Here is a 288358-nt window from a genome sequence, read left to right as displayed (position 1 = left end):
ATTCCCCATCCACATTTTGCCGCCTTTTTAAGAATTTAACAAACTGCGCCTGGGGCAAAAGACCCGCTTGTCCCCCTGTAGATCCGTCCCTGGAAGTGAGAGGTGCAGGGAATGGGGAACTCTGGAATTCAGCTATTAGTGCAGAGCAGGGCGCTGGATGGCTGCGCTGCGGGAACAGAGGAGATGATTTACTTTGGCATATGACCTATTCTCTCTCCAAGTCATGCCGCCCTTCTGATCTTATCTGATTTTATCGCCCTAGGCCTTGGCCTTTGTGGTCTTTGCAGAAATCCGGGCCTGCACACACACACACACACACACACACTATACACACACTACACACAATCTATATACACACACACTATACACACACACTACACACATACACAATCTATATACACACACACACACACACACACACACAGTCTATATATACACACACACACACACACACACACTTATCCTATCATCCTCTCTGGCCAAAGACAGAAGAATTAATACATTTTAGCAGCGGCAGACAGGACATTTGAAAGAGACACAGAAGTTCCTAGCAGCCCTCATGGGGATTACCTTGCCACCTCGGACTACTGTATACATCCTGCAAGCTTGATGGGGCGGGGAGGGGGGCTGATAAGGAAGCATCGGAGAGCCGAGGTTAAAGAGAGGTATGTCTCCAGCCAGGTCCTAGTGCCCGCCGCTGCACCAGAGAACAGCCTGCTCGCAAACAGTTTGTTCCCTACTCTTCCGCTTGCTTGTTAATGCATGCGGGCGGCCAGGGCGACAGGAGCGCCCCCCTGGATGCCGGCGCCCTGAGCGATCGCTCCGGTCTCTCAGGTCAAAGGCTGGCCCTGGTTATGATTCCTGCAAACAGTATAAGCTTGGTGAACTGCAAATACTATGCAACCTCTTAACATCTGATTGTCTATCTTCATACATATATTTCATAGAAATCTTGGATTTCTTTAAGTTTGACTATCCTCTGTTCAAAAACATTTAATTAAAAATAACCTAACTCCTGTCCTAGGAAGAAGAAGGGAATCAATATCATCAACAATCCCTGCTCAGGTATGGCACTATACTGTATTTCTTTATCCAAGGATTTATGCAGTGATGTAGCCACAGACCTCTTGGCCAGGATGCTAAAGAATAATAGGTTTGCTATTATGACATGTCCGACTTCTGTCCGGTGTCTGTTAAATTGTGAATGCCAGGACTTAGCGCTCCATCACTGCAGATAAACAGAAACATGTCTGAATAGATCGACATGTCAGATCCTTCTTTGTGGTCTGTTCCATGAAAAGGTTTAGGCTGTAATGTGGACCCAGTCTAAATTATTTTGTACACTTGCAATCATATGACCACAGTGCGGCCCACTTATCGCAACGGATCTTCCGGATTCGTTGCACAACTGATAGTTTAGCGATGAGCGGAGAATAGACAAAAAATGTCCGTTCTCAACTCAAGTAGAAACACAGCCTCACACAAATTGAAACTGATGGAGTACATACACATAAACAAAACCCTATATATAGAGTTGTAGTATATTCAGTCATGTCCAACTCTTTGTGACCAAGACCACAGCACGCCAGGCCCCCTATGCTCCACTGCCTCTCAAATCTTGCTCAAGCTCATGTTTTTTGATTCCATGATAGTATTTATCTAGTCCTCTCATTCTCTGTCCTCCCCCACTCCTCCTTTTGCACTCAATCATTCCCAGCATCAGGGTCTTCTCCAAAGAATCCAGCCTTCTCATTGTGGCCCTTATTCAATTCACTTTTTCTCATACGTTTTCTCCTAAGACATAATTTGTTTAAAATAACTATTCAACACTCTGCAATTAAAAATGTATCTAAAAATAGGTGAAAAAAGTACTGTCAAAATGATTTTCTATTGTGCTTCCTAGTGGCTTAAAAGGCAATTAATTGATAAGGTGTGAAAATATCACCTAGAAGAAAACTTAGGAGAAAAAGTGAATCAAATAAGGGCCTTTTCAGCACTTTGCAATTGAAAAAGTACAAACAATTAGGTGAAAAAGTACTATCAAAGCTATTTTCAGTCTTTTCTTGCTTGCTGGTGATTTAAAAGGTATTTTATTTACAAGTTTGAAAATATCACTTAGGAGAAAACTCCAGAGAAAAAGTGAATTGCATGCGGGCCCATTAGGGCCCATTAGTCAAAACTATTTCAGTTACAGCATTGCTCCTTCCAATGAACAAGGAATCTGAAGTGAAAATAAACTCATATAATGATTTGTAGGTGTAGTACAGCTAGGAAAAAGAACATTAGTAGCACAGATATGAGTCTCATATTGTTTTCAGTACAGAAAGAGTTAAGAAACTTCAGTTGTTATCTATGCAAAAGAGCTTTGCTGAGCTCTCTGATGAAATGGTGCTGTTTTCTGAAGCACTTATCTCAACCCGTCTTTCACTGTTTCTTGTTTGTTTAAGGTTCCACTTCCTGTTCTCTCTTGTGACCTGCATGCTAGAGGCTGCAGTTCAGAGACAAAGCATGGGTTAATGCCACTATAATAATCATGCGTGATACATGACTTGAGTCCCTAAAGTGCTATAGTCAGGGCCGGATTTGTACTCTTTACAACCCAAGGACGCTGTCACCAGCCGCCCCCCTCCAGTATAGGTAGCCAGATGACCCCTTCCCCTTTAGTACAAGTAGCCCGATGATCCCCCCAGTATAGGTAGCCAGATGACCCCTCCCCCCTTTCCTTCCGGTATAGGTATCCAGAAGACTCCCTTAATCCCTCCTTTTCCCACTTCCCCTCTTTCAGTATAGGTAGCCAGCTCACCTTCACACCGCAGCAGCCATCAGTGTCACTCATTTCTCCACTCGTTTCCAGTGCTGAAGCGTCCTCTTCCCCTCTGTCTCCAATGCTGCCCATAGCATTCCGTCCGCTGTCCGTAGCCGCCTGCCACAATGCAAATGTGCACAGAGAGCAAGGTGGCCGCTGCACAGGCCGCTGACAGCAGAGTACCGGTGTTCAGGCGCTCTCCTCATCTCCCTGCATTGCAGCATTTGCAAGCTTTCTGCATAAGTTGAGCCTGCTGCTTTGGTGCCCTTGCTCCTGTGGTGGCCTTGGCCTAAATCGGCTACAGTAGCATTGCTATGTGCTCCCATGTTAAATGTCACAGGATATTAAAACTTTTCAACTTTGTAATAGAGCCAGCGAAAAACCTACACTCACTTAGTCACTATGCTTCTCTTGATGTAACCCCCTACTACAAAACAATGGGTTTGAAAAAAAAAAAGTTGTACATATACAATGTATACCTATAAATGTAAGAATGTTTGTTTAGTTGTGATCGTTTATCCAAATAAATTAAGATAGTTGTGTCCAGAAGAAAAATATCCTCATGTCCATAGTTTCTCTGACTGCATCACACATGTATTCTATGATGAGATTTCATCCTTATTGGTCACCTTAAAGGACACCTGAAGTGAGAGGGATATAGAGGCTGCCATATTTATTTTCTTTGAAACAATACTAGTTGCCTGGCATCCTGTTTATATTTCATGCATTAATAGTGTCTGACTCACACACCTGAAGCAAGCATGCTGCGCATCCAGTCAAACTTCAGTCAAAATCTGATCTGTATGTTTGTGCAGCGTATATAGCTAAAAGTATTAGAGGAAGCAGATCAGCAGGACAGCCAGGCAATTTGCATTACTTAAAAAAAAAACAAAAAAAAAAACATGGCAGCCTCCATATCCCTGTCACTTTATGTGTCCTTTAACCTCCTGAGCGGTATGGACGAGCTCAGCTCGTCCATTACCGCCGGAGGGTGTCGCTCAGGCCCTGCTGGGCCGATTTTTATCAAATAAAAAGCAGCACACGCAGTGTGCTGCCTCATCGCTGCCTGATCGCTCTGCGGCGATCCGCCGCGAGCAGCGGCGAAAGAGGGTCCCCCCAGCCGCCCGAGCCCTGCGCAGCCGGACCAATCAGTTCCGGCCAGCGCTAAGGGCTGGATCGGAGGCGGCTGACGTCAGGACGTCGGCTGACGTCCATGACGTCACTCCGCTCGTCGCCATGGCGACGAGGAAAGCCAAACAAGGAAGACTGCTCATTGCAGCCTTCCTTGTTACTTCTGATTGCCGGAGGCGATCAGAAGAACGCATTCGGAGCGCCCTCTAGTGGGCTTTCATGCAGCCAACTTTCAGTTGGCTGCATGAAATAGTTTTTTTTTTATTTAAAAAAAAACCTCCCGCAGCCGCCCTGGCGATCTCAATAGAACGCCGGGGAGGTTAAGAGCCTTTGGGAAGTGCTCTGGAGCCAACCATGTTATTTAGAACTGGTCCTTGCAGCTCACAGCTAGAATTTGGATTATGTTAGGGACAGGGTTAACAATTAAATATACATAACAGCTTACTGCATAAACAATTGTATGTTTATGTATTAACCTTTTATAAGTCTTTTAAGGGTGATGGAAATTAGGGTGCCCGCTAGTGGTGGAAAATAAAGTGTAGAGAAACCTAGAGCCCAATATAGTGTAGTATGTTAAGAATAAATGAGGTAAAGGTTATCGTGAGAAAATTATACTCACAAACGTGGGTTACCACAAAGGCAACAACTGTATAGGCAGGTGAGGAGATTAGACCTGTCCTCACTCAGGGATAAGAAGTCGCTCTCTGTAGATGCGACAGGGGGTAGATCACCCCTCCACTAGGGGTGGACACGGTATAGCAGTAGGAGAACAGAGGCGCCAGCAGGATAAAAGTAGATAGAAACTTTAAAATTTGCTGGGAGGAAGTGGTGGACTTACCTCCATAAAGCAGACTTGAAAGACTGTCTGAATAGTGGCAATCATATTTATTAAATAGTACCCCAAAAAGTGCAAAGCATTTTGCAGGCCCAGCCTGCTTCATCAGGCAATAAACGTGGGAACAAAACAGAATTTCGGCAATAGCAGGTGTAGCGCCTCAGTGACTGACTGACTGAGGCGCTACACCTGCTATTGCCGAAATTCTGTTTTATTCCCACGTTTACTGCCTGATGAAGCGGGCTGGGCCTCCGAAACGCGTTGCACTTTTTTGGGGTACTATTTAATAAATGTGATTGCTACTATTCAGACAGTCTTTCGTGTCTGCTTTATGGAGGTAAGTCCACCACTTCCTCCCAGCAAATTTTAAAGTTTTTATCCGCTTTTATCCTGCTGGCGCCTCTGTTCTCCTACCGCTAGTGGTGGAAGTTTGGGCACTGCCATAGGCACCCGTAGAAAATATTGGCAATAGGGGAAAATTTGGGTACCCTCTTGTGGTCCCGGCACCCGGTATTTATCGGGTTCCACAGACGCCCAAATTTCCCTCCAATGCTGGCATTTTTTATGGGCGCCTATGGCAGTCCCTGAACATTTCTTGGGTTGTTGATGGGGACGCTTAAGATTAGGTGTAGGTGGAAGAAATCCCTGCTGTTTACATCATACGGTGCTGCTGTAAAGGAGATCGGCGATCCCTGGCCTCTGATTGGCCAGGGATCGCCGGCATCTGATAGGCTGAAGCCTGTCAGAGGAGGCGCAGGACGGATCTCCGTCCTGTGCCCCCCAGAAAGAGGAGGGGAGGGAGGGAATGGGAGCGAGGCTGGGAATCACTGCGGAGTGGGGCTTTGAGGAGTCTCCCCCCCCCCCCCCCCCCCCGCTACCCACATAGTGCCGGCGGCGATCAAACCCCCCCAGCAGGACGTCCCCCTAGTGGGGAAAAAAGGGGTTGAAGACTGGTTGCCCTGGATGGTGTGGCTAAGGTTTACTGTGGTGGGGGGGGGGGTGATTAAGGTTAGGCATTGGTGTTATGAAGACTAGCCATTGGGAAGTGGTTAAAGGGACACTTAAGTCAAACAAAAAAATGAGTTTTACTCACCTAGGGCTTCCAATAGCCCCCTGCAGCTGTCCGGTACCCTCGCTGTCTCCCTCCGATCCTCCTGGCCCCGCCGGCAGCCACTTCCTGTTTCGGTGACAGGAGCTGACAGGCTGGGGACGCGAGTGATTCTTCGCGTTCTCAGACACATTAGCACCCTCTATGCTGCTATATGGTATATGATATATGCTATAGCAGCATAGATGGCGCTATTGTGGCCAGGAACGCGAAGTATCACTGGCGTCCCAAGCCTGTCAGCTCCTGTCACCGAAACAGGAAGTGGCTGCCGGCGGGGCCCGGAGGATCGGAGGGAGACAGCGAGGGCACCGGACAGCTGCAGGGGGCTATTGGAAGCCCCAGGTGAGTAAAACTCATTTTTTTTGTTTGACTTAAGTGTCCCTTTAAGGTTAGCTGTGGGGGGTGATTAAGGTTAGCCTTGGTGGGGAGGTTAGAGGCCCATACACACGTCGGATTTTAGCGAACGACCCGTCGTTTGAACGTTCCGTCGTTCGGACGTTTCCGCGTCAAATCCGACGTGTGTACAGACTATCGTTCGGGTGATAAGACTGGTTACCAGCGATCCGCCCGGCGGATCGTTGGTGACCAGTCTTATCACCCGAACGATAGTCTGTACACACGTCGGATTTGACGTGGAAACGTCCGAACGACGGAACGTTCAAACGACGGGTCGTTCGCTAAAATCCGACGTGTGTATGGGCCTTAAGGTTAGCCATTGGGGATGTAAGGATTGCATTTATGCATTGCACATGAAACAACATGGGCAATACACAAGATGCAATAATGCAGGAAATGTTACTAATGAGGAAAAACTGAGAGATCAAGCCAGGTATAAATAAATAAGGTAATTCATTAACAAATGCAAGGGACATAAATTAGTTGCATGCATAAACCTCATACACTTCAACATACAAACATGCAAGAATATACAAGAAATAATATGAGACAATCTCCCTGTAAGCAAGTGCATTAAATGCATACACATGCAATCTGAGATATGCAATACAATCTCCCTGCAGACAAATGTACTGTATTCCAAGCATACGCTTGCAACCTGGAGTACATACGATTAGCTTACTCTGCATAAGGTAACAATGCAGAGTAACCCAGTGTATATACAAATGTGTGCACACATGCCCCAAACCCAGAATGATATATACAAGCAATATACAGATTATATACAATACACAGATAATTCGCAGTACTAAAGGCAACAAGCAAACGGATGGTCATACAAGCAGAATATAAACCAGGAGATCATACATAACAAGATAATCGCTAGGCAGAGAATCGTCACAAGGCAGGCACAGGTCAAAAGACGGGTAAGCAATAGGAACAGGATTCTGGACACAAGAACAAAGGCCGCTAAACTCAGGCTCAGAGTGCTAGAACACAGGTACGCAGATACAATGAACTAGCACTGAAGCATAGTTCATGCTGGCCTTAAATGCTGCTGCTGGAAGGTCAGGTGACCGATCTCCTCCCAGCAATAGTCTGTAGCATACACAGTTCTTGAAGAAGAGGGCCCTCTGCTGGTGGGCAGGTAGAAGCTCTTGATGTGAAATCTTCTGAGGAGAATACTGACATCTGCTGGTGGGAAGGAGGAAGTTCATGCAAGTAATTCACAAAATCACCAGCAGATGTAGATCGTGACAGGGGATAATTAAAGTTAGCCATGTATGGGGGAGGGGGTGATTATGGTTAGGCGTGGAGTGTTAAGATTAGCCGTGGGTGTGTGGTTAAGGTTAGCCATGGGGGGTGATTCACATTAGCAGTGGTGAGGTGGTTAAGGTTAGCCGTAGGGGGGGGGGTGATTAAGGCATGAGAGGTTATTGAAGAGAAACCGTGACCAAAAGTTGAACTTCATCCAAATCAGTAGATAATACCCCCTTTTACATGAGAAATATATTTATTTTCACAAATGGATCATCAGGGGGATCTGTATGGCTGATATTGTGGTGAAACACCTCCCACAGGAAATTGTGAGGACCATGGTCCTGGCAGTTTACTGTCTGTGAACCTCATTGCATTGTGGTAAAAAGGTGTTTACAGCTGTTTCCAACTGCCAAAAAACAAGCAGCAGCTACTTCCAGTGACATCACCTGCCAGCAGTAAAAATGTCACCATGTGATAAATGTCAGAATGTAAATCAGGGAGAGGAAAGCTTTTACAATGGGCAAACACTGACTAAATCATTTTTTACTGTAAAAATGAAGCACTTTTTTAATTACATTATTTTCACTGGAGTTCCTCTTTAGGTTAAATGTGGGGGTGTGGTTAAGGTTAGTTATGGGAGGTGGTTAACGTTAGCAGTGTAGAGTGCTTAAGGTTAGGCATCCAGGGGAAGTTGGTTGAGGTTGAGCATCGGTAGTGCGAGGGTTCAATGTGAGAATAGGGTTGTATATAGCTTTAGTAAAATATCTGTATATCTTACCAATATTTTACTATTGTCATTTGCACTGAATAGTAATATATCAGTAAATTTACCAATATTCTATTATTGGCTTTTCAGGGACCCAAATTTCATTGGCGCCCTTTTTGCATGTACGCCTTTTAAATTAGTATTGTTAAAGCTGTGAGCAACATTTTAATAAATCTATCACGATGTGATAACCTTTTTCATCTGTCAGATCATTCTATTTACCAACATATCCTACATTACACTATCTGACTTAAAGGGACCCTGAGCTCTCTGTAAAATCGCAATATGGACTTCCTCCAGCCCACCGTAGCCCATGAGGTCCCCCGGCGTCCTCCTGGCTCCATCCCAGTCCCACTGCCGGCTCCGTTATTCAGTGAGTCCGACTGAACAGCGCATGCGCAGAACTCTCACGCCGGCCGGCATGATAATGTGTAGCATGCGTAGCTGGGACGCACACAGGCGACTTTAGGCCAAAGTCTCAAAATAATGGAGCCGCCAGCGAGACCAGGAGAGCAGAGCCAGGGGGACGCTGGGGGACCTCATGGGCTACGGTGAGCTGGGATTGATTTTATGGGGTGGGCTAGGATTGATTTTATGTGGAGCTCAGGGTCACTTTAATAGCTTTCAAATTCTTAAGCCTACTGTATGTAATATTCTTGGGCGTGAAACATACTCAATGGTTCCCTGTTTTTACATAAGACTAGTAAAATGTAAGCTGAGTTTCAAATTATGCTGTGTATTTTTTAATGTATTTTCTGAAACATTCTTTGAAAAAAAGGATCTGCAAGTTGGGAGCCAAACAGTAGAAAATAGTTATACACAGAGAAGAGGACAAGAAGAACCTTTGACCACTGTGTATGCTGCAGTCGAGAACAACCAGGTACAAGCAGAAGCTGAAAAAAAAAAACACCTCAGGATAGTTTCACAGTGGTCAGTTTTATAATGCACCAGTTATAATCACTGTGAACTGCAATGAAGACTGAACTTAGACTTCAGTACAAAGCCCCATAGAATTGTATGGGCACTGATTTGACATGCAGAATTGTTCTTCAATGCAACTGACCCCTGTGAACTAACCCTCCAGCTTTGTATTGTGATGTATTCTATTGTATTGTGATGTTGCACAATCCACAAATTAAAGACTACTGGGCAAAAGGAATAATTAAGATGTAATGGGGCACTAGGCAAGGTAGTAGATTTGGGGCCCCCTTGTGGTCCTTTTGATGAGCTGAAGTGGAGAGGGCTCAAAGTGGCAGGTGGGCCCCTTGACACCCACTAGACTAGACCCTAAGCACCTGCCTAGCTTGCCTGGTGGATAATCCTGCTCTGCTACTGGGTATTCACATATAATCTATGAGCCATTAATGCTTCAATTTTCTTCGTACACAGTCAAATTGCTTTCCATTTGAGTTGGTTTGTTTCTCCGAAATAAGACAAAAAGCAATAGTCTGGTTCCTGTTATAGTCTGAACAACTAGAAAATTTATATAATGTAAGAGTGAACAGAGGCAGCAGCAGTATAAAAGGTTCTAAAAGGCTTAAAATCCCTCAGGAGGTGGTGGTGGACTCGCCTCCCTGAAGCAGATAAGATAACGTCAGTTTTATGACAACAGGTTTATTAATATACTCCAAAGCAAACAGTGCAATGTGTTTCACGGGTATGTTCTCGCGTCCTCAGGCAATAAACAGATAGGAGGAGTACACAGTATAGTCTCAAGGTCACGAATAAACTGCTGGATTGTGAGTCTGATTTTTGTCCTAGCCTCCAGTTCTGAATGCCTGTATTGTTAGGAACAGAAAAACATTTTGCCATGTGCACTGAGTATCCTGAAGTAAGGCATTATGGGACTATCTATGCTGACCATATAAACACAGGACATCATTGTATTGCTTGCTTTATGTAAAGCAGAATTTGATTAAATAAAGCTGCAAAAAGCAATCTATTAAATCTATTTTGGGCTATTTTATAGCTCAATTCAACTCTAGCCAGACCTGTATTTGCATGCTCACTCTTTGTTCCGAAGTGAAGCTGGAAGGACCGGCAGATCTCTTGTCTTCAGTCCCTATGTCCCAATTTTGATACCATGCTCTTTTCCTAAAGCCAAGAATTCATGTGAATGACAGCCAGGTTGCGCCTACCCGACTATGGTTACCCCCAGGACTTCAGCATGCAAGGTATAGAGGAAGTCACGAGCACCACCAGAACTCACTGGGCTCACAGCCCAGGCAATAAGGTAGACAAAAATAGTCCAAAGTCAAACACAGATATCAGATGGCAGTTAGACAGAGGGATGAGCAATCTTGTAGTCAGCAAGCTAAGGTCCTACACATAAGACAATATCAGGTACAAAGAATTGTTTCAATAATTTTTTCAATAACTAGCAAGGATTCGGTCCAGGCAGCAGTCAGGAGAATAATCAGGTCACAAGCAAGGTATCACGCACGGTAACAGGCAGGAGATACAGAGGTATGCCCAGTAGCTAGCTCTAGTGACAACGCTATAACAGGCTTGCTCTAGCCTCTAGTGACAATGCTATAACAGGCTTGCTCTAGTGACAATGTTATCACTAGAGCTAGCTGCTGGGCATACCTCTGTATCGCCCACCATCCAAGTTTAAGTACTCACAGCAACCAATCAGGAAGAGCCAATCAGTCAGCCATGATGATACCAGAGAGCATACACCGAGTGTCTAACAAGCTCATGTTGCCTAGCAACAATGGAGGAAGCCCAAAACTTTTGGAGACACCATCTGCATGCTAAGAGTTGAGCATCTGCCTGCGCAGGCTCCCGGAAGTCACTGACATGCAACTGAAACCAGCTTAGGTGAGATTGTGACAAAAGCATTATGATTGCAATTTGTGTCTTGCTCATTTCAACCCGAACACTTGCAAATACATTTAAAGTGTACCTTATATGATATAAAAGAAAAAAATTCATACATACCTGGGGCTTCCTCCAGCCCCTTTGGCCTGATCACTCCCACGCCTCCGTCCTTTGCCTGCTGGATCCTCTGCAATCCTCCCGGTAACTTGAGCTGGTCAGCCCAGGTGCCGAACACTTCAGGCAATGGGAGCGCGATGGGGCACGCGGCTGGGCCGCACATGCGCAGTAAGCCCTGACTCCCAAACTTAGTGGGAGCCCTACTGTAGCATCCATCCCACCTACTCCTAACACTAACCTATCCTTATTTACACCTCACACTAACCAAACTCCATGTGCTGCTAATTAAACCTTTTTGCCAAACTCCTGGTGCTGTTGAGACCTGTGCCCCTATTTAGAGTTTGACTACATACTCTGTCAACCAACACCACCATCTACGCTGCTAATTTGAGTTCTGGTGCATTATATCTGAACTCTATGTGCCGACACATCACTCCCTCTCATGTTAACTGGAGATCAGCTATATAATAGCCAAACTCTGGTGCCTTCCGCACCAAAATTGTTGAGTTGGCACCACCATAGCCACAATTTACATTGCGTTCTATGGTAGCACCCAAGTTTCCATGTACGCTACATGTCCAGATTTATGCTTGTGATAGACTTTTAAATAGAGTTGGGCCGAACGGTTCGCCTGCGAACGGTTCTATGCGAACTTCAGTGGTTCGCGTTCGGGTCCCGCAGGCGAACTTTTGCGGAAGTTCGGTTCGCCCCATAATGCACCATGAGGGTCAACTTTGACCCTCTACATCACAGTCAGCAGGCCCAGTGTAGCCAATTAGGCTACACTAGCCCCTGGAGCCACTCCCCCCTAATAAAAGGCAGGCAGCGGCGGCCATTACGCTCACTCGTGTGCCTGCGTTAGTGAGAGTAGGGCGAGCTTCTGCAGACTGTCTCTCATAGGGAAAGATTAGTTAGGCTTAGCTTGTTCCTGGCTGCATACCTGTTCTGTTCAGTTAGCCCACCATACCTGTTCTGTTCAGTGAGCCCACTGGATACCTGCATACCTGTTCAGTGAACCTGCCACTGCATACCTGTTCTGTGAACCCACCACTGCATACTTGTACTGTGAACCCACCACTGCATACCTGTTCTGTGAACCCACCACTGCATACCTGTTCAGTGAACCCACCACTGCATACCTGTTCAGTGAACCTGCCACTGCATACCTGTTCTGTGAACCCACCACTGCATACCTGTACTGTGAACCCACCACTGCATACCTGTTCTCACCATGGTGCGCACCAGTCCAGCACGGCCGTCACTACACAAACAGCTGTTTGCAGTGCGTTACACGGTGAGTTTGGTGTGTCAGTGTGAAGCAGTACCTTAATTACACTACCTGATTGATGTATACACATGCAAGATGTTTTAAAGCACTTTAGGCCTGTCATTTAGCATTCAATGTGATTTCTGCCCTTAAAACGCTGCTTTGCGTCAAATCCAGATTTTTCCCGGGGACTTTTGGCATGTATCCCACTCCTCCACCTGGGGGTCAAGGTGTTAGAACCTTACGCGGAAGTTCACGAACCCGGTTCGCGAACCTAAAATCGGAGGTTCGGACCCACTCTACTTTTAAATAAGATAATGGAAACATTGACAGAACATGCCAAAAACCTTGTGAATAGCTGATATAGCTAGTGGCAAAAATATGACTTATGCCTGAGATCAAGGTAAAAAAGTTTATATATATATATATATATATATATATATATATATATATATATATATATATATATATTATATATATATATATATATATATATATACAGGTCCTTCTCAAAAAATTAAGCATATTGTGATAAAGTTCATTATTTTCTGTAATGTACTGATAAACATTAGACTTTCATATATTTTAGATTAATTAAACACAACTGAAGTAGTTTAAGCCTTTTATTGTTTTAATATAGATGATTTAGGCATACAGCTCATGAAAACCCAAAATTCCTATCTCAAAAAATTAGCATATTTAATCCGACCAATAAAAGAAAAGTGTTTTTAAAACAAATAAAGTCAACCTTCAAATAATTATGTTCAGTTATGCACTCAATACTTGGTCGGGAATCCTTTTGCAGAAATGACTGCTTCAATGTGGCGTGGCATGGAGGCAATCAGCCTGTGGCACTGCTCAGGTGTTATGGGGCCCAGGATGCTTCGATAGCGGCCTTAAGCTTATCCAGAGTGTTGGATCTTGCGTCTCTCAACTTTCTCTTCACAATAGCCCACAGATTCTCTATGGGGTTCAGGTCAGGAGAGTTGGCAGGCCAATTGAGCACAGTAATACCATGGTCAGTAAACCATTTGCCAGTGGTTTTGGCATTGTAAGCAGGTGCCAGGTCGTGCTGAAAAATGAAATCTTCATCTGCATAAAGCTTTTCAGCAGATGGAAGCATGAAGTGCTCCAAAATCTCCTGTTAGCTAGCTGCATTGACCCTGTCCTTGATAAAACACAGTGGATTAACACCAGCAGCTGACATGGCATCCCAGACCATCACTGACTGTGGATACTTGACACAGGACTTTATGCATTTTGGCATTTCCCTCTCCCCAGTCTTCCTCTATACTCTGGCACCTTGATTTCCGAATGACGTGCAAAAGTTGCTTTCATCCGAAAAAAGTACTTTGGACCACTGAGCAACAGTCCAGTGCTGCTTCTCTGTAGCCCAGGTCAGGCGCTTCAGCCGCTGTTTCTGGTTCAAAGGTGGGTTCATGCTTCCATCTGCTGAAAAGCTGGAGATTAGGCAAGTTAGGTTCACTCAGATGCATAGCATGGGTTCACAGTGATGGAGGTGCATGATCAGGTAGGATACAAAAGGAGGAGGACCCTGCCCAAAGGCTTACAATCTAGAGGGAGAGGTAAGGACACGAAAGGTAGGGGACCAGAGTTCAGCTGCGGGTTTATCTGTGTGTGTGTTCGGTCTCTAGTAGTATCGTTGCAGACGGCTGCTAGTGAGTCTTGCAGAGTATCGTTGAGGCCTACAGCCTTGTCTTACCTTAAATTAGGCTGCTCCTCCTCTCGACTTTGGTCAGACCCCGTCAGGACCAGTCTCTGCAGGCATGCCGTGAGGCCAGTTCCTGACAGTTATGGGTGGCTATAAGCCAGGGTTCTTTGGGAACCTTTTTCCCCTGTCCCTCTTTCTTCTTTCTTCCCCTTTGTCCCTCTTTCAGGACTAATGTGCAGATCTATGTAAATATACATATTTTTCTACTGAAAAATGTGTTTACTTGACTGTGAACTTTATTCCCATCCTTTAAGTTGATATATTTCTTTTTTTCAAATGTTAATTTGAAGGAAATGACCCAGGATAGAAAGGACCAGAGTGGTTTGAATTATAAAATAACATATTTTTCTTTGAAATCTGTATGGTATGAGTGACTAGGGATATGGTGGGGTGTGACTAGGGGTGTGGCAGGGGTGTAGCTTACCGGTAAGAGCCCCCTTTTCTTATCTCGAAAGTTGGGAGGGATGCATATACATATTGCACTAGCAATTATTTCATTTCACTTTGGAAAACCTTTTCATCATGTGTACTCAAGGAGTCCAGATGTTTAATCCTCAGTATATCTGCAGAGAGAAAATAATAATAATAATTATTATTATTTATTGTATTTATAAAGCGCCAAAATATTACGCAGCGCTGCACAATAGATAAATGGGTTAGCATACAAGGTAGAACATACGGAAACTGACAACAAAACAAGATCATGCAAATCATTTGATAACAATACAGTGCCATAGGTCAAAATAGAGACTGTTCTATTCCACAAGAGGGGTGATTGTCAGTAAGATTGCATAATCATGCTGAAAACACTAGGGAGGAGGGCCCTGCCAGAGGCTTACAATCCATAGACCCACTAACTGTGTAGTGTGTGTTACATACCCTGGACTAATTGAAAAATATATAATAAACATGGTTTGAAGGACTTTACAGCTACAAAGCATGAGTTTTCTAGTTTTTCCTCTGTGGTTTTTGCTGATTTATTAAAAGTATCAGTCTGACGTCTGTAAGGCAACATACAGTAGCTTCTTACTGTGTGAAGAGACAGGGTTTTTGTTTCACAGAACAGGCTTGGTCACCTCACCCAGCCCACCTCCTCCCACTGCATTCTGTGGCCGCTACAGTTGCAACAGATGGTTAATAAATCATTTAACTCTTCTCACTCCCTTCTTAGTAGCTTTGTAAAAGTAATGTGTACCTCTGACAACCCACTCTGCCAGCAATAAGAAACAATCTCTCTGTGCGTTTTTTTTATTTAAAGGGAATCTGGAGTGAAAATAAAATTATGAGATAATGATTTGTATGTGTAGTACAGCTAGGAAATAGAATATTAGCACATATATGAGTCTAATATTGTTTCCAGTACAGGAAGAGTTAAGAAACTTCAGTTGTTATCTATGCAAAAGAGCCTCTCTGAGCTCTCTGACCCAACTTGGGTCACTTTTTTCTGGAGCATTTAAACATCAAAGAAACAGAAACAGATTCAGGACTTGATTCATCAAAAATCCTATCCAGGTGCTTGATTTATCAAGCTGCGCTGCTAAAGCAGAGGCACACTCCTCACATGGCAGCGAGTGCTGCTTAGTAAGATGTGCATAGCAAGCACTCCTGCACATTAAGCTGCTCTGCTTTAGCATCGCAGCTTGATAAATCAAGCACCTAGATACGATTTTTACTGCACTGAAGTTCAAATGGTCATTAGTTCTGCTTGTTTTATAGTTTAAAATACAGAATTATGTAATGTTATAGACAAAAAAGCTATATATCTGAAAATAAAAATATGAGACTCTTTTCTTTGCAACTAATGTTCTATTAATTATCAGTACTCCACATACAAATCATAACATCATAAGTTTTTTTTTTCCCTTCAGTGTCACTTTAACAATACAGACTAGGTTGTCTGGCTGCTTGACAATCACTGGAGCTACTAGCAAATTAATCCCACTACCTCTAAACATAGCTCCCAACTGTCCCTTTTTCGGAGGGTCAGTCCCTTTTTGGGAGCCCTGTACCTCTGTCCCTCTTTCACCCTCATTTGTCCCTCTTTCAGGACTTTGTCCCTCTTTCTATGTAAATATATATATTTCTATATTAAATGTGTTTGATTGACTCTAAACTTTATTCCCATCCTTTAAATCAGTGGTTCCCAACCTTTTCCGGCCCGGGGAACACTTTCTGACCATATTTTTCTCCGGGGAACGGCGGGGGGCGCGCGGGTGTTTGCGCGACCTAGTGGACAGTGCCGTGTGTAGCAGGCTATGGGGGGGGCTGGGGTGCGGCTGCATAGCTAGCATAGTTGCCCCAGTATAGGGAGTTTAGTTGCCCCAGTATGGTTAGTATAGTTACCCCAGTATAGCTAGTATAGTCCCAGTATGGATAGGTAGTGCCCCAGTATAGGTAGGTAGTGCCCGGTATAGCTACTATAGTGCCCAGATAGCTAGTATAGTGCCCAGATAGCTAGTATGGTGCCCAGCATAGCTAGCATAGTGCCCAGTATAGGTAGGTAGTGCCCCAGTATAGCTAGTATAGTTGCCCCCAGTGTAGCTAGTTTAGTTGCCCCCAGTGTAGCTAGTTTAGTTGCCCCCAGTGTAGCTAGTTTAGTTGCCCCCAGTATAGCTAGTTTAATTGCCCCCAGTATAGCTAGTTTAATTGCCCCCAGTATAGCTAGTTTAGTTGCCCCCAGTGTAGCTAGTTTAGTTGCCCCCAGTGTAGCTAGTTTAGTTGCCCCCAGTGTAGCTAGTTTAGTTGCCCCCAGTGTAGCTAGTTTAGTTGCCCCCAGTATAGCTAGTTTAATTGCCCCCAGTATAGCTAGTTTAATTGCCCCAGTATAGCTAGTTTAGTTGCCCCCAGTATAACTAGTTTAGTTGCCCCCAGTATAGCTAGTACAGTTGCCCCCAGTATAGATGCCCAGGAGGGGGGAAGTAGCGCTAGAAGGAGGGGCAGTGGAGGCAGCGGTGGGGAGGGGGGAAATATCCCCCCCCTCCCTTACCTGGGACCCCTCCTTCTGCCTCTCTCCCCCTCCATTTATCGGTGGCAAGTGCGGGGCGGCTCGGCGGCGGGGAGACATGCGCAGACTTACCACTTCTGCGTTCCAAGCGCCGGCAGCGTCATGTCGTCAGATCTCCGCCTTCAATGCCGCCCACTGTGCTTCCTGATTAGCGGAAGCACAGTGGGCGGCATTGAAGGCGGAGATCTGACGACATGACGCTGCCGGCGCTTGGAACGCGGAAGTGGTGAGTAATTCTCCGCGTGCCTCCCCGCCGCCGACCCCGCACTTGCCACCCATAAATGGAGGGGGAGAGAGGCAGAAGGAGGGGTCCCAGGTGAGGGAGGGGGGGGATATTTCCCCCCTCCCCACCGCTGCCTCCACTGCCCCTCCTTCTAGCGCTGCTTTCCCCCTCCTGCGTTCTACATACAGTAGGAACGCACGGCACACCAGGCAACATGCCGCGGCACACTAGTGTGCCGCGGCACAGCGGTTGGGAAACGCTGCTTTAAATTGATATAATACTAATTTTAAAATGTTACTATGAAGAAAAATGAACCAGGATAGAAAGGACCAATGTGGTTTGAATTATAAAACAACATATCTTTCTTATGAAATCTTTATGGTATGCGTGACTAGAGGCGTGGTGAGGGCGTGACCAGGGGTGTGGCAGGGGCGTGGCTTTAGTGTCCCTTTTTCTCATCTCAAAAATTTGGGAGGTATGCTCTAACAGTCACATGTATTACCAGCAGCTACTAATCCAGAACAAGTATCACAAGTATCACAATCAGGTGATCTGTCACATATGAATGCATTCTTATTGCAGGTGTGTCACTCACAGCTAAGGCTGATGCCAGAAGGCCAACTACCACACTCCTACTATTTCAGGTTTCCTTTAGATTAATAAAGCCCAGAGAACAAGCTATTTCTAGAGGAAAAAATGTCAGTTTCACACATATTTCACTTCAGAACATAACACATATTTAAAGACCTCGGTCTGGAGGCTTTGCTGATAGTTACAGTTGTGTGTTGACTCATTTCCTCCCTTCTTTCTTCCTGTGAGTTATTCGTGCTACTGCAATCATGTGGCTTAGCTTTTATGTAGTAATGTTTTTTTCAAACTTATTTTTAAACATCCTATTTTTTTTTTTATTTTTTTTTTTACTTAAAATGGTTCTTTCGCGAAAAAAGTAGGCAGTTAAAAAATGTGACAGATGACAGGTTTTGGGCCAGTCCATCTTTTTAAGGGGGATTCTCAGGGCTCAGGTTCTTTGTTTTCAACAGCATTTCCTGAACAAACAGTTTAACTGCCAAAATAGCAAGATACCAGCCGGCCTCACTAATCACTTGCACACTATTATGTCAGTTCGATTTTGCAACTGTTGTTCAGGAAATGCTGTTGAAAACAAAGAAAGCCCTGAGAATTCCCCTTCACAAGATGGACTGGCCCAAAACCTGTCATCTGTCACATTTTTTAACTGCCTACTTTTTTCACGAAAGAACTCCTTTAAAATGGTTATAAAATTATATAAATAGTCCAGTGTCCATCTTGGCAAAAGGCAAATTATTTCCTAGGCAATAATCAAAAAAGTCATGAAAAATGTAAACATTTAAAATACTTGTAAACACATACATAAAAGACCTGCATTTTTCCCGAAGTAAAATGCACTAATTTTTTTTCCTATGTTGCTGTGTGACAGATCTGACAGGTATTGAATAGTGTTCAAATTCAGTGAGCTTCATGTGACTCTGATACTTTCGCCTCAAAAAAACAAAAACAAAACTCCCCTCAACCCTGTTCGCTTGTTTGGTACTGAAAGGGTGCTGAACAGAAGTAATTGGGAGTAATCAGGTGTTTTGAATCTGTTATGCCAAATTCAAACACTACTGTCATTTTGAACTAGTCCTCATGGGGATTCTGAGTATTTATTTCTTAGTCCCCTGCAAAAAGGAAAACTAAATTCATCAAAAGGTATGTCACTAAAGCCTTCTACACAGGTAATGGTTCATGGCCATGGCAGCCACTTCGGGATGCTTTCTTACTATAATGGGCATCTACAGTTAGGCTCGGTTCCCATTTGTAAAGAAATGGGACTTGCTCAGTTTGTTTTCTGCAGTGCAGTGATGGAAGTGCAAATGGTCCTAATGTTAAAAAAGATTGTGCTTTCACTTGCTAATTTCAACAGATTGCTGCGTTTTCAATCCTATAGTTTAAGGTACAGTGAGGCTCAAGAGTAGTGTTGCCTCCAGATTTTCGCCAAAGACATTTCCGCATCGAAAATGCTAGTGTGGATTTCGAAAATATATTCCCAAAAATACATTATATTTTCGCAATTTGAATTTTCGCCAAAACTCCAAATTGTCATTCATGAGTGAAAAGCAAATTACAATTAAAGTGAAAAATCGCAAGCCCCCCCCCACCTTAACCACTTAAGTACCAGCGGTCTCTGCCCCCTTAAGGACCAGAGGCCGCTGGTATAATAACAACGAAATCCCAACAAACTGCCGTGCATACCGCCGTCTCCGTTGCACGCCGGGATCCTCCTGACATCCACTCTGCCGTCTCTATGACGGCAGAGTCATATGAGACGGTCAGGAGCCGCTTTGATTGGCTCCTGACCGTGTCTATCAATGTAAGCCTATGGGAGAGGCTTACATTGATAGACATGGCCAGGAGCCAATAAAATCGGCTCCTGACCGACTCACATGTCTCTGCCGTCATAGAGACAGACGGAGCCTGTGAGCTGCGGCAAGAGACGTCGGGTTTCAGCGGCAAGATCATCGGGGAACGACGGAAACGGCGGATGCATGCTGTGGCGGTGATTGAAATCTACGCCCTGCCAGCCAGGAGCTCACCAAAACAGGGTGTAGATTTCAATCACCATGGTCCTTAACCCTCTGGGCGATAATCCCGAGCTGAGCTCGGGGTAGTCCGCCGCAGAGGATTTTTCAGACCCTGGTGGGCCGATTTGCATAATTTTTTTTTTGTTGCACGCAGCTAGCACTTTGCTAGCTGCGTGTGTATACCGATCGCCGCTCGCTCCATGCTGATTCCGTGCCGCGCCGCCCCTCCCACCCAAACCCTGTGCGTAGCCTGGCCAATCAGTGCCAGGCAGCGCTGAGGGGTGGAACGGGACTCCCTCTGACGTCACGACGTCGTGGACGTCGATGACGTCATCCCGATCGTCGCCATGGCGACAGGGGAAGCCAAACAGGAAATCCCGTTCTGAACGGGATTTCCTGTTTGCTCTGATCGCCGGAGGGGATCGGAGGGGGTGGGGGGATGCCGCTGCACAGCGGCTATCATGTAGCTAGGCTAGCTACATGATTTAAAAAAAAAAAAAGTGCTGCGCCGCCCCCTGGCGATATTATTGTATCGCCCGGGGGGTTAAGTAGTTGAAATTCAAACCCTTTAAAGTGAAAGATGGCAAAAACTGGAATAATCATACCCTTTAAAGTGAAAAATCATTACAAAATGATTTTGAAAGGCATTTTCGCTCAAAAGTTGATTTTAGATCATTTTTGTGAAAATGATTGCAAAAATAATATCAGCATTTTTGCTCATCACTGCTGATGGAAGTATTGGTTTTTTAACCTAGATAACCTATTTTTTGGAATATTGAGTGCATCTTATATTCCAAATGTATGGTAAAAAGTAATGCGGAGTGCGCAGGGAAGCACTTACGCATCTAGCCACTGCTGGTTCACCATCTGCCCTGGGCGCCCCCTCCTGCACAAAGTCCGGCTCCCTCCAGCCGCCACTCATTCACCATCTACCTCGGGCGCCCCCCTCCTGCATAAAGTTTGGCTCCCTTCAGCCACCGCTCCTTCAGCATCAGCCTTGGGCGCCCCCCTCCTGCATAAAGTATGGCTCCCTCTTGCTGTGCTCCCTGATGGTATACTTCAGAGTGACCCACAGTGACAGGAAGCATTGTCCAATTACAGCGGCTGCCGTATACAGGAAGTGACATCACTGGTTACTTCCAGCATACTGCATAGCCGCACCTAGGTTTATAGGGCAAATATCATGGAAAAAACAAAAAAATAACACCTGGTACATCTATGGTGCAGGGGCGTCTTATGGACCTTTTCCCCCAAACTGTCTCAAAGCTACAGTACACTAATCCCTGCTGCCCACAGTTACACTACACTACACTCAGGTAGCATTAGCCCTAGTATAGGTAGCCTTTGCCTACCCCCTCTGTATAGGTAGCCTTTGCCGTCCCCCATTGTATAGGTAACTCCCATCTACCATATAGGTAGCCTTTGCCCCTAGTATAGGTAGCCTTTGCCGCCCCATAGGTAGTCTTTGCCTTCAGCAGATTGAAAAAACTGCTAGCAGGTCATATTTATGGGTGATTTCAATTATCCAGATATTAACTGGGAAATTAAGGCCATCCGCTCTAGTAAAAGTGGCAGATTTATATCAACACTGCAAGACAATTACTTAACTCAGACAATAACCGAACCAATCAGGCGAGATGCTTTGCTGGATTTGGTAATTTCAAATAGACCAGATGTTATATCTAATGTGCAAGTTTAAGAACATTTAGGAAACAGTGACCATAATATGGTAACATTTGACCTACTACTCAACAAGGGGACATCTAAAACTGAAATTTAAAAAGGCTAACTTTAACAAGCTCAGGGACTCATTAAGACTGGTAGACTGGGATAGTTGATTACAGGGCAAGGACACTGAAAGTAAATGGCACACTTTCAAACAGATTCTTAATGACTGTTGCAGAATGTACATATCATAAAAATTCTAGATCTAAAAAAAGGCCAGTATGGATAAATACTACTGTTTTAGATGTGATGAAGTGTAAAAGGAATGCCCTTAGTGCCCTAAAGAATGAAGGGACTACATCTGCACTAAAGAATTATGGGGAATGAAACAAAAACTGCAAAAAAGTAATCAACAAAAACAACACATTTGTAAAGTGCTTTTGTCCCATAGTACCCAAAGCGTATACATTTGTCTCAGATCAGTACATGTGCACAGGGGGAAAGTTATGTGATCATAAATGCCAGACTAAACAGGTGACTTTTCAGTTTTGATTTAAACGTGTCCAAGGTTGGAGCTGTCATTATTTTGTTTAGCAAGGCATTCCACAGGGTAGGGGCAGCATAACAGAAAGCTCTGTCTCCAAAGGTTTTGAATGCTGGGGGTGGTCAAGTTATTGGATCCTTTTGATCTGAGGTTGTGGGAGGTGTGATGCAGTTTCAACAAATCCTTCAGATATCCGGGGCCTAGGTTATGAAGGGATTTGAATGTTGGCATTCCAGTTTTGAAAAGGATTCTCCATTTTATGTGTAGCCGGTGTAGTGAGCAAAGGATTAGTGTTGTGGCAATGCCGAGGTTGGCTTGTTAACAGTCTTGCGGCAGTATTCTGTACTAGCTGCGGGCAGTGTAGGTATTTACTTGGGAGGCCTGCACAGAGGGCATTGCAATAATCCAGTCGTGATGTGATGAAGGCATGAACAAGAGTTGGAAGATCCACTGAAGGAATGAGGTGCTTAATTATTGCAATATTCCTTAGGCAGAGGCGTAGCTATGGGTGGGCAAGGGGGGACATATGTCCCCAGGCGCAGCACTGTGAGGGCGTTCAGCACACTACACCCCCAAGTCTGTGGGAGGCAGCTCGCTGGCTGACTGTAGTGCCTCTGCTCCTCTCTCCCTCTACAAAGAAGTGCAGAAGCATTAACAGCTGCAGAAAAAGTGGGGCACATCTGATTATCTAAAGGGGAAACATCTGACAGGAGAAAGTGGGGAACATCTGGCTATGTATTGGAAGCACATCTGGCTATCTAAAGGAGGGCACATTTGGCTATTTAAAGGGGGGAATTTCAGCCTATCGGAATGGGGGAAGGGGGCACATTTATTTATATAAACAGGTGGAAGGGGGGCACATATGGCTATACATATACAGCATTTGTAAATTTGACTCCACCCATGACCACGACCACATTCTGATGCATGGCCATGCCCATTTTGTCGGGGGGGGGGGGCGAACACTGTCTATGTCCCCGGGTGCTGAAAGCCCTAGCTATGCCTCTGTCCTTAGGTAAAAGAAGGAATGTTTTAACACAGCTGAGAACTGATTCCTGAAGTTTAATTCCCCATCAATCAGTAAACCCAAGCTGCGCACAGTGTTGGAGCTAGTAAGGTCTGAGTTCTCTAACCTCAGTGGTGTTGACTGTGTCTGGAGCTGCTTTGCTGTTAGGTTGTAATGAATAATGAGGAGGCAGCCGCGGCGAACCACGCTGCCACCACGGATGCCGCTATCTCATGGGCTAATGGTGCTCCCGGGTCCTAACGGGTCTATCATCTGCACATAGGGTCGCATTGACGCGTGCGTGCGCGCACCATCGCGACCTTTATGCGGCAAGGAGGCGCATCAGCTGACCTACGGGTCGGCTGACGTCACGCCAGACGTCCGTCGCTGCTGATTGGCTGGGCGTAGGGGGGCGTGCCTCAGGGTCTCCTCGGGCTCTTAAGCCCGGAGGAGTCAGTCGCAACTTGTCTGCTGTTGCGATCACTTCGTGTTAGCGCTCAGACCTTAGTTAGATCTGGTGTGCTTTGATCCGGGAGGAAATCGGGGATTTCACACAGTGATAGGATTTGTGCATTATATTGTTATTATCTCTTTATGACTCTGGCTCGTTTCTAACTATTCTTACTCTCTAGTGATTCTGTACCTTTGCCCATCTGACCTTGTTGCTGACTCTGCCTGTATATCGTTAACTCTTTCTGCTCAGTGATTTTGTACTTTAGCCTATCTGATATTGCTGCCGACTCTGCCTGTTAACCGTTTCTTCTCTGCCTCCTGATTCTGTACTGTATCTGCCTGTCTGTTACCAAACCCGATCAGTCTGACCTTTCTACTCACCAGTGAGCCCTTGTCACTGGTGAGGTGTTCGCTGTGCTGACAGTACCCACCAGCTCCTCTGGTGAGGTATAGTCAAATCTGTCAGTACTTACTGTTCACACCAATCACTACACTCATTACAATAAAGTGTGACTAAGGTCTCGATATTCTCAGTGTCACTATACTTGCTATTGCTGTCACATCAGCTGTCTGATATACCTGTATTATAAGGTGATTCTGCAGATCACCATATAATCAGGTATATATCTGCATTATAGGTAGTGTTGCTCGGATACCCCTCAATCACGGATCCGCATGCGGCCGTTATTATTGGAGCCGCATCCGGATCAACCCGTGATCGCATCCCGTATTTTTTGCCGCAACCGGATCAACCCGTCTTTCGCCGTGTTACGTATGGCATAAAATCCGCAATGTCGTGTCGTGTTGAGTTGTGACCCATACTGTTTCATGCGTATCGCCATGCCGCCATGCGTAGAAATGTACGTGTCAATCGTATCTGTGGGCCATACGTACAGAAAATCCGCATGTATGTACGGAACGTACACTGCATCCATACTCGCTAACTGCGCATGCGCATGCGTATGTTCGGCTCGTACACGTAAAAACGTACGTGTTACTGTACGTGATACGCAGTGGGCAGGCGTAGAAGTGTCTGGAACTTTGACCAAGGCAGCAAGGTGGTGATCCAGGACTTCCAGAGACCCCCAGACAGACAGGATGGCTCCCAAGATCCCCCCAGAGATCAAGAGACTCATGATTATTGTAAGTAATCAAGATTTACACAATGCATATTGCAGAGTGTTATTGAAAGTGATATATGGTGTACTTATATTGTAATGGTACTGATAACTTTGGGAGTGGCAGGGGCGTAGCAATAGGTGCTTATTGCTGAATGATAGTGATATATGATGCACTTTTATTGTAATGGTACTGTTAATGTTACCTGTGGGGTACAGACTAACCAGCAAGCTCATTGGTGACCCAGAACTCATTGGAGTGTTAACTGTGGGAGTGGCAGGGCCGTAACAATAGGTGATTATTGCAGAGTGGTAGTGATGATGTTATATATGATGCAGTTACAGTGGTGTGAAAAACTATTTGCCCCCTTCCTGATTTCTTATTCTTTTGCATGTTTGTCACACTTAAATGTTTCTTTTAATCAAAAACTGTTAACTATTAGTCAAAGATAACATAATTGAACACAAAATGCAGTTTTAAATGATGGTTTTTATTATTTAGTGAGGAAAAAAACTCAAAACCTACATGGAGCTGTGTGAAAAAGAAATTGCCCCCTGAACCTAATAACTGGTTGGGCCACCCTTAGCAGCAATAACTGCAATCAAGCGTTTGTGATAACTTGCAACGAGTCTTTTACAGCGCTCTGGAGGAATTTTGGCCCACTCATCTTTGCAGAATTGTTGTAATTCAGCTTTATCTGAGGGTTTTCTAGCATGAACCGCCTTTTTAAGGACATGCCACAACATCTCAATAGGATTCAGGTCAGGACTTTGACTAGGCCACTCCAAAGTCTTCATTTTGTTTTTCTTCAGCCATTCAGAGGTGGATTTGCTGGTGTGTTTTGGGTCATTGTCCTGCTGCAGCACCCAAGATCGCTTCAGCTTGAGTTGACAAACAGATGGCCGGACATTCTCCTTCAGGATTTTTTGGTAGACAGTAGAATTCATGGCTCCATCTATCACAGCAAGCCTATCAGGTCCTGAAGCAGCAAAACAACCCCAGACCATCACACTACCACCACCATATTTTACTGTTGGTATGATGTTCTTTTGCTGAAATGCTGTGTTACTTCTACGCCAGATGTAACGGGACACGCACCTTCCAAAAAGTTCAACTTTTGTCTCATCGGTCCATAAGGTATTTTCCCAAAAGTCTTGGCAATCATTGAGATGTTTTTTAGCAAAATTGAGACGAGCCTTAATGTTCTTTTTGCTTAAAAGTGGTTTGCGCCTTGGATATCTGCCATGCAGGCTGTTTTTGCCCAGTCTCTTTCTTATGGTAGAGTCGTGAACACTGACCTTAATTGAGGCAAGTGAGGCCTGCAGTTCTTTAGATGTTGTCCTGGGGTCTTTTGTGGCCTCTTGGATGAGTTTTCTCTGCGCTCTTGGAGTAATATTGGTCGGCCGGCCACTCCTGGGAAGGTTCATCACTGTTCCATGTTTTTGCCATTTGTGGATAATGGCTCTTCACTGTGGTTCGCTGGAGTCCCAAAGCTTTAGAAATGGCTTTCTAACCTTTACCAGACTGATAGATCTCAATTACAGTACTTTTGTTCTCATTTGTTCCTGAATTTCTTTGGATCTTGGCATGATGTCTAGCTTTTGAGGTGCTTTTGGTCTACTTCTCTGTGTCAGATAGCTCCTATTTAAGTGATTTCTTGAGTGAAACACGTGTGGCAGTAATCAGGCCTGGGGCTGACTACAGAAATTGAACTCAGGTGTGATAAACCACAGTTAAGTTATTTTTTAACAAGGGGGGCAATCACTTTTTCACACAGGGCCATGTAGATTTGGAGTTTTTTTTTTCACTAAATAATAAAAACCATCATTTAAAACTGCATTTTGTGTTCAATTATGTTATCTTTGACTAATAGTTAACGGTTTTTGATGAGCAGAAACATTTAAGTGTGACAAACATGCAAAAGAATAAGAAATCAGGAAGGGGGCAAATAGTTTTTCACACCACTGTATATTGTAATGGTACCAGCGTCGGACAGGCCCAGCGGACCACCGTCATTAAAGGGCACTAGGGCAAAAAATTGTGAAATTTAAAATATGTGCAAACATATACAAATAGGAAGTACATTTTTTCCACAGTAAAATGAGCCATAAATTACTTTTCTCCTATGTCGCTGTCACTTGCGGTAGCCGGTAAGTAGTAGAAATCTGACAGAAGCGACAGGTTTTGGGCTAGTCCATCTCTTCTTCATAGGGGATTCTCAGCAAGGATTTAAACAATGATGATGGCCAGCTTCCCTGTTCGCTACACAGTTTTTTTGGCAGTTGGACAGAGCAACTGACATTCACTAAGTGTTTTAGAAAATAAATAAATCCCCGAGAATCCCCCATGAAGAGATGGACTAGTCCAAAACCTGTCGCTTCTGTCAGATTTCTACGACCTACTGTAAGTGACAGCGACATAGGAGAAAAGTAATTTATGTCTCATTTTACTCTGGAAAAACTGTACTTCTTATTTGTATATGTTTGGACATATTTGACATTTCACAATTTTTCGCCATGGTGCCCCTTTAAGTCCGGTCACTCTCGCAGCTCGCCTCTCCTCTCACTCTGGCCGCTGCGACTGGGATGATGACAGTGTGTGGAAATGACATTTGGCCAAAGGATGGGGGACCAGAGAAAGTCGGGTGATATCAGTACCAACCAATGCATATTCACTCAAGTTTCAGCCGGGAGTTCACTGGTAATGATCGATAACTGTCATTTTGAACTTGGTGTAATGTATCATGTGTGTCATACCTGGGGCTTTGTACAGCCCACTGTAGGCCTGGAGGTCCCCCGACGTCCTCCTGGCTCCTCTTCGTGTCCCGCAGGCGGCTGCGGTAACCGGCGACACTCGGGCCTAGTGTTGGGATGGCTACTTCCTGTTCTGAGGACGCTGGCCACTAGTACACGACACGTCATAGTGGTTGGCGGCCTGACACTCTGCACGGTTTACAGTTATAAAAACCGCGCACGCCTCAGATTAGGGATGCTCGGAAAATTCCGCGGAATTATAAATTCCGTGATTCCGGCCGGAATTAGGTAAATTCCGATTCCGGTAGTCAATCGGAATTCCTATACCTCTCAAACGGAATTCCGCGGAAATTTTATAATTCCGACGGAATTTTCCGGAATAGTACAAAAAAATCTCTCTCTCTCTCTCCTCCTCCTCCTCCTCCTCCTCCTCCTCCTCCTCCTCCTCCTCCTCCTCCTCCTCCCATCCATCCTCCCATCCATCCATCCATCCATCCATCTCATGCAGTAGGGAATTGCAGATTTTCAAAACAGCTTATATACCATAGCTGGGATTTGAACCCAGAACCTAGTGTGTAGTAGGTATGTGTCTTAACCTCTAGACCATGACCCACACTACATGCTAAAGCTGGCGGTAGCATAAACCATACTTCCATTATGATCAATTCGATAGAAAAAGTAGCATGATTAAGGATTTGTACTTTTTGAAAAGCATGCCTATATACCATAGCTGGGATTTGAACCAAGGACCTTGTGTATAGTAGGTATCTGTCTTAACCTCTAGACCATGACCCACACTACATGCTAAAGCTGGCGGTAGCATAAACCATACTTCCATTATGATCAATTCGATAGAAAAAGTAGCATGATTAAGGATTTGTACTTTTTGAAAAGCATGCCTATATACCATAGCTGGGATTTGAACCAAGGACCTTGTGTATAGTAGGTATCTGTCTTAACCTCTAGACCATGACCCACACTACATGCTAAAGCTGGCGGTAGCATAAACCATACTTCCATTATGATCAATTCGATAGAAAAAGTAGCATGATTAAGGATTTGTACTTTCTGGCTTCCATGTGGATGGGGGGTGCTGCACTGCTATTCCATATGTGGACCACCAATATTTAAAGATGTAGCTGACTGCATTTATAAGCAATACATTTTCTGTGTGGGGGGCCGGTAAGAAAGCCTTAGGGGGCCACATTCGGCCTGCGGGCCTTAGTTTGAGGACCACTGCTCTAGACCATCAACCACACTCAGGGCCAGGCTTTAGCATGTAGTGTGGTCAGAGGTGGGACAAGGTCCTTCAGCACCCAAGGCTGAGACAGCAAAGTGCGCCCCCCCATCCCTCCCACCCCAGCTGTCACACACTGATTGCTATTACACTAAGAGGTGCCCCAGGGCCCCCCCCCCACCCCCAACACCTTAATCTCTACTTATCTGGCTTGCAGTCGCTGCCATGTATCACCTTTTCTTATTTCTTTCTGCTTCAAACACAATTGGGAATGACAGCTGAATGAATTGTGCACCCCCTCCTACACTGCGCCCTGAGGCTGCAGCCTCTCCCTTACTAGTGGGTAAGACAGGTACCTACTACTATGCAGTGTGGGTCATGGTCTAGAGGTTAAGACAGATACCTACTATACACTAGGTCCTTGGTTCAAATCCCAGCTATGGTATATAGGCATGCTTTTCAAAAAGTACAAATCCTTAATCATGCTACTTTTTCTATCGAATTGATCATAATGGAAGTATGGTTTATGCTACCGCCAGCTTTAGCATGTAGTGTGGGTCATGGTCTAGAGGTTAAGACAGATACCTACTATACACAAGGTCCTTGGTTCAAATCCCAGCTATGGCATATAGGCATGCTTTTCAAAAAGTACAAATCCTTAATCATGCTACTTTTTCTATCGAATTGATCATAATGGAAGTATGGTTTATGCTACCGCCAGCTTTAACATGTAGTGTGGGTCATGGTCTAGAGGTTAAGACACATACCTACTACACACTAGGTTCTGGGTTCAAATCCCAGCTATGGTATATAAGCTGTTTTGAAAATCTGCAATTCCCTACTGCGATGGATGGATGGATGGATGGATGGATGGATGGATGGATGGATGGAGGAGGAGGAGGAGGAGGAGGAGGAGGAGGAGGAGGAGGAGGAGGAGGAGGAGGAGGAGGAGGAGGAGGAGGAGGAGGAGGAGGAGGAGGAGGAGGAGGAGGAGGAGGAGGAGGAGGAGGAGGAGGAGGAGGAGGAGGAGGAGGAGGAGGAGGAGGAGGAGGAGGAGGAGGAGGAGAGAGAGAGAGAGAGAGAATTTTAAAAATTTTCCGGCGGAATTCCGACTTAAACGGAATTCCGCGGAATTACCCCGGTATACCGTCGGAATGGAACGGTAACGGAATTTCTATATGACGGAATGCGGAATTGTGACGGAAACGGAAATGGGCTATTCCGACCATGCCTGCCTCAGACCAGGAATGAACCGTCCCGACGACAGTAGTCCCGAGTGTCGTCGGTTTCCAGAGTCGACATCAGGACCCAAAGAGAAGCCATGAGGACGCCGGAGGACCTCGTGGCCTACGGTGGGCTGTAAGAAGCCCCAGGTAAGTGAAATTTTTTATTTTAAGTTGAATTCGGAATCCCTTTAATACTTTAATATTTCTTTTCCAGAACTTTGGGATTGGAAATTATGACCTCAGCACTGGGCCTGCCAAGCGGGACATAGTCCGCAGGGTCCGGGAGATCCTGCGAACCGAACACCGCAGGGTCATGTCCACCCGGCAGGTCCAGATGCTGTGGTCGGATATGAAAAGGAGGGACCAGGACCTCATCCGCCGGGTCACGGAAGAAATAAGATGTAAGTCAGCAGACTATTAGTTGATGTACGTGTATCTTGGGCTTAATATGCTGCATCTATTTATCCTATAAAAATGTCATGGGCTGTGTGAATAGTAGAGTTGTGTAGTATATACAGTAAAAGGATCAGTAAGGTATTCATTATCAAAGCGCATCACTTTTCCCACATTTTTTTATTGTTATGGACTTATCCCAAAATGGGTTACCTAAATTATTTTTTGTGCTCCTGTGTGGGCATGGGCATAGTGATGATATTTGTGCAGTATTTGCTAATTGTTAGTTTTTGATAACCACTGATGATCGATCACCAGGCTTTTTTTTAGAAATATTTGATAGGTGCTATCATCCATCAGGACCCTAGATCTTCTCCAGGCCCTATGCAACTGCCTAGGTTTGCCTTGTGGATGATTTGCTTCTGGTGCACAGCCATTTTAAGATCTCGCCAGTTATTCAGTTTTATTGATGCTTATGCTCTTGCTGGGCCACTCAAGGGCATACACAGAGTTGTCTCAAAGCCACTCATTTGATATCTTTGCTGTGTGGATTGATTTGAGACACACCTGTGGCTTCCTACAGCCCCATGGGCACGGATTGCTCTCACGCCACCATCCTCAGTCTTCTCCATCTTCTGTACCGGGTCCCGTTACTTCGGACAGTCGTAGTAAGTCTGTGCAAGTCAAATTTGCCCACTACGTATCTCCCAAAGAGATACGCCAAGAGTGCACTTGTCCTACGTCAGACTTTCCGTGACGTGCCCAAGTAACTGGACCAGGTGCAGGAGACTGAGGATGGCGTGTCGTGGAAGCGATGAAGGAAGCCCCATGTGTGTGTAAATCTTTTAGTTTATTTAATCTCTGGTTTCCCTTTAAAGTGAATTTTTACTGTGACGCCATTACAAAAATATTCATTTTTTTTTTTTGGGCCACATTTAAGGTTCACTTTAAGTAGGGTTTTTTGGAACCTTATTTTCAAAAAAAAAATCAAAATAATAGTAGTTTGAGTACAATTATTTTATGACACACCCATTTTATGACATATTTACTTCCGATTACATTATTTATTCTTTTTATATTACAGCTGGAAATGCTCCTCCACCAGCACAGGGCCCACAGCCACGCCGCGCTGCCAGACCCAGCTCCCGCTCCTCCTCTCCAGGGCCGTCTCACCACAGTGAGCGGAGGCGCGCCGCAAGCCTGCAATATGGTAAAAATCTTGCACTGTATAATTAATATATCTCATATATATTAGGTTAACTGAAGTCCAGTTCCATTTCCATTACATGCGGTACGATGTGGCACACCGCCGGTGTCGGAATCCATTGCACTTCAATGGAATAGTTTCAATTGCATGCAGGTTATGCGGAGCGGTGTAGACTGATCAAATAATCGTCTATATCGCATCACTTCTATAGTGGAACAAGGCCCAAAATGTTATTGTATAAGCTTTACACATGACAGGTTTTTTTTTTGTTTTTGTTTTTTTTTACATGTAAAATGTATAATCATTGTATCAATCAGGTTAACCTATTTTCCCCATTCTTTCCACAGTTTCTCTATCGTCTCACCTCCAATTGAGACGCGAAGTCCGGAGGCTGAGGCGAAGGCAGAGGAGGCATGAACGGGCGGTGCCAGCGAGGGACTTCACGATCCTCCAGCAGCAGGTGATGGAGCTGCGGGAGCTGACTGCGAGCCAGCGGGAGGAGATTGCCCAGCTAAGGGGCACCGGCGGCAGGCGTGACTAATTTTTTTTTTGTTATTTTTTATGTAAATAGTTATATTTTATTTCTGTTTTTGTGGCATCATAAATGCTTTGCAGTATACTTCTGTTGTACCGAGTGGTTATTTCTGTCAATGTTTCTCCTTTTTCTGCAGATTTACTGGCTAATTGATTTACCAATCATTTTTTCAATCATTTTTCCAATCAATTTCGAGTAACTTCTATCAGGAAATTGATCAGAAAAATGATCAAAATCAGATTGGATCTGTCAAAATTTAGGTATCGATTCGATAGATAAATTTTGGCAGATTCGATCTGATTTCGATCATTTTTCTGATCAATTAAAATGATTGAAAAAATGATTGGAAAATCAGTCGACCAGTAAATCTGCACAAAAAATTATCAATATATTCCCAGCAAAAGGGGACATTTGTGGGGGGATTTAGGCTGGTTTGTAGGCATAAAAATACTTACCCAGCCAGTAGCCAATGCCACTAGGCAGAATTGAGTAAGTGAAAATGCGGCAGAAGGGAGAACTGTGGCACCTTTGAAGGGACCACAGCATGGTTGTAATTCTGCCCAAAAAAATTGAGGAGGAATCTGTGTGTGGGGTGGACCCTGGCGGTGTCCAGCACTAACACAGAATTGAGTAGGAGAAAATGCGGCAGAAGGGAGAACTGTGGCACCTTTGACGGTACCACAGCATGGTTGTAATTCTGCCCAAAAAAATTGAGGAGGAATCTGTGTGTGGGGTGGACCCTGGCGGTGTCCAGCACTAACACAGAATTGAGTAGGAGAAAATGCGGCAGAAGGGAGAACTGTGGCACCTTTGACGGGACCACAGCATGGTTGTAATTCTGCCCAAAAAAATTGAGGAGGAATCTGTGTGTGGGGTGGACCCTGGCGGTGTCCAGCACTAACATAGAATTGAGTAGGAGAAAATGCGGCAGAAGGGAGAACTGTGGCACCTTTGACGGTACCACAGCATGGTTGTAATTCTGCCCAAAAAAATTGAGGAGGAATCTGTGTGTGGGGTGGACCCTGGCGGTGTCCAGCACTAACACAGAATTGAGTAGGAGAAAATGCGGCAGAAGGGAGAACTGTGGCACCTTTGACGGTACCACAGCATGGTTGTAATTCTGCCCAAAAAAATTGAGTAATAGAAAATGTTCAGCATTCATTAGCAGCATATGTGAGGCCATTGGACCTGACAGGAGGAACCACGGGCAAAAAAATCTGAATATATTCCGTATACAGGGAAACAAAAAAGTAATAATATCCTTTCAGGTGTGCCACAACACCTGCATAGACTTTATACTGATAACAATAGGATATATGTAGCAAACAACTGAAGAAACTTGAGGAGTTTATATAGAAAAATACAAAATATTTTTATTGAAGACAACAGTTGTGCAAAAATATTTCTAAAAAGTATCTGTCAGGAAACCTTTTCCATAGCAGAGAATGTCAAAAAAGCATCAGTTGTTGTTAACATCAAGATTAGTGCAGTTGTGCAAAATGAGGCGACAACGTCAACTTGTTTCGGGATAGACCCTTCATCAGGCCTCCACAAATAGAGACAAATCTGTATAGTTAACACATGTTCTTAATAAACATCTGGACGAAATGAAGCCAGGTATAACCACTCATCCAATTTTCAAACCCGGGAACCGCACAAGGCAGGAGCTGGAGAGGAATTCCTCTCCAGCTCCTGCCTTGTGCGGTTCCCGGGTTTGAAAATTGGATGAGTGGTTGAGTGGTTATACCTGGCTTCATTTCGTCCAGATGTTTATTAAGAACATGTGTTAACTATACAGATTTGTCTCTATTTGTGGAAGCCTGATGAAGGGTCTATCCCGAAGCAAGTTGACGTTGTCGCCTCATTTTGCACAACTGCACTAATCTTGATGTTAACAACAACTGATGCTTTTTTGGCATTCTCTGGCTCTGCTATGGAAAAGGTTTCCTGACAGATACTTTTTAGAAATATTTTTGCACAACTGTTGTCTTCAATAAAAATATTTTGTATTTTTCCATATAAACTCCTCAAGTTTCTTCAGTTGTTTGCTACATATATCCCATTATTAGTATAAAAAAATTTCAAAAGAACCAAGACAATATTAAGAGTTGGTAATGGTAACTATAAGTCTGACACAATTTAAATTCCCAGGCAGGCAGCCACTTCATTTCCCCCTGTCGCCTACAGGAGGGGCCAGGAACTCACCTTCCACCCAAGCCTGGTTCATTTTGAGGAAGGTAAGTTTGTCCACAGAGTCGGTGGACAGCCGAGAGCGCTTCTCCGTGACCACGCCACCAGCCGCGCTAAAGCATCTCTCGGAGAGGACACTCGAAGGGGGGCAGGCCAGGACTTCGAGGGCATACTGGGCAAGCTCTCGCAAGAGCGTCAGTCTCCTGACCCAGTAGTCCATGGGCTCCACAGGGCTGTCAGTGTCAAGCCCGCTAAATGACCCCATGTATTCAGAGACCATGCGGGAAAGTCGCTGCTGCTGGTTGGAGGAGGATTCTGTGTCTGGCACCTCTTCTCTGGGCAGCTCCACTGCATATAAGTTTTTTGTAAGGCTTAGCAGGTCTCCAAGGCGGTGGATGCTGCTGCTGGTGGTGGTGGATGCAGGCGCCTGTTGCTGGGATGGCGGAACAGCAACAGTGGGGGTGGTGAAAGGCAGCGGGAACGCTTCTTGCAGTCTTCGCACAAGTGCTTCCTGCAACTCCTTTGTGCGTCTTGCGGTGGCGGATGGCTCCATAAACTGTCCTAGCTTCCCCTTCAGACGTGGGTCCAGGATCAAGGAAATCCAAATGTCCTCCCTTTCCCGCATCTGTCTCACCCGGGGGTCCCTGCGAAGACACCGCAACATGTGGGCAGCCATGGGGGAGAGGCGGGCTGTGTCTGCAAAATGTGGCTCGTCGCCCTCCAAGATAATATTGGAAGTCACCTCTTCTTCCTGCGCAGTGTCCTCCTGAAGACGCCAACCCCGCACAACGGAAGCGGCACTCTGCAGCTCCCCCTCATTCTCTATGTTTGGGACCTCCAACTCCTCCCCCACTGCCTGAAGGTCACGGTCCTCCTCCTCCTCCTGCTGTAGCTGCTCCACTTCCAGCTGGCTCACGGCTTCCTCTCCTGCTTCCATCAGATTACACAACGCCCTGTCCAGCATGCAGACCAGGGGCACCCATTCGCAAAGCGATGCCCGATCTCGGCTCACCATCTTAGTTCCCTGCAGGAAGGGACCCAAGACCAGGCACACTTGCTGAATTTGTGACCACTGATCAGCAGAAATCACAGGCAACCTGTTGGAGGCGGAGGTCTGCGTCCGGGGGATCCTTTTATAATTTACATCATAGATGTACTTGTCGACTGCCTCCCTATGCTGAAACAGCCGCTGCAGCATCGCCAGGGTTGAGTTCCATCTAGTGGGTACATCAATGATGAGGCGGTGTGATGGCAGGCCCTTGTCGTGCTACAGGTCGGCCAGGGTTGCAGCGGCAGTTGCAGATTTTCGGACATGCCTCACCACCTTGCGTGCCGTTTCCAGCAGCTGTTCCATCCCCGGGTAGGTGCGCAGGAAACGCTGCACCACCAAATTGAGGACGTGGGCCAAGCAGGGGATGTGCTCCAGGTCTCCAAGGCGGACAGCTGCCAGTAGGTTGGAGCCGTTGTCCGACGCCACGTTCCCCACTTTCAGTCCTCTGGGGGTCAGCCAACTCTCCTCCTGCTCCTTGAGGACTTCCAGAATATATTTCCCTGTCAGCTTCTCCTTCCCCAGGCTGACCAATTTTAGGAGTGCTTGGCACTGCTGAGGCTTCATGCTGCTGCTGAGGCAGGCTTGCTTGCAGGGTGTAGAAGGAATGGGATCCAAGAAGCCTGCTGCATCCCCCTTCAACGCACGTGGTGGCACCACTAACTGGCCTGCTGCTGCAGAGTTCTCACCCACTTCCATCAAAATCTGCTGCTCCAGGAATCCATAGTAATGTGAACCCGCTCACCCACTGCGTGTTCGAGTCAACGGGCCACATTTTTTACCACAAAAGCATGCAGTGCCGGGATTGCTGTTCGGGCAAAATAATGCCGGCTGGGGATTTCCCATTCTGGGATTCCAAACTGGAGCAAGGCCCGCATAGCACTCCCTTTATTGACCAGGGAATATGGCAGGAGTTGGGAGCACATGGCTTGGGCCAGCAGGCCATTCAGCTTCCGGATGCGCAAGTTTCTAGGAGGCAGAGGCTTGATGTTACGCCCAAAATTGTCACTTACTAAGGTCTGGCGAAGCCTTGCCGAGGAGTGAGCAGAGGAAGGAGGAGAGGAGAACAATGAGGGCTGGCTGGCCTCACCAGCCTCAATGTCTGTGGCATGAGCTGCCGAGGCCGCACTGGAGAGAGAGGATGTTCTTTGTATGAATTGCCCTTGCCGATGACCATGAGGGAGGGATGATGCTGCTGCTCCTCCTAAATGCTGCACGATGGTTCTTGTGCTCTCACCACCCGCTTTCTGTTCCTGCAGCCTCTTAAAAATGGCATAATCATTTCTGTGCTTCGTCTTCAGGTGGGTCTGCAGGGATGAGGTGGTACTCTTTTTCCCACGGCTCAGTACTTTATTGCAGGTGTTGCACACTGCAAACGTCTTGTCTTTTGGAGACACCTCAAAAAAATTCCAGATGGGGGATGTAAGATTCCCCTTCTGGCTTGAAGCGGGTGCGGCAGCTCTGCCTGAGAGTTGCGTGGTGGTGCTGCTGCTTGTGATGGTGGTGCTGGCTGAAGCTGAAGGCTGTGGCTCCTGCCTTCCACGCCCACTTCTGGACCTGCCCGTGCCTGACATGTGGCGATGCCCACGCTGCTGTGACTCGTCCTCCTCTGAGCTGCCTTCAGAGAACTCGTCATCAGGCAAATAAGGTGAATGTTCCTCCTCATCAATAGACAAATCCTCTCCTCCTGACCCAAACACCTCTTCCTCCACACACATAATCACATTCCCCTCCGCCTCCTCATAAGAATGTTCTGCTTGTAGTGCATCATCGTGCACAACAGGAACCATCATGGCATCATCGACTAACACACCCATCAAGACATTTTCACTCGCCGGACTCAACGGCGGAATGGTGTCGTCCTCAGAGGGATTTTCAATGACTGCTGGGGTGGACACAACAGAAAGCGGGGGGCATTGGCTGCTGCTGCTGCTGGCGGTCACAGACGTCTGTGAACTAATGGGCTCTTCATGCACATCAACCTCCGTCATCATCTCCACCACTGCCTCTGAGTGCCTCTCCACATTGGCACCACGGTTGCTGAAAATGGATGCCATTCTCATTGGCAATGGCATATGCTGTGATGATGCTGTTTGACGCCTGGATCCATCCCCTTGTGCTCCTACAGCTGAGCGCACTCTTCCTGCCCGTGGAACAGTCCCAGAAGCGGCGGAACTGCCACTCCCTCTCTTCTTGGATCGTCCTTGTGCCCTTCCAGACATTCTTTGATATAACTGACAGTCAGTAAGTAATCACTGGCCAGTGGCTCCCGGCTAGTTAATACAGTACAGTCAGTGGTGTAGTTGAGGAGCTGTGGGCCCCGATGCAAGTTTTACATAGGGCCCCCTAAGCACTCTATACATAACATTTGATACGGCGCACCAAAACCTGCCAAGGACAACCACAGTGTCAGAGGTGCAAGAAGAGGATGGGGAGCAGCTTGTTAATGATTACCACTATTCAAAGTATCTATAGAAGTGATTATTGCCAACACAGGACCAATAGAGAGCTAATACTGTGTTTGAGGGAGGGCACCTCAGGGCCCCTCTGGCCCAAGGGCCCCGATGCGGTCGCAACCTCTGCACCCCCTATTGCTACGCCCCTGAGTACAGTAGTATATTACAGCAGCACAGAAACCTGCGTGCAGTGCCTGCCTGCACAGTAGCACAACAGCAGACACTAGCAGCACAGACAGTACACTCTGAACTACACTGACTAACTGACAGTCAGTATTCACTGGCTAGCTAATACAGTACAGTAGCATATATAATATATACAGCAGCACAGAAACCTGCGTGCAGTGCCTGCCTGACGCCTGCACAGTAGCACAACAGCAGACAGTGACACTAGCAGCAGCACAGTACACTCTAAACTACACTCACTAACTGACACAGTATAATCACTGGCTAGCTAATGCAGTACAGTACAGAAACCTGTGTGCAGTGCCTGCCTGCACAGTAGCACAACAGCAGACACTAGCAGCACAGTACACTCTGAACTACACTCACTAACTGACAGTGTAATCCCTAGCTAACTAAATACAAGTAATATCAGCAATATGAGTTCACTGTAATGAGCAAAAACGCTGGGTTTTTACACCAAAATGCCCTTGCTTTGTGACAGAATGGCCTGGAGATACTCTCAGATCACAGTCTCTATGCAAGGACTGAGTTTCTGAAAATGGCCGCTGGTTATATACAGGAGGGGAGGGCATAGCCTCCCCTCCTGTGATTGGTTGCTCTAGCCTGTGTCAGGGGCCTCTGATTGGCCCAGTGACATGTTTTGGGAAAAATCCGCATCACGGCTGTGATTACGGGTCGTGACCCATATTTTTGTACGCATGCCATGATCCGGATTTGACGCGATGCCGTGATCCATGCGGATCACGGCATGCGGATCACGGCCTTCGTGATGCGTAAAACCGGCCGTGAATCACGCGTACCCGTGATCACGACCATTCGTGACAGCACCACTGATTATAGGTGATACTGCAGATCACCTAATAATCAGAACTCCGTTTCTTGCTGACACAAATCGTTACATAGGCGCTGGCCTACGATGACAAGAACCTCAGTTTTGTCAGCATTTAGTTTAAGCCAGTTTTCGTTCATCCGCTCCTGAAGCTCAGCTAAGCATGTATTTACTTTTGGGATGGAGTCTGTCATGGCAGGTTTGAATGACACATATAGCTGGGTGTCATCAGCATTGCAGTGGTATGTCAAACCATGTTTTTGAATGATTTTCCCAAGTGTCAGCATGTATATGGTAAACAACAAATGGGATAGTATTGAACCCTGGGGCACACCATAATTTAGTAGTACAGGATTGGACTGGAAAAGCCCCAAAGGCTACCCTTTGTGTTCTGCAAGCCAGGAAGGAAGAGAACCATTGGAGGACTAAACGATCAATGCCAAATTACTCTTGTAGCCTGTTAAGCAAGATTTCATGGTCAACTGTATGAAAAGCTGCTGAGAGATCAAGCAGTATCAGGATCGAACACTCACCTCTGTCTCTGGCCATGAGCATGTCAGTGCAAATCTGGACAAGGGCTGTTTCACAGCTGTGGTTCTTCTTGAAGATAGATTGTAGGGGGTCAAAGATGTTGTTTGTTGAAAGCCTGGCTTCAAGTTGGAGTTATGTAGCCTTCTCAATAACTTTTCCAAGAAAGGGGAGGTTGGAGACAAGTCTGTAGTTTCAGACAGGTAGGAAACTTCTCTGCTTGCATGGAATAGTTGACTATCTTGTGAAATGCTGGCCTGAACAGATCGGGGCATTTTAACATAAACTGTGTTGGGCCAGGGTTCAGGTTGCAGGTAGTCTTGCGAAGGTTTAGAAGGATGTTTGAGATGTCTTCCTGAGTAACTTGCTTAAAATCAGGCCACTGTGGTAGGTTGTAATGGCATCCATTATGAGGCTCTGCATAGGTTTTTTGGTCTTGTGGATTTGATAGCAGACCTAATGGATGAGACTTTGTCTGTGAAGAAGAGGGGAGATTTCTCACATAGATCCTTAGAGGATGTGATGTTGGGTTTCCGACAGGATGGGTTGCATAGATTGTCAACTGTGTGGAATAGCTGGGCAGGTTTGTTGGATGCTTTTGCAATTTCATGTGATAGAAAAGCTTACTTTTTCTTGTTGATCATTGCCTGGTAATTTTTTGGGTGACGAATTAGAGAGTGTTTATCCTTTGAGAATTGGTGTTTGAGCCACTGTTGTTCTAGTCTGCATCCCTCTTTCTATAGTTCCTTTAAGGGTTAGTCAAACCATCGAGCATGATGTGATGGTGGGAGCAATAGAGTCAAATGCAGATGATATGCAGAAGTTATATTTATGGACCAGGGAGTCAAGGTCTAGGCTGTGTTCTGTTAGTCCATCCAGGTTAAAGTTGTTCTGGAGCTGCTGGGGTGACAGACCTTTCAGAGAACGGTATTTTGTGAGATCTTTTATTTGGCATTTTAAAGCTGGTTCTGCAAGGGAAAAGTGGATATTGTGATAGTTTGACCAAACTACAGAATTTATTTCCACCTTGGATATTGTTAGTCCTGAGTGAAATATGAGGTCCAAGGTGTAGCCTACCTTGTGTGTAGGGAGGTGAACGGTTTGAGAGAAGCCCAGACTTGCAAAACTGGAAGTGAAAAAAGTGGCTAGTGATATAAAGTCAAATCCGAAAAGTTTTACAAATACAGTATATAAACTCTAAAAGAAAGAAGGTAGGGAATATAGGACTCTTACAAGATGAGGCAGGAAACTTTATTGTGGAGGACCGAGCTAAAGTGGCAATTTTAAAAGTTTGCTTTGCTTCTTTCTTTACCAAAGTGATGCCTTTAGCTCATAATATGGCCCTGGGTTGTTACCAATCTACCTCATTCAGCATGAATTGCCTAACACAGGAAGGTGTGCAGGCACGATTAAATAAGATTAAGATAGACAAGGCCCCTGACCCAGATGGCATCCATCCCTGGATAGTAAAGGAGTTGAGTTCAGTTATTGATAAGCCACTTTATCTTATTTTCTGTGATTGTCTTTCAAGTGGGTCAGTTTCTTATGCCTGGCGTACAGTTGATGTTTCCCCTTATTCAAGAAGAGAAAAAAATCAGAGCCAGGACACTATAGACCTGTAAGCTTAACATCAGTTGTGTGTAAATTGTTTGAAGGTATCCTAAGAAATGCTCTACAAAATTACCGTATTTTTCGGAATATAAGACGCACTTTTTCTCCCCCAAAAGTGGGGAGAAAAAGTCAGTGCGTCTTATATTCCAAATGTTAACAATTTAGTACTGTTATATTGGCCTCAGCCAGGCAGTATGTGCGGCCATTTGTCCCCTTCTTATGCGCAGCCCTGGAGTTATATGAGCCACCAGTCAGATGCGGGTCAGTGCAGAGCGGCAGGTATGGCAGCATACTGTGGCCGCGATGGGTACGGATGTCGGTGAGGCGGCCGAAGATCAGCCTGCTTGGCTGTAAGTAAGAGGCATATTATTCATGCAGAGCGCAGCGGAAGGCATTATTACCGATCCGGGATCCAGCCAACGAGTCCTCCATCTGCTTCTCTATCTTCAATACCGGCTCACGCTGATCCCCGTCCTGTTACTTTCTGGTCTGCCGCTCTCACTGCATGACCTCGGCAGCTCACGTGCGTCAGGGTCACGCAGTGAGAGAGCAGCAGACCAGGAAGTAACAGGACGGGTATCAGTGCGAGCCGGTATTGAAGATAGAGAAGCAGATGGAGGACTCGTCGGCTGGTTTCCGGATCGGTAATAACGCCTTCCGCTGCGCTCTGCATGAATAGCATGCCTCTTACTTACAGCCAAGCAGGCTGATCTCCGTCCGCCTCCCCGACATCCATACCGATCGCGGCCACAGTATGCTGCCATACCTGCCGCTCTGCACTGACTCGCATCTGACTGGTGGCTCATATAACTCCAGGGCTACGCATAAGAGGGGGACAAATGGCTGCACATACTGCCTGGCTGAGACCCACTGGCTGCTTAGAGGGGGACAAATGGCTGCACATACTACCTGGCCACTGGCTGCCTAGAGGGGGACAAATGGCTGCACATACTGCCTGGCTGAGACCCACTGGCTGCCTAGAGGGGGACAAATGGCCGCACATGCTGCCTGGCTGAGACCCACTGGCTGCCTAGAGGGGGACAAATGGCTGCACATACTGCCTGGCTGAGACCCACTGGCTGCCTAGAGGGGGACAAATGGCCGAAAATGCTGCCTGGCTGAGACCCACTGGCTGCCTAGAGGGGGACAAATGGCAGCACATACTACCTTGCTGAGACCCACTGGCTGCCTAGAGGGGGACAAATGGCCGCACATACTGCCTGGCTGAGACCCACTGGCTGCTTAGAGGGGGACAAATGGCTGCACATACTACCTGGCTGAGACCCACTGGCTGCCTAGAGGGGGACAAATGGCTGCACATACTACCTTGCTGAGACCCACTGGCTGCCTAGAGGGGGACAAATGGCCGCACATACTGCCTGGCTGAGACCCACTGGCTGCCTAAAGGGGTGTCTTTGGCTACCAACAGGGAGTCATAAAAACCGGCAAAGCATGATTAATGTGGTTAATGGAGCTGCTGGGGGTGGCAGGGGGTTAGTGTAGCTTGTGAGGTAGCAGGAGTTAGTGTAGCTTAGATAGAGATCTTGGGAAGGGGGCAATGTCTACAAGACACTCCTGGAACTTGGACGCACCTAGGTAAAGTGTATTTTTTATTTTCGCCTGATTTTTATCCTCTAAACCTAGGTGCGTCTTATTTTCCAGAGCGTCTTATATTCCGAAAAATACGGTATATAGCACAGAATAATCTTATTTCAGTTCGACAGTTTTACTAAGAACAGGTCCTGTCTCACCAACATGCTCAGCTTTTAAGAAGCGGTCAATGAAAATTTAGATCTTGGGAAAGCTATAGATGTAGTGTACTTTGACTTTGCAAAGGCTTTTGACACTGTTCCTCACAATAGCCTGGTGCAGAAGCTAAGGATACAGAGACTAGGAGAAAATGTGTGTATGTGAATAGAGAACTGGTTAAGGGATAGAAGGCAAAGAGTGGTGGTAAATGGAACATACTCAAAATGGAAAACTGTTAGCAGTGGCATGATACCGCAGGGATCAGTACTTGGTCCAATTCTTTTCAATTTATTTATTAATGATCTAGTAGATGTAATACAGAGTAATGTAGCCATCTTTGCAGATGACACAAAATTTTGCACTTGACAATATGGCCATATGGGCAGGCACGTGGCAGATGAAAGGCATGCACCTTGGACATACCAATGGTAGATCATTGTAACGATCGGTGAAGCACAGAGAGGATCTGATTACCAGTGATCTGCAGAATCACTGGGAATACAGATGTATACCAGATTATACGTGATCTGCAGTATCACTGATAATCCGATATACTAGCTAACCTCTGTTCACCTGAGTAGAGTGTAGTGTTAGATGTAACAGTAACACTTAGAGGACTAGGCCTCAGTGCAGCAAGGGGTACTGCACAGATTCCTTCCGCAGACCTGAGCTCTCCAAGACGGGAGGAGTCAGACTGACAGTAGGAAGGACAGACTGGAAGTAACCTTCAGGAGGAAGGATTACTAACAGAGCGAGGAACCGCCTCTAACAGTAAGGTCGGTTCTCGAGGTCGGACAAGCCAGGTCGTACACACACGGACAGATAAAGTACAAGATCAGGAGGCAAAGGCGGAGTCAAAGTACAGGCAGGGTTCAGCAACGGGGTATCAGATATATCGGGGTACAAAATCAGGAGGCAGAAGCAGAGTCAAGGAACGAGCCGGGGTTCGGCAACAGAGTATCAGAAATATCGAGGTACAAGATCAGAGTTCAGAAGGGTAGTCAAGGCAGGCAAAAGTCATAACAGATAATCACAATCAAACTAGTACTTTTGCTATCAACAGAATCTAGCTAAGTGTAGGATTACAGCTCCAGCTGGTCCCGGCACACTTGCGGATCTGACTACGGATCTGGGTGCTCCCACATATGTGATCGCACGCCAGACAAAGAGCAAGTGAACAACCAGCAGTATATATACTCTAGGACCTTTCCAGGACCTCCCTAATTGCTGGTACAATGAGAGCAGTGGAAATTGTCAGCTGACCCAGCTGGTCAGCCGACTCCCTTCTAACAGTTATTTAAACTCTGCCTCTGTGCTCGCGCGCGTGTAAGTCTGAATCTTGGTGGACCATCAGTCCCAGCCACACCAGTACTGTCATGCAATGTATCTAGTGCGGGGGCCGCCTCTGATGTGGATTCCGCCGTTACCAATGCGGATTCCGCCGCACTGCCTATGCGGCATGCTGCGTTTTTTCCGCGTTGTGACGCCATGCTGGACGCGGAAACAGCCGCCTCACCTTGAGAGACGGCGGCCTTTCCGCGTTTCCTTACAGTACCCCCCCCCCCGAGGAGTGGACTCCGGACAACTCCCACCAGGTTTCTCGGGGTGTAAGGCATGAAACTCCCTCACCAACTCATCCGCATGCATACGGTTCCCAGGTACCCATTGCCTCTCCTCGATGCCATACCCTTTCCAATGTACGAGGTACTGTACCGAGTTTTGTACCTTGCGAGAATCTAATATTTTTTCCACTTCATATTCGGGTTGGGTATCTACCAACACGGGAGGAGGAGGAGTGGGACCCACCTGGACTGCTGGTTTAAGGAGGGACACATGAAAAGATCTTACGCCCCGCATGCTGGACGGAAGATCAACGGCATAAGTGACGTCGTTGATCTTTTTGGTCACAGAAAACTGACCCACAAACCTGGGGCCCAATTTTTCAGAAGGCTGCTTCAGGGCCAAGTGACGTGTAGACACCCAGACTAAATCCCCTGGCCGAAACTTCCATTCCATGGAACGTCTCTTGTCTGCTTGACCCTTTTGACTTTGGAACGCTTTCTCCAAATTATCTCTAACAATTCCCCAATTGTCCCTGAGTGACCTCTGTCAATCCTCCAGCGCTGGGAACGGAGAAGAGGCAACTGGCAAAGGGGAGAACTTGGGCGACCTCCCTGTCACAATCTGGAACGGGGAATAACCAGAAGAAGAACTCTTTAAATTATTTTGCGCGAATTCTGCAAAAGCCAGAAACTTCACCCAGTCATTCTGTGCCTCCGCAACGTAACATCTTAAGAACTGTTCTAAAGATTGGTTAATTCGTTCAGTCTGCCCATTGGTCTGTGGGTGGTAGCCTGACGAGAAAGACAGCTTCATGCCCATTTGGTGGCAAAATGCCCTGCAGAATTTAGAGATAAATTGGACTCCCCGATCGGACACAATGTTCTCCGGAATGCCGTGCAGCCGGAAAATGTGGATGATGAATAGGTCAGCCAATTCTTGGGCCGAGGGGAGTCCTTTCAAAGGCACGAAATGGGCCATTTTGCTGAAGCGGTCGACTACCACCCAAATGACCGACATGCCTTCAGACCTGGGGAGCTCACCCACAAAATCCATGGACAAGTGAGTCCATGGTTCACTCGGGGCGGGCAAAGGCTGTAAGGTACCGACAGGTGCCTGCCAGGAGGGTTTACTTTTGGCACATACCGCACATTCCCTGACATATTCCTTGCAGTCTGTTGCCATAGAAGGCCACCAAGCACACCTGGCAATCAGATCCTGCGTTCTGGCAGCACCAGGATGACCAGCACTCTTATGGGCGTGAAACATTTGTAAGACCTGTAGACGAAAAAACAGTGGGATAAACAAGACCCCCTCCAGTTTTCCCTCAGGGACATCCTGCTGAAAGGGACCCAAAACCTTTGTCCAATCCTCCCAGGTCTCTGTGGCTGCTAACACCAGCCTCTGCGGGATGATGGACTCAGGAGCTGGGGGCTGTGCTGTCTCTAATTCGAAACATCTGGACAGGGCATCTGCCTTGATGTTTTTGCTGCCTGGGGTGTATGTGATAATAAATCTGAACCTCGTAAAAAATAACGACCAACGGGCCTGTCGGGGACTTAGTCTCTTAGCCCCCTCGATGTATTCCAGATTCTTGTGATCAGTATACACCGTGATCGTGTGTTCTGCCCCTTCTAACCAGTGGCGCCATTCTTCAAATGCCAATTTAATGGCCAGAAGTTCCCGGTTGCCTATGTCATAGTTTTTCTCTGCCGGTGAAAACCTCCGAGAGAAATAGGCACACGGGTGCAACCTCCCTTGCAGCCCAGAGCGTTGAGACAGTACAGCCCCTACTCCAACTTCTGAGGCATCTACCTCAACAATGAATGGGTAAGAGGTGTCTACGTGTCTCAATATGGGTGCAGAGCAAAACAATTTTTTCAAGTAAGAAAAAGCTGCCACAGCCTCAGGAGACCAGTGGTTGGTATCTGCCCCCTTTTTTGTGAGACTGGTAAGAGGGGCAATCATCGTGGAGTATCCCTTTATGAACCTCCTATAGTAATTTGCAAAACCTAAAAATCTTTGCAGGGGTTTCAACCCCACTGGCTGTGGCCATTCCAGGACAGCTGTGACCTTGGCAGGATCCATTGACAGGCCTGAGGTGGAGATCACATACCCTAAAAATGTGACAGTGGTCACCTCGAAAATACATTTCTCCACCTTAGCATACAGCATATTTTGCCTCAATTTGTCCAACACGAATTTATCGTGGGCCCTGTGCTCGGGGAGGTTGTTGGAATAGATTAGTATATCGTCAAGGTATACTAGTACAAATCTACCCAACACCTCCCTGAATACCTCGTTGATTAATTCTTGAAAGACGGCTGGCGCATTGCACAACCCGAAGGGCATTACTAAGTACTCGTAATGCCCGTCGGGAGTGTTGAAGGCCGTCTTCCATTCATCACCCTTTCTAATGCGGACCAGGTTGTATGCACCCCTCAGATCTAATTTTGAAAAGATCTTAGCGTTCGTGACTTGCGTAAATAAATCGTCTATCAACGGTAACGGATAACGATTCTTCACCGTGATTTTATTCAGGCCACGGTAGTCGATGCATGGTCGCAGCCCTCCGTCTTTTTTCTTAACAAAAAAGAAACCGGCCCCTGCAGGCGACCGGGAGGGGCGAATGAACCCTTTGGCTAAATTGTCACGAATGTACTCCTGCATCGCTATTTTCTCTGGTCCAGACAGATTATACAGGTGACCCCTAGGGGGCATACAACCGGCACGGAGATCGATGGGGCAATCGAATGGGCGATGAGGAGGTAATTTGTCAGCAGCCTTGGGACAGAATACATCCGAGAACTCCGAGTATTGCTCGGGAACCCCCTCCACATGCAACTTGGTCTGACCTAAAGTCACCTTCCCTAGACACTGTTGGGAACAGAAGTCTGACCAACTAGTTAATTGTCCTGTAGCCCAATTAATCTGTGGCGAATGGAGCTGCAGCCAGGGCATTCCTAAAACAATTGTGGAGGTGGTCATGTGTAATACAAAGAAACTTAGACTTTCATTATGCAGAACCCCAATAGTGACTTCCACCTCTGGTGCCTGAGACAGCGGACGGTCCCTTTGCAGCGGGGAGTCGTCCACAGCAGTAACCTGTATAGGTGGGTTTACTGGGGTGAGCGGAATGCCCAACTTTTCTGCGAACTCTGAGCTCATAAAGTTAGCCGCGGAGCCTGAATCAACAAAGGCCTCTGTGGCTTCAGATTTGTCCCCCCATGTAATCATACATGGAAGGAGCAAACGTTTTTCGTTTAAGGGTATGAGCCGGGCACCTAGTTTGCTACCCCCTACCACTCCTAAACGGTAGCATCTTCCCGGCTTATTAGGGCAGTTCTGTACTATATGCCCCCCTTTAGCACAGTACAGACACAGATTTTCGGTCATTCTCAGTCTTCGCTCTACCTGGGTCAATTTTGACCGAGCAATCTGTATCGGCTCGGATGGAGGCAAGACGGGAGAAGGTGAGATAGTAGGAGGTGGAGTCACTGGGACCGTAGTGTAAGATACCCCTCTGACACGGGAACTACCCCTGGTCTGTTTTTGGTAGCGCAGCCTGCGGTCGATTCGGATGGCCGCTGAGATTGCCTCATCGACTGTTCTGGGCTCGGGCTGGGTTAACATCAAATCAGAGACCTCATCGGACAGCCCTGACAAGAAACGATCTAATAGGGCATAAGTGTCCCACCTGGCCGTAACTGACCACCTCCTAAACTCGGCCGCGTAATCTTCGACCGGACCTTCGCCTTGACGCAAAAGCTTGAGCTTCCGCTCAGAAGTCGAAGCAAGGTCCGAATCGTCGTAAATTACTGCCATAGCTTTAAAGAATTCCTCTACAGAGGTAAGAGCTTTGTCTCCGGCGGGCAGGCTATATGCCCAAGACTGGGAGTCGCCGGACAACAAAGTCTTTATAAACGTGACCCTCTGGGTCTCAGTACCCGAAGATTGGGGTCTCAACTCAAAATAGGACAATACTCTACTCCTAAAATTCCGGAAGTCAGATCTGTGACCGGAAAAGCTTTCAGGTACAGGCATACGTATGTCAGAGCTAGGAGAGGATCGCACATGATCCACTGATGTCTGGAGGGTTTGTACAGACCCTGATAGGGCATCAATAAGAGTCATGTGGGTGCCCAGTACTTGATTGATGTTGTCCACCGAAGTGGCAAGTACACCCAGACAATCAGTGTTTGCGTCCATTTTGTATTTGGGTCTGGCGTTCTGTTACGATCGGTGAAGCACAGAGAGGATCTGATTACCAGTAGGGTTGCCACCCGGCCGGTATCTGTCCGGTACTACCGTTAAAATAGTCTATGAAGCCGGAGCCGGAATTATATTTGTACCGGCACGTCATTTGCCGGTAATTCTGTCACTCAGCTCTCTCTCTCCTTGGATTGGCTGGCCACCGGGCACTGCCAGCCAATAATCAGTAAGTGCTGCAGGCTGTTTTTCTCCCCACACGCTGGCTGGTGAGGACTCGTGGAGACTGGAGAGGGAGGGGCCGACAGGAGAGTGAGAGTCTTGGTGGCTGCTGCTTCTGTGCTGAGCAGCGTGTGCTTAGGTAACTCACTCTGAAAAGAAATCTCCATATCATTTTACATGTTTCTACCAGCTGTCACACTAAGATGATTTTATGTACTACTGTATGTCTTGTTCGTTTGCTGCCTGTGCCTGATAAGTGTTAAATCATGGAGACTCATACTGCAGAAATGAAATGTAGTCTGCAGGTTATACACACACACCAATGGGATTCCCTGCATTTGTGGAGTTACTGCAGGCTGGGGAGAAAGAGGAGAGTGGGACATGGCTGTAGTATTGTGCACACAGCGGCAGAGCTGAGCCAGCCCATCCCCCAGTTAGCAGCCAGCACTGTCAGGAGGAGAGAGGGCCAGGCAAACCTTTACCAGCTGAAGTGCTGTGTGAAAACAAGCAGGTAGCAGAGTGGACTCACACCCACACACTCTCTCCTGTTTTCTTTTTCTCTTCCCGACCCTCTATCAGCTCCTATCCCCTCTTCCAGACTCATATGCTAGCTACTCACCATACAGTTTTCTAGCAGATTTACCTGCCAGATTGATTTTTTTTTCCAACATGTCCGATCTGAATCTTGATCAATTTTCCAATTGATTTCCATAGCAGTGAATGGAAATCGATCGGAAAATCGATTGAAATTCAGGTCAGACATGTTGGAAAAAATTGATCTGGCAGGTAAATCTGCCAGAAAATTGTATGGTGTGTACCTAGCATTTAAGTGCCCATTATTGATACAATTCCACGTGTGATCAATCGTTTCTGCGGTAATCAATCAGAAACGATTAAGGGACTTCCGAGGCAAGGGGCAACAATCTAGGTTTACTCACCTGGGGCTTCTTCCAGCCCCTAGCAGCTGTTTCAGTACCTTGCAACAGCCCCGGTCCTCCGCGTGTCCCGCTGGCCGTCTGTAATGACCATGACCCTGCTGGCAGGTTGTGTCGTCTGCTTGGGCACTTGCACCCATGCTTCCACGTCATTTGGCAGGTACTGCGCAGGCGCATTCTGTGCTAGATGATGTGGATGCATGGACACCAGAAGAGATGACCCGCCGGCAGGTCAATGATCATTACAGACGGCAAGCAGAATAACGCGGAGGACTGGGGCTGCAGCAAGGTACTGAAATGGCTGCTAAAGGTTAGAAGAAGCCCCAGGTGAGTACACATAGATTGTTTTCCCTCGCCTCGGTAGTCCGTTAATGGCTGAATTCCCGCTAGCCAATTCTATGAGATTGATCCGAAAAACAGGTTGATTCCATTAATCTGATTAACTTGGCTTTCAGTAATTCAGTCGTTAATGGGCACAACGGTCATTTCCGAACACTACAGGGTAATTGGAAATAATTGATCAGCTGTGGAAGTGTGTCATTAATGGGCACCTTCAGAGTTTACCTTTAGGGAAAAAAGTGCACCTGGGGTTACTCACCTCAGGAGGGGGATCCTAATGAGGCTTCCCCAATCCTCAGCAGAGGGGATCCAGCTCTAGTACCCCCAAAAGTCTGCTTGTTGGGGGTGTGCGCAGGTGCAATAGGGGCTTTTCCCTCAGACTCTGGCGTTAATAGCCGAGCCTGAACAGGTCCGCTTTACTTTTATAGTGGTCACGATCGTGCTCGGCTATTTCCGCTGGAGCCTGAGCAGTAAGCCGCTAGTGCACCAGCTACATGTCTTTTTCCGGGGCTGCCAGCACTGAGTAAAATGCTGAGTAAGATGGGGGCAGGGCCGGTTTAAGCAACAATGGGGCCCCAGGGCAAAATAAACCTGGGGGGCCCCCCAACATATACCCCGGAACAAAAATCGGCATTAAGAGACCTTTTTTGCAGCTGGTATAACAGGGTGTGAAGCCCCAATCGGTCGGAGCTCCACATTCTGGCTATTCCAGCCTGCATGGGGGACAAGGGGTTAAAAAGTTTCAGGAGGGGGGACCCCACAATTTTTTTTTTAAATTCCCACACTCTAAACATAAAAAAAAAAAAATTGGGAAAATAGGAAAACATGCCAGGGATCTTCATACAGCCATATTGCGGCTGTATAGCGATCCCTGGCCAAAGCGCTGCGGCTGCGTATGGACCCCCTGGAAACCCCGTCAGGAAATTGATTGCGCTTTCGTTTGATGCATGTAAAATTACACTACCGTTAGGTTTGCTATTAAAAGTGACATTTACCGCATTTAAAAGTATACTTTTTTTCCTTCGAAACTTTAAAATCGATTTTCTCAAAAACTATAAGGTCTTTTTGAAAAATTGTTTTTTCCTCTTATTCCTAATGATCTCCTTAACATACCCTGCAAATTTAGGGTTTCTAGCATTTAAGGTGGATTTGCTATTAAGCATTAAAGTCGGCAGGTTTTTAAATGTGTTTTTTTTTCCTTTGAAACTTTAAAATCGATTTTCTCAAAAACTATAAGGCCGATTTTGAAAATTATTTTTTCCTCTTGTAGCCACTGGGGGCCCCTACAAGCTCTGGGGCCCCAGGGCAGCTGCCTCCTTTGCCTTAATGGTAGCGCCGGCCCTGGATGGGGGAAGCCTCCTTAGGATCCAGAGGCTCTCCCTTACATGTGGTCTTTAAACTATTTCTGTATATATAGTATAATCTTGTTATAATCTCTGCTATAGTAAACATTTGGGTTTAGTAAACTACCTCTCCAGGTCCCGGCCAATCTCCATTGTAAGTCTATGGGAGCATTTTGTTTGTGTGCTGAGTTGTATGGCTGTGCAGCAAGCTGACAAAGCTGCACAGCCCTATGTTGCGAAAAATGGCCTGGTCACTAGAGGGGTGTAAGCCTGTGGTTAAGAAGCCCTGGATACTGTACCAGTGATTTTTTTTCCAGCTTGGCTATGCAGCCCTGAGGTATACTTAACCTTGTAGTCCACTAAATATGCAAGTGCATCCGAACACGCTGAAGCCAGCGCAGGAGATTTGGGCACAGCCGGCGCCGCCATAGGCCGTAATAGGAACTACGGCTATAGCAGCGCACAGGGAGTAACTTCAGCGCCGTCAGAAGACAGAGCTGAAGTTGCTTTTAAAACACAATAATTCGGCTTCCAGCGATTGCTGGAAGCCGAATTATATCATTCCCCCACTATCCATGTCGGCCTGGAGGGGGAATAGTAATTAACACGGCCGGGACTTGTGCAGCAGCAGGATCAGCCATATACCGGCTGTATCCTACGCCCAAGTCTACCGGCGCCGTTATCTCTCGTACGCAGTGCATCTACTTTACCTCCGATGGGAGGACAATGTTGGTCCTTTGCAACAGAGAATGTACCAGGGCATGCTGGGCTGTTTTTAGGACATTTGATGATATAGTAAACCAGTTTTCCTGGTGCCTTGGAGTTTACTATAACAAAATTATGCTGTATTCATGTTTCTTGTGCTATTTTTGAAAAATGGTCATAATAAACCCCTCCCACTTTTAGGCCACACCCCCAGGCTAAACCTCAAAGCCGGTATTTTTTCAGTCACAAGGTGGCAACCCTAATTACCAGTGATCTGCAGAATCACTGGGAATACAGATGTATACCAGATTATACGTGATCTGCAGTATCACTGATAATCCGATATACTAGCTAACCTCTGTTCACCTGAGTAGAGTGTAGTGTTAGATGTAACAGTAACACTTAGAGGACTAGGCCTCAGTGCAGCAAGGGGTACTGCACAGATTCCTTCCGCAGACCTGAGCTCTCCAAGACGGGAGGAGTCAGACTGACAGTAGGAAGGACAGACTGGAAGTAACCTTCAGGAGGAAGGATTACTAACAGAGCGAGGAACCGCCTCTAACAGTAAGGTCGGTTCTCGAGGTCGGACAAGCCAGGTCGTACACACACGGACAGATAAAGTACAAGATCAGGAGGCAAAGGCGGAGTCAAAGTACAGGCAGGGTTCAGCAACGGGGTATCAGATATATCGGGGTACAAAATCAGGAGGCAGAAGCAGAGTCAAGGAACGAGCCGGGGTTCGGCAACAGAGTATCAGAAATATCGGGGTACAAGATCAGAGTTCAGAAGGGTAGTCAAGGCAGGCAAAAGTCATAACCGATAATCACAATCAAACTAGTACTTTAGCTATCAACAGAATCTAGCTAAGTGTAGGATTACAGCTCCAGCTGGTCCCGGCACACTTGCGGATCTGACTACGGATCTGGGTGCTCCCACATATGTGATCGCACGCCAGACAAAGAGCAAGTGAACAACCAGCAGTATATATATTCTAGAACCTTTCCAGGACCTCCCTAATTGCTGGTCCAATGAGAGCAGTGGAAATTGTCAGCTGACCCAGCTGGTCAGCCGACTCCCTTCTAACAGTTATTTAAACTCTGCCTCTGTGCTCGCGCGCGTGTAAGTCTGAATCTTGGTGGACCATCAGTCCCAGCCACACCAGTACTGTCATGCAATGTATCTAGTGCGGGGGCCGCCTCTGATGCGGATTCCGCCGTTACCAATGCGGATTCCGCCGCACTGCCTATGCGGCATGCAGCGTTTTTTCCGCGTTGTGACGCCATGCTGGACGCGGAAACAGCCGCCTCACCTTGAGAGACGGCGGCCTTTCCGCGTTTCCTTACAATCATCATATAAAATAAATGCACCCAGGCACTGGAGTTTATTTTCCATACAGTGTTACTCTATTTAATTTTTTTTTTCCTTTAGGAACCTTGTATTCAAGTATTCAAGCACTTTATTGTCATTGTGTAACACAGCGAAATTACTTTTCATGACAACCCCACGGTGCATATAGGGAACATAGTGATAGTAACAAGGGTAGGAAGAGAAGAAATTATACAAGTATGCCAGGTATTACAGATATTTTAACAATTTGTACACAGTGTTAATTATTTCAGAAAGGATTCATAGTTAGGGTAGGTGAGTGGTCTTTTTGGTGGTCCTAAAGTTCAGAATAATTTCTTTGGTCTTCTTTGTATTTAATAACAGGTTGTTAATGTCGCACCATGCAGTCAGGTTCCTAACTTCTTCTCTGTATGCAGCTTCCTAATTGTCTGATATAAGCCCAATGGCAGTCGTATCATCTGCAAACTTAACAATTACGTTTGAGGTATGGATAGGCTGGCAGTCATGGCCTGGGTGAAAAGTGCATAGAGGAGAGGGCTTAATACACAGCCCTGTGGCACGCCAGTGCTCAGGGTAAGGGTGGAGGATGTCTGATTTCCTAGTCTGACAGTTTGAGGGCAATTAGTAAGGAAGTCCAATAACCAAGTACATATGGAGGGAGCAAGACCTAGTGCATGGAGTTTGTTGGTCAGCTGGCTAGGTACGATGGTGTTAAATGCTGAGCTGTAGTCAACAAAGAGCATGTGTGTGAAGAGCGCAGCAAGAACCTCTTTTTTTTTTTTACGATTTGGTCTGTACTCTGGACATTGGTGAACTGCGATCCTTAATTAACCATTGGGACTAATATTACCTTTACAGTATCAAGATTAGGAAAAAAAGGGAGGCACGGTTTTCCTTTATCACATACACTATATAAAATGAATGGCATACAGCTGGGAACATCAGACTTGGAGAAGGACTTAGGAATACTGGTTGATAACAAGTTAGGTAATCATATACAATGCAAAGCAGCAGTAGCTAAAGCAAATACAATTTTGGGGTGCAAAAAAAGGGAAATAATATCTCGAGATACTAGTATACTACTTCCTCTGCATAAATCACTTGTGAGGCCACAACTGTAGTATGGGCACTACACTATAGAAAGGACATTGACCTTCTGGAACGGGTACAAAGATGGGCAATTCAATTAATCAGAGGGTCGGAAGATCTCACTAAGAAAGGTTTGACAAACTGGGCTTATTTAGCTTGGAAAAAAGGCGACTGGCGACTGAGAGGTGACCTGATTAACATGTATAAATATTTCAGAAGGCAATACAAAAGCTTGGCAGATGAGCTTTTTGTCCCTAGGGTTGTACGATGGACAAGGGGACGTGATTTGCGTATGGAGGAAAAAAGTTTTTGCCATCTATTTAGGAAGGGACCCTTCACAGTGAGAGTGGTTAAAATCTGGAACATCTTACCTCAGGAAGTAGTCCGGAAGTAGTTATGGCAAACTCTATAACACCATTTAAAGAGGGCTTGGATGCTTTCCTTGCATTGAACGGTATCCATGGCTATAATTATTAGGTAATTCCTGAAGAGTTGATGCAGAGATTTATCTGGCTGCCATCTGGAGTTGGGAAGGAATTTTTCCCTTTTAGGGCCTTGTAAGGTTTTTCGCCTTCCCCTGGATCAACTGGGATATGTGGTTCAGGTTGGTGTTTTGTTTTGTTTTTTGTTTGTTTTTTTATTATTATTATTTTATTTATTTATTTTTCTGGTTGGCCTTGATGGACAGATATCTTTTTCTACCAAACTATGTAGCTATGACTGGTTACTTCCTGTATACAGTGGCCACTATAAATGGTCAACGCTCATTGGAGGAAAAGGTCCATAAGACCCCCGTACACCATAGATGTACCAGGTTTTAGTTTTTGGGGGGTTTTTTTGCTGATATTTACCCTCTAAACCTAAGTGTGTCTTATAGTTCGGCGCATCTCATGTGCCCAAAAATATGGTAACTATGTAACTGTCACTTTAATCTTCTGTTTGCTAGAGAGTTATGCTCTTTAGGGATGATGAGCAAAATTGTCCAAATCAGTTTCACAATATTTATTTGAAAATCACAACAATGTTTGCAAAATTCACACACTTTCATTTAAGTCTGTGGGCAAAATGTTGCGGGTTGACTGCAACCCATGATATCGACAATTTGACTTGTATGACAATGCTAACCCAGCGAACGTCACAGCAAAAATTTTCAAAAAATACCTTATAGTTTTTGAGAAAATGTATTTTACAATTTAGAGCAGAAAACCTCTTTAAACCAGTGCAGTGTCATAATTAGCTGTTTTTGGCTCATTGGAAAGCCACTGTAGACAAAGACAAATAACATTTATATCACGCTTTTCTCCTGGCAGACTCAAAGCGCCAGAGCTACAGCCACTAGGACGCACTCTATAGGTAGTAGCAGTGTCAGGGAGACTTGCCTAAGGTCTCCTACTGAATAGGTGCTTGCTTACTGAACAGGCAGGGCCGAGATTCGAACCCTGGTCTCCTATGTCAGAGGCAGAGCTCTTAACCAACAAAGGCAGAGCCCTTGTACATGATATAGTCGCCAGATTTGCTTGCTATGTATCTCAGGGTAAGTTATGGGAACATGAGAAGATACAATATTTGCTTAAAAAAAAAACCTTTATAGTTTTTGAAAAAAATGATTTTAAAATTGTTGGTGGAAAAATTGCTTTCTAAACCCAGTGCAATGTTGGATTCCTGCAGCTTTGGTCTCATTAAGATTGTCATGCTTTAGGCTACGTTCACTCTTAGCAGAAACGCTAGCGTTGCCGCAGGAAAAAACGCATATAAAAAACCCAAATGCGTTTTGTATGCATACGTTTTTTAAAAATGCTGGTTTTGTTGCATAATATGCAAAAACGAATTAAAAAAAGCACATAATGAAAGTCAATGGGAACGCATTGGTATTCGTTGTTCATGCTTTTTCCATGCGTTTTTATATGCGTTTTTTGTTTTTGATGTATTTCCGCTTCCTGTTGTCTTCCTAGTGATTGGCATAAAACGCAATTGAAAAACGCATTCAAAACAATTATGCATTTTGTACAGTGGCTTGCAAAAGTATTCGCCCCCCTTGAAGTTTTCCACATTTTGTCACTTTACTGCCACAAACCTGAATCAATTTTATTGGAATTCCATGTGAAAGACCAATACAAAGTGGTGTACATGTGAGAAGTGGAACGCAAAATCATACATGATTCAAAACATTTTTTACAAATCAATAACTGCAAAGTGGAATGTGCTTAATTATTCAGCCCCCTGGGTCAATACTTTGTAGAACCACCTTTTGCTGCAATTACAGCTGCCAGTCTTTTAGGGTATGTCTACCAGCTTTGTACATCTAGAGACTGAAATCCTTGCCCATTCTTCTTTGCAAAACAGCTCCAGCTCAGTCAGATTAGATGGACAGCGTTTGTGAACATCAGTTTTCAGATCTTGCCACAGATTCTCGATTGAATTTAGATCTGGACTTTCACTGGGCCATTCTAACACATGGATATGTTTTGTTTTGTTTTTTTTTAACCAGAAAAAAGTTTATTCAAACAAAACTAAAAGGACACATATCGTACAGTGAAACCAGAGGTTACATTTGAGAAGCAGTCTTTGTATGGGGGTACAAATGTGGTAAAGTTGGGTCTATGCAGTTACATGCATAACAGATTGTGTTATAAAGGGAGGCACACATTGCTCCAGAGGAGCACTTATTTAAAGAATAATCACATAGGTTAAATAATGTAAGAGATGGAACATTCAAAGGGGAACAAACCATTGCTCATATTGTACCACATCGCCACTGTCTAGGTGCGTGTATAAACCAACAATTAAGAATAAAAAGAGAGGGTACATACGAGCTTATATAGTGTAATTTTAGGCTTGTATAAAGGTTTCATATTTGGAGCTCATTTTCTATCTTTCCAGACATCCCAGATTAGGTGGAATTGCTTTATTCTGTTTCTGTGTGTATAAACCAATTTTTTGAAGGGAAGGCCTTTATCTAGACGTTGAATCCAGCAAGAGAGCAGGGGGGGGTTAGGTGACAGCCAGTGCAAAGCAATTTCTTGCCGAGCGGCAAATAGCGTCTCTCTCATTAACATTTTGGTACATGCTCTTATTTCTTCCTCATCGATTATACCCAAGATGCATAAAAGGGGGTTGAGGGTAGTTGGGCAGCCCATACGGTCATGTAGGAAATTTACAGTTTGGGTCCAAAAATCTGCCACCGGGGGGCATTCCCAAATAAGGTGGTAAAATGTAGGAGCACTATATCTGCACTTTGGGCAGACGTTTGTTGCTAAGGGGTTGTATTTTATCATTCTACTAGGGGTCAAGTAGGCCTGATGGAGTATATAGAGTTGAGTGGCCCGGTCTTTAACATTGAGAGATACTCTCTTAACTGCTTCCAGAGCGTCTACCCAGTCCTCCGTATCTAGAGTCATACCTGTGGCCTCCCATTTTTCTTTAGAGCCTAAGGTTCTGTCGTAGGCAGAGCGCTCTATCATTTCTTTATATAGAGTTCCTATTAAGTGTTTTTTAGGCCCATCTGCTATTGTGTTAAGTAGTAAGTCTGGCTCAATATGTACGGGGTCCTTCTTAAACTGACTGTAAAATGCGTGCTTCAATTGCAGAAAACGGAAATAGTAAGGTGAAAGTGCAGGGCATTGGTCCACCAGTTTAGCGAAGGGGATACGTTTCCCGTGTTCTACTATTTGGCCTAAGTAGATTATACCCATTTTAGCCCATAGGTGAGGGTCCGGTACAGAGGTAAATTCCTTCAGGTGTTGGTTATGCCAAAGGGGCGTGTGAGCATCGAAGCTAAAGGATTTATATAGGCCTCCGGAACGGCGCCAAATCATTAATGCCTGCGTAAGAATTGTATTAGGCATCTTACTAGCAGGTATCTCCTCTCTGAGGAGATCGTGGGCAACACAATCTTTAAACAGATCAGAGCTATATCCCAGTGCTTCAGGGTTATATAGGTTCCCAGTGGAGAACCAGGATGAGATGTGTTGCATTTGGGATGCTAAGTAATAATGCTGCAAAGAGGGCAGCGCCAGACCTCCCTGACCATTTGGGTTTATAAGTATAGTGTATTTAATTTTGGCCCGTTTGTAATTCCAAATAAAAGAAATTATTATAGTTCTAAGCCGTTTAAAAAAGGACATGGGAATGTATACCGGCGAATGATGTAGAACATATAACATCTTAGGTAAAAGTATCATTTTGACCAAGTTAACGCGGCCGACGACCGTTAAGTATAATTTGGACCAGGCCCTGCACTTTGCCTGTACAAAGGGTATAAGTGGATAGACCTCAGCTTGTAGATATAACCTAGGGTCTGAATGGATCTGAACACCAAGGTATTTGAAGGACTGAACGGCGAGCAGCGGGAGGTCCGACAACTGGGACGTAGCTGGAAGGGAATCTAAGTATAGGAGTACTGACTTGGCCTTATTCAGTAGAAGACCTGAATAATGCCCTGATTCTGTAATGGTGTCTAGAGCGTTGTGCAACGATTCAGCAGAGTCTGCTAAATAAAGAATGGTATCATCCGCATAGAGGCTAATTTTCTCTTCTGTGTGCGGTGTACAGAAGCCATGTATTGAAGGGTGTGCTCTTATGCGGCAGGCGAGGGGTTCCACTGCTAAAGCATATAGTAAGGGGGAGAGCGGGCAGCCCTGTCTAGTACCCCTGCCCAGAGAAAAAGACTCGGAGATCCATCCATTCGTACATACCCTTGCCTTGGGGTGATGGTAGAGAATTTGAACCCACTTGCAAAAAGTGTCTCCAAAGCCAAACCTGGCAAGGACCGCATTGAGATATGGCCACTCGACAGTGTCGAAGGCTTTTGCCATATCGAGTGAAGCTACCACTCTTTTCCCCATATTGATGTGTCTAGCTTGGATGTTTATCAATAAGCGGCGAATATTCATAGCAGTATTTTTCCCAGGCATGAAGCCCGTTTGATCGGGGTGTATCAGTGAAAGAATAACTGTGTTGAGTCTGTTGGCGAGTATTTTTGCTAATATTTTGATATCCGCAGTCAAAAGAGAGATCGGACGGTACGAGTCGCATAGCAGCGGGTCCTTGCCAGATTTAGGGAGTATAATAATTAACGCCTCCATCAGTGATGGTGGTAGTTCGCCCGTTTCAAATGCGGAGTTGTACATTTCTAAAAGGAGGGGTGTAATGTTATCCATATATTTTTTGTAGACTTCAATGGGGAGACCATCCAGACCAGATGCTTTTTTAGATGGGAAACCAGCAATGGCCATACAGATCTCATCTAGTGAAATTGGGGCGTCAAGGGCATTAGCTTGGTCAGGAGTAAGCCTAGGTAATGTAATTTCCGATAGAAAGATCTCCGAGTCTGTCTGGTTTGTAGTGGTATGGCTGGCATACAGGGCTGAATAGTATTCATAAAAGGTTTTGTTTATATCTTCACAACCTGTTACTTGAGTACCGTTCAGGTCTTTTATGTGAGTAATTACAGGTGGGGAGGTGTATGCTTTGCTTATTTTGGCAAGGAGCGTGCCCGCCTTCTCCCCCTGTTCGTAAAAGTTTTGCTTGTTAAAAAACAATTTGCTTTGAGTGATTTCCTCTATTAACTGTTTATGTTTTCTCTCAGCTACTCGCCATTCATCCAGAAATTCAGTCGAGGGGTTGGTGATATAGTGCTTTCTAGCTGTTTCAGCCAATGCTATAAGCTCTCTTTCTTTGTGTTTAGAGTCTGATTTACAGTTGGAGATTGCACTAATAAGTTCCCCTCTGAGGAAAGCCTTGAAATTTTAGAAGTTGATTGTCTTCATCCCTGTGGTCAAATTTAAAGTTTTCAATATGATTAGCGATGTGGTCTAGGTCAGTGACCAGATCTAGCCAAAAAGCATTAAGTTTCCAGAACTGAAATGGTGGTTTATTACCCCACGCAATCGCCATAGTAATGGGGGAATGGTCCGACACTAGGCGCGGCAGGGCCCCAATATCAGAGACATATTTAAGGAGATCAGGCGACGTAAAAAAAAGGTCTATGCGAGAGGCTGCTTTAAAAGAGGCAGAGTAGCATGTAAATAGTTGCTGCGAGGGATTAAAATGGCGCCAAACGTCCGTTAGGTGGACTTCAGCCATAAGGTTTGCAAAAGAGGTAGTGTTTCCTGACTTGGAGGGGTGTTTATCTAGTGAGGGGTTACATACAGCGTTGAAGTCGCCCATCCATACTGTATATTTACAGAAAAATTTAGATGCATACTGCAACCCCTCCTTAATTACAACAGCACTGTAGGGTGGGGGAATATAAATATTCATTATTAACAGAGGCTCACCATTTATCCTGCAGCAAACAAATACATACCTGCCATAATGGTCTGTTTTAGCATTAAGGAGTTGAAATTGTAAGGACTTTTTAAACAAAAGAGACACCCCTCTGGAGTACTGAGAGTATGTTGAATGATATGACCATCCAATCCAGCCTCTGCGCAGAGCCATCACTTTATCTCCTGAAAGATGAGTCTCCTGCAATGCTATCACATCTGGTTTGTGCCTGGCTATGTAGTTAAGAACTATGTGGCGCTTCCTGGAATCATTCAAGCCTCTAACATTCCAGCTCATAAACCTAAGCGATTGTAGCTGTGTTGTGCTACGTGACATCTAGACTGAACTCACTATGTGCCTGTACGTCTGCATTGAAATCCCCTTGTCTATGTAAGTTTATTGACTGTAAACCTCGGTTTTGAACGGTGAGAGTTATCATAAATAACCTATGAGTATGTACGTGTAACAGTAAAAAGTAACATACCCCAAGAACCCGAGACCCACCCTGACTTACCATTTAACTCGGCAAGTCCTTGTACCCGAACAACGAACACTCATACACAGCAGGACGACAAACTGCCGCTATCTGCTGAGGGTAACCCAGAAAAGCCCTTAGTGGGGCGAGAACAAGTAGTTACGATCTGGCGGATCGCTCAACCGGCGAGCAGCCTAGATCAATCTATACGCTTTGGCTTTGAGACGGCAGGGAGAAGGGAGATAGCAAAACCTCCAGCCAGCTACGATCTCCGTGCCATCCCGCTCCTAACGAGAGTTACGTATACACAGTTTTATATTGCATCCCAGTTCCGTTATATTTTAGTAAAATCAGGGAACATTTCTTATTTTACTTTGTAAAGTTGTATGTGAGACAGGTATATAACAGTAATGAGCGGATAAGGAGGCAGAGTGAGAGGGATGGAGGAGGAAAAGAGGGGGGCAAAGGACAAAAGTGTAAGTATAAAAGCTGTGTAGATCCTGAAATCTAACCCATAGTCTTTATGCGCCAGAGTCCTCACTTATAGCGCCACTGAATCTCTGCAAACATAGCGTTCTGCAGCCAGTGGTGCAGTTTATAATTCGCTTGGTTAGTATCAGTCAGGCACAACAGGCACAATTAAAGTGGATTGCAAGGTATACTGTTTGGCATGTGCTAGGGAAGAGAGGGTAAATCGAAGCTAATTCCTTGCCTGCTGCATTCCTGCTGTCCTCAGAAATCCAATAACGCTGGAGGCTCCGGTGGTTGCGTTTGCATGGATAATGTCCAGTTCTAAGCAGCAATAAACGCCTAGTGCTCACTCATCCTTGTCACTCTCTTGCCGAGATGGAGATTTACGGGCTTTTGAGCGCGCTTCCAGCCAGCTCATCACAGCTTCGGGTTTAGTGAAAAAATGTGTTTGGTCATCTGCAATTACCCGGAGTTTAGAGGGGTAGAGCATAGCATATGTAATATCAGCATCTTTAAGTTTCTTTTTAGCATTGAAGAAGGTTGCACGCTGTTTCTGCAGATCTATGGAAAAATCCGGATAAAATGACAATCTGGCATTTTCATATTTTACATCTCCCATTGCTCTAGCAGCCCTCAATACCGCGTCTCTGTCGCTGTAGTTCAGAAGCTTTAGTATAAATGTACGCGGAGCAGCTCCAGGGATTGAGATTTTGGGAGAGACCCTGTGCGCCCTTTCTACAATGAAGGCTGTGGAAAACGTGGCTCTGTCAAATAACTGTATTAATAGTTTCTTCGCAAAGTTCTCGGGTGAAGAACCCTCCGCTTTCTCTGGCAAGCCCACTATACGGATATTTGACCGGCGGTTACGATTTTCCAAGTTTTCGTGCCGATCTTTAAGTGATCTTACCTCATGCTGGGTCTGCACAGTATCTTTTTTCAAAGGCCCCATCTGATCCTCCAACCGGCTTATACGGCACTCTGTTTCTGTGACTCTGCCCCGGAGAGACTGCATGTCTGCCCGGAGGAGGGAGACATCCGATCTCACCTGCTCAAGTTTGGTCGTAATGCTGGTAAGGCTTTGCTGACAGGCAGATATCCCTTGCATAATCTGCTTGAGCGTAGGAGGTGCTGTCTCATCTTCTGAGGGGTCGTCGCCATCTTGTTCTTCCTCGTGGCGAAACTTGCGGAGCGTAGCCGCCGCTTCCGAGCCCCTTCTGGTCATGGTGAATGGATCTGAACTGATCCCAAGGGTTCACGGAGCTGAGCCGAACCGGTCCGGGTGTTAATTCTCACGGATTACTGCGGCAGGATAGAATAGTGCGGATGTAGGAGCGGGAGCTGATCTCTAGCACGTCCTCACCCCATGAGCCTCCGGCCACGCCCCCGGATATGTTTTGTTTTAAACCATTCCATTGTTGCCCTGGCTTTATGTTTAGGGTTGTTGTCCTGCTGGAAGGTGGACCTCAGCCCTAGTCTCCAGTCTTTTGCAGACTGGAAGTTTTCTTCCAAGATTGCCCTGTATTTGGCTCCATCCATCTTCCCATCAACTCTGACCAGCTTCCCTGCCCCTGCTGAAGAGATGCACCCCCGAGCATGATGCTGCCACCACCATATTTGACAGTGGGGATGGTGTGTTCAGAGTGATGTGCAGTGTTAGTTTTCTGCCACACATACGTTTTGCATTTTGGCCAAAAAGTTCCATTTTGGTCTCATCTGACCAGAGCACCTTCTTCCACATGTTTGCTGTGTCCCCCACATGGCTTGTGGCAAACTGCAAATGGGACTTCTTATGCTTTTCTGTTAACAATGACTTTCTTCTTGCCACTCTTCTATAAAGGCCAACTTTGTGCAGTGCACAACTAATAGTTGTCCTATGGACAGATTCCCCCCCCTGAGCTGTAGATCTCTGCAGCTCGTCCAGAGTCGCCATGGGCCTCTTGACTACATTTCTGATCAGTGCTTTCCTTGTTCGGCCTGTGAGTTTAGGTGGACGGCCTTGTCTTGGTAGGTTTACAGATGTGCCATACTCCTTCCATTTCTGAATGATCGCTTGAACAGTGCTCCGTGGGATGTTCAAGGCTTTGGAAATATTTTTGTAGCCTAAGCCTGCTTTAAATTTCTCAATAACTTTATCCCTGACCTGTCTGGTGCGTTCTTTGGACTTCATGGTGTTGTTGCTCCTAATATTTTCTTTGACAACCTCTGAGGCCGTCACAGAGCAGCTGTATTTGTAGTGACATTAGATTACACACATGTGCACTTTATTTAGTCATTAGCACTCATCAGGCAATGTCTATGGGCAACTGACTGCACTCAGACCAAAGGGGACTGAATAATTACGCACATTCCACTTTGCAGTTATTGATTTGTAAAAATGTTTGGAATCAAGTATGATTTTTTTTTTCCACTTCTCATGTGTACACCATTTTGTATTGGTCTTTCACGTGGAATTCCAATAAAATTGATTCATGTTTGTGGCAGTAATGTGAAAAACTGTGGAAAATTTCAAGGAGGCCAAATACTTTTGCAAGCCACTGTATATGCAAAACGCAAACGCATAAAAACACACGCAAAACACATTAAAAACGCATCTGCGGGAAATAAAACACTAACCCTAATACAGTAATATTGCAGCAAAAATACACACACACATAAAAAATTCACCTGACAGAAAACGCGACCTTTCACGCTCTGTTATGTGTACACCCAGCCTCAATCTATAAAAGATTTTTTGGCAATTGGTGAAAATATTGTAAGTGGCAGCACACAGTTTCTTTAACAATTGCTTGGGAGCAGCCTCGGACAGGCCCACCGAACCACCGATGGTCCCATCGGTGGGCCCCGGCCGTCCCGCCTCCTGGGGGCCCCAGTGCTAAAAAGGAGGGGGGCTAAGCGCAGGAAGGGGGGACATTGTGCACAGATCGGCGGGAAGGGGCGGAAGCCTCCCCCCCCTCCCTCACCTAGGGGCCCCCCTTCCGCGCTCCCCCCCCCCCCCCCAGAATTGCAGCCAGCGGCAGCAGCGGGGAAGAATCACTTAACGGCATGACGGAGATCCGTAGCTCTGCGTGCCGCTGGCTGGTCTGTCTCTGTCTCCTGAACTGACTGTCCAATCACGCTCTCGCAGGAAGTACTGCGAGAGCGTGATTGGACAGTCAGTTCAGGAAACAGAGACCAGCCAGCGGCTCGCAGAGCAGAGCTACGGATCTCCATCATGCTGGTAAGAGATTCATCCCCGCTGCTGCCGCTGGCTGCAATTCTGGAGGGGAGGCCCCTAGGTGAGGGAGGGGGGTGGCTTCCGCCCCACCCCGCCGATCTTTGCCCGCTGCCAACCTGATTGCGTTTTGGGGGGGGGGGGGGTATTGCTGCCCACATTACGATTTTCAGGTGTCTGCTGCACACATTGCGATTTTCTGGTGTCTGCTGCCCACATTACGATTTTCTGGTGTCTGCTGCCCACATTACGATTTTCTGGTGTCTGCTGCCCACATTACGATTTTCAGGTGTCTGCTGCCCACATTGCGATTTTCTGGTGTCTGCTGCCCACATTACGATTTTCTGGTGTCTGCTGCCCACATTACGATTTTCTGGTGACTGCTGCCCACATTGCGATTTTCTGGTGTCTGCTGCACACATTGCGATTTTCTGGTGCCTGCTGCCCACATTGCGATTTTCTGGTGACTGCTGCCCACATTGCGATTTTCTGGTGCCTGCTGCCCACATTGCGATTTTCTGGTGTCTGCTGCCCAGTGCCCACATTACGATTTTCTGGTCACTGCTGCCCACTTTTGGGGGGGTATCTGCCACCAACCTGATTGCATTTTGGGGGGTATCTGCCGCCAATCTGATTGCATTTTGTGGGGGTATCTGCCGCCAACCTGATTGCATTTTGTGGGGGTATCTGCCGCCAACCTGATTGCATGTTGTGGGGGTATCTGCCGCCAACCTGATTGCATTTTGTGGGGGTATCTGCCGCCAACCTGATTGCATGTTGTGGGGGTATCTGCCGCCAACCTGATTGCATTTTGTCGGAAAATCTGCTGCGATTTGACTACTTGATGAATTATCATGAGGCATGTAACTACTTGAATATTTTATCTAAAATGTATCTGGTCGGACCTAATCTCTGTGAATAACACCGCTACTTATGTTGTTGTTTTTTTTTTTTTTTAAGTCTGCCCATGACTCATCGTGACCACGCCGATGTTCCAGTGCGTGGTGACACCCATTTACTCTCGCTGTGGCGCGCTGCGCGCGCCGCATGTGGACATATCCCTATTGGAGACTGTCCTCAGAAGTGCTCACAATCTTTTCCCTACCTTAAACTTATGCAAAATTTCTAGAGTACATGTGTATGTGAGCCCAAAATGGGGGGGGGGGGAGGAGGGGATCGGGGGGGGGGGAGAGGAGGGGATCGGGGGGGGCCCCAGGCGGAAACTTCCTTGGTGGGCCCTTAGTGTCCCAGTCCGACCCTGCTTGGGAGTCCAAATTTTCTATTATTAAGCTGAGTTTGGGGGGGGGGGGGGGGGAGGGGCTGTCTTATGCTGCCCATTTTCTTAAGGGTAGGTGCACTCGTAACATAACATGAAAGACTGCGTTTTATGTCATGTGCATATTTTTTGTGTGTGCATTTTTGCTATGTTTTTACTGCATTTTTGGTGCGTTTGCGTTAGTGTTTAGTGTTTTTTCAAGCATTTTGCGTGCGTTTTAATGTGTTTGTGGTTCGCATATATAAAACGCATATGCGTTTTGCATGTGTTTTTCATGATTTTGATATTCTTTTTCTGAATGCAGAACATTAAAGTTTGCCAAGCAAGGCTTGTGTTAATTTTGCACTGCTGTATGCTAAACTACTATCCAATTTTACAGAAAATGATATGAGGAAAGTGTAGGAATTCAAGCTTGTGCGCTTATTATTGGTGAATTATAATGTTCTTTGTAGTTCCAGATGGAGACAACCCGACAGAAGTGCTACAACCGAGGGGGAGACAATGCTGGAACTGCAGAAGGCCCATACAGTGAAGTTCAGCTTCCTCAAGCAAGTCTTTATACATTTTTTAAAACAGACTTTTAGGGACAACACACACATTTATTTTAATCAAAGCTAAAAATAATTGGTTGCTCATGGGAATAAAGCAAATATTTTAATATCATATCAAAAAAACCACAAAAGTAAAAAACTCTAAAAACAAACCCCTTGTATCCCCTACATAATGGAGATTGCTGGCCCACTCCCTACAGCCACTGCAAGCAACCAACACTTTCATCAGCCACACCTACAAAGGGTAATTGGATGCTTAATATCAGTTTAGTCCATATAGAAACGCTGCAGGAAGATATTTCAAGATATTTTTTTTGTTGTTGTCGTAAGAGGTATACATTATTACTCTATTATCTACTATTATTAAAATAGTACATTTAAAGCCCTGTAACTATAAGGCTACATTTCCACTTTAGCGTGACATTTTGGCCTGCAAAAAATTGTGTAAGATTTTTCTGATTGGTGAAAATTCGCATGTACATTTTTACGTGTTTTATGCAAATTTTCGTGCGCGAAAATTTGCATTAGTTAAATATAATATAATCTGCCTAGTAACAGCTTAGTTATGACTGCTGACAACTTCCTGTAACCATGGATCTATTGCTAATATTCGGGTAAATAATGCGAAAATTCCCATTGCCTATACAAAGCATTGTATGCGAATCGTACGCGATGTCCGAAAAAATGATACAGGTCCTCAGATTTTTTCATGCGTACAAATGCGTACGAAAATTCACATTGGATGGAAACAGCCCCTTTCACTACCATTAGTTGCAAAATCAATGCAAATTTTCTGCGAGAAAAATCTGACACAAAACGCACAAGTGGAAACCAGGCCTAACAGTACTGGTACCAAATGCAAATAATTTCTAAGAGCTGTAGAAGAAAAGTGTGTTTATATACATGGATTCCATATTTAGAATTTTTAATTATTATTGATGTTAGTTCTAGCAACTTCCTATCCATGAAGATTTTTTTCTATGCATAAATCTTTTGAGACTTCACCTGCTGTAACAATGGGAAGGGCCCATATGCAATTCCCCTTTTCTCCTCTGTTTTCTCCTAGGTGATAGTTTTTCATCTTCTCTTTAACTACCTAAAGACCACTTCATGCCAATTGGCTTGAACGCGGCGGCTGCCCTGCACGCGCATCCCCACTTGAATGACTCTGCTCTGTCATCAGTCTCCCAGATCGCCATCTGCCGTCTATTTACATTGTACAGTGCTGCGATCTACAGCAGCGCTGTTCTGGGGACAGCCGTGACACTCGGCTGTCCCCTGGGGAGGCACAAGAGTGATTGGCTCTCACAGGCTGATGCCCATGACAGCCGATCGCTGTCATTAGCTGTCGGGGGAGGGAAAAAAAATAATAATCTGGAAATTTATAGAAACAATAAATAAATACAAAAATAAATAAACAAACATTGCAGGAGCGATCAGAGCCCACCAACAGAAAGATGGGGGGGAATCACTTGTGTGCTGAGTTGTACAGCCCTGCAGCGAGCCCTTAAGCCGCATCTACACGCGTAGATGCGGCCGCGATGCTCCTTATCAATCGAGCCGCTGATGCGGCTCGATTGATAAGATCCGACAGGACGGATCTTAGCACCGCCAATTCCCTGCTCGCTCCCCGCGAGGGGACAATTGCAGGGAATCGAGCGGCGCGGCGCGGCGACGAGCGGGAATCGAGCGGGTATTGATTCCCACGCGCGCCGAGCAGGGACGCGGCGGGCACGCGGAAGAGGCGATCCGGCGGCTAATCGAGCCGCCGGATCGCCACAATCTCTCCCCGTGTAGACAGGGCTTTAAAGCTGCAATGGCCTGCATTGTAAAAAACAGCCTGGTCACTGGGGGGGGGGGGGGGGGGGTGTAAACCTATGGTCCTGATGTGGCTAAAATAAATTTTCAGCATTTCACAATTAAAAATGTACCAAAAGTAGTGGACAAAGTACTATCAAAATAGTGTTATGTATTTTCTTGCTTGCTGTAGGATTAAAGGGAATTTTTTCACAAGGTGTGAAAATATCAACTTGGAGAAAACTAAGAAAAAAGGTGAATTGTATATGGGTCATGTTGTATAGTTACTACACTTGAGCTGCATCCTCACCTGAGGTATCTATAGTGGTACTTTAGATGAAGATTCTAGCTTGGTTTCATACCGGTAACTAAGGCCAGGAGTGTCTTGGACAAGATGGGGACACAAAGTATTATATTAAAGCGGACCCAAACCAAACATTTTTTTTAATTAAAAATATTTAGTTGCACCACTCTGACACATACAAAGATAAATAAACACTCCTTCAAGCCTATGGGCATTTCAGTGCATGCTTTTCACCCTTCTCTTTTCATAACTAGGGTAATACAGGTGGCAGCCATTAGCGATTCCTCCATTGCCAGACACCACCTACTCCACTAGTTTGCCGGATTTTGTCCCGGCAATTTGAAAGGAAGGGAGGGGTTCCTCCAATAAATGTAAAATATTTCATATTTGTCATCCTGCAGCTGAAAAAATGCTGCTATTTATTATTATAAGTTAAAAAATAGATTTTATTTCTGAAATCTTGTATTTTTAATTTGGGTCCACTTTAAGAGCTATGAATGTCCTCTTTTTCTATTTTTCATTGAAGATAAATATGTTGTTTCAGGGGGAGGTTTGTGAAGAGAAAGGAGAAAAGAAAATTCCAGAAACCACGTATGCTACAGTTCAGAATCCTAAGGTATGTCCTTATGAAATTGTAAAGCAAAGGTCCATCCATGAAGATCCATTCTATGCATAAGTGTAACAACTGAAGAGGCAGCCGCGGCGAACAGCACCGCCGCCGCAGCTGCCTCCATTCCCCCACCCATCCCTCCGGCGTCTAGGACGCCGAGGTCGGGTCGCTGGTTAGGCAATGGGGTCCCAGTCTCGCGCGGGCGCGCGCAAAGACGGGACCTTTATGCTGGAAGGAGGCTTGTCAGCTGACCGGCTGGTCAGCTGACCTCAGAGGAGACTCACGGTGCCCAGGATTGGCTGAGTGCAGGGGGGCATGCCAATGAGGTCTCCTCTGCTTCTTAAGCCTCCGGGCTTCAGTCTGGCGCTGTCTGCTGTCGTGAATGCATGCTGTGTTAGGGCTCAGACCTTAGACTAGATCCCAGGTGTTGAAACCAAGGACTTCACACCTAGACTAGGATTATTTGTATTGTGATTGATATTCAGCATGTAGCATTGTAGTGTGTTGTGTTGGAGGTATAATGGTTAGGATAGCAGCCTACAGAGTGGTGGGCCTGGGTTCAATTCCTGGGCCTGGCCAATGTATGTGATTTGGCCTTTAAAATCCTACAAATCCCTAAGCAAGCTCATTTTTCTCTTGGATATATCACAATGGACCATGCTAGGCTGGTTTCAGCATGTAGCATTGTAGTGTGTTGCGTTGGTGGTATAATGGTTAGGATAGCAGCCTACAGAGTGGTGGGCCTGGCCAATGTATGTGAGTTGGCTTTTAAAATCCTACAAATCCCTAAGCAAGCTAATTTTTCTCTTGGATATATCATAATGGTACATGCTAGGCTGGTTTCAGCATGTAGTGTTGGTGGTGGTATAGTGGTGAAGAGAGCTACTTACCGAACACTGGACCTGGGTTCAATTCCTGGCCAAGGTATGTAAGCTGGGTTTTGAGATCCTACAATTCCCTGGAAGATGAGACCCTCCTCCCTCCGCGAGGGAGGGAGTCTATTGAGTAGAAATACTTCTTATTAGGTAGAAATCAGTTAGGGGGGGGGGGGAATTTAAATTCCACGGAATTCCGTTTTGTTCCGCGGAAATTCCGAAATAGGGCTAGTCGCTTCGGAACCGGAATCACCAAATTCCGTCCGGAATCGCGGAATTTAGAATTCCGCGGAATGCAGCGACCATCCCTAGTATTCTGGCATACGTGTCTGGTCTGTCGTACACTGTTTTAATTATTATTGATGTTAGTTCTAGCAACTTCCTATCCATGAAGATTTTTCACTATGCATAAGTCTTTTGAGAATTAATCTGCTGTAACAATGGGAAGGGCCCATATGCAATTCCCCTTTTCTCCTCTGTTTTCTCCTAGGTGATAGTTTTTCATCTTCTCTTTAACTACCTAAAGATCACTTCATGCCAATTGGCATGAACGCGGCGGCTGCCCTGCACGCGCAACCCCACTTGAATGAATCTGCTCCGTCATCAGTCTCCCAGATCGCCGTCTATTAACATTGTACAGTGCTGCGATCTACAGCAGTGCTGTACTGGGGACAGCTGTGACACTCGGCTGTCCCCTGGGGAGGCACAAGAGTGATTGGCTCTCACTGATGCCCATGACAGCCAATCGCTGTCATTAACTGGCGGGGGAGGGAAAAAAAAGAATTAAAAAATCTGGAAATTTATAAAAACAATAAATAAATACAAAAATAAATAAACAAACATTGCAGGAGCGATCAGAGCCCACCAACAGAAAGATGGGGGGGAATCACTTATGTGCTCAGTTGTACGGCCCTGCAGCGAGCCCTTAAAGCTGCAATGGCCTGCATTGTAAAAAATAGCCTGGTCACTAGGGGGGTGTAAACCTATGGTCCTGAAGTGGCTAAAATAACTTTTCAGCATTTCACAATTAAAAATGTACCAAAAGTAGTGGAAAAAGTACTATCAAAATGGTGCTGTGTATTTTTTTGCTTGCTGTAGTTTTAAAGGGCATTTTTTCACAAGGTGTGAAAATACCAACTTGGAGAAAACTAAGAAAAAAGGTGAATTGTATATGGGTCATGTTGTATAGTTACTACACTTCAGCTGCATCCTCACCTGAGGTATCTATAGTGGTACTTTAGATGAAGATTCTAGCTTGGTTTTATACCGGTAACTAGGGCCAGGAGTGTCTTGGACAAGATGGGGACACAAAGTATTATATTAAGAGATATGCATGTCCTCTTTTTCTATTTTTCATTGAAGATAACAGAGTAACCAAGCAGCTTAGGGTGACCCAAACTACTAGGAATGTATAGGGGGATGAAAGGAACCAAAAAGCCCTCCTACTAAAAAAAGCAAAGCTTGGTGTAATTGCCTTCTTAAAACAGAAGGAAATTTGCAATAATTCAGTTATAAATGAACATTTGTGGTTACCCACAATGCACACCTACTAAATATGCAAATTATCCCTTTCCGCCCTTGTTAAGCCAAGCAAGCATCCAGAACCGCTGGTTTATAGCAAGCCTATAGCTTTAAGTTTTACACAGCCATATCAAACCCACATGTAGACAGTCTGTTTCGGACTTTTGGTCCTCATCAGTACATGGCAGGGATTGATAAGGCTGTATGAAATAGGGCTTGGTCGAGTACAACAGAGTAACCAAGCAGCTTAGGGTGACCCAAACTACTAGGAATGTATAGGGGGATGAAGATAAATATGTTGTTTCAGGGGGAGGTTTGTGAAGAGAATGGAGAAAAGAAAAATCCAGAAACCACGTATGCTACAGTTCAGAATCCTAAGGTATGTCCTTATGAAATTGTAAAGCAAAGGTCCATCCATGAAGATCCATTCTATGCATAAGTCGTTGAAGTGTAATGTCAAGTCTTTTTGGAATTCAACCATTATAACAATGACAATATTCAATAGTTACTAGGCATACATGCAAAAAGGGTGCCGGGGAAATTTGGGTGCCAAGTGCTTTCGGTACCCAAATTTTATTTTATAGCTGCAGTTAATATTGGTGCCTATGGGGCAACCAAAGTTTTGTGGTTGCTCCGGCACACAAATTTTCCATTTTCAATTACTAGACTTATATTGCATCCTCACCTGGGGTATGTGTAGTGGTACTTTATATGTAAATTCAAGCTCAGCTTGCTACAGGTAACCCAGGAAGTAAGGATGCGTGAATTTGCCCAAACCTGTTTGTTGAAATCTGTCGCAAAATAAACCTTTTCCACAAAATAATTGCCATTTTGCTCATTTGCATTGAAGTCTACGGGAATAAACCTCAAAGCTGATGGCAAAGCCCCCGTTCAAGATATTGACACCAAATTTGGTATGTGTATTTCAGCTAAAGGTGGTCGATTTGCCTTCAGATACGACCAAAAGATAGATCCCTCTCTGAATCTGATCAGAGAGGGATTGTATGGCCACCTTCTGCAAACAGATTGTGAATCGATTTCAGCCTGAAACCGATCACAATCTGTGGAGGAGCTGCCGCTGCTGACGCCGCCTCCCCACCACCACCCCCCCTGCATACATTACCTGTTCCGGCCGGCGCGAGTCCCCTGGTCCACCGCTGTCTTCTTCTCCGCCTGGTCCCGGCATCTTCTCCGCTTTGGCTCCCAGCTGGCATCTTCTCCCATCACACATCCGGCATCCGCGTATAACTTTCTGTCACTCCAGTGACAGCGGAAGTACAAATAGAGCGCCCTCTATTTGTACTTCCGCTGTCACTGCAGTGACACAAGAAGTTATGCCGGATGCCGTGATGCGGAAAAGATGCCAGCCGGGAGGTGACAGCGGGGACTCATGCCGGCGGAGCAGGTAATGTATCTCCGCTATATTGCGTCGGTCGTTAGGCATTCGAATTTTTAAACCAATGCAGTGTCATATTGAACTGGATTTTGATTCCATGTAATGCCCCCATACAAGCTATTGTCACCATATTTGCCATGTTTGTCAGTATCAGTAATGGAAACATGTAAAAAAAAATGATTTCACTCCCTGAGGTTCAGTTTCTGCTGGATTTCTGTGCAAAAAGGGATTCAACTAATTTTTATAACCCTTTTTCCTGTAACTTACCAAAATGTGTCAAGCAGGGGTCTAGTATACATTTTGAGTATAATAAAAGCTATAATGTCAAAACTAGTCCCCAAAATCTCAGATCATTTATACTTCCGAGCTGCAGCTGCTCAACATGCACAGATACAAATGTAAAGGTAGCCACACATCTAGCGATGATGGGCAGATTCCACCAAGAGTCAAGTCTCTCTGATCGAATCTAATTAGAAAAAGATCTCTCGGCTCCCCACACACCGCAGTCCGATTCCCGATCGATTTCAGCATAAAATCTCTCAGGAATCGGCCATGTTTGCCATCTCACAGCTGACCCCCGCGTGTATATATGTACACACTCCTTCCCCCAGCGTGTGTGCATTTAAACATTGCCTGTCCTGTGTCACCCACCGTGTGGTGCTCCTCTGTCTTTGCAATCCCCGTGCGTTATTGTATTGAATTCAATACAAAAAAATTAGTTTGCCGACATATGTTGATGATGCTACGTGACCCTGGCACGGATCAACAAGGATCTCCAGGAGACATGGCACAATCCGAGGTACACGACAAGGGATCAACACGCCAATGATTAGTATAAGCCGTGAGTATAAGACCCCACCCCATGTCTTCCCCATTTGCGTTATGCAGAGTGCGTATTGGAAGCTAAGCTTCAGCTTCCAATCAGAGCAGTTTCTAGGCTGAATTGCTCTTAGGGCTACGGTGTACAAATTGCACATATAGGTGCACCAGTACAGGTTAGCTAGATGTAGGTGTCCCAGTATACGTTAGCCAGGTATAGGTTCTCCCATACAGGTAAGCTAGCTATAGGTGCCCCAGTATAGGTTAGCCAGGTATAGGTGGTTCAGTACAGGTTAGGTAGCTATAAGCGCCCCAATATAGGTTAACCAGGTATAGGTGCCTCAGTATAGGTTAGCTAGCTATAGGTGCCCCAGTACCGGTTAGCAAGCTATAGGTGTTCCAGTATAGGTTAGCCAGGTATAAATTTCCTTATACAGGTTAGCTAGCTATAGGTGCCCAGTACAGGTTAGCTAGCAATAGATGCCCCAGTATAAGTAAGCCAGGTATAGGTGCCCCAGTACAGTTAGCTAGCTATAAGTGTCCTGGTATAGGTTAGCCAGGTATTGGTGCCCCAGTATAGGTTAGCTAGATTTACAGTAGGTATAGGATCCCCCACCTCCCCGCAGCGGTCCCCCTCCCTCTGCAGTGATAGTGGGCGGCCAGCGCTTTTGCTCACCATGCCTTTCTTCTGCGCAGATCGCACCACCAGCTCAGGTCTTCTCTATCCACAGTACCAGGGCACGGCTTGATGATGTAATCAAGCTGCATCCCAGTACTGTGGACAGAGAAGACCAGAGCTGGTTGTGCTATCGGTGCAGTTCAGAGAGAGGCATGGTGAGTAACAGCGCCAGTTGCCTAATACCTGCACATTATTGCTGGAGAAGGAGAGGGGGAGGGGTGGATTCACTGCAGGGGGAGGGTGATCGCTGAGGGGTGGACAGCTATACTGGGCCACATATAGCCAGATAACCTATACTGGGTCACTTACAGCTAGCTAACCTATTCTCGGGGTACATGGTGCTCTAGAAAACCTCTTGGGCAACATGCCCAACACTGTGTTTGACATAGCGCTTTCAGCTAATTTTTACTGCCCGACACAGTGTCAGTGTTAGCTGAGTTTGACCTAGTGTGTATACATAGCTTAAGTCAATTGTTCCAATCACCCAGATGTGCTGGACTGGATTCCTAATGATGCCTAATGATCAACCCTCCAACTATCAGGAAACAAGTTATTATATATTATTTGGTCGTACCAATGGTCTAGCACCATACAAAATAAATGGGATACAGTTGGGGACATAAAACTTGGAGAAGGACTTAGGAGTGCTCATCGACAAGTTAAATAATCATACTCAATGCCAAGCCGCTGCAGCTAAAGCTAACAAAATTTTGGGATGCATTAAAAGGGAAATAAAAACTCGAGATGCTAGCATAATATTGCCCCTGTTTAACTCTCTAGTAAGGCCACATCTGAAATATGGAATTCAGTTCTGGGCACCACATTACAAAAAAGATATTGCAGTTTTAGAGCAGGTGCAGAGACGAGCAACAAAATTGATACGTGGGATGGAAAGTCTCGCTTACCAAGAAAGGTTAGATAAACTGGGTTTATTTAGTCTAGAGAAAAGACGCCTTAGAGAAGATCTAATTAACATGTATAAATACATCAGAGGGCAATATAATAGCTTGGCGGATGAGCTTTTTATCCCTAGGCCTTCTCAAAGGACTAGAGGACATGATCTGCGCATGGAGGAAAAACGTTTTAGCCATTTATTTAGGAAAGGGTTCTTTACAGTAAGAGTGATTAAGATGTGGAATGCATTGCCACAGGAAGTCGTTATGGCAAACTCTATACCTGCATTTAAAGGGGGCTTAGATGCTTTCCTTGCGTTGAAAGACATCCATGGCTACAATTACTAGGTAATGCCTAATGATGTTGATCCAGGGATTTTATCTGATTGCCATCTGGAGTCGGGAAGGAATTTTTCCCTTTAGGGGCTAATTGGACCATGCCTTGTAAGGGTTTTTTCGCCTTCCTCTGGATCAACAGGGATATGTGAGGGAGCAGGCTGGTGTTGTACTTTGTACTGGTTGAACTCGATGGACGTATGTCTTTTTTCAACCAAAATAACTATGTAACTATGTAACTTAATACATTAGCTACCCAGGTGCTTTTGATGTAGTCACTTAGAATACTGTCCAAATGGCAGGTTTGCCACAGTTCAAATCAGTATAATAATTTCTGTGAATACTCTTTGATTCTTGCATTAGACCTTACCGATCAATTTGTCCTAGAAGAATATGATCTCAGTATAGCAATATACTGTATATGTACTGTTGATGTGCTCACAGCACCCCATACACTGCAATCAGGAAAACAAAGTGAGATGATAAGTGCAACTCCACTGTGGGAACACGCCTGTGCTGTACCCCAACTCCCACTGCAGACTGCTTACCAAGTCACCACCCACTCCTAAATAGAATGGGCTTTTTGGTAATTTGCCAACCTCAGCGCTTTAGCTCAGTAGGCCAGTTGCTTACACTGACCTGCAATAAATCAAAACCGCATATGATGTAGTATGTCTGTATCAACCGGATCTAGACAGCAAAACAAAAAAGACACACTTCAGTCCAGTCTACCAAGTATGGCTGTCTCTATGGTCTGCCACTCAAACAGCCTCACAGTTTACCACAACAATTGTCACTGCTCACTCAAATAGGGGATTATTTAATTAAATGTGTACCAGTGGGATCTCTGGCAAAGGTAGCAACTTTCAGAAAATCCAGTCAACAATGTGTTAAAAAAACTTTTTTATTTTTTATTTTAAAAGGTCCAATAAAAATCAATTGTACCATAACACAATTCCATTAAATACAGTACACTCTCTGCACAGCTGCAAATCCACAGCAAAGTATAAAGGAGAGGCACCTCCAAGCTCACTTGAGCAATCTCACCCTCCGACGCATCCCGCTTAGGCATTGTATGATTCCCATGGCTCTTCTCCTCGACAATCTCTGAAAACTGCTTTACATAGCTTAACAACTTTTTGACATGTACTTTGGGGTACTCTCAATACATGTACCAAACTACCAAATGAGGTGTCGATATCAGGTATGGACACTATAAAGTCAACCGCAAAATCAGCCCTATAGCCTTCAATACAAATGCAAAAAAATCCCTTCTCAGGAGCATCTTGGTCAAAATGAGGACACACACAGTCTTATTTGGAGGCATATGCATATTTGTATCGTTTTTATTGAAGATAAACATGTTGTTTTAGGTGGAGGTTTCGCAACAGAATGGAGCAATGAAAAATGCAGAAACTACATATGCTAAAGTTCAGTATCCTAAGGTATGTCCTTATGAAATGTTAAAGCAAAGATATACAGGGCCGGATTTCTGGGAAGGCCACAAAGGCCAAGGCCTAGGGCGATAAAATCTGATAAAATCAGAAGGGTGGCAGGACTTGAAGAGAGAAGTGGTCATATGTCAAAGTAAATCATCCCTTTTGGTCCCGCAGCGCAGCCAGCCAATGCCCTGCTCTGCACTAATAGCTGAATTCCAGAGTTCCCCAATCCCTGCATATCTTTCACAATTCCTGGTGTGATGTGAGAAATATCAGGGATTTACATATTTACATTACAAAGCAGATAGAACTAAGTTCTGCTAAGTTTTAATGCAGGCATTCACAAACATCAGTTTTTAGGTTTTTTTCTTCTTAGCCAGCAGTGGTCTCAGTTAACTCTTTCCTGACTCGTTTTCTGTCTTTCAATTGCTACCATCTATGAGAACTGCAGAAATAAAAATGCTGTTTGCTTTCCTTTCATTGCTTAACTGTCACTGTCACCCAAGCTGTTACTACCTCTATGCTAGTGTGTATGGTTTGGCATCCTTCTGCTTTCCTGTAGCAGTAGAGCATTGTACCATCTTAGCCATCAGCGAAAGCAGAGAGTTTTGAATCAGAATGATACCATTTATTGGCTTAAAAGAAAAAGAGTAAGCTTTCTGCTAATAAACCTTCTTCAGACTTTGTTCCTGTATACTGTCAATATGTTAGTGCACACCACCATATGTACATTCAACATTCAAAAGAGATGCATAGATTTTTCAGCAAATATAAATAAATGTCATTCAGATGCTTTAAGCTGAACTCTTGCACAGGACAGAAGGAAAACAGGAAAATGCACCTTGTATGTTTTTAGAGAGCCTGTCTAATTCCCCCTCATATGTGTCCAATCTGAAGTTGTAATTTGATCTCTCCCTTGTGTCACCTGACTGCCACAACATCTAAGCTCATTTGAAAGCACAGGATGTTAACAATATGTCTGCTTCCATGAAAGCAGGAAGTAGACACTGCCGATTTATTGCAGGATTTATATCAGCTGCAACAAAGAAATGTTTTTCTTTGAAGGTTGAAGGTTATTGTTTGTGTATCTTTTAGCGCAGAGAGGAAGTTCTGAGTTTAGGTCTTAGAAATAAGCCCATTCAAACCAATGATTGCTAGTCAAAGTGTTGGACAGAATGTTTTTTGGTGTGTGTGTGTGGGGGGGGGGGGGGGGGGAGGGGGTGCTAGGTAACAACAGGCCTAGGGCACTGGAAAGTACAAATCCTGCCCTGAAGATAACTATGATAAGTAGTAAGCTACTTTACCAAAATAAATACATACATTTTGGGGGGAGGAGGAAAGTACTAAATTCAATTTACAAGTCTGCTGCCATCCCTTATGATATATACCATGCACCATATAGTACATGCTATCCCTATGCCTCTCAATAAATAGATATTATTCCCCAACCCAAGTTCTAACATTGACACCCCCCACCGCTATCATTATCATTATTATTTAGTTCGGCACCCACACACACTCACTCACTCACTCATTCACACAAACAGTATGCACAGTCTTCATCTCAAAATAAACTTTCCCAAACATAGTGGGGTATAGAAATAAGCGACAGCCGGATATAGTGAGAAGGTACAATACTTTAGTGGTCCATAACTTATTCTGTAGCTAAGCACAGTATGCTGGTAGATTAGGTGAGACAGAATAGGAGAGGTAGCATGAAGATAGGATGGTGAGTAGAGGGTCATAATTGGTGATGGTGACATGGCATTGAAAGGTATTGATATGAGCAGAATGAAGGCATAATGGATAGCACTCTTGTACTGTAGAGCTTAGGAAAGTATTAGGTTTAAATCTAGAGATGGCCCGAACGGTTAGCCTGCGAACTTATTCGCGCAAACAACGCGGATTCGTGTTTGAGTCGAACCGCGAACACTTAGCGAGTTCGACCCGCCCCCTATACTACATGATTGGGCTAAACTTTGACCCTCTACATCACAGTCAGCAGACACATGGCAGCCAATCAGGCTGCACTCCCTCCTGGAGCCCCCCCTCCCCCTTATAAAAGGCTGCAGCATCTGCGATTTTCTCACTCTGTCTGCTGCTGCTATTAGTGAGAGAAGGGAGAGAGGTTGCTGGAGAGATAGGGGAAGCTTAATTAGGTCTTGTTAGCTTGCTCCTTGCTGATATTTGTTGCTGAAAAGTACCAGAAAACAGCACTTTTGAGAGCTAATGTTCTTGTGATGTTTTTTTGTGTGTGGCCCACTGACACTGCATATACAGCCCTGTCTGTCGCAGCTGGCCCTTGCTTATTGCTATACTGTGCCAGGCCCAGCACATTCAGTGCATACCTTTTCACTGCACCTGTGTGACTGCACATTGTATTATACCACCACCAGTCACTGCATACCTTTTCACTGCACCTGTGTGACTGCGCATTGTATTATACCACCAGCAGTCACTGTATACCTTTCACTGCACCTGTGTGACTGTACATTGTATTATACCACCACCAGTCACTGCATACCTTTCACTGCACCTATGTGACTGCACATTGTATTATACCACCAGCAGTCACTGCATACCTTTTCACTGTACCTGTGTGACTGCACATTATATTTTACCACCAGCAGTCACTGCATACCTTTCACTGCACCTCTGTGTGACTGCACATTGTATTATACCACCAGCAGTCACTGCACCTGTGTGACTGCACATTGTATTATACCACCAGCAGTCACTGCATACCTTTCACTGCACCAGTGTGACTGCACATTGTATTATACCACCACCAGTCACTGTATACCTTTCACTGCACTAGTGTGACTGCACATTGTATTATACCACCAGCAGTCAGGGCATACCTCTTCACTGCACCTGTGTGACTGCACATTGTATTATACCACCAGCAGTCACTGCATACCTTTCACTGCATATGTGTAATTGCATATTGTATTATACCAGCAGTCACTGCATACCTTTTCACTGCACCTGTGTTATACCACCAGCAGTCACTGCATACTTTTCATGGCACCTGTGTGACTGCACATTGTATTATACCACCAGCAGTCACTGCATACCTTTCACTGCACCTGTGTGACTGCACATTGTATTATACCACCACCAGTCACTGCATACCTTTCACTGCACCTGTGTGACTGCACATTGTATTATACCACCAGCAGTCACTGCATACCTTTCACTGCACCTGCATGACTGCACATTGTATTATATCACAGGCAGTCACTACATACCTTTTCACTGCACCTGTGTGACTGCACATTGTATTATACCACCAGCAGTCACTGCATACCTTTCACTGCACCTGTGTGACTGCACATTGCATTATACCACTAGCAGTCACTGCATACCTTTTCACTGCACCTGTGTGACTGCACACTGTTTTATATACCAGTCAGTGCATACCTTTTCACTGCACCTGTGTAACTGCACATTGTATTATACCACCAGTCACTGCATACCTTTCACTGCACCTGTGTGACTGCACATTGTATATAACAGTCAGTGTATACCTTTCACTTGAATGGATGGCAGACTTGCCCTCCATAACAGATTCTCGTTATATGAATTCAGGTTTATTTGTCTCATCATTATACAGCAGTCAGTGCATACCTTTCACTGTATCTGTGTGACTGCTAATTGTATTATACCAGCAGTCACTGTATACCTTTCACTGCATCTGTGTGACTGCACATTGTATTATACCAGCAGTCAGTGTATACCTTTCACTGCATCTGTGTGACTGCACATTGTATTATGCCAGCAGTCAGTGTATACCTTTTACTGCATCTGTGTGACTGCACACTGTATTATACCAGTCACTGCATACTTTTCACTGCATCGGTGTGACTGCACATTGTTTTATACCAGCAGTCAATTACTTTCACTGCATCTGTGTGACTGCACATTGTATTATACCAGCAGTCAGTGTATACCTTTCACTGCATCTGTGTGACTGCACACTGTAGTATACCAGTCACTGCATACCTTTCACTGCATCGGTGTGACTGCACATTGCATTATACCAGCAGTCAGTTCCTTTCAGTGCATCTGTGTGACTGCACATTGTATTATGCCAGCAGTCAGTGTATACCTTTTACTGCATCTGTGTAACTGCACACTGTATTATACCAGTCACTGCATACTTTTCACTGCATCGGTGTGACTGCACATTGTATTATACCAGCAGTCAGTTCCTTTCACTGCATCTGTGTGACTGCACATTGTATTATGCCAGCAGTCAGTGTATACCTTTTACTGCATCTGTGTGACTGCACACTGTATTATACCAGTCACTGCATACCTTTCACTGCATCGGTGTGACTGCACATTGTATTATACCAGCAGTCAGTTCCTTTCACTGCATCTGTGTGACTGCACATTGTATTATGCCAGCAGTCAGTGTATACCTTTTACTGCATCTGTGTGACTGCACACTGTATTAGTCCAGTCAGTGCATACCTTTCTCTGCATCTGTGACTGCACATTGTATTATACCTGGCAGTCAGTGCATACCTTTTACTTGAATGGATGGAAGACTTGCCCTCCATAACAGATTCTCATTAAAGGATTACAAGTGTGTTTGTCTCATCATTGTACAGCAGGGCCTCTAAAGAGTCCTCCTGTATTGTTTTTTTCGTCACTACCTCCCTGAGTCGGAACTTGCATGCCATGCCTGCTGCCTTCCTTGGATGTGTGGTGGTAGCCATTTCTCAGGCTCCCACTCCAGACCGGAATTGAACCCTGATTCCCGGCCCATTACCCGTGGTCACCATGGTACTGAGAAAGTCCCATGGAAAGTTTATCACACAGTTGAATGAATGGCAGACTTTCCCCCCATAACAGATTCTTGTTGAAGAAACTGCACAGATAGCAGAAAAAGTAAGTTAAAAAAATAGATGCAAGCTTTAACAATGGTAGAGAAAGAATCATCTACACTCTGAGCAGTGATGAACTCCTGGACTACTGGGTTCACAGGCTTGACCTGTGGCCAGAGCTGTCACAATTTGCCATCCAACTTTTGGCTTGCCCTGCCTCAAGCATCCTAGAAAGGAACTTCAGCGCAGCTGGAGGCATTGTCAGTGAGAAGTCGCCTAGGTAAAAAAAAGTGTTCAGTACCTCACCTTTATCAAAATGAATGAGGCATGGATCCCGGAGGGCTACTGCCTGCTCGAAGACTAAGTCAGTCCCCACACAGCATCTCTGCCTGCCTGCCGGCTGCTGCTGCTGCCTGCCCCAAGACTAAGTCAGTCCCCACACAGCATCTCTGCCTGCAGGCCGCTTAACCTCCCTGGCGGTAAGCCCGTGCTGAGCACGGGCTATGCCGCGCAGGGGGATTTCTCAGGCCCTGCTGGGCCGATTTTGATAATTTTTTTTTTGCAGCATGCAGCTAGCACTTTGCTAGCTGCGTGTGCCCTCTGATCGCCACCGCTCCGCACCGATTACGCGGCGCTCCCCGCGCCGTGAGGACCCTGCCCCCCAGACCCCGTGCGCTGCCTGGCCAATCAGTGCCAGGCAGCGCTGAGGGGTAGATCGGGTCTCCCAATGACGTCACGACGTCGATGACGTCATGCCGCCTGTCGCCATGGCGACGGGGGAAGCCCTCCAGGAGATCCTGTTCTTTGATCCTGTTCTCCGATTCATGTCTCGCTACATGAAAAAATAAAAAAAATAAATAAATAAAAGACTTTGCTGCCCCTTGACGGATTTTTTATAAACCGCCAGAAGGGTTAACTGCCTTCTCCGCCACCACCAACAGGGTCCAAGACTCCAGGTGGATTCCTGAATTTTTAAAGTGAACCTAAAGTCAAAGGAAAAAAACAAGATTCACCTGGGGCTTCCCTCAGCCCCCTGCAGCCGATCGGTGCCCTCACAGCCCCGCTCTGACGCTCCAGGACCCGCCGGCGGCCACTTCCGGTTTGGCCGTCACCGGCCGACAGGCATGGGAACGCGAGTGATTCTTCGCGTTCCCAGCCAGTATATCGCCCCCTATGCTGCTATTGCGACCCCTTGAAACATCTTTTCCATCACTTTTGTGTCCAGAAACAGTGTTTGTAGTTTTTTAAGTTCCCCTGTCCATTGAAGTCTATTGCGGTTCGCAATGTTCGCCGGACATCTTTCTTGATACGTTTAGGAGGCCTGAGGGACTGAAACTGACCAGTCTAACAGTGGTAATTTCTATCCGGTGAGTTTGTTCCCCAAAAGGTGCCCTGGTGGTGGGCCTGAAATTTCCTATAGCAATTGGATTTTCAAAATGGAACTCTAGCAGCCAAATTAAGATGTAGACTCATTGTATATAGATGGTTGTTCTCTGGAAGACATTTTAGAGTATAATTTGCGCTTGAACAGTTTTTTAGGCAGGCAGCCAAGTGAAGGTGCACTCCCCTGGAATATTAAGGACTCATCTGTATTTGTAGGCTAGCTGGAGTTCTTTTATTCTTCTATGTAAGATGAAAACTTTGATGCAGAGCAGGGAATTGTCCAAAAATGAGATAGGGACGCACTGTGCTGCAATAATTTTTTTCTTTAATTCTTTTATTTTTTTGTTGATAAACCTATTGTTTCATGTGATCTGTCCACAGAATAACCAGAAGGCAGAAAGGAAAAATCAAGAGAAAAGCATGTATGCTACAGTTCAGGATCCTAAGGTATGTCCTTCTGAAATGGTACAATATTAACTTCAGCCAACACAAATATGTGCATTCTGGGTGGAACAAGACACTGCTTAATTCCCCCTCAGGTCTGCTGTCAGCTATACTGATGAAGACCCTATCTTAATGGCCCATACTCACGGGCTACAATTGTCGCCGCGACACGCAGCGGGCGCGTGTTGCGGCGACAGGTCGCCCGTGAGTATGCAATGTTGCACGTGCGCGCACCCTGAACCGTCGCTCGTCGCTGATGTCGCCAGGCGATTGACGCGGTCAATTGCCTGGTGACAGTTGCCGCCGCAACTCCGCCGCAACTGTCGCTAGTCCGCGTGGGTATGCGGACTAGCGACAGCAACAAGCAGTAAATACCTTTAGGAGGAGCAACAGCGACAGCTTCCGCCACCAGTTGCCAGGTCCCTCCGCCGTGTGTATGCGGAGGGTCCTGGCGACGAGCTGTCGCTGGCCTGTCGCGCACACGCTCCCGTGTGCTAGCGACAGGCCACAAATGTGCCTCGTGAGTATGAGGCATTACACCTGATGTGTCAGTGAAAGGCTGATAATTTAATGTACGTTACAATAGAAAACACACTGGACACTTTATGATACATTATTTCTCTGCCCTGAACCATTAAGTAAATCCTAGCATACTGTGATTTCCCCTAAAAATCTGTCTTTCTGTCTGTGCCCTCTTAAAGAAAACCTGTAACTAAAAAAAGCTCCCCTGGGAAGTACTCACCTCGGGTGGGGGAAGCCTCCGGATTTTATCGAGGTTTCCCCGTCCTCCTGTGTCCCACGGTGGTCTCGCTATGCCCCTCCGAACAGCGGGCATGTAAATATTTACCTTCCCGGCTCCAGTGCAGGTGCAGTATTGGCTCTCCGCTCGGAGATAGGTGGAAATAGCCAATCGCTGTCGATCCGCTCTGTTGCGCAGGCGCAAATCTCCTGCACCTGCGTAGTAGAGCAGACCCGACAGAGATCGGCTATTTCCGCCTATCTCCATGCTGAGAGCCACAACAGCGCCCCCGCTGGAGCCAGGGAAGGTAAATATATCAAGCCTTGTCAGGCTTGTCAAGGTAGGATTGCGGAACGCTTCGGGGGAGCCAGCTCTGGATTGCCTGCAGCTACAGGGGAGGGGGAAGCCTCAATGGGACCCTGAGGCTTCCCCCTCTCGAGGTAAGTACCCCCTAGGGGACATTTTTTTTATTACAGAGCAGGGGCGTAACTAGAAATCACTGGGCCCCCCTGCGAATATTTGGATGGGCCCCCCCCCCCCATAGGTGCCAAATAATCGTAATGGGGCAGCATTTCACAGTAAATTAATTGTAAAGTATGCAGCATTTCACCAGACAATCGTAATGTGGGCCAGAAAATCGTAATGTGGGCAGAGTTCACCAGAAAATCGTAATGTGGGCAGCAGTTACCAGAAAATTGTAATGTGGGCAGCAGTTACCAGAAAATTGTAACGTGGGCAGCAGTCACCAGAAAATTGTAACGTGGGCAGCAGTCACCAGAAAATTGTAACATGGGCAGCAGTCACCAGAAAATTGTAACGTGGGCACCAGTCACCAGAAAATTGTAACGTGGACAGCATTCACCAGAAAATCGTAATGTGGGCAGCGTTCACCAGAATATCGTAATGTGGGCCAGAAAATCATAATGTGGGCAGAGTTCACCAGAAAATCGTAACGTGAGCAGCAGTCACCAGAAAATTGTAACGTGGACAGCATTCACCAGAAAATCGTAATGTGGGCCAGAAAATCATAATGTGGGCCAGAAAATCGGAATGTGGGCAGAGTTCACCAGAAAATCGTAACGTGAGCAGCAGTCACCAGAAAATTGTAACGTGGACAGCATTCACCAGAAAATCGTAATGTGGGCCAGAAAATCATAATGTGGGCCAGAAAATCGGAATGTGGGCAGAGTTCACCAGAAAATCGCAATGTGGGCAGCAGTCACCAGAAAATCGCAGTGTGGGCAGCAGTCACCAGAAAATCGTAATATGGGCAGCAGTCACCAGAAAATCGTAACGTGAGCAGCAGTCACCAGAAAATTGTAACGTGGACAGCATTCACCAGACAATCGTAATGTGGGCAGCGTTCACCAGAATATCGTAATGTGGGCCAGAAAATCGTAATGTGAACAGAGTTCACCAGAAAATCGTAATGTGGGCAGCGTTCACCAGAAAATCGTAACGTGGACAGCATTCACCAGACAATCGTAACGTGGGCAGTGTTCACCAGAAAATCGTAATGTGGGCCAGAAAATCGTAATGTGGGCAGAGTTCAACAGAAAATCATAATGTGGGCAGCAGTCACCAGAAAATCGTAATGTGGGCAGCAGACACCTGAAAATCATAATGTGGGCAGCAGTCACCAGAATATCGTAATGTGGGCAGCAGACTCCAGAAAAAAAAATGCCCCTGTAAAAAAAACAAAAAACATTCCTTACCTGTCAGGAGTCTCTCCAGGCCTCTCAGCTCCCCGACGATCCTCCTGTGCACTGCAGCACATCTCCCGTGCGGGCAGGCAGAGTGCAGGGCTACGGCAAGATGGCTGCCGAAGCCCTGTACTGGAGACACAAATAGTCTCCAGTACAGGGCTTTGGCGGCCATCTTGCCGTAGCCCTGCTCTGCCTGGCTGCCGGAGGAATGTGCAGGCTGCCGGAGCGGGGCTGCGGGGAATTATAACTGGCGCAGCGCACAGTGAGCGGGCCCCAGAGCGGCCCTGGGCCCCCCTGCGGCTGATGGGGTCGCATCCCCGGTAGGTACGCCGGTGTTACAGAGTCTCTTTAAGACCTGTGATTGCTGTGTTTGGCTCACAGCAATCACGGGGTCAGGAACCAATTAAATTGGTTCCTGCCCGATATACTTTAAGCTTTCCTGTCAGTGTGACAGCAGAGCAAGCAGGGTCAGCAAGCAATGCAACAGCAAGCAAGCAGTGACACAGACAGCGGCAAGAATAGTGAAAACAAGTGGTGCACTTGGCAGGGATGATTGAAATCTATGCCCTGGCAGGAATAACAGCTCCTAAAAAAGGCATACATTTCAATCAGCGTGGTCCAGAAAAGTCACTTTTGTTACTTATATAGTGTTTTGGGGGAAGAAGGAGGGGTGAGGGTTTGTGCACTGTACAAGGTGTAATTTCACCAGTAGCATGATATATATAGGTCATATCACAACTGTTATTGTTTAAAATCTTTATCTTTCCCTATTGTTATTCTTGGACTGCTAAATATTACTCTTGCCATACCTCCCATAAAGACAGTAGCATAGGAACAGCCTTAGACTACTTAGACTACTCTCAGAACAAAGAGAGAACATTAGCAAGAACCAGGCTTGAGTCTCTTATCCCTCCTTCCCGTGTTGTGCTGATCACTGGTTCTGCACAGTCAGAGTTCACCGGGAATGGCAGAGGGGGGGGGGGGGGGGGGTTGTTACTGACATTTGTTGACAATGGGGTTGGGAAAGGGTTATACTAAACCCATTTGCTACAGCAAGAGAGAGGAGTCTGAAATTATTATACTGGCCACACTGTGCTATAGGGGTTGGGTTGGGGTGAGGGAGGCGTACCATGATGGACACACTTCATATTGGGGGTGGGTGGTTGGATGAGACATCTGTGCTAAGGACTGAATAGTAGGATGTCAAAGTGATCATCACGTGACCCAGGTGGCCTCTGAACTCTTTTATCAGCGCAACACGGAGCAGCAAGAAGGGAGAAAAGCAGGAAGGAGAAGTACATCAGGCAATAGCCTGGTCTAAATTTACATAGCCTTACTTCACTCTCCCTTAGTTTGGAGCTTGATGTCACCCCCTCCGCTGGTGACACCTGGTGTGATCCACACCTACTGCACCCTCCAAGTGACACAACTGTTTAGACCTATCCGGGAGCTCACAGCATGCCCCACTTGAAAATATTGTCTGCCTGTAACTGCAATAATCTTTTAGGTCTCGTTCACATCTAGGGCGTTTTTGGCCTTTTTTCAAGCGCAGGTGATTTTCAAAATCGCCCACAAAATGCTTATGCAATGATTCTCTATGAGAAGGTTCATATTGGAGCGTTTCGTCCACTTTGCGCTCCGCAAAGCGGTGCCTGTACCATTTTTGGTGTGATTTTGCTCTAATGGAAGGTATAGGAAGAGCGCTAAATGCTCACAAAATCGTTTTTTGCGGCGTTTGCTTTCACATTTTTAGAAATAAATACATTGTATTTATTTTTTTCCGGGTCAAAGAGTTCACTCCTTGACTGATGTCAGGAAGTGAAAAAACTAAATCGTTCTGCAAAATCGCTTACAAAAGCGCTTTGTACAAAAGTGGAGCGCTGAGAGGGGGGAAAAAAACGCGCAAAATAATGAAAATGAAAAAATGAAAATCGCTGGCTTCAGCAATTTCAATTTTAGATTTGAATAAAGCCTGAAAGGTCCCTTTTGTTCATATTTGATGTACTGCACATACTTAATATGTCATATCTAAAACTCTTCCTTTCGTATATCCATAAATTCAGGGAAAATAAGGTTGCACCATAACGTAGAGCTAGAGAAGTGAGTAGAGTCGGAATTAGGGAAACAATCTGCTAGCAAATTTAAAAAGTAAAATTTTAAATTAACTTCTTTCCTTTACCAGAATGTTAGATCTATAGTTATCTTTACTCAAAGACTTGGTTTCCTTCTTGCCGACAGCAAGATTCAGACTAGGAAGTCACACCACTATTAAAATGACATGTGGTGACCCAGCAGGGAGACATACGTGAAGAGAATACAGTCCTCTTAGAGCAAAGAACAGTACCAAACATTCCTCCAACTAATTCTAAAGGGCATTTATCAATATAGGTTAGTCTTTCTCTCTAGCAGTGAAATTACTGTGAGGATTTCAACTGATTTTGCCAATACACCCAGACCACAAGTATTTGAAGGATTGTACTGCCTGACATTTTGTATATGGTGCATCTGGAGGATTCCAGCTGCCAGGTCCAGAGGTATCAGGGCCAATTTGGACACGTTCACCCTCAATCTGGTAAATCAGGCATATGCTTCATAAATTAATGAGATAGACTCTTTAGTTCTATTTATTTTTAAGTCCTGTATTCTAGCTGATGTCTATAATGTTTCTGCTAGGGGCTCCAGAGCTAGAGCAAACAGCAGCAGAGAGCGAAGGCACCATTGTTTAGTTCTAAACAGTAAAATAACTAGGTTATTAACACAGATTCTAAATCAGGGTATGTCAAGGACTGCAAGGGCCGATCCTTGATTGGGTCAATCAGAGTCAGAAACTCGGTGTTGCTTTCACTTTGCACATAGATGCCCATATGTGGATTCACAATCTATGAACAGACTAGCCGAGAGGAGCGTTCTGACTCCAAAGGATTCACCACACACATACAATTCAAATGCTTGCCAGAAGTGTGAGTCAGCGCACAACTGTAACTATCTTAACACACTGAGAACACCGTAACTTAACCCTTAGCAGTATGCAGGGATCGGCGCCAGATCTGTCTATCTGTGCCCGATTCAAGCATACGGATTGTAAATACAAGATACTATAGGACACAAGGTAACATTTTCGGAGGAGCAAGTAGAGAAAAATGTGTCTGTGTCCGCACTCCAATTATTGAATTTGTACATACACGGTGTGCTAGCCGCAGGATTTAAGGGCAGAATTTCATAGAGACAATAGTGGAAAGCAATCCTGCATAAATGCTGCACCACCAGTTATGAGTATAACAAAGCTTTATTGAACATTCTGTATAAACATCATAAAAACATCTAAAACAAATGCTAACCTTAGCAATTGACCACAATACAGTATTATGTGGAAAAGAAATCACAAATGCCTCACCTCCTTTGTAACAAATGAACCCCTATGGCTACCAAGGGATGATTGACTCAAAATGGGCTCATGGAATTGAGCCCACCATAGAGTATATGACCCGGGTCTGGGTAGGGACTCTGAATGTTACAAGTGACACAACCATAAGTAAAAACCCCTTTTAGTGCAAAGGTGAAAGGAGAATCAGGATAGTGCTGAAAATGACAATATGCTCATGGACCATGAGAGATTGCAAATATATGATGTCAAACAGTGCATATGTTACGGCCAGAACCCGAAGTTTGGCCACTTCTAGTTCTGGCCGGCCACTTCGGGTTCTGGACGGCCAATGCGCAAAGTGGCCGCTGCGCTGCGGCCAATGTTAGAAATGGAATGATTCCTCTGACATTAATGTATCTTCTGGCCGCAGCGCAGCGGCCAAACGTATAACAACTTAGTTCATTTAATGCAATTCAGCCGGCGGCAATGTAACAATTCAAGCCGCCGGCTTTTTCTCTGCGCGCCTCTCTCCTCCTCTTATGGGCAGCAGGCGGGGACACGCATCTCCCCGGGAGTCGTTCGTCGCACCAGGAAAGCAGAGCGGGGAGGCTGCAGACATCGCTTCTGCCAGCACCCGCTCTGCAAGAACGGCAGGATTCCCCTGCCGCGACGAACGACTCGTGTCCCCACCCGGCTGTCCATAGGAGAGCGACTGAGCGAGAGAGGCGGGGGGGGGGGGGGGGGGGGGAGAAGGAGAGAGAGAGGCAGAGGAGGAGAGAGAGGCGCAGAGAAAAAGCCGGCGGCTTGAATTGTTACATTGCCGCCAGCTGAATTGCATTAAATGAACTAAGTTGTTATACGTTTGGCCGCTGCGCTGCGGCCAGAAGATACATTAATGTCAGAGGAATCATTCCATTTCTAACATTGGCCGCAGCGCAGCGGCCACTTCGCGCATTGGCCGGCCAGAACCCGAAGTGGCCGGCCAGAACTAGAAGTGGCCAAACTTCGGGTTCTGGCCGTAACACATATAAGGATCAGGAGTTACCTGTCAGGGCCGGTTTAAGCAACAATGGGGCCCCAGGGCAAAATAAACCTGGGGGCCCCCCCAACATATACCCCGAAACAAAAATCGGCATTAGGGGACCTTTTTTGCAGCTGGTATAGTCAGGGTGTGAAGTCCCAATCGGTCGGAGCTCCACATTCTGGCTATCCCAACCTGCATGGGGGACAAGGGGTTAAAAGGTTTCAGGAGGAGGGACCCCACATAATTTTTTTTTTTTAATTCCCACACGCTAAACATAAAAAAAAAATTGGGAAAATAGGAAAAAATGCCAGAGATCTTCATGCAGCCATATTGCGGCTGTATAGCGATCCCTGGCCAAAGCGCTGCGGCTGCGTATGGACCCCTGGAAACCCCGTCAGGAAATGTATTGCTCTTTCTTTTGATATATGTAAAATTACACTACCGTTAGGTTTGCTACTAAAAGTGACATTTACCGCATTTAAAAGTATACTTTTTTCCTTCGAAACTTTAAAATCGATTTTCTCAAAAACTATAAGGTCTTTTTGAAAAATTGTTTTTTCCTCTTATTCCTAATGATCTCCTTAACATATCCTGCAAATTTAGGGTTTCTAGCATTTAAGGTGGATTTGCTATTAACCATTAAAGTCGGCAGGTTTTTAAATGTGTATTTTTTTCCTTTGAAACTTTAAAATTGATTTTCTCAAAAACTATAAGGCCGATTTGAAAATTTTTTTTTTCCTCTTGTAGCCACTGGGGGCCCCTACAAGCTTTGGGGCCCTGGGGCAGCTGCCTCCTTTGCCTCTATGGTAGCGCCGGCCCTGTTACCTGTATATAGTGGAGTATACATACATGACCCGGGGTGACGTTTAGAGGCAGCCATAAAGTAAGGGTGGAGGGAGGCACACAAAACGCTCCACGCGTGGCGTGGTTCAAAAAAGACCACTTCCTCTGGAGCAGTGCATTGTGGGTACCCAGTTGCTTAAGAGCTAAAAATCGCGGAGAAAGAAGCCCGCCGATTGGGCGGCTAAATTAGAGTGGGCAGGAAAGGGCGCGGCATGTGCGGAGGTAAGTCTGTTCTGTATGGTGTGCGTAGATGGGAGGTGGCATGACGTGTGCGAGCAACAAGCCGCATGCGCGTGCCATCCGTAATCGAGATGGAACGCACTAGGAGGCGGAGATGCCGCTATGTACGCACAACGTCTTGGGTAGCCAATAGTAGACACGGAAATACGTTGCACAAAATGTTTTCACGTTCACCAACGGACTATATTGATTTGGGTCTGGATATCAATGATCGGGAAATTTTTGAAATTTTGGTCGACCTCTTGCAGGAAAATGAGCCATCACATGCACCTCAGTTCAGGAGACCCTCCAGTTTTATTCCCCCCTTTGAAAATTGTCCGGCAGTAAAAATATTTTTTGACCTAATGTGTGAAGAAATCAGAACCTTGAAGATTACCCCTTTAAGGGATGGGAACATCACCAAAAGAGAACGTCATGCTCTAACAAACTTAGCAAAAAACAAAACCCTCATAATAAAAGAGGCAGATAAGGGGGGCAATATCGTGATCTGGCCAGAGGAGATGTACCGTTCAGAAGCACTACGACAACTTAATAATAGATTGTACTATTGCCGATTGCCCTCTGATCCAACTGAAGTATATAAGAGCAAGTTGGACAGGATTTTGCTAAATGGGGTTAGGAACAACATAATTTCTCCAAAGGAACTCATGTTTCTGACAGTCTTTTTTGGTCTTTTTTGAACCACGCCACGCGTGGAGCGTTTTGTGTGCCTCCCTCCACCCTTACTTTATGGCTGCCTCTAAACGTCACCCCGGGTCATGTATGTATACTCCACTATATACAGGTAACTCCTGATCCTTATATGCACTGTTTGACATCATATATTTGCAATCTCTCATGGTCCATGAGCATATTGTCATTTTCAGCACTATCCTGATTCTCCTTTCACCTTTGCACTAAAAGGGGTTTTTACTTATGGTTGTGTCACTTGTAACATTCAGAGTCCCTACCCAGACCCGGGTCATATACTGTATGGTGGGCTCAATTCCATGAGCCCATTTTGAGTCAATCATCCCTTGGTAGCCATAGGGGTTCATTTGTTACAAAGGAGGTGAGGCATTTGTGATTTCTTTTCCACATAATACTGTATTGTGGTCAATTGCTAAGGTTAGCATTTGTTTTAGATGTTTTTATGATGTTTATACAGAATGTTCAATAAAGCTTTGTTATACTCATAACTGGTGGTGCAGCATTTATGCAGGATTGCTTTCCACTATTGTCTCTATGAAATTCGGAGGAGCAAGTATGATTGTGTAAGTTCAGGAACCGGTCATAACCGTAAAATGTTTTTAAATGTTTTAATAACAAAAATGCATTACTTACATTTATATACACTAATTAGGATATAAACACAAAGCTTAAAATAAAAGGGAAACATTGTGAAAAGTTTACTTAACTTAGCAGCCCTTGTGAGATATTGAATGAAATAAAGACCAGTTCAAATGCAGGCATTGATATCAAAAAGTCCTTGAAACAAAGCATGCGTTCAGTCCTCCTTGCACGCATGCATGGAGACGGTTTTTGGTTAGTGGAATTTGGAGAGCTGGGAGGGGTTGTTACTGCCCAAACCTTTATAGGATCTGAGTTTTGGGGCTGGCTTATGTAAAAAATAGGTGTGTTTACCCCCTGGTCAGCACAGGGCAGTCCCTAGGTCACAAGCAGACAGCATTTTTTGATAGTCTTTGCGATTCCTCCCCGGATTGCCTTACCGAAGATCTGTGACTAGATTTGAAACCAGCCAGTGATGCTTTATTGAATGACACCAAATAACGGTCGATTAGCATGTGTGGTCTGCAAGTGATAAATAGCTCTGTTTCCCTAGCAGCTGGATGGCTATAGCTTGGATGAGCTATTAGGCTGATTTTTAGGAACCAGAAAATACATTTGTCTTTTGTCTGCGATAAACACATCTTGGATTATTAATACATGAAGTTTGTCTATTGTCTGATCCAGCATTTTGGAGGGAATATTTTAGAGGAAAGTTTGAACTGCGCTTGAGGACAATCTCTGGTCACTAAGGAATGGCTATTTGCTCTCACTTAAGTGTGAAAGAGCTACGTGTGAAGTGGGTGAGGGGTCTGCTCTCATTCAGTGTGGGTGATAGAGAAGCAAAAGAAGAGAAGAAAAAAAAAATGAACTTCTTGTACATTTAAAATGTGAATGACAGTAACGGTGCTGGACCATATGAAAATCGTTGACGATTATGCACGACTTTCCGTATCGTTCATGACAGGGCATTTTATGGAGGATCTGGTACAGTGGCAAAAAGGATGGGCAAAGCCAGAACTTGTAGCATACATTTTATCAATAGCTTTGTTGGTCTCTGGGGTTAAAATAACTGTGGAGCTAAAATGAAAATAAGACTGAACAAGGGTCTGTTATTTAATTAAGTGGATCTGCCTGGCATTAAAGAGACTCCGTAACAAAAATTGCATCCTGTTTTTTATCATCCTACAAGTTCCAAAAGCTATTCTAATGTGTTCTGGCTTACTGCAGCACTTTCTGCTATCACTATCTCTGTAATAAATCAATGTATCTTTCCCCTGTCAGACTTGTCGGCCTGTGTCTGGAAGGCTGCCAAGTTCTTCAGTGTTGTGGTTCTGTTATGAACTCCCCCTTCCAGGCCCCTCTATGCACACTGCCTGTGTATTATTTAGATTAGGGCAGCTTCTCTCTTCTCTCTTATCTTTTACAAGCTGGATAAATCGTCCTCTGAGCTGGCTGGGCTTTCACATACTGAGGAAATTCAGACAAGGGCAAAGCTGTTTGCAGGAAGAAAAGAGCAGCCTAAAACTTCAGTGCATGAGAGCTGCAGGGGGAAAGAAACACACAATGATCTCTTGAGATTCAAAAGGAAGGCTGTATACAGCCTGCTTGTGTATGGATGTATTTTCTATGTGTGGACATACTGTACATCAACCTACCTCCTGTTTTGGTGGCCATTTTGTTTGTTTATAAACAGACTTTTTAAAACTGTTTTTAACCACTTTTAATGCGGCGGGGAGCGGCGAAATTGTGACAGAGGGTAATAGGAGATGTCTCCTAACGCACTGGTATGTTTACTTTTGTGCGATTTTAACAATACAGATTCTCTTTAAGTACGGTGACCATACGTCCCGCTTTACCCGGGACGCGTCCCGCCTTACCCGGGACGCGTCCCGCCTTCGGGGGGCGCTGTCCCAGGCTGCATGAGGTCCCGGGAAACGTCCCGCTTTTAGCAGCGGGACGTCCCGGCCTCGGGACTCTGGCCACCGTACAATGAACTAGCCGCAGCGTCTACTAGACGCTGCGCTAGTTCATTCCCCGCAGCCCCGCTCCAGCCTGCAATGTTCTCCTCCAGCAGGCACAGGCAGAGCAGGGCTACGGGAAGATGGCGTCCGGAGGCGGAGCCCTGTATTGGAGACTATTTGTCTCCAGTACAGGGCTCCGCCTCCGGACGCCATCTTGCCGTAGCCCTGCTCTGCCTGTGAGAGGCTGAGCGGGAGATTGAACATCGTCCAGGCCAGGGGGAGCTGCACCTGAGGCACCAGAGGCCGGCTGCGTGAGGGGACGTCTTCTGCCAGGTGAGTAAATGCCTTTTCTTGCAGGTGAAGTGTTTGGCCACATTACGTGTATTTTGTACTGACATGTTTGCCCGCAGTGCGTTTATCTTGTACTGACATGTTTGCCCGCAGTGCGTTTATCTTGTACTGACATGTTTGCCCGCAGTGCGTTTATCTTGTACTGACATGTTTGCCCGCAGTGCGTTTATCTTGTACTGACATGTTTGCCCGCAGTGCGTTTATCTTGTACTGACATGTTTGCCCGCAGTGCGTTTATCTTGTACTGACATGTTTGCCCGCAGTGCGTTTATCTTGTACTGACATGTTTGCCCGCAGTGCGTTTATCTTGTACTGACATGTTTGCCCGCAGTGCGTTTATCTTGTACTGACATGTTTGCCCGCAGTGCGTTTATCTTGTACTGACATGTTTGCCCGCAGTGCGTTTATTTTGTACTGACATGTTTGCCCGCAGTGCGTTTATTTTGTACTGACATGTTTGCCCGCAGTGCGTTCATTTTGTACTGACATGTTTGCCCCCATTGCGTTTATTTTGTACTGACATGTTTGCCCCCATTGCGTTTATTTTATGCTGACATGTTGCCCGCAATGCGATTATTTTGTGCTGAAATGTTGCCCATTGCGTTTATTTTGTGGTGTCTGGGGTAACTGTTGCTGCATTTATTATTTAATGGTCATAGTTGGCTGTGTTTGCTGCTTTGGGGTTATGGCATACTATTAAATAGCATCACACAGTTTCTGCACACCTATGATGTGAATCCACGTTTGACCACATCACGGCGTAAACACTGCTTTCTTATGCCTCGCGGTTGCATCATTCTGTTAGCTCCGCCCATAGAATGTCATGACCACGCCCATTTTTCGCGCGCGCTGCAGACACCAAATTTTTCGCGCGCCGCACCCCCTGTTTTTCGCCGCAGCCCCCCCCCCCAATTCACCCCGTCCCAGGTTGAGCCTACAAAAATCTGGTCACTCTACTTTAAGGCAGCTTAATCCCGGTATACATTCACCTAAAGTATTATTAGGAACACCTGTTCAATTTCTCATTAATGCAGTTATCTAATCAACCAATCACATGGCAGTTGCTTCAATGCATTTAGTGGTGTGGTCCTGGTCAAGATAATCTCCTGAACTCCAAACTGAATGTCAGAATGGGAAAGAAAGGTGATTGAAGCAATTTTGAGGGTGGCATGGTTCTTGGTGCCAGATGGGCCGGTCTGAGTATTTCACAATCTGCTCGGTTACTGGGATTTTAACGCACAACCATTTCTAGGGTTTACAAAGAATGGTGTGAAATGAGAAAAAGATCCAGTATGTGGCAGTCCTGTGGGCGAAAATGCCTTGTTGATGCTAGAGGTCAGAGGAGAATAGGCCAACTGATTCAAGCTGATAGAAGAGCAACGTTGACTGAAATAACCAATTGTTACAACTGAGGTATGCAGCAAAGCATTTATGAAGCTACAGCACGTACAACCTTGAGGCAGATGGGCTACAACAGCAGAAGACCCCACCGGGTACCACTTATCTCCACTACAAATAGGAAAAAAGAGGCTACAATTTGCACACGCTCAGTTGAAGACTGGAAAAATGTTGCCTGGTGAGTCTCTGATGAGTCTCAATAGAGTCAGAATTTGGCGTAAACAGAATGAGAACATGGATCCATCATGCTTTGTTACCACTGTGCAGGCTGGTGGTGGTGGTGTAATGGTGTGGGGAATGTTTTCTTGGCACACTTTAGGCACCTTAGTGCAAATTGGGCATCGTTTAAATGCCACGGGCTACCTGAGCATTGTTTCTGAGCATGTCCATCCCTTCATGACCACCATGCACCCATCCTCTGATGGCTACTTCCAGCAGGATAATGTACCATGTCACAAAGCTCGAATCATTTCAAATTGGTTTCTTGAACATGACAATGAGTTCACTGTACTAAAATGGCCCCCCCAGTCACCAGATCTCAACCCAATAGAGCATCTTGGGGATGTGATGGAACGGGAGCTTCATGTCCTGGATGTGCATCCCACAAATCTCCATCAACTGCAAGATGCTATCCTATCAATATGGGCCCACATTTCTAAAGATTGCTTTCAGCTCCTTGTTGAATCAATGCCACATAGAATTAACCTCCCTGGCGGTCTATTAAAACCGCCAGGGGGCAGAACAGCACATTCATTTTTTTTAAAAAAAATCATGTAGCTAGCCTAGCGCTAGCTACCTGATAGCCACTGTGCAGCGGCATTCCCCCTCCCCTTCCGATCGCCTCCGGCGATCATAGCAAACAGGAAATCCCGTTCAGAACGGGATTTCCTGTTTGGCTTCCCCCGTCACCATGGCGATGATCGGGATGACGTCATCGATCCACCCCTCAGCTCTGCCTGGCACTGATTGGCCAAGCTGCGCATGGGGTCTGGGGGGGGGCACGGTGCGGCGCGGTGGGTAGCGGCAAATCGGCACGGAGCAGTGGCGATCGGTTTCTACATGCAGCTAGCAAAGTGCTAGCAAAGTGCACAAAAAAAATTATGCAAATCGGACCACCAGGGCCTGAGAAATCCTCTGCGGCGGCTTAGCCTGAACTCAGTTCGGGCTTACCGCCAGGGGGGTTAAGGAAGTTCTGAAGGCGAAAGGGGGTCAAACACTGTATTAGTATGGTGTTCCTAATAATCCTTTACGTGTGTGAAGTGTAACACTGCAGGGGAGGAAGGACATGTAAAGTGTATGAGCAGGGGATTTGAGTGCAGCCAGCATGTCTCACCCTGTCCCTGACTTCTCTGCCTGTCAGCTTCTGCCTTTTTAAGAGTAAAGAGGCGGGGCGGGAGAGAATTCAGTCAGTGTTTATGCCTGCAGCAGCCCGATCAGCATACTTGTCTCTCTGCATGGAGACACAGAGCAGAGCCCTGTTATCAGTGAGCGGGACTTTAAACTGGGATGTTGAGAGCAGTCCCTACGAATTCAGGACGATTGGGCCCTATAGCTCCACTCCTTCACTTCTGGACAGTAGTGTCCCGCTTTTTTCCCTCCAATGTAGTTTGCAGGCACTTACTTCCTTCCCGTTCTGCTGGCGGTGGCTGGAGTCTGCAATACATCTGCGGCATTCTCCTGTAAGGGTCCTCACTTGATAACCTCATCAAGTGAGGACCCTTGAAGACACATCCCAGAAAGACACTGCCGGTATAGTGCAAACTCCAGCTGCTGCCAGCGTGATGGAGAGGAAGTGCCGCGGCCTGCATACTACATTGGAGGGAGAGAGCCCGCCTCTTCTAAGTAAGGTACCTGTAGGCTCATGCCTACTGTGCCTTATGGGAAATCCGGCCCTGGCTACAGACACTGGAACAGACTTTTATATATATTCTTAGTATTAACGGGTTGTTTGTCTCAGACTGAATATTTCAGTGGGAGCACTGTGTTTACCTATGCCTACTTATAGTTGGAGAACACTGAAAAGTTACTTTAAAGTGTACCTTAAGTGTCCCCAAAAAATTGAGTTTTACTCACCTGGGGCTTACCTCAGCCTCCTGCAGCTGATCGGTGCCCATGACGAGTCGCTCTGATGCTCCGGGTCCCGCTGGCGGCCACTTCCGGTTTCGCCGCCAAGACCCGTCAGGCTGCGGAACGCGGCTGATACTACGCGTTCCCAGCCAAAATAGCACCCCTATGCGGCCATATGTCCGCATAGGCACCCGTATGCGGACATATGGCCGCATAGGGGTGCTATTTTGGCTGGGAACGCGTAGTATCAGCCGCGTTCCCCAGCTTGACGGGTCCTGACGGCGAAACCGGAAGTGGCCGCCAGCGGGACCCGGAGCATCAGAGCGACTCGTCGTGGGCAACGTTCAGCTGCAGGGGGCTGAGGTAAGCCCCAGGTGAGTAAAACTCAATTTTTTGGGGACACTTAAGGTACACTTTAAATAGAAGATGAAAGATTATCTCTTAAAACTTAAAGAGACTCCGTAACAAAAATTGCATCCTGTTTTTTATCATCCTACAAGTTCCAAAAGCTATTCTAATGTGTTGTGGCTTACTGCAGCACTTTCTGCTATCACTATCTCTGTAATAAATCAATGTATCTTTCCCGTCAGACTTGTCGGCCTGTGTCTGGAAGGCTGCCAAGTTCTTCAGTGTTGTGGTTCTGCTATGAACTCCCCCTTCCTGGCCCCTCTATGCACACTGCCTGTGTATTATTTAGATTAGGGCAGCTTCTCTCTTCTCTCTTATCTTTTACAAGCTGGATAAATCGTCCTCTGAGCTGGCTGGGCTTTTACATACTGAAGTATTACAGACAAGGGCAAAGCTGTTTGCAGGAGAAAAACAAGCAGCCTGAAACTTCAGTGCATGAGAACTGCAGGCGGAAAGAAACACACAATGATCTCTTGAGATTCAAAAGGAAGGCTGTATACAGCCTGCTTGTGTATGGATGTATTTTCTATGTGTGGACATACTGTACATCAACCTACTTCCTGTTTTGGTGGCCATTTTGTTTGTTTATAAACAAACTTTTTAAAACTGTTTTTAACCACTTTTAATGCGGCGAGGAGCGGCGAAATTGTGACAGAGGGTAATAGGAGATGTCCCCTAACGCACTGGTATGTTTACGTTTGTGCGATTTTAACAATACAGATTCTCTTTAAAGAGAACCCGAGGTGGGATTTTATTATGCTAGTGGGGCACAGAGGCTGGTTGTGCACACTATCACCAGCCTCTGTTGCCCCATGGTGTGCCTCAAAGACCCCCCCTGCGCGGCGCTATACCCCCGCAGTGCTGGCGACAATGTTTACCTAAGCGCTGTCTGTCAGCGCCGCTCCCCCGCCTCCTCCTTATCGGCGCTACCCGCCTGTGTCCCTTCCCTCCCGCTGATTGGAGGGAAGTGACGCGGCGGATAGCGCCGATACGGAGGAGGCGGGGGAGCGGCGCTGACAGACAGCGCTTAGATAAACATTGTGCTGGCGACACGCTGCGTGTCGCCAGCACTGCGGGGGTATAGCGGCGCGCAGGGGGGTCTTTGAGGCACACCATGGGGCAACAGAGGCTGGTGTTACTGTGCACAACCAGCCTCTGTGCCACACTAGCATAATAAAATCCCACCTCGGGTTCTCTTTAAAGGACTTACGAGGCCAGGAATTCAGAAAAAAAAAAAAAAGTTAGCTACCTGCTTCAGCTTGTCAGGCACGGAGGACGCCGTCCGCGCCCTCCGTGCCGTTCCGCCGGGTCCCCGCCGCTCACTAGCCCCCCTAACGGTCCCCGTGCCTGACAAGCTGAAGCAGGTAGCTAACTTTTTTTTTTTTTTTTTCTGATTTCCTGGCCTCGTAAGTCCTTTAAGAGAAAAAACTGAATTGAAAAAAGGTCACTGTAGCAATAGCTAGCAAGAGGACAAAAATTGCAGCTGTGTGAGTACACTGAACGCTTACAATGCTTAAATATTTAGTTTTGTGGGTTTTGACCAACTTGAGATACATTTTGAAGTACAACATGTAAATAGTCAGGGCTGGATTTACCATAAGGCACTGTAGGCATGTGCCTACAGGCGCCTGATGATGGAAAGGTGGCTCATTCCCCTCCCCTAGTACCTCCCTCCTTCCCTATGCAGAGTCCTAATGAGAGTGTAAATGAGAGGTTACTCACGTGGCTTACAGCAATTTCACTGACAAGATCTCCCTTCAGTCAGGGGCACTGCTAGCCTGAGCCTTTATACTGAGGGCACCTCTGGCTACCTAATGCTAAGGGACATCTGTAGCTTTGACGGGCAAGGGAAGTAAAGGAGAAGTGACAGCTGGGCCAGCCAGCACACTTGTGGTGCAGTTTGGGGTTTTGTAGGTTCGTGGAGGGCGAAGTCTAGGGGTGCCAGGACATCTGTGCCTATGGGCTCCTGTGATGTAAATCTGGGCCTGTAAATAGTATATGCTATTTATTACATTATACCACTTTTTTATATATCAATATTATTAAAATGAAGTTTAAATCTTTGTGTTGAAATAGTAAAGACAAGCATTTACTTACTTCTTAATAACTGTATGTGAATGTGCCTCATACTGTGAATTGTTTTCTAATTTCTACAGGCATCTGCAGGGGCAGCTACTAATTCCAAGGACATTCCACCATCCTTATATGAGACTGTGAAGTAAATTTTAACATAGATGAAATATGGTTGATTATTCTCAAGGTTTTTAGGCATGATTCATATCGCAAACCCTAGTTATTATTTTTATTTTGTTTATTTTGCATAAATAATGTTTTTTACTACTTCCCTATCTGACCTGAGAATGCAATGTGCTCCAGAAGGAACATGTTTATGAATTCTCAGAATAGGATGATATCCCACTTGTGTTTTTACAATTAAAATTATGTTGGGGAAAAAAGCCTTCTGGGGGTGCAAGGATAGGTTGTTATAGATGATAGTTATAGATTAGTGGGCAGTAGAGGTGTCATCTAAAAATCAACTTCATATATTTTTCCCTTTCCTCATGAACTGTTCACAGTGATAACTAGAATCATGAACTAATGATGTGTATACTGTATAACATTATGCGGAGAATATGTCAAGAAAGTCTTTGAATGTGTATCTGTGCTTGAATAGAGTTTTTTTCCCAAGGCATGGAAGGAAGTGATATATAAATCAGAAAGACAGCACTGGTGGCAGTGAGAATCTGTTTTTTTTAAATTGTAGGGCTGGGAGAGGAAAAGAGAAGAACTATAGGAGAAAGGGGGAAAGGATGCAGGAAGAAAATGAAACAGTTAATTTGGACACACAGACTCAATGTTAAATTTATCACCATCATAGACCACAATGTACTTTAGGTCTATGGGGGACCCATCTGAGTAAATTGGGCCTGAGGGATTGGCTATGATATAGCAGCAGGAGGCAGGGTAGAAAATCAACTCCTGGGGTTCATCTATTATATTGCCCAAAATCTGGATATCAGCAATCACTTGGTTAAAGGGAACCAGAGACGAATGATACCCAATAAAATACTGTATACATACCCGGTGCTTCCTCCAGCCCCCCCCTGGCCTGATTGGAGAAAGTCCCAGGTATGTATATTTTATAGGGAATCGTTCATCTCTTGTACACTTTAAAGAGTGCTGGAGTTTGGCTATCTTATAGCTGAATGCTGGATCAGCTGCAGTTCGAAGCTTGGCTATACAGGTACATTCATGTTAAAAGAGGCACCTGGAAAAAAGGACTCTAGGGATTGCCGCTAGTAGAACAATAGTAAAATTACTGATATTCTACTACTATTTCAAGAGTAAAATATGCCTAATCTTTACCGATATTTAAGTATGTCTTAACCTAACCCTACTCTCACAGAGAACCCTCCCTCTACTGCCCAACCCTAAGATCTCTCTCTACTGATGCCTAACCCTGAGACCTCTCTCCACCAATGCCTAACTCTTAACCCTTCCTCTGCCTATGCCCTAACACTTAACCACCCCCCTCCTAACCTTAACCTACCCTCCTGCTGCAAAGCCGCAATTTGCTGCTAGGAAGTAAAAATTGTAGGTGCCCAAGAAATCACAGGTGTTGAGGCTTCGCGATCTGCAGAATCTCTTCCTTTCTCGGCTTTTATAACGGGGGGGGGGGGGGGGGAAATGTGATATCGGTAAATGAAACCAATAGTAGAACATTGGTACTGATACTCAAATATTGGAAATACCCATTTTAATATGTGCTCTTATTACATGTATGCCTAAGAGTATTATACTCTGAATAATATACCTTAATGACATATGTACATATTAGAAAAGTTGAGTCGCTAAGGTAATCATGTATGTATTTTTTTTTAAATGCTCTCACTTTGTTTTTGTATTTTTTTTTTATAATTAACTATAGGGGAGGGGGTGCATTAGAAGGAGCTATATGGAAAACATTTTACTGTATTGTTATTTTAATTTAACTTTTTGGCCACAAGATGGTTCTACACATTATTACCAGGAAGTATTTGATCACTTTTCTGTTCTACTTCTTACTTACCTCATTTTTATGAAAGAGCATGGCTCGTGATTGAAGTCATGTTCATTCATACACAGGCACATAGATTAGCTCAGGGAACACATGTTCCCATTCACTAATCACAGTGGCGGGAGCGTGCGGGCGCGCACCCATAGCTGATTTACAGGACGTGCAGCCAGCGCTGATTTACAGGAAGTGCCTGTACGGCCTGTTTGAGGGAGTGGGGAACAACTGGATACATAAAAAAAATACATTAAAAAAATCCAGTTTGTGCCAAGTGGTTAAGTTAAAGTAATGTAAATATTGAGCTATGAAGAAGGAAAGATTTATATACTTTTGTGTAGCCATCGTTCATTGTTTGCTAATTTTGGAATATTTGAAGCTGTGAACATTTAGATTTTTATGATGATTTTATTTCTTGAAGAAAAAAACAGAACAATTTATATAATAATAAACCGACCATGCAAAAATAATTAGCAATCTTGCTAAACTGTCAATCAGTACATTTACAAAAAAATAAATATATAAAATGGGGTTGCAGATGCATGCATAAGACAATGAATACACATTGCTAAGGACTTGTTCACTCTAAGCAGAGCAGGTGGATGTGTGTTTTACAGCAAGCACAGAGCCTTGGGACAGCACTGTGGAATGGATTACAGACATAGCTGTCTAAGCTCTGTCTAATGTCCTTGTGCTGCACAGTGCTATAGGCCCAATTCTATTCACCTTTTCTCCTAAATGATACTTTTACATGTTATCAATACAATGCATTTTCTTTTAGCTAAACGAAACCAAGAAAAAGGAAAAACTCCTGAAAAGTTATTTTTCAAGAGGAACCTTTGTGAAAATCTTAAAATTTAAAACACATACAAATAAGAAGTACATTTCTACCAGAGTAAAATGAATTATAAATTACTTTTCTCCTATATTGCTATCACTTACAGTAAGTATTAGATATCTGACATTACCGACAGATTTTGGGCTAGTCCATCTCTCTCTAGGGGATTATCAGCATGGCCTTCATTCTTTATAAAGACATTCCCTGAAAATGATTAATACAAAGATGCTGGCCAGCCTCCCTGCTCGCTGCACACTATTTTGGCAGTTGGACTGAGCAACTGCCATTCACGAAAGTGCTTTTAAAAGTTAAGAAAACCCTGAGAATCCCCCTATGAGGAGATGGGCTAGTCCAAAATTTGTTGGTAATGTCAGATTTCTACTACTTACTGTAAGTGACAGCAACATAGGAGAAATGTAATTACTCTGGAAGAAACATACTTCTTATTCGTATGTGTTTTAAACTCTAAGTTTTTCACAACCGTTCCTCTTTAACTGCTGTTATTTTTAACAGAAGATTAAAAAAAAAGGATCTAGGAGAAAACTTAAGAGAAAAAGTGAATTGGATCAGGCCTAAAATGTATTGCTATAAAGCTGTAACGATCGGTGAAGCACAGAGAGGATTTGATTACCGGTGATCTGCAGAATCACTGGGAATACAGATGTATACCAGATTATAAGTGATCTGCAGTATCACCGATAATCCAATATACCAGCTAACCTCTGTTCACCTGAGTAGAGTGTAGTGTTTGGTGTAACAGTAACACTTAGAGGACTAGGCCTCAGTACAGTAAGGAGTACTGCACGGATTCCTTCCGAAGACCTGAACCCTCCAAGGTGGGAGGAGTCAGGCTGACAGTAGGAAGGATTGTCTAAAAGTGACACTCTGGAGGAAGTGTCACTAACAGGACGGGGAACCGCCTCCAATAGAAAGGTCGGTTCTCGAGGTCGGACAAGCCAAGTCGTTAACACACGGACAGATAAGGTACAAATACAGTAGGCGGAGGCGGAGTCTAAAGTACAGGCAGGGTTCGGTAACAGGGTATCAGAAATATCGAGGTACAAGATCAGGAGGCAGAAGCAGAGTCTAAGGACGAGCCGGGGTTCGGCAACAGAGTATCAGAAATATCAAGGTACAAGATCAGAGTTCAGGAGGATAGTCAGGCAGGCAAAGAGTCATAACAGATAATCACAATCAAACTAGTACTTTAGCTATTAACAGAATCTAGCTAAGTGTAGGATTACAGCTCCAGCTGGTCCCGGCACACTTAAGGATCTGACTACAGGTCTGAGTGCTCCCACGTATGTGTTCGCAACGCCAGACACCAGGGAAATGATCAGCTAGCAGTATATATACACAAACATCTTCCAGCACCTCCCTAAGTGCTGGACCAATGAGGAGTGGAGCCAGAGTCAGCTGACCAGCCTGGTCAGCTGACTCACTTCTGGCTGCTATATTTTCCCTGCCTGAGTGCGCGCGCGCGCACGTCACTCTAAACCTGGAGGGACTGTGTGTCCCAGCCACACCAGCACTGCTCTGCGGTGCCTCTGCACGGGGGACCTGCGCGCTAACCGCTCTGTCCAACGCTGCGGTTTTTCCGCACTCCGCCATGCCTTGCACGGGGACAGCCGCCTCAGACTGAGTGGAGGCGGCTGCCTCCCCGTGCCCTGCCGCGCTGTGCGCGGAAAGAGCCGCCTCCGTCTGACTTATGGCGGCGGCTCTTCCGCGCATCTTCACAGTAACCCCCCCCCCCCGAGGAGTGGACTCCGGACAGCTCCTTCCAGGCTTTTCTGGATGTAAGGCATGAAACTCCCTCTTTAACTCATCAGCATGCATGCGAGTCCCTGGTACCCATTGTCTCTCCTCAATGCCGTACCCTTTCCAATGCACTAAATATTGTACCGAGTTCTGTACAATGCATGAGTCTAATATTTTCTCCACCTCGTACTCAGGTTGGTCCTCCACCATCACCGGAGGAGGAGGAGTAGGACCCACATGAACCGCAGGTTTAAGTAGGGACACGTGAAATGACCTTACGCCCCGCATGCTGGCAGGAAGATCAATGGCGTAAGTGATGTTGTTGATCCTTTTAGTCACGGAAAATGGACCCACAAACCTGGGGCCCAGTTTGGCAGATGGCTGCTTCAAGGTCAAGTGACGTGTGGACACCTAGACTAAATCCCCTGGCTGGAACTTCCATTCCACGGACCGTCTCTTGTCCGCTTGACCCTTCTGAATCTGGAACGCCTTCTGCAAGTTTCCCTTAACAATTCCCCAATTTTCCCTGAGTGACCTCTGCCAATCCTCCAGTGCTGGAAATGGAGAAGAGACAACTGGAAAAGGGGAGAATTTGGGTGACCTTCCTGTCACAATCTGGAATGGAGAGAAACCCGAAGAAGAGCTCTTCAAATTATTTTGTGCGAATTCTGCGAAGGCCAGAAATTTTACCCAGTCACTCTGTGCCTCCGCAACGTAACATCTTAGGAATTGCTCCAACGACTGATTAATCCGTTCAGTCTGCCCATTTGTCTGTGGGTGGTAGCCTGACGAGAAAGACAGTTTCATGCCCATTTGGTGGCAAAATGCCCTCCAGAATCCGGACACGAATTGGACTCCCCTATCTGACACAATGTTTTCCGGAATGCCATGCAGCCGGAAAACGTGAATGATGAACAACTCGGCCAGTTCCTGAGCCGAGGGGAGTCCTTTCAGGGGCACAAAATGGGCCATTTTGCTAAAACGGTCGACTACCACCCAAATGACCGACATGCCTTCAGACCTGGGCAATTCCCCCACAAAATCCATGGACAGGTGGGTCCATGGCTCACTCGGGGTGGGCAAAGGCTGTAACCTTCCTACAGGTGCCAGCCGGGAGGGTTTACTCTTGGCACATACCGCACACTCCCTGACATACTCTTTGCAGTCTGTTGCCATAGAAGGCCACCAAGCACACCTGGCAACAAGATCCTGCGTTCTGGCAGCTCCAGGATGACCAGCATTCTTATGGGCGTGAAACAACTGTAGAACCTGTAAACGAAATGGCAGTGGGATAAACATGACCCCCTCAGGTTTTCCCTCAGGAACATCTTGCTGAAAGGGACCCAAAACCTCTGTCCAATCCTCCCAGGTCTCTGTGGCTGCTAACACTAGTCTCTGCGGGATGATGGACTCAGGAGCGGGAGACTGTGCTGTCTCTGGTTCGAAACATCTGGACAGGGCATCTGCCTTGATGTTTTTGCTGCCTGGAGTGTACGTGATTATAAATCTGAATCTCGTAAAAAATAAAGACCAACGGGCCTGACGGGGACTTAGTCTCTTAGCCCCTTCGATGTATTCCAAGTTCTTGTGGTCAGTGTAAACTGTGATCGTGTGTTCTGCCCCCTCTAACCAATGGCGCCATTCTTCAAACGCCAATTTAATGGCCAGAAGTTCCCGGTTGCCTATATCGTAATTTTTTTCCGCGGGTGAAAACCTACGGGAAAAGTAGGCGCACAGATGTAATCTGCCCTGCAACCCTGACCGTTGAGACAGCACCACCCCCACCCCAACCTCTGAGGCATCAACCTCCACAATAAAGGGAAAGGACGTGTCTACATGCCTCAAAATAGGCGCTGAGCAAAATAATTTCTTCAAGTTGGAAAAGGCTGCCACAGCCTCAGGGGACCAGTGGTTGGTATCTGCCCCTTTTTTCGTGAGACTGGTAAGGGGGGCAACTATTGTGGAGTACCCCTTAATGAACCTCCTATAGTAGTTTGCAAAACCCAAAAATCTCTGCAGGGCCTTCAACCCCACTGGCTGTGGCCATTCCAACACAGCTGTGACCTTGGCAGGATCCATTGACAGGCCTAAGGTGGAGATTACATACCCTAGGAACGTCACCTCGAAAATACATTTTTTTACTTTAGCATAAAGCATATTTTGTCTTAATTTGTTCAACACAAATTTAACATGGACCCTGTGCTCGGAGAGGTTATTGGAATAGATTAGTATATCATCAAGGTATACCAGCACGAATCTACCCAATACCTCCCTAAATACCTCGTTGATTAATTCCTGGAAGACAGCTGGTGCATTGCACAACCCGAAGGGCATCACTAAGTACTCGTAATGCCCGTCGGGTGTGTTGAAGGCCGTCTTCCATTCATCGCCCTTTCTAATGCGGATCAGGTTGTATGCACCCCTCAGATCCAATTTAGAGAAGATTTTTGCGTTTGTGACCTGCGTGAATAAGTCGTCTATCAATGGTAACGGATAGCGATTTTTCACCGTGATTTTATTCAGGCCCCGGTAATCGATGCAAGGTCAAAGACCTCCGTCTTTTTTCTTAACAAAAACGAAACCGGCCCCAGCAGGGGACCGGGAGGGCCGAATGAACCCCTTGGCCAGGTTGTCACGAATGTACTCCTGCATAGCCATCTTCTCTGGTCCAGATAAGTTATACAGGTGACCCCTAGGGGGCATCTATTAAGGCTTTGTGCTGGCCCAGTGCTTGATGGATGCTATCCACCGAAGTGGCAAGCACAGTCAGAGGGTCAGCGCGTGCATCCATCTGTTTTTAGGTCTGGCGTTCTGTAACGATCGGTGAAGCACAGAGAGGATCTGATTACCGGTGATCTGCAGAATCACTGGGAATACAGATGTATACCAGATTATAAGTAATCTGCAGTATCGCCGATAATCCAATATACCAGCTAACCTCTGTTCACCTGAGTAGAGTGTAGTGTTTGGTGTAACAGTAACACTTAGAGGACTAGGCCTCAGTGCAGTAAGGAGTACTGCACGGATTCCTTCCGAAGACCTGAACCCTCCAAGGCGGGAGGAGTCAGGCTGACAGTAGGAAAGATTGTCTGAAAGTGACACTCTGGAGGAAGTGTCACTAACAGGACGGGGAACCGCCTCCAATAGAAAGGTTGGTTCTCGAGGTCGGACAAGCCAAGTCGTTAACACACGGACAGATAAGGTACAAATACAGTAGGCGGAGGCGGAGTCTAAAGTACAGGCAGGGTTCGGTAACAGGGTATCAGAAATATCGAGGTACAAGATCAGGAGGCAGAAGCAGAGTCTAAGGACGAGCCGGGGTTCGGCAACAGAGTATCAGAAATATCAAGGTACAAGATCAGAGTTCAGGAGGATAGTCAGACAGGCAAAGAGTCATAACAGATAATCACAATCAAACTAGTACTTTAGTACTTTACAACAGAATCTAGCTAAGTGTAGGATTACAGCTCCAGCTGGTCCCGGCACACTTAAGGATCTGACTACAGGTCTGAGTGCTCCCACGTATGTGTTCGCAACGCCAGACACCAGGGAAATGATCAGCTAGCAGTATATATACACAAACATCTTCCAGCACCTCCCTAAGTGCTGGACCAATGAGGAGTGGAGCCAGAGTCAGCTGACCAGCCTGGTCAGCTGACTCACTTCTGGCTGCTATATTTTCCCTGCCTGAGTGCGCGCGCGCGCGCGTCACTCTAAACCTGGAGGGACTATGTGTCCCAGCCACACCAGCACTGCTCTGCGGTGCCTCTGCACGGGGGACCTGCACGCTAACCGCCGCGTCCAACGCTGCGGTTTTTCCGCGCTCCGCCATGCCTTGCACGGGGACAGCCGCCTCAGACTGAGTGGAGGCGGCTGCCTCCCCGTGCCCTGCCGCGCTGTGCGCGGAAAGAGCCGCCTCCGCCTGACTCATGGCGGCGGCTCTTCCGCGCATCTTCACAAAAGCACACAGAAACGCCTATGTTGTGTTGTGTCTTAATGCCAGGTCATTTATTGCTAGCAAACAGCAGGAGGTACTGTTTACAACTATATAGGAAAGAAAGCCTTTTTTTAAAAAGTACTGTATCTTCAATTTATATGTTCTAATCCTGTCTACATCTCTGAACAATACTTTGCTGTTATAAAGTAATAAAAATGTTTAGCATTTACTTATAAATATTCTATTTTTGTACAATATTTATTCTGTGAGTAACTGTTTGACGATCAGGTATTATTGTGTTTCTTACATTGTATATTTGTGTATTGGAAGCTTGTGAATGACATACATCAATAAAAACAAAATGTTATGAGTTCTATGTACATACACTGTGCTTACACACCTCTTAAGCCTGACACAAAAAACATATCCAAAATGGGAACTTTCTATGTCAGTTGGTTGCTGACACTCACATACACACATAGATCTTTAGAATGGGTATGGCCTGTATAGCATTATGGTGACACAGTAGTTAGGATAGCCAAATTGCAAAGGAGACCTGGCATACCTTCCTAAGACTACTTTCAGGTTAGGTTCACAGTGGGACGTTGCGTTGGGTTCCCTGTATACCAGGAACGCACCGGAACAAAAAAGATGCACCTCACGTTATGCAACCTTTAAGTGGCATACAATGAAGCCTGCAGTCAATGAAAAGTATGATTCACTGCCTCTGTTAATGCACGTGCTATGCAGTAACTCATTGGGGTACTATAGTGCATTGGATCACAATGCACAAGATCATGCATTATGAACTTTCCATAGACTTACTAAGCAGCGCAACTTTCTGCGTTAAAGTGTACTTGAGATGTGCTATCTAACCCGGTAATCTGGCCTGTCATACTCTTCAGCACATGCGTGGCTGCGCAGAACGCTCCTGGCTGCGGGAGCGCGATGGGGGCTGCATGCGTGGCCCTTATCCGGCACCAACAGGAATTGGCTGATGTCGGATACGTGTAGTTTCTGGTTGCTTGAGAGTCCATGTTAAAAATAGACCTAACTAGAAAACAGTACTATGCTCCCACACTGTATGCTTACCATAAACTCTATATTAATATTGAAATACAGTAATTAAAAATAATTAGGACAAAGGACAGACTTAACCTGATGTAACAGGCTTATAAAGAGGTGTACAAAGAGGTGTAAAAGTAGAGTTCTGGATAACGGGGGTTTTACTGTATAAATACAGCCTTTTAACACATCTCAGGTTTCCCCTAAGATGCCCCCATTAAGTCGCACGCAACATCCCACAGTGAACCTAACCTAAGACACTGTAGATTGCACTACGGATCAAGAAAAACAAGATTGCAATGGAGATTTAAAGTTGCATCACAGCTTACTGCATACATACAGTCTATAGACATTATGGGCTTGATTCACTAAGACAAATAACATGCCTTATTAAAGAGAACCTGAAACGAAAATAAAAAGTTGAAATAACCATACACCGGTCAAACTTACCTCCTGTGCAGTCTACTCCTCAATCTTTTTCTCCTCTCCTGCGTCCCATTTGTCCACAGTGACCAATGGAATTCTCTGCCCTCCATTTTGCAAATGGCCATTACCCCATAACAGCTTCCTGGTCAGTGTAAGAAGAAAATGGTGAGCTTGTGAGAGGAACTGACGGTGAGGTAAGTATGTAATATTCATTTGCAGCTGCATCATGTATCTATTTTAAATAATTTTACTCACTTCAGGTTCCCTTTAAAGTTAGTACACCTTATCAAAGTTTACACTCCTTCTCAGAGTAGCACAGCAAACTTATGCCTGCTAATTGGCAATGACAAGAGCTCAACCGGTCCTGCCCTGAGCCGCTCGCTATGCTACTCTTATAAAGCGTGTCATCTTTGATAAGGCATGCTAACTTTGATAAGGCATGCTAACTTTGATAAGGCGTGCTATTTGCCCTAGTGAATCAAGCCCTATGTCTGCACCGCACAAGTCGCCCAGTAAGGCACTGAATGCTGTGCATTACCCCGTTGGAAATCATAGCTCATTGCACCACAAACATTGTAAAAGCCTCCATTGAAATATAATTACATTGCATTTTGATGAGATTACTTTGTCTATTGCACCATGATGCAGCGGACATAGGGCTTGATTCACTAAAAAGTGTGATAACTGCTATCACAGTAGTTATCAATTATGCAAGCTGCTGCGCGCAAAGGTTTGCGCGCGAACAGCATTACTTCGGGTGATAAGCGAAGGTTTGCAGGCGCAATCACGTGCGCATTTCATGTGAAAAGCTCACGTGATCGCGCGCAAACCTTTGCTTATCACGCAAAGTAATGCAGCTTGTGTGATAACTGCTGTCATAGCAGTTATCACACTTTAGTGAATCAAGCCCATAGTGTGAAATGAGCCTAAGGAACAGCATGATTTGGATCTAATCTCATACATGGTGGAAGAGGATGGAGATAACTTAGCTCTCTATCCTTCTGTGACATTTGTGGTAGCTGCTTTTGTCTGAACTCATAATGCAGAGCTGCTGAAGGTCTTTTAACAAGCCAAGTTTAAAGGGAACCAGAGAGGAAGCTGAATAAAAAATAGGAAATGGTTTTATACATACCTGGGGCTTCCTCCAGCCCCATAAGCCTAGATCGCTCCCACGCCGCCATCCACCGCTGTCTCAATCGCCGGTACCGGGTCCCGTCACTTCCAGCGGATGCGGCCGATTGTCCGCATCACGGGGGCTCCCTCCATACCCGTACGCATGCGGCTGCGCAGTATGCAGCCGCACGCGTAAGTATATGGAGGGAGCCCCTGTGATGCGGACGATTGGCCGCGTGCTGCCGCCGACTGGCCGACTGGCGGTAATGACGAGACCCGGTACCGGCGGATACAGGCAGCGAAGACGGCGGCGTGGGAGCGATCCATGCGTATGGGGCTGGAGGAAGCCCCAGGTATGTATAAAAGCTTTCCCCCAACGTCTCTGGTTCCCTTTAAGTCACACGCAGGGCTGGGCCGGCGCAGTGCCACCTCCTTAGCCGGCCATGTGCAGAGCACAGTGTGCTTCCTCACCTGTCAGTGCCACCACTGGGATTTCTATTCAGCCTTTGCTGCACAGCATCTTCTCTCTCTGATGATCTCTGGGGGCGCCTCTCATTATGTGCCCTGAGTGAGTAATTGAGAGGAGATGGTGTGCGACAAACATGCTGAAGTGGGATCCCCACAAAGGCGTCGCAGACAAGCGAGTGAAGCAAGCTCCTCTCCACTCTGTATATGGGGGAAGGCTACCTGATACCAAGGGCACTTAGGGCTATCTATACTGAGAGGACTGTCTAATAATGGAGGCACATCAAGCTATCGATATTGGGGGGGAGGGGCTGCATAATACTGGGCGCATATCAAGCTATCTATACTGTGGAGATGCCTAATTCAACTTTTTTGTATGTTCTGCCTGATTGCTGTATTAAAATATCCTGTCAGGACTATCCAAAAGCTCCCCTCTACTAAGGTAAATATGTAACTTAACTCAAATGTTCTCTTTAGGTTTATTTTAAAGCTATACCTTAAAGAGGAACTGCCGTGATAACGGGGAACCTTGAAGACAATAAGCAGAAGGAATAGTTTGAGGAGTAAGTGATCTATTGTAAAGCATTAAAGCGGTTTAAAACTCTGACAAAATTTTCAACAAAAATGTGTTTTCCTACTTTTTATAACCCATACAATTATCATATTTGCTTTTGTGCACAGGTATTAATATTCATTTAGATATTATAACTTCCCAAAGTTCAGTTAATTTACTTTGAAAGCTGCTGGTGCATTTTATTTATAACTGTTGTCATTCTGTTGTAAATGCAGCCATCAGTGATTTCTGATCTGTTTTTCACTTCAGCACTCATCAGCTGAAGTCCTGCACAGCCAGAGAATGTTTACATAAATGTATCAAGTAAAGAATGTGTACACAAGATAAGATTATAAGCAGTTTGGATGCGGGTTCTCCCTGCAGAAGAAAGAGTCAGTCCTGTGATGTAACCCTTTGAATGCTATTTTACTAAAAAAAAAAAAAAAAAAAAAAAAAAAAAACGGGGCGTGGCCGCGACGGCAGACAGGACGGACGCAACTTAGAACAGCTCCGGCTCCGGCAGATCTAAAGTGGCTCACAGCATGGCGCACAACTCTGCAAACAACCACAACAGAACAGAGGAGATGGAAACCGAACAGGACATTAATAAAAAACGTAAGTTTGGGTCACTTAAACCCCATAAACTTACGGATTACTTCAGCCCCAAAACACAGAAGCCCTCCAGGAGGATCCAAGATGGCGCCGGCAGCCCTGCTCACGCAGCTAATACCCAGGCAGCCGCTGACGGAACAAACTCCGGAATTGACGGCATCTACCCACTAGACTCACCGGCTCCCTCTCCATCCAACAGCCCAGCGAGATCAAAGCTCCGGGTAGAGAACGAAGCTGCAGAAGCTCCGGTAAGACCTCCACTCTCCCCTAGCACCTCACAGGCAGCGGCCATTCTCGCAGACTTCCCTGCTACAGACCAAACTGCGTCACAAGCATTTATAAAAGAGATCTTGTTTTCCTTTAGATCTTCTCTACTGCTAGATATCGCTGCCATATCCACCTCGCTCCACAATGAAATTGATGATCTAGGAAACAGAGTGGACAGTGTGGAAAACAAAATCTCAGACATAGTAAGAGAACACAATGTCATGGTGGATGTATCTGAGGCCCAATCCAGTGATATCAAATGGCTCAAGTCCAAGTCAGCAGATCTGGAAGACAGATCAAGAAGGAACAATCTTAAATTTAGAGGAGTGCCAGAAAACATCCCCACTAATGAACTCAAAGGGCTCGATTCACCAAGCGGTGCAAAGTGTTAGCACCGTGGTGAAAAGGCCCTTATCACGCCTAAAGTCACTTTAGGCATGATAAGAAGAAACTCGCGCGAAGTTGCCGCGCGTACGCGCGTAAGTGCGCGCGCAACACCCGACGCTTCGCGCGAAGCTCCCATTAAGCCCTATGGGACTTTGCGCGCGCTCTCACGCGTGTACGCGCGAATGCGCTTACGCGCGGTAACTTCGCGCGAAGAGCAGGAAAAATCGGTGATAACTCAGTGGTGAAAAGGTCATCACGCCTAAAGTCTTTTAGGCGTGATAACTGGGTTATCACCGCTTTGTGAATCGAGGCCCAAGTGTACGTTCAAAAGTTAACAAAATCCGCATTACCCAACGCTAATGATACGGAATTGATAATCGACAGGGCACATCGCCTTCCCAAACCAGCCCACCTCCCACCTCATGTCCCACGAGATGTTATTGTGCGCTACCTATGTTATCATGTGAAAGACGATCTCCTTCTCGCACTACGCAAGAACGGTTCGCTTCCTGACCCCTTTGACAAAATTTAAAGTCTTCGCTGACTTGTCCCAGCATACCCTGCAGCTGAGGAAGGGACTTCAACCGATCACCGCAGCTTTAAGAGTTGCCAACATCCCTTACAAATGGGGTTTCCCCACGAAAATAATGTTCTCTGTTCAGGGCCAACAGCACATTATTCCCTCAATGGCTGCAGGCAGAAGCCTACTGAAATCTTTAAAAATCCAACTTCAGGAAGATGCCTCCACTTCTTCGCAAAATCCCTTCTCTGGAAAAATAAGCCAAGACTGGCGCCTCGCTTCCTCTCAAGCCGGAGCACGAGACAGTCTGGCCTAGGAGTAGCTACATGCAGGCGGTTACTTACCTTACATCTTTCATACTCGCAGGTGTCTTTATTCCTGCCTCCCCCAAGGTTGTAGAACAAGGAACAATTTGTTCTACCAGATGGAAAAATCACCCACTTAAGGTCCTCTCAGCCGCACAGCTCAATGGCTGGGATCTATCACAGCGTATTTTATCTTTGCTGTATCCTCACAATGTTACAAATCTCGTTTTATTCAGATTTAGCATCTTATGGTTTATTGTTATTTGGTTTAATGTTGATATTTTGATCGCTATGTGTATCAGATATAACCCCCGCAGTATTGTGCCTAACCCTATACCTAACGGGACTTCCCCTCGCAAGTTCTCATTGCATATCCTATGTCTATATAATATGTGCATATATATATTATCCCACCTACGACTCTACTCTAACTGGTTATTACTATGGAGCTAAAAATTACATCTATTAATGTTCGGGGACTAAATTCCCCTTTCAAACGACATCTCTTGTGGAATGAAGCCATACAGCACAATTCTCAAATCATTTTTACTCAAGAGACACATTTGCTGGAAAAAGATACACACCTCTGTAAAAACAAACATTTCCCAACTACATATCATAGCACTTTTACCAAAAAGAAGCGTGGTGTTATGATCGCATTCCACAAGGATCTTAAGATAAACCCCCTCGAGGTAATCTCAGACCCCAACGGTAGATTCCTGATATTTATAGGCCAAATCAATGACTGCACATTTACCCTGGTGACAATATATGGTCCGAACAGTGCCCAAAAATCCTTCTATCAAAAACTTCTTGCAAAGATTAAATCTGTTCAAAAAGGCTCTTTACTAATAGGCGGTGATCTTAATGCGTGCCCCTCCCTACTAGATACCTCTTCCAAGGCCCGACACCATACATATACTATTGACAAACAACTCCATTGGCACGACCTATACGACCCCTGGCGCATTCACAACCCTTCCGCCAGAGACTTTACCTTCTTCTCCACAGTACATAAAACGTACTCGAGAATTGACCTGTTCTTGACAGATAAAGCCCTTCTGCAGAATGTCTCAGACACGCTCATAGGAACCAAATCATGGTCAGACCATGCTCCCATATACATAACAATAAAGGGAAACAGCCCTAACTCTAAACCCCCTTTGTGGAAACTAAATACCTCATTACTCTCTGACTCACCCTTTTTAGGTAAATTGGAAAATGAGATTAAAAATTTTATCGACACCAATTGCACCCCGGATGTGGGGATACCCGTGATCTGGTCTGCCCTGAAGGCTTTCACAAGAGGGATTCTAATACGGCAAGGATCCTATATTAAAAGGAAACAGACAGAAAAATATAATATGCTACTCCAACAAATTCAAACAAGAGAAAAGCAACATAAGCAACACCCGACTCTAGAAATAGAGAAGGAACTATTCCAACTTAGACAGGAATTAAACTCGTTACTGCAACATAAATATGACTATCTAAGACAGAAATTAAAACTGGATACCTATTCCCAAAGCAATAAAGCAGGCTCCTACCTAGCTAGACTCATCAAGCTAAAACAAGCTAAAACAAAAATTCACTCAATAAAACACCCCTACACATTAGCACTAGAATCCAATCCTAAACTAATTGCAGATGCGTTCTGTGACTACTACTCCAACCTCTATAACCTCCAGTCGGATAACTCCCTAGCTCAACCAACTAAAGAAACTATAGCAGACTTCCTCAAGTCTATCAATCTCCCTTCCCTATCCCCCGCACAACTGTGCAACCTCAATTCCCCCTTTCAACCAGACGAAATATCATCGGTAATCAGAACCCTTAAACGTAACAAAGCACCAGGACCCGACGGCTACGGAAACGAGTTTTACTTGACGTTCAACTCTACAATCTCCCCACTCATGACAGACTTATTTAATAACTTCGCCAACTCAGGATCAATACCAGAAGAATACCTCAAGGCCATCATCACGGTTATCCCCAAACCGGGCAAGAATCATTCCCTAACATCCAACTATAGGCCAATTTCTCTACTAAATGCAGACACCAAACTGTATGCAAAATTATTGGCAATAAGATTGATGAAACACTCCCCCTCTCTTCTAGCCCACGACCAGGTGGGCTTTACCACTGGTCGTCAGGCTTCTGACGCAACTAGACGGGTCGCTACTGTTCTGAGATATGTGCAGCTCTGTCGGATGCCTTCTCTGCTCCTGACCTTGGACGCTGAGAAGGCATTCGACAGAGTGCACTGGGAATTTCTAAGGGCTACACTAATCAAGTTTGGCTTCTCGGGAACTATCCTATCTGCCATTATGGCGCTCTATTCTGCCCCGTCTGCTCAGGTCAACGCTGCGGGCTTTCTATCCAAACCGTTCTCCATTACCAATGGTACCCGCCAAGGCTGCCCCCTATCTCCCATCATTTTTGTCCTAATTATGGAGACCATCGCCCAGAAAATCAGATCCAACCCCGATATAAAAGGTATCACTATCAAAGGCACAAACCATTTAATTAGCATGTTTGCCGACGATGTGGCTTTAATGATTTCGGAGCCAACAAACTCCCTCCCGCCCCTATTAGAGGACCTAGAACAATTCTCCAAAGTATCCCTTTATAAACTAAATCACTCCAAATCCTATGTCCTCCCCCTCAATATCCCCCATGAAACGGAACTACAGCTTAAGGCTGCCTTCTCGTTTACCTGGACAGACGGAGCTGTAACCTATTTGGGTATTCAGCTAACCCAGTCTTCAACAGAACTATTTAAATATAACTTTATTCCCCTTCTGGCAGAAATTAAAAAAGAATGTACCTCAATGGCTAAATTTTGGCTGTCTTGGGCCGGACGCATAGCAGCTTTTAAATTATTTCTCTTACCAAAAATCCTATATGTCTTGCGCACTCTACAAATAGTTGTACCCAGAGCATGGTTTATAGACATGAAGAAATGTATAAATAATTTCATTTGGCAGGGGAAAAAAATCAGAACTTCTTATCAAATAATGTCCCTCCCAAAGCTACTAGGAGGCATGGGGGTTCCGGACATAGAACAATACTACCACGCAGCCAATCTGGATATGGTGAAACAATGGTGGTCTCCTCAAATCCATAAACCATGGGTCCAGATTGACTCGGCTATATTGGGACCAAACCTAAGAAGCATTCTAACCAATATAGCAATGGGAACAAAACCTCCTCAATCCGCTTACCCCTCTATTCAGGCATCGCTAAGATCCTGGGAATACTTCGTCAAACACCCTCCCCCCAAAAATGAAACGGTTCCTCTACCAACCCCCCTATCTGTTCTCGAACATTATACCCCAAATATTAACCTTCAACCCTGGAAAGACGCAGGTATCCTACTCCTACAAGACCTCTTTTGCAACTCCAAACTCAAATTATTTGCAGACCTACAGGAACAATACAGACTTTCCCACACCCAATTGTTTACTTATCATAGAATCTTCCACTTAATTAGCAAGGAAAACATATCTCCCCCTGTCATCCACCCTACCATCCTATCCATGCTAAACCATACAGGCCATCTAAAAGGGGGCACCTCCATCTGGTATAAATTCCTCAAACTCGACCCAGAGTCCCCTCTTAATAGATATGCTAAGGTGTGGTCAGCAGACCTCAACTGTGAGATTAAAGTGAGTAAATTAATCTTGGCGAGTAGATATATATCCAAAAATTCTTGCTGCAACTCCCACCATGAACTAACCAAAAAAATCTTATATAAGTGGTATAGAACACCCAGGCAACTCGCCTCTTTCTCCTCTTCCAGCTCTGCTATTTGCTGGAAATGTAACTCCTCTTTGGGCACATACCTCCATATGTTCTGGCAATGCCCCCTGGTTACCAACCTTTGGTCTACAGTTGAAAACCAGATACGCAACATCCACAATCCCAGCTTCAAGCTCAATCCCGAATTGGCGCTTCTACTGGTGGATCTCAATCAATTTTCTTCTGACATCCGTCCCTCAATTCTCCACCTAATACTGGGGGCCCTGTCCCTAATCACATTAAACTGGAAATCTCAAGATGAGATACCATCCTATCAGCTCCTAACGTACACAAGAAACAATTTACAGATGGAACAAAAAATAAGAACCAGACTAGGTCTGCCATACGCCAATTTCTACTTCCCCTCAGCATGGTCATAACCCTGGAGCAAGTCGATAACTGGGTCTTTTCACCCCAAAACTCTACCCAGCCACCTGAACTTCCCCCCCCTCAAACAAAGAGACATAGGAATCCCACACAAACCCCCCTTGGCCAAGGCTAGGCACAAATAATCAATAAATAAATAAATAGTTACCCTACAATAAATAATCATCCTACATCTACCCACCTATATGGTACACAAAATAGCTATATATATCTGTGGTTCAATAGATAGAGTGTTAGTTAGTTAAGTATTCAGTTTCTACTTTAGTCTTAGTTATTCCTAGATCCTCTGTTAATCTGTAATCCAAAGAATATATACCAGGCCTGAATTTATAAGCAATAAAACAAGGTCTCCGCTCATGCTATCCTATATATCTAGTGGGGGCCCGTTCTGGCCCACTGATTCACTAGATTACATTCATATACATTTCCATAATAGGATACTCTCTCCCTGGCTACCTAATAGGTTATGTAAATGCCCGGCTAGAGTTTATCATAAGACCCATCATTATTATTACTATTGTCAGTATTATTCTTTCTCGCTATGTTACACTGTCACCACTGAAATGTATATATTCTTGCTACTCACTATTGCATAACAATACCTTGGCATAATACATTAAAGGTAAAGTGTTTCAGGTTTATATACACTGTATACTGGTATGTAATAGTCAACTGTATATCTTAAATGTAGATCTGTTTACCACACGATCGTATGTAATCATCCTTTCTTAAAAATTCAATAAAGAATTCTTTATGATGAAAAAAAAAAAAAAAACATCGGTTCTCCCTGCAGATGCTGTTTTACTAAAAAAAAAAATTGTGTTAGTATATTATATGCTGTAAATAATCTTTTAGAGCAAAGAAGAAATTATGGGTTATATTCTGCTTTAAAGGGAGCCTAAAGCTCGATCCCATTATCTTGTTTCATCCTGGTTGCTACATGTAGTGTCAAGGATCGGCTACGCTCAGCGCTTGCAATGACCGAATGACAGGAAACGCCACTGAAGGTTGCCAAATGCTTTTCTGCTTGCTAGCAGAAAAACATTTCACAGCCTCTAAACAATCCACAGCTGGTTCAGATGCCCATCTGAGCCAGCCCTTAGTCAATTACAGGCAACTTATTGATGGAATGCATGATGTGATGCGTTGCCTCTGAAAATTTCTGGGCAATAACACAATGAATCAGTCAAATAGCGTTAACATGCATCAAATGGTATAACTCTTATGTTTTGAGTCACCAGAAACATATGTCCAACAACAGGAGGTACATTCAGAAATGATGGATCATAAAACTTGTGAAATAATGGTATTATTTATGTAAACTATATGGAGATACAAAACTACTTACATTTACAGTATGTAGCAATCGAATAAAAAGAGAACCAAAAACTTCCTCTGTTGAATAAAAATGCCAAGTATATGCCTTCCTAAAATAGAAGTACTAAGCTTTACATAAGTCAGCAAGAACTTACTTTCATAATGCATCATAGGTGAATATGCAAATCACTTGGCCCTCTGCAAAAATCCTTGTAGCCCTGTAACACCTTAAACTGTACAGGTGATGACAATTGAAACTAGCCCGGATGTAGCTAAATAACTATTGTTGAAGTGTACTTCAGCACCACTTCAGTGAGCTCCAAGTGCCATCAAGAGTAGACATGAGGATGCCTCTTTAACATAAAATATAGGGATGGTAAATGAGATATAAATTATTCTGAGTCAATGCAAATAGTTATGCAAATGTATGCAGCTTGAAAATAGCCCAATAAAATGCTGCAGCAGATCTGTTTCAGGCAGAAAAGAAGTACATAAATGTAACTTGGTATCAAAATATAATAATTTTCATGCCATTATCCATTCCTAAAAAGGTATTAGGAAATTTGCAGTCTTCGACCAAACGATGGGAGGGGCAGCCTTATTTAAGGGTAAAACAAGGCTGTTGCCCTCAACCACACCTTGCAAGACTCAGCCAACACTAGGGCCCGGTGCACACCAAAACCCGCTAGCAGATCTGCAAAATGCTAGCAGATTTTGAAACGCTTTTTGTTATTTTTCTGTAGCGTTTCAGCTAGCACTTTGCGGTTTTGTGAAGCGTTTTTGGTGTAGTAGATTTCAGATATTGTTACAGTAAAGCTGTTACTGAACAGCTTCTGTAACAAAAACGCCTGCAAAACCGCTCTGAACTGCCGTTTTTCAGAGCGGTTTGCGTTTTTCCTATACTTAACATTAAGGCAGAAACGCATCCACAATCCAAAAAATGCCTCACCCCGGGAGTATGCGTTTCTGCAAAACGCCTCCCGCTCTGGTGTGAACCACCCCATTGAGATACATTGACCAAGCGTACCCGCAGCCGCAAGCGGCTGCAGAAACGCTGAAAAAGCTGCTCGGTGTGCACCAGCCCTAGCAGTTATCTGCAAATGAATCTGCTAGAAACCATACACACACAGATTCCTGCGATGAAAGGAGATCTGTCTCAATTTATGCACTGCTGTCGAGCTGCATGCACTCAGACTGGCGTTCACATATCTTAGGCCTGCTAGGAGCTTTAGGCCTAAACGGCGGGAACGACCCACACACACACAATGCACTCTCTCATGGGTGGTGATGAATCAACCGAGCATACAATACGGCACTGATATGTAACACAATACTCTGCAATCTCTCTCTAGGAGGTGCAAACTATCTGCTTAGTGTACAAAAGTCTAAACTCAAGATTTCATATTCCAAAAAGGTGGACAAATGCAGAAAAATACATACAAAAATATTTATAGCCAAAAATAAAATGACAAAGACACTCAATAAAAGGGAGTAAAACAGAAATAGAACTTTACCCTGCATAAGGTCCTGGTGCAGGAGAATGTAATTCTGGCATTGGTTCAGGGTACCCCTTGCTAAGTGTAGCAATCTCCAGAGAATTATGCTTACTGATCCTATTAGCATCCATTTTAGAGCACAAATGGTAGCTCTAGGCTAGAAGCACAATTTCCTGCAGAAATACTTTTAATTTCCCTACCTTGTATCAAATGGAATGACATCCTATTTATGTAACAATAGGCCCTAATTTACATGTATGCAAACATCAGAAAGTTTCTTGCATCATCAGCCGTCTAGTCTTCTCATTTAAGTGAAGTTAATGAATGGGCTACTGGCTGGGTGCTATTAAAATGTCATAACAGCACTCTTCAAAGGAGATACAAAGGCATACACTTTACATATGAGGGTGTCACAACCTGCTTAATGACATTTTCACACACAGTAGACATTTCCAATGTAGACAACATGGATTCCATGTAAGGTGAAGTTAAAATGGCTACCATGCAGTGGCGGCTCCAGGAAATTTTTTTAGGGGGTGCTATGCAGGTGCTGGACCAATTTCCGGGGGAGCTGACGACCTGCGGCGCGCGAAGCGCGCCGCGCCAAAAATGGGTGTGGCCACAACCTGCGGCGCGCGAAGCGCGCCGCGGCGAAAAAATGGGCGTGGTCATGACCGGATGAGGGCGGGGCTAACTGTAATTTAAAGTGAACCCAGGGTGAGAGTGATATGGTGGCTGCCATATTTATTTCCTTTTAAACAATACTAGTTGCCTGGCAGCCCTGCTGATCTATTTGGCTGTAGTAGTGAACTGAATTACACCAGAAACAAGCCATGCAGCTAATCTTGTCAGTTCTGACAATATTGTCAGAAACCCCTGACCTGCTGCATGCTTGTTCAGGGTCTATGGTTGAAAGAATAAGAGGCAGAGGACCAGCACGGCAGCCAGGCAACTGGTATTGCTTAAAGGGAGATAAATATGGCAGCCTCAATATTATTCTCACCTCGGGTTCCCTTTAAAAGTGCAACGCAAAGACAGAGGGCCCAAGTTTTGGTGACCCTTTTCCCAGAAAATTCACATAATTGTGCAGGTTTTCTCAAGAAAATACACGTAATGTGAGCAGATTTTAACAAAAAACACGTCCAATGACCCCAATATGCACAATCGTTATCAGATATGGCCCCAATATGCACAATCGTTATCAGATATGGCCCCAATATGCACAATCGTTATCAGATATGGCCCCAATATGCACAATCGTTATCAGATATAGCCCCAATATGCACAATCGGTAGCAGATATGACCCCAATATGCACAATCGTTAGCAGATATGACCCCAATATGCACAATCGTTATCAGATATGGCCCCAATATGCACAATCGTTATCAGATATGGCCCCAATATGCACAATCGGTAGCAGATATGGTCCCAATATGCACAATCGGTAGCAGATATGGTCCCAATATGCACAATCGGTAGCAGATATGGTCCCAATATGCACAATCGGTGGCAGATATGGTCCCAATATGCACAATCGGTGGCAGATATGGTCCCAATATGCACAATCGGTGGCAGATATGGTCCCAATATGCACAATCGGTGGCAGATATGGTCCCAATATGCACAATCGGTGGCAGATATGGTCCCAATATGCACAATCGGTGGCAGATATGGTCCCAATATGCACAATCGGTGGCAGATATGGTCCCAATATGCACAATCGGTGGCAGATATGGTCCCAATATGCACAATCGGTGGCAGATATGGTCCCAATATGCACAATCGGTGGCAGATATGGTCCCAATATGCACAATCGGTGGCAGATATGGTCCCAATATGCACAATCGGTGGCAGATATGGTCCCAATATGCACAATCGGTGGCAGATATGGTCCCAATATGCACAATCGGTGGCAGATATGGTCCCAATATGCACAATCGGTGGCAGATATGGTCCCAATATGCACAATCGGTGGCAGATATGGTCCCAATATGCACAATCGGTGGCAGATATGGTCCCAATATGCACAATCGGTGGCAGATATGGTCCCAATATGCACAATCGGTGGCAGATATGGTCCCAATATGCACAATCGGTGGCAGATATGGTCCCAATATGCACAATCGGTGGCAGATATGGTCCCAATATGCACAATCGGTGGCAGATATGGTCCCAATATGCACAATCGGTGGCAGATATGGTCCCAATATGCACAATCGGTGGCAGATATGGTCCCAATATGCACAATCGGTAGCAGATATGGCCCCAATATGCACAATCGGTAGCAGATATGACCCCAATATGCACAATCGGTAGCAGATATGACCCCAATATGCACAATCGGTAGCAGATATGACCCCAATATGCACAATCGGTAGCAGATATGACCCCAATATGCACAATCGGTAGCAGATATGACCCCAATATGCACAATCGGTAGCAGATATGACCCCAATATGCACAATCGGTAGCAGATATGACCCCAATATGCACAATCGGTAGCAGATATGACCCCAATATGCACAATCGGTAGCAGAAATGACCCCAATATGCACAATCGGTAGCAGAAATGACCCCAATATGCACAATCGGTAGCAGAAATGACCCCAATATGCACAATCGGTAGCAGAAATGACCCCAACATGCACAATCGGTAGCAGATATCGCCCCAATATGCACAATCCGTAGCAGATATGACCCCAATATGCACAATCCGTAGCAGATATGACCCCAATATGCACAATCCGTGGCAGATATGACCCCAATATGCACAATCCGTGGCAGATATGACCCCAATATGCACAATCCGTGGCAGATATGACCCCAATATGCACAATCCGTGGCAGATATGACCCCAATATGCACAATCGGATCCGTAGCAGATATGACCCCAATATGCACAATCCGCATCACCTGAAAAAGAAAAGAAAAACCCATTTACTCACCTACAGCCAGAAGACCTTCTTTCCCGACCTCCCGTCCCGAGTCCCGACCTCATTGTGGCGCGCAGCGCCCGCGCGCCCACGATCCTCTTCCTTCCCGACGTCACGACGAGACTTCCTGCCTGCATGCAGAGAGCAGGGCTACGGGAAAATGGCCGCCCGAAGTCTGCAGAACAGGGCTCCGGGCGGCCATCTTACCGTAGCCCTGCCTGCTGCTCCGTGCTGCCGGTGTGTGAACTGACTTGGCGTCTTTTAGACGCCTGAAGTCAGTTCACTCCAGGGGGTGCTTTGGGGGTGCTTGGACAATTCTAGGGGGTGCTCGAGCACCCCCAAGCACCCCCCTGGCGCCGCCACTGCTACCATGTTCTGTATATCATTACACTGCTGACTGCAATTCATTTGGGGATGATAGCATAAATAACATGATAAATGCACACATAACTCATATGACATAAAATGGCAGCGGTTAGTTCTGGCTACAGCCTTGCCATAATGATACTTCCATTCCCAAAACAAATACAAAGCCAAAATATATACAATACAAAGGGGGCTCTGCTTTGCTGGGGGTTTTGCTAGGCTGGACTGGGTGCTTTTCTGGGCTGGGGGCTTTGCTTTGCATTGCTTTACTGGTCTGAGGCCCAGGGGCTTTACTTTGCTGGGGTCTTTGCTGGGCTGGGGCCCGGGGGTTCTTGCTTTGCTGGGCTAGGGGCTTTGCTTTGCTGTTCTGGGGCCCGGGGTTTTTATTTTGCTGGGGCGTTGCTAGGCTGGACTGGGGCCCGGGGTCTTTGCTTTGCTGGGCTGGGGATTTGCTGGGCTTGGGGCTTTGCTTTGCTGGGCCCGGGGGCTTTTCTTTGCTGGTCTGGGGCCCATGGGCTTTATTTTGCTGGGGGCTTTGCTTTGCTGGGCTGGGGTCTATGCTTTGCTGGGCTGGGGGCTTTGCTGGGCTGGGAGCTTTGCTTTGCTGGGCCCAGGGGCTTTGCTTTGTTGGGCTGGGAGCTTGGCTGGGCTGGGGGCCTGGCTTTGCTAAGGGCTTTGCTAGGCTGGGGCCCATGGTCTTTGCTTTGCTGGGGGCTTTGCTTTGCTGGGGCCAAGGGTCTTTGCTTTGCCGGGGGCTTTACTTAGGTGGGGCCTGGGGCTTTGCTGGTCTGGGGGCTTTGCTAGGTGGGAGGGCTGGTGGCAGCACTACAGACCTCAGGGCGTGTCAACTGGGGAAGGCAGAGCAGGACGCACATTACCCAGTACACATGCAGGAAGTGACTAGTGACGATACTTCTGCATTTTCTGTGTACCCGTGTATGGGTAGTGTGCGTCCTGCTCTGCCTTCCCCAGTTGCCGTGATCTGAGTTCTTCATCCTGAAAGGCAGGAGCGGGGACCGGGAGCCGACACTCTGCTGTTGGGGGCAGAGGCACACGGGGCATCTGACCATAATGTATCCGGGCGGGGCACCATGGCAACAGGTTCGTAGGTGGTGCCCCGGATCAAACCCCCTAGCGACACGCCTGCCCACCCCCCCTCCCCCATACACACACAAAACACAGCACAACACTTTGTAAAGAAGGCATAGCAGTCTCTTAAGCCTGTTACACACTTTCAATTATGATTGACCAATCACTGACCAATTTGCTATCTCAATGTAGTATGAAGGTCAATAAATATTAAATACTATAAGCAGATTGTGTAGGTTACCGCCATACTACTTTAACGTGGTAAAATCAGTGGTGGACCGAAACATTGCATCGAAATTCGCAATTACGCATCATAATTGTAATGCGAAATTTTAGAGAAAACCGTAAATTAATTTAGTATGTAATAGTAATATTTAATAATTTTGCGTACATTTTTGCATAATTTTGTGCCGATTTTAGCGGTTAATAGCAAAACTCCCATACATGCTATTGCTACCAAAATCGCTACAAGCAGAAGAGTGGGTACAATGTAAAGAAAATGGTTTTTAAACTGTCATTTTTCTGAGATTAAAAAACATTTTTTTCAACTACAAGGTATTTCTGGAAAATTATTTTTCTGACTTGTACTTACTGTTCTCCTTAAAGAGACTCCGTAACAAAAATTGCATCCTGTTTTTTATCATCCTACAAGTTCCAAAAGCTATTCTAATGTGTTGTGGCTTACTGCAGCACTTTCTGCTATCACTATCTCTGTAATAAATCAATGTATCTTTCCCTTGTCAGACTTGTCAGCCTGTGTCTGGAAGGCTGCCAAGTTCTTCAGTGTTGTGGTTCTGCTATGAACTCCCCCTTCCAGGCCCCTCTATGCACACTGCCTGTGTATTATTTAGATTAGTGCAGCTTCTCTCTTCTCCCTTATCTTTTACAAGCTGGATAAATCGTCCTCTGAGCTGGCTGGGCTTTCACATACTGAAGAATTACAGACAAGGGCAAAGCTGTTTGCAGGAGAAAAACGAGCAGCCTGAAACTTCAGTGCATGAGAACTGCAGGGGGAAAGAAACACACAATGATCTCTTGAGATTCAAAAGGAAGGCTGTATACAGCCTGCTTGTGTATGAATGTATTTTCTATGTGTGGACATACTGCACATCAACCTACTTCCTGTTTTGGTGGCCATTTTGTTTGTTTATAAACAAACTTTTTAAAACTGTTTTTAACCACTTTTAATGCGGCGAGGAGCGGCGAAATTGTGACAGAGGGTAATAGGAGATGTCCCCTAACGCACTGGTATGTTTACTTTTGTGCGATTTTAACAATACAGATTCTCTTTAAAGAGAACCCGAGGTGGGATTTTATTATGCTAGTGGGGCACAGAGGCTGGTTGTGCACACTATCACCAGCCTCTGTTGCCCCATGGTGTGCCTCAAAGACTCCCCTGCGCGGCGCAATTTTGGTGTAAATAGCATGTATGGGGGCTCTGCTATTCACTGCCAAAGTCGGAACGAAATGACGTAACATTTTACGCAAAATTATGAATGACTATACGAAATCAATTGAATGTACAAAACGTGATTACATATAGGTGAATTGCGGAAATTTAGCGTAATCATAATTAGCTGATTACGATCATCACTGGGTAAAATTGGTCATGTGAAGTTGGAAGGTGGGATGCTGCATGCAAAATGCCCAAAAACAGATAGGACTGTAACAGGAATAACTTGGGAGTAGAGTTATTTTACGACATACAACACTATACACAAGCAGAAATGTAAGTTAAAATTAAAACTTTTTTGGATATATAAAAAAAAATCTCGTACTGTGAATGAGCAGAACACTCCAGGGGGCAGGAGCGTGATCGAGGACGTGGGCTGCTAGGGTCTTACAGACACAGTGGCCGCCAACTGGCTTTGTCACTGAAATCGACACTCAACCACTGTGGGGGACTGGAAAATTGTTCCACGGCGGCGCGGGCACAGGGTGGCTGGTAGAAGCACCAGGTAAGTGAAACTCTTTATTTTAGGTTCACTTAATGTCAATAGGAATTGAAATAAAAAGAAACCAACCAGAAACTTACCTAAGGAGAGGAAAGGCTCTGAGTCCTATAGAGGCTATAGAACCTTTCCGCTCCTCTCCCGGTCCCTCTGTTAAGTGTTGGCTCCCCCGTTTGAATCCCCCACTGCGGTGGACTTCTGAAATCTTCGAGAGCCAAGTCCTCCTGAAGGCAGGTGGTGCCATACTGCGCACCCGCGTGTGCAGTATGGAGCGGCCCGTCTTCAGGAGCACTTGGACTTCTGAAGACTTCTGAAGCCTCCTTCAGCAGCAGAGAGAGAGCAGTATTTGACCTAGTTGTTTGAATACTGCTACTGGGGAGCCAGCACTGGAACGGGGACAAAGAGAGGAGAGGTAAGGCTCTATAGGACCCAGAGCCTTCCCTTTCCTTAGGAAAGTATCTGGCTGATTTTTTTATATTTATTCCTATAGACTTTAAGTTTCCCTTTCCCCACAAAAGTTAACAGATACTTACCTTAGTAGAGGTAAGTCTCTGGATGGTTAAATGGCTTCCCATGTCCTCCTTGACCCCACCACTGCTCGCCAGGACCTCTTGTTCTTTGCAACTATGCTTGCTCTCATCTGGGTACAAGCACAGCCATACTATGCAGGTGCCAGTACAATCTCTGCATAGCACTGAAACTTGGCACAGCTATAGCAGTAATGCACCCCGAATTACTTCTCCCTTCAAGTTACAATGACTCGGAAGTGAATAGTATTTAACAACTCCCCCCCCTCCCCCCCCCAACCAAAGTCAGTGATGTATCAAGTATTGTGATCAGCATTGTGCTACTGTGCAGGTGCAGGCCATACTTGCATATGCACAGTATAGCCATGCTTATGCACAGCTGGGGTGGTGACTACAAGAACATATTCAACCACTGGTAGGTCTTGTCAAATATGTTCAGCAGGTCTCAGTGCCGAATTGGCAGGGTCCAGAAGTATGGGCTTCCCTCTACTGAGGTAACTATCTATCTTTTTCTTCTTTTTTTGCGCTCACATGTGTACTTTAAAGCACACCTTAGTTGAATATAAAAAAAAGGCAATGGAGAGCCAAACATACTGGCACTACCGTACTGTGGATGTGGGTCCCGAAGTCAAACAGTATTCATCATCAGCTCCAGTAGCATGTTCTGGACACAGATCCTGTTTGTATGCATATGAATGGAGGGAAACATTCAGCACTGCTAAAGCTTTATTGATACAGTAACTTGAAAACAGCAGTTCATGCGGATGTAACTCACATATCAGATGGATACAGTGGCGGTTGGGCACTGCCTAGCCTGACAGCCATTTCACTTACAAAAGCTTTTTCCGAGGCTAAAACCATGCCCCGTGTAATGGAGATGCATCCTGAGATGCTGGTGATCGGGACAGGACCGGTCATGGAAAAGATCATCTCTGTGTTTTCACAGGAATGTGGGTTCCATAACCCTTACTCCTACTTACTCCTACTTGAGGTAAGACAGGTCCATTGTTCTGCCATGCGCTGCCAGAAAAAGGAGGGGTGGAAGAAAAGTAAGAGAAATGCGTTGATGGCAGACTGCCATTAGTAAGAATAAGTAATGAATAGAAAAAGTGAGGAGAAAAAAACTGTTAAAGCACTGCACTAGCACTAAATATTAAAAATCAGACCAGTGATCTCCCTTAAATATGCGAAAGGTCGCTGGGCTAAAAGACTTTGCAATTGAAGGAGGGAAAAGGTGAAAAAATAAATGGTATAGTCAGTTTATCTTACCTGACATGCTTTTCACCATGCATACACCGTCACACTCATCACCGGCAAGCTTACAAAGTGCCATTATGCCACGCCATGACATTACATTTTGCATAAAAAAATGTATATCTCAAAAAAGTGAGACACAAAAAAAGGTGGAAAAGAAGTAGAGAGAAAGGGAAGGGGGAAGTAAAAAGAGGGGGGCATGGAAGGAGATGGAAAAGGAAATTGGCAGGATGGACAGGGGAGGGAGAAAGGGGTTATGCATAAAAGAGGGGAAGGCTACCCATGAAATATCTGGCCTGCATGAGCCCTTCACTCATCCTTCATGCTTATCACACTAGGGTTCAAATCATGCTAATTCATCACAGTTATTAAGACCCAATGGTCTTGTTACTTCACTTCTAATGATGGGCCTATTCCACAGTAATTGTTGTGCCCTATCAACCCCCTCCTAGGTACTGGAACATGTAGGACTCCACCGAAAGTGACCCCTTCCCCCCTCAGTGCTGGATGTTACCCACAATTTACAGTATATGATAAAAGTTAGATCAGATGCTTACCTCCGCATATAGTACAGAGGTTTCCCATATCCTCATAGAGGCCACTATTCCAGGTCCCTTCTAATCTTCCCGTCACACTCCCAGACATCGAGTCCATGTAAGCTCAGTAGAAGGAAACCACTTGTACTTGGCATTTTTCCTCTGGGCTTTGGTGCTTTGTTCCACTGGGCATGTGCAGAGTTTACTTGTGCATGCCCAGTCTGGATGCACTCATCAATGTCCAGAAGCACAGCCAGAAGAAACCTATTTGAGTGGCACCATTCGAATAGGTATAGAGAAACCCTGGTCTGCAGGAAGACCAGGTAAGCCTCTGGACCATCCAGATGCTTCTCGCTACTAATTTACATTTGTAACTATTTTGGGACCCTTTAGGTTTCCTCAAGGCTCTCAGGTTATGCTGTGACATTAATGCGCAGAAGTGCTGAAATAAGTCTTCAGTCAATTTGAATGCCTGGACTCATTATGTCATCAAGCGGAGCTGTTGCAGGTCTTCTAAAAGCTAGGTTTTGGTCACATGACCTGGAATCTGGGCACTTCAATTTTTTTTCTTACACTTTGCAAACTACATTTTAGCATTTTGCTTAGGCCTAAGATGGCCATACACTTTTCAGTACCATTTCTTTTTTCAATTGATTTTTTATGATTGCTAATTATTTTACAACTGACTAAAGATCAATCTTTAAACAATGTTAGCCCTTTCTATTGATCATAATATTGCTTGCACATGTTTAAAACCACTTCAGTTTATTATCAATTAGACGTTTTGTCTGATCGAATGTCTAATTGGGCAACAAAAAAGTACAGTGTAGCTTTAGTCTGTCCTCAACTGCCTTTTAATCTCCTTGTTTGAAATCCATCATATGTGAAACGCTAAAAAAAAATGGGTTTTCCCTTTAAATGTTTGTACTTTTCTCAAGTGTTCTCTTTTTTTTCTTTTTCTTTTTAATGCAACATTCTATTTTTACATACAAGCACTATTTTTACAGTAATTTTTTTCAACATAAAGAAAAAAGTGTTATGTGATATTGGAAAATGAATGTCACATGTTACTGTTACTTAAATTGTACTGTAAATGTGTAAGGTTTCTCAGAAATAGGCATGCACACTCAAATTCAAAGGAAGGAAAAATAAGTCATCATCACAAAATGTGTCAGTTCCTTATTTAACATGTGGGTTTTTTTAAAATGGTAAGTCTAGAGTCAGTTATTACCACAGGACTCTAAGGGTGCGTACAGACATGCGACTATAGTCGTTTAAAACGATCGTTACCGACGGCATTGCCCGACGATCGTTCGTAAAAAGTGCACGAACGATCATTAAAACGACCGACCAACGAGATATGTCGTTGGTAAAGAACGATCCATTCTGCCAGATCTTTTCCAACGACCATCGTTCAAAAAGTAATGTCTGTACAACGATCGGTCGTTGATCGTTCGTTCTCAAAGCTTTGCACATGCTCAAACAGTTCTTTTTGACACTTGTGTTTGAAATCAGTTTATAAATCATGTTGCGCACGCAACGCTCGTTCCAAGAACGTTCGTACACGAACGATGTTCAAAGTAGCCTTTCTTCAAACGATCATCGTCCGATACCTCCTTTAACATCGTTCGTCGTTCACAACGAACGATCGTTATCGTATGTCTGTACGTACCCTAACACTTCCTTATAGAGACCGTCGCCTACTTACAAATGACTCAAGTTACAATTTTTCATACATAAAAACTAAATTGTCTCCATGTATAAAATATACATTACTGTTTTGATTTGTTTTTTGTTACATATTACAGAATTTTGTAAACACATTCACACTTGAGCGTTTTGTGGGCAATGTAGGCAAAACGCTCAAACACTAGCACTTTTGAAAGCGCTAGTGTAATTAAACTCTATGGGCCCATTCTTACTTGGGCGATTTTCTCTAATCGCCGCAAATCGCCCAAAAACGCGAAAGGCAAACGCCTCGCCTGCACCATTTTCAGGCGATTTCCTGGCGATAGCGTTTCAGTGTTATAGAAGCGCTAAATGCGATTGCAGAGATTTTTTCCGCTGAAAAATCACTCCTGCAAAACGCTGGCTGTAATGGCCAGCGTTTTGCAAATGCAAGTGTGAATGAGAGGTTTTCTAAACATTCCTAGCGTTTTTTGGAGCGTTTTTGTGTAGCAGATTTCAAATATTGTTACAGTAAAGCTGTTACTGAACAGCTTCTGTAACAAAAACGCCTGGAAAACAGCTCTGATCTAGCGTTTTTCGGAGCTGTTTTCCTCGCCTCAGAAATCTAAAAAATGCTGCAGCCCCCGAGTTTGCGTTTGTGGAAAAAACAAACCACTCTGGTGTGCAGCATCCCATTCACTTTCGTTAGCCAAGCGGTTTTCCCCCTGCAAGCATTTTAAAAAACACTCCAGAACCGCTCCGGTGTGCACCAGCCCTTAAAGGGCCGGTGCACACCAAAAACCTCTAGCAGATCCGCAAAACGCTAGAGCTTTTTGAAGCAGATTTTCAGAGCGATTCTAGGCATGTTTAGGCCCCATTCACACTAGAGCGTTTGGCAGCGAATTCGGCAAAACGCTCAAACGCTAGCGCTTTTTACAAGCGCTAGCATAATGAAACCCTATGGGTCCGTTCTTACTTGCCCGTTCTGGGCCGATTTGCGGCGATTAGCGCAAATCGCCTTAAAACAGGCAAAAATGCCAAACGCAAACGCGTAGCCAGCACCATTTTCAGGCGATTTCCAGGCGATCGCATTTCATTGCTATAGAAGCGCAAAGCGCGATCGCACCAAAATCGCTGCAGTCTTCAGTGATTTTTCAGAGTTAAATCGAATAGAATAGAGCGTGAATAGAGCCTTAAGCCCAGTGCACACTGAGCGGTTTTAGCAGCGATCCGCCAGCCGCATCCACCAGTGAAAACGCTTGGCTAATGTATTTCAATGGGATAGTGCACACCAGCAGTTTAAGGTTTTTTCCAAACCGCAAACGTGCCTCCTGCTGCACGTTTGCGGTTTTCAGAAGCATTTCGTCCTCAATGTAAAGTATAGGAAAAACACAAACCGCTGTGGAAAACGCCAGATCAGAGCAGTTTTCCAGGCGTTTTTGTTACAGAAGCTGTTCAGTAACAGCTTTTACTGTAACAGTATTTGTAATCTGCTACACAAAAACACTCTCAAAAATGCTAGGCATGTTTAGAAAACGTCTCTACACATGCCTAGAATAGCTCTGAAATCAGCTCCAAAAACCGCTAGCGTTTTGACGATCTACTAGCGGTTTTGGTGTGCACTGGGCCTTAGGGCCCTTTCACACTTAGGCGATTAGCGGGCGATTCCCGCTAATCGCTAAAGCGCTAGCGCTTTTTAAAGCGCTAGTGCTTAATTACTCTATGGCAGTGTTCTCACCACCGCCATTGTCGCCAATCACGGGTGTTCCGCGATTAACGCCAATCGCAAACGCGTAGCATGCAGCATTTTTTCCGCAATTCGGAAGCGATCATGGTACAGTGCTATTAAAGCGCTGACCACGATCGTGGAAGTGTGAACAGGGGTTTTACCGCACTAATCACTGTAAAATCACTGCGCAAAATGGTAGCTCTAAGCACTGCCGTTTGGCGATTATCAGTGACCCATTCACACTTGTGCGTTTTCAGAGCGATTTCAGCTTTGCTGAAAATCAATAGCGATTTGAAAAACGTGTGCACAATGAAAGTGTATGAAAGTGTTCTCATCTAAGCGTTTAGCGATTTGCTGAAAGTTGCATGCAGCGTTTTCTGAGCGATTCTGGAGCAATTAGCGATTCGATAAAAGTATTTGAATTGAACTAGAAATCGCAATACGCTAATCGCTGGAAAAATGCTCTCTATACAGTGAAAAATCGCTAGGAAAAACTCTAGTGTGAATGAGATTTTCTAAACATGCCTAGCGTTTTTTGGAGCGTTTTTGTGTAGCAGATTTCATACATTGTTACAGTAAAGCTGTTACTGAACAGCTCCTGTAACAAAAACGCTTGGAAAACCGCTCTGATTTAGCGTTTTTCAAAGTGGTTTTCCACTTTTCTATACTTAACATTGAGGCAGAAACATCTCAGAAATCTAAAAAAATGCTGCAGCCCCCGAGTTTGCGTTTGTGGAAAAAACAAACTGCTCTGGTGTGCACCAGCCCATTGAAATACATTACCCAAGCGGTTCTCAAACTGCTAGCGACGCGTTTTTAAAATCGCTCATGAACCGCTCTGGTGTGCACCAGCCCTAATACTGTACCTGAAAAGAATCAAATATTCAGGCAGGGAACACACTTGACTTTCAGTTTTCCGCGCGCGTTTTCCTGCATACTTTTTCTGCACACCAAGTGTGTTTCCATGCAGGAAAACGCGGGGTTTTTTTCACAGCAGCTGATGTAATTGATAGAGAAAACTGCCAAAATGTGCAGAATCAGGATGCAGAATGTCAGTTTTTTTTCTGCGTGCGAACAACACAGTAAGTGTGTACTAGCCCATTGATTAAAATGAGTTCTCAGTTTTTCTGTGCAGAAAACGCACACGAAAACAAGTGTGTTCCCTGCCTCAAGCTTGGCTTGCTAGTATTTAATTGGTCCTGTAGGTGGCAGTGCTCACAACAAATCCTCCACGTTCTGAGGTTATGCTTGGACATGTTCTCTTCCTGACAGAAAACTTCCTGATCCGCATCTGCAACACCAGCCTGTCTGGTAAGTGTCACGTAGCAGCAGCTTCTAGTAAGGGGCCGAATTACTGAAGATTTTCACCCTGTTTTAACGTAAATGTGAACCCTTTTAGCATGCTACAAGCAGAAAAAACAATGCATTAATACAGATAACAAGTTAATCTGGAAGAACGTGTTTGGAATGTTTTTTCTGCTTGTGCTGTAAAGTTATTGCAGAGGTAAAGTGAGGAATAAGAAAAGAGTTTTAATTGGTTAAAGGGAACCTGAGCCAGCAAGAAAATTGTTTCACTTACCTGGGGCTTACACCAGCCGCCTGCAGACGTCCTGTGCCCACGCCATCACTCACTGATCATCCGGTCCCCTGCCGTGGCTCAGTTTAGTTTTCGGTGACTGGCAGAGTGGCAGTTACCAAGCTAGTGTGCCTGGGCCGCCCTGGCCGAGTGTCCTTGATTATCAGCGGTGGCTCCAGCTTCAGATTGGGCTCAAAACGGGGCACAATGGCTGGCCAGCGGGGCTCACAGGGAAAATTTGCAGCTTACGAAGAGCGCTGCACTGAAAATGGGTGTGGTCATGATGTCATGTGGGCGGGTAAATATGAAGTAAATGCACATAATGACAGACAGCATTTTCCCCAGTAAATGCAAATAATGGCACACAGCGTTTCACCACTAAATGCACATAAGGAACAGTATTTCTACAGTAAATGCACAAAAATGACAGACAGCGTTTCCCCAGTAAATGCATGTAATGACAGACAGCGTTTCCCCAGTAAATGCATGTAATGACAGACAGCGTTTACCCAGTAAATGCATGTAATGACAGACAGCGTTTCCCCAGTAAATGCATGTAATGACAGACAGCGTTTCCCCAGTAAATGCACGTAATGACAGACAGCGTTTCCCCAGTAAATGCACGTAATGACAGACAGCATTTCCCCAGTAAATGCATGTAATGACAGACAGCCTTTCACCAGTAAATGCACATAATGAGAGACAGCCTGTGGGCTGGGTGGAAGGACTCAGGCCTGGCTGGTGGTGGTGGGCTGGGGGCCCCAGGGCAACTCAGGCCTGTCTGGTGGTAGGCTGGAGGCCACAGGCTCAGGCCTGGCTGGTGGTGGTGGGCTGAGGACCCCAAGGCAGCTCAGGTCTGGCTAGTGGTGGTGGGCTGGGGGCCCCAGGGCAATTCAGGCCTGTCTGGTGGTGGGCTGGAGGCCCCAGGCTTAGGCCTGGCTGGTGGTGGTGGGCTGGGGACCCCAGGGCAGCTCAGGTCTGGCTGGTGGTGATGGGCTGAGGGCCCAAGGGCAGCTCAGGCCTGCCTGGTGGTGGGATGGGCTGGAGGCCCCAGGCCTGTCTGGTGGTGGTGGGCTGGAGGCCCCAGGGCAACTCAGACCTGTCTGGTGGTGGACTGGAGGCCCCAGGCTCAGGCCTGGCTGGTGGTGGGCTGGGGACCCCAGGGCAGCTCAGGTCTGGCTGGTGGTGGGCTGGAGGCCCCAGGCTCAGGCCTGGCTGGTGATAGTGGGCTGGGGGCCCCAGGGCGGTGGTAGGCTGGAAGTGGAGGCCCCAGGCTCAGCCTAACTGGTTGTGGTAGGCTGGGGGCCCCAGGCTCAGCCTAACTGGTCGTGGTAGGCTGGGGGCCCCAGGCTCAGCCTAACTGGTGGTGGTTGGCTGGGGGTCCCAGGCTCAGCCTAACTGGTGGTAGTCGGCTGGGGGCCCCAGGCTCAGCCTAACTGGTGGTAGTCGGCTGGGGGCCCCAGGCTCAGCCTAACTGGTGGTGGTCGGCTAGGGGCTCCAGGCTCAGCCTAACTGGTAGTGGTCGGCTGGGGGCCCCAGGCTAACCCTAACTGGTGGTGGTTGGCTGGGGGCCCCAGGCTCAGCCTAACTGGTTGTGGTCGGCTGGGGGCCCTAGGCTCACATCAGCCTCACATTTAAAAAAAAAAAATCATTCAAGTCGGTAGTTGACTTCCCAGTGCCCACCCCACAGTAACCCACCTTGAGACTTGAGTCCTCCTCCTGCTGAGCTGTCAGTCAATGGTGTGGCTGGCTGGCTGCAATGCCACTGAGTCCCCGGACCCCGATGCTGCTGCTTGTAACGGGCGTTGGAGCGAAAAGCGGCAAGCCCCTCTGAGCTCACTCTCTGCCTCTGAAGCTGGACGGGCGGGTGAGCCAGGCAAGGCAAGATTGAGCGGCGCGCTGCACACTGCTACCTGTCACGTGACACAAAATTTACCATCACATACTTTCCCTTGCGGGCCGCTCTGTGCCTGGTAACCTGGTTGCGTGCCGTGAGTATACACACTGACAGTGTGTATAATTACCCAGGGCCAGCCCCCCTCCTCCTCCTCCTTCCTTCCGAATCTAAACCGCAGCCGAGTACATACTTGTGGCGGCCGCGGCCCGCGGGGGGCTTTAGGGGGGGGATGACAGGTTGACAGCTGGGGATGAAGCCTGGGTAAGCCCCAGTGTGGCGCCTCCTGCGCATGCGCATACTATATACGTACACATAGTACACGTACTGTGCATGTGCAGGATGGCCACAGGGCCAGGAGGGCAATTGAGGATGCGCGCAGCCAGTGCCACGCAAGTGCACTGGCGGAAGTTCCCGAAACCCAAACTGAGCCATGGTGGGTGACCGGACGATCGGTGAGCGACGGCATGGGCACAGGATGTCTGCAGGAACTGGTGGAAGTGTGAAGCATAGGGGGGGGGGGGGGTGTTACACTGGCAGAAAAAAACTTTGCACTTGCATTTATTTAACGGAACAGATTGAGACAGATGTAAATGGATCCTATACAAAACATTATGATCCATTCACATCACCAGTCCAATTGAAATGGGTCCATTCCGATGGGTGAAATGCAAGTTTGGATCCTATATGTTTTTTCCAGATCAGCCAGACGAAGCAGACAGTGATTGAATCAATGCTAGCCTATGAGAATGGACAAAGTCCGCTCTCACTAGTCTGCTCACCATGTACATTTTGCAAATTCTCACCTACCGCCATCCATGCAGGTCCTTCTGCCACTGCTTTTGCTATCCATTTGGTTCCCTGCATAGAAGAAACACAAGTCTACAGCTCCCAGAGCCCCAGCAAAAGCATCAGGTTTGGTTTGCAGTAGACCAATAGGAATTGTCCCTCATCAGGGAGGATTCTTGGATCGGTATACCGGCGTTTGTAGCATGCAGAGGACTTGAACGGTGGCAGTGGTGGAGGACGGCGAATGTGATGGTGAGGGTACCAAGTGGGTGGCGGCATGAAAAGGAACCGACGGAAGCAGCTGAAAAACTGATGCCATTGTAAGAAACTGATCAGTTTAAATGGAAAACAGTTACCGTATATACTCGGATACAAGTCGACCCCATGTATAAGTCGACCCCAATATTTGACCCTCAAAAGCTGGAATTTTCCAATTATTCATGTATAAGTCTACCCAGTAAAGTTAATGGCTGTACTTGGGGCAATAACCCCTCCTGGCCCAGCAAGTACAGCAAATAACTCACATGCAGCCATTAGCCCTCTCCTTGTAACTCCCTCCCACCCACCATCACCCATGGGAGCCGTCTGTCTGTTTCCCCCCACCCACCATCACCCATGGGAACCTCTGCTTGTATTTCCCCCCACCCACCATCACACATGGGAGCCTCTGCTTGTATTTCCCCCCACCCACCATCACACATGGGAGCCTCTGCTTGTATTTCCCCCCACCCTCCATCACCCATGGGAGCCTCTGCTTGTATTCCTCCCACCATCACCCATGGGAGCCTCTGCTTGTATTTCCCCCCACCCACCATCACCCATGGGAGCCTCTGCTTGTATTTCCCCCCACCCTCCATCACCCATGGGAGCCTCTGTTTGTATTCCCCCCACCCACCATCACCCATGGGAGCCTCTGCTTGTATTTCCCCCCACAGGAGCCTCTGCTTGTAATTCACGCCCCCCTCCCACCCACCATCATCCAAAGGGAGCCTCTGCTTGTATTTCCCCCCTCGTGCTGTGTAATCCTATGCAGAGTGATAAGCCCAGCAGAAGCCGTCACTCACCCTCAGCGGGCGCATCGTCCTCTCTTCTCCCTTCACTCGCGCTGCCGCTGATCTCCATGCTTAGCGTAGCTATGTCTTCTGACATCGGAAGGCGGGGCTACGCATCAGCGTGAGTGAAGGGAGGACGGTGCGCCCGCTGATGGTGAGTGACGGCTTCTGCTGCGCTAATCACGCTGCATAGGATTACACAGCGCGAAGGGGGAAATAGATGCAGAGGCTCCCTTTGGATGATGGTGGGTGGGAGGGAGGGGGAAATTTTAGCACACCAAGGAAATTGCAGCACAGCCAGGAGGAAGAGCGAGACCCCCCCCCCCATACCAGCTATAAGTGGAGAACTTTAGGACTACTCGAGTATAAGGCGACCCCCCCACTTTTATATAGTGAGTCAGTCCTAAATTTCTCGACTTATAGCCGAGGATATACGGTAATCTTTTACAGAATCACTTTATCGTCTAGTTCACTGTCAAATCAGCCTAATGCTGGGGATACACGGTTCGTTTATGCGCTGGTATCGAGCCAGCGGCTCGATGCCGGCGCGTAACCGCTCGTCTGCGCAGATCAATTCCCGCTTGTCCCCACGGGCGCTTATCAGCGCTTCGTTTTTTTCTATTGTCCGCCCGCGGGGATCGAGCGCGGTCAGTGGTGCTCAGCAGAGCTCGAATATTCGAGTAGCTCGAATATTCGAGCTCTTTTTCAGCTATTCGAGCTTGAATACCGAGCTCGAATAGCTGCAGCTATTCGAATGGGCTATTCGAGTGAACTCGAATAGCCCACTCACTATTCGAGCAAACAGCGCTATTCGAGCTCGAATACCGAGCTCGAATAGCGTCATAGCCCAGATTGATGTCCTTAGAGCCAATCAGAGGGCTCCCAGGCCCTCTGACGACAGCCAATCACAGAGGGGGACCCTGGCCAGCCCCTAGCCTCTAAATAGCGGCCGCCATGTTAGGTTTTTCCGTCCTTGCCTGACTTTGTACAGAGAGAGATCTGCTCCTTTGTGCTTTGGCTTAGCAAGTGCTCTATAGTGGTCAACTACCTAGCGTTTTTGCTCACATACACCTGCTCTATACACCTATATTGTTGTTAGCTAGATAGAGATTGTATTTTAGTTAGTAGCTTGTGTGTTACATAGAGACAGGCAGCTGCTGCAGGCAAGCTTACACAGCTTTAGGCCTCAGGGCCTTGCCTGTGTGGGCAGCTGTCCTCCTGTCCTCTGCTAGTTTATTTCTGATCTATACCAGTTTTTCTGCTGTTTATTCTACCCTGTCTTGTCCTTTACTTACTGATTGATTATTGTATTTTGTATACTGTACTAGGGACACTCACTGTTACTGTTCATAGCTCCTGCGTGTGTGTGTGCGTGCACTGTCTGTACAGTACACAGTATACCCTTCTACTGAATCATCTGATTACTACTGAATCTGATTATTGTATTTTCTAGTTCTTACTGTACTAGGGAGGGACACTCAGTCACTGTTCATAGGCTAGCTCCTGCGTGTGTGTGTGCGTGCACTGTCTGTAGTGTACACACACTCTATTTCCTTCTACTGAATCTGATTACTACTGATTATTGTATTTTCTAGTTAGTGTACTAGGGGACACACTCACTGTTCACTGTTCACACTTACTGATTCCTAATTATTGTATTTTGTATTTGTACTGTACTAGTAATCACTTAGCGATCTAATCACTTAGTGATTAGTGTCACCTCACCCACCAACCCACTCCATTAAAGTACCCCACTTTTTCACCCGCCCTTTTAAAAAACGTTTTTGTTTACGCCCAAAACATCTAAGATGTCTGGAAGTGGCAGCCAGCGCGGTTTGGGCAAGGGGAAGGGCAGCAAGGGAATCAGGAGGAGAGGGAGCAGCATTGTGGCACGCCGCGGCCGCGCACAGTTCCGCAGCAGCAGCAGCTGCGTCAGTGGCTAACATTCCGCCTATAGCCACTGGCCGTGGACGCCTTGGGCACCACCCAGCAGGAGCAACTCACGCTGCAGAGACACAGCAGCAGCAGCGTGTAGTACCTGCTCCTATTTTCCTACAGCCGGGTCGGAAACGTCCCATTGAGGAAAAGGATGCAGCCACTGTGGTGCAACTGATGACGGAGGATGAGCAGCCCGCCATCAGCTCTGCATCCGAGGCCTCCACCCTCACCACCACCACCACCACCACCCCTGTTCACAGCAGCCGCCCAGCAGGGCCTGGGGAGGAGGCCAGTTCACAGTCAGTTGGCGATCTGTCATTCAACAGTCTTTTGACCCCAGGCATCATGAGTCAATTGTCTGCTGTTGGCGATTTGGAGGAGGAGATGCTGATGGGCACTTTGGGGGATGAGGGATTGGACAGCAAGACTGTGGCGACAGTCAAGCAGCCCATCCATGCATCAGGAGAGGAGTTTGGGGAGTCATCATCCCAGCAGGACATGTTTCAGGAGGGGGAGGATGATGATGATGACGTGGCGACAGACAAAGACTGGGTGCCACCACCACCAGCACCTGGGGATGTCATCATCAGCAGCTCTGAGGAGGAGGAGGAGGATGCGCTTGTGGGCCTTGCAAGGAGGCGCATCATTGCAAGCATTGGCAGCAGTAGGCAGGTCCCACAGCCTGCTGGTGTCTCAGGCTCAGCAGCAGCAGCAGCAGCATCTGCCAGTACCACCACCAGCCGCACCCAAGCCCCCCCCCCCCCCCCAACCACCACATGGAGACAGGCAGCAGCGGCTCCAGGTCGTAGGGGGCTTTTCTTGTCACCAATCTGGCAATTTTTCACCATGCCCACAGTTGACAGCAAGTACGCCACTTGCAACCACTGTCAGCGGAAGTTGAGCAGAGGTGCAGACCCCTTAAAGTTCAGCACCAGCTCTCTCATCAACCATCTTGCTGCTAAACATTACCACCAGCATGAGGAGTTCCAGAGGCTGAAGGCATCTGGTGCTGGCAGTGGCACCACACCCATCACTGCACAGCCTTCAGCAGCAGCAGCAACAGCAGCCACCCGCCCTCCTGCTCCTCCAGCAGCACCAGCAGGAGTGAGGAAACGCACTGCTCCTCCCCCCTCTGCAACTCCTGCCGCCGACACTGAGGCCTGTTCTGGCAGCCAGTCCTCAGTGGCCTCCTCTGCTGTCTCCACTGGTTCCCGTGCTAGCAAAAGGCAACTCCAGAGCCTTTTGAGCGAGTCCTTCCAGGGGGTGGTTAGGGCTCTGCCTCCCAGCAGCCGTCGCGTGCGTCAGCTGAACGGCTTGCTGGCACGGGCCATGTGCTCCCAACTCCTGCCGTACACGCTCGTGCAGGAGGGGAGCGACATGCGTGAGCTGCTTGCTTGTGCAGCCCCAGACTGGCAGCTCCCCAGCAGACACTTCTTCGCCTGCCAGGTCATGCCTGCACTGCACCGCTTTGTCATGGCCAATGTGGAGCGAGGGCTGGAGCACGCGGTTGGTGAAAGGGTCCACGTCACCATGGACTCCTGGAGCAGCCGCTTCGGGACAGGCCGCTACCTGTCCTTCACTGTCCACTGGGTCAGCTTGGTGGAAGGGGGTGAGGATGGGAGAGCAGCAGCGGGCACAGCAGCAGCAGCAACACAGTGGGTGGTGCCACCCCGCAGGGTCAGGGGAACTGCAGCAGGTTCCTCCAATCCTCTGCCATCCTCCGGCACACCTGGCCAAACCCCCCGCCTCAGCAGCAGCGTGAAGCCACGCCACTGCCAAGCGCTGCTGCAGTTGGTCAGCCTTGGGAAGCCCAAACTGACGGCAACCCATGTGTTGGCCAAACTCCAGGAGCAGGAGAGGATTTGGCTGACCCCCAGAGGCCTCAGAGTCGGAGAGGTGGTGGCCGACAATGGGGCCAATCTGGTTGCTGCGATCGACAGGGGAAACCTGACCCACATCCCCTGTCTTGCCCACATGCTGAACCTGGTGGTGCAGAAGTTCTTGCGCACCTACCAGGGGATGGGCGAACTGCTCGAAACGGCAAGGAATGTTGTGCGTCACTTCCGGCGCTTGCCTGCAGCCTCTGCGAGCCTGGAAGACGTGCAAAAGGAGCTGGAGCTGCCACGCCTTCGGCTGATCCTTGACGTTCCAACTCGCTGGAACTCCACCCTGGCGATGTTGGAGCGTCTGGTTGAACAGAAGCACGCTGTCAACCAGTACCTTGCCCTGGCCACTGTGTCCACCGCTCAGAAAAGGGACAAGACCAGCAACATCCCGTCCATCGTCCCCGATGACGACTGGGGGCACATGCAGCAGGTGTGCTTAGTGCTGGCTCCCTTTCTGCAGGTCACCAACATGGTGAGCAGGGACCATGCTATGGTATGCGAGTGGGTGCCCCTGGTTTGTCTGCTGAACAGGGCCCTCGATGCTTCGCTGGAACAGGGAGCGGCAGCCTTGGCCCAGCAGGAGCGGCATGCAGCTGCACAGTCCACCTCTGAGGGGGAGGAGGAGGACTTGGTGGAGGTCCCTGACCTTGCTGCTGATGAGGGGGATCAGCACAGTGCAGCTGAGTTGGTGCGGGGGTGGAGAGAGAATGAGGCGGCAGAGGAGGAGGATAAGGACAGCACTGCCGTCAATGTGCCAGCAGACGTGGCCCGCCTCTTCCCAATGGCAGCGCACATGCTGACGTGCCTGCGCAAGGACCCCAGGGTGATCCAGATGAAGCAGAGGGAGGACATCTTGTGATATTATTTTTAGAGGTGTCCGGGTTGAAAACTGTGATGTCCCAGTTGTGTATTGGACACGATGTGGGCTTCACGACCGCTGTCTGGAACCTCATGCTGTGTATTTACGGCCTGGTACCACCGCTAGGTACCACAGCCTATTATGTCTCGCTGCCTGCCTCATTGACTGCCTGCTGCCACACAATCATCCTCCTCCTGCTGCTGCTCTTGCTGAATTTACCTCCTGCTGTCTGTGTGTTTCCACTGCCAGGGAGCACATACAATGGCGCTTCCACCATGCGCCACCAGCTATTACCCTCAAAAATAGCTGCATTTCTTTAAAAAAAAAATATATAGAAGAGAAATAAGTGAAGAAGAAGAAGACGATATAGAAGAAGAAGAAGATATAGAAAAAGAAGAAGAAGATGAAGGAGAAGAAGAAGAAGATATAGAAAAAGAAGAAGAAGAAGAAATAGAAAAATAATAATAAGAAGAAGAAGATATAGAAAAAGAAGATATAGAAAAAGAAGATATAGAAGAAGATGAAGAAGAAGAAGAAGAAGATGAAGAAGAAATAGAAGAAGAAGAAGAAGAAGATATAGAAGAAGAAGATATAGAAGAAGAAGAAGATATAGAAGAAGAAGATATAAAAGAAGAAGAAGAAGATATAGAAGAAGAAGATATAGAAGAAGAAGAAGAGGATATAGAAGAAGAAGAAGAAGAAGAAGAAGAAGAAGATATACAAGATACAGAAGAAGAAGAAGAAGTATATACACTACTGAACAGAATTTTGGACACAACTTCTCTTTCCACCTTTTTTGTTTTTTTAAAAAAACATCCCCACATAATCACTTGCTGTTGTTACTTGGAAAAAAAGATGTTTCTTGCATCATTCACCCCCAAAACAAGTGTTGGAAGCTAATTAAGGCCAAATCGAATAGTCAGCTCGAATAATGAGCTCGAATACCGACTCGAATAGTGAGCTCGAATTTCGAGGTCGAATCGAATAGTAAAAAATATTCGACTCGAATATTCGACTGACCTCGAATAATTTACTATTCGAATTCGACCTAACTCTAGTAATAAAAAGGGGTATCCGAGCATCCCTGAGCGCGGTATCGATCCGCCACGGTGATTGGACAGGTTGGATCTTATCAATCGAGCCATCAGCGGCTCGATTGATAAGAACTATCTAACCGTGTATGCCCAGCATAAGAGAATCAAATGTAGATACACATTAATAACGTAGTTATTATTCCTTACAGCAGCTGCCAGTGGGCAGCCTCCTTGTCCACCCCTCTCATCTCCATAGGAAATACTGCATGACAGAGAAAAAGTTGGGAAACAGTCACCTGAACCAATCACAAACAACCCAACCTATTCCATTTATTTCAGAAAGGCCTGTCATAATGCTGTTATCAGTGGGGTTTCATCCTTCTTACTATATCCTATACATTTTATTCCATTATCCCTTTTTTCAGTATGGTACAGTACAAACTGAAACTAAATCTAATGTTTATACTGTGTATTTAATATTTATCATGGGCAGCCCAAAAGGCAAGCTCCAAGATTGCAAATAGAATCTCTGTGCTGCAATAAGTATTTCATAAGATGCACGAAAACTGCGTTGATACAGTATTTGTGAGGTTGTAAAAATATGGTGGTGCGCTACTAAAACCACGCAGAATTAATACACTAAAACCACAACAGCTACGCACAGATGTTCCTGTGATCCACAAACAGGGGCGTAACTAGAAATCACTGTGCCCCGCTGCGAAAATTTAGATGCCCCCCCCCCCCATCGGGGCCAAATAATCGTAATGGGGCAGTGCTGCACTATAAAATAATTGTAATGGGGCAGCGTTTCACCATAAAATAATCGTAAAGTGGGCAGCATTCACCAGAAAATTGTAATGTGGGCAGCAGTGACCAGAAAATAATCGTAAAGTGGGCAGCAGTCGCCAGAAAAATCGCGATGTGGGCAGCAGTCACCAGAAAATCGCAGTGTGGACAGCAGTCACCAGAAAATCGCAATGTGGGCAGCGTTCACCAGAAAATCGTACAGTGGGCAGCAGTCACCAGAAAATCATACAGTGGGCAGCAGTTATTAGAATAAAATGCACCTGTAAAACCAAAAAAAACCAATTCACTCACCTGGCAGAAGTCTCCTCTCCCGGCCGACCTCTTGTGCGCAGATTCCCCGACGATCCTCCTGCAGCACATCTCCCGCCCTGACAGGCAGAGAGCAGGGCTATGGCAAGATGGCGCCCGAAGCCCTGTACTGGAAACACAAATAGTTTCCAGTGCAGCAGGGCTTTGGCAGCCATCTTCCCGTAGCCCTGCTCTGCCTCCTGGGAGACTGCGGGCTGCGGGGTATAAACTGGCGCAGCGTCTATTAGACACCGCGGCCAGTTCAACACCTGGCTGGGGGGTCCCAGGATGGGGCGGGCGGCAGCGCTCCCCCTGCACATGGCTGGTGGGTCCGAGGGAGGCCCCGGGCCCCCTGCGGCTGATGGGGTCGCATCCCCGGTAGTTACGCGGGTGTCCACAAAGTTCTTATGGTGCCCATACATGGTACAAATTTTTTTTTTTTCAATTAGATAATTTCATTTGATTATTCCTTTAAATCGAATATAAAGATTTTTCCAACATGTCCAATCGGATTTTTATTGAAAAAATCAGGAGAATGTTCCTTCTTGATCGAAAAAAAAAGGATTCTTTTCAATTCATTTTATTCGAATAAAAGGGAAAATTGAAAATGTTATTGTACTGTGTTTGGGCACCATTATTTGCATTGGGAATTGTACCTTTAGGTTGAAGACAGTTTAGTTCTAACTTTCCAGCTGGAGGCAGTCATAACTTCCTGCTTCAGTGAGATACCACCACCACGCCCCAAGCAGTGAGCACTCACCGTAATACATTGAACATCTGTTAGATGGCTCCTCAGTACCTAAGGGGTCATCTGGCCGCCCCCTCCCCCTGTCTTCCAGGAAAAAAAACGTAGCTGCTGTCTCTCACTAGTGACACGGGATCATCACACCTTAAAATCAAACATAATTGTGGCCACTGTAGCGTAAAATTGTAAAAACACTTTAATTTCAAAAGAAATGCATACTTACAAACACATCCATAGTAACAGACATAGGGCTTGATTCACTAAGACAAATAGCATGCCTTATCAAAGTTAATATGCCTTATCAGAGTAGCATAGCAAGTTCTACGAACCCGCAGGGACTCAGGGCAGGACGAGTGGAGCCCTCGTCAATGCCAATTAACTGTCATAAGTTCGCTATGCTAATCCGATAAGGCGTGTTAACCTTTGATAACAAAAATCTATTAACCCTTCGCACTCTCGCATGCAAATTTTCAAACAAATGCATTCACAGATTCACTCATCCAGGCACAACTGTTATCCCTACAGCTACGGTAAGTTAAAAGCCGGGGTTTTAGTTCACAGAAGAATGCATTCTTATGCTTAGTCACCTATACTGTGCAGAAGTACCCAGGTAAACATAGGTGTCCTAACTCTGGCCCTGTAACATGCATAGTGCAGACATGCAAACACATTCATTGCATCAAACCTATCAATGGATTAGGAGCACACATCCTGACGCCCTCTCCTGGGACAGACAGTGCATCTTACCAATCGCACAAGGGAGCTAACGTTATGTGTCCATGTGCACCATGCACATACACCAGCATAAGCTGTGTGTATGCTGACAAACACATACAGGGGAAGGAGGGAGTGCACTAAATTAGACCCTAGCCACAGGGGTCAGTAGCAAGAAAAAAATACATATATCCAGGCACATCGCCTCTAGTTAGGACATTAAATAAATTATTAAGGAAAGGGAGGTGCTGAAGGGGGTGTGGCTAAAAAACATCAAAAATCTATTAACCCTTTGCATTCTCGCAGGGCACTGTGGCTAGGGTCTAATTCAGTGCACTCCCTCCTTCCCCTGTATGTGTTTGTCAGCATACACACAGCTTATGCTGGTGTATGCGCATGGTGCACATGGACACATAACGTTAGCTCCCTTGTGCGATTGGTAAGATGCACTGTCTGTCCCAGGAGAGGACGTCAGGATGTGTCCTCCTAATCCATTGATAGGTTTGATGCAATGAATGTGTTTGCATGTCTGCACTATGCATGTTACAGGGTCAGAGTTAGGACACCTATGTTTACCTGGGTACTTCTGCGCAGTATAGGTGACTAAGCATAAGAATGCATTCTTCTGTGAGCTAAAACCCCGGCTTTTAACTTACCGTAGCTGTAGGGATAACAGTTGTGCCTGGATGAGTGAATCTGTGAATGCATTTGTTTGAACATTTGCATGCGAGAGTGCGAAGGGTTAATAGATTTTTGCTGTTTTCTATCCACACCCCCTTCAGCACCTCCCTTTCCTTAATAATTTATTTAATGTCCTAACTAGAGTTGATGTGTCTGGATATATGTATTTTTTTTTTTAACCTTTGATAAGGTGTGTTATCTGTGATAAGGCATGCTATTTGTCTTAGTGATTAAAGCCCATAGAGTTTTATCAGGCCCTACCCTGTGCGTTGCATGCTGGGCCGGCTTCACTGCGCCATATGTTCTGCCATCTCCCTCCTCATCCACGTCTACCCTGACCGCGTGTCCTGCTTGACAAGTTTTGTTGCTATAGTGACCCCTCAGAAGCTTGACTAGTTTGGTCTCTTTAACTTCTGAGGGGTCGTTATAGCGACAAAGCTAATGATTTAGAGGGCAAAAGCCTAGATTTAGAGGGCAAAAACCAGGGGAAAAAAATGATAAACTAAACCTGGTGCGTCCATATTTCAGTAGCGTCTTGTACATGACCTCCCACAAATGGTGTCCTCTTGTGTCCCCAATGTGTCCTCCTATGTCCCCCATGCCACCTCCTGTCTCCCCCATGCCTCCTCCTGTCTCCCCCATGTGCCCTCCTCTCTCCCGCATGCATCCTCCTGTCTCCCCCATGCATCCTTCTGTCTCCCCAAAATTAACTCCTGTCTCCCCCAAGTGTCGTACCCATGCCTTCTCCTGTCTCCCTCATGTGTCCTACTGTCTCCTTCAAGTGTCCTCCGGTCTTCCCCATGTCTTCTCCGGTCTACCCCATGTGTCCTCTGGTCTCCTACTTTGTCCCCGCTGTGCCTGGCTCCCTACACCCCCCTTCCCTCCCACATGCCTCTCCTTCGTTCCCCACTGGCTTACCTCATCCATCATGCCCGCGGCGGTTGCAGACATTCTCTTCTTTGTGCAGCTTCCTCTAGTGTCAGCTTCAAATGACACGTAATCACTGGCAAATACATACAAAGTTAATATGTGGCTTGAGATCACTAAAATTGGTACATATAAAAAATTACAGCAAAATAAGAAACAATAGGAGGAGGTCCCTGCCCTTGCGAGCTTACTATCTAGATTGGCTGGCTGTCCTGCTGATTCTCTGCCTATAATACTTTTAGCCATAGACCCTGAACAAGTATGAAGATTAGCAATAAGGAGAACAGAGGCGCTAGCAGGATAAAAGTAGATAAAACCTTTTTAAATTTGCTTGGAGGAAGTGGTGGACTTACCTCCATAAAGCAGACACGAAAGACTGTCTGAAGATAAATACATACATTTATTGTAAAGTACCCCAGGGATGGAATGTGTTTTGCAGGCTAAGCCCGCTTCATCAGACAATAAGATGGGGACAACAACAGCAATTTGGATACAGCAAATGTAGGCAGAGGCGCTACACTTGCTGTATCCGAATTGCTGTAGTTGTCCCCATCTTATTGCCTGATGAAGCGGGCTTAGCCTGCAAAACACATTCCATCCCTGGGGTACTTTACAATAAATGTATGTATTTATCTTCAGACAGTCTTTCGTGTCTGCTGTATGGAGGTAAGTCCACCACCTCCTCCAAGCAAATTTTAAAGGTTTTATCTACTTTTCTCCTGCTGGCACCTCTGTTCTCCTTATTGCAAAACTGAGTCCACCCCTTGGTGGAGGGGTGACCTACCCCTTTCTTCCAATCTACAGAGAGCGACTTCTTAATCCTGAGTGAGGACAGGTTTATTCTCCTCACCTGCCTACGAAGTGGTTGCCTATGTGGTAACCCATGTTTGTGAGTATAATTGTCTCACTTATCATTATCTACATTTGTTTCTGACAAACTACACCATATTGGGCTCTTGGTTTCTATCCTCTTTAAAGAAAACCCGAGGTGGGTTTGAAGAATGTTATCTGCATACAGAGGCTGGATCTGCCTATATAGCCCAGCCTCTGTTGCTATCCCAAAACCCCCTAAGGTCCCCATGCACTCTACAATCCCTCATAAATCACAGCCACGCTGCTAACACACAGCTTGTCAGAGCGGGCTGTGTTTATAGTGTCAGTCTGCTGCTCTCCCCGCCTCCTGCAGAACTCTGGTCCCCGCATGTGTCCCTCCCCTCCCCGCTGATTGGAGGGAAGGGACGGGGGCAGGGACTGGAGCTATGCAGGAGGCGGGGGAGCAGCTGAGACTGACACTACAGATGTAAACAGCCCGCACAGCGCGGCTGTGATTTATGAGGTATTGAAGAGTGCAGGGGGACCTTAGGGGGATTTGGGATAGCAACAGAGGCTGGGCTCTATAGGCAGACCCAGCCTCTGTATACAGATAACATTCTTTAAACACACTTTAGGTTCTCTTTAAGCATGAAGATTAGCTGTTTCAGATGTAAGTCTGGCTGGATTAGCCACGTGCTTGTTTCACACCTCTATTGAGGCGAGTGCCCTTTTGGGGCACTTTTTTCCGCTGCAGGTACACTTTTAAAGGAAATAAATATGGCAGCCACCATATCCGTCTAAAGATAGCCATACATCAATAGATTATATGGGCAGATTTGAGAGAGAGACAAATTTATCTCTTATCGAATCTGACCTTTTAGCATGAAATCTTCAGGGAAAGTAAGGGCCCCAGTTTAATGTACCTAGGGCTTCTTTCAGCCTCTTGTAGTCATCCCTTGCTGTCTTTCTGCTCCTCTACAGGGCCGAATTTCGTCAAAGGCCACATAGGCCAGTGCCTAGGGTGCCTGGGAAGCTGGGGTGTTAGTGGTCAGGGGTAACCCTGGGTAGGGTTAGTCACCTGCCTGTCATGTGACTGCCGCCCCTCACTACTAGCCCTTCTGCTGCTGCTCCGCCTCTCCCCCTTCCCAAAGTTCAGGTCCCCCCTTTGATCGCTTGCCACTACGCTGTCGGCATAGTTACTCATGCCTCAGATGAGCTGGGATCCGTAATAAAGCTGAGACAGGCAGCTGTGCCCAGGCCAATATGTATCAGCTGATACATACTGGCCTGGGCCCTGCTGCCTGTCTCTGCTTCATTACAGATTACCACTCATCTGAGGTGTGAGTAACTATGCTGACAGTGTAGTGGCAAGCGATCTAAGGGGGGACCCGAACTTTCAAAAAGGGGAGAGGTGGAGCAATGGCAGCAGGGCTAGTAAGCGGCAGAATGGGGAGAAGACAGCTGCCTATACTCGGGGTGCAGGCTACCTATACTGTGGGGAAGCTACATATACTGGGTGGATATCTACCTATACTGGGGGACATCTACCTATACTGGGGGGACAACTACCTATACTGGGGGGCAGCTACCTATATTGGGGGTGCTGGCTACCTTAACTAGGGAGACAGCTACCTATACTGGGGGTGCAGGCTACCTATACTGGGGGGGGGGGGGGAGGCAGCTACCTATACTGTGGGGAAAGCTACTTATACTGAAAGGGCAAATACCTATACAGGGGGGGGGGGGGTCAGCTACCTATACTGGAGGGACATCTACCTACACTGAGGGGACATCTACCTGTACTGGGGGGATAGCAACCTATACAGGGGGACAGGCTACCTATACCTGGGGGACAGGCTACCTATCCCTGAGGGACAGCCACCTATGCAGGGGGACAGCTACCCATACTAAATGAGGGGAAAAGGCTTCCTATACTGGTGGGCAGCTACCTATACTGGGGGGGACATCTACCTATACTGGGGGGACAGCCACCTATACTGGGCGCTGCAACCTATACTAGTGTGTGTGTGTGTGTAGGGGGGTGTAGAGAAATGCTATAGGTCAGGGTGACTGGTTATAGTGGGCCTTGGGCGGTAAAAAGTACAAATCCGGCCCTGCTCCTCTCCCTCCAGCTGCTGTCCTCTCCAAAAGCCGCAATCAGGCTCCCATGGCCGGGAGTGTTCTGCACTTCGTAGTTCAACAAAATTGCAGTATCCAGCGACTGGCTGAGTAGGACAGATTTTGGAGGAGCACAGCAGCTGAAGGGTGAAAGACAGTGAGGGACCATGATGACTACAGGGGTCAGACAGAAGCCCTAGGTAAGATGTCACTTTAGGTTCCCTTTAAGGGGCAAAATATACCTAGGCAGCATAGGAATAGTCAGTTCTGAAAGGTGATGTGTTGACAGCTAGAAAATTGGGCAAGTATAAGCAGGGCCAGGACAAGGCTCTCCAGCACCCAAGGTCGCAGTGTGCCCCCATCTTCCAAGATTGTACAATCAAGGCTATCATTTATGGGTAACTTTACTTTTCATAGGGAAACCTATTCGCAGACCAGTCTCAGTTCCGATGCTGACTCCTTTACAGCACTGGATAAGTTCATTGGGCATGTGAGTGTCAAAACTAGACAGCAGAACAATGGAAAGAGGTTGCTTGGAATGCTGAATCATTTGTCCAGTTCATGGAGGCCCCACCTTACAGCTCACTGGACCTAAAGGTTCTGCTGCTAACGTCTTAATACCAGATAAAACAAGACACCTTTAAAAATCTTGCATAGTGCGTGACTTAATTGGTCAGATGCTGACCTAAGGGGAACCTACAGAATATTAGGCAGATGTTTTTTATGTATTAGCTAGGGTGACCATGCGTCCTCTTTTCCCCGGACAGGTCCTCTTTTTCAGACCTGTCCGGGGCATCCGGCCGGTTTTTTGAAATGCCTGGGGAAGAGCTCAGGCAGGGGCGGCGCCAGCATACAGGTGAGGCACGCCCCCCGCTTGGGGCCTCACACTGCGGGGTGGGGTGGGGGGCCTCGCTCTGCTGCTGCGGGCGGACACCGGGCGGCGGGTGTGCGGGCACCTGGCAGAACAGCGGGGGAGAGAATTTCCCACTTACCTTCCTCGATCCTGCCAGCTACTATCTACTTCCTGTCCCGGCGTCTGTCGGTATGGTAACAGCGCCCCCTGTGATGACGTAACCGCCTGTCATTACAGGGGGAGCTCTAACCAATGCGACACGCGCTGGGAGAGGCTGAAGATGGAAGTTCTCTGCAGGATCCAGGCAGGTAAGTGGAAACTTCTCTCCCCGCCACTGCGCACACCCTCCTGGCCAGACGGGAGGGGGGCATCTACCTATCTAACCTACACTGAGGGCATCTACCTATCTAACCTACACTGAGGGCATCTACCTATCTAACCTACACTGAGGGCATCTACCTATCTAACCTACACTGGGGGCATATACCTATCTAACCTACACTGGGGGCATATACCTATCTAACCTACACTGGGGGCAAATACCTATCTGAGCTATACTGGGGGCATATACCTATCTGAGCTACACTGGGGGCATATATCTATCTGAGCTACACTGGGGGCATATACCTATCTGAGCTACACTGGGGGCATATACCTATCTGAGCTATACTGGGGGCATATACCTATCTGAGCTATACTGGGGGCATATACCTATCTGAGCTACACTGAGGGCATATATCTATCTGAGCTACACTGGGGGCATATACCTATCTGAGCTATACTGGGGGCATATACCTATCTGAGCTATACTGGGAGCATATACCTATCTGAGCTATACTGGGGGCATATACCTATCTGAGCTATACTGGGGGCATATAACTATCTGAGCTATACTGGGGGCATATGCCTATCTGGGCTATACTGGGGGCATATACCTATCTGAGCTATACTGGGGGCATATACCTATCTGAGCTATACTGGGGGCATATACCTATCTAAGCTATACTGGGGGCATATACCTATCTAAGCTATACTGGGGCCATATTCCTATCTAACCTATACTGGGGCCATATTCCTATCTAACCTATACTGGGGCCATATTCCTATCTAACCTGTGCAGCGGACATATACCTTGTCCGCACATTTGTGGGGAAATCTGCTGCCAATCTCATTGCATTTTGTGGGGAATTCTGCTGCGAATCTGATTGCATTTTGTGGTTGGCCAGCCCTCCACCATGTGGTCTGGAAAAAAAAAAAACGTCCCTCCATGCCCACGAAGTTGAACAGCACACTGCTAAGGTCTTGTATATTTGGCCCCACCCATGACCACACCCACATGCTGTTGTGATCGTTCTCTTTTTTGGAAATCAAAATATGGTCACCCTAGTATTAGCTTATCCAGGGGCGCCGCGAGGCATAAAGCGAACCAAGCGGTCGCTTGAGGCCTCAAGATCGTAGGGGCCTCGGCGGCTCAGTGACGTCGGCGTGACGTCACTGTTTCCCAGCAGCCCCGCGGGGCAGGCAGAGCAGAGCGGGGCAGGGCTACGGGAAGATGGCCGCCGCCGAAGCCCTGCTCTGGAGACTATTTATATGCCTCCAGTACAGGGCTTCGGGTGGCCATCTTCCCGTAGCCCTGATTCAATCAGCGCGGGAGATTGGAGGAGGGAGGGAGCTCCGTGGGAACTGCGCGCCTGAGGAGCCGGCCAGGAGAGGAGACGGGGAGAGAAGACTTCTGCCAGTGCCACTGCCAGGTGAGTAAATTCTTTTCTTTTTGCAGCTCTGAAAATGTGCCCTAATTGTGTTTGATTTCTGCTGAACTTTTCCCTAATTGTGTTTGATTTCTGCTGAACTTTTCCCTAATTGTGTTTGATTTCTGCTGAGAATGTGCCCTAATTGTGTTTGATATCTGCTGAACTGTTCCCTAATTGTGTTTGATTTCTGCTGAACTGTGCCCTAATTGCGTTCGATTTCTGCTGAACTGTGCCGTAATTGTGTTTGATTTCTGCTGAAAATGTGCCCTAATTGTGTTTGATTTCTGCTGAACTGTTCCCTAATTGCGTTTGATTTCTGCTGAAATGTGGCCCAAATTCTGTTTGTTTTCTGTTGAAATGTTGCACAAATTGCGTTTGTTTTCTGCTAAAATGTTGCACAAATTGCGTTTTTATTTTCTGGTGTCTGGGGTAACTGTTGCTGCATTTATTATTTAATGGTCATAGTTGGCTATATTTGCTGTGCTACGGTTAAGCTCCGCCCATACAATGTCATGGCCAAATCCATCTGCGCGCGCCTCAATCACCCCCACATCCATTTTCCCTGCAAACAGCCCCGCCCCAATCCGCCCTCCAGCTCCACCCACATGTCATGGCCACGCCCACTTATGCGGGATAGCCACACCCATTTTTTCGCCGCAGGATAGGGCCACTTCCTACAGTCCGCTTGGGGCCACAAAAACCTTAGCTGCACCCCTGAGCTTATCAGTGCATTTTCCTGTCTGTGTTGAAATTTCGTCACATCCAGACTGCAGAAAATACTCAGTTGAGTGTGGCTAAAGATCAGAGTTTAACCTGGAAGCAGACCAGGACTATGAACTACAGTGATAGAACATAGAAGGTGGTTTCTTAATCTAAAACAAAAGTTCAGAAGTAAATAAGATTCAGCAGCTGGTCTTATGAGCCTGTTGACAATGAAGGCAGTTAATGTCAATCTTTTTCACTACAGTATTTGTAGTAGAATTATACCACATGCTTTGCATGAACATGTTAAAAGTGCCAAAATTGTAATTTTAACAAGCTTTAAAGTAAACCAGAGACTAACAATAGTAATAATCAATCCTTACCTGGGTCTTCCTCCCGCCCCATAAACACGTCTGAGTCCCTCGCCGTTCTCCTACGGTCTGCCATTCAGCCGCGGTAATGGGCTCAGCCACGTCAGTCTAGGCCTACTGCGCATGTGCGGGAGGTCCGTGAATGCGCAGGAAACTCACACTGGACCCGACTGAGCCTGATCGCAGCTGAACAGCAGACCGCGGGAGGATGGTGTGAGACTCAGCTGTGTTTATGGGGCGGGAGGAAGCCCCAGGTAAGTATCTATTCTTACTATTGCTTAGTCTCTGGTGCACTTTAATGTAAAGCTCTGTATAAGAGTTGCAAGGACTGGCATGTGTCAGTGGCAGTAACTCATCTGTTTGCCAAAAAATCATTAGAGGTCTGAAATTCTACTCTCTCCATCAGCAAGACCACATTTACTGAAATGTTATGAACTCACCTGTCTCCTCAGACAGCCCTCAGCTTGCCAGCCACAGGCCATGGCACTGCAGGTGGGAGTGGCCACAGAGCTTTAGAACACGTCAGATAAAAATGGCCATGACAGTCTTGCCGATAGAGGGGGCAGAATTTCAGACCTCTTATTTACAGGCAAGTGGGTGAGTTAGTGCCTCTGACACCTGCCAAACCTTGCAGCAATAACACAGAGCTTTACAATAAGGGCTCTTTTGCCCTTATTAATGTACAAGCATTTGTCAAGCAAATTGTGCAATTACTTTAATACAAGGTGATAAGGAATGTATTGCTCCAGGCAGCAAACAGTCTAGAACAGGCCCTGAGTGTAGGTAAATAGAATTTCTTATTTGCTGAAAAAGAACAAGGAAATATGTGCAGGTAGTAAAACAGAGTCGCAAATATATGGTCTGGTAGAGGACAAGTAGTTAAATGTGGCTCAGCCATCTATTCCAGACACAAGAAAATGTATGTGGACATATCCTGTGTTTGTAGGGCAATGTATTCTGCACCCCGGTCATCCAGTCATACAATAAAAGGCAGATTGGAGACATCCAGCAATAGGCTATACATTGTTTAGCAGTAATAGGCAGTGGTGCTCATCCGGATTCCAGATATCCGGGTAACCCGGATATCCGAACTTTTTCCAGCTATCCGATTCGGATTCCGGATTTCTGTGCAAATCCGGATAGCAATCCGCGGATATTTGGTCGCATACCCGGATACCCTCGGATATCCGAATCCGAATACTGTAACTAAGGAGATGACGTCATTGAGCCAATCAGAGGGCTCCCAGCAGAAGCCCTAGCAACCAATCACAGAGGCGAACTCCAGCCAGCCCCCCCCCCCCCGTATATAAAGAGGCGGCCATGTTGCAGGAACCCATCCTTGCATTTTTAACTGCACACTGAGAGAGACACTCCAGTGCTGGTTGGCTAAAGCAAGTGCTTTCTACTGTGTTAAAGCCAGCGTTTTTGCACATTAACACCTGTACTATAACACTCTTTTATTGTTGTTTAGCTAGTTTGTTGTATTGGGATTTTAGTTAGTGTGTGTGTCTGCGACAGTCTCTGCTGCAACCTGCAGCAGCTCTGCTAGTTAGGTGTCTGTGTGTGCTGTTTGTGCACACAGGCCAGGCCTGTGCTATATTGCCTTAGCTACAGTATAGTTTAGGGAATAGAATAACTGTATTATTGTGTAGTTATTTAGTACTGCAGTGCTAGTTGTTAGAGTAGTACAGTGTCTGTGTTAGTTTTCTAGTACAGATTAGATTACTGTATTTCTGCTGTGCTGCTGACTTTGAGTGTCAGTGTGGGTGACAGACCGTTAGTGTGCACACTGTGTTCTACTCTGCTGTCTGTCACTGTGCAGATTCATTCAAGTCGAACACCAATTACCCCGATTTCAATAAAGTGAAAGTACCCCACATCCATCTGGTGTCATCATCAATCATCACACAGACTTGCACTATGTCTGCTGGCACTGGCAGCCGGGGAAAGGGCATCAAGGCCTAGAAGAGAGGGAACATTGCTGGCACCGTCACCACCAGCAGTTCTGCTGCGCCAGTGTCCATTCCACCACTGGCCGTGGACGCAATGGGCACCCAGCTTTTAGGGGTAGCAGTGTGTAGCGGCCATTTTCCAGCAGGGTTGGCAACGCAAATTGGAGGAGAAAGACGCCGAGTCTGTGATGCAGCTGATGGTGGATGAGCAGGCCACCACCACCTCTACAACAGACACCTCCACCCCCACCACCACTCCTGTTCGCAGGAGCAGCAGTAGCCGCCCAGCAGTGCATGGGGACTCGTCGGTCATCATGTCGAATCCAGCGGGCAGTCTACCCTCAGTCAGCGCGCTCTGTAGTCCCGACACCGTGAGCGCAATCAGGGCTGTTACCACTGACTTTGAGAAGGACATTCTGGCCACAATGGGGTTTGCGGAGGAGTCAAAGATGGTGACGGTGATTGTTGGGGATATTCCTTGCCTGGGGTGTCCGCAGAAGAGGAGTTTGAGGGGTCATCAACATCCCAGCAATTGTTTGAGGAGGGGGAGTCTGATGCTGGTGATAATTATGATGACGAGATGAAGGACCGTGACTACCAACCACAGGAGGGGCATGTTGGCTCTGAGTCTGAAGTGGAGGAGGCATCCGTCCGTGGGTCTGGCATGGAGGATCAGCATCACTGACATTGGCAGGAGCAGCAGTGGGCATGGAATGCGGGACCCACACCCTGCTGCTTCATCTTCTGCCGCTACCACCAGCCGCACCCCTCAACCCCAGGCCCCAACCACCGCAGGGCCAACCACCGCAGGGAGAAAAAAAGCAGCAGCCCAATCAGGGCGTAAGGGAAAATTACAATCCCCAATCTGGCAGTTTTTGATCTGCCCTCAGTGGAAAGCAAGTTTGTCACTTGTAACGTGTGCCAGGTGAAGCTGAGCAGAGGTTGCAACCCCTCCAACTACGGCTTCATCAACCACCTGGCCAACAAATATCTTCACGAGCATGAGGAGTTCAAGAGGCTGAAGGAAGCTGGCACTGGCAGTGTTCCGACCAAAAGCACCACCAGATCCCCCTTTGCCAGTGGCACTCCTGCCGACACTGAGGCCTGTTCAGGCAGCCAGCCCTCCTCAGTGGTCTCCTCTGCTCCCTCCTCCTCTTCCCGTGCAACCAAAAAATGCCAACAGACCCTTTTGAGCGAGTCCCTTGTGGTCAGGGCTCAGCCTCCCAGCAGCCGTCACATCCGCCAGCTGAACGGCCTGCTTGCATGGGCCATGTGCTCCCAGCTCCTCCCGTACTCCTTTTTGCAGGAGGGGAGCGACATGCGTTCGCTCCTGCAGAGCGCAGCGCCGGATTGGCCAATATCCAGCCGGCACTACTTCTCACGCATGGCTATCCCAGCACTGAACCACTTCGCGGTGGCCAATGTGGAGCGTGGGCTGGATCATGTGGTGGGTGAGCGCGGGTCCATGTGACCATGGACTCCTGGAGCAGCAGGTTCGGGACAGGCCGCTATCTGTCCATGGCGCACTGGGTCAGTTTGGTGGAAAGGGGTGAAGAGGGGACAGCAGCATCGGACACAGCAGCAATCCAGTGGGTGGTGCCACCCCGCAGCAGGGTCAGGGGAAGTGCAGCAGGTTCCTCTGGTCCGGTTCCAGCGGCCCTGGATGCCGTGCAGCTGGAGCTAAACCTCCCACGGCACCGGCTCATTATTGATGTTGCAACATGATGGAACTCCACCCTGGCCATGTTAGAGCATCTGGTTGAACAGAGGCAGGCTGTCAACCGATACCTGGCCAGAGCCACCACGGACACAACCGTGTTTGGGACCGGCACCACCCACCTCCCGGACATCATCCGCAATGCAGCTGGTGTGCTGGCACCCTTCCTGGAGGCCACCAACATGGTCAGCCGGGACCGTGCGTCGCTGTGTGAGTGGGTGATCATGGTGTGCGTGCTGGACAAGGCCCTTAATGCTCTGCTGGAAGTGGGAGAGGCACCCTTGATCCAGCAGGAGCAGCAGCAGCAACCTTCACAGTCCACCTCTGTGCGTCAGGAGGTTGAGGACTTGAAGTGGGAGGACTTGGAGGAGTTAGAGGTCCCTGACCTTGAAGATGAGGGGGTACAGCTGAGTGCAGCTGCAGTGGTGCGGGGGTGGAGAGAGCAGGGGGAGGCTCAGGAATCAAAGGAGGAGGAGGACAGCACTGGGGGTGATGATTCAGAGTATGTGTCAACAGAGATGGCAGCCCTCTTCCCCATGGCAGCGCACATGCTGCAGTGCCTGCGCAGTGACCCAAGGGTCAAGCAGATGAGTGCTCGGGAGGACATGTGGATCACCCTGATGCTGGGCCCACGGCTGAAGGGGAAGCTGCATCAGTTCCTGCCTGCAGGAGGAGACCCTGTGCGCCAAATGAGAGACTTGCAGCGGTCCCTGGTTCGGCACTTGGAGGAAGCCTTCCCCCAGACTTCCCCCCCCCCCTGCTGTCACAGTTCAGCCAGCACAGCAGCAAGTGCCTGCACCCATCAAACCTGCTGTCTCTCACAAAGGCGCTGTACGCCACGCTGGTACAGCTGCCGACTGAGGAGGTGCCTGCAGCAGCATGTGGCTATCAAAGCCAGAACCAGCGCCTGACCCAGATGGTGGCAGACTACATGGGGTCCTACAGCGGGCTTGACAGTGACACCCCTGTGGACCCCTTGGATTACTGGGTCAAGCACCTGGATATTTGGAATGAGCTGGCACAGTACGCCCAGGAAGTCCTTGCTTGCCCACCTTCCAGCGTGCTGTCCGAAAGGTGCTTGAGTGCGGTCGGTGGCGTGGTCACCGAGAATCGCTCTCGTCTGTCCACTCAGTCTGTGGACAGACTGATGTTTCTGAAAATAAACCAGGCTTGGGTGGTTGGTGAATTCCTGGTCCCTGTTGTTGGCAAGAGGGGGAAATGAAGTGGCTGGAAATCACTATGCCTGCCTTACCACCCTTTACCACCACAACCTCCAGGCTCCGTCTTGAGTCATAAGCCTGGTTCAAAAAATTTTTACAGCCGTGGTACCAACACACTAGGTGCCATGGTGAACTATCTAAACACATTTGCTGTGTAATTTTTTTGGAGGTGTCTGTGCTGTTCAAGTTGGGGAGGCCCCAACTGCGGCAGTACGACTGCTTCCTGGAATGCTCTCCTAATGTTTTACTGTGACGTGGTACCAACACTAGGTGCCATAGTGATTATCTGAACACAATTGCTGTGTAATTTTTTGGGAGGTGTCCGGCCTGAAAACTGTCTAGTCCCAGTTGTGCGGTTGGACTTAGGACACAATGGGCTTGATTAACAAAGCGGTGCTAACCTACTTACCACGTCTAAAGTCTTTAGACGTGCTAACCAGGGTGCTAAGTAGGTTAATCAATTGAGAAATCCGGTGCTAACCTACTTAGCACCCTGGTTAGCACGTCTAAAGACTTTAGACGTGTTAAGTAGGTTAGCACCGCTTTGTGAATCAAGCCCTATGTGGGCTGCACGACCGCTGTCTTGAACCTACTCCTGATTTTTTGTATTTTTAACTCCCCACATAATCAATTAGTGTTTCCCTTTAAAAAAACATGATGCTACATGCATCATTTACCTCAAAAAACATTTTGGAAGCTATTTATAGGCCACTTCCGGTTTTTCTATCCGGATATCCGAATCCGCCCAGATAGCCCGGATAATGCGGTCAGATATTTGCATGTACGCGGATATCAGTACGTTCGGATCCTGATATCCGATCCGGATATCTGGGTATCCGGATCCGGATCAATTCGGATTTTGAAAAGGGGTATCCGAGCACCCCTGGTGATAGGGTCTCAATCATAAATATCTTGTCATATTTAGATAGCACCTCTTCAGATATATTTAAGCAGCATATTTTGAGGTCAAGTGAGACTGGGTCATGGAGGAATTTTACCACTTGTTTCCAAAAGTCTTCAAGTGGGGGACAATATCATAATAGGTGCAGCACTGAGCTGGTGGAAGACCTCAGTGACTTCTACTGTAGGTTCGAGGAGAAAGACGCTCCTGTGGAGCTTCCGATGCCAGAGGCTCCCCTCACTTCACCTCATACCACAGTACCACCAGGACAAAACTTGCCTCCCCCGGCCCTAAATGAGTCGGACGTGGCGTGCCACCTGTCCAGGCTAAAGGCCAGGAAAGCCCCAGGCCCTGATGGAGTGTCGCCAGCCTGCCTGAAAACATGCGCACAGCAGCTCGCTCCTATCCTTTCCTCCGTCTTCAATGAGTCCCTACAGTGTGGCAAAGTACCGGCATGCTTCAAGAGGTCCACCATCATCCCTGTACCCAAAAAGCAGGGCGCGTCCGATCTCAATAATTTCAGACCTGTCGCCCTCACATCGGTCATAATGAAAACTTTCGAAAAGGCGGTCCTGCCTCTACTTAAACAGAAAACAGAAACCCAGCTAGACCCATATCAATTTGCATACTGGGCAAATAGGTCGACCGCCGACGCCATAAACATCTGTTTGGAGCTTGTCAACAACCACCTTGACAAACCAAATTCATACGCCAGGGTCCTCCTCCTCGACTTCAGCTCGGCTTTCAACACCATTAGCCCCCATATACTACAAGAGAATCTGGCCGAGCTCGGGGTCCACCCCACACTCCAACTGTGGATCAATGACTTCCTTACAAACAGATCCCAGGTAGTAAAGCTGAGCTCCACCTCCTCGCAACCAAAGACCACTAACACGAGGGCCCCACAAGGCTGCGTCTTGTCACCGTTCCTGTTCTCCCTGTACACGAACAATTGCAGATCCTCGGCAAGCTCTGTCAAGGTAATCAAATTTGCAGACGACACCACCATAGTCGGCCTGATCTCCAACAACGACGAGCAGGCATACCGCCAGCAAGTGGACAGGATTTGCCACTGGTGCAAGGAGAACAAGCTGGTCCTCAACAAGGCAAAAACCGTGGAGATTATCATTGACTTTAGAAAACATGCCTCCTCCCCACCCCCACTGCACATTGGAGGTACGGCAGTGGAGGAAGTGCCCTGTGTCCGACTCCTGGGCACCACCATCTCCAACACCCTGAAGTGTAAGGCAAACACTGTCTCCACCCAGAGGAAAGCCCAGCAGAGGCTCTACTTCCTCCGCCAACTGAAGAAGTTCGGCATGTCACAAAAACTCCTGACGAACTTCTATACCGCAACCATCGAATCCGTCCTCTGCTCTTCCATCCTTGTCTTATATGCGGGCTCCACCGAAGGCGACAGACGCAAGCTACAGAGGGTCATCAGGTCAGCGGAAAGGATCATCGGGAACACACTCCCTGCCCTTGATTCCGTCTACAATACCAGACTACGCTCCAGAGCACTGAAGATTGCCAAGGATCCCTCCCACCCTGGCCACCAGTTTTTCAATCAACTCCCCTTGGGGCGGAGGTATCTGAGGTACCGGTCCATCTCAACAAAGACCACAAGACACAGAAACAGCTTCTTCCCCTCGGCTGTAACTACACTGAACTCAATAAACTCTGCCATGCACTCCCCCCGTTGACTGCCCCTCTCCCCCACCCTTGCCTTTCTACTTGTAATCCACCTGACAGATGTGTTGGGAAAAGTAAAAGTAGTATGTCTGTTTGGTTCCAGCTGTGTTTAGAAACTTTATGTATATGTTTTTGTTAGATGAAGTGTTAGAAACTTTATGTACAGTATATGTTTTTGTTAGATGAAGTGATGCCACTAGGCTCTATGCCATGCTGTTCCTTATGTTTCTATGTACATGCCCTGTACTCTTGTGCCAAGCCCAATTCCGGGCACGACCCAGTCGTGCTTGGCGAAAGAAATGCGATTCTGATTCTGAGGAAGGTGTGATTAATTAAAGAGCATTTTGGAGAGCATTTATGAGGTGGGCCAGAGTAAGATAACTCTAATGTAAATATAGAGTTGAGTAAGCTTTTCATGAAGGCATGGGAAGACCGAGCGAAAGGTCAGTGAACAGTGGCATAGCTAAGGAGCTGTGGGCCCCGATGCAAGTTTTACAGTGGGGCCCCCAAGCAGTCTATACATAACAATTGATACGCGCACCAAAACCTGCCAATGGCAACTACAGTGTCAGAGGGGGAAAAAGAAGATGGGGAACAGTTTGTTAATGATTACCACTATTCAAAGTATCTATAGATGTGATTATTATGAACATAGGACCAATAGAGAGCTAATACTGTAGTTGAGGGAGGGACCTTCGGGGCCCCTCTGGCCCAAGGGGCCCTGTGGTCGCAACATCTGCAACCCCTATTGCTACACCCTTTTCAGTGAACATTATTCCCATTCTCCCTTGTCTAGATCAACATTTAAGTTTGTCCATTTAGTTTAGGCACGTGTAACAACAGGACCATCCTTAATGCTCTCTAGGGTAAGTGAGGTGCTTGTAGAGGGGATGCCATTTGGAATTCAGCTCTCAATTTGTGTAGCTGCAAATACATAAAGTATTATTTAGGAGAGAGACCATATTGGGCTTGGAGGGCCTCAAATGTAAAAGGGCTGAATTACGTAAAATTTGACCTTAGTATACCACGCCTTTATCAGACTATAGAGGGGTGTTGTCCAACTTAGATAGTTTAAGCAATTAATGGCCCATACTCACGGGCGAGAAATGTGGCCTGTCGCCAGCACACGTGAGCGTGTGGGCGACAGGCCGGCGACAGCTCCTCGCCAGGTCCCTCCGCGTACACACGCGGAAGAGGGACCAGCGGCAAGGCGGAAGCTGTCGCTGACGTTCCTCCTCCCACTGCCATGCTAATCTCTTTTTATACAGAGTGCTGTTTATACAGCACAACATATACCCTTTTCCCTATGCTAAACATTCTATGTAAGCATTTACGTCACGCAGAGTGTCATTTATACAGTGCAGCACATACCACAGAATGCTGTTTATATGGTGCATTTACCAATCCTATTGATATGATGCACACCGCTCTGTCCCCTTTTACCCTTTTGGAGTGTTCCATTCATGCAGCCCTCCCTAGAACCATACATTACAGGACCATATAGCACATTTATCTTTAGGCACATGTTTTTGTTCTTATTTATTAATGACATGCTATTTTTATAAGCAGTATTACACTGGGGACCTACTCCAGTGCAGCTGCATTTGTTTAATGTGTAGTATGCCTAGTCCTATGAGATTTAATGTTTAATCTTTTATATATATTTTTTATGCGATCCTATAGCATTAGCTTTTATACTTGTGTATTATGCACATATTTTAGCATGACCTCATGTACTAAAATAACTTTGTTTAAATGGAACCATATCCGCTACACGTGCATGCAAATTTATGCAAAGCATTTGAGCGTTGAATGCACTACAGTCATGTATTTTGTGTGCATATTATAACCTTATTTAAATTGCATGTAACTGCTCTGGCACTGATAGTTGCCTCTGATAGTTGAAATCAAATTCTATATGCATAAATTTGTTTGAATGCTGTTATTTATTTTTTGATTCTCATTATACAATGTTGTCTGTACTATTTGTTAAAGGTAGAGTTATGTTTTTGATATGCTGTTAGTGCTGTGGCATTAAGCGCCTTGTCTGATGATTGTAGGCACTGCTATTTGGCCTGAGGAAGTGGGTATGCACCCACGAAACGCGTTGCCAGTGCAATAAAATTCTATTAATACGTGAATTTGTCTTCATTGAGGTAAGCCCAGGGCCGGCCCGCCCATGAGGCGGGGTGAGGCGGGTTCCTCAGGCGGCAGGAAGTGGAGGGGCGGCACCAGATAACGTGGCTGTGATAGCAGGGGGAGCCAGAGCCGCGGTGAGGGCAGCCCGACCTCTCCCTCCCTCTCCCCGGGCCGCTCTCCATGCTCCCCCCTCGGGACTGCAGGCAGCAGAGTTAGCGCACAGGGAAGCGCTGCTGTACACAGCTGTTACTCACCTCTCTGGATCCGATCGCCGCTCCCGCCCTGCTGGTCTCCTCTCTGCCTAGCCAGCTGATACACACGCGGCTGCTTCCTGTGTAAACAGGACGCAGCCGCGTGTGTATCAGCAGCGGCTACATTGCAGAGAGGAGACCAGCAGGGCGGGAGCGGCGATCGGATCCAGAGAGGTGAGTAACAGCTGTGTACAGCAGCGCTTCCCTGCGCACTAACTCTGCTGCCTGCAGTCCGAGGGGGGAGCATGGAGAGCGGCCCGGGGAGAGGGAGGGAGAGGTCGGGCTGCCCTCCCCGCGGCTCCGGCTCCCCCCTCCGCCATTATGAGGGGGCACCTACCTACTTAACCTATACTGGGCAAGCTACCTATCTATCCTATACTGGGGGGCACCTACCTAATCTAACCTGTTTTGGGGGCAGCTACCTATCTATCCTATACTGGGGGCACCTTCCTAATCTAACCTGTACTGGGGGGGCAGCTACCTATCTATCCTATACTGGGCAAGCTACCTATCTATCCTATACTGGGGGGCACCTACCTAATCTAACCTGTTTTGGGGGCAGCTACCTATCTATCCTATACTGGGGGCACCTTCCTAATCTAACCTGTACTGGGGGGCAGCTACCTATCTATCCTATACTGGGCAAGCTACCTATCTATCCTATACTGGGGGGCACCTACCTAATCTAACCTGTTTTGGGGGCAGCTACCTATCTATCCTATACTGGGGGGCACCTACCTAATCTAACCTATACTGGGGGCCAGCTACCTATCTATCCTATACTGGGGGCCAGCTACCTATCTATCCTATACTGGGGGGCAGCTACCTATCCTATACTGGGGGGCAGCTACCTATCTATCCTATACTGGGGGCAGCTACCTATCTATCCTATACTGGGGGGCAGCTACCTATCTAACCTATACTGGGGGGCAGCTACCTATCTAACCTATACTGGGGGGCAGCTACCTATCTAACCTATACTGGGGGGCAGCTACCTATCTAACCTACACTGGGGGGCAGCTACCTATCTAACCTACACTGGGGGGTACCTACACTGGGGGGCAGCTACCTATCTAACCTATACTGGGGGGCAGCTACCTATCTAACCTATACTGGGGGGCAGCTACCTATCTAACCTATACTGGGGGGCAGCTACCTATCTAACCTACACTGGGGGGCAGCTACCTATCTAACATACAGGGGGCAGCTACCTATCTATCCTATACTGGGGGGCACCTACCTAATCTATCCTATACTGGGGGGCAGCTACCTATCTAACCTATACTGGGGGGCAGCTACCTATCTAACCTATACTGGGGGGCAGCTACCTATCTAACCTATACTGGGGGCAGCTACCTATCTATCCTATACTGGGGGCACCTACCTATCTAACCTGTACTGGGGGCAGCTACCTAATCTATCCTATACTGGGGGGCACCTACCTAATCTAACCTGTACTGGGGGGCAGCTACCTATCTAACCTATACTGGGGGGCAGCTACCTATCTAACCTATACTGGGGGGCAGCTACCTATCTAACCTATGCTGGGGGCAGCTACCTATCTAATCTATACTGGGGGCACTTATCTAACCTGTATTGGGGGCACTTACCTACCTAGCTAGCCTATACAGGTGGCAACTATACTGGCTACCTATACTGGGGGCACCTACCTAACTAACCTATACTGGGTGTACCTACCTATCTAACCTATGCTGGGGGCAACTATACTGGCTACCTATATTGGAGGCACCTACCTAGCTAACCTGTACTGGGGACACCTACTTATCTAACTTATACCGGGGGGGGGGGGGGCGCCTGCCTATCTAACATACTAGGGGCAACTATACTGGCTACCTATACTGGAGGCAACTACCTGGCTAACCTATACTGGGGGCAACTTTACTGGCTCACCCATGCCTGGCCACCTATACTCGGGGGGGACCTATAGCTGGCTACCTATACCGGGGGGGGCGCAATTTTTACACCCTCGCCCTGGGTGCATTTTAGCCTAGAAACTGCACTGTTGCCGCCGGCCTCCGAGTCCGACGACTTCGAGCTCTGCAGCCTCTCCTGTCTCCTCCAAGGCTGCACGCTGGTGACGCTGCCTAGTGCCTAAGCCTGCTGATTTGATGGCGGCGGCTGCCGCCCGCTCTGCTGCCCTGGCTGCGGCTGATTGTCACGGTCAGTCACTGAGCAGCGAGAGCCGCCGACGTGACGATGATGATGAGGCTGGCTGGCTGCTGCTGGCCGCCGCTCACTGGCCCAGCGCGAGATCCCTCAGATCCGAGATGGAGCATGCCCGCCGCAGACGTCTGTCCCCTGCCAGTGCAGGATGCATGCTGGATGCGGATGCCCGCCCTTCGCCGCCACCAGACCCGGAGGGAGACCCAATCCCTGGTGAGTCAGTCATTCACTTTGCTGCTTCACTCAGGCTTTCCTTCACGGACACGGTCGGTTGTGTGGGGGATGTAATGTTATGTAGAAATATTAGGGGGGGGGGCGCCCTTACGATCTTTGCCTCAGGCAGCAGAAAGTCCAGGACCGGCCCTGGGTAAGCCACCTCACTTTTTTCATTTTATTTGTTTTTAACGTATTTTATCTGCTCTGGGCGCCTCTTCCCCCTTTACCTTGTGCCTTCACCCTCCCTTTGGAGGGGGATCAACCCTCTTTGACCAGTTTAGGTCATTTGAGGTTTGCTTTTTATCAAGAGTGCGACCATCACCAGCTCCGTCTGGTCACCCGAGTGGAGTCGGGGTTATACATCTCCACCTGCTTCTAGTGGTCAGTTGCCCTTCTGCAACCCACCTTTGTGAGTATAATACATTCGCATATTTTACATGCTTCTGGTACCGTGACATACTGCACCATTTGGGCTCCTGATGTCTCTGTGTTTTTTTCCTGCAGCGTGCAATTTTTATTATCCCTACTTTTTATCCCTTAAGCATGGTAAAGCCGGGTCTACACGGCACGATGTGTCTTATCAATCGAGCCGCTGATGCGGCTCGATTGATAAGATCCGACAGATCCGATCTCGCCGCGGCCAATTCCCCGCTTGTTCCCCGCGAGCGGACAATAGCAGGGAATCGAGCGGAAGATAAGCTGCGCCGGCGGGGTCGAGGTGGTATCGAATCTGACGCACACGTGGACGAGCGGAGACACGGCGGGTTTGCACGGGGATGCGGAAGAGTCGATCCGGCGGCTAATCGAGCCGCCGGATCGCTCCGTGTAGACCAGGCTTAAAGGGGAGATTGTTGGCTATGTTTAGTTCTGAAAAGCTCATAAGCTCAAGGGGCTTGTGTAGAGTAAGAGACAAACCTATTTGACATGTGTTCCAGCTGGGAGGCCCAGTAATAGAATTAGGGGACTGGCAATTGGCACAGCAAGCCCTCTATATTTGAGGGATGCTGCAAAAAGATGTGTTTACCTTTGGGCCCAAACTATAGACACAGTAAAAGAGATCTGAGTTTATGAAAAAAGGGCATTGGGATATATACAGGGGAATTGAGAAGGATATACAGCACTTTTGTAGAGTTAAACCATTTTGACAAGATTCATTCTCCCAGCCACAGATAAGGATAATTTGGTCCATGCATTCACTTTTTGCTGGGCAAGAGATATAAGTGGCTTGACGTTGTCAAGGAAGTACAGCTTAGGGTCGGCTTGTATAACTACTCCAAGATATTTGAAGTCGGTGACAATTTGGAGAGGAGGGGTGTGGTCAGGGGCGTAACAATAGACCCTGCAAGGGATGCCTCCGCAGGGGGGCTCAGACACCACAGGGGGCCCGTGGGGGCAAAAGTTTGAGAGACTGACAGCTTAAGGCATGGAGAAAAAAAACATATTCTGCTCTTACACCATTGTTATATTGACTGCATGTGTCCACCACACAGATAAAGAATCACACACACTTTGGAATTTGTACACTGTCCCTGCTCCCTAGGGTTCGTAAAAAAACATCTGTCTCTCACTGCTGCAAAGTTCCGAAGACTAGATGTACAACCTTAAAACAAAGGAGTCACATTTTGAAAAAAAAGTAGTAGACTTTCCCTTTTCAGCAAAAGGATTCCTAGATTCTTATCACACGGGCTAATGACTTTAGGGCCTCTGAATACTTTTACAACTCAATGGAGTGGAGATTGATGTCTTACTGTTGCTACTTCATTGAGAGCTTGTTGTCTCACATGGAGTCCAAGATCCTGTAATAACAGTATCAATCAGTGACATTCTGAATGTTTTGCCAAACTTACATTGATACTATATCTCACGTTCAGCATGTCATTGTTGTTCCTCCGTATAGCATGTGCTCTCATGTAGTAAAATAATAAGGCTGTGTGTATATGTATGTACTGGGAACAGAGCTGCAAAGAGGGACTTGTCGGCTGCAAGGGACTGGAGGAAGCCCCGGGTAAGTAGATCTGGGGGTAGCATAGATTGCCTGACGTTTCCTTCAAGTCTAAGTGTTTTTATCTGCATGGGGAAAACACATTGGTCCTCAGTCTTCCTGTGCAGAAAGCGAGGGAGGTGGGGGTGGGGGGCCCCATCCAAAGTTTCGCAGGGGGGCCCAGTGATGTCTAGTTACGCCCCTGGGTGTGCTGAGACTATTGTGTTGTCTATGCCCATAATTGCTGATTTCACCCAGTTGAAAGTCCTGAGTAGTGCCCCATTTCCACAATTAGATCGTTTGCAACTTGTAGTGAGTTATGTGGATCAGCTAAATACAGAATGGTATCAACCGCATATTGGCTGATCTTTTCATGAATACCACCAATTAAGAGACCTTTAATAGGAGGATTTGACTGAATTTTGCAGGCTAGGGGTTCTGCAGAGAGAGCACAAAGGAGGGGAGATAGGGGACATCCTTGACGCATACCTCTGCTGATCTCAAAGGAGTCCGAAACCATGGAGTTAGTTAGTATGTTAGTTAGTACATATCTGAGCTGAAGGTTTGGTGTATAGGATTTGTTCCCACTTTATAAAATGATCACACAGTATTGCTAGGATAGCAAGTAAAGGGGGGCCCTTAAAGGGGAACAACAACCCTTTCTCCTTTATTATCATGGCATGCTTGTAGATTCACGTAAAGTCTTCTGACATTAAAGTGAGATTATCACCATAAAAATTACATTTCAACAGCAACTGGTCTGAGTGTATTAAGTGATAAAGATGCTAATCCTGCATTCAAAACTTTTTCTGCTGTTATGGTTTGGAGTTATCACATACCTTAGGAGCATTGGCCCTTTAATTGCTATTGCCATCAGCTTGCAAAATGTTGCATATTGGGGGGTCTTTTTTATCTATAATATACTCCTTCCTTTATCTCCACCACCTGAGAGAGCCATAAATGCCACATATTTTAAAATGTAATTCCGTGAGAGCCATACAATATGTTTCAAACTGGGACAGTAGGGCTCACGTCCCTGTTGCCATGGTGATTTGCATACAGTTGATCCGCCGGGCAGCGGAAGTGTCAGACACGTCTTCAGCTTCTCTTGGGTTTCAGCAACATCAGCAATTTCCCCGAGAGTCAGACAGGAGAAATACCGACTAACAGCTTGTACAATTAGCTAGCTGACTCGGGAGTTGATTCAATTTGTAGGACCCCACACTTTGGTACAATAGGCTGCGTGTCAAGTGACAGTGCGGGGATCTTGTCGTACAAAGTCACTGGACCTGACAGGGTCCAGAGTGGGACAATTGGAGCTGCCATTAGTTTTGGGGGAGCGTGAGTAAGTTAGAAGTGCATGCTACAGCAGTAGCCTGCCTACTATGAAAATGTTACTTGCACTGCAACCCAAAGCTGCGCTGCTTGAGCAGTGTAGCTTAGTGAATCAACCCCTACTGATTTGTCTGTGAGCCAGATGTAGCCATCAAAAGAGCCACATCTGGCTCCTGAGCCATAGGTTTATTTAGACTAAGGGCTAATATCTTGGTTAGTATAATGATATCAGCGGGAATGAGCAAGAATGGGTAATCTGAGTCGCAATATTAAGGGTCTTTTCCAGGTTTTGAGAATTAGGACAATCAGGGTGGTACACATCAAGGAGGTCAACAGGCCTTTATAAAAGGAGCCTTGGAAGGTTTCAAACAAGGTGGCAAAAGGGATTTCAATAAAACATTTATATAAATCAATTGGAAGGCCATCAAGGCCAGGGACTTTGTTGGTGGGGAAAGAGTGTATAGCTATTTTAATGCCCTCTAGAGTAATTGGGTTATCTAATAGCTCTCTCTGCTCATGCAAGTTGACATCTGCCAGAAAAAAAAAAAAATCTCCATCTATCTGTGTAAAGCTAGACTAGGGAGAATACAAGTCTCGGAAGTATTCAGCAAACCTCTGATTAATGTTACAAGAGACTGTAACTAACTGGGAGTGGGCATCTCTAACTTGTTATCACCATAGATTAAGGTCTGTTTTGAGCTAATCTGGCCAGAATAGTCCCAGTTTTATCACCTGCCTCGAGAAACATCCATGAAAGAAGGTTTTGGCCTGCACCCTTTTACTAAGCAGAGTTTTTAGCACAATTTGTGTTTTCTTCCACTTCCCCAAAGTGGTTTCAGGGGGCTTAGAAGTGTAATGTTGCTCAAGCAGAATTATTTGGGATTGTAATTCCAGTATTGTGGCATCATTCTCCTTTTTAAAGTGGATCTGAGATGAACTTTTACACATTGCATAATTGTGTTCCTTTCCTATTGTTTACAGGGCATTCCTCAAGCCAAATACTTTTTTGTTTTTGTTTTAATACTGTAATTCCCTATAAACTAAACAAGCCACTTTCAGACAGTAGCAAGGGCTCATGGGAGCTCAGTCTGGGCAGGAGGAGGGGGAGGTATTACTAGCCAGAGATTTCAGAGGCAGAGGGGAGGAGGAGGGGGATTAGGTTTTTTTTGCTCAAGATGCAGATAAGCCTGCCTCTGTGTAATGTTTACAAACAACATGTCTGCTGTCATTGTATCACAAGAAGAAAGAATTATATTCTATTAAAGCTGTTTGCAGCTAGATTTTTTGTGTAAGCTATTTAAACTTTAGCTAAGATATATAGACAAGTTACTTGTTATAGTTAGTTTTTCATCTCGGATCCGCTTTAAGATGTGGTACCTCTCAAAACAGGCTTAATGTGTTCCAGACCAAGGAGCAGGTCTCTGTTTACAAGGAAGAAGTTTCCTGTTGGTCAACCAGCCAGTCATCAGATGTGAATAGGGACAACCAGAATAGGTTTAATTTCCAAATGAAAGCTGAAGGAAAATCAGGCCATTCTAGAGACCTCTGAATAGCAGAGTGATCTGACACCAGTCTCAGTAAAAATGTAACAGTTTCTATCAAGGGCAGGAGATCATAGGTCAGAAAGAAATCAAGCCTGGAGAAGGTTTGATGGGTGGCAGAGTAGCAGGTGTATTGCTGCTTCAGGGAGTTAAAGTGTCTCCAAACGTCACAAAGGTACAGTTTAATTATAAGGATAGCAAAAGTGATGGGTTTGTTTGCCAGTGCAGGAAAGCGATCCATAGCAGGCTTACACTCAGAGTTGAAATCTCCCATCCATATAACAGAGCAGGGAGGCAAATTTGACATTAAGAGAGCACCATACTTTTGTGGTAAGGAGTTATATGGCGGAACAGGAAAAATGGGTGCATGTGGCAAGTGGACTAAATGGGCACCGCCATAGGCACCTATACAAAATATTGGTATTTTGGTGCCCGACATCGGGCATTGCGGGTGCCCAAATACCGCTATTTTGCATTGGGACCTAAAGCGGCGCCTATTTAGTCCACTTGCCGCATGCAAACATTTTTCCTTCTCTGCTCCCCTGTGCCTCTTTCCCTGTGCCAGAGCTCCCCTCTCCCCCGCAGAGTACTGTCCTTGCAGCTAGTGTTGGGCGAACAGTGTTCGCCACTGTTCGGGTTCTGCAGAACATCACCCTGTTCGGGTGATGTTCGAGTTCGGCCGAACACCTGACGGTGCTCGGCCAAACCGTTCGGCCACATGGCCGAACTAAGAGCGCATGGCCGAACATTCCCCGAACGTTCGGCTAGCGCTGTGATTGGCCGAACGGGTCACGTGGTTCGGGCCCGAACGCGCTCTGATTGGCCGAACGGTCACGTGGTTCGGGTAAATAAATACCCGAACCACGTCATATCTCCGCCATTTGTCTGTGGGTTTAGCTTTGGGTAGGCAGGCAGGGTAGTTCGCTCTCCAGCCACGCTAGCCAGGGTCCCCCCCAGTCATTGTGTGTCGCTGCTGGGAACAGTAGTACACCGCTCGCTAAGCCACACTATATATAGCATTGTTTACTGCCACTGTGTACCTCGCTCAGCCACGCTATATATAGCATTGTGTTTTCTGACACTCTGTGTACACGGCTTAGCCTGACTATATAGCATTGTGTGTACTGCCACTGTGCACCTCGCTCAGCCACGCTATATATAGCATTGTGTTTACTGCCACTCTGTGTACACCGCTCAGCCAGACTATATACCATTGTTTACTGACACTCTGTGTACACCGCTCAGCCAGACTATATAGCATTGCGTACTCTGCCAGTCAGTGTGTATATTGCTGGGATCAGTAATACTCCACTCACCGCCAACCACTATATGAGCTCACCATGAGTTCCTCAGAGACCTCCGCTGTGAGCAGCACTCCCAACAACAGCAACAGCCAACGCCCCACGCAAGCTATAACATCCACCCCAGCAGCCAGTGGTCAGCAGCAGCCCTCTCCGGAGGAGAATGTTGTGTCCATCGGTCCGTCGCCAGAACGATTAATGAGGGCTGCCATTGAGGAGATGATGGGGCCTGATGTGGAGGAGGAGGTCTGGCTCAGGCCAGCATCCCAAGTTAATGTTGAGGACGATGAGGGGTCTGTGTCTGGGGATGTTGGGGTGGCAGAGGTGGTGGGTGGGTCAGACTCAGGAGAAGAGTTGTATGATGAGGATGATGATCAGGACCATCTGTATGTGCCTCAGAGTCCGACCCCGGAAAACATGTTGTATCGTGTGTTTAGGTACTAAAATCTGCGTTCCCACTTCCCAGTACTGCCCGCAGTGCCCGGGTCCACGGATCCATATAATTTTTGGGGCAGCACTATCAAACTGTGGTACTATGAGTGAGTTGCCATGGTCCTTCTGTGCTGCCTGTCACACTCACCGTCTGTCTGCAGATGGATTGTTCAACACAGCTACGCCATCTGACATGTAGTCCTGGACTTTGACCATCTTCTCCAGGCGATTGGTGTTGGAGGACGTGGAACTGCCCGATTGCTGTTCTGTGGGCTGCTGCATGGGTGTCAGAAAATGTTCCCACTCCAAGGACACTGCCAATACCATTCCCTTTTTGGCACTAGCAGCAGCTTGTGTTCTTTGCTGCCCTCCTGGTCCTCCTGGGTTTGCTGAAGTCAGTCTGTCGGCGTACAACTGGCTAGAGAAGGAGGAGGATGTCAATCTCCTCTCTAAAGTCTCCATCCTCAAGGGCCTGCTGGAATTGTTCCATTTTTGACCTGTCTGACACTTTCTTCAATCAGTTTTTTAACATTGTGTTTGTATAAACTGGGTATAAACCCAGTAATTGGTGTTGTCCAGATTCCAGAATAATGAATAATAATGAATAGTGAATAATGCGCGGGCCGCGTTCAATGCAGTCTAGCATGAATTGAGCCATGTGTGCCAGAGAGTCCTGCCAGACTCCTCTGTCTTCATGTTCTTGTAAGCGTTGTGATTGTTGTGATGCACCATATTCGTCACCAGCATCACTTTCTTCCTCTTCTGCTGTCCTTTCCCGCTAAATTGTGGAAGTCCAACGTGCACCGCTCTGTCCCTCGGCAGTGGGGGCATCCAATTCCTGCTCCAACTCCAGCTGTTCCTCATCCTGTTCTTTGTCATAGCTGGGACCAGCGTTTCCTGAGGCAGGTTGCCTGATGTTGGTATCATCACGCTGATCGTTTTCATCTTCAGAATCCCCCACTTGCATCATGCCAGCGGTTTCCATCTTCAACATTGATTTCTTCAGTAAACACAGCAGTGGTATTGTAATGCTGACTGTAGAGTTGTCACTGCTCAGTCACGCAACGTGGATTGCTCAAAATTTTGGAGGACTTGGCAGAGATCCAACATGGTGGCCCAATCAGATCCACAGAAGCTTGGTAGCTACTAGCTGCTGGAATGCGCCTCGGCACTGCGCAAAAGCGTGCTAGCATGTGCAGCGTAGAATTCCAGTGCGTAGGCAGGGACATCACCCAGCGAGCGATGGTGCGCTAGATTGAAGCGCTCCTGCATCTCTTGGTGAGTCCTTCAGAAGCGGTACTGGACTTTTAACAATGTTTGTTTTTTTTTCCTTCAACAGAAGATCTGCCACGTTGGAGTGAGGAGGACGCCGCCGACCCCGACACCAAGCTGAACCCCGGCGAACTCCAAGCAGAGGATCTTGAGGAAGCCTCAAGGCTTTGAGCAAGCTGAGGAGGATCAGCAGTCCCGACGAGACCTCTCCTCATATGCGACTGAGTGCAGTGGAGCTCCCCAGAACAACCTCTCAGTTGTCACTTTGTCACTGGTCACTTTGTCACTTTGTCACTTTGTCATTTTGTCACTTTGTCAGTTGTCACTTTGTCACTGGTCACTTTGTCACTTGTCACTTTGTCACTTGTCACTTCTCACTTTGTCACTTGTCACTTTGTCATTTTGTCACTTTGTCATTTTGTCACTTTGTCACTTTGTCACTGGTCACTTTGTCACTTGTCACTTGGTCACTTGTCCAGATGATCTCGGTACACCTCCTGAGATTCAAATTCCTGCACACATTGCTCTGGGATTTGGGTGTGATGAATGATGCATCTAACTGGCCACCGGAGGCAATTAAGGCCTTCAAAACATTGAAAGCAGCTTTCTGTTCCGCCCCCATTTTGCGTCATGTTGAGTTGTTGACGTCATGTTCATCCTCGGCCTCGCCTTGCATTTCAGTGCGAGGTGCATTTTCCACAGAAAAAGGTTGTGAATCCGGGCACAACATTTGTGGCTGTTCCATTGACCTTTCACAGGTAGAAGATTGTGGGGGTGGGAATAGCTCCTCCGAATAGCCCATTGTGTCCTGAAAACTACTCATTGCATTGCTTTGCGCACACATTTTTTTGTCCTCATGCAAGGCCTGAGTTGCACCTGAAAGCGTGGCCTTCTCCTCCTGCGCCTCCTCCTGTTCCATCACGTCTGCTGCTGCTGGGTTAGCGTTGACGCCCGGTCCCTGTTTATTGAACCTCTTATCTTTATTACATTTATGACTGCATGGCGGTAAAAAGCATGCTATCCGCACGCTTCTTGTCCTCATGCAAGGCCTGGGTTGTTGTGTCTCAAAAAGCATGGCCTTCTCCTCCTGCGCCTGCTCCTGTTCCATCACGTGTGCTGCTGCTGCTGGGTTAGCGTTACCGGTCCCTTTTCCTGGAACCTCTTCTCTGTATTACATTTATGACTGCATGGCGACAAAAAGCATGTTACCTGTGCAAAGAAACATGACATTTTCCACATTTAAAAGACAGTTTTTCCTTTGAAACTTTACAATCAATTTTCTCAAAAACTATAAGCTCTTTTTCAAATATTTTTTTTCCTCTTGTACCCACTCCCAAGGTGCACATACCCTGCTAATTTGGGGTATGTAGCATGTAAGGAAGCTTTACAAAGCACGAAAGTTCGGGTCCCCATTGACTTCCATTATGTTCGGAGTTCGGCGCGAACACCCGAACATCGCGGCGATGGTCGGCGAACGTTCGCGAACCCGAACATCTAGGTGTTCGCCCAACACTACTTGCAGCACAGTACAGTTCAGGCAGCCCCCTCCATCTGTCTCCACTGTCACTGCAGGCTGACAGACAGGAAGAGGAAAGGAGGAGGAGACAGGATGAGACAGGCTTAGTGGCTGGGGGGAGATGAAGCACCAGCATAGGGGTAGAGGTACAGGGGAGGGGAGACACCGGAGTAGGGTTACTTTTGTGCATATTAAAATATTGGTATTTAAAGAGACTCAGTAACAAAATTTTCAGTCTTATTTCTTCTGTCCTATAAGTTCCTATACCTGTTCTAATGTGGTCTGGATTACTGCAGTCTTTTCTAGTTGCATTGTCTCTGTAATATAGCTTATCTTCTTTCCTTTGTCAGGCTTTGTCGACATAGAGAGGAATGCACTGCTCTGCTGTGATAGGGAGAAGTTATGCATGCCCTCTGCACACCCCCTGCAGGCTCTGTGTGTGTGCTTTGTTTATCTCTCACAGACAGGTCTCACAGACAGGTTTCAGAAACTGTGAATCCCTGACCGGAGTGCAGATAGTTCACTTTGTAATAAAAACTTGTATATTGTAACAGGATATATATGTATATATATATATATATATATATATATATATATATATATATATATATATATATATATATATATATATATATTCATACATACATACATACATACATACATACATACATACATACATACACATATATATATATATATATATATATATATATATATATATATATATACATCACTTCCTGGTTAGCGGCCATGTTTTTTGTTTGTAAACACTGCCTAAAACTGGCGATTAAAAGCCAGTGTTGCGGTGGGGAGCGATGGAAACGGCAAAGAGGGATCGAGGAGATCACAGTGACTCAATTGGTATGTTTTTTTATTGTACAAGTCAAACAGTACAGAATCTCTTTAATACCAGTATTTTACGTTTTATGGTAAAATATCCATATTTAATAATGATATTTTACTAACAAGTTACTGAGAGCCCTTTTTTTCCTGGTGCTTTTTTTTTGTTATATCCTTATATGGAGGAGGCATTTAGAAGGAGAGCAGGCTTGCCAACCTGTTTTCGACTTAACCTAGAAAGTGAGAGACCTTTTCAGTTATACTGAAACCCCTCTGAAGGATTGTAAGAAAGTGGAATTAAATTCTTGCCCACCCAGTAGTGCTCCAAAGATTTAAAAACTACAGTAAGATGTTGAGTTCAACTTTGGTAATAAAGTTGAACTCCATAGACCACTTAAATTAGTCATTTAGGCCTTATTCCAGCACATTATAGAGAGTGGCTTAGCTTTTGGCGCCATCTATTGACATAAATTATTGCAGTAATATACAATATGTAAAAATGCACACCTTTGAAATTGCATAATTATAAAGCAGTCAAAACACAGAAATGTAATTATAAAGCAGCAAATATCAGTTAACTTAACGATAACTGATTGGATTGGATTTTCATTGAACTAAAATTTAGAATTTCTTGTCGGTTGTGATAGATAGGAAGCAAAGATTGGTTCGTTGATGGTGCAGTGAACGATTTCACTTCTGATCAGAATATCTGAACGCTCTAATGATTTTTCACTAGAAATTGGACGGTCCTAGCGAAAAATCGTCCGAGCAATCAGAAATTCTGATCGGATTGGTTGTAAATATTCTCAGTTGATGGTCACAGTCGATTACGAACAATTACAAAAATAGTTGTCCGATTGGATAGAAAATAGTTGTCCGATTGGATCATAAAAAGGATCATATCCATAAAATCCAACAGCCCACCCTGTGCTATCGTAACAGATAAATAGAACCTCATGCCCATTAAGAAAGAACAGAAAAACCTTTTGAACAGATCTGAGCCTAAAGGTGGTCACTAACGGTCCAATTTCTAGCAAAACTAGTTCGAGTGATCAGATAATGCTGATCGGAAGAAAAATCGTTCACTACACCATCAACGAACTAATCTTTGATTCCTATCTATTACAAACAACAAGAAAATCCAAATTTTGGTTTGACGAAAATCCAATCGCGCAACTATTTTTGTAATCGTTCGTAATCGATTGTGACCATCAACTAAGATTATTTACAACCAATCCGATCAGAATTTCTGAACGATTTTTCGCCAGGAATTGGACCGTCCAATTTCTAGCGAAAAATCATTAGTTCGATCAGATATTCTGATCAGAAGTGAAATCGTTCACTGCACCATTAACGAACCAATCTTTGATTCCTATCTATCACAACCGACAAAAAAATCTAAATTTTAGTTCAATGAAAATCCAATCTGCAGGAAGTAGAGCGTGTATCAGCAGCTATGCAGATGGAGATCAGCGGCAAGTGAGCGGCAGCGACTGGAACGAGCAGGGAGGTGAGTTACTAATACAGGCTTCCCAGCGCTAACTCTGCAAAGAGGGGGGAGCTTGGAAGGGAGCCCCGGGGAGAGGAAGGGGGGTAAAAGTTGGGCTCCCCTCCAGCGGCTGAGTCTCATTGTGGCCGCGACTCCCCCCCCCTCCATCCCCTATGAGGGGGGGTCACCTACCTATCTAACCTATATTGCGGGCACCTACCTATCTAACCTATACTAGGAGCACCTATCTATCTGACCTATACTGGAGGCACCTACCTATCTAACCTATACTGGGGGGCACCTACCTATCTAACCTATACTGGGGGCTCCTACCTATCTAACATATACTGGGGGAACCTACCTATCTATCCTATGCTGCTGGCACTTACCTAGCTATTCTATACTGGGGCGCCTACCTATCTAGCCTATACTGGTGGCACCTACCTACCTATCTAACTTATACTGTGGGCACCTATCTATCTTACATATAATGCGGGCACCTACTTATCTAAATTTACTGGGGGCACCTACCTATCTAACCTATACTGGGGGCTCCTAACTATCTAACATATACTGCGGGCACCTACCTATCTAACCAATACTGGTGACTAGTGTTGGGCGAACATCTAGATGTTCGGGTTCGGGCCGAACAGGCCGAACATGGCCGCGATGTTCGGGTGTTCGACCCGAACTCCGAACATAATGGAAGTCAATGGGGACCAGAACTTTTGTGGTTTGTAAAGCCTCCTTACATGCTACATACCCCAAATTTACAGGGTATGTGCACCTTGGGAGTGGGTACAAGAGGAAAAAAAATTTAGCAAAAAGAGCTTATAGTTTTTGAGAAAATCGATTTTAAAGTTTCAAAGGGAAAACTGTCTTTTAAATGCGGGAAATGTCTGTTTTCTTTGCACAGGTAACATGCTTTTTGTCGGCATGCAGTCATAAATGTAATACATATAAGAGGTTCCAGGAAAAGGGACCGGTAATGCTAACCCAGCAGCAGCACACGTGATGGAACAGGAGGAGGGTGGCGCAGGAGGAGAAGGCCACGCTTTGAGACACAACAACCCAGGCCTTGCATGAGGACAAGAAGCGTGCGGATAGCATGCTTTGTACCACCATGCAGTCATAAATGTAATAAAGATAAGTGGTTCAATAAACAGGGACCACGCGGCAACGCTAACCCAGCAGCAGCACACGTGATGGAACAGGAGGAGGCGCAGGAGGAGAAGGCCACGCTTTGTGAGACACAACAACCCAGGCCTTGCATGAGGACAAAAAGCGTGCGGATAGCATGCTTTGTACCGCCATGTAGTCATAAATGTAATAAAGATAAGAGGTTCCATAAACAGGGACCGGCAACGGTAACCCAGCAGCAGCAGCAGCAGCACACGTGATGGAACAGGAGGAGGCGCAGGAGGAGAAGGCCACGCTTTGTGAGACACAACAACCCAGGCCTTGCATGAGGACAAAAAGCGTGCGGATAGCATGCTTTGTACCGCCATGTAGTCATAAATGTAATAAAGATAAGAGGTTCCATAAACAGGGACCGGCAACGGTAACCCAGCAGCAGCAGCAGCAGCACACGTGATGGAACAGGAGGAGGCGCAGGAGGAGAAGGCCACGCTTTGTGAGACACAACAACCCAGGCCTTGCATGAGGACAAAAAGCGTGCGGATAGCATGCTTTGTACCGCCATGTAGTCATAAATGTAATAAAGATAAGAGGTTCCATAAACAGGGACCGGCAACGGTAACCCAGCAGCAGCAGCAGCAGCAGCAGCACACGTGATGGAACAGGAGGAGGCGCAGGAGGAGAAGGCCACGCTTTGTGAGACACAACAACCCAGGCCTTGCATGAGGACAAAAAGCGTGCGGATATAGCAGCAATGCTTTTTGCCGCCATGCAGTCATAAATGTAATACAGATGAGAGGTTCAATAAACAGGGACCGGAAACGCTAAACCATCCCAGATGTTCATCGGTCATGTTACTTGGTTGGGGTCCAGGAGTGTTGCGTAGTCGTTTCCAATCCAGGATTGATTCATTTTAATTTGAGTCAGACGGTCTGCATTTTCTGTGGAGAGGCGGATACGCCGATCTGTGATGATGCCTCCGGCAGCACTGAAACAGCGTTCCGACATAACGCTGGCTGCCGGGCAAGCCAGCACCTCTATTGCGTACATTGCCAGTTCGTGCCAGGTGTCTAGCTTCATGCCCGGTTTCAGGTCCAGCGGTGCCAGCCACAAATCCGTCTGTTCCTTTATTCCCCTCCAAATTTCCTCCCCTGTGTGCTGCTTATCCCCAAGGCAGATCAGCTTCAGCAACGCTTGCTGACGCATGCCAACAGCTGTGCTGCACTGCTTCCACGATCCTACTGCTGCTGGTGCTGGGTTAGCATTTCCGGATGAGGTACAGCTTTGAGATGCGTTGGAGGAGAAGGAGTCAGAGAGGTAGGTGCTGCTGTTGTTATCCAGCTGTTTGCGGCGTGGGCAACACCCGCGCCGTAGCAGGTGAGGAATCGCTGCCAGGCTCCACAAGGTTCACCCAGTGCGCGGTAAGGGAGATGTATCGACCCTGGCCGAACGCACTCGTCCAGGTGTCAGTGGTGAGGTGAACCTTGCAGGCAACGGCATTCTTCAAGCTTCGGGTTATTTAGCTGACCACGTGCTCATGCAACTCAGGCACTGCAGAGCGCGCAAAGTGGTAGCGGCTGGGAACCACGTAACGTGGGATGGCCACTGACATCATGCCCTTGAAGCTGTTTGTCTCCACCACTCGATATGGCAGCATTTCGCAGGCCAGAAGCTTGGCTATGCTGGCTGGCTGTTACTGCCACGGCCCGGGGGTCATTTGCTGGCAATTTCCTCTTGTGCTCAAACATCTCAGAGACAGACAACTCAACCGTAGCGCTGCACACCGAAGGGCTGTTGGTTGTTGTGTTTGATGAACACTGGGAGACCTCAAGAGCACTAGTCCGGAAAGTGACAGTGTCAGCATCGTCTGATGTTTGTGAATGTTGTGAACCACGCAATGGCTGGGCTACTGCTGCTGCTGAGGCGGGTCTGGTGGTGAGTCTGGTGAACCCAAGGGAGGCAGTGTTGCTGGTGGTACCCTGTCCTGCCGCGTTTGCCCACAGAGTGGGATGTTTGGATAGAATGTGGCGGCTCATGCTGGTGGTGGAGAGGTTGTTAATACTTTTCCCCCTGCTCAGGCGGGTCTTGCACACCTTGCAAATCGCCATGGTAACATCCTCAGTGCAGTCTTCAAAGAAAGCCCAGACTTTAACTGGCTGAGGACTCGGACCTCGTGCGTGATGTGCTGGTGCTGCTTAACCCACTGCTGGACGCTTGAGAGGTCATCCAAGTAATTATCTGGTCCTGTTCTTTTGGATCTGTGAGGGTTGTTGTCCTGGACAACATGGGCAGTATTGAGTGGGTTTTCTTGGGTGCTCCCCTGTGGCCTGTACGTGAACCGTCAGGGGAAACACCTCTTCCCTTGCCCCTCCCTCTTTCACCGGATTTCTTCCTCATTTCACTTATCCTTAAAGTACACGCTGACTGGCAGCAGTACAGTGGCAGTACAGAAATGCTATACAGTGGTGGGTGAGCGGTGTACCACTATTGTCAGCAGTGACACAGAGCACAATGCTATACAGTGGCGGGTGAGCGGTGTACTACTGTTCCCAGCAGACACAGAGTGGAAGTAAACACAATGCTATATAGTGTGGCTGAGCCGTGTACACAGAGTGGCATTAAACACAATGCTATATAGTCTGCTATATAGTCACCCCGAACAGGGTGATGTTCTGCAGAACCCGAACAGTGGCAAACACTGTTCGCCCAACACTACTGGGAGGGAACGCAGATTTTAGTACCTAAACACACGATACAACATGTTTTCCGGGGTCGGACTCTGAGGCACATACAGATGGTCCCGATCATCATCCTCATCATACAACTCTTCTCCTGAGTCTGACCCACCCACCACCTCTGCCACCCCAACATCCCCAGACACAGACCCCTCATCGTCCTCAACATTAACTTGGGATGCTGGCCTGAGCCAGACCTCCTCCACATCAGGCCCCATCATCTCCTCAATGGCAGCCCTCATTAATCGCTCTGGCGACGGACTGATGGACACAACGTTCTCCTCCGGGGAGGGCTGCTGCTGACCACTGGCTGCTGGGGTGGATGTTATAGCTTGCGTGGGGCGTTGGCTGTTGCTGTTGTTGGGAGTGCTGCTCACAGCGGAGGTCTCTGGGGAACTCATGTTGAGCTCATATAGTGGTTGACGGTGAGTGGAGTATTACTGATCCCAGCAATATACACACTGACTGGCAGAGTACGCAATGCTATATAGTGTGGCTGAGCGGTGTACACAGAGTGGCAGTAAACACAATGCTATATAGTCTGGCTGAGCGAGCGGTGTACTACTGTTCCCAGCAGAATCAGAGTGGCAGTAAACAATGGTATATAGTCTGGCTGAGCGGTGTACACAGAGTGTCAGTAAACAATGGTATATAGTCTGGCTGAGCGAGCGGTGTACTACTGTTCCCAGCAGAATCAGAGTGGCAGTAAACAATGGTATATAGTCTGGCTGAGCGGTGTACACAGAGTGTCAGTAAACAATGGTATATAGTCTGGCTGAGCGGTGTACACACAATGCTATATAGTCTGCTATATAGTGTCAGTAAACAATGGTATATAGTCTGGCTGAGCGAGCGGTGTACTACTGTTCCCAGCAGAATCAGAGTGGCAGTAAACAATGGTATACAGTCTGGCTGAGCGGTGTACACAGAGTGTCAGTAAACAATGGTATATAGTCTGGCTGAGCGAGCGGTGTACTACTGTTCCCAGCAGAATCAGAGTGGCAGTAAACAATGGTATATAGTCTGGCTGAGCGGTGTACACAGAGTGTCAGTAAACAATGGTATATAGTCTGGCTGAGCGGTGTACACACAATGCTATATAGTCTGCTATATAGTGTCAGTAAACAATGGTATATAGTCTGGCTGAGCGAGCGGTGTACTACTGTTCCCAGCAGAATCAGAGTGGCAGTAAACAATGGTATATAGTCTGGCTGAGCGGTGTACACAGAGTGTCAGTAAACAATGGTATATAGTCTGGCTGAGCGAGCGGTGTACTACTGTTCCCAGCAGAATCAGAGTGGCAGTAAACAATGGTATATAGTCTGGCTGAGCGGTGTACACAGAGTGTCAGTAAACAATGGTATATAGTCTGGCTGAGCGGTGTACACAGAGTGTCAGTAAACAATGGTATATAGTCTGGCTGAGCGGTGTACACAGAGTGGCAGTAAACACAATGCTATATACTCTGGCTGAGCGAGCGGTGTACTACTGTTCCCAGCAGACACAGAACAGTAAACAGAATGCTATATAGTGTGGCTGAGCGAGCGGTGTACCACTATTCCCAGCAGACACAGAACAGTAAACAGAATGCTATATAGTGTGGCTGAGCGAGCGGTGTACCACTATTCCCAGCAGACACAGAACAGTGAACAGAATGCTATATAGTGTGGCTGAGCGAGCGGTGTACCACTATTCCCAGCAGACACAGAACAGTAAACAGAATGCTATATAGTGTGGCTGAGCGAGCGGTGTACCACTATTCCCAGCAGACACAGAACAGTAAACAGAATGCTATATAGTGTGGCTGAGCGAGCGGTGTACCACTATTCCAAGCAGACACAGAACAGTGAACAGAATGCTATATAGTGTGGCTGAGCGAGCGGTGTACCACTATTCCCAGCAGACACAGAGTGGCAGTAAACAGAATGCTATATAGTGTGGCTGAGCGAGGTACACAGAGTGGCAGTAAACAGAATGCTATATAGTGTGGCTGAGCAAGCGGTGTACTACTATTCCCAGCAGACACAGAGTGGCAGTAAACAGAATGCTATATAGTGTGGCTGAGCGAGGTACACAGAGTGGCAGTAAACAGAATGCTATATAGTGTGGCTGAGCAAGCGGTGTACTACTGTTCCCAGCAGTGACACAATGACAGGGGGGACCCTGGCTAGCGTGGCTGGAGCGCGAACTACCCTGCCTGCCTACCCAAAGCTAAACCCACAGACAAATGGCGGAGATATGACGTGGTTCGGGTATTTATTTACCCGAACCACGTGACAGTTCGGCCAATCAGAGCGCGTTCGGGTCCGAACCACGTGACCCGTTCGGCCAATCACAGCGCTAGCCGAACGTTCGGGGAACGTTCGGCCATGCGCTCTTAGTTCGGCCATATGGCCGAACGGTTTGGCCGAGCACCGTCAGGTGTTCGGCCGAACTCGAACATCACCCGAACAGGGTGATGTTCTGCAGAACCCGAACAGTGGCGAACACTGTTCGCCCAACACTACTGGTGACAACTATACTGGCTACCTATATTAGAGACACCTACCTAGCTAACCTACACTGGGGGCACCTCCCTATCTAACCTATACTGGGGACAACTATACTGGCTACCTATATTGGAGGCACCCACCTAGCAAACCTATACTGGGATCTATACCAGGTGCAACAGCCTATCTAACCTATACTGGGGGCAACTATACTGGCTACCTATACTGAAGGCACCTACCTGGCTAAACTATATTAGGGGCAATTATACTGGCTGCCTATACTGGGGGAACCTACAGCTGGCTACCTATACTAGGTGCAACTAGACCTGGCTAACCTATACTGTGGGCACCTATACCTCCAGGGGGGGTGTGTGTGCAATTTTTACACCCTCGTCCTGGGTGCAATTTAGCCTGGAAACTGCCCTGCGTTAGTAGCCACCTTATGCTGTTATATTCTGTTCAGTACTCAACCACAGTTTACACAAACGCAAAGTCCACTTAAACTCCTGGGGCCTGATTCACAAAGCGGTGCTAACAGTTAGCACGCTGGTGAAAAGCCCTTTATCATGCCTAAACTCAGTTTAGGCATGATAAGTTTAGGTGTGATAAGTTTAGGTGTGATAAGTTTAGGCATGATAAGTTTAGGTGTGATAAGTTTAGGCATGATAAGTTTAAGAGCCAACTGGGCTAGCACCGCAGTGCACAGCTGATCAAAAGTTTTACGTTAGCAAAGTCTGGTGCACTGTGCATAAAGTTTAATGGCGCTGCTTTGCGTGCGGGACTTTGCAAGCGATCTAAACTTATCTAAACTTATCATGCCTAAACTTATCACACCTAAACTGGCTTTTCACCAGCGTGGTGAAATGGTTATCATGCCTAAAGTCTCTAACTGGGTTAGCACCGCTTTGTGAATCGAGCCCCTGGTGTAAGTATGTATTGCAGTAGTTGACGGGGAAGGCAGGACCTAAAGCCCCGTCTACACTATGGGATGTTGTAGCGATCCGGCGGCTCGATTAGCCGCCGAAACGCCTCTTCCGCGTCCCCGCTCGCCGCGCGTGCGCCAGATTCGATTCCCCGCTCGTCCCCGCCGGCGCCGCTTATCTTCTGCTCGATTCCCTGCCATTGTCCCCTCGCGGGGAGCGAGCAGGGAATCGGCGGAAGCAAGATGCGTCCTGTCGGATCTTATCAATCGAGCCGCATTAGCGGCTCGATTGATAAGGCACATCGGAGCCTCATCTACCCGTGTAGATGAGGCTTAAAACGAATGTCGCATCAATTAATTTGAGCTGTGCTAAAATTGTGTGAGGACCAGTGGTCCAGCTTCAAATGTTTGAGGGGGGGGCACAATAGCTGGTGGGTTGGGTGGGACCAATTTGGGTGATCAAAATCGATGTTTGTTTGGCGAGATTTCGATATTTTTTGCCTTACTCAGGTGATAACATTAAAGCAAACTAGTTCAACACTGAAAGGAACTAAATGTAAACATAAACAGAACTTTTGAGCAGAGAAGGTTTTCTAAATAATGGTGCTATTATTGAAGAAAAGTTACCTACAGATGTACTTGGCTAGATTTCTGACATGGTTTCATTTTTATTTGCTGGCAAGCTGCTCCTGTGTGGACAGATCACAAACAAATAATTCAGGCCCCCAGCCTGTATCTCTCATCTACTACAAGCAAGGGGAGGGGGGAGAGGCAGGAGGGAGAGAAAGACTATATATGTAATGTATTATCTTAGTAATGAAGCTTTGCTGCAGACTAGAGCTTGTATTTAACAGATAGAACATTTTGAATCAGGATTATCCTACATTAGCCTGGGGGGCACAAAGACTCCCAGCAGGGGGGCAGTGCCACGACATGCCCCAGTGTAAGCCGCCCATGGCGAGCACCTTGGACCTTGCAGACTGGAGTTCATCATGCCTGGTTTAGGCCTGGTTGTTATTGGCATAAAGGATGGTCCGTTTGGTGGAGCTTAACGGAATGGATCCTAACGGAGGTGAACGGATCCTGTGTTAATTAATAGGATCCAGTGCTGTCCTGCCCATGATGCCAAGTGCCACTTTTGCGTCAGGTAGCATGTGCGCTGGAGCCGCATTTTGCTCCCTCCCTGCGGCCGCTGATCATCTTACTTTTGAATCAAAGGCCGCTTCCTCTTTAAATGTCACCGGCCTCTTGCATGCTACTACTTGCCGCTAAACAGACCTCAGATCAGAGTGACCCACTGCGCCACTGTAACAGGACAGCGGCTCACCTATCAGTACTTCCTGTATACGTGCTGATAGGCAAGCCGCTGTGCTGTCACAGCGGCGCAGCGGGTTGCTCTGATCTGAGGTCTGTGTGTAGCGGCAGGCGGCAGCATGCAAGGGGCCAGGACAGTTATAAAGAATGCAGCCACTGATCCGATCAGCGGCCGCAGGGAGGGGGGCTACCTGTCTGGGCTGGCTACCTGAACTGGGGCAACTAAACTGGCTACCTATACTGGGCCTGGGGGCAACTTAACTGACTAGCTATACTGGGCTTTGGGGCAAGTATACTGGCTACCTATACTTGGCCAGGGGGCAACTATACTGGCTACCTATACTGGGGGGCAACTATACTGACTACCTACTGGGGGCACATACCTGGCTAACCTAAACTGTGGGAAACTACACTGATTACCTTTACTGGGGGCAACTATACCTGGCTACCTACCTACCTATACTGAGGTTGTTTTTCTTTTGTTTGGTTGCACTGCAGCTATTACATGCTGTGCAATTGTCGGGTGCTGTGCGATGATTCAAAATCAGAGGGGAAGGGGGGTGGGAGGCATCCTCACAAGGTTGCCTCAGGTAGCAAAAAAGTCTGGAACCGGCCCTGATAGGATCCATTCACATTGCTCTATTAGAACAGATCTGTTTGGTATGTTCCGCCGAATGGACAGCAAGTTTGACGAGGCTGCAATTATTCTGGAGCGCCAGACATGTAGCTTTGACTGCACACTTCAGCATGATAGCATACAAGCCACCACTGCTCCTTTTTCCTAACAAAAGACAAGCAGACTCTTGGTGACAGACTACCAGAGAACCTGCAATCAGAACCAAGCCTCCCCATCTGCTGAACCATCCTTCTCCATTGTCCTCAGCAAGGAGAGTAAACAATAACAACTAGGCCATGCCTGTGACAGGACATGCACATACACTGTTAACAAGCAAAACTCCACTTTAACTTGACTTTCTGAAGGAGACAAAACCAAAGAATTGTTGCAGTGGTAATTTTCATTGGACAGGGGTTTAACATCAAGCCATACGCTTTTGCCATAGTTCCCAACAGGTTTTCCAAGAAATGAAGAGCAGCTGAAGTTTGGAGTTGAAAGATAAATAATTAATGGCCTTTGGTTACAAAATAACTTTTGTAAATTGCGTAACATGCTACATGTCACTCAAGCAACAAAAGTGGTGCATGTATGTAACGCATTAGGTCATTTGCATAACTTGCTACTCAATTTGCGAAACAATGCAGTTCATTTTAATGTGGGCTGTATGCACACCTTAAGATTATTATTTTTTAATGAATCAAACCCATAGACTTCTGTACTAAAGTGCAGTAACCCTTTAAAGCCTTTCTCCCTTGCTTATTATCTCTCACTCTGAATACTCAGCAATAAGGGCTTTTCATTCTCCTACCTCCACTCCCTGATAGCCACCTACACTAATTAGTATTATAATGCATTAATAGTGTTGGCATATTCTGTAGTGCTTGGTAGAGTAGGTAATCATATCCCTAACTTTTCTTTGAAGGCACATAGACTCTATTCCTTACTCTAGCCCCTACTATAGCCATATTTAAATGTCCCTACCTTATTTCAAGGCCAATTTGTTGGGGGAGTAGCAAAAAAAATTATCAGTATATTTTTGGGATATAAGAGTAAATTGGAGTACCCAAAGAAAATGGGCATTTCCTCCCCTTTCCTATAGTCTTCCTTTCTTGTCACATTCTGTAAACCCAGATTTCTTGCTTAGACATTTGAAAGATTGTCACGCCCCTGCCATTTACTTGAAATGGGGGGGGGGGGGGGGGGGGGGGTACTGTGACTGTGACAATAATGCCTTCCTCCAGTAGCAGTGAATGGAGCTTGTGACATATTTACTTCCATGAGAGCAGGAGGCTGGACCTCTGTATTGACCCGCCTCTACATAAATGGAATCACAACATCAGCCACGCATGTCATTATCATATATTTTAGGGCAGTTTTGCAGGTTGGAGGGGGTGACCCTTCCTAGTGTTGGATGTGGGTGAGAAATGACTATTAATAAAAAGCCACTTTTGAATTCAAAGAAGCAATGAGCATTATTTTTTTTAAAGGTGTACAGCAATATCTTATATTTTCATTAGGCTCTCATTTGGGACAAAGCAGAGCGGCCCTAAAGGCGGATAACCTATTTGGTCAAGAAGTCAGATTACTCACTTTTCGTGAAAAAACAGAAGATGGGTCAGATCACTTCAAGATATCGTGGGGGTAAGAGATTTGTTATGATCTGTAAAATGAACATCTTACATGAACATTAAGTATGAGTTGTGACTGCTTCAAGAAAAATATCAGTTTGCAGTTTAAACCTTTATTTTTATATGTCACTGCCTATGTCCGACATTGGCCTTTTCCTGCATATATCCAGTGTTGGACATAGTCCAGCATAGGAAAACTGTCTGGGGCTGTTGCCGGATAAAATCCACAGTGCCAACCTCTTCAGATCAAAGTGTTGAACTAAATCTGACCTTTTGATCTCCGCCAGCCCCACCCTTCGCAGCTGCGCTGCATAATATAAATAATAAGTGGGTGCATTTGGGTTGTCACTAGTGATGCCGTTGCTCAATTTAGATTGGCACGGCATCAACCTATGTGGATTAGTGTCAGACAAAGTCCAACACTTTGATCCCCCAGCACTACTCAGTACAGGCCCGTTTTTAGCGCCGTGCGGCCCGTGCCGCCGCCCGGGGCGCTGTTGGGAGGTGGGCGCTGAAATGGAGGGGGGAGCCGGAGCCACGGGGAGGGCAGCCCGACCTCTCCCTCACTCTCCTGGGCCGCCCTCCGTGCTCCCCCCTCAGATGCAGAGCGCAGCAGCAGCCAGGGAGGAAGCGCTGTAAACAACATACCTCCCTGCGTTCCAAGCGCTACTCTCTCGCCGCCGGTCTCTTCCTCTCTGCCGCCTATACGATGATGCACACGCTGGTTCCTGTTAGCCGGAAGCAGCGTGTGCATCATCGTATAGGCGGCAGAGAGGAAGAGACCGGCGGCGAGAGAGCAGCGCTTGGAACGCAGGGAGGTATGTTGTTTACAGCGCTTCCTCCCTGGCTGCTGCTGCTGCTGCTGCGCTCTGCATCTGAGGGGGGAGCACGGAGGGCGGCCCAGGAGAGGGAGGGAGAGGTCGGGTTGCCCTCCCCGCGGCTCCGGCTCCCCCCTCCATTATGGGGGACAGCTACCTATCTAACCTACGCTGGGGGGCACCTACCTATCTATCCTATACTGGGGGGCACCTACCTAATCTAACCTACCCTGGGGGGCAGCTACCCATCTAACCTATACTGGGGGGCACCTGTCTAATCTAGCCTATACTGGAAGGAGGGGGCAGCTACCTAATCTAACCTACGCTGGGGGGCACCTACCTATCTATCCTATACTGGGGGGCACCTACCTAATCTAACCTACCCTGGGGGGCACCTACCTAATGTAACCTACCCTGGGGGGCACCAACCTAATCTAACCTATACTGGGGGGCAGCTACCTAATCTAACCTACGCTGGGGGGCACCTACCTATCTAACCTACACTGGGGGGCACCTACCTAATCTAACCTACACTGGGGGGCACCTACCTAATCTAACCTACACTGGGGGGCACCTACTTAATCTAACCTACGCTGGGGGGCAGCCACCTAATCTAACCTATACTGGGGGGCAGCTACCTAATCTAACCTACACTGGGGGGCACCTACCTAATCTAACCTACACTGGGGGGCACCTACTTAATCTAACCTATACTGGGGGGCAGCTACCTAATCTAACATATGCTGGGGGGCAGCTACCTAATCTAACCTATACTGGGGGGCAGCTACCTAATCTCACCTACGCTGAGGGGCACCTACCTATCTAACCTATACTGGGGGGAACCTACCTAATCTAACCTACACTGGGGGGCACCTACTTAATCTAACCTACGCTGGGGGGCAGCTACCTAATCTAACCTATACTGGGGAGCAGCTACCTAATCTAACCTATACTGGGGGGCACCTACCTAATCTAACCTATACTGGGGGGCAGCTACCCATCTAACCTATACTGGGGGGAACCTACCTATCTAACCTATGCTGGGGGCAACTATTCTGGCTACCTATATTAGAGGCACCTACCTAGCTAACCTGTACTGGGGCACCTACCTAACTAACTTATACCGGGGGCGCCTGCCTATCTAACCTATACTGGGGGCAACTATACTGGCTACCTATACTGGAGGCACCTACCTGGCTAACCTATAGCGGGGGCAACTATACTGGCTCACCTATGCCTGGCTACCTATACTGGGATACCTATTCTTGGCTACCTATACTGGGGGGACCTATACTAAGTGCAACTAGACCTGGCTAACCTATACTGCGGGCACCCATACCTTGCTGGGGGGGGGGGGGGGGGGCGCAATTTTTACACACTCGCCCTGGGTGCATTTTAGCCTAGAAACTGCACTGACTCAGTACGATGTAATAATGAAATAACACTAGTGTGTGTGCTAGGGGGCGAAGCTACGCTCACAATCTAGCTTCCTCACCCTAATTATGGGTCTCCTCCTTGCTTTAGAATGACGTGGTACAGACCTTCTGGATCACTGTTGCAGCCAGGGCCGGGCCGAGGCATAGGCTGGAGAGGCTCCAGCCTCAGGGCGCAGTGTAGGTGGGGGCGCACAATTCATTCAGCTGTCATTCTTAATTGTGTTTGAAGCAGAAAGAAATAAGAAAAGGAGATAAATGGAAGTGACTACAAGCCAGATAACTAGAGATTAAGGTGTTGGGGGCCTTGGGGTGCCTCTTAGTCTAATAGCAATCAGTGTGTGACGGCTGGGGTGGAGGGATGGAGGGGCGCACTTTGGTGTCTCAGCCTTGGGTGCTGGAGGACCTTGTCCCGGCTCTGGTTGCAGCTGCATTTTCGTGATCTCCCACATCCCCCATCCCCCATCCCCTCCCGACATAACACAAAAATAAGTGCTGGGGGGTGTGGGTGATTGTGAAAATGGATTGAAAAGGGTTAAACTTGGAAATGAACTGCATTTTATTTATAATTACCATTTTTTCACAATTTTTGCCTGTACGGTTTAATACAATTTGACCACCGTAAGACCCTGAAGCCTCAAAACTGTTCCTTGCCTTTGTTTCAGTTTGCTCAGGATAACCCTTGTTAACCAAGGATTGAACTTCATCCCATTCAGTAGCTGATACCCCCTTTCCCACGAGCAATCTTTACCTTTTCTCCAATAGATCATCAGGTGGGTCTATATAGCTGATATTGTGGTGAAACCCCTCCCACTGTGTAATGTCATGACCATGGTCCTGACAGTTTGCTGGCTGAGAACCTTGTTGCATTGTGGGAAGTAATGGCTTTTTCCAACTGCCAAGCAAGCAATATCTCCCTCTATGCATAGAATTCTCAGTAACCAACATTCCATACAGATCAACTGGCAAAGCTAAAGATGTCACCACCAGTGATAAACAGTGGTGCTCGGATACCTCTTTTTGACATCCGGGTTGTTCCGGATCCGGATATCAAAAAATCGGGATAAATCCAGATATCTGGATTCAAACCGTTCGGAAATCCGAGCCTATCCAGATATCCGAACTCATTATCCGGGAAATCCGGAATCCGGACTGAAATCCGGAACTGGCCTTTAAATTGCTTTCAAAACGTCTTTTATAGTAAATGATGCATGAAGCATCTTGTTTTTAAAGAAAAACAGCAATTGTTTATGTGGGGAGGTATAATACAAAAAAAAGCTAGTATTAGGCCCCGTTTACACTTAATCAGTTGATATGCATTTTTTTTCTTCTCCATAGCAGTGCATTGTGAAAAAGATTTCAGTTACAACGAGTTAAGTGTAAAAGGTGCCATTAGGAAACATGTGACTTACTTTGAAAATCAGTTGTTCTTTCAGTTATAACTGAGAGCAACTGATTAAGTGTAAACGGGGCCGTACAGTAATCTAATCCCTAATAACCTACAAGCTATACTGTAGCTAAGGCTGGCAGCAGGCCTAGCCTGTGCACACAGCAGGCTCTAACCTAGCCTAACAGCTGCAGCACTGAGTCTGACAGTCACACTGACTAAAATCAAAATACAAGCTAGCTAACTAAAAAACAATAAAATACTGGTGTAGTACAGGTGTTTAGGAGCAAAAACGCTAGGTTTAACACAGTAATACAGTACTAGAGATTAGCCAACAGCACTGGAGATGTCTCTCAGTGAGCAGTCACAAGCAAGGACGATATTCTTATGATGGCACCCGCCTTATATGCAGGAGGGGCTGGCCAGGGTTCCCCTCTGGGATCAGTTGCTAGGGCTTCGGCTGGGAGCCCTCTGATTGGCTCAATGACGTCATGGACGTCATCTCCATGGTTACGCTATCTGGATCAGGTACTCAAACTAGGTATCTGGATGAATTTCCGGATACCTACTACGTATCCGGATTCGCTCGGATAGTGCATTCCGGATTTATCCAGCTATCTTGAATCTGTATCCGAGTTCAGATACCAGAAAAATGTTTGGATATCTGGATAGTTCGGGTATCTGGAATCTGGATGAGCATCCCTGGTGATAAATTTCAGAATGTAAATCAGGAAGAGGTAAGATTTTACAATAGGCTAAATAATCTATAAATGAATATTGAAAAAAATAAGCAATTTTATTCATTATGTTATTTTCACTACAACTCCCCTTTAAAAAAAAAAAAAAAAATATATGGTCTGGCTGGATGGACTGCAGAGAGCTGGCAAGTGGAGGTGATTAACAGGATGAGGTAGAGTAGGTGGGGGCACCGGGGCCCTAAATCTTTCCATTTTTTTTCTTTCTTCTTCTAACTTTCTTACCTTTTATTCCTAACTCCTTTTTAATTCCTTCCTTTCAGCACAATTAACAACCCTTAAAGAGAATCTGTATTGTTAAAATCGCACAAAAGTAAACATACCAGTGCATTAGGGGACATCTCCTATTCCCCTCTGTCACAATTTCGCCGCTCCTCGCCGCATTAAAAGTGGTTAAAAACAGTTTTAAAAAGTTTGTTTATAAACAAACAAAATGGCCACCAAAACAGGAAGTAGGTTGATGTACAGTATGTCCACACATAGAAAATACATCCATACACAAGCAGGCTGTATACACCCTTCCTTTTGAATCTCAAAAGATCATTGTGTGTTTCTTTCTCCTTCTGCTCTCATGCACTGAAGTTTCAGGCTGCTCTTTTCTTCCTGCAAACAGCTTTGCCTTTGTCTGTAATTCCTCAGTATGTGAAAGCCCAGCCAGCTCAGAGGATGATTTATCCAGCTTGTAAAAGATAAGAGAGAAGAGAGAAGCTGCACTAATCTAAATAATACACAGTCAGTGTGCATAGAGGGGCTTGGAAGGGGGAGTTCATAGCAGAACCACAACACTGAAGAACTTGGCAGCCTTCCAGACACAGGCCGACAAGTCTGACAGGGGAAAGATACATTGATTTATTACTGAGACTGTGATAGTAGAAAGAGCTGCAGTAAGCCAGAACACATTAGAATAGCTTTAGGAACTTGTAGGATGATAAAAAACAGGATGCAATTTTTGTTACGGAGTCTCTTTAATGGGAAGCTCAAATTTATAGGCTGGTGGGTCATACTAGACTTATATTTTAGTGTCCTTTCTTCACAGAGGGACGCTGTTCTACTGTATATATACATTGTTGTCCCCAGGGGCCATTCTATAATCACAGCAAGATGTGCAGTCCCTTCTCTCTGTCGGCTTTACTGGTCATGGGAAGCACTATCCCCCGACTCATAGACTGAGACAATCATAACTCTTCTTAGATTGTACCACCTATCAAATATTATTGAATTTCAGGTATCCTGCAATGTTTGGTAAAGTCATGATTATGTACTGGTTTAAACTTCTTGGACCAATAGTTCAACTTTTTCTCTATGTTGTATCTTGTTTAATCATGAGGAATGCGAGAATTGGTGTACATACCTCAATGTTTGTATCTTTTTATGTAAAAATCAATAAAGATTTCTTAAAAAAACAAAAAGACAGGAATATCTCTATAACCCAACTACCATCAGTGTTTACCCTTAACTATAATAAAAAATAAAATAAAAGGGGCTCATTATAAGCCTTCGACGCACACAAGATTTTTTTCTCCCTTAAAATGATCCTTAGGGCTGGTTCACACAGATGCTTGGCGGCGTTTACCGTCAAGTGTTTGGGACTCGTCGGCTAAATGCTCCCATTCAAGTGAATGGGAGGGTTTAGCATTGCGCGGTTACCGTCGATTGAGCAAACGCGGCGCTTTAATCAGATTTAAAGCGTCATTTCAGCCAGCCCTTGAAGCGGCATGCGGGGACGAAAGACGCCGATCGCCACAGGAAGTCGACGATTGCTGTACCGCCGCCCCCGAACGATAAGTCACAGGACAACGCAGCTTCCGCTGCCTGCCGTCTGTGGGGACCAGCCCTTAAAGTGTCCACTGCAATGATAACAAACAATATGCATACACCTCTCAACTATCTACTGAGAATCCTGTTATGGTTATGGTTGGCCCAAGTATTATTAGGCCCCTTTCACACTATTGCATCATGTTGCGGTACTCTCTCCGCCTCTCCCATGTCGCAATGGCCATTAATCTCATTTTTTTTATAATCTTTATTTTCAACAAAGCATTAAGAATCAATTAACAAATGATTAGTCAACAATTATAATCAAGACCAGTATAATACATATAGAGCACACAATCTCAGGTCACATACAGTAGTTGCCATTCTAGCAGAAAACTGTAAAACATGCACATCCTATGAACATATGTGCAATACGCAATTAAATACAGCACATCTAAACCACCAAGTCTGTAACATCTTCAGTAACAGCCAGACTGATATGTATCGCTGGCTACTTATATATGCTTCCTCTTTGCAATTTTTACTAAACCTTTTGACCTCCAAGCCCCCCTCCCCCCCTTCCTTCTGGGCGTGGATCCCGTTCCCACCATGGGCCTCAAATATTGAATCACAGCTAAAGAAGAAGAGGCATAAGAAGAATAAGGAGTGAAGTTGCATTGTGTCCTGGGAGCTGAGGCAGTTGGAGGGGGGAAGGGGGGTTGACCAGTGTTTAGGCCAGGCATCCCTGTATGCAGATCAAATGTTTGATTTCTATATGATACTGCGCTCACCACCGCCGCATCAACAGTTTAGTTTGAGGGCTGTACAACAACGTCAGTTGTTCAAGATGAATTGTTCAAAAAGCAGCCACCCTCCATCACAGAGTCCTCCACATCAGTTTTACACCAGATTAGATGTTTGACTGAAGATTGACAAACTTTGGTGTGAAGCAAGCACCCTGGAGAGGAATAGTGGGAGTGCTATGACTCCCAGTGTCTCTGCACCAGACACGCCACCAAACCAATGGCAGTCAAGTCAGCACTGCCAATAGTACTCGAAAGCTCTTTATTGCTTTAAAAGCAGCATGATGTAATTGCTGTAACAGCTACAGCCCCGCTGTGTGACTGAAGATTGACTGGATTTCCTGTAGGCTTGTTTAAGGTTTGTGATTCAGACACTACTGATGCCTTAAAGTGACCCAGAGACCAAAGCTTTTAAAGATTTTTTAGCCCCAAAAGCTTGGATACTTCCCCCGCCATCCTCCTGCAGTCCTCCATTAACCACTTTACCCCCGCCCGTACGAATTTCTCCGTCCCTTTTTCCATCCTTTCACCCCCATGGACGGAGAAATCCGTACTTTCCGCGCTCCCGCCGCTGCCCACGCTCCCGCTCGCTCTAGCGCGCACTCCCGCTAGTAAACACGCCGCTCGCCCGGAGATCAATGAACGGGAAAATCCATTCCCATTTGTTGATCTAAGCCCCGCAATGATCCGCTGCTTGTCCAATAAGCAGCGCGATCATTGTGAAAAAAAAAAACTTTCCCAGCCTCCTAGTACTTCCTCCAAGCGTCCGGAAGGATGCTTGGAGGTCGCATTAAACAAAAAGTTACTGTTGCCATCTTGTGGCCAAATAGTAAAACTGCACCCTAAGGCATTTTTCACATACAAATTCATTACTTATATACAAAAAATTAACTCATTACCTCCCACACTCCCCATTTTTTTTTTTTGTAATTAAAAAAAAATTAAAAAATTTACAATTAAAAAAAATACTTAAATAGTTACCTTAGGGACTGAACTTTTAAAATGTTTATGTCAGGAGGGTACAACACTGTTACTTTATAAACTATGGGCTTGTAATTAGGGATGGACGCAAAACTGAAAAAAATGCACCTTTATTTCCAAATAAAATATTGGCGCCAAACATTGTGATAGGGACATAATTTAAACGATTTTATAACCGGGACAAATGGGCAAATACATTTCATGGGTTTTAATTACAGTAGCATGCATTATTTAAAAACTATAATGGCCGAAAACTGAAAAATAATGAATTTTTTCCCACATTTTTCCTATTTTCCCATTAAAACATATTTAGAATAAAATAATTTTCGGCATAATACCCACCTAAAGAAAGCCTAATTGGTGGCGGAAAAAACAAGATATAGTTCATTTAATTGTGATAAGTAATGATAAAGTTATAGACGAATGAATGGAAGGAGCGCTGAAAGGTGAAAATTGCTCTGGTGCTCAAGGGGTAAAACCCCTCAGTGGTAAAGTGGTTAAGGGCCGCGATCATCTCCGGTGTTCGTCTCAGTCAGGCCCAGTCTGACTCAGTGACGTCAGTTGGGGGTCTTCTGCGCTTGCACAGAAGGTCCGCGCATGCGCATAAGGCCCCCTGCTGACGTGATTGAGCCGAATACTGGAGCTGGTTGCCACTTAACGGAGGCACTCAAGAGGACAGTGAAGGACGCATCAGTGCTTATGGGTCTGGAGGAAGCCCCGGGTAAGTAAAAAATTTTAGTAGCCTTAATCTTTGGTACACTTTAAAGATCACCAGGACTGCCAGGCAACCAGTATCGTTAATAAAGAAATACATTTGGAAGCCTCCATATGCTGCTCACTTTGGTGTCCTTTAATCTCCTCCACTGAACTGTCAAAGTAAAGCATATCTGTCATTTTAGGAATTAGAGAGTGTGATATTTTTTAAAGTTATATCTAATTTAATGTAACTCAGAATCCTCAAATGTCCATTTTTGGAAGAATAGACTTTCAATTTGCCCTTCTTTTTTTCTAGCGGAGACAGAAGAGGTTCATCAGGAACTGTCTCAGTATGATCTAGATGACCTTAAACTGATCCACGAGTATTTCAAGAATGATCTAGTCTACATTGTCGAGACAATGAGTACAAGACGTATCCTGGAGAACCTAGAGTCTCAAAACATCCTCAATAAGGAGGTAACTGAAAAGATATGCACCAATTTTTTGTTTGTTTTCCTTAGCCAGTATACAGTACACACAAACAGCATTTACTGAAAAGAGCAGCATCCTTCACTTAATTAAAACAGACATAAGCAATTTTGTATCGGTTTTAGAATTATATTTTTTTGCCAATAACTGCTTTGTATAGTTCTCATAACATGAAATTAGCTTTTGTTTCTTATTCTGCCAAGATAGCCATTCTTATCCACACTTGAACCTTGTTTTCCTAATATGAAAGATGTCTTTCATTATACATAAACACCAGCACTTCTATAATGCATTTCAATTTATCCTGTGATCTGTATGTATTTGTTATGTATTTATGTATTCTCATGTCCTGGTACAAAATAGTTATAAATGATTTAGTCAGTGTTTGCCCGTTGTAAAATCCTTCCTCTCCCTGATTTACATTCTGACATTTATCACACGGAGACATTTTTACTGCTGGCAGGTGATGTCACTGGAAGGAGATGCTGCTTGCATTTTTGGCAGTTGGAAACAGCTGTTATTGCCCACAATGCAACAAGGCTTCCACAGTGTGATGTCAGTACCTCAGTGCTGTGAGGCGCTGACATCACACTGTGGGAGGGGTTTCACCACAAAATCAGCCATGCAGAGAACCTGATGATCCGTTTGAGAAAAGGAATAGATTTCTCATGGGAAAGGGAGCATCAGCTACTGAATGGGATTACCGTATATGCTGAAGGGATAGAGAAAAGGACGGGAAGACACCGGGAGCCCAATCTGGTGTAGTATCTCACGTGTGGTTACGTCTATTAGTAAGAAATGATCGCATATACTCACAAAGCTGGGTTGCGCATGAGGCAACCAGTCTATATCGCATGTGGGGAAGTACCGTCCCCACTCGGCCTTGTGAGGTGATCTCGATGGTCGCAGCTCCTTTGAAGAAAATTACCACCTGCCAGGTGGTGACCCCTTATCACAGGGGGGGGGGGGGGATGCAACACGGGAGGATAGGAGGCGCCCTGATGGGTACTGATAGCACGACTCTTACGTCGACAAACGAATTCAATAGATAGACATTAGGTCAGGTTAGTAAATTAGTAGTTGGTATTGATATGTACTCTGGTACAGAGAGTATCAGTGTTGTTAGGTAGTTTTATTGTTTTTCTAAAAGATGGAATGATCCTACCTTAATAAGCAGTCATTCCATAACAGTTGTTAAAAAAACGACCTTTATTGGAGCACCCAAATAATGACAACGCGTTTTGCGGTTCAAACCGCTTCATCAGGTCGTGTATCGTGCCTTGAGATAAAAAAGGAGAAGAGACAGGGCGCTAAATACAGGGAAAAGGCTCTCATTCTATGCATAAATACATAAAAACAATTAGCAGTTGATTCAGTGGATTCATCAAAAACACAAGAAAGAATGCATTTCACTTAAGTATATGGCTAAATAGCTTTTTCATATATAGTCTGTATACTGTGGATGAGTGTAAACTCAGGAACACGCTCAGCATGTTACTTTTAACAGGTCCTTTTTATACACATATTCCATGGCTTCTGGTGTGTTCACTCATCCACAGTTATGGAATTACTGCGTATTAAGGTAGGATCATTCCATCTTTTAGAAAAACAACAAAATTACCTAACAACACTGATACTCTCTGTACCAGAGTACATACCAATACCAACTACTAATTTACTAACCTGACCTAATGTCTATCTATTGAATTCGTTTGTCGACGTAAGAGTCATGCTATCAGTACCCAGGCCCGTTTTTAGCGCCGTGCGGCCCGTGCCGCCGCCCGGGGCGCTGTTGGGAGGTGGGCGCTGAAATGGAGGGGGGAGCCGGAGCCACGGGGAGGGCAGCCCGACCTCTCCCTCACTCTCCTGGGCCGCCCTCCGTGCTCCCCCCTCAGATGCAGAGCGCAGCAGCAGCCAGGGAGGAAGCGCTGTAAACAACATACCTCCCTGCGTTCCAAGCGCTACTCTCTCGCCGCCGGTCTCTTCCTCTCTGCCGCCTATACGATGATGCACACGCTGGTTCCCAGTGCAGTTTCTAGGCTAAAATGCACCCAGGGCGAGTGTGTAAAAATTGCGCCCCCCCCCCCCCCCCCCCAGCAAGGTATGGGTGCCCGCAGTATAGGTTAGCCAGGTCTAGTTGCACTTAGTATAGGTCCCCCCAGTATAGGTAGCCAAGAATAGGTATCCCAGTATAGGTAGCCAGGCATAGGTGAGCCAGTATAGTTGCCCCCGCTATAGGTTAGCCAGGTAGGTGCCTCCAGTATAGGTAGCCAGTATAGTTGCCCCCAGTATAGGTTAGATAGGCAGGCGCCCCCGGTATAAGTTAGTTAGGTAGGTGCCCCAGTACAGGTTAGCTAGGTAGGTGCCTCTAATATAGGTAGCCAGAATAGTTGCCCCCAGCATAGGTTAGATAGGTAGGTTCCCCCCAGTATAGGTTAGATGGGTAGCTGCCCCCCAGTATAGGTTAGATTAGGTAGGTGCCCCCCAGTATAGGTTAGATTAGGTAGCTGCTCCCCAGTATAGGTTAGATTAGGTAGCTGCCCCCCAGCGTAGGTTAGATTAAGTAGGTGCCCCCCAGTGTAGGTTAGATTAGGTAGGTTCCCCCCAGTATAGGTTAGATAGGTAGGTGCCCCTCAGCGTAGGTGAGATTAGGTAGCTGCCCCCCAGTATAGGTTAGATTAGGTAGCTGCCCCCCAGCATATGTTAGATTAGGTAGCTGCCCCCCAGTATAGGTTAGATTAAGTAGGTGCCCCCCAGTGTAGGTTAGATTAGGTAGGTGCCCCCCAGTGTAGGTTAGATTAGGTAGCTGCCCCCCAGTATAGGTTAGATTAGGTGGCTGCCCCCCAGCGTAGGTTAGATTAAGTAGGTGCCCCCCAGTGTAGGTTAGATTAGGTAGGTGCCCCCCAGTGTAGGTTAGATTAGGTAGGTGCCCCCCAGTGTAGGTTAGATAGGTAGGTGCCCCCCAGCGTAGGTTAGATTAGGTAGCTGCCCCCCAGTATAGGTTAGATTAGGTTGGTGCCCCCCAGGGTAGGTTACATTAGGTAGGTGCCCCCCAGGGTAGGTTAGATTAGGTAGGTGCCCCCCAGTATAGGATAGATAGGTAGGTGCCCCCCAGCGTAGGTTAGATTAGGTAGCTGCCCCCTCCTTCCAGTATAGGCTAGATTAGACAGGTGCCCCCCAGTATAGGTTAGATGGGTAGCTGCCCCCCAGGGTAGGTTAGATTAGGTAGGTGCCCCCCAGTATAGGATAGATAGGTAGGTGCCCCCCAGCGTAGGTTAGATAGGTAGCTGTCCCCCATAATGGAGGGGGGAGCCGGAGCCGCGGGGAGGGCAACCCGACCTCTCCCTCCCTCTCCTGGGCCGCCCTCCGTGCTCCCCCCTCAGATGCAGAGCGCAGCAGCAGCAGCAGCAGCCAGGGAGGAAGCGCTGTAAACAACATACCTCCCTGCGTTCCAAGCGCTGCTCTCTCGCCGCCGGTCTCTTCCTCTCTGCCGCCTATACGATGATGCACACGCTGCTTCCGGCTAACAGGAACCAGCGTGTGCATCATCGTATAGGCGGCAGAGAGGAAGAGACCGGCGGCGAGAGAGTAGCGCTTGGAACGCAGGGAGGTATGTTGTTTACAGCGCTTCCTCCCTGGCTGCTGCTGCGCTCTGCATCTGAGGGGGGAGCACGGAGGGCGGCCCAGGAGAGTGAGGGAGAGGTCGGGCTGCCCTCCCCGTGGCTCCGGCTCCCCCCTCCATTTCAGCGCCCACCTCCCAACAGCGCCCCGGGCGGCGGCACGGGCCGCACGGCGCTAAAAACGGGCCTGCTGGTTCCTGTTAGCCGGAAGCAGCGTGTGCATCATCGTATAGGCGGCAGAGAGGAAGAGACCGGCGGCGAGAGAGCAGCGCTTGGAACGCAGGGAGGTATGTTGTTTACAGCGCTTCCTCCCTGGCTGCTGCTGCTGCTGCTGCGCTCTGCATCTGAGGGGGGAGCACGGAGGGCGGCCCAGGAGAGGGAGGGAGAGGTCGGGTTGCCCTCCCCGCGGCTCCGGCTCCCCCCTCCATTATGGGGGACAGCTACCTATCTAACCTACGCTGGGGGGCACCTACCTATCTATCCTATACTGGGGGGCACCTACCTAATCTAACCTACCCTGGGGGGCAGCTACCCATCTAACCTATACTGGGGGGCACCTGTCTAATCTAGCCTATACTGGAAGGAGGGGGCAGCTACCTAATCTAACCTACGCTGGGGGGCACCTACCTATCTATCCTATACTGGGGGGCACCTACCTAATCTAACCTACCCTGGGGGGCACCTACCTAATGTAACCTACCCTGGGGGGCACCAACCTAATCTAACCTATACTGGGGGGCAGCTACCTAATCTAACCTACGCTGGGGGGCACCTACCTATCTAACCTACACTGGGGGGCACCTACCTAATCTAACCTACACTGGGGGGCACCTACCTAATCTAACCTACACTGGGGGGCACCTACTTAATCTAACCTACGCTGGGGGGCAGCCACCTAATCTAACCTATACTGGGGGGCAGCTACCTAATCTAACCTACACTGGGGGGCACCTACCTAATCTAACCTACACTGGGGGGCACCTACTTAATCTAACCTATACTGGGGGGCAGCTACCTAATCTAACATATGCTGGGGGGCAGCTACCTAATCTAACCTATACTGGGGGGCAGCTACCTAATCTCACCTACGCTGAGGGGCACCTACCTATCTAACCTATACTGGGGGGAACCTACCTAATCTAACCTACACTGGGGGGCACCTACTTAATCTAACCTACGCTGGGGGGCAGCTACCTAATCTAACCTATACTGGGGAGCAGCTACCTAATCTAACCTATACTGGGGGGCACCTACCTAATCTAACCTATACTGGGGGGCAGCTACCCATCTAACCTATACTGGGGGGAACCTACCTATCTAACCTATGCTGGGGGCAACTATTCTGGCTACCTATATTAGAGGCACCTACCTAGCTAACCTGTACTGGGGCACCTACCTAACTAACTTATACCGGGGGCGCCTGCCTATCTAACCTATACTGGGGGCAACTATACTGGCTACCTATACTGGAGGCACCTACCTGGCTAACCTATAGCGGGGGCAACTATACTGGCTCACCTATGCCTGGCTACCTATACTGGGATACCTATTCTTGGCTACCTATACTGGGGGGACCTATACTAAGTGCAACTAGACCTGGCTAACCTATACTGCGGGCACCCATACCTTGCTGGGGGGGGGGGGGGGGGGCGCAATTTTTACACACTCGCCCTGGGTGCATTTTAGCCTAGAAACTGCACTGTCAGTACCCATCAGGGCGCCTCCCACCCTCCCGTGCTGATTGGGATTACCATTTCTCCTAAACTTCTTCTTTCTGTGATTTCGCCGCCGCACTTCTCCCCGCTCAGCAAGTAAGTGCTGTCCCCGCTGTGTCCCTGCTGCCGCCTTCCCCCGTAGCCCTCCTCATGCCTCTCCTGCAAGGACCCGGAGCTGGCTGTCCCCGCTGTGTCCCTGCTGCCGCCTTCCCCGTAGTCCTCCTCACGCCTCTCCTGCAGGGACCCGGGGCTTGCCTGTATGCTGCTGGCTGCAGCTGAATACACCTCTGCCCTCACAGCTCTCCACATTAAGGTGGACCTGATCTCTTGCACAGGGTAAAAGGAAAACAGAGAAAAGCACCCTGTATGTATTTAGACCGTTCAGCCTGTCTAATTCCCCCACAGCCCCCCAGCAAAGCACCCACAGCCATGTACAGCCCCCCAGCAAAGCACCCACAGCCATGTACAGCCCCCCAGCAAAGCACCCACAGCCATGTACAGCCCCCAGCAAAGCACCCACAGCCATGTACCCCCCAGCAAAGCACCCACAGCCATGTACAGCCCCCCAGCAAAGCACCCACAGCCATGCAAAGCACCAAGCAAAGCCCCCCCCCATCCCCCCAGCAAAGCACCCACAGCCATGCAAATCACCCAGCAAAGACCCCCCCCCCCCATCCCCCCAGCAAAGCACCCACAGCCATGCAAAATGCCCAGCAAAGCAAAGCACCCAGAATAGCCCCCCAGCCATGCACCCCCCCTCATCTGTGACTAATCACTACTGTAATTTGATCTCTCCCCGGTGTCACCTGACTGCCACGGCAGAGCAGCTAATTTTAAAGCACAGGATGTGCACAGGATGTTAACTATATGTCTGCTCCCAAGCAAGCAGGATGTAGACACACTGCAGATTTATTGCAGGATTTGTATCAGCTGTAACTAAGAAATCCTTTTCTTTAAAAAAAGATTATTATGCTGTATCTTTCAGAGCAGAGAGGAAGTTCCGAGTGCCATTCATGGTGCTGGACAGGACCCAGGATGTTCCAGGATGTGCGTTTTGGACTTTGGCTGGCTGGCTTTGGCCGTTTCTAGAACTGGCTGGCCAATGTCAGAAATTCCCAGCATTTTGGACTTTGGCCGGCGTCAAATCGGCCAGTTCTAGAAACGGCCGGCCAACTCTAGAATTGGCCAATTTCTGGTTTTGGCCGTAACATATACAATTGAGGTTCAGTCTTACCTTGCTCTCTGCTGACTTTTGCTCTATCCTGTCTATAAGGCTCTACACTGTGTGGTTTCTGCCCTATAGATTGTAAGCTCATAAGGGCAGGGACCTTCTCCTAATGTTTCTTATATTCCTGCAATTTATCATACAAACATGTACCAACTACACATTAACTACAGTGGGATGCGAAAGTTTGGGCAACCTTGTTAATCGTCATGATTTTACTGTATAAATCGTTGGTTGTTACGATAAAAAATGTCAGTTAAATATATCATATAGGAGACACACACAGTGATATTTGAGAAGTGAAATTAAATTTATTGGATTTACAGAAAGTGTGCAATAATTGTTTAACCACTTCAGCCTTCAGTATTTTTCACCTTATGCATCTGAGCAATTTTCACCTCCCAATCATTCACCAATAACTTTCCACTACTTATTACAATTAATTGATCTATATCTTGTTTTTCCGTCACCAATTAGGCTTTCTTTGGGTGGTACATTTTGCTAAGAATTATTTTTTTTCTAAACGCATTTTAACAGGAATATTAAGAAAAAATGGAAAAAATTCATTATTTTTCAGTTTTCAGCCACTATAGCTTTAAAATAATACATGCTACCATAACTAAAACCCACATATTTTATTTGCCCATTTGTCCCGGTTATTACATCCTTTAAATTATGTCCCTATCACAATGTATGGCGCCAATATTTTATTTGGAAATAAAGGTGCATTTTTTTTAGTTTTGCGTCCATCACTATTTACAGTTCTGTGTTCTCCCCAGAGATTTTTTTCAGCTGGGTAGCATGGAAAAGTAGCCGGGTGGTATGAAAAAGTAGCCAGGTGGGGCGAGATGAGAGAATGCAGGGCTGGTGCTTCTGTTCGCAACTCTGTTTATAGCATGGGAGGAGGTGAGCTGATAACAGCCGGGTGCTCACCAAAACTAGCCGGGTGGAGCGCCCGGCTAAAAGAGCCTGGGGAGAACACTGTAGCTTATAATTTAAAAAATATAAGTTGTATACCATCTTCACATGCATATTAACCCATTCAGGTTCCGTGGTTTTCACGAGAGAAATGTTCACCTCCCATTCATTAGCCTATAACTTTATCACTACTTATCACAATGAACTGATCTATATCTTGTTTTTTCCGCCACCAATAAGGCTTTCTTTGGGGGGTACATTTTGCTAAGAGCCACTTTACTGTAAACGCATTTTAACAGGAAGAATAAGAAAAAAATGGAAAAATTCATTATTTCTCAGTTTTCAGCCATTATAGTTTTAAAATAATACATGCCTCCATAATTAAAACTCACGTATTGTATATGCCCATATGTCCCGGTTATTACACCGTTAAAATTATGTCCCTATCACAATGTATGGCGACAATATTTTATTTGGAAATAAAGGTGCATTTTTTCCATTTTGCATCTATCACTATTAACAAGTTTAAAATAAAAAAAATATAGAAATATTTCATCTTTACATTGATATTTAAAAAGTTTAGACCTTTAGGTAAATATTTACATTTTTTTTTTTTTTTTATTGTAATTGTTTTTTTTATTTATAGTAAACATTTTATTTGGGTAGTTTTGGGAGGGTGGGGGGTAAACAATAGATTTATAATGTAAAGGTGTGTTGATTTTAATTTATTTTCATTTTCAGGTGTAGTTTTACTTTTTGGCCACAAGATGGCGGCCATGAGTTTGTTTACATGACGTCACTCTAAGCGTAACACACGCTTAGAGTGGCGCATCAGGAAGGGAACGTCCAGAAAAGGCGCAGCTTCCGAGAGAAGCTGTCGCTTTTTCAGCGGGGGAGAGGAATCAGTAATCAGGCTTCATAGCCCGATATATTGATTCCCTGACTACCGAATCCGTGGCCGGGAGTGCGCGTGCACGCGCGCGATCGGCCGCGGGGGCGCGCGGTAGCGCACATGGTTTCTGGACGTAGTTTCTACGTCCAGAAACCAAAATAGGTTAAACAAGTTCAGACCCTAAGGTAACTATTTATTGTTTTTTTTTGTTTGTTTTTTTAAATTGTAATTTTTTTTATTTTAGTTGGATACTTTTTGGGTGTGGGAGGTAAACAGTTAATTTTAAATGTAATTTATTGTGTCTATTTGCAATAAAAATGTATGTACATGTAGTTTTACTATTTGGCCACAAGATGGCTCACAGGAACTGCAAAGAGGACTTTTTTTTTTTTTTAGAATGACTGCAGCCTCTGAAAAGAAGGGACTTAGATTAATGAATGGGAACAATATTCCCATTCATTGATCTCCGTGGTACCGGGAGGGTGGCACGGGAGCGCGCCTCGGCACGCACGATCGCGCACAGCAGCCTTTTGGACATGAAAGTCATGTCCAAAAGGCGAAAATAGTTAAATAAAATTAGGCAGGTGCATAAATTTGGGCACCACAAAAAAAATAAATGAATTCAATATTTTGTAGATCCTCCATTTGCAGGAATTACAGCCTCTAAATGTTTCCTGTAGGTTCCAATGAGAGCCTGGATTCTGGTTGAAGGTATTTTGGACCATTCCTCTTTACAAAACCTCTCTAGTTCATTCAGGTTTGATGGCTTCATTGACAGCTCTCTTTAATTCACACCACAGATTTTCAATTATATTCAGCTCTGGGGACTGAGATGGCCATTCTAGAACGTTGTACTTTTTCCTCTGCATAAATGCCTTAGTGGATTTTGAGCAGTGTTTAGGGTCGTTGTCTTGTTGAAAGATCCAGCCCCGACACAGCTTCAGCTTTGTCACTGATTCCTGGATATTGGTCTCCAGAATCTGCTGATACTGAGTGGAATCCATGCGTCCTTCAACTTTGACAAGAGTCCCAGTCTCTCCACTGGCTACACAGCCCCACAGCATGATGGAACCACCACATTTTTCTGCAGGTAGCAGGTGTTTTTCTTGGAATGCTTTGTTCTTTTTCCTCCATGAATAACACCCCTTGTTATGCCCAAATAACTCAATTGTAGTTTCATCAGTCCACAGCATCTAATTCCAAAATGAAGCTGGCTTGTCCAAATGTGCTTTAGCATACCTCAAGCGACTCTGTTTGTGCTGTGGGCGGAGAAAAGGCTTCATCTGCATTACTCTCACATACAGCATCTCCTTGTGTAAAGCGCGCCACATTTTTGAACCATGCACAGTGACTTCATCTGCAGCAAGATGATGTTGTAGGTCTTTGGTGCTGGTCTGTGGGTTGACTCTGACTGTCCTCACCATGCGCCGCTTCTGTTTAGCCGAGATTTTTTTTTGGTCTGCCACTTCGAGCCTTAACTTGAACTGAGCCCGTGGACTTCCATTTTCTCAATATTTCCTCAATATAGGTCCTTCTCAAAATATTAGCATATTGTGATAAAGTTCATTATTTTCTGTAATGTACTGATAAAAATTAGACTTTCATATGTTTTAGATTCTTACACACAACTGAAGTAGTTCAAGCCTTTTATTGTTTTAATATTGATGATTTTGGCATACAGCTCATGAAAACCCAAAATTCCTATCTCAAAAAAATTAGCATATTTCATTCGACCAATAAAAGAAAAGTGTTTTTAAAAACAAAAAAAGTCAACTTTCAAATAATTATGTTCAGTTATGCACTCAATACTTGGTCGGGAATCCTTTTGCAGAAATTACTGCTTCAATGCGGCGTGGCATGGAGGCAATCAGCCTGTGGCACTGCTCAGGTGTTATGGAGGCCCAGGATGCTTCGATAGCGGCCTTAAGCTCATCCAGAGTGTTGGGTCTTGCGTCTCTCAACTTTCTCTTCACAATATCCCACAGATTCTCTATGGGGTTCAGGTCAGGAGAGTTGGCAGGCCAATTGAGCACAGTAATACAATGGTCAGTAAACCATTTAGCCAGGTCGTGCTGAAAAATGAAATCTTCATCTCCATAAAGCTTTTCAGCAGATGGAAGCATGAAGTGCTCCAAAATCTCCTGATAGCTAGCTGCATTGACCCTGCCCTTGATAAAACACAATGGACCAACACCAGTAGCTGACATGGCACCCCAGACCATCACTGACTGTGGGTACTTGAAACTGGACTTCAGGCATTTTGGCATTTCCATCTCCCCAGTCTTCCTTCAGACTCTGGCACCTTGATTTCCGAATGACATGCAAAAGTTGCTTTCATCCGAAAAAAGTACTTTGGACCACTGAGCAACAGTCCAGTGCTGCTTCTCTGTAGCCCAGGTCAGGCACTTCTGCCGCTGTTTCTGGTTCAAAAGTGGCTTGACCTGGGGAATGCGGCACCTGTAGCCCATTTCCTGCACACGCCTGTACACGGTGGCTCTGGATGTTTCTACTCCAGACTCAGTCCACTGCTTCCGCAAGCCTGGAATCGGTCCTTCTCCACAATCTTCCTCAGGGTCCGGTCACCTCTTCTCGTTGTGCAGTGTTTTTTGCCACACTTTTTCCTTCCCACAGACTTCCCACTGAGGTGCCTTGATACAGCACTCTGGGAACAGCCTATTCATTCAGAAATTTCTTTCTGTGTCTTACCCTCTTGCTTGAGGGTGTCAATGATGGCCTTCTGGACAGCAGTCAGGTCGGCAGTCTTACCCATGATTGCGGTTTTGAGTAATGGACCAGGCTGGGAGTTTTTAAAAGCCTCAGGAATCTTTTGCAGGTGTTAAGAGTTAATTAGTTGATTCATATGATTAGGTTAATAGCTTGTTTAGAGAACCTTTTCATGATATACTAATTTTTTGAGATAGGAATTTTGGGTTTTCATGAGCTGTATGCCAAAATCATCAATATTAAAACAATAAAAGGCTTGAACTACTTCAGTTGTGTGTAATGAATCTAAAATATATGAACGTCTAATGTTTATCAGTACATTACAGAAAATAATGAATTTTATCACAATATGCAAATTTTTTGAGAAGGTCCTGTATGTTCCTAACTGTGGAAACAGACAGCTGTAATCTCTGAGACAGCTTTCTGTATCCTCCCCTAAACCATGATGGTGAACATGTTTGTCTTCAGGTCATTTGAGAGTTGTTTTGAGACCCCCCCCCCCCCCCATGTTGCCACTCTTCAGAAAAAATTAAAAGAGGAGGGAAACTTACAATTGACCCCCTTAAATACTCTTTTTTTATAACCGGATTCACCTGTGTATGTAGGTCAGGAGTCACTGAGCTTATCAAGCCACTTTGCGTTCCAATAATTAGTTCTACAGGTTTTGGAATTAATAAAATGACAGCAGTGCCCACATTTATGCACCTGCCTAATTTTATTTAAACAATGATTGCACATTTTCTGTAAATCCAATAAACTTCATTTCACTTCTCAAATATCACTGTGTGTCTCCTATATGATACATTTAACTGACATTTTTTTTTTGTAACAACTAACAATTTATGCAGGAAAATCATGACGATTAACAAGGTTGCCCAAACTTTCGCATCCCACTGTATGTATATATTTGTAGTCGTACTACTGGCTGCAGAGGCGCTTCTACAGACCAGCTGACCAGCTAATTGCCTAGAGCGCCAGATTTATGGCAGGCGCTTTGAGGAAAAAAAAGTTTATTTTTCCTGTCCTTAGAGACTGAAAACTTAGGGAACGGAGATAAAAAGTTCTAATGAAAGCCTTTGCTGCTCAGCCTCAAATAAGGAATCTACAAACCTTTTGTCTACAACACTTTGTATGGCATTCCCTAATGTTAGTGTTATCTCGAGATCTAGAGTGTGTCTGTGTGACTCCTGTCCTGCCCGCCCCTCCTTATGACTTGAAAAGAAGAGAGTAGGATGGTGTCTGTGTGCATTCCAGAACAGACTAGCCAGGAGGAAGGAGGGAGATTTTTCCCCAGGCTGCTGGTACAATATATAAGGCAATGTGAAGCACTAGGCTGGTTGAGGGAAATAAATGTATAATTTGATGGCAAGCTGGTAAATGTACACAGCATGATGCAGAAGAGAGGCTTGCCTCCTACAGTGTCCCTAGAAAAAAACTCTGTCTGCTTTCTCATCATTGTAAAGACTGCATGTGGTTAGCTAGATAAGGTATTACACAGGTTGAAAAGTTTTCGACAGTCCCTAGACTCCATGTGGCTGCTGCAGCCTTGTGTGAGAGACAGGCAGGACAGGAGTCACATTACAGGCAAGTCGCCTCTGTGTTATGTGGCTGCAATACAGATAAGTTATTTGCTCCATGTCAGGCTATTCTCAGTCTCTCTCCACTCCTCCTCTCTCCCTCATTCACCTTTGCCCCCCCCCCCCCTTCCCCTAGTGCTGGCTGTCTTTTCCTCCTCTCAAATCAAATAAAATCAAAGATAGCTTTATTGGCATGACCAAGATTCATTACAGGTATTGCCAAAGCAAGGGGAAAAGGGGGACATGGAAGGGGGGTGGGGTAGGGGGACAATGGCTAAGCAGTATGTGGACATTTTTTAGGTTTACAGTTCCGTTATGCTCCTCTCAGTCTGTGGCATGCTGTGACATAGCGCGCAGCGATTGTCACTGTGGATTCCTCTTCTCCCAGTAGGATATATGTTTTTCTCTCATCTTCTAATGTGAGAAAGTCTGGGAATAGTTCCAACTATTTCTTAAAGTAAGTGTCCCTGGTTGCAGTATATTTGGGGCAGTGCAGCAGGAAGTGGCTTTCATCCTCAAGGGTCTTCTGCTCACAGTGTTGGCACAGTCTCTCCTCCCTGGGTTTGTACGTCTGTCTGTGTCTCCCAGACTCTATTTCGAGGTTGTTAGCACTCAATCTGTAGACACTCAGGATTTTCCTCTCTTGAGAGTTTTGGAGCTTTTCCAGGTATGGGGCCATTTTATATTCTCTTTGTAGAGACTGGTATATGTTTAGCTTTTGTGACTGTTTTATTTCACGCCTCCATTTTCCCACATAGTCCTCTTTGCTCTTGGCTGTTGTGTGTTTCATCTGCCTCTCTCTGGATAGTGTAATTGTTAAGGGCTCTGCCTCTGGCACAGGCAACCTGGGTTTAAATCTCTGCTTCTTCCTTTTCAGTAAGCCAGCACCTATTCAGTAGGAGACCTTGGGCAAGACTCCCTAACACTGCTACTGCCTACTGAGCAAGTCAGCACTGAGTCTGCCAGGAGAAAAGTAATTATAAATGTTCCTTGTTACTCTCTACTTTGACCCCCCCCCCCCCCCCCCCAATCTTACCCTTACAAATGAATCACCCAATCTTATTATTAGTAACCCTAGCCTATAGCTGTCAATACATGCATTCATTTTTACAGATTCTTTCAAAATGATCGAATATGGCAATTATCAACCACCACATCGATCAGAATTTTAATCAATCCATGGCAAAAATGTACCAAAAGTACAATCAAGCAGTACATTTTTACAATTGGACACAGCGGTATAGAGGCAGTAGATCGGCGGCTCGTAGTATTGCACTGAACCACTACTGTAATACAATTATTGTACACATGTTTCCTTGCCTGGAGTGACAAAATGGCCAGAGGCACCCCTGACTGGCTGTCATGACTGTACAGTGTCTTGAACCTCTCATGTACATATGATCCCCAATATTTGTTTTGTACTATGTATAGTGCTATGGAAGATGATGGTCGCTATAAAAATAAATAATAATGTGTTTGTTTAACCATTTCTGTGCTAGCAGTCTCTGCCCATCTTAAGGATCAGAGACTGCTGGCAGGTAAAACGCCACCTCCCGACGAATCGCCACAATCACGCCATTCTGCCCCCACCGCAGGCTCCTCTCTCTGCTGTCTTTATGACAGCAGAGCTTTGTGTGCAGGTCAGGAGCCGCTTTCATTGGCTCTTGACCATGTCAATCAATGTAATGGGATTGGCTTACAGTGATGACAGGGTCAGGAGCCAATGAACACAGCTCCTGAACGGCTCAGAGAGCTCTGCTGTCATAGAGACGGCAGGGCAAATGCTTTGCATCGGGAGAAGACGGTGTGATCGGCGGGAGTGGCATGACTGCGCGGTGGGATGATTGAAATATACGTCCTGTCAAATTCGCGCTGCCACATGCAGGACGTAGATTTCAACTGCGTCGGTCTGGAAGAAGTTAAAGAATTCTTTTCAAGTTCTGGTGTTCCCTTTGGTCAGAAAAACATTTGGCTAAATGTCTTGTTAGACAAATGTGCAATCTCTAACTCCATGTCAGTGGCTTGGCATCTGCATCTACAGTATTTGGAATTAAGTTAATGGGAAACTCTGACTGTCATGCCCACCTAGGGAAGAATTATCCACAAGGTACCCAAGGCAGCTAGCTTCTTAGTATAATAAAACAAGGCACTCCCTCAGGATTCTACAAGCTGTGTACAGGCAGAAGACATTCAGACTGCTCAGCATCTGTTTATGCCTGAATGCTTGCCACAGAGCCACTGTCAGCCTTTTCTTACTATACTGTGTGTGGCCTTTCCGGCAAGAAATAGACAGCCATGGTAATAGACTGGCTCTACCGCTGGCAGAAGATAAGTGATCACTCTCTGTGACTGTCCCAGGATTCCAGTACAGTCAGTCTAGGCAGCAGACAGGAGCAGCCAGCTTATAGGTATAATGGCCACTGTGTGATTCTGTGTTAAAGCGGATCCGGGATGAAAAACTAACTATAACAAGTAACTTGTCTATATATCTTATCTAAAGTTTAGATCGTTTACACAGCATATCTAGCTGCAAACAGCTGCAAAAGTTTATGATGATTTATTCCTGTGATACAATGAGGGCAGCCATGTTCTGTTTGTCACATTGTCACAGGCTGAGGGCTGGAGATGCTATCAGCTTGCCTGTGTATAAATTCAGTCCCCTTTCCTCCTCCATCCTCCACTCTGCCTCTGAAATCAATGACTGGTAAACTCCTCCTCCTCCTGCCCAGACTGAGCTCCCATAAGCCCTTGCTACAGTGCCAAGGCACAAAAGAAGCTGTGGGCAAGGCTTGTTTTGTTTATAGGGAATTATTGTATTAAAACAAAACAAAAAAAGTATTTGGCTTGAGGAATGCCCTATAAACTATATGAAAGGAACACAATTATGCAATGAGTAAAAGTTTATCTCTGATCCACTTTAAGGAGGAGGGTGCTGCTAAGGCCAGATGATACATACACAGTTCAAGACATTTACACTCCGTAAATTCTGTAGATTTTATCTCATCTAAGTTAATTGTTTCTAATAGATCTCAAGACTAAACTTTCCAGAGTGCTGCTATCATTGAAAAGTCCACAAAAAAGGGTATTTAGAAACAGCTGGAGTGCTCATCAGGATTGCTATGATTCAATACCTTTATTTATCCTTGTAAAATAAATTGACAACCGACCATTTGAGACAGACAGACGGAGATCTGTACAGAGGGATCGACAGCTGTTTCATGTTATCTCATAACGCTTTGCCAGGACAATGATCCATCTCCTTTGCCCACTCTTAAATAGTAAAGAGAGGTAATTACTTAATCATGTACTATGGGGTACGCTCCTTTCACTGGTCAACGTCACCTAGGACCACTTCACGATTTAACCCCCTACAATTCAGGGTGGAGATGTAGAAACTTTTCATAAGAGATTTAGGGAGGATTAATATATCCAAAGTTCCCAAAAATGTGAACACCTTAGTAATGCAATGCCATTAAGCGATTAAAAACTTTTGAGAGTGTTTTAAAGCTTGTAAACTTTATGATGATTAGTATAATATTTAGTATAGCTAAGCTAAGGGGAGAAGCTGTGTGTGGCAGCGGGTGTGCGGCGGAGATCTTTAATCAAGCTCATTAGAGGATTTTGGCGTGGAAACCTTTTTTTTAAAAAAAGGTACAGGTAAGTATCTATGGTTAGTTGAGAATAATAAATTACTTTTTTTGCCATCGTGTTTTTTTATTTCATATAACCCTTTGTGGTAATGGGTAAAGGGTACCATATACTCCTATACTCATTTCTCCTGGGTAGGGAGCTGGTATCTGGGGGTTCCCTTCTTAACAACTTGAGGACCGTGGGCTTACACTCCCCTAGTGACACTGACCAGGCTATTTTTTACAATTCAGGCCACTGCAGCTTTAAGGGCTCGCAGGGCCGTACAACTCAGCACACAAGTTATTCCCCCCTCCTTTTCTGCCCACCAACAAAGCTTTCTGTTGGTGGGCTCTGATCGCTGCTGCCTTGTTTGTTCATTTATTTTTATTGATTTGTTTTTGTTTGTTTTTTGTTATTCCCAGTCATTAGCCTATGACAGCTGATCGCTCCTGATCCTCTGTAGGGGACAGCCGAGTGACATGGCTGTCCTCAGTACAGTGCTGCCTTAGATAACAGCACTGTACATTGTAAATAAATGGCAGTTTCGCCATCTAGCAGTCTCCTAGCGGCGATAAGAGCCCCCCCATACCATGGACCTTGCGGGCTGGTATAGCTCAGGGTGCGAAGCCCCATGCTGCCGGGGCTCCGCATTCTGGCTATCCCAGCCTGCATGGGGGACAAGGGGTTAAAGAGGCTTTAGAGGGGGGACCCCACGTAATTTTTTTTCCTGACACTCTGAACATATATATATTAAAAAATAAATAAATTCATTTATATACATGTTAATGCATTATCTGTAATTTTACTCCATTTACTTTGCTACTTTTTTTCTTTAACTTTAACATCAATATTCTTAAAAACGATTAGGTCTTTTTGAAAATGTTTCCTCTTGTTCCCATTGTCCTTCTTAACATCCTTCTTGAACGTCTGGTTCGCAAACATTTGCGGCAAATTTGAGTTCACAAAATGTGATGTTCGTTACATCACTATAGGGGATATGCAGTTTAATTTTGTTGTTTGGGGATAAACCTTCTTAATTGTGTTAATTTAGAGACATGCTTGCCTAATTATGTATTTTGGGGACATGCTGCCTAATTCTGTTATTTGAGGGCATACTGCTTAATATGGTATTTCTGGGTCATTCTGTCTAATGGTGGCATTTGAGAGACACATCGCCAAATTAAGTTTTGCTTACTAATTATGCAGTGTAATGCATCATATTATGAAATCTGTATTGCAGATCTATCTAGCAATGAAGAAGGACCTGGGGGCATTTTACTTTTCTGAAAAGCTTATTGAAGATATTCTGATCCTTGGAAAGGAAGCTATTCTGGCATTCTGGGAGACACTCTACGATCTACAGATAGATTATCTACGTCCTAACTTGTTCACGCTCAAGGATGAAATCAATAAATTAGGTAAAGATAACATAGAGTAACAAACTGCTTTATGATTACATAGTGCTTTACTTATATGTGCCTAACACACGCACAGTGGTTGTTGCCCGAAGAGATTGGGCCTCAATCCCTTGGGGGACATTTCAAGGGCTGAGCTCTGTACAAGCTTCACGCTTTGGAAGGGGGATGTCGGTGCAGAGCATGACAGAAGGGCCTCCAGCGGGAGAGGTAAAGAGGGGAACAGTGTGCTTGGATCCAGTGTTCTTGATCTAATGCCTAATACACACGATACGTTTTTTCGCTCGATTTTACACCCCATTCTGCGCTCAATTCTCTTATTTTCCGCTAGTTTTTCTTATCTTTTTCCATTCACTTGTATGAGAAATTGAGAGCAGAATCGATCGAAAGGAATTTCGGACATGACGGGAATTATCTATCGGATCCATCTATCGACCGGAAAAACGTATCGTGTGTACCCAGCATTAGAGGTGCCCTTTAACACTACAATCTTCCAAACAATACCATACGATCGATTGGATTGGGTGCCATTAGTGGTGCCAATTGAAGATGAACTAGCATTCTATCAATCGTTCCAGCGATCTGAATTTCATGGTTGTTTTAGTCTGATCAGATTGCTTATCATTGATGAGCCAAAATTTCTATTCTACCACAACAATTGGATTGGACCATCAATCGTTGGAAAAACTGGATCATTAATAGGCACCTTTAAATGAGCTCAGGGAACCCTTGTATAGTCGCTCTATTTTTGGCCAAGGCAGTCACAAATGGCCTCCTCACAACTTTTGGTATAATGTGTGTAGGCACCTTAAAGAGACTCTGTAACAAAATGTTCATCCTTATTTATTCTATCCTATAAGTTCCTATACCTGTTCTAATGTGGTCTGTCTTACTGCAACCTTTCCTATTTGCACAGTGGCTGTATTATCTCTGTTATATGATCTAATCTTCTCTCCTCTGTCGGCTCTGTCAGGCTGAGGCTGGAATGTGTGGAATGTGCTGTGCTGCTTGTGATTGGCTAGAAGCTATACACACCCTCTCCAGGTCCCCTGCACACTCTGTATGACTCACACACTCTGCTCTTCTCAGCGTATCACTTGCTATGTCTTTTGTTTGTAAACACTGGATAAAAATGACAATTACAAGCCAGGATTGCAGCAGGGAGAGGAAGAAACAGCACAGAGGGGCCCAGGAGAACATAAAGAATAGAATGGTATGCTTTTTATTGTAAGAATTTTAGAGTACAGATTCTCTTTAAGGTTTGGTTTAAAAAATACCTTAATAGCATGCATGGTGGCATATCAAATATTGATTATGTTTTGCTTTTTATCTGTTATCTTCATTGTTTTAGGTGATAATCTGATCCCGACAATTTTATTGGACCACACTGGGCACCCTTTGACTTCAGAGCTGAAAGGTACTTATTGAAAACTGTTCTGAAAAGAGGGGTATAAGCATTAAAGTACAACTGCCACATAGATGATTTGCTGCAGTGCTGGCTTAATAAAGCATGTATTATTGTCATATGTGTTTATTAATTGTATTTATAATGCATTAACATTACACAGTTCTATACAATAAACCTGCATGCATAAATACAAACTTTGACAAAGGTGAAGAAGAGGACCCTGCACAAGTAAGCTTATATATTAAAAGTGAACATATATCTAGCGATTTTGCAACTCAGTGACCATATGATTTGATAATTATTATCAAATCGGATTAAAAAAAGGAAGCCTGATTGACAATTCAAATATATATCGATTGAACATGCTGGGAAATCTCGGGCCAACGTGGGCGATCAGGTGCGAGGTGGTAATGGCGTGCACAATTTAAGATCAACGAATGCAACAGACCCCGACCAGTGTCCTCCCAAGTGTAAAATGTTGCCCACCCCCTGGTGCCTGTGCCTTCTAAAAATGTTCATCTGTCCTCTTGCGCATCTTTCGGCATCTTCCACTGTCACCTTGGTTAACAAGTGCCTGTATCACATGGCACGCACGTGTGACGTCACACGCATGTCACATGGTACACACGCCATATGATACAGACACTTGGTAAACGGGGTGACAGCGGAAGATGCCGGAAGTTGCGCCAGTGGACAGGTGATAACTTTTACACAGCATGGGGGGGGGGGGGGCATTATCATGTGGGGGGTCAGTGACCAGGCAGGCGAAATTGGCGGCATCACAAGGCCAATTATATAGTTATTTTGGTTGAAAAAAGACATGAATTCATCGAGATTTCATGGTGAAATTGATCGGAAATCGGCCTGCAGTGTATCGGCCTGCAGTGTATGCAGCCAAATCTCTCTCTGTTTTGATTCAATCATTCGATCTGACTCTTGGTCAATCTGCCCATACATTGCTGCAGCTCCGCTCTCAGGCTCCCAGGGTCCCCTCTGTAGCAGCCATTGAGAGTGGTGGCCTCTCTGCATTCGCCAGTGCATGATCACACTGCTTACGATTGTGCTCCTGTGCAGGCACGTACGGGAGGGGGGGGGGGGGTTCTTAGTGCCCAAGCATCCCCCCTCTTTAAATCCTCATAATAAGGCCCCTTTGGTGTAAATAGGTGCCATACAGGAATCCTAGTGTACCATCCCCACAGCTGTGTGGGAGCAGGTAAGATAGTGTCTCTCTGACAGCAGTGACCTCTCCCTCTCCCAGCATCCACAGTGACCTCTCCCTTAACCTCGCACCCACAGTGACCTCTCACTCCACCTAGAACCCATTCTGACCTCTCCCCCCCCCTCCCCAGTATTAGCACTGCGGTGATCCTGCCTCCCCCAGCACCCACACTGACCCCTCCCTCAACATTGACTTTTCCCTCCGCCAGTAGCACCCTTCCTGTCCCCAGCAGTACCCTTCCTGTCCCCAGCAGCACCCATAGTGACCTCCTCCAGCACTTTAACTGACCTCTCCCTCCCCGAGCACACCCAATGACTTCCCCTTCCTGCAGCACCCACACTGACCTCTACTTTTCCCAACATCCACCCCTTCCCCTCATAGCTGGCACCCAGTACTCATGCTCACATGATCTCAAGTACCTGCACCTAGGCCTGACATTGCACCCAGTACTCACACCTGCACACAGCCTCCACATGGTCCCCATTATCTGCACCAAGCACCCACTTAACTAGTATCTGCGCTCAAAGTATCTACATTCAAAACCCATGTGACACCCAAAGCCCACCCATAGCCAGCACCCAGTACAGGCATAGTGCCAAGTATCCGCACTCATGTCACACCCAGTACCTGCACCCAGCACCCGCATGAGATCCAGTACATGCACCCAAATCTTACATGGCACTAAGTAGTTGCAATCAACACCCACATGAAACTCAATACCCACATGTTGCCCTGTATCTGCACCCAGAACCCACATGGCACCCAGCATCTGCATTCAGCACCCCCATGACAACCAATACCCTCTAGTCAGAAATGAGGAAGGGGGGGGGGGGGGCATTGCGAGGTCCCTTTTTTAAATCTGAGCACCCCCCACTTAAGGACCCTCTGCACCTCCCTGCCCCCGTGGCCAGGAGCATTCTGCTCAGGCACAGTACTTCTGTGCAGTAGCAACCACGAGTGGGGCAGCCATCCGCTTGCAAAAGCACAGGGGCTGTCAACCTGAATGGGTCATCAGCTGCTACAGAGCGGTACCCTTATATATCCGTAGCCTTCAGCCACGTATCATACACATTTGAATCACATGACTAATTTACCGTAATGACAGTAGAGGACACCTTTGGATTCTTCATCTTTGTTAAAGTCACACACATATGACTGGCAAGGCTACTAATAATCTGGGAAGAATGATATTCTAAGATCATAATTAGCACTTTATGGTTAAAGCTTTTTGGAACTTTGTGAGCTTGTTTTGCCAAAACTTGCAACACCAAGAATCCAATTCATGAACTGAGCCAAAGGATCTCAAAACCAGTTAGGGAGACAGAATGAAGAGCCAGTAGTGTAATATGTTGGATGTACTGAGGGCAAAAGGAAAAAAAATTGTGATATGCTTACAAATCCTGATAGCCTGAAGACAACCATTATGTGTACTGGTAGGGATAATTTGCCCCATTCACATATTAATGGCGCCTGGAAAAAAGGGTGCAGGGGATTGTCACTAGTAGAATATCAGTTAAATTACTAATATTCTACTTCTTTATTCCGATATGTAATGCTACATTTTGCACAGGGGAAATCTCGACACCCATGATTTTATAGGTTGCCTACATGTGCCCAAATTTCCCTTCATTGCCACAAATCGTGGCTTTTATCCTCTTGAGGACCAAAGGTTTACACCCCCCAGTGACCAGGCCATTTTTTACAATTCAGCACTGTGCTGCTTTAAAGAATGTCTAAAGCGTTAAAAAAAATGTACTTGATATTTATGTGAAGCAATATGTGCAGAGCTAAAATGCCACATTCCCACGGCTGAACAAAGTAATTAAACCCCCCAACCCCCCATTCCACGAGTTTCCAGGCCATGGATTTTGCTTCCCGGGGGGAGGCAGAGCTTTGCACTTTCATCAATCTCCACGGATCTCCGCCTCTCCCCGCCCCTCTCAGTGAAAGAAGACTGAGAGGGGCAGGAGGAGGCGGAGATCCACGGAGATTCTGCCTCTACTAGGAAGGTGCCCCGAATTTTGCCCTGGGGATTTGGAGGGTTTAATTTAATTGTTTTGCCGCAGAAATGCGGCGTTTTAGCTCTGCAGTTATTGCTTAACATAAATGTCAAGTAAAAAGAGGATTTTTTTTAGGCTTCAGACTCTCTTTAATGGTTTATTGCACAGTCATACAACTTAGCACCCAAATTAATTTTACCTTCTTTTCTTCCCCTTAATAGAGCTATCTGTTGGTAGTCTCTGATTGCTGCTGTCTTACCTGGCAGTGATGTCCCCGGGACAGCTTCTCAGACCTCCAGCGTCCTCGTGGCTCTGTGTTTCTGGGTTTGGCAGTGCGCGCGCGTCACTGGTCGCAGGTTAAGGTTTGTAACTGCGGTCAAAAGTACGCACGCGCGGGGCGGCATGAGTCTTTGCGTACGCATGCGCGGAGATGTGTGTTCACATCCACGCGTGGGAGTTGCATGTAGCCACACCTAGGGGTAGTCCTATTGGCCTATAAAAGGAGGCCTAGTTCAGCAGTCAGGCGCTGAATGCTCTTTCAGCTAGTGGTTGTGCCAGACCCGTGCAGTTGTTCTCCAGCCAGCTCCTGTTTGATTTCCTGTTGTGACCTGGCCAGTTCCTTGACTACTCTCTGATCTCTCCTGCCTGTCCCCGGATTAAGCTATTGATTGCTGCCTGCCATTGACCTCTGCCTGACCCCGGATTATGCTATTGATTGCCGCCTGCCATTGACCTCTGCCTGACATTGGATTATGTTATTGGTTGCCACCTGCCATTGACCGCTGCCTGACATTGGATTATGCTATTGGTTGCCACCTGCCATTGACCGCTGCCTGATTATGCTATTGATTGCAGCCTGCCTTTGACCTCTGTTTGTTCCTGGATTACCTATTATATACTACCTGCTATTACTTCTGCTTCCCCTGGACTCTGTCCTCTCCAGTTCTCCAAGTCATCAGAACCAATCATCCATCAAGATTTACCCGTAGTTCCCTTGTCTCCACATCGTGGTGTCATCTGATTCTCTGACCCACTGTTAGGTTTTTCTCAAGTGCACAACCTGGTGGCACTAGGCAGCTAAAGTTCAACGACCCTTGCGGGACACTCTGGTGAACACCCTTGGTCACTTAGGTTCTGTGCCTTGAGATACCCTCACCTCAGTGGGAAGGTCAACCAGAGCCACTACCGTGACAGAAGCATTCAGCCAAACATGGATGCCACTGGAAGACAAGCATCTTTGTATGATCTATGTGAACGAATTGCCTATCTAACTTTTTCGGTTCAGGAAGTTCAGCAAGGTTAGAACCAGCTTCAGAATCAGATTCATACAATGACCAATGTGCCAAGTGCTTTGATACAAGGTTCTTCTCAGCTCACAACAGTCACTCTCATTTCTTCAGTCCCTGAACCAAAACTACCCTTACCTGACAGATTTTCAGGAGATCAAGCAAAATTCAGAGTTTTCAAGAGTTCTTGTCTACTTTATTTCTCCCTTCAATCCAGGACATATTCGTCTGAGGTTATTAAAGTAAGAACAATGATTTCCCTGCTGCAAGGTGAGCCCCAAGTCTGGGCCCATCATGTATTAGAACAAGGATACGCAGTTACCAAGAGTGTTAATGAATTCTTCACCGCTCTACTGTGAATGAATTCTTTACCGATACGATGATCTAGGTTGAGTACCCTCTGCAGAAGCAGCCCTTCAGTCTCTTTGGCAAGGAAAATGGCTGCTGGAAGACTATATTTCAGAATTTCGTTGATGGGGGTCTGATACCCACTGAAACGGGGCAGCTATCAAGCTTCAATTCAGGCTAGGTCTTTCAGATCAATTAAAAGATGAACTGGCCAGAGTTGGAGTTCCAGAACTTTTACCTGACTTAATTAAACTAGTGATTCAAATTGACAGACAACTTAGAGAAAGAAAGATGGAGAAACTTGGGGTACCAGCCTCCTCCTGGGTGCTATCTGCCCCAAACACAGGGTCTTTGATGTCCGGGCCTTCTGTTAGTGTGCTGAAAGATATTCCTGAACCAATGTAGATCGGGCTTGCCCTGAGCTTTCTTACTCCTGAAGAACGTCAACGCAGATGCACAGCTAACTTGTGCTTGTACTGTGGTGCTTCTGGACATTTCAGAGTTTCCTGCCCCATCAGACCAACTGGATCAACAGGTAAGGATAAGGAATCTTCTGTAATATACCCAAATCTAGGAGCAATGTCCTTCTCTCATATACCTTTGTCCTTGTCTGGACAGAAATTAGAGCTATCGTGGATTCCGGGGCGTGTTACTGTTTCCTTGATATAACCATGGTTCAACGATTACGTTTACCCATCCAAGTTAAGGAACAAGCCCTTGCCATTCGATTGGCTGATGGATCTCCCATTAACTCTGGTCCCATCACGCAGGAGACTATGCCTCTCCTGGTCATCATTAATCAAGAACATCATGAGTATCTCAGTTTCAATCTCATTCATTCACCTATCTTCCTGGCTATCCAAGGTAGTCTATGGTTACAGATTCACAACCCCCTGATCAATTGGTCCTCCAGAGAAGTTATCTTCAATTCTCCTTATTGTGCCAGATCTTGCCTAGTTACCAGACATCGGAAAAGTATGCTGTTTGGACTCTAGCAAGAAAGATCTAATTCCAGAAGTCTACCAAGAATTTCTTGATGTCTTTGATAAACAGAAGGCGGACAAGTTACCCCCACACCGGATCTATGACTGCCCCATTGAGCTTCTGCTGGGGGCTAAGATTCCTTTTGGCCATCTGTACTCACTTTCTGAACCTGAATCAGCTATTATAAAAGAATATATTGATGAGAACCTCGAGAAAGGGTTTATTCAATCATCAACTTCTCCAGCAGCGGCAGGCATTTCCTTTGTAACTAAGAAGGGCGGCACATTGAGACCATGTATCGATTATCGAGAACTAAGATTATAGTTAAAAATCTATATCCACATCCATTGATTCCTGATCTGTTTCAGAAGTTCCATGGGGTTAAGGTATTTTCTAAATTGGATCTCAGAGGTGCCTACAATTTAGTCCAGATTTGAAAAGGCGACGAATGAAAGCCTGCCTCCAGGTCTCGGTATGGACACTTTGAGTACACAGTCATGCTTTTCGGTCTATGCAATGCGCCAGCAACGTTCCAACACTTTGCTAATGGCATCTTCCAAGACTTTCTTGACATATTTATGATTGTCTATTTGGATGTTATCCTGGTCTTTTCTTCATCACTGGAGAAACATAAAGGACATGTTAAGAAAGTTCTGAGTCCACAGAGAACACATGGACTTTATGCTAAACCAGAAAAGTGCGAGTTTGAAAAGAATGATATTTAATTTCTTGGATTACACATTTCACCAGATGGTGTATCAATGGATCCTCAGAAGGTCAAGGCAATCCTGGATTGGCCTGCACCAACAGATAAAAAAGGAATTCAGCGATTCATTTAACGCAAATTCATTAAGAACTTCTCTTTGGTGGTGACACCTATTACCCACCTCACAAAACAGAACCTGCTTTTCATTGGTCATCTGAAGCTCAGACAGCATTTGATACCTTAAAGCGTATCCGAGATGAAAAACGAACTATAACAAGTAACTTGTCTATATATCTTATTTAAAGTTTAGATAGTTTACACAGCAAATCTAGCTGCAAACAGCTTCAATAGAATATGATTATTTCTTCTTGTGATACAATGACAGCAGTCATTTTGTTTGTAAACATTACACACAGGCAAGCTTATCTGTATCTTCAGCACTTAGCCTGTGAAAAAAACCTAATCCCCCCTCCTCCTCCCTCCTCCCCTCTGCCTCTGAAATCTCTGGCTTTGTAAAGAGTGAAGAAAAATCGGCACTAGATGTGAAACTGGCAGGTCGGGAGATACAGGTGTCGGCAAGCAATTGTGCCTCCAGTAGACGATAATGACAAGGAATAAGGAAGAAAGAGTATTTCCAGGCACCAATTGCAGAAAAAAGTCTCCTTTTTATTGATGCTCCCGACACCTTCAGTGATACATACAAAAAATCTATCCTTACAGCTGTTTCATGGGATAACCCGCTTCTTCAGAGGCAGCAGATACAAGTTATGGCATGCAAAACAAAGCATAAGCAATAGGTAGGTCTTACCCCACGCCGCGATCGTCCATCACTGCCGAGCGCGCGCCAGAGTCTAGCACCGCCCCGAGCAGGTCAGGCCGCCTGCTGGAGGAGGCTCGCCCCCTTGTCTGGGAGCGTGCAATGGGATTTCCCCAAGCGTCACGTGATACGCGTCACGTGAACCGCATACATCACATCCTCCGCTACTGGATTGGCTGCCGGCATCAGTGAAGAACACATCGGCGCACAACGTTGCCTAGCAAAGACGCACGCAAAGGGGGGACCTGAAATACAAAAAACAGGAATATTCCTGTTTTTGTATTTCAGGTCCCCCCTTTGCAAGCGTCGTTGCTAGACAAGGGGGTGTGCCTCCTCCAGCAGGCGGCCTGACCGGCTCGGGGCGGTGCTAGACTCTGGCGCGCGCGCAGCAGTGATGGACGATCGCAGTGTGGGGTAAGGCCTACCCATTGCTTATGTGTATATATATACTTTACAACAGCTGTAAGGCTAGATTTTTTGTATGTATCACTGAAGGTGTCGGGAGCATCAATAAAAAGGTGACTTTTTTCTGCAATTGATGCCCGGAAATACTCTTTCTTCCTTAAGCCTTGTCAAAATCTCTGGCTAGTAATACCTCCCCCTCCTCCTGCCCAGACTGAGCTCCCACAAGCCCTTGCTACTGTCTGAAAATGCTAAGGCTCTCTGAAAAACTGGGGGCAAGGCTGGTTTAGTTTAAAGGGAATTAGAGTATTAAAACAAAAAAGTATTTGGCTTGAGAAATGCCCTATAAAAAATAGGAATGGAACACAATTATGCAATGAGTGAAAGTTCATCTCAGATCCACTATAAAAAAATTGTTCAATCAGCACCCATCCTCAAACATGCTGATCCTTCCTTGCCCTTTGTACAAGAAGTAGATGCCTCAGAAACTGCCATCGGAGCTATTCTGTCTCAACGTTTTAGCCCAAAAGCTTTACTCCATCTAGTGGCCTTTTTCTCAAGAAAATTAAACCCCACAGAACGAAATTATGATATTGGGGATAGAGAACTATTGGCTATTAAAGCAGCATTAGAAGAATGGAGATATCTGTTGGAGGGAGCTCAGCATTCTATTTCAATATTTACAGACCATAAAAACCTGGAATACCTACATACAGCCCAACGCTTAAGACAAGACAGGCTAGGAGGGCGCTTTTTTTTCTCGTTTCAACTTTCATGTCACATATCGACCAGGCTCCAAGATTCTTAAACCAGACGCCTTATCCAGTATGTTCCCTGATGAAGAGAAAGGAGAATCTCTCACACCTGTAGACACGATTCTGGGACCTCGTCATTTTTTGCTTCTTAGTTCTGACTTCTTGGAACAAATTAAACAAGAGTCAACAGATCAATCACTAGACCTTAGGCACAATCTAAGTAAGAAGAATGGATTTCTTTTTCATGATGAACAAATCTTTGTTCCTGAAAGACTTCGGGTACAAGTGTTGCAGACGTGTCATGGCTACAGGTTGGCAGGAGATTTTAGAGTTACTAGGACTTTGGAACTTTCCGGTGGGATTTCCAGTGTGTGTGTGTATATATATATAAATATATATAGAAAAGTTCATAAAAGTCTACTTGAATAAATGGCCATCAGTGTGTGTCACTGTCTGTCAGTGGTCAGCTATTCCGTCTGGTGAGCGCAATCTAGCTGTCATTTTGGTGCTGGAAAGTGCACACATACATGAGCACTGCACTGGGTGATGGACTGGTAATCATAGACCTATATGTATGGTGTTATGTTATGGAAATATTGTTTTCTTTGCATGCATACAACGTGTAAGGAGAATCTTCCTATACTCACCTGAGGCAGAGGACTCTTAAAGTGAACCCCTACAGGAATTGGATGTACATATGAGCGGTTCATGCCATCTATAATTGGTCAGCTATCATTTCTGGTGAGCGTTATCTTGTATTTAAGTGATGGCGGAGGACACACTGATAAGGACATTTAATTGGGAGTCATTATAAGGACTTTTTACGTATAAAGTTGAAATGTTGCATTAGTTGGTGTTACACAGTGAGAATTAAGTGTGACACACACTGATGGTCATTTATTCAAGTGGACTTTTATGAACTTTATATATTTTTCTGTTGAGCGCTCCGTATTTCTTTAAAGGGATACTGTAGGGGGGTCAGGGGAAAATGAGTTGAACTTACCCGGGGCTTCTAACGGTCCCCCACAGACATCCTGTGTTGGCGCAGCCACTCACCGATGCTCGGCCCCGCCTCCAGTTCACTTTTGGAATTTCTGACTTTAAAGTCAGAAAACCACTGCGCCTGCGTTGCCGTGTCCTCGATCCCGCTGATGTCATCAAGAGCGCACAGCGCAGGCCCAGTATGGTCTGTGTCTGCGCAGTACACTCCTGGTGACATCAGCGGGAGCGAGGACACGGGCGTGCAGGCACAGTGGTTTTCTGACTTTAAAGTCAGAAATTCCAGAAGTGAACTGGAGGCGGGGCCGTAGCATCGGTGAGTGGCTGCGCCAACACAGAATGTCTGCGGGGGACCATTAGAAGCCCCGGGTAAGTTCAGCTCATTTTCCCCCGACCCCCCTACAGTATCCCTTTAAGTTTTACTTACCTGGTAAGGTTAGTGACACACCTTAATAAATACATAATAACACGTTTTGTGTACAAATAAATGTAATTCAACAAAATGTATTTCCCCAAATTTAGTTGCATATGTTAATTATCGTTTTGTAGGTCACTTGCTTTAAGAATATAAGAGTCTTATTTTAGAATTTTCTGTAAATCTTTGAAGTAATATATGGTGTAATCGAATTGTATTGTTGATTAAAAAGACCATCACTTCAGTTACTTCTACACACAAAATGCATTGTCTGGTAGTACTAAAGAGTTTCATTCTATCCCAAGTACTAAACAGTTTCATTCTATCCCACTGGTTAAAATAGTAAGTGAAAACTTATCTTTCCATTTAAAACTTTCTTTAGAATTGTATTTTTTGTTTATTTTGGGGGTGCATAGCTTCTTTGTAGTTGTTGCCCCAAGAATGGTTTTCAGATTCTGATAGCTAGTGCCATGGTATTATTCCCATGGGCACTTGAGAAAAAATGGGAAAGAAAGCAATAGACAGGTTTTATAGACTGTTGAGTTTTGTATACATTATTTTAATGACTTTACTTTATCCTATTGTGCCTTCTTTTCTTTGGCAGAAATACAGGAACAGCACAGGCAATATCTCATCAACAAGACTATGAGAGAAAGCACAAGGCCAGAATATACAGAAGAAGAGCAACATTTCTACAGTTTCCATCGTCATATGGATCTGCTCACTTCTTCCATTGAGTCCTTTCATGAAGGATCTCAACATGAACTCATAGATGCTGCAATGAAACATAGTGATTACTTGCAAACTGGTCGGAATTCCCTAGAATGTGTATCTCCTGACAGGCTGTTCCGCTGGGCCGAGCGACTGAAATTTTCACCACATGCTGTGATGGTGAGTGGCGCACCAGGAATAGGGAAGACCACTCTGCTGAAGAAGTTTATTTGCGGTTGGTCGAATGGCAAATTCTATCAGAGATTTGCTTTCCTTTTCTTCTTCAGATTTAAGGACCTCAATAGGCTTCAGAACATCAGCTTAGAGTCTATGATCCTTGAAGAATATCCAGATCTAGAGAAGCAACTTGAAACCATTCTACAAAATCCAGAAAAGTTGCTTTTTATATTTGATGGCTTAGATGAAAGCATTCATGAAATAGATTTTATATCAAGCCAGTTGTGTGAGGATGTTACAGAGACAGGAAGTATTGGAAATATTGTGGTTAGTCTGGTGAGACAGAGTCTACTTAAGGGATGTTCTGTGCTGTTAACATGCCGGCCACATAGGTTAAGAGTAATGGATATCAGTGTTTTCAAGAGAGTAATGGAAGTTGCTGGATTTTTACACAAAGATAAACAGCTGTTCTTTGAAAGATTCTTCAGAAACAAAGTCTTATCAGACAAAGTTTTCGATTATGTGAAGCAAAATGGTGTATTGTACAATTTCTGTTGTATCCCATCGTACTGCTGGTTTATCTGTACCGCCCTCTCAACTTGCTTCAAATCTGAATCAACAGGTTATCCTCAAACAATGTCCTCATTGCCAATAACATTAACGCAACTCTTGGTGACTTTTATTGTCAACATTCTGTGCAAACATGGTTTAAGTAAAGAAGATAATCGAAATCTGTTGACATCCATTGGGTGGATGGCAGAGCATGGCGTCAAGAATCATATCACTAGATTTGAAAAACAAACATTGTCCCTGTATAACGTAGATAGCACATCAAAACTTTTTTCAAGTTTTGTGGAAGAGTCTCAGAGCTCTCTTACAGTATCCTTTTTCTTCCTGCATCCCATCATCCAGGAGTTTTGTGCTGCTTTGGTCCACTATATTGATTATTCTGCTGAAAAATTACAAAGGTCCTTTGAAGAAGTTAGCGCCTACAAAGATAACCGTGGTGAAATATTTCTTTCTTTCCTGTGTGGTCTTTCAAATGTTTCCACTAGATCCATTTTAAAGCTTTATGTGGGTGATTTGTCCTCCATTGCTGCCAAAGATGTTGTTGCCTGGCTCCAACAGTCCTTTTCTAAAATACCGACTTTGAAAAACAATGAGGAAAACATATTTAATTTTGAGGACTCACTTGAGGATGCAGTACTAAAGAGAAGGCTTCTCAACTTGTATTTCAAACTCTTTGAGATACAGAATAAAGATTTTGTTTTACAGTGTCTGGGATCAGGCAGAAGTTTTGACTTTTACCTCACTCACCTGATGCCTCTTGACTGCACCGTGTTGCCTTTTATACTGGACTCCTGCAGAGAGACAACGGCACTTAGTTTGACTCAGTGTAACATTCAGAGTGATGCCATTGAGAGACTTGCACCTTCTCTACACACTGTACAGACACTAAGGTACTGGCATACCTAATTGAGTATTTGTTTGAAAGTTTTTTTAAAGTAAATGTTATAACTGTAGTGAAAAAAAATAGGAGTATGCAATTTATTTATTTTTTATTCTTGACAAAATTGGTTCACTGGAAGATCTTACTTAAAATGATACAAGCTTAACACAGTGACCTCAAAGGTAAGATCACATTTTCTAATTACAACAGAGAGAGAAAATGTGTGCTTCAACCAAGTGAACCTGACAAATCTGGGTTTGCAAATTTGGCCTATTGGCTAATCACGAGACATTGCTCATGCAAATAAGCATTTGCTTTCGCATGCCTAAATATGCAGGGTCAAAAACCAAAAACCGCAAAACAATCGCCCTGCGGGAATCAGTTCATGCTATACAGCACTATCCAGGGGCGCCACGAGGAGGCTTCCCATTGCCCCCATACAACCGGGGGGCCGCGGGGGTCCCAGGCACTCTCACTGCCTGGAACCCACACAGCGGCACCCCGGAGGCGGAGGCTGTGGGGTGCAGGCGATCTCCCCAACGTGATCAGCGCCGGGAAGAGCCGCCCGCACACACCTCCCAGAGTTAAAAACAGGCACTTACCTTGGCGTCTATTGCGTTCTGCTATATGCGCATAACCTGGGCGCGACACATAAGGGGAGGACAGGCGCAAATAGCCTGCTCCAGGGCTCACACCTCCTAGAACAAGCCACTCACCACCTGCCTCCAAAGAAAAGAAATGCAATGCTAATTACAACAGAGAGAGAAAATGTGTGCTTCAACTAAGTGAACCTGACAAATCTGGCTTTGCAAATTTGGCCTATTGGCTAATCACGAGACATTGCTCATGCAAATAAGCATTTGCTTTCGCATGCCTAAATATGCAGGGTCAAAAACCAAAAACCGCAAAACAATCGCCCTGCGGGAATCAGTTCATGCTATACAGCACTATCCAGGGGCGCCACGAGGAGGCTTCCCATTGCCCCCATACAACCGGGGGGCCGCGGGGGTCCCAGGCACTCTCACCGCCTGGAACCCACACAGCGGCAGATAGGTCCTATCTGAAATGACTTGTAAGATGGTGAGAGTAACAAGTACAGGACCAGCCCTGCAGTACTTACAAGTTGCCTGTTGGAGTTAATAAACCAGTGTTATAAATCACAAAGTAATTGCTGCACATTTACTCTTCCCAGGGCCGGCGCTACCATAGAGGCAAAGGGGTAAATTGCCCTAGGGCCCAAATTCAGGAAATGTTTTTGAAGACAAAGAAAACCCTGAAAATCACCCATAAGGAGAATGACTAGTCCAAAACCTGTTGGTTCTGTCAGATTTTAACTGCTTACTTTTTTCGCTGTAGTGGTCCTTTAATATGTGGAAGGTTGTATTGCTGTGACAATGCACTGGCTCTCCTCCAGAGGACCCAAGACAACAAAGAGGTCATTGTTGGACAGCTGTTGCTGTGTATGTGGTTGGTAGAAGTACCATCGTAGGCAGCAGAAACATCTGAAGTTCTCCAATTAACACCACGGGGATTGCAGTCAGCATTCATGCAAAAGTCCTAAGATTATAAGCTGAATACAATACAATACAATACAATACAATAACATTTCTATAGCGCTTTTCTCCCATAGGACTCAAAGCGCTTAGGCTCTCTCAGATTCAGTAGTTAGTAGGATGAAGTATTCACACAACAAAAGTTATATTTCTGCAAATGCCAGACTGAACAGGTGGGTTTTCAGTCTGGATTTAAACACATCCAGGGATGGGGCTGTCCTGATCTGTTGAGGTAAGGAGTTCCAAAACATAGGGGCAGCATGACAGAAGGCTCTGGGACCAAAAGTTTCCAAGTGGACTCTGGGTATGACTAGATTATTAGAACCTGTGGATCTGAGAATGCGGGGATTGCTACGCAGCTGTAACATATCTTTCAAGTATCCAGGGCCTAGATTATTCAGGGATTTAAATGTCAGTAGGCCGATCTTGAATAGGACCCTCCATTCTATAGGTAGCCAGTGAAGGGAATGCAGGACTGGCATTATGTGGCAGTGGCGGGGTTGGTTGGTTAGCACTCTGGCAGCAGTATTCTGTATCAGCTGTAGGCGGTACAAGACCTTTTTTGGAAGGCCAGTGTAGAGAGCATTGCAGTAGTCCAGTCGGGATGTGATGAAGGCGTGGACTAAGGTTGGCAGATCTTCTGGGGGTATGAGGTGCTTGATTTTTGCAATGTTCTTCAGGTGAAAATAGGATGATTTCACCACCGCAGAGATTTGAGTTCTGAAGTTTAAATCCCCATCAATTAGAACTCCCAGGCTACGCACATGATCAGAGCTGCGTAGATCCGTGCCTCCTATTCCCAGTGGTGAAGACTGCAAGTTAAGTTGTTTTGTTATCATGCTCTTCCCTCCAATCAGAAGGACTTCAGTTTTGTCTGCATTTAGTTTCAGCCAGTTGTCATTCATCCATTGCTGTAGTTCAGCAGGCGAGTGAGAGTGTATTATTCCCAGTCAGTCTGTGTGGACCAGTAAAATACAGGCACTAGGAATGATTACATAGAGTCTTTGAGCTTTCTTGGTAGTATATTCAGAAATTTGAGTTCAAGTTAGCTGGTTCAATACCAGTCTTTTTGAACCCTTTTTATGGTCTTATCTCTCTGATGAGTGTTATTTAGTCGAGGTAGTGGAGCACAAGACATTCCAAAACCAACTCACTGGGACCTTTTATCACATATAGAGGCTGACATATTTATTTAATTTTAAACTATAAAGGGCTTGATTCATTAAGCTGCGCTGCTTTAGCATGTTAATTGTCATAGTAGCGGCCGCTAGTGAAGTATCGCGGTAACGATACTTTACAGGACAGCCTGCATTTAAAGTTGCGTGCATTGCTATGGAAGCAGCTCACAAAACTAAGAGAAGGTACAATCCTTACATGGCAGCGATCACTGCTAAGTAATGTGTGCATATCTTGCGCTCCTTGCTTCTTCAGCAACCCATAGATGACAGAAAAGCATGCAGATCATATGTTCCTGACAAAAATCTGACAAGATTAGTTGCATGCTTGTTTCAGGTGTGTGATTCAGACATGACTGCATCAAATAGTTCAGCAGGACTGTCAGGCAAATAGTAAAGTTTACAAGTAATAAAGAAATAAATATGGCAGCCTCCATATCCCTCTCGCTTCAGGTTCCATTTAATTGAACTGACATCTAAAATGTTAATAATCACTGATGAAAAAATGGCATTCTTACAGTTCCTTTACCTGGGGCAAGTGTTCTTATTTTATTTGCAGTTTGATATTATTAAAAGAGGTGCTTCAATAGTTTTTTTTGTGTTTTTATATATATGCATTGATATTTATTTTGTTCACTGTTTTGCAGCGTTACTAGCAACCACATTGGGGATGATGGAATTGGGTTTTTATGTTCTGCGTTGGTTCATCCAGAGTGCAGGATCCACACACTGTGGTAAGTTGTCATTCCTGATATTCTGTTCCATACTGTCATGTATTTTCATACCTCGTTTGGTTTAAGTACGGGTTCAGTGAAATAAATCATCCCATTAAAGGGACTCCGAAGAAACTATGGAAAGATGCATATCATTTCAAAGCTCTCTTTCTCCTCTTTCCAATGATATATAAATCGCTGCCCTATGTCTTTTAGTTTTCACTATTTCTGTGATTGAAATTGCCGCGGTCTCGATTTCGATCACGAAAATATAGAAAACTAAAAGACGTAGGGCGACAATTTAGAGGTCGTCAGAAAGAGGAGAAAGAGAGCTTTAAAATGATATCCATCTTTCTATAGTTACATTATATTACACAGGGTGACTTTTTCCTAAAGTCATCAGCTCCATTCTGCTGAATGGATCTGCAGACTTTGAGAAAAAGTCACCCTGTGTAATACAAGTAACTATGAAAAGATGGATATCATTTTAAAGCTCTCTTTCTCCTCTTTCTGACGACACCTAAATCGTCGCCCTATGCCTTTTAGTTTTCTCAATTTTCGCAATCGAAATTGCGGCCGTGGCAATTTCAATCGTGAAAATAGCGAAAACTAAAAGGCGTAGGGTGGCGGTTTATATATCATTGGAAAGAGGAGAAAGAGAGCTTTAAAATTATATGCATCTTTCCAAAGTTTTTGCACTGCTCGGAGTCCCTTTAAAGCTAAGTACTTACTTTAGTATAAGCTTACAGAACACCTGAAATTAGAAATAAGGGGCTACTGTGACACCAATAAATTATATATTTGTCATATAAAATTAATTTTTATATACTGCATATTCCACTAAATTAGAGAAAACAGTTAAACACATTACATAAAATATTGGCTATTAAATTGCAATAATGGTGCATTAAAAAAATACAGATGCACGTTTTGAGGCAACACTGCCGCTTCCTCAGAGGCTCAACAGAAAAGTCACAGTTTCACAATTTTTTTGGCTCAAAAAATCATAATTCATCATAACTGAACTTGAAGATTAGGGCTTTTGTCGGGGCATACATGTAATAAAGGTGCCTGGAAAAAAGGGCGCAGGGGATTGCCGCTAGCAGAATATCGGTAAATTAATTCATATAGTAAAATATTGGTAATCTTAATCTTTAAAATATCAGTAATCTTCACATGATTTGTGGCAATGGGTGAAATTTGGGTGCCCACTTGGCCAGGAAGATCCGGTTACCACTATTTCATTTGGCGCCTCCGGGCGTCCAAATTTCCGCCCATTGCTGAAAAACACTGCTTTTATAGTAGGTAGCTATAGGCACCCTTCTTTCCAAGGCGCCAGGCGATAAACTGTGCATAAGTGCTGAGTGCTTAAGTACCTGGAAGTACATTAGAAATGCAGTGCAATATCTATAACAAAATAAATACATATAGTCTCAGAAGCTCGTGATTAAAGGGGAACTTCAGCCTAAACAAACATACTGTCATTAACCAGCCGGGCGGTATGGACGAGCTCAGCTCGACCACTACCGCCGGAGGCTGCCGCTCAGGCCCTGCTGGGCCGATTTGCATGAAATAAAAAGCAGCACATGCAGCCGGAACTTTGCCAGCCGCGTGTGCTACCTGATCGCCGCCGCAGCGCGGCGATCCGCCGCGTGCAGCAGCGAAAGAGGGTCCCCCCAGCCGCCTGAGCCCAGCGTAGCCGGAACAAACAGTTCCGGCCAGCGCTAAGTGCTGGATCGGAGGCGGCTGACGTCAGGACGCCGGCTGACGTCCATGACGTCACTCCGCTCGTCGCCATGGCGATGAGGTAAGCGAAACAAGGAAGGCTGCTCATTGCAGCCTTCCTTGTTACTTCTGGTCGCTGGAGGCGATCAGAAGAACGCATCCGGAGCGCCCTCTAGTGGGCTTTCATGCAGCCAACTTTCAGTTGGCTGCATGAAATAGTTTTTTTTTATTAAAAAAAAACCCTCCCGCAGCCGCCCTGGCGATCTTAATAGAACGCCAGGGTCGTTAAGTTACATTATGTTATGGTAATTAAAATAGATAGGTAATATAATCTCTTAGGCCCGGTTCACATTAGCGGTGGCCGTCCGGAATCGCCGTGCCGGAGCCGGACCGCTTTCAGAACGGACGGAACGGACGCACGGCATGGCAATGAAAGCCTATGCGTCCGTTCACATGCGTCCGTTCTGCCGGACCGGAGCCGGACCGGATCCGGGCCGGATCCGGACTCCGGCGTCCGTTCCAACATGCGCTATTTTTTGGTCCGGCTCCTCCGGCAGCCGTATCCGGAGCGGAGCCGGACTGCACCATCCGGCCAATACAAAGCAATGAGAGCCGGAGAGCGCACAACACACTGGCTACAAAAACCGGACGTTCTACCCCACTTCCTATGCATTTTGGATGGGGACCACATGGGCCCAGCGAAGAGTGGGGCAGCAGCGATTTCATGCTGGAGCTCTTTTTGCCAGCAACATGTCTGCTGAAGGAGGCGAACAACAGAGAGAATTCCCAGGTTTACGAGTAACAACAGAGAGAATTCCCAGGTTTACGAGTAAATGCCTGGATCCATGGTCCCAACTGCAGTCTCTGTATCCACGGATGGTCTCCACACGTCCACCTGTCTCCAACAATGACCCCAGACCCTTCTGCTGACCTCCCAGACCCCAGGTAATTAAAAGGATGTTATCTCCTTAAGAAACCGGATCCGGACCGCAACCGTGTTCACACCGCACGGAAACCGGATGCAAACGGACCGGATCCGGATAGGAACCGTACGGATCAGGTCCGGTCCGGATACGGTGCGGTCCGGACATCCGGTGCGGTTTTTACTAAACCGCAAGTGTGAACCGGGCCTTACCCACCCTGTTTTTAAAGAACAGGCAAATGTTTGTGATTTCATGGGGCCAGCCATCTTTTTCATGGGAGCGCAGCCATCTTTTTGGTTGAAAGGAAGTGACAGGGAGCATGAGACACAGTTCCAACTATCCTGTGTCCTGATCACCCCTCCCAGCTGTGCGCGCTAGGTTTCAAATCTCAAATTCAAAATAAAAAAAACAAACAATTTGAGTCAAAACAGCAGAAGAAGAACAACAACATCAGACATCCCATCATGCTTTGTGCAGCATCAGGGGAAAGATGCCTGGGCAGTTTTCTTCTGTGTGGCTAAAATTGAGGCTTAGGTAATACAATCAAAGTTCTGATGCTGTGAAACTGTTACAGAAACGCCAAGCCTTTTCAGTGCTGCAGAGTAGATTTTTAGTCTGGAGGTTCACTTTAAGCTTGAAGAAGCTATCCCCCGACAAAGTCCTGACAAAGTCCTTTAAGGTTAAGCATGTATGGAACTTTATAGGTGTGTGGTTCACTTACTGCAGGCATATGAAGATCTCCTTGGATGGTTTGGTTGCAGCCCAATATGGCACAGGCTAGAGCTGTTTTCCATCACCCACAGACAGTTGATGGATACCCTGTGCTATTGTGGATGCATAATTGAATATAGTCTATTATTTGATACCTGGGATACATGTTTTTATTGACATTAAATTATTACAAGTTATGTTTTAGGGATTTTCCCTTTTGTGCTTGATTGCTTGAGGCAGTCTTTACTGCTATTGTCATGTTTGGTGGTGGACTTTGTTACATTCTCTAGTGTTGAGTCTGGTTACATTTATTATTGGCGGGGAGGGGCAGGGCAGGGTGGTATGGTGGCAGCACTAGTTATGGAGGATGGTAAAGTTGACATGGTAGCCACACTATTAAGGAGGGTGACTGCACTTGTTATGGGTGACGAGAAAAGTGGCATATTGGCTGCTCTAGTTATGAGACATTGGCCTCAATTCACTAAGATCATGCTGGAGATAATAAGGCAAGAGTAAACTTACCACCACACAGTGAGAGAGTTATCTTATCTCTTCATTCCTTAAGTTACCTCCTCTGTAGTTAAAGTGAACCTTAAGTGTAAAAAAAAAATAGTTTTACTCACCTAGGGCTTCCCTCAGCCCCCTGCAGCCGATCAGTACCCTCGCCGTGTCTCTCCGATCCTCTCGTCCCCGCCGGCGACCACTTCCGGTTTCGCCTGTCAGGACCCGACAGGCTGGAAACGCGAGTGATTCTCCGCGTACCCAGCCACAATATCTCTCTCTATGCTGCTATTGCGGCTTTCCTTGCCACAATAGTAGTATAGGGGGTGATATTGTGGCTGGGAACGCGAAGAATCACTCGCGTTCCCAGCCTGTCGGGTCCTGACGGGCGAAACCGGAAGTGGTCGCCGGCGGGGATGGGAGGATCGGAGAGGCACAGCGAGGGCACCGATCGGTTGCAGGGGGCTGAGGGAAGCCCCAGGTGAGTAAAACTCATTTTTTTTTACACGTAAGTGCCTCTTTAAGTTACCTCCTCTGTAGTTATTTTCACACTCCGTTAACCCCCCTGGCGGTATGAAAAATTCCGCCAGGGGGCAGCGCAGCAGTTTTTTTTTTTTTAAATCATGTAGCGAGCCCAGGGCTCGCTACATGATAGCCGCTGCTCAGCGGCATCCCCCCAGCCCCGCCGATCGCCTCCGGCGATAGGCGATCAGGAAATCCCGTTCAAAGAACGGGATTTCCTGGAGGGCTTCCCCCGTCGCCATGGCGATGGGGCGGGATGACGTCACCGACGTCAGCGACATCGGGACGTCATTGGGAGTCCCGAACAACCCCTCGGCGCTGCCTGGCACTGATTGGCCAGGCAGCGCACGGGGTCTGGGGGGGGGGGGGGCGCGCCGCATCAGATAGCGGCGATCGGGCGGGGGCCGGCGGCGATCAGAGTGCTGGCGCAGCTAGCAAAGTGCTAGCTGTGTCCAGCAAAAAAAAATTATGAAAATCGGCCCAGCAGGGCCTGAGCGGCACCCTCCGGCGGCTTACCGCTAAGGAGGTTAATTTACAGTCTGTCTTAAACGTTAGAATTGTGGAGTTATTTTAAGTATTAAAGAGTTAACTTAAAGACAGAAGAGTTAACTTTAGGTTTGCCTGAGGTAAAATGTTTCCTGAATACTATATGCCTCATCACCATGGTGATATCTCTAGAAACGTTATTAAAAACAGGAGATAAGCTTAGTGAATTGAGGCCTTTGACATGGTGGCTGTAATTGCACGAGTGGGAAGAGGATAACATGGGGGCGGACATCACAGTTTCAACAGGGATGGGAGGGTCGTGATTTGTAATCCTGCCACTGGCCTTAAAGGGAACATGACATTAGAGTGATATGGAGGCGGGCCTATTTATTTAATTTTATTCAATACCAGTTACTTTTAGCCATAGACTCTGAACAAACATGCAGATCAGATGTTTCTGACTAAAATCTGACAAGCAGAACTGCATGCTAGTTTCTGGTGTGTGATTCTGACACTACTGACGACAGAATAATTAGCAGGACTGCCAGGCAACTGGTATTGTTTAAGGTGGCCATACACTGGTCGATTTGCCATCAGATTCGACCAACAGATAGATCCCTCTCTGATCGAATCTGATCATAGAGGGATCGTATTAAAAGGAAATAAATATGAAAACATCCATATACTTCTTACTTCAGGTTCCCTTTAACAGTTCAGTATCAGTACCTCTGCTTATCCCTGGTATTAGACTGTTAATTGGATGTGAATAAAGCCTAATGGAAGGAGTCAGTCATAACTCCAAGCCAAAGCATTCATTATATAGCATGAATCAGATTCTCCAAACTAAAGAAACTAATTTCAGGTTTCAGATCACTGAAAACGGCAGCTTATCACTGTTCACTATTTCACTACTGTTCATATACTGCACTATATACTTCTATATTATTTACTTGGCCACTATTGATAGTGATAAAATTGAAATATGATAAAATACTAAAATTCATTTAAAGAATTATAAAAATAATATTTGTAATTGTATTGTTGTTCTGTTTTATTTGGTAGCTTGTGCATGACTGACATAACAGACTTGACCTGCTCCCATTTGGGATATGCAATGAAGAATAATCAGTCCTTAAGAGAACTTATTCTGGATTATAACAAGTTGGAGGGCCCACACTTCCGGGAACTGGCAATGGCACTGTCCAGTCCCACCTGTAAACTGGTAAAGCTAGGGTGAGTAGAACACGTGTGTAGAAGATGAGGTTTATTAGTAGTCACTGTGCAAATTAAATTAATTGGCAAAGAAAGCAAAGTGCAAAAGAACCGGCACTGCTAAAACACTGATTTATTGTGTAAAAGGTAAAATGTGCAAAACATCGCATTGGCAAGTTAGTAGTGTGGACATACGAGGTCGAGGTGGGCTTTCTTAGGTGTTGGTGGGTGCTTGGTACTAGAGTGACCAGATTTTTGTGTGTCCAACCTGGGACAGGGAGGGGGGGCGACACGGCGAAAAGTGGGGAGGACTGAGGAGCGTGCAGCGATGAAGAACGGGGGGGGGCTGTGGCGTGGCGAGAAATGGGCGTGGCCATGACATTGTATGGGCGGAGCTAACGTAATGATGTAACAGCGAGGCATAAGAAAGCAGAAAGCAGTGTTTACGCCATGATGTGGACAAACGAGACTTTGCATCATGGGTGTGCAGAGACTGTGTGATGCTAATAGTATACCGTAACCACAAAGCAGCAAACATAGCCATCTATGACCATTAAATAATAAATCAGTAACAGTTACCCCAGACACCAAAAAATAAACGCAATGGGCAACATGTCAGCACAAAATAAACGCAATGCGGGCAACATGTCAGCATAAAATAAATGCAATGCGGGCAACATGTCAGTACAAAATAAACGCAATGCGGGCAACATGTCAGTACAAAATAAACGCAATGTGGGCAAACATGTCAGTACAAAATAAACGCAATGCGGGCAAACATGTCAGTTCAAAATAAACGCAATGCGGGCAAACATGTCAGTACAAAATAAACGCAATGCGGGCAAACATGTCAGTATAAAATAAACGCAGTGAGGGCAAACATGTCAGTACAAAATAAACCCAATGCGGGCAAACATGTCAGTACAAAATAAATGCAATGCGGGCAACATGTCAGTACAAAATAAACGCAATGCGGGTAAACATGTCAGTACAAAATAAACGCAATGCGGGCAACATGTCAGTACAAAATAAACGCAATGCGGGCAAACATGTCAGTACAAAATAAACGCAATGCGGGCAACATGTCAGTACAAAATAAACGCAATGCGGGCAACATGTCAGTACAAAATAAACGCAATGCGGGCAAACATGTCAGTACAAAATAAACGCAATGCGGGCAGCATGTCAGTACAAAATAAACGCAATGCGGGCAAACATGTCAGTACAAAATAAACGCAATGCGGGCAACATGTCAGTACAAAATAAATGCAATGCGAGCAAACATTTCACCAGAAAATTAACGCAATGCGGGCAAACATTTCACCAGAAAATTAACGCAATGCGGGCAAACATTTCACCGGAAAATAAACGCAATGCGGGCAAACATTTCACCGGAAAATAAACGCAATGCGGGCAAACATTTCACCAGAAAATTAACGCAATGCGGGCAAACATTTCACCGGAAAATAAACGCAATGCGGGCAAACATTTCACCGGAAAATAAACGCAATGCGGGCAAACATTTCACCAGAAAATAAACGCAATGCGGGCAAACATTTCACCAGAAAAGAAACGCAATACGAGCAAACATTTCACCAGAAAAGAAACGCAATGCGGGCAAACATTTCACCAGAAAAGAAACGCAATGCGGACAAACATTTCACCAGAAAATGAACGCAATGCGGGCAAACATTTCACCTGGAAAAGAAACGCAATGCGGGCAAACATTTCACCTGTAAAAGAAACGCAATGCGGGCAAACATTTCACCTGGAAAAGAAAGCATTTACTCACCTGGCAGAAGTCTCCGGCCTCTGGCGCGCTGCTCCCGGGACCACCTTCCTCCTGCTCGTCTCCCGCGCTGATAAGCAGAGCAGGGCTACGGCAAGATGGCGCCCGAAGCCCTGTACTGGAGACACAAATAGTCTCCAGTACAGGGCTTCGGCAGCCATCTTGCCGTAGCCCTGCTTTTTGCCGTTGTCGGAACAGACACCGGAAGACGAGGCTGTAGCGGGGCTGCGGGCAATGAACTGGCACGGCGTCTATAGACACCGCTGCCAGTTCATGAGTATACAGTGACCAGAGTCCCGAGGCCGGGACGTCCCGCTGCTGAAAGCGGGACGTTTCCCGGGACCTCATGCTGCCTGGGACAGCGGACCCCGAATCCAGGACGTGTTCCGGGCAATCCGGGACGTCTGGTCACTCTATTGGTACTCAAGCCTGGGTACTCAGGATTTGTATCAGCTGTAACAAAGTAATGTTTTTGTTTTTTTCAAGCAAACAAATACAGAACGGTTTTCTCCTGGTGGACTCAAAGTGCCAGAGCTGCAGCCAGAAGGACAAGCTCTATAGGGAGTAGCAGTGTTAGGGAGTCTTGCCCAAGGTCTCCTACTGAATAGGTGCTGGTCTACTGAACAGGCAGAGCTGAGATTCGAACCCCGGTGTCGCCTGTTTCAGAGGCAGAGCCCTTAACCAGTACACTATCCAGCCACTAAATGTCATTATGCTATTGGGTATCTTTTAGAGCAGAGAGGAAGTTCTGAGTTCAGGTCCTCTTTAAAGGAAATCTAAAGGGAGTGGAATATGGGCATAACTGATTTCCTTTAAAAAAAAAAAATGGTTCCTGTCTGTCTTTTCATGATGATCTTCTTTCTTTAAAGTTTTCTAAACAAAAAAACAGATCTGGTTCAAGTATGCATGCCAGGTCACTTTATTATAGAAGGTGCATATTTATTGCATGATTGAGATAGTCAGAACATCAGAATGATAGTCAGACTACGTCTCCCTTATGATCACAGTACAAATAAAGAATAAATTCCTTTGAAACACTTTCTTACAATCCGGATCTAAAAAATCTTTTCATACAATTGAACATACATGATACAACTACAACACACAATCAGCAAAATGTTTCCAGCATGTCCAATCAGATTTTTCTCGAAAAAACTGGATAATCATTCAATTTTCATGATTGAAATTTTTTGTTCGACTTTCGTTCACTTCTAAGGATGCTTTGAATAGTAGTAATCATTAACAAATTGTTCCCTATCCCCTTCTTGCACCTCTGACACTGTGTTGTCATTGGCAGGTTTTGGTGCGCCATATCAATTGTTACATATAGGGCTTGATTCACAAACCGGTGCTAACCTACTTAGCACGTCTAAAGTCTTTAGACGTGCTAACCAGGGTGCTAAGTAGGTTAGCACCGAATTTCTGAATCAGATCGCGCGCTAAGTACCGCGCGCAAAACTTTCTAAAAAAGTCCTATGCGCACGCTAAGACCCATAGGCTTTAATGGGCAGTGCGCGCGTAAAGATTTACGCGCAAAAGCTCGTTTAGACGAATCAAGCCCATAGAGTGTTTGGGGGCCCCATGTGAAATTTGTACCGGGGCCCAGAGCCGGATTAAGGCTAAATGGGGCCCTAAGCAAAGTAACTGATTTGGGCCCCCTCATCATGTTGTAATAGAATCAGAAGATGCAGCTGCACAGCAACATGCCGCACACACCGGGGCAGACGAGCTACTAGTTGCTATGGGCAACAGCCCGTTTTCTTCTGTGGGTGCACAATGCAGGGAATAGCAGCGGCAAAATGCAGAGTGAGAGATGAATGGCTGGGACATTTGCACTCAGGGGCTGGGGCACCCCTGTGAAGAGGGCGCCAGATATCACAGCAGCAGCACTTTCCCCCTGCATCTCCAGCCTGGCAATAGCAGAAAGCTCTGTACACCGCCAAACCGGAAGCCGTTCCCCAGACAGAATTACATAACCACCCCCACCACCGAACAACCGATTTCCTCCCAAACTAGTCAGCCACCATGCAGCCTCCATCCCAGTGAATACGATAGTCCAGCAGAGAAGGCAGCCGCAGCGGGGGAGAATGACAGCACCAGATGACTCACATTCACCTATTGCGATCCATGCAATAGAGGTCCCGTCATCCGGAGCCCACCTGTCTCCTCTAGAGTGCTGCCGCTCTGTTACTACTACTATTATTACTTCCTACTTCCTGTCTGATCTGAGAATCAGGAAGTTCAGAGCGAGCGGCTGCACTGTAGAAGAGACAGATGGGTTTCAGATGATGGGATCTCTATCGCTTGGATCATAGATAGGTGAGTGAGCGTTTGCCATCTGCTGCTATCATTCTTGTTGCAGCTGTGGTACTCTGTGGGAAGGGAGGGAGGAGTGGGTAGCGGCAGAGCGCACAGTACCAGGAGTGGGACCTAGGAGGAGAGCCTGGCTCTGAAGACAATGAGCAGTGCATGGCATCATTTGACAAGACAAGACAAATACCATTTATATTGCGCTTTTCTCCTGGCGGACTCAAAGCGCCAGAGCTACAGCCACTAGTACGCGCCCTATAGGCAGTAGTAGTGTTAGGAAGACTTGCCTAAGGTCTCCTACTGAATAGGTGCTGGCTTACTGAACAGGCAGAGATGAGATTCGAACCCTGGTCTCCTGTGTCTGTGACTCCGAGCAGTGCCTGTGGGTATGCCTTTAAGCATACCCACAACTGATTAATTATATCCTCACACCTACCAGCATGATGTTTATAATTATATCCCCCTGGGTTCCTTATATTTCATTGCATTGTGCTGAATCGAGCTGTCTACTTTGGAGAAAAGTCGTCCTGTGTAATACAATGCAACTATGGAAAGATGCATATCATTTTGAAGCTCTCTTTCTCCTCTTTCCAATGATAGATGAACTGCCACCCTAGTTTTCGCAATTTTCGCGATCGAAATTGCCGCGGCCACGATTTCAATCACGAAAATAGCAAAAACTAAAAGGCATAGGGTGGCGGTTTATATATCATTGGAAAGAGGAGAACCAGAGCTTTAAAATGATATGCATCTTTCCATAGTTACTGCACTGCTCAGTCCCTTTAACCATTATACCATCCAGCCACCGCTGACAGGATGGCGAGGGCTGGTTTATGTGCTGATGGGGCCCCTTTGACTCTGAATGAGGGCCCCAAGCGACTGCTTTTGTTGCCTGGTTGGTAATCCGGCCCTGCCGGGGCCCATAGCTCCTTAGCTACGTCACTGCGCGCCTGGATGTTTTTCATGCAACTATTATATGCAGCTGTTGATTAAAGTGGGCCTGAGGTGTCATGCAACATGATGCCAGTGTTGAATCTGCAGACCTAGATTTTTACCCTAAAACAAACTTAGAAAGTGGAATTCCAAGAAAGTCCAATTTTGGTTTCTATAAATGTATCTCTTTTTAATGTCAGATTTCCTTTAAAACAGAATACCCAAGCAGCTCAGGGTGACCCAGAACCACTAGGTAAGTATAGTATAGGGCAAGACTTTTCAACCTGTGGTACGCGTACCACCGGTGGTACTTTGCTGTTGGCTAGGTGGTACACACCAGGTTTGCCTGCCACTTTTTTGCCCTCATGCCACTTGTCCTGGCCTGTCCTGCCTCCACAAAGTTTGGCTCCCCCTCCCTCGCTCCTCATTGTGCTGCTCTGCGGCATACTTCAGATCAGTGGGGAAGAGACAGCCAGGCCAACGGTGCACAGTGATGGCGCAGATACAGAAAGTGACATCACTGCTCACTTCCTGTATTTGAAGTATACACGCCGTCACCATGCACTGCTTGCCTGGCTGTCTCTACACTGCGGCTTGCTTACCGATGATCTGAGGTGTATATATATATATATATATATATATCTCGCAGGGCAGCACAGCAAGGAGTGAGCAAGCGGGGAGCCGAGCTTTGTGGTGAGTCAGTGCCCAGCTCTTGGCTCTCTGGTGGTTGGACTAGGCTACCTATAATTTAGCGGGGGTGGGGGGAAGGAACTTGCAAGGCTACCTATATTGGTAATCTACCTGCAGATTGACAATACTGACAATCTGTAGGCTAGCAATCTAATTGTAGTCTTTTTCCCCACCAATGCCTCCTACTTTTCCCCTCCCATATGCCCTCTTTTCTTAAAAGTGTACCTGTAAGAAAAAAGTGCCCCGGGGGGTAATTATCTCAGGGAGGGGGAGGCCTTTGTATCCTAAAGAGGTTTCCCCCTTCCTCCTCAGTAGAGGGGATCCAGCACTGGGAGCCCCAAAGCTCTCCTTGTTAGTGTGTGTGCGCATGCGCTATGCTGCTCTCCATTCAGGCTCCAGCAGCCAAGCCCAATCACGTCCAATCTACTGTGCAGGCACACTGGTTGTGCTTTTTAGGTGATAAAAGTGGTAGAATTAGTGAACAGGTTGAAAAGCCCTGCTCTAAACACACACACCACACACGTTCTCAGAAACTATATTTGTTGTCCTTGACTGCAGCGCTTGAGTTTAGGTCTTCTTTAAAGGGCAACTGATGTGAGAAGAATACGGTGGCTGCCATATTTATTTCCTTTTAAACTATAACAACAATGTCAGAAACACCGGATCTGCATGGGCTTGTTCAGGGGCTGTGGCTAAAAGAATTAGAGGCAGAGGATCAGCATGATAGCCAGGTAACTGGCATTGCTTAAAAGGAAATAAATATGGCAGCCTCCATATCTCTCTCACTTCAATTCTCCTTTAACAGCTCGCTTTTTCACAGTAGTGGTCCTATAAACAGTTGAAATTTGACAGTTGGAAAATGAAAGTTTAAAAAAGACAGAAAATGGCAGTTGAAAAACAGTTGAAATTTGGCAGTTGAAAAATTACAGTTGAAATTTGACAGTTCAAAAATTATAGTTGAAAATGGCAGTTGGAAAATGACAGTTGAAATATGGAAGTTGGAAAATTACAGTTGGAAAATGGCAATTGGAAAATGGCCTGTCAACTGTCATTTTCCAACTGCCATTTTCCAACTGTCATTTTCCAACTTCCAACTGACATTTTCCAACTGCCATTTTCCAACTTCCAACTGCCATTTTCCAACTGTCATTTGTCAACTGCCAAATTTCAACTGCTGTTTTTAACTGTCATCCTCCAACTGCCAAATGTCATTTTTTAACTGCCATTTTCCAACTGCCATTTTTCAACTGTCATTTTCCAACTGCCATTTTCCATTTGTCATTTTTCAACTGCCATTGTCCAACTGCCATTTTTAACTGTCAAATGTCAACTGCCAATTTCCAACTGCTGTTTTAAACTGTCATTTTCCAACTGCCATTTTTCAACTGTCATTTTCCAACTGTCAAATTTCAACTGCCATTTTTCAACTGCCAATTTCCAACTGCTGTTTTTAACTGTCATTTTCCAACTGCCATTTTCAACTGTCATTTTCCAACTGTCAAATTTAAACTGTTTTTCAACTGTCATTTTCCAACTGCCATTTTCTAACTGTCAAATTTTAACTGCTTTTAAACTGTCATTTTCCAACTGCCATTTCCAGCTGTAATTTTTCAACTGCCAAATTTCAACTGTTTTTAACACTTATTCTCCAACTGTCATTTTTCAACTGCCATTTTAAAACTGTAATTTTCCAACTGCCAAATTTCAACAGTTTTTTTCAACTTCCATTTTTCAACTGTCGTTTTCCAACTGCCAAATTTCAACTGTTGTTTTTAACTGTCATTTTTCAACTTCCATTTTTCAACTATCCTTTTCCAACTGTTTCCTTCTTCCTTTCCTATTTTATTTATTTTGCAAACACAAGCCTTGAGGTCCTCAATGTTGAATGTTGATTTGCTACCACATTTTATGTTTTGGGGCTAGATTTGCATCACGATTTGCACAATTTAAAACTGGCAATCTTTACAAAGTCCATAACCGGATGAAACAGTCATAGGTGTCAAATATGCATAACTGTGAAGGAGTGGAAGAAAAAGCCTATGTTGTCTTTTTATCTTCTTATCTTGCTCCCAGTCTAATGACCCATTTATTGACTTCAACTTTCATAGTGGTTCTCTTTCCTGGCTAGCACTTTTAGCCACCTTTGAAATTTGTCCACACATTCTCTACAGTGTTTGGTACTCATGTTCCTCCACAATGGTGACTCTCTTTTTCTTGGTTTACTTCAAATGTATTTATTTAATATGCATTGTGGTGATTTATTGTTTCTGAGTTGTTTTTCAGATGAACTTGCACTGTTTTTTTTGTTGATAAAGAGGTACTTTGTTGCTTTGAAATGCTGGGTTATATTAATTGCAGCGTGAATTTACAGATCTTTCTGTACCAATTTTTTGGAGTGCCAACCACTTACTTCTCTTTACAAAAATGTATGGCACGTTTGTTGCTCTGCGTTGCAGAATTAATTAAAATGGGATAGCAGTGTGTTGGCACAGAGATGCATGCAGCAGTTCACTGTCAGAACACACTGCAGCACAGCACATGAGAGTCTGAGACACACTACTGAAATAAGCTCAGCAATGCAGCAGTGCATCCTGACCTTCATGGCTGTTATCAAACTACCATTTTTAAAGGACCACTATAGTGAAAAAGTAAGCAATTAAAATCTTTCAGAACCAACATGTTTTAGACTAGTCTACCTCGTCATTGGGGAGTCTCAGGGCTTTCTTTGTTTTTAAAAGAATTTCCTGAATGGCAGTTGCGAACCCTAACTGCCAAAATAGTAAGATACCAGCCAGCCTCCCTACTCGCTTGCACACTATTTTGGCAGTTAGATTTAACAATGGCCATTTAGCAAATGCTTTTGAACACAAAGGAAACACTGAGACTCCATCGTGAGGAGATGGACTAGTCCAAAACCTGTTGGTCCTGTCAGATTTTAAAGCAGACTTAAACTCCCAGCTTCCACTCTGCTCTAAGGAGATAAGCAACAGCATAATAACTTTAAAGAAAAACATTTCTTTGTTACAACTGAAACCTTACAAAAACCCTGCAGTGTTTACTTTCTGGTGTACTAAGAGAACAAAAGGGTTAACCTCCTGTGCTTAAATATTAGCCCAAACTATGGCACAGAGTGGCACACCTGACAGCCCTAATTTACACTTGCTGTTTACTTGTTGACAAGGCCTAATTAGACAGGCTAATCTCTCTAGACCAGGGCTTTGCACCTGTGGGACGGGTACCACCGGTGGTACTTTGCTGTTGGCCAGGTGGTACACACCAGATTTGCATGCCACTTTATTGCCCGTAAACCACTTGTCCTGTTCCTGTCCTGCCTCCACAAAGTTTGGCTCCCCCTCCCTCGCTCCTTGCTGTGCTGCTCTGTGGCATACTTCAGATCAGTGGGGAAGAGACAGCCAGGCGATCGGTGCACAGTGATGGCGCAGATACAGAAAGTGACATCACTGCTCACTTCCTGTATTTGAAGTATACACGCCGTCACCATGCACTGCTTACCTGGCTGTCTCTACACTGCGGCTTGCTTACCGATGATCTGAGGTGTGACTCACTGCCTAGCTCTCAGCTCTCTGGTGGTGATGGCCAGGCTACCTATAATTAAGTGGGCGAGGGGGGAGAATTTGTAAGGCTACCTATATTGGCAATTTACCTCCATTTTGCCAATACTGACAATCTGTAGGCTAGCAATCTTATTGTAGTCTTTTCCCCCACCAATGCCTCCTACTATTATCTCATATGCCCTTTTTTCTTAAAGTGTACCTGTAAGAAAAAAGTGCCCCGGTGGTTACTTACCTCAGGGTAGGGGAGGCCTTTGTATCCTAAAGAGGTTTCCACCTTCCTCCCCCTTCCTCCTCAGTAGAGGGGATCCAGCACTGGGAGCCCCAAAGTTTCCCCTGTCGGTGTGTGCGCATGCGCAGCAGCTGCTCTCCGTTCAGGCTCCAGCAGAAGCAGCCAAGCCCGATCACATCCAATCTACTGTGCAGGCACACTGGTGGTACTTGAAAAATTTCAGGCGATAAAAGTGGTACAATTAGTGAAAAAGTTGAAAAGCCCTGCTATAGGGGACTAAAGGAAACTGAAAAGTCCCCCTACTAAAAAGCAATGCCAGGGCTGAGCCAAGGCAGAGGCAAGAGAGGCTCCAGCCTCAGGGCACAACTCACACAGCTATCATTCCCCTATTGTGTTTGATGTAGATATAAATAACAAAAGGGGATATATAGCAGTGACTGCATGCCAGATAACTAGAAATTAAGGTGTTGGGCTAGCGCGCCTCTAGCCATTTTGTCACTCCGGGTGAGAAACCCGGTCCCCCCCTCCCCATGAAAATAATCTTAATGTAGCAATGTTTCACCATAAAATAATCGTAATGCGGCAATGTTTCACCATAAAATGATTGTAATGTGGCAATGTTTCACCATTTTGTAATCCACGAAGGACCGGCACCACACAAGGTAAGTATAGCTCTTTAAGATTTTATTAATGCAGGCATGACAACAACAACAAACAGTTGTTTCGGCCTCCTCTGGCCTTTCTCAAGTTGTAAAATGGTCATATACAGCATCACATATCAAACACACACATTTATAAGAGAGATCCACCCCTCAGGTGAAGCCCCTGACCAATCATAGGAGGCAAGCAATGGAGGACCTAATGGGAGACTGTAACGTCCACAAGAGGACCAACAGAAACTGCACATTTCAAAAAGAAAAACTCACCAATCAGGTATGCAAGAGGAGACCGCGCTGTCAGCAGCCAGTGCGAGGGCAAACTAGCGCGTCATAGCCGCATAACCGCCACCTCCTATACACGGAAGCAAGCGTTCTGGCCTCAAAGTCATGTGAGAAAATTACATGACTTGGTCAGCTGATAACCAAACAGCCAATCCTATGCGCCCCAGCCGTCACCCAGCGCGGAAACAGCCCACGCATCATCACAGTAGGTGGTGCTGAAGCGGCCAGGATATTGTCATAGCAACATAGTCAACATATACAGACACAGACAGCAGCACTCACCATACTGCTGCGTGGTTAAAGGGGAACTCCGCTTGCTCTCCAAATGCGTACTTTATTGGTCTGTAAAATAAAACAAAATCAATTAAAACCACAAAGTGCCAATAGTATACTACACAATTAAACATATACAGAAATGCACCATCAAGTCACCACCATCCTAAATACAGAATCCCAAATCTAGCTCGCGATTGAGCCCTGCCCTACCCATAGCATCCATACGCCTAATCCAGCTTGCCTCCCTACGTAGAAGTTCTTTGGTTCTGTCCCCTCCCCTCCAATTGGGGGGAACCCCATCTATGGCCATCACTCTAAGTTGGGAAACATTATGTCCGCAGGATTTAAAATGTTCAGCCACTGCCTGTCCCACCGTGCCATTTCTAATCTAATCTTAAAGAGCTATACTTACCTTGTGTGGTGCCGGTCCTTCGTGGATTACAAGTTGCTGTGACCCCCTAGGTACCGGGGTGAGGACCTGGGCACACTGATCGTTTGGTTTTTGAGCATTGTTTGGAGCTCCTGGACGCTTGCAGAATATGCAATGTTTCACCATAAAATAATCATAACGTGCAGTATATGTTACCTGTCTGTGTCCGCCAATGGTTCCGTCTCCGCACTGCCTCACATACACATGCCCCGGGTGGTTACCAGCGTGTGCGTGGGTGATGTCACATACACACCCGCGTACTGTATATGCCGGCAACCATGTAGGGCGTATGTATGTGAGGCAGAGTGGAAACGGACACTGACAGGTAACCTCTACTGCACCGGGCACCTGGGGACACACTTTACATTAGGGGATGTGGCATCACAAGACCATTTCCTGATCAGTTTCAGCATGAAATTAATCGGGAATCAGCCTGTGGTGTTTGGGCAGCTGACAGACCTCTTTCTGATCAGATTTGATCACAGAAAGATCTGTCTCTTGGTTGATCTGCCCATCATTGCTAGATGTATGGGCACCCAGAGCAAAGTCCTAGATAAATGCTCAAACTTTATGTGGCCATACATTTGCAGCAGATTCGACCATCAGATAGATTTCTGTCAGATGCCTGTCAAGTCGAATCTGACAGGAATCAATCTGATGTGTGCACACACTAGGAACTGATTTCCAATAGACTTCAGAATGAAATCTATTGGAAATCGATCTAAATGCATTATTGGACCATTAGATCCAGTGCAACTCTATGGGCCATCGATCTGCTGCCAGCTGCAGATTGACCTAGATTTTTTATTCTGTCAGGTAGATCAAATCGATTGAAATTGGCCACAAATCGATCAATCGATAGATTTCATAGAATTTATTTCCATTTGATCGATTCCATAGAATTGATCGATGGCTGAAATTGATCAGTGTATGGGCCCCTTTTGTGTGCTCTTGTTTATCTCACCTCACCCTTCCCCCCACTGTCAGCATGTATGCAGCTATAAATTGCTTCTCTTCCCCACAACAGGTGAGTCAGTGAGTCAGTGAGGTCAGTCACTGTTTTTATCAGGACTTACGATCTCCTGGCAGCAGAGCTGATAAGAGCAGGGGATGTGCGAGTCTCCTGACAGGCAGTTGTGCACTATGAGCTGCTCAGAGCTGTATATATCAGCAGGGGCGTCCCTAGGGTCCTTGGAGATTGGTGGCACCTGGGGGCACTAGGTGGGGGGGGGGGGTACATGCGGGCAAAAAAATGGCGTGGTCATGCAGTAGGTGGGTGTGGTCATGGGTGGGGCCAATCGTACATTAGATTAGGACAGCGGTGGCGAACTTTTTGGAGCCCCAAACTGCAACCCACAAGTCACTTATCTATCGCAAAGTGGCAACAGCAATTTAAACTAAATACTATACAAACGTTTTAACACATACATGAACATTATGGAAAACCCAAGTTGAAAAACTGAAGATAAACAATTTCATCCATCCTACTGCTGAAAAAAAAATATATTCATTTTTTTAGAACCTCCCAGTTTTATTTTCTGTTTTAAAAAGCAAAAAAAAGTAGGTTTAATGCTATTGTCTCATATGATGATGATTCAGCTTTTCCCATAGTCTCGCAGTTAGCAATCATGTGACCCCAAACAAGACAAATTAAGCAATCATGAGGCCCCTATCAAGACAAATTCAGCAATCATGAGACCCCAACAAGACAAATTCAGCAATCATGAGGCCCCAACATGACAAAGTCAGCAAGCGTGAGGCCCCCAACAAGACAAATTCAGCAATCATGAGGCCCCCAACAAATCATGAGGCACCCAACAAGACAAATTCAGCAATCTTGAGGCCCCGAACAAATCATGAGGCCCCCAACAAGACAAATTCAGCAATCATGAGGCACATAAATAGACAGCATTTCACATAAATAGGCAGAATGCCCCCTTAATATGGTAGACAACTCTCACCTGGCTTATGAATTCTCCTCTACTGGCTGCTGTGCCTGGCAATACTGTTTTTGGCTGGATTGGGGATGATGTGTGAGCTTAAAGGCCTGGCAGTGATGCTGTGGCCTGGCTGGTGGTGATGCTGTGGCCGATGTTGTGGCTGTGTTGGCTGGCAGTGATGCTGCGCTGTGCTTGGCTGGTTGAAGTAAATGCTGGCCTGACTGGTGGTGATGCTGTGGCCTTTTTGACAGCGATTCTGGGCTGGTTGGCTGGTGGTGATGCTGGGCTGGCTGGCCTGGATAGTTAAGGTAGCGACAGGTGCCCCCAGTTAAGTGAGTGACGACAGGTGCCCCCCAGTTAAGTGAGTGACGGCAGGTGCCCCCCAGTTAAGTGAGTGACTGCAGGGGCCCCCCAGTTAGGCAGTGAGTGACAGCAGGGGCCCACCAGTTAGGCAGTGAGTGACAGCAGGGACCCCCCAGTTAGGCAGTGAGTGACAGCAGGGACCCCCCCAGTTAGGCAGTGAGTGACAGCAGGGACCTCCCAGTTAGGCAGTGAGTGACAGCAGGGACCCCCCAGTTAGGCAGTGAGTGACAGCAGGGACCCCCCAGTTAGGCAGTGAGTGACAGCAGGGACTCCCCAGTTAGGCAGTGAGTGACAGCAGGGACCCCCCAGTTAGGCAGTGAGTGACAGCAGGGACCCCCCAGTTAGGCAGTGAGTGACAGCAGGGACCCCCCAGTTAGGCAGTGAGTGACAGCAGGGACCCCCAGTTAGGCAGTGAGTGACAGCAGGGACCCCCAGTTAGGTAGTGAGTGACAGCAGGGACCCCCGTTTAGGTAGCGAGTGAGTGACAGGGACCCCCGTTAGGTAGCGAGTGAAAGCAGGGACCCCCGTTTAGGTAGCGAGTGCCAGGCGCGATCCCCACCCCACCTACCTTGCTGGCCGCGTCAGACCTCAGGATCAGCGGGCGACCCGACCAGATAGAGCGGCAAGCGGATGCTTTCCTTTGGCGGCAGGTGCGGAAGCCGGCGCCGCCAATATGACGCCATGTGCGCTGCCTTGCCAGGGTCAGACTCCGTGCAGGGGGCGGAGCTAATCACGCTCCATGGCTCCAGCCCCCTGCCTTTCGATGGAACGCCACGCCCCCTGCCAGGTGCTCCTCCGCTTCTGATTGGAGCACGGGGCGGCAGGGGGGCGGTTCAAGGCAGCGTATGCTGCCTGTCAAATTGATGTCGGGTCGGGAGCCGGAAATGTGAGCGGCCGCCGTATCAAGCGAACGGCTGCCGCGTTGACTCTTAACTTGTGCGGGCAGTGCGGCTGTGCCCATACATTCGGGGCACCTGTGTTGGGCACCCCCATAACACAGATCAGGGGCACCCTACGCCAGGTTCGTGGTACGGGCCACGAACCAACAGCGCTAGGAACGCCCCTGTATATCAGCATCGTTCAGCTCACATGCTACAATGGCGTCAATTCATAAAAGACTGTGCGGTGAAAAAATCTGGTCGGGAAAATACCGCATTTGGTATTTTGGACTTTTGTGTGCTAATTCATAAACATTTTCACAGCTGCGATAGAAGTGCTGGGATTTACCGAAGTAAACTGGCGGTAACATCAGAAGAGTAGCTGCCTGTGTTGTTACATGTGTTGTTACATTCCTGTTCTCCCTGCAGAGACAGCATTACAATTAGTGCTGCTCGGATACCCCTTTTCAAAATCCGGATCCGATTCTGAATCGGATCCAGATACCCAGATATCCGATTCGGGTCGGATATCCGAGTTCAAAATTTTCTGATCCGAATCTGAATCAGATATCCAACCTCAGTATCCGGGCGGATTCGGATATCTGGAAGAAAAAAAAAGAAAGTGGCCTTTAAATTGCTTTAAAAACATTTTTTAGCGTAAATGAGGCATGTAGCATCATTATTTTTTAAAGGGAAACACTAATTGATGATGTGGGGACTTAAAATCCCCCTCCCCCCAAAAAAATGGCTGTCAATTAACATCAGGACTAGGTTCCAGACAGCGGTCGTGCAGCCCACATTGTGTCCAAAGTCCAACCGCACAACTGGGACATGACAGTTTTCAGCCCAGACACCTCCAAAAAATTACGCAGCAATTGTGTTTTGGCTTAAATATAGGTGGTATCAGCACAACAGCAGTGGCCTGTGGCACCTTGGCGGTGGGAGCAGCAAAGGCAGCAGGAGCAGGGCAATGCAGCAGCAGCAGGTGTAACGTCTGCCAGGAGCATGCCGGACGTGGCACTTGGCAGTGGCACATGGCACGTGGCGCTTGGCACGTGGCACTTTGCACGTGACACTTTGCACATGGCACTTTGCACATGGCACGTGGCACTTTGCACATGGCGCTTTGCATTAGGCATGTGGCACTTGGCACTTTGCATGTGGCACGTGGCACTTTGCACTTTGCACGTGGCTCTTTGCACTTGGCATGTGGCACTTTGCACATGGCACTTGGCACGTGGCACTTTGCACTTGGCACGTGGCACTTTGCACATGGCACGTGGCACTTTGCATGTGGCACTTTGCACTTGGCACATGGCACTTTGCACTTGGCATGTGGCACTTTGCACTTGGCACGTGGCACTTTGCACATGGCACGTGGCACTTTGCACGTGGCACTTTGCACTTGGCACGTAGCACTTTGCACATGGCACGTGGCACTTGGCACAAGGCACTTGGCACAAGGCACTTTGCACTTAGCACGTGGCACTTTGCACGTGGCACTTGGCACTTTGCACATGGCACTTGGCACGTGGCACTTTGCACTTGGCACGTGGCACTTTGCACATGGCACGTGGCACTTTGCACGTGGCACTTTGCACTTGGCACGTGGCACTTTGCACTTGGCACGTGGCACTTTGCACATGGCACGTGGCACTTTGCACATGGCACTTTGCACTTGGCACGTAGCACTTTGCACATGGCACGTGGCACTTGGCACAAGGCACTTTGCACTTAGCACGTGGCACTTTGCACATGGCACTTTGCACGTGGCACTTTGCACTTGGCACATGGCACTTTGCACTTGGCACGTGACACTTTGCACATGGCACTTGGCACTTTGCACTTGGCACGTGGCACTTTGCACGTGGCACTTTGCACATGGCACTTTGCTCTTGGCACGTGACACTTTGCACATGGCACTTGGCACATGGCACTTTGCACATGGCACGTGGCACTTTGCACTTGGCACGTGGCACTTTGCACTTGGCATGTGGCACTTTGCACCTGGCACTTTGCACCTGGCACTTGGCACGTGGCACTTTGCACTTGGCATGTGGCACTTTGCACATGGCAGGTGGCACTTGGCAAAGTGCCACGTGCAAAGTGCCATGTGCAAAGTGCCACGTGCCAAGTGCAAAGTGCCACGTGCCAAGTGCAAAGTGCCACTTACCAAGTGCAAAGTGCCACGTGCCAAGTGCCACCTGCAAAGTGCCACGTGCAAAGTGACAAGGGACAAGCGCCACATGCAAAGTGCCGCGTGCAAAGTGCCAAGTGCCACATTACACGTGCCAAGTGCCACGTGCCGAGTGACAGTCAGACAGCAGAGGAGAAGTCACTAATTGTCACACTGGCACTGCTCAGCAGCACAGCAGTTCTGTAGAAAGCTAACACAGTAGTACTACTACTCTAAGAACTACTAGCACTGACTGCAGTACTACAGTACTAACTACACAATAACACAGTAATCCTATTCCCTAATCCCTAACCTATACTGTAGCTAGCTAGGGCTAATAGCTGGCCAGCAGGCAGCAGCTGGCCTGGTGGTCTGTGCACAGGCTCAGCACACACACAGACACATAGCAGCTGCCTGCAGCAGCCCTGCAGCACACACTCTGACTGTCACACAATGAAATCAAGCTAATTAACATTTCAACAATAGTGTAGTGATAGTGAAGGGGTTAATCACTGAACAGCTTTAGGTTTATCACTGTGTACAGCACTTGCTAGGCCAGCAGCACTGCAGCTCACACTCTGACTGTCACACAATACCAATAACCTAATTAACATTACAACAATAGTGTAGTGATAGTAAAGGGGTTAATCACTGAACAGCTTTTGGTTTATCACTGTGTACAGCTCTTTCTAGACCAGCAGCACTGTAGCATGTCTCTCAGTGACTGAGCAGTCACACAGGACGAGATTTCTCATCATGGCACCCACAGGGGGGGGCTGGCCAGGGTTCCCTTCTGTGCTTGGGTGCCAGGGCTTCTGCTGGGAGCCCCTGGGAGCCCTCTGATTGGCTCAATGACATCAGGGACGTCATACAGTATCTCAATAGTCGGATTTCTGCAGATTGCCTGCCAACTATCCGCAGATAGCTATCCGGATTTGGGCCCAGATATCCGGAATCCGAATCTGGTAGGATAGCTGAAAAAAGTTTGGATATCCGGGTTACTCGGATATCCGGAATCTGGATGAGCAGCCCTAATTACAATAGATTAACTTCAAGAAACTTTACACATGCCAGGCTTTGTGATGTTCACCTCCAGCAAATGCACATCTGAAAAACAGGAACCCAAGAGGTTAAATACAGCCTAGGTTATTCAGGGTAAACCGTATTTGTTCCATCCGCTCTGCCGCTGCCTGGAGGGAGATCTCACTGCGTCTGCTTGTGAGTCACACAGTCCTGCACAGACTTCGCTCTCTTATCACCACAGCAGGCTGTATTCTTCCTTCCCAATACCGAATGTTCTAATCTTTATGAATTTACATTTACTGACATGTGTTGAGGCAATTGCCGCACAAGTCAGTAATTTACCTCACTGCTCAAGCATTTCAGCTTTTCATGCGGTAACAGCTTTTATGAATTGACATTTTCCTAAGTGCTCCATAAAGTCATCTGTTTTCTGCATTACCGAATGTGGTAATGCTTTATGAATCGACCCCAATGCCGATATACACAGCTCTGGCTTCACACAATGCACAGCTACCTTGTCCTCCTCTCTCCTCTGCACTTATCAGCACTGCTGTGGCTGATTCCAGTCTCCAGCCTGCAGCTCACCTTCATCTCTACCTGCTCGTCACACACTCAGGGGGACACAGGGGAAGCATGGTCCGACGGGTCAGACAGTGGCAAGCCTAGGGACCCGAATGTCTGGCTGGCGGTAGGCAGAGTTAGAGGCAGGGCCAGAGGCATATCCACACTCTCTAAGGCTGCTATAAGAAAGGGGCGGAGAGGTGGGGCTGAGCTGTCTCTCTGTTGGCCAGGGGGGCGGAAGGAGAGTGTAGGGAGTAAACCAGGAGCCGAGCAGCGCAGCAAAATGACACAGGGAGAATGGAAGGACAAATATAATAGATAATTAACGTTAGTAGCGGTGGGAAGCACTTTCTGACAGGCATATGCCCCAAGCGGCCGCCTATAGCAGGCGCCACTGGTGTTGGGGGTTGGGGCCCTGGGGCGCCTCTTCATCTAATAGCAATCAGTGTGTGACGGCTGGGGTGGGAGGGATGGAGGGGTGCACTTTGGTGTCTCAGCCTTGGGTGCTGGAGGACCTTGTCCCGGCTCTGAACAAGGCTCACTATAATTTGCCTTCTTAAAGGACCCGTCCAGTGAAAAAAAGTAAGCAGTTAAAATCTGTCAGAACCGACAGGTTTTGGACCAGTCCATCTCTTCATGGCGGATTCTCATGGTTTTCTTTTTTCATTTTTTTTTTAAAGGGAACCTGAACTGAGTAAAATTATTTAAAATATACACATGAGGTAACCTCAAATGAACATTACATAGTTACCTTGCCATCAGTTCCTCTCAGAAGCTCACAATTTTCTTTTGACAATGATCCCTTTCAGTACTGACAACATTTTGTCATAACTGAAACATACCAGTTGTTGTTAGTTATATATCAGTTGCTGTCATGTATAGCTGAGATGACAACTGATGTGCCAGGTAATGTCCATGTTTCCCTATGGCTCAAGTAGGCAATGTTACAGTTTAACAATGTGCTGACCAGAAAGCTGTTATGGGGTAATGGACATTTTCAAAATGGAGGACGGGGAATTCCCTGACCACAGTGGACAAACAGGACGCTGGAGAGGAGAAAGAGATTGAGGTGTAGACTACACGAGAGGTAAGTATGACTTGTGTATGTTTATTTTGACTTTTAATTTTCAGTTCAGGTTTTCTTTAAAGCATTTTCTGAACGACAGTTTAACTGCCAAAATAATAAGATACCAGCCAGCCTACCTACTCACTTGCACATTATTTTGGCAGTTGGACTGACAACTACTGTTCATGTAATGGTTTTGAAAACAAAGAAAATCCCGACTAGTCCAAAATCTGACAGTTCTGTCAGATTTTAACTGCTTACTTTTTTTTTGCTGGAGTGGTCTTTTAAAACAGAAGCTATTTGTGATAATTCAGCTTGAGTGAGCAACTGTGGTTTCCCACAATGCATCATTACTGAATATGCAAATTATAACTTTACGCACCTGAAGCCAGGCTTACATCCAGCACCGCTGGTGGATATAAAGTCTATAGCATATAAATACACTCTAAGACGCAGTGGCAGTTCCAGATGGTCTGAACCATGGTTAACAAGTACGACATTTATTAATAAGTAAAAAGCATACAAAGTAGCTGTATAGGCAACAGTTTTGGGCGGTACATCTTTCTTCAAGTCAAAGTAGGTAATGTAATTGGGAGGTAATTCCACTACAGGTCTGGGTACACAAAGCTTTCCCTCCACCCTGCTGGGAGTGTCTGCTCCTCCACCCTACTACCGAATGATACTCTAAAGTGCCTTCCTCCAGTTCCCAATGCATGTCATGTGATCGGGAAGCGGATGATGGCAGCATAGAGCAAGTGACTGCTAGGAGGAAGAGAAGACCCGATAACGCATGGGCAGGTAAATATTACAGGACTCTCTGCGCCAGGGCCGGATTTAGGCCAAGGCCACCTAGGCCATGGCCTAGGGCACCACAGGAGCAAGGGCACCAAACCAGCAGACTAAACTTTTGCAGCATTTGCAATCTTGCAAATGCTGCAATGCAGGGAGATCAGGCGAGCGCCTGACCACGGTACTCTGCTGCCAGCGGCCTGTGCAGCAGCCACCTTTCTCTCTGTGCATCTTTGCATTGTGACGGGCAGCTATGGGCTTGGGCAGCATTGGAGACAGAGGGGAAGAGGAAGCTTTGGCACTGAAGATGAGATGAGAATTGAGTGGCTGCTGTGGTGTAAAGACGAGCTGAATACCTATACTGAAAGGTAGGGGGTGGAAAAAGGAGGGTGAGTCAACTGGCTACTCATACTGGAGAGAAGGGGGGGAAGGGTCATCTGGCTACCTATACTGAAGGGGGGCGGCAGGTGACAATGGCCTTGGGTGGTAAAGAGTACAAATCCGGCCCTGCTCTGCGCGACTCTACATGGGGGGGGGGGGGGAGATACGGCACTGGGCACTACACATGCGGGTGGGGAGGGGAACGACTAGCTGCTACAGGCGGTGCAGAGGGCCTACTATGCACATAGGGGCTACGGGGTGCAGTTTTGCTTGTGGGCCTAGGTGGTTGTTACTCACCTGGCAATTCACACAAACTGGACCTGCATGTTTGTTTGTTTTTTTACAACAGATGGCATGCATCCATTACTGAGCACAGCAAGTATAGCAGAAAGACTGCATTTGAAAACAAAAAGTAGATGAGCGTGTGACAAATAGAGATGTCGCGAACCTCCGATTTGTGGAAGGCCTGGGTTCTATTCCCAGCCAATGTGAGTTGGCTTTTGACATGCTACAAATCCTTAAGCAAGCTAATGTTTCTCTTGGATTAATCATAATAGTATATGCTAGGCTGGCTTCAGCATGTAGTGTTGGTGGTATAGTGGTTAAGTGAGTTACCTACCACACACTCAGACCTGGGTTCTATTCCCAGCCAATGTGAGTTGGCTTTTGACATGCTACAAATCCTTAAGCAAGCTAATTTTTCTCTTGGATTGATCATAATGGTACATGCTAGGCTGGCTTCAGCATGTAGGTTGGTTGGTGGTATAGTGGTTAAGTAAGTTGCCTACCACACACTCAGACCTGGGTTCAATTCCCAGCCACGGTATGTAAGCTGGCTTTTGAAATACTACAATTACCTGGAAGACCAGACCCTCCTCCCTCTGGGAGGAGAGAGGGGGGGGGAGAGGGTAATATAAGGAATAACAATCAGCTAGGAACAAGGCTACAAGAGCCTAACTAAACTCTCCCTAGCAGAGTCTGTCAGCAGCTGTCCCTTAACTAATTACTGTAGGCAGACGAGTGAGTAAAACGACAGGAGAACCTTGCCTTTTATAAGGGGGGGTGGGGCTCCAAGAGTGAGTGTATTCTGATTGGTGACAATGTGTCTGCTGACTGTGATGTAGAGGGTCAAAGTTCTACTGAATGGAGCATTATGGGGCGAATCGAACTTCAGCAAAAGTTCGCCTTTGCCGGCGAACTCGAACCACTTAAAGTTCGCCTGGAACCGTTTGCGGGCGAACCGTCCGGGCCATCTCTAGTGACAAAAACATTCAACCCTTTGACATACAGGGGTTTGATAAGATAATGGAAACACCTAACATTTTGGCATCATAATCTTTGAACATGTTTTAAGCAATCAAAACTTGACATATGTTAATTGTTTTTGTTTATTATTTTTGTTATTTGATATGTTTAAATAAAATAATAGTTTTTTTACAGATATTTAAACCAAAGTTGTTTATAATTTAAAAAATGGCAGATCTCTCAGTCTTTCAAAGAAGCAAAATTGTTGGTGCTCGTATGGCAGGCGCTACTGTAACAGAAACTGCCCGAATGCTTGTCATTTCAAGAGGTAATGTCTCAAACGTAATGACTGCCTTTGAAAGAGAAGGAAAAACGTCCTCAGCAAAGCACAGTTGTGGCCGAAAGTTGAAGTTGTCTGAGAGAGACCGTCGGACTCTAAATCCGACGGCTTGCAAGACCACGGCTCCTAAAATCACTGCAGAGCTGAATGAACACCTACAGGACCCAGTTTCCACAAAAACTGTTCGTTGGGAGCTGAACAAATCTGGATTCCACGGAAGAACTGCAATTACAAAATATCTGCTCTCAAAGACAAATGTTTCAAAGCGTTTAGAGTGGTGTAGAAACCACCAGAATTGGTCCCTCGAGCTGTGGAAAAATCTGGTTTTCTCTGAGGAATCATCTTTTACAATATTTCTGACCTCCGGCCGAATGTACGGTTGGAGACAGTTGAAAGAAGCATTTCATCCAGACTGCCTTCTCCCAACCGTAAAACATGGCGCGGGTTCTGTGATGATCTGGGGTGCTATTTCTTGGAAATCCGCCGGGCCAGTGATTTCTCTTCATGGAAGAATTAACAGCCGAGACTATTTAGTAATTTTGGGCGACCAAGTTCATCCTATGGTTCAAGAACTGTTTCCGGAGAGGAATGCCATCTTTCAAGATGATAATGCCCCAATCCATACAGCTAGAATTGTTAAAGAATGGCACGAGGAACATTCTAATGAAGTTGAGCATCTCATCTGGCCACCACAATCCCCAGACCTCAACATTATTGAGCATTTATGGTCGTTATTAGAGATTCAAATAAGAAGTTGATTTCTGCCGCCATCGTCTCTAAAAGAACTGGAGGGTATTTTAACTGAAGAATGGGTTACAATTCCTTTGGAAACAATTCACAATTTGTATGAATCAATACCTCTGAGAATTTAAGCTGTAATTGCCACAAAAGGTGGACCTACACCATGTTAAAATATATTTTGTTGATTTTCAAGATGTTTCCATTATTTTGTCCAACCCCTGTACATTGAATTACATGGACAGTAAGTTGCAATGCATTTCTGATTTGCAGAAAAACATGACGTGCACAAAGTATGAAAGATCCCTGTCAGTAACTTAGTGCTTCACCTTGTCCTTCAGTCAAATCCTGCTGTCACATACAATGTACAGAAGGCTTGCCAATATCAGATCCAAATAGAGCCTAACACATCCAAGGAGTATTAACCTGCACATCATCCAATGTTGTATATGCAATTAAGTGCACAAAATACCATGTCAAGATTCTTTCTACCGGGGGACCTAGTCAAACAATACTGAATATATACCTCTGCATGGTGGAACACAAAATGGAGAACACTGATAGGATTGCATTTTACACACCTGCCCGCAGTGTAAGGGACCGGGAAATTATCATTCTAAGGGTAAATTTCAAATCTGGGAAAAAATGGTGGACATTTGAAGACAAGTTTATGAAAAGTTTTCAGACCCTAGGGAAAGGTCTAAATATAAATCCTGGATTCATGGTTAAACATGAACCTTAGCTCCATTTAACCCATCCACACTTCTTTAATTTACTTTATTCGGGGAGACTTGGAAATAACACAGACTTGCTGGCTGACTTCTTCAGACATGCCACTCTTTTATCACCTGTCTTACCTGCTAAGGTCAAAAACATTATACAATGGGAAGAGCTAGAAGAAAATAAATAATCTATAACCCTGCTTGGAGGGGAGCCGTATCCCATTACACCATAAACCTGATAAAAATAACTACGGAACCTGTCTACGTACAGCTATCAAAAAGTTTATTAAAGAGAACCACATATGCAATCACATAAACCAACTCTTATCCCCCCTTAAAATACATGGCCGTGTAAACTAGCCTTGTCAGCTGACACCACACGCAGCCTCACACACTCAGGCACACTAAGTTGATGTTCAGGGCCCTGAACATCCACTTCAGTCTACCTATGATCTGTGATAGGGAGCACGTACATTTCTTCATACAGCTTGTATTGGAAAAAACGCAGGTAAATATCATTTTTTACCATCAGATAGCTGATCTAACGTTGAGAAGTCAGGTGCTGTTGATGGGTTGTTCCTCTTCTCAGATGGACTAACTAACTAAAATCACCTTACTCTTCCCTTCTTATAGTTTGTGCTTGGAGTTGAGCTTTAAAGGGAAGGTCCAAGGAGTATCAAAATAAATAATCCACTTACCTGAGGCTTCCTCCAACCCCTGGCAGCTGTCCTGTGCCCTTGTTGCAGCTCCGGTGGCTCCCGGTCCCCTCTGGTGGAGAAGCCGAGGTCTGTTTCTCCTGCGCTCCAGCAGCTGAGACATACTGACGTCCTCCGGACTGTAATGCGCAGGCGCAGAGCTACTGCGCAGTATAGTCCGGATAAGGTCAGCGCGACTACGTGAGACGTGCGCTGGAACCCATGTAGGCCTCTGGTACTGGAGTAGACTCCGGGCCACCGCCAAAGGAGCGGAGTGGTGGCGAGGGCACAGGACAGCTGCCAGGGGCTGGAAGAAGCCCCAGGTATGTGGATTTTTTTATTTCAATTCTCCTCTGATGTATCCTTTAACTACTTACCTTTATTCTATGTAAGCTTTACTGTACAAACCCTCTAGGTCTTGATGATAAAATAACCTCCATTATCATTAAATTTTATTTCAGTTTGGCATTTGCAGAAATATAATTTTACTGCGTTAATACTTCATCCTACTACCAATTACTGAATCTGAGAGAGCCTAAGTCCTATGGGAGAAAAGCGCTATAGAAATGTTATTGTTAGTTACCTGTGGTAGTACCTTTAAATTATATCTTATGCCACTTCTCTCCTCTAGTTTGCAAAGTACCCGCTTGACAGACGATTCCTGTGTACATTTGGCATTGGGAATAAGGAACAACCAGTCCTTGAAGATGCTTGATATATCTTTCAATGATCTGATTGGTCCTCACTTTGGTAACTTGATGGAAGCTCTGGCCAGTCCAACATGTACAATAGAGAATTTAAGGTTAGTTTATCATTGTTATTCAAAATTGGGATTCTCCTTTTAAGGATGTACTTTTAGTTATATGGATTGTACTTCTTGACTATTTTTGTACAGCTGCGATGATAAATCAGCAACCGGTGCATACTAATTTTAGCTGTCTTAATTTCCATATACTGTATAATCTATGGACCACAGTGTGGAGGAGTTAGGACTGTAGCAGTCAGATCTTGATAAGATGACAACATATCATCCAGCCAAAAATATATAGGTTAGCATAATATACTGTATATAGTTATTATAGTTCAAATTATCTTACATGCACTCATTTATTCTACCCGCATTTATGCTACACAAGCGATATGATATATTAGAATAAGGTTTGGTCTACACTATGCCAGATGCTCGTCACAGTGTCTGTTGCATGCGGTCACGTCATTTGCTCTACACACTGTTGTGAATCCTCTCTGTGATTCTGCCACTGGGGACAAGCACAGAAACACTGACTGGAGCCCCAGCAAAAGTAAACATCAGGGCTCCACATAGGAATCAGAATCCTCCCTCCCTAGGGAGGATTTTCACTGAGAGTTCTGCAACCATCTGACTAAGACGTTATTCTTTCTCTGAAGTTTTAGATATCCTTGGTGTACAGGTTATGTTACCAGGACTATTTCATTAGATAATAATTTGCATGCACTTTATACTCCTAATACTGTATTTGGTACCCTTTATAGGATGAGTAAAAAAAAAATACACCCACGGGGTAAATCACTCTTTTAACACTCGTCCCAAAGTTTTTAGTACATAACTCTGAGAATAAAGGTCTAGTATTATACTTTAAAATGAGGAAAGCAGACACTTAACATCCACTGTTTAGTAATACTGATACTGATCTTGAAGCAAAAGGAATGCATTCAGGGCACTAAAGCATGAGGGTACTATATCTGCATTAAAAGGACCCCAAAGTTTTAAACCTAATGGATGCTGCCATATTTATTTCCTTTTAAACAATGCCAGTTGCCTGGCTGTCCTGATCTTTCTGGTCAGTTGGGTTGGAATCACACACCTGAAACAAGCATGCAGTTAATCTTGCATGCTTGTTCAGGGTCTATGGTTTAAAGTAATAGAGACAGATGATCAGCTGGACAGCCAGGCAATGTGCATTATTTAAAAAGAAATAAGCATGTCAGCCGCCATTTTGCTCTCATCCTAGGTTCTCTTTAATGAATTAAATACAAGGAATGTACTGTATTTTTTGGACTATAGGACTCAATTTTTCTCCCCCAAAAGCGGGGGGAAAAAGTCACTGCGTCTTAAATGCAGGGAGTTCCTGACTTGTGAACGCCAGCCAATACCAACCTCCAACCTGCCACAATGGGGACTCCCTGTACTGTGCCCATGCAGAGGAGGACACAGGGGGACACAAAGGGGCATGGGGAGGACAAGGGGGACACAAATGGGCATGGAGAACACAAGGAGGAAACAGGCAGACACATGGAGACAGAGGAGGACACAGGGAGGCACAAGAGGTTCAAGGGGGCATAATCCAAAAGGTGCCCCTTCACCATGGATGCACCAGATTTAGTATATATATTTTTCCCCTGGTTTTTGTCCACTAAACCAGGATGCATCTTATGGTCAGGAGCATCTTATAGTCCGAAAAATATGGTAATAAAAACTGTAAAATGTAAACAGACTAGCAAAGCGGGAAACAGAAACACAAGACCTGATTGGATTAGTGTTAAACACAATTAAGGCTTATCCTCTAAAGGAGGATATATTTATTATATCCTCCTGTAGAGGGTCAAAGTTGGAAAGTGAAAAGACAAGTCTTTGGTGACATAATGACAAGTTCAAAGGAATTTAACAAACACAAATTCAGAGACAAATTCGGTGCTCAAATCTCGGCTCTTAACACAGTGAGGCACTTGATTTGGCATGAAGAATTGGGCAGGAACCCATGAGACATGTTGCCGGTGCCATTAAAATTCATTTTTGTATGAATTTGTCTTCATTGAGGTAAGCCGCCTCAAACTTTATTTATTTTATTGTTTTTAATAATAATTTAATAATAATTTTATTTTCTGAGTGCCCCCTCGACTCAGGGTAGGGGATACCCTTGGACCCCGTTTACAGGCCCCTAGGGCCTTTTTCTTGAAAAGTGTGACCATCTCTGGCTACCCTGGACCCCCGAGTGGTTTATTGATCTCAACCTGCCTGGGGTGGTTGTTTGCCCTTGGCAACCTCCCTTTGTGAGTACCACCTGTTTGTATTGTTTTGCTTCTCCTATCATTTGTACAACACCATTTGGGTTCCCGGTGTCTCTGTGTTTTTCATTCCAGGGTGACTGTTCAGGAAACAGTAAATTCGGGCGCCTGAGGCTAGTGGACAAATCGGGCGCCGCCATTCACTCCTATAATAAATATCGTTTAATGGGCGCCCGATAGGAAAAAAGGGCGCCGGAGAAAACTAACGTTTTAAAAGCGGCGCCCGGAGACTTAATGTTTTATTACTGTTTCTCATGATTACACATTATTTAATGATTTATACATTTTTAAATATTATTTTTAAACGAAAAACAGTACAATATTTTTTTCCAAACATTATTTTTAAACGAAAAACAGTACTTTTTTTTTTTTTCCATTATTTTTAAACGAAAAAACCAACAGGGGGGTCTTAGGTTTAGGCACCAACAGGGGGGTCTTAGGTTTAGGCACCAACAGGGGGGTCTTAGGTTTAGGCACCAACAGGGGGTCTTAGGTTTAGGCACCAAAAGGGGGGTCTTAGGTTTAGGCACCAACAGGGGGGTATTAGGTTTAGGCACCAACAGGGGGTCTTAGGTTTAGGCACCAACAGGGGGGTCTTAGGTTTAGGCACCAACAGGGGGGTCTTAGGTTTAGGCACTAACAGGGGGGTCTTAGGTTTAGGCACCAACAGGGGGGTCTTAGGTTTAGGCACTAATAGGGGGGTCTAGGGGTTAGGGGTAGGTACAGGGAGGGTTACTTAGGCACCAACAGGGGGGGTCTTAGGTGTAGGCATCAACAGGGGGGTCTAGGGGTTAGGGGTAGGTACAGGGAGGGTTACTTAGTAATTTTTTTTTTAAACGTTATTATACGTTTCACTATTTAAACGAAAGATTAACGTTTTTACAATTGCCGATTTAATGCACATTATTTAATGATTTATAACTTTAAAAAACATTAATTTTAAACGAAATACAGTACAATACATTTTTAAACGTTATCCATGCTTATCGTTAAAAACCCGGCGCCCTTTTTTCCCAGCGCCCCTTTTTAACGTACGCGACTGTTCAACCTCTACTTTGTCTACCTAGAGACAAAGAAGGCTGAGAAGATAAAACTTTTAAAAGATTGCGGAACTCAGTTGTGAAAACTGAGCTAAAGCTAAGATTTTAAAAACATTCACTGTCTTTGCCAATGAGAAGGCCTAGTCTCCTACTGCAGCTGTGGGTTGTTCCTAGTCTGCCATATTCAACACTGGTGGAACACAAGGCAATGGAGGTTGGCACTGCAATCAATCCGGTTCATTAAATACATGTAAGGCATACAGCCATATCTTAAAGTGTCGACCACCATTGCCTTGTCTTCCACTACTGTACATCATCTTGTGATCTGAGCATGCTATCTTGGTTTTGTGACTGATCAGCCAGCTACGTATGGTAGAACTGCAACCTTCTTCTACGGTATTACACAGCAGTGCCAATGCATGTTTTCCCTCTCCCAATCCATATTCAGCATTGGACAGTTTTTAGTTAGCCATTAAGGCTATGTTCGGATAAGACAGACAGTGGATGGATGCTACTTCCATTGGATTTGTGGATTTTGCGAGTGGCTGGAAGTGGCAGTGACAAAGAGTTTGCAGAGAACCATACCAAATCAGCAGTGAATCATGCTTGAGTTGGGCAGTTGAATCATGTCATTCAGACACTCAATAATCATTCAGAAGGGCAAAATATATATTTTTTTTTTCAGAAAACCTATTTCCAACACTTATAACGTAATGAAGAACAGAGGCGCCAACAGGAAAAAAATAAATTCTTAAAACTTTTAAAATTGCTTAGAAGGCAGTGGTGGACTTACCCCCCGCAAGCAGACACAAAAACTGTGTATTCAAAACAATCAAATTTATTGGTACACGTAGAGATGAGCGTAATGACTTAATTACGATTTCGGGAAATTTCGCGTAATTAGTGTAATTACGATTATGGCCGTAAGTACATAATCGTAATGAAGAAGGATTTTGCGAAATTCCGCGTAAGCGTAATTTTTGCGTAATTTTCGCATTACAGTGGGTATCGCGAAATTACGTTTGCCTTGCATGCAACCGTTTGTAAGCGTAGTTACATAACGTATTTTCGTGATAGTTCATATTACTGTAAGCGTTAATTTTCGCTTCGTTTTCGCGTTACAGAATGCTATTTTGCATATAAAATTCGCCATGTAGTGATATTTCGCATCAAAATTCGCCATGCAGACGAAAATGCCTTTGGCGAAAATTCGCGAGCAACCCTGCTAACAAGTAATTACGAAATTCGCGAAATTACGAAGAAATGTGAAATTACGTTATGGTTTAATGCGAAATTACGTTATGGTTTAACGCGAAATTACGTTATGAACGAAACGCGAAATTACGCGTTGAAAATTACACTTACGGTATTTTCAATTACGATTTTAATGGCATTTATGCTACCATAATTTCGCATCATAATAGCAAATTTCGCATGCGTAATTATAGTAACGCGAAATTTCGAAAATTTCGGCTCAACACTAGGTACACGCCAGGGGTTTTTGCAATGCGTTTCGCAGGTACGGTATTCCCGCTTCCTCAGGCAATGAAAAGTAGGAGTACACACAGTACAGTCTCAAGGTCACGATAAGTGCCTAGAGTTTTTGTGTCTGCTTGCAGGGGGTAAGTCCACCACTGCCTCCTAAGCAATTTTAAAAGTTGTAAGAATTGATTTTATCCTGTTGGCGCCTCTGTTCTTCATTACGTTATAATTGATATCCACCCCTGGTGGAGGGGGATACCCCTTTCTTTCTCCTGTCTACAGAGAGCGACTTCTTAATCCTGAGTGAGGACAGGCTAATCTCCTCACCTGCCTGTACAGTGGTTACGGAGGTAACCCTGGTTTGTGAGTATATATTATACTCGTTTCATTTACCCAATTGTCAACACTTACTACACTATATTGGGCTCTCGGTTCTCTTTTTACATATTTCCAACACTTGGAAACTTTTAAGTTCACTCTTAAAACACACTTCTTTAAAGAGAACCTGTACTGAGTAAAAATATTTAAAATAAACACATGAGGTAACCTCAAATGAACATTACATAGTTACCTTGCCAGCAGTTCCTCTCAGAAGCTCACCATTTTCTTCTGACAATAATCCCTTCCAGTTCTGACAATATTTTGCCAGAACTGAAGTATATCAGTTGCTGTAAGTTACATATCAGTTGCTGTCAGTTATAGCTGAGAGGAGAACTGATGTGTCCATGTTTCCCTATGGCTCAAGTGAGCGATGTTACAGTTTAAAGGAATACTATTGAAATATACATAGTTTTGTGGCAACATTGCAATGGGTGTAAAAGTAATATAAATGAAAGACTCTGTATATATTTTTGTCATGTAGTGTTTTTTTTCCCCTAGGAACCTGTTTAATAGCTGTCCATAGACAGCAGTGGACAGAGGAATAGTCCACTTTTGTAGGTGACCTCGCTGACAATAAAAATGTACTGAAGCCTCTCCTGCCCCCACGAGCTGTAACTCCGTGCAGCCTCAGTGATTGATAATGCCTGTAATTGCTGATGCTATGTAGATAAGAGGAGCTGAGAGCGTCTCACCCTTTCTCTCAGTCCTGTCCTGTATATCTGCTAGTACTATGCCCGTCAATAGGATGTAACAGGAGCCGAGAGCTTCTCTCCCCTTCTCTCGCTCCTGTCATGTATTTCTCAGACCACACTGTGTCTGCCCCGTCACTGGAGGTTTGCTGTTGCTATGCAACTACAAACAACTAGGCAAAGGAGAGCATTAACATTCCGGTCTGCAAAGTAATTTTAATATACAGTATGTTAGTGTAGACAGTGCGGACTCCTTTGCTTGTAGTTGTTTGTGCCTAGCAAGCAAAACTCTCCAATGATTCAGCAGATACAGCGTGTGCAATAAAACACAGTGATAGATTGCAGCTCTGAAGCGAGAGAAGAGAGAGACGCTCTCCCTTCTCTTATCCTGTTGACGGGCATCACAGCAATTAGTGCAGCGGCCATGTGAGTTAAAACTCACGTTGGGGAGGGGAGAGGGCGGCATAATAGGAGAGAAGTTCCCTCATACATCTCTGTGTGTTCGGGTGAAGGGACTAGGGAGGCCAGGACCATGACGCCCCATGATTGAATCAAAGGCCTCCCCCACAAAGATGGACTATTCCACTGTTCCGACGCCGTCAGTGTTCTCAGGGGACACTGACTTAAAGGTACCAAGTATATAAAATGCACTACAGGACAAAAATATATACAGAGTCCTTCATTTAAATTACTTTTACACCCATTGCAATGTTGACACAAAACTATGCATATTTCAATAGTATTCCTTTAACTGTGTGCTGACCAGACAGCTGTTATGGGTAATGGCCATTTTCAAAATGGAGGACGGAAACTTCCCTTGATCACAGAGAACAAACAGGACGCGGGACAGGAGAAAGACACTGAGGAGTAGACTACATGGAAGGTAAGTATGACTTGCGTATGCTTATTTTGACTTTTAATTTTCAGTTCAGGTTTTCTTTAAGCAAATATATAATTTGACCTATTTGCTGTTCAGACTCTGCTACTATTTATGCATTTCCTTACCTAGTGTTTCTATTTACCACTTTATTTCACAATTTCTCTTCCAGTCTTCAGGGTATCTTGCTGAGTGATGAACATCTCCCATCACTGATGCCACTATCTAAAAAGACGAACCTCATTAGCCTGGAACTGAGTCATAATAGTGTAACAAGTGCTGGTGTCGGATGTCTGACAGATTTCATACTACAGTTCTCCAGCCTCAAACATATCAGGTATGTAGAACAAAGACCAAACAATACTATTTGTATTTATATGTTTCTGTGTTTCTGCCGTGACAAAGGGGACTTTATATTGTAATGTACCCAGTAATGATTTCTGAGCAGTGTATCAGTTCTGGACACATTAGAAGAAGTTTCTGCACAGTCAGAGAATGTTTATATTCCTCTCTGCTACAATTAAGTAAACACAAGATAAAGTTATCATCAGTTTGCATGTGGATCTCCCTGCAGGGAGCTTTCTATTGAAAAGTAAGGCCTGAGTTTTAACCCTTTGAATGCTGTTCTGCTTACAAAAATTGTGGTAGTATATTATATGCTGTAAATAATCTTGTAGAGCAAGTAAGAAATACTGGGTTTTATACCACTTTAAGTGTCCTTCTGAAGTTCTTTGATGCTTGCTGTGTGACATTTGAATTTCTTAGAACTGTAAAATTATTGTATCTTCTCACTTTTTATTGCTTCTAGCTTGTTTGAATATCGAATGCTGAGTTATGAAGACAAAAGAGCGTTGGCACAGTTGTCAAAGCAGAGACCGGGCCTGAACGTTTCGATTGCCTGACCAAAAGAGACTAGAGATAGTCTGTGGTGAAGACACTCAAATAGTTCAGTACACTGCAATCAGTTTTTAAAAACCTAGGGTCTTAACGCATGGTATGCTCAACCATAGAGTCAGACTGTCCAGCTCTAGTCCTGAAGGACCGAGGTTTTTACAATTTTTTGACACAGCTCAAAGTAACTGATGGGACTGAAGCAGGAAAGGTATGGTTCATCAAGTAGAAACCATTTCTCAATGTCTTTGTCCATTCAAAACACTGGCATTGATAAAGCCCTCTAAGACTGGAGTTGGAAAGACCTGCTCAATGGGATTATGTGGGTTAGGCTCAGTAGGTACTTGATCTTGTCTTAAAAGGGATCCGAGATGAAAAACTATATCGAATAAGTTGTCTATAGATCTTATTTAAAGTTTAGATGGTTTATACAGCAAATCTAGCTGCAAACCGCTTTAACAGTTAATGGTGGGTGCCTAGCACCCACCACTACTGCGCCGCTTCCTGAAGCCTTGGTATGTCACACAACCTTGTTTTGCACTGGACATAGTTATGTTATATTTTGGATTGTGTTTATTACACTTTGGATGTTTAGTGTTTACCACACTCTGGAATAAAGGCAGATCACAACAGTGCCGATTATTCTCCTCCTTTCTCCCATTACACGCTATAATGTAAAAGGCAGCATGCCAGCAGCCTGGGTCAGACCTACGATCAGCCGGTGACCAGTTAGAATTGGGCGCTAGGACTTCTCGGACACTGCACTGATATGGGGAAGTGACATCATTTCCGCATATGCAGCGCGGTGTCCACGGGTGTTCTAATCAGCCCGCTTCTCACTGGTCGCCGGCTGATTGGAGGTCTGACGCTGGCATGCTGCCTTTTACATGATAGGCAGCGGGGACGGTCGGGGGGAGGGGGCGACTGACGGTGAGTGGGTTTCACTGCCATTACAGAAAACTGGGGGGGGGGGGCACCTGTCACTAAATATGGGGGCACCTGTCATTACTTAAACTGGGGGACACCTGTCACTACCTAAACTGGGGGGCACTTGTCACCACCTAAACTAGGGTGATCCCTGTCACTAAACATGGGGAGGTCTCTGTCACTACCTAAATTTGGGGGCACCTGACAGCACCTGAACTAGGGGGGTCCCTGTCACTAAATATGGGGGTCCCTGTCACTACCTAAAATTGGGGGTACCTGTTGCCACCTAAACTATGGGGGGGTCCCTGTCACTACCTAAAACTGGGGCACCTGTAATCACCTAAGCTAGGGGGGTCCCTATCATTAAACATGGGGGGTCCCTGTCACTTCCTAAACTGGGGGGCCCCTGTGTCGGAGGCTCTCACAATCTAATCGCTACCATAGTCCTAGTCTAATGTCCCACCATTTCTAAATTCATGTAAATTTGGCACCACCTGTGACCACACCCACATCCTGGTCCATGGCCATGCCCACTTTTCGGCACGTGGCTTGCCTTCCCCAAGAAAATTTTCTGTGGACGCCCATGCAGAGGGTCATAGTAGAATATCAGTAAAGTAGCCGATAATCTACACTAGTGGATTCTATAATGAAAAAAATCTGGTCTTCTACTGCTGCCATTTGATGTCCATTTTTCCACACCTTTGTTAGAAGTGTGGTTGAATCTGATGCCATAATCTAAAGCTCTGTACACAGGCTAGATGACACTTGTCTGAGTTGGACAATAACGACCGCTTGTGCGGGGAATCCAGCGTATGTACAGCAGCCCCAGGCCATTATCGACCACTTGTCCAGCTATCAGACCTGGTTGATCACTTAGGTTGATTGGCTGAGAGGGTTGTTCTCCCCAGCCCTGTTTTTAGAGGTGAGTAGAGCGGGTGACCAACCAAGTTGTAGAAGTGTGGGGGGGGGGGTGCACAGAGCAGTTACAAATCACCTTCCGGATCCACACGCTTCCTCTATCTTCTTCCTTTTAGATGTCCATCGCGTTGGTAACTGTGCCCCCTGAGATGGCATGCAGTTACTTTGCAGGGGGCGCTGTTACCAACGCAACGGATGCCTTGGAGGAAAATGATAGATGCAGCGCGTGGATCCCAGAAGGTGATTTGAAACTGCTTTGTGCCCAAGCTCACCTGTAAGCCCCAGGGGGTGTAGTACCTAGCTATACTAGGGTACCCACGCCAGGCTAGCTATACTGGGGCACCTATAACAATTTCGCCTAGAAACTGCCCTAGTTATCCCAACTATCCAGCCCCCCTCCTCATATGAACAACACAAACCAGGTTCCTAACCTTTATTCTACTGCCACATCTGTTAGCCTCCACCTTGCAATTCAAATAGCACCAGCGTGTCAAGCAGTGAAGTTACCAGGTAGCAGAGGACAACAACATGTTGCATCTGAGTACGGCTGTAGCCACGCTCAGATGTGAGAATTTATTGGGGGGATGATGTCTGTCTAGCTCCAGTACAAAGCGCCCGGGCTATGCAGGAGAATCCACTGTCTGCCAGAGGCTTTACAGTTGCAGTGACGCATCCTTTGCATTAACATTCATTAGCACAACACACATAATGTGGCTTTTCCACCTACATTGTGACCTTTTTCTGAATGTACACAATGGTTCAGGTGACATGCCGGCTGACGTACATGGTGGATGCTAAAAGCTGCCAGGAGCCTGTGAGAAGATACAGAAAGGCTTCTATATGGTCACTCTTAGGGCACGTTTCACAATGATTTTCATCGGAGTGTACAATTATGTTTCCTGACGTGAAAAGGTTGCAGTAAAATTTTTCCAATGTGAAATTGCGTTACAAATTGCATAGCAATCACCATGCGCGCACATTCACTTGACATAAACACAGCAAACCTGCAGCAGACACAGCAATTGCAAACTGATAAAAAAAACGCTACGCACCACTGATGAAAGTGCCTTGTGATTACCATTATTTGGCCTGGGTACTTGCAATTGGGTAATGCATGTGCTGCAATAACCGGATCAAAAAGCATGTAGTGTGGCAGTGCCCTTATTCCTTTCCAGAAGGTAGAAATGCACCTGCATAGAACTTGCATTCCACAGGGGCCTTGTTCACAGTGGTGTGTTGTGGTGCTGCATTACTGCCGCTCTGTAACGCAGTTTGACTCTCTTCAATGCACCACCTGTTGTGACATTCTACTTTTATTGCAGTATATCGATGGGCAGCATGGTAATTTATGCAGTGTGTTATAAGCAAACGCGTACATTAACAGTAGCGGTGAAGCATCATTTTTATATGACTGTGCTTCACTGTACTCAATGTAACGCACAGGTAACGTGAAACACCACTATCCTCACCCGTTGTGTTCCAACGCAACAGCCACTGTGAACGTGGCCTTACTGCCATGACCATGTCTCAGTTGAGAACCAGTTTCACTCTGATATAAACATTCAGGTTTTTTTAGGACAGTTATACTCGCAGTGTTTAAATTTATAAACAGAAAAGCAGCTTCTGAGGGTTTCTATTAAATGTATTCAGAATACTAAGACAATCTATCATACATAGAGTTATATAATTTATTATTTATTGTATTTATAAAGCACCAACGTATTACGCAGCACGGCACAATAGATACATTTGTTAACATACAAGGAAGGACATACAAGGAGCCCACAACAAAACAAGATCATGCAAGTGGTTTGATAACAGTAGTTCAGTGTCTTTGGTCAAAAAAAGAGACTGTTCTAGTCCACAAGAGGGGTGACGGTCATCAAGATTGCGTAATCAAGCTGGAAACACTAGGGAAGAGGGCCCTGCTAGAGGTTTACGTTGTAAAGGGTGGGGGAAGAGACAGTAGGTGCATCTGCTGAGAGGGTGCCCAGCAGAACGTATTATACTGTAGTGCTGATGTAGGTATGCAATCCATTGCAGATTGCAAAGTGTGAAATATGTTTGTTTATAAAGTAGTATTTGTTTAGTGTCAGTTTTGAAGCAGTTACAGCATAACTGGGAACACAAAATTTTAATGAAGCAGAAACTCTGACTGCCCTGTTTCTAGGAGCGGATGAGATAGGTGTCCAACAGGGGCACATGATGGAGGGGGGAGCAGTGGGCACACGGGGACTCAGTCCCGGGGAAGGGGACCAACTATTCCCTCTCCTTGGGTCCCCACGTACCGTGCTGCCCACGCTCCATTGCAGAAATTTATGACAGCGGTAAGCGGTCTTAGCAAAACTTTACCTCCTTTTGGGTTCCATGCGAGGTTCATGTGCCGCCAGCCTGTTCTGGCTCCATCGTCACTCACTACTTCTGCTAATCAAGAAGTAGTGAGCAGGCGCGTAACTTGAAACTACTGGGCCCCCTGCAAAACTTTGGATGGGGCTCCCCACCCATTCAAACCCCCCTACTCCCAACGATGGCTCCCCCCCAACAAGCGTCCAGCGATTCATCTTCCTGCTGGTGGGTCAAGCGAAATAATGATGGTTACGAATGACGGTATAAACGAGACTTCCAGCGTTAATGACGGTGCGAACGAGACTTCAAGCGTTCGCAATACTTTGCGCAGTGTCGTCAGGGATCTTAGAGATCTGATTCACTGTGACGGTCTTTTACACACACACACAGCACCCTGAGACACACACACACACATACACATAATGCGCACACACAGCACCCTGAAACACACACACAGCACCCTGAGACACACACAATATGCACACACAGCACCCTGAGACACACACAGCACCCTGAGACACACACAATATGCACACACAGCACCCTGAGACACACACACAATGTGCACACACAGCACCCTGGCACACACACACACACAATGTGCACACACAGCACCCTGAGACACACACACAATGTGCACACACAGCACCCTGGCACACACACACACACAATGTGCCTGCACAGCACCCTGAGACACACACACACAATGTGCACACACAGCACCCTGGCACACACACACACACACAATGTGCACACACAGCATCCTGAGACACACACACACAATGTGCACACACAGCAACCTGGTACAAACACACACAGTCACACACAAACACACAGACACGTTCTTACTACAAGCAGCTGCGACAGGCAGCGTGACATCTTCTTTCTCCTGCCTCCTGGCCTGCATCAAGGTCCTGGATTTGAAAGGAATTTTGTTCCCCTGCGTGTCTCCGGCATGCGTTTTTGAGGGGGCGGGGACCGGGGGCCGAGAAAACATCTGGGTAGGAGATAGTAAATAAATATGCCCCCAGGTCCTACTGCCCGCCGCCGCACGCTGAATTAAGCTACTGCTCAAAGCTAAACCTTTTTGTCGCATCCTCCTGCTCATTGATGCATACAGGTGGGCTGTGGGTCCCAGAAGAGAGAGCAGTCTGGCGGCACATGAACCTTGAGTTTTTCACTTGCTGCTGCCATAAATTTCAGTAAAGGAGGGGGAGCATGGGGGGTGGGGGACCTGAGGAGAGGGAGAAAGGAGTTGGTCCCCCCACCCTGCATCCGAGTCCCAGTGTGCCTGCTGCTCGCCTCTACATCACTGTAAATCCACAGCCTGCCAAAGCTATGGGGTAGGGGGCACCTATACCTGGCTAAACTATACTGGAGCTCCTGTAGCTGGCTAGCCTATACTGGGGGACTAAATGCCACATTGCAAATAATGTTTGAGGGCATGAAGGGCACACTTTTTACAGTACTTTCAACATAAAGAAAAGTGTTATGTGATATTGGAAAATGAATGTCACATGTTACTGTTCTTTAGTAATTTAAGGTCACTTAAATTGTAAATTCATAAGATTTCTCAGAAATAGGCATGCACACTCAAATTCAAAGGAAGGAAACAGAAGTTATAAGTCATTAGCAAAATGTGTCAGTTCCTTATTTAGAATGTTTTTTTAAAATGGTAAGTCTAGACTCAGTTATTACCACAGGACTCAAACACTACCTTGTAGAGACCACTTACAAATGACTCAAGTTACAATTTTTCATCCATAAAAACTAAATTGTGTCCATGTATAAAATATTCATTACTGTTTTTTTTTTTGTTTTTTTCTTTGCAACGTTACAGAATTGTATAAACCGTTGTATGTAGTTTAACACAAAATAAAACAGTGGCATAGCTAGGATATTTGACTCCCGGTGCTGATTATTTACAGACACTCTCAAGCAAATATTTTTGTTGTTGAGGGGAGGGGTTGAGGAGGTGGTGCATCAAGGGAAAAAGAGTAAGCACACTTTGATGTTGAAACAGCCTACTTAAACAACAAGTTAACAGAGGAGATCTACATGGAACAACCAAAAGAATTTGTGAACTTAAGGTAAGTACACGCATCAGATCATTTTTAAATGAACGATCGTTCTAAACGAGCAATCAAAGATAGACAACAATAAAGTAACGACCGTTCAATGACCAAGCAGAATACACACATAAACAATGTAAAGAACGATATTTTAAGGGAAGTGAGGTAATGTACATCGGAAATGGTGTATGTATAACGACATAGACCGACCAAATAATGTACTGATATGAACGATCGTCGGTTAAATGTTTGTGTGAACAGTGTATGAGTGTGAATGCATGAGAGCGTGTAGCTATGTGAGTGTGGGTAGTAATGACTGTGTCTTTACAAGCCAATTGCTATAATGACAGTTAAGGACCATGTGGACTGTTTAACAACCATGGGGACGAAGGGTCTCTATGTCTATCTCTCACTATATGTGGGGGGTCTGGAGGGCTGCAGGGCAGAGAGCGCCGCTCAGATTGTGGCTGGCAGCTCCACTCGACATAGCTCTTGGACAGACCCCTCTGGTCTTTCTTGTCTTTCTCTTGTCAATGTGTTCTATGTGCAATGTGTTCTATGTAAGGTATGCTCTGAGGAATGCTTAATGTGTGTCTACTGTATTGTTTTATTAACTTGTGTAATGCATAACATATGTTTACTGTACCATCACCGACCCTGATTGTGCCAAAAATAATTCCGTCCCATAGAAGCCGATCTCCCAGACGGGATTACAGATCAGAAAGAGGAAGATTTCCTCAAAGAAGATATTCACCAGATTGATTATTATGGTTATAGGCATAGGAGACGCTCATACGACAGGAGAAGATTTCCTCAACCAATACCTAAGGAGTCACACAGATATACTCAAGTCCTTGTGTTGGTCTTGTGGCCAGCCAGCACTCCCAGACAAGATGGTCTGTGAAGCATGTTTTATGGAGTTGGGCAGGGACAAAGACACTGACAATCAGCAGGTCATGTCCTTTATTCAACAAGCAGTACAGGAAACCTTTGAGAAAATGGCAGCTAATCAGCCTTTGCCATCAACCTCTCAGACCCATACAGAAGAATCTACTTCTACTTCTGGCTTACCACCTATGGGGTTTGATTTTGCACTCATATTGGGGGATATCCAAATACAATATGCCTTTATTGGTATCAAAATGTTGGGAGAAATTGAATAAGAACGGTGGGCCCACAAACCTTAAAAACAATTAAAAACGACTGTGGAGTGCTCCCAAGCAACACCCCATGCACCCCATTCAAATCTCACCCACATACACACTGGTACCGGTACCAAAAAACAGTCCAGTTTCCTTCAGAGTGCCTGGGGAGGGATGGAGGGATATAGATGCAGGGGCTCACTGCTTTATATGCTGAAGTTAACAAGTAGACATGCAGATAAGCAGGGTTAATTGCGGCCAAGCAAGCGGTTAGTCCAGCCTAGTAAGAAGACAGCACTGCTGGTGATCTAGTAATTAGCTGAACCAGCAGAAAGCAGTCAAGTGTAGCATCTGAAGCTGAGTATGTAGCAGCAGCACAAGCAAGTGAAGAACTAACTCTTCTAAGATAACTATTGGAAGACTTGGATAAAAGACATGCAGATGCTTCACCAATGTTTGTGGATAACCAATAGAGATGGCCTGAACAGTTCGTCGGTGGACAGTTCCTGGCGAACTTGGGCTGTTCGCCATTCGCATTTAACAGAATTGAAAAAAAAAAGTGTTTGCATTTATATTAAAGTCAATGTCCGCTGACTTAAGCATTCAAAAGCAAAGTCCCCTTACGCACTAAAAACACTACATTTGCAGGGTGTGTGGAGGATTTTTTGCGTTTTTTTAATTGCATGGTCTTTTGAAAAATCATGAAAATCGTGAACACCTGTACACACTGGTGCGATGCGATTTATCTATGTAGATGAAGGCTTTGCAATTTTAAAATTAATGTAAAAACACAGCGCAAGCGCAGGCCCTTAATGTTATGTTCTTTTCTGTGCTGTGACATAAATCACAGCACTTTCCTCCCTCTTCAGCAACGCCCCCCCCCCCCCCCCCATTCTGCTCAGCCAAAATCTGTGACTTGAGCAGAACATCGAAGATGGGCGGGGAGGAAGTGTCAGTACTTCCTCCTCTTTGCCCGTCATCAGGAACGACGCCTCCACTTGCCGCTATTAGTTCCTATCTGCACAGTGCACTGCGAAGCTGCTGTTTTGGGGTAATTTAACTCGGAACAATAGTGTACTAATACATCTATTAGTACACTATCGTACTGAGCTAAATGACCTCAGGTCCGCACACAGCGCAGCTCTGCAGTGCACTGTGTAGATAGGAACTAATAGCAGCTGGCAAGTGGAGGGGGCGTTCCTGATGACGGGCAGAGAGGATTAAGGACTGACACTTTGTCCCCGCCCATCCTCGAGCTCTGCATCATGGCTGAGCATAGTGGAGGACTTGGGGGGGGGGAGGGGGCGATAAAGGGAGAAGATTGTGCTGTGACTCTTATTTCACAGCACAGATTATAATGAGGCATTAAAAACATTTTGTCTAAAAAGGATATCAGGGGTACTTTAAAATAATTTGTTTGTGGTAATGGCCACTTTCAGCGAACTGATTCCTGTTCGAAGGCTTATGGAACAGGAGAGCTGGAGAGTGCTATAGAATCATCACCCACAGGGAAAACACAGGGTGCAGAATTAATATTAAACTTACATTACTTGCTTAGGTACCCTTTTAAGGGGTCTGCATTACACCTAAACCTTTTCCAAGCTGAATCTTAAAGGACAACTGCAACTGTAGCAATAGGGCTATGGAGGCTGTCATATTTATTTCCTTGTTGCACCACAGTCGATAGGCACCCTGGTGAGGGTATCCGTGTGCTAAGCTGATGTGGCGCTGTAGTCCAGCAGCTCCCAAAACATCAGTTGAAGAGATCAGCAGCACCACGTGGATGTATTCAAACTCTTTATTGCATAAAGATAGCGCCCAGGGACAGCGACAGACGCTGTTTCGGAGACAAGCTCCTTCCTCAAGCTGTATAGGCTCACTCAAAAGAGATAACAAACACAAAGGCATTTATATACAGTTTCAGTAGGGTCACATGGACCAATCAGATAACATCACAATACAAAAAAGCATAAGTATCCAATCACAGGGCAAAGCATAATGAGAGGACCTGATGGGAAACAGATATGTAAATCAGCAGCCGTTATCACAGCATGATTTGAAAAGTGTCATAACCCCAATGGCCAATCAGCACTTACCAAGTCAGGAGGACCTGATGGGAAACCACAGCAATGTCATAACGCTCCTCCCAATCTCCCAGGGGGCAATGCGAGAAGCGTACTGCTGAAAAACGGAACGAATGAGATTCAATAGCATCCATGCGTAAAAGCGTCCTAACGATGCGTAAAAGTGTACGCGTACAAAAAGTCCTCCGTGCGTAAAAACGTCCAAACCACGCGCCAATAATACGTGAAAAAACGCGAAAAAACGTACGCATTAAAATCAAATACAGAACCATATAGAATAGCCGCTATGCCGAATGCAAAAATACGCAAACAGGCGCATAAAACACATATAATGCAGAACATGCTGACAAAGTCAGCACCATAAATCATCAGATGATGACCAAAAGCGAAAAGATGCTAGTGCTATGGTAAAGTAAGGCTGAGTGTGCCATGAGAGATAACCACCCTTATAGATAAATCGTTGTATTAGATGTAAAAGATACAATAACAATAAAGAGACCTGCACATCAAAAAGTAGCAACCCCCAGAATACTCAAAGTGTAACCACAAGGGAAACACACATAGCTGGACTCGGCAGTCAGCACACCGCCGACGCGGCATAGCAGACCGCACAAGAACATGTGAGGCCACAATATATCAATGAATCTTATACTCAAATAGGATATAAAAGTTTAAATGCAAAAAGAAAGGTCATAATCCCGGTTGAGACCGCCCCCTCCCAGGGTACCCAACCTCCTAATCCAACCCGCCTCCCGCCTAAGTAATTCCTTTCCTTTTCCCTATTTCCTCTAAAATGAACAGGAACCCCATCTATAACTTGCACACGGAGCTGTGGTATAGAGTGGCGGAACTGGGTGAAATGGGCCGAGACAGATTGGGACATATTCTTGGTCCTGATGGCCGATTTATGTGAGGAGATACGTTCATGCAGTCGCTGAGTGGTCTCTCCCACATATAATAGCCCACATGGGCACTTTAGTATATAAACTACATATGAAGAATCACATGTATACAGACCACGTATGCTGAACTCAGTACTCTTGGACGGGTGCCTGAACTTATCTCCCTTAAAAATCAAGCCACACATATGACATCCTAGACATGGAAAGGTGCCACTTCGGCCGCTCTGTACCACAGCTCGAGGTGTGCGTGCTCGAATCTTGTCCCTAACCGTAGGGGCTCATTTGAAGGATAACAAAGGAGGAAATTTAACCTCCGGAACCTGAGGAAAAGCACTTTGTAAGAGGCCCCAATTCTGCCATACAATGGACCCCAGCTTATAGCTGCAGACATTGTACCTGGAAACAAAAGGGAGTCTCACTCCTCCATGACGTCTTCTGGTGGGTCTATTGGATACCAGGGTGTGTTCAGGGTACCCCCTTGACCTAAATCTGTCCCTCATTTCATTAAGACGAATCTCGTACTGGCCAGAATCCGACACAATCCTGGAGACTCTCTGCAATTGTCCACCAGGAATGTGTTCCCTAGTCGACCTGGCGTGGAAGCTAGAGAATTCCAAAACAGAATTTCTATCTGTTGGTTTAACATACAGATCTGTCTGGAAACCACCGGGTCCCAAGACAACCTGAGTATCCAGAAAGGAAACACTCTTCGAGTCAAAGTGTGCCGTCAATCTAATGGGGGGGCATTTGCTCGAAAGCTCCTCAATGAATGAATTAAGGGTCGACTGTGGCCCCCTCCAAACGCAAAAAATATCGTCAATGTACCTCCACCAACAAACCACATGTTGGCGGAAGTACATGCTGGTGTAGACGAATGCCTCTTCGCAGAGGCCCATGAAAAAATTTGCGTAGGAGGGGGCCACATTGGAACCCATTGCCGTCCCCTGTAATTGCTGATAGAAGACACCCTCGAACTCAAAGTAATTCTCCTCCAAGATAATCTTCAAGAGTGAAACTGCAAACTTTCTCTGTTCAACGGTCAGGTCAGACTGTGTCAGAAGATACCAATCGATAGCCTCTACACCCCCATCATGTGGGATGGAGGTGTAGAGGCTCTCGACGTCCAATGTAACCAGTGCGAGATCCGTGCAATCAATCTGAAGTTTACCCAACTTCTAGTGGTGTCTTTTAGATAAGAATCCAAAGACACAACGAAGGGCTGCAAAAGCTTATCCAGAAACTTAGCCAAAGGGACAAACACCGAACCTACCCCGGCCACAATGGGTCTCCCCGGTGGCCGGAGTAGGTTCTTGTGAATTTTCAGTAAAGTATAAAATTTGGGGGTCGCAGGGTGGTCACAGTAGAGGAATTTCCTTAAATCTTCATCGATGGTACCCCTAATGTATGCATCATCAATAACGGACCTAATGCGTGAACAAATCCTCCGAATGGGGTCACCACTTAATTTCTTATAGACTAAGGTATGGTCAAGCTGCGATAAAATCTCCTCTCTGTAATAACTAGTGTCCATGACCACCACTGCTCCCCCCTTATCCGCTGCCCGAACAGTGATATCAGAGTTCCTCTGTATAGAAGCCAGTGCATCCCTTTCAGAACGACTTAAATTTGATTTGATCTTCAAATGACCATTGTTAAAGTCCCGCTCCATTGCCTTGATTCCATCCATCAATTTAGAAGCAAAGATATCAATAGTGGGGTGGCTGGGTGGAACAAAGGAACTCTTATTCGTAAGCTGATAGTCCCTTAATGAAAAAAGTCCTTCCCTTTCAATCCGTTGTCGAGGTAAAAAAGAGTTAGTGGAGAAGAAGGCCTTCAATTTAATACTTCGCAAGAAGCGATAGCATTCCTGTTCAATGAGGAAGAAATCCGGAGGGTTGGTGGGGCAGAAACCCAAACCATGATTAAGGGCCCTAGTTTCTTCATTCGAGAGCACATGATGTGAAATATTGACAACTAATTTTTGCGTTGTCTAAGATTCATTTTGTTGGTTTTGGGGACCTCCTTGTTGCTTCCGGCATCTTCGCTTGTACCGTTTGCCCCCTTGTCGTTTTTTCGACGTGTAGTAGGTGAACTCTCACCCCCAGAAGATACTGGGACATCTGATGATGCCTCACCGTCAGACGGAGCCGGGCCCTTAGGTTGGCCTGGTTTTCCAGGACGCCTTGGTCTTTGGAACGGAGGTCTCCTCTTACGAGCACTTGGAGCCTTCTGCCAGGCATATACAAAGCCCGAGGAATAATCCATTGCGTCCCGCTGGAACTTCATACGTTTCTCTTGTACAGAATGATCTACCTGCGCCTTAAATGACAAAATTCATCATTCTCCAAAGTTGTAAAAGTTTTTAATTAAAACAAGTATTATTAATTAGAACAATATGTCTCCCAAACTGATTTTCAGAGATCAGCTGACCTCTGAAAATCAGTTTGGGTGACATATTGTTCTAATTAATAATACTTGTTTTAATTAAAAACTTTTACAATTTTGGAGAATGATGAATTTTGTCATTTAAGGCGCAGGTAGATCATTCTGTACATGTTTTATAATCGATGAGGTTTGAGCAAACCTTATAGATCTCTCTGCAGCCTACAATTATTAATAACTATCAAGCGCCACAGTCACCCTATCAAAATTAACTGTGTTCATACATTTCTCCTCTTCACCTGTATTTAGGTAAGTGTCCATACGGAGTTGTAATTGATCCTCATACTGAGTAAGCTCCTCAACAGGCAAAAGTTCCTCAAGGCTGGATTCGATCGTAGAGATCTTAGAATCGATCACTGGAAGCTCCTTACGAATTCTCACCACAGTGTGCACCATGGCATCGAAGGCCGCTTTATTCCAAATATGTTCCCATCCAACGCAGAAATCACCATCTCTAGGGAAGAGAAGTGGGGCCACATTTGCTCTCATCTGTCTTGGAATACGTCCACATCTGTGGTACTCGGCCAAAGTTTTGGCGTGCAAGTCGAGGTCAATGCGTCTACGCTTCAGCTGTTCCAGTTCTCTTTTCAGGGGCTTAGGATCCGGTTTTTGTAGAAAAGAGGTCTCTCTCACCAGCCGCCTCTGCCATAATCTGTGCCGCCTCCTCAACCGCATAGGCAAGGGTGATAGCCGCCAGGTTGCGTTCATTACCACTCACGGTGCCAGCATCTCGGACCATATCCATGTTGCACCACAGTCGATAGGCACCCTGGTGAGGGTATCCGTGTGCTAAGCTGATATGGCGCTGTAGTCCAGCAGCTCCCAAAACATCAGTTGAAGAGATCAGCAGCACCACGTGGATGTATTCAAGCTCTTTATTGCATAAAGATAGCGCCCAGGGACAGCGACAGACGCTGTTTCGGAGACAAGCTCCTTCACGAAAGACGCTTTTACGCATGGAAACGGATGACGTCATGACGTCATTCGTTCCGTTTTTCAGCAGTACGCTTCTCGCATTGCCCCCTGGGAGATTGGGAGGAGCGTTATGACATTGCTGTGGTTTCCCATCAGGTCCTCCTGACTTGGTAAGTGCTGATTGGCCATTGGGGTTATGACACTTTTCAAATCATGCTGTGATAACGGCTGCTGATTTACATATCTGTTTCCCATCAGGTCCTCTCATTATGCTTTGCCCTGTGATTGGATACTTATGCTTTTTTGTATTGTGATGTTATCTGATTGGTCCATGTGACCCTACTGAAACTGTATATAAATGCCTTTGTGTTTGTTATCTCTTTTGAGTGAGCCTATACAGCTTGAGGAAGGAGCTTGTCTCCGAAACAGCGTCTGTCGCTGTCTTTATGCAATAAAGAGCTTGAATACATCCACGTGGTGCTGCTGATCTCTTCAACTGATATTTATTTCCTTTAAAGAGAACCCGAGGTGTGTTTAAAGAATGTTATCTGCATACAGAGGCTGGATCTGCCTATACAGCCCAGCCTCTGTTGCTATCCCAAACCCCA

At 46.0% G+C, this 288358-nt stretch overlaps 2 protein-coding genes and 1 long non-coding RNA gene across 10 annotated transcripts in view; 2 read left to right on the top strand and 1 right to left on the bottom strand.

Moving 5' to 3' along the window:
* The window catches only part of LOC137532689 (T-lymphocyte surface antigen Ly-9-like), an 883190-nt gene extending 769481 nt beyond the window's left edge, over window positions 1-113709 (top strand). For 6 of the 8 annotated variants that reach the window (XM_068253506.1, XM_068253510.1, XM_068253511.1 and 3 more), the window contains 9 exons: window positions 1025-1065; window positions 9081-9182; window positions 66705-66800; window positions 69449-69520; window positions 72218-72289; window positions 77407-77478; window positions 84072-84137; window positions 101661-101722; window positions 113635-113709. In XM_068253506.1, coding sequence (XP_068109607.1) covers window positions 1025-1065; window positions 9081-9182; window positions 66705-66800; window positions 69449-69520; window positions 72218-72289; window positions 77407-77478; window positions 84072-84137; window positions 101661-101722; window positions 113635-113674 — 623 coding nt within the window. In that variant the 3' untranslated portion in view covers window positions 113675-113709. The remainder of the gene's footprint in view (window positions 1-1024; window positions 1066-9080; window positions 9183-66704; window positions 66801-69448; window positions 69521-72217; window positions 72290-77406; window positions 77479-84071; window positions 84138-101660; window positions 101723-113634) is intronic. The other 2 variants (XM_068253509.1, XM_068253508.1) reach the window with 2 other exon arrangements.
* On the bottom strand, window positions 13678-111714 carry LOC137532692 (uncharacterized). Its single transcript, XR_011023971.1, has 3 exons — window positions 111604-111714; window positions 14666-14804; window positions 13678-13969 (listed from the first exon to the last, which is right to left on the bottom strand). It is a non-coding gene; the product is annotated as an uncharacterized lncRNA (long non-coding RNA).
* A 22418-nt stretch (window positions 113710-136127) lies between the features above and the next one.
* LOC137532688 (NACHT, LRR and PYD domains-containing protein 6-like) lies at window positions 136128-274634 on the top strand. Its single transcript, XM_068253504.1, has 11 exons — window positions 136128-136169; window positions 191366-191489; window positions 200421-200581; window positions 218135-218312; window positions 219661-219726; window positions 230253-231996; window positions 235362-235448; window positions 241358-241528; window positions 266229-266399; window positions 273284-273448; window positions 273920-274634. Exons 2-11 carry the CDS (start codon window positions 191459-191461, stop codon window positions 274011-274013), a joined length of 2868 nt encoding a protein of 955 aa, XP_068109605.1. The 5' UTR covers window positions 136128-136169; window positions 191366-191458; the 3' UTR covers window positions 274014-274634.
* The last annotated feature ends 13724 nt before the right edge of the window (window positions 274635-288358 follow it).

This window comes from Hyperolius riggenbachi, chromosome 9 (genome assembly GCF_040937935.1).
Source record: "Hyperolius riggenbachi isolate aHypRig1 chromosome 9, aHypRig1.pri, whole genome shotgun sequence".
In the NCBI taxonomy this organism is placed as follows: Eukaryota; Metazoa; Chordata; class Amphibia; order Anura; family Hyperoliidae; genus Hyperolius; species Hyperolius riggenbachi.
The sequence above is the reverse complement of the archived record's forward strand: the minus strand, read 5'-3'. Positions and strand labels throughout refer to the sequence as shown.

Bases quoted from the DNA above. Each gene is read 5' to 3' on its own strand.
- LOC137532688 (XM_068253504.1), top strand. From the start codon at position 191,459: ATGGGTCAGATCACTTCAAGATATCGTGGGG. The intron at 191,490-200,420 runs GTAAGAGATTTG...CTTTTTTTCTAG, and splicing joins CACTTCAAGATATCGTGGGG to CGGAGACAGAAGAGGTTCAT. The intron at 219,727-230,252 runs GTACTTATTGAA...TTTCTTTGGCAG, and splicing joins TTTGACTTCAGAGCTGAAAG to AAATACAGGAACAGCACAGG.